Source organism: Loxodonta africana, chromosome 6 (assembly GCF_030014295.1).
Source record: "Loxodonta africana isolate mLoxAfr1 chromosome 6, mLoxAfr1.hap2, whole genome shotgun sequence".
Classification (NCBI taxonomy): domain Eukaryota; kingdom Metazoa; phylum Chordata; class Mammalia; order Proboscidea; family Elephantidae; genus Loxodonta; species Loxodonta africana.
Window position 1 is genome coordinate 11,187,766 of NC_087347.1, and position 242,839 is coordinate 11,430,604.

The 242,839-nt window shown below is 45.6% G+C and overlaps 2 protein-coding genes across 2 annotated transcripts in view; both read right to left on the reverse strand.

The window, feature by feature from the left end:
- The window catches only part of B3GNT7 (UDP-GlcNAc:betaGal beta-1,3-N-acetylglucosaminyltransferase 7), an 11,586-nt gene extending 161 nt beyond the window's left edge, over positions 1–11,425 (reverse strand). The window contains exons 1-2 of the mRNA XM_003417915.4: positions 11,345–11,425; positions 1–9,347 (exon numbers count right to left, since the gene is read on the reverse strand). The exon at positions 1–9,347 is cut by the window's left edge and continues 161 nt beyond it. Coding sequence (XP_003417963.1) covers positions 8,153–9,347; positions 11,345–11,355 — 1,206 coding nt within the window. The 5' untranslated portion in view covers positions 11,356–11,425 and the 3' untranslated portion in view covers positions 1–8,152. The remainder of the gene's footprint in view (positions 9,348–11,344) is intronic.
- A 48,641-nt stretch (positions 11,426–60,066) lies between these two features.
- On the reverse strand, positions 60,067–237,874 carry ARMC9 (armadillo repeat containing 9). The gene is made up of 23 exons (XM_003417916.4): positions 237,826–237,874; positions 222,959–223,046; positions 220,385–220,510; positions 213,160–213,330; positions 212,468–212,623; positions 210,822–210,914; positions 202,412–202,436; positions 190,268–190,425; positions 185,765–185,863; positions 171,670–171,704; positions 163,548–163,659; positions 161,418–161,510; positions 153,899–153,989; positions 152,392–152,515; positions 146,387–146,526; positions 144,799–144,875; positions 140,216–140,290; positions 134,458–134,548; positions 128,964–129,019; positions 84,817–84,921; positions 75,459–75,583; positions 68,017–68,153; positions 60,067–60,819 (listed from the first exon to the last, which is right to left on the reverse strand). The coding sequence occupies exons 2-23, from the start codon at positions 223,007–223,009 to the stop codon at positions 60,704–60,706; spliced, it is 2,256 nt and encodes a 751-aa protein (XP_003417964.3). The 5' UTR covers positions 223,010–223,046; positions 237,826–237,874; the 3' UTR covers positions 60,067–60,703.
- Between the last annotated feature and the right edge of the window lie 4,965 nt (positions 237,875–242,839).

Consider the following 242,839-nt stretch of genomic DNA (forward strand, 5'->3'; position numbering starts at 1 on the left):
CCGGACAGATCTAAATGAAAATACAAAGCACCTTACCTTTCAGGTCAACTTCAACTTGAAGTCCTTTGAAATGTATTGGTCGGCCACTTGGCTAGGAAGGAGAGAGTTACCACCAGGGCTTTGATTTAGGAGATAATATTGGAGCCATTATTCCCTGTTCTTAAATATAAAGAAAGTGACCCAGGAGAGCTGGACTCAGGACAGCTGATAAGGGCTCACAAGGACTCACAAGGACACATCAACTGGGGTCTGAGGTATAAAAACAAGAGCTAGGACAATCTTGGAAAACATCATTTAGGGCATCTTCCACACAAACAAATCATAAACAGCACAAAAGACCTGCTTACTTTCTACTTGTACCTTTTTCTATTAGCATTTAGTAAATAGTAAGATTTGTTGGACCAATGAAGACCCTTCTGTCTTACTGAAACCTGTACCAATGATTATTAAGAAAGACAATTCAAAATGTAGAATCACAGTGATTTGGCAGTTTTTAGCCAATTTGTGAAAAGGTGAAGCTTTCAATGATTTTAACCGTTTGTGATGTTAATATATACTGATGATCGTATAATGTTCCTTGGACTACAGGCTCTGGTGGCATGTTTGTCCATTTTCCCACTTTTGCCTCTTGGAACATATGCCGAGTAAAATCTTTCTTTTTGCTTTGCCATCACTTTGTCCTGATTTTACCTTAGGACAGGCTTCAAACCCGTTTGATCCAGTTCAAACCCCTGCTGAGAATTTGTATTTCTAACAAGTTCCCAGGAAGTTATACATAAGAATCACCTGGGGATCTCGTTAAAATGTAGATTCTGATTCAGTACATCTGGGGTGGAATGAGCCAGTTGGGTTGGAAGCCCTGGTTACCACCTGGTTATTATGCATACATGACTGTAGTCAGGAACACGTTTCCTTCCGGGAACAGACGGTTCACATTTTGACGTGTTCTTCCCAAATGGTTTGCATCCTGACCTTGTGTTTCCCGGAAATGCATGTTGGCCCCACCACTCTTATGTCTGACATGAGTGCCTCCAGGTTGAAACTTTTCCATTTACACTTACAATAATGAAAACATTCAAAGTTGTTAAATTTCAGTGTTAGCAGCCACAGCTTTAGGGCCAAGGCCTAACTAACATGTAACACCCCATGAAGTCGTAATGCCCTCAAGTGGCATTGTCCCCCAAAATATAATTATGTGGGTATTCCCAACTGCACAATAACAAGCCATTGTATTTTTTGTTTTCTCTTTGACTCAGCATTGTTTAAGAAAGAGGCTAAGATTTTTGTCATTGTTCTCATTGTCTGGTTTACTTTTATGGCTAATTTCTGGTTTACCGTGTCATGAATGTAGAGCTTGGCCTCTTCAATTTCTGCTTTGAGAGGTGTGTTTTCTTTCTTCCTAATACACATTTGGGTTAAAGACTTCATGTGCAAAAGTAAGGTACAAGCCGTTTTTGGTAGACAGTTTGACTAGGTCTTTGGTTCAACCTTATTCATGACAGTGTTTCGGTCTTTAATATCTTTATTTAATTTTTGTCGATTAAATCTGTTCTAGGTTCATAAAGGAGGTCCCCAGGTGCCACAAACATTTTGCCCCGGACTGTTCAAAGTTGGCAGTTCAAATCCACCCGGTGGCACTGTGGAAGAAAGGCCTGGCCATTTGCTTCCAGAAAGATTCGAGCCAAGAAAACCCTATGGGGCAGTTCTTCTTGCCACCTCACTCCTCTGAGGCCATCACATCTGTTCGGGTCTTGGAGCACTATTTAGTGCTAAACTTTAGGCCTCAACTTAGAGATATGTGCTCAGAGTAGAAAACCTTTCATACAGAGCTAAGCTGAAAGAAAAGAATAACCACCCCCCTCCTCGAATCCCAGTACCAGGAAACAATTCCTGCTAGCCCACCAGGATTTTTGTGGCACACACACCCTTCTGTCGCATGTACGACTTGGGGTACAAACAAAGAAAACTTGACAGATTTCATACAGCCTGCTCCAGTCGTCCCCCTTCCGCCACATCGTCGCGATGTCCCACCATGGTTGGCAGGGGGCGCTCCCTGCACCCTCCTGGGCTTGCGCGGGGACGGGGACGCCTTCAGCCTCCTGCCGGCCCCGAGCCCTGGCTCTTCGTGGGGGCATCGCGTCCCCCTCGGCCCGGCGCAAGGGCTCGCCTGTAGGTCCCGCGTGGAGGTAGCCCTGCTCGGGGCGCAGACCCAGGCCCCGGGATCCGCGGTTCCACCCCCTAAACACACGAGGCTAGCCCCTCAGCCCTGGACAGTGAAGCTCAAGGCCGGTCCCCGATGGCCTCTGGGTCTCGGTGGGTGGGTGAGCTGACCACCTTCGGGTGCCCACATCCACCCAGCTCCTTTCAAGCCCTTGGAGACAGAAAGCGCCCGGGAGATTCAGAAGCTGCCCAACCTGGGGGGCAGGGGCAGGAATTCCGGTCATTCCTCTCGGACCCGGTCGCTCCAGGAACAAAGCGCAAGGCGATTCCCAACAGGTCACCTGCTACACGGAGGCGCCCGTGAGCCTTGGCCGGGCCGGCAGGTCCCCCCTCCGGAGTCACCGGGGAGGGAGTGGCGAGCCCACCCGTAGAGATCCCGGCTTAAGCCGTTTGGGGTGGAGCCTGGACAAAAGCATTTATGAAAACCTTCTGGGGTTTCAGACAAGCAAGAGGGCTGAGCCCCTCCGGTAAGGGTTGGGCTTTCTATTTTACTTTCATTTTTGAAGGACCTACATTTATTCCAAGAATCAAGTTTTGTGTTAGACATGTATGCAAAAATTGCATTCTACCTGTGTTCGTTTTAAGAAAATAGCGGTAGTTACAAGAGAATTTTCAGAAAAAGGCGAATTCATGATTCATACAGATGTGAAAAGGAACGTGTCAAAGAATTTATTTAAGGACAGGAGAGGCAAGCAGAGGCTATAAACCGGGTCAAAGGAAAAGTCAAAAAGCACAAATTTATCTGGAGTAAGGGAATTGAATTGCAAATGGAGGCAAAACTGGTTTTTCCACAGGGGGGAGAGGAGTCCACGGAAGCTCTAGGGGGACCAGACAGAGTTTGCATATCCATCAGTACTTGCAATTCACAAAGAGGTACAAAAGCTCTGAGACAATGAACAAGGCCCCAGTCCCACAGCCCGAGGATGAGCTATAAAAGGATGGCAGATCTTCACTGAAATGCAAAATATTTTTCTACACAGCATTTTAAGTATCTAGGAAACAGCTAATTTTCTTACAGTGCTACGCCACTGTTGTTGAGAGGCACTGATTCCGACTCAGCTAATACCACTAGGCTCTTCCCCAATCACCAAAATACCAAATTTCAAGTCACTCATTGGATATAACATTTTTCTGACCTTTGGGCTTCCGGGCAAAAAAAAAAGCCAAAAACAACAAACCCACATGAAGTTTCTGCTAAGGAAAAAGGGAAGAGGAAGGTTGAAGTTCTGAGAAGACAATAGGGTGAGTTAGGAGAATGTTCCCCAGGGACAGAGCCCCGAGTTCAAACTCTTGCCCTGTCACATAATAGTGGTGTGATTCTTCTGGGAGCCGTCATTTCTTCCTGTGAATGTGGTGTGGTGTATATATAAACAGGATTCCAGAAGCTTCCTCTCCAGGTACCTTCTCAGCTTAGGTGGACAGAGCCACCTCAGAACAGGCTTTCTTTGTTAAGGGTAGAATCCTTTCAGTGGTCCCCTTTAGTTATGTAAATGTGGCCAGGTAGACACCCATTGCTCCAGGGGAAGAGTGGAACAGAGCCTGTTGTGACCTGACAAAGGCTACTCTTCTCGAGGCCCCGTGGAATGCAGAGCTGGTGGCAGAGGAGGTAAACAATTTGCATACGAAGCCCAGGGTCTTTAGGAAGGAAAGAGCTTGAAAACCATCCCACCACCTGCTCCCCAATATCAGGTTAAGGACTGACTAAAATCTACCGCCAGGAAAGGGCTTCAAGGCTTGGAAAGTCACTTCACAAAGAGGATAGAGAGAATCTGAGTTTGTGGGATTCCTCCAGCCGACTGGGAACCCTAGGACCCAGCACCCTAACATGCTGCTATTTTGGGGGGAAGATTGGTGAGCTTGTGAGGGTGACTAAGAGAAGGAAAACTTTGGCTTCGCTGGTGGCTGTACAGGAACCTGGACCAGAAAGGGTAACAGGACTGTGCAGGGCCCATGTGCAACATCGCCGCTCTGTGGAGTGAGAAGTAAGGGCTACTTTCAGATTTTCTAAAGAACAGACTTTTTGAAGTGAGCCCCTGAAGTTCTTGGACACTTTGGGAGTGAGTGGGCGCTAAGAGGATGGTATTGGATTTCCTGCCAATAAGGGTACATGAGGGACTCGAGTAATCAGTGAGAAAAATTAAAATGAAAACTTATTTGTATGCTGAGTTAAGGAGGCAGGTCATACCGATTACATGTGTTAATGACTTAGCACAGTGCCAGCATATTATATGTGCTCCATAAAATGGTGATTGTTGTTATCATTTTCACTGGAAACAAGACCATAAGTTTCTAAAGGTTCTGGAATGTCCAGATGAACCTTGAGCCTGTTTGCCATAATGATCAGCAATAACAACCCCATATCCACTTCTGGGGACTCATGACCACTCTATAGGACAGAACAGAACTGCACCATAGGGTTTCCAAGGCTGTAAATCTTTACGGAAGCAGACTGCCACACCTTCCTCCTGAGGAGCAGCTGGTGGGTTCTGAACGCCGGCCTTTCAGTTAACAGCTGAGCACATTAACCTCTTGTGCCACCACGGCTTCTAAGAATCAGCAACACACCTCTGAAAGGTCAGGGCTGTCTTCAGGGGCAGCCTGGATTGAGGAGGCTGGGGACCCAGGTCACTCCTAGGCAGCCTGGGGGAACAAGGGCCAGCTGAGTGAGTGGAAGGGCCCGGCCCAGCCAGGAGTTGGCTGAGGGCAGCAGTCAGCTGGGGTCACATCTGGGCCTGGGTATTCTCTGGACGGGCTGCTTTAGGGTGGGCAGGCACCAGCCTCTTCTTTCCGGGAGTTTCTCTCCTGCTACAGAGGAGCTGGGGGCAGGGGTGGGAAGCCTTGGGCCATGGTCCCAGCCTGACCTGGGCACGCAGGCCTGAACTGGCCGCTTTCCGCACGCCCCATATGGGGACTGGGGGTGAGGACATGTTTCTAAGGTCCCACCTGATCTTGTTTCTGGACTGCCGTGGAAGCCGTGACGCCCCTCAGTGCTGGCAGGAGTGTTGGAGCTCCCTGCGCCGGCCGCTCTTTTTTCACCAGGCCGGCCCAGCCCTGTTCATTCCCAATGCTCTGTCCCCACTAGGCTGCCCTGGGCTTGTGAACATGTCCTGGACCTGGAACTGTCCCTCCCTTCCTTTCCACCTCATTTAAGTGCTCACTCCTCCTTCAAGGTGCACTGCCAGGAGCCTTCTCCCCACCCTGTGCCCCGTGGCCTCCTGACACCCCCCTTGCCCGGCCATCTTGGCCAGCCCTGGCCTGGTCCAAGGCCCCCCTGAGCAGAAGCTGAGGGAGTCTGCCTCTGAGCTATCCTGACCTTGAAGGGAATGTGCTGCCTCCACGTGGCCCAACTGGAGACGCAAAGGGTGCCGCGGGTCACTGCTCCCTCCTAAGGCCAGCACACAACCAGAGCCTCAGCCTCCTGCCCCTCCCAGCCCCCCTCCTTCCCACACCCTAGCCCCAGTCACTCCTTTCAGCAGCAGAAACACCACTAACTCCCTCCCCTCCGGCCCTTTGCACACAGCTCTGAGAACACAGCCCCAACTCTGCGTCCATGGTCAGGCTCCTGAGGACGAGGCAGAAAGAACCGGGCTGGCATCTAGGGTGTGTGCGTCCAGCGCAGTCACTGGGCCTCGCCTGGGAAGCTCCCCGCCCCCACTTGCTGGAGTTAATGTTCTGCTGTCACCATCTAAAAATTCTTGACTTTTTTAACCTGGGCCCCTACATTTTCGTTTTGCACTAAAAACCAAACCAAACCATTGTGGTCCAGTCTATTCTGATTCACAGTGACCCTATAGGACAGAGCAGAACCGCCCCATAGGGTTTCCGAGGCTGTGATCTTTGCAGAGGCAGGCTGCCACATCTTTCCCCTGTAGTCTGGTGGGTTCCAATCGCTGACTTTTTGGTTAGCAGTTGAGTGCTTTAGCCACTGTGCCACCAGGACTCCTGTCATTTGCACCGGGCCCCACAAACGACATAGCGAGTGCCAAGGGCGAGAAGAGGTGAGGGAGGGACGGCCTGTGCTGGGGAGGAAAAAAAAGCTGCAGTGCAGCCCCCTTTCCTTCTCGGAGGAGGCCGTGGCCCCAGGCAGTGGGATCTCTAAGCGCCAAGAAGCTGCCTTATGTTAGGACCCTGTCACTCCCATCTCCCACCTGGAGGGGCCCAGGGTAGACGTTAACAAGTGGGTGACTCTCTGGGGGCATCTCCCACACTCTGGGGTGCCTCCTGGGTGCAGGCAGGGAGTTCCTGGGGCAACTGCCCTCCCCCACCTGGAGGTAAGCAGCTCAGACCAAGGCCCCCCTCGGCCCTGGATATCACATCCCATCAGAGCCAATCAGCCCCTGCCCACCTAATCTACCCACTGTATTGAGCCAAGTCATACACGGCCTCCTGTCACCTCGGACCCTGCTCTCTGCAGCTGTGGGTAGGACCTCCAAGGGATACATGGTCCATGCTTGGGCCAGAGCCTCAGCTACCCTTTGGGGATGGGGCATGAGGGAGGGGGTACCTTCCTTGCCTGGACCCTGTGGCCTCCACTTTAATGCTCCCTTAAAGGCCTTGCTTGGAAACTCTGGTGGTGTAGTGGTTAAGAGCTACAGCTATTGACCAGAAAGGTCAGCAGTTCGAATCCATCATGCTCTTTGGAAAACTCTGTGGGGCAGGTCTACTCTGTCCTATAGTGTCAGTGTGAGTTGGACGGCAATGGGTAAGACCTTGCCCAGGGGCCTCCTCCCAGGGTCCTTGTATACCCCCAGCCAGGAACAAGAAGGCACAAGCTGTGTCTTCAGGCATCTTGGGTCCCATTTGGGCCCTCCATGGGTCTGGAACAGGAAGTGTCACAGCAGAAAAAACCACAGTTCCCTTTTATTGAGAAAACAGAGGGGAGGCCTTGACTTTTACCCAAGTGACTGCGCCGAGATAGGAAGTGGCATCCTTCTGCGTCCACTCCTATGGATCCTGGGCCTGAGCCCCATCCCTTCAGAGGCAAACGCTGGTGTGTCCAGGCCCTGGAGAAGTGGGGGGTGCAGGCAGGGGAGGGCACTGGAGGGGGTGTGAGGGTGCTGTGGGTGTGGTGGAGGGAGGTGGCATCTATTATAATACGGCAGGAAGGGTCAGGGGGATGACCACCACCTCCTGAGGCATGGAGCCTTCTTCCTTCAAATTCTTCATAAATAAAACTTCACAGTGAGAGAAGAATGTCCACTTCCAGGGCCAAACCGACTGGTTTCCGGCCAGGGAGCTGGGCCTCGGTGGGGAGGGAGGCTGCAGGAGGGCCGTGCAGTTTGGGTGGGGGGTCAGGCAACACCTGGACTGTGGGGGCCAGAGCGCTGCTCTTCTGCCCTGCGTCGGGGTGGGACGGAGAGGGATGCAGCCTGTCCCGAGGTTCTGAGGAGCGCTGAGGTAGTCAGAGTGGCTGTTGTGCCTTCCAGGGGCAGGGGGCAGGTGGGGCATCCAAGGACACAGCCAGGAGTGAAGCCAGGTGTTCCAAGGGGCTTCCAAGGCACCATCTCCCAGGAGACCAAGGGGATTGTGGGCAGCCTGTGAGCCTGCACAGGGCTGAGCTTCTCCTGAAAGACCGCTACTCCAAGCCGGGCTCTGCGGGGAGACTGAGGCATTTCCCAGAAGCAGAATCTTGGTGGGGATACGAGGGCAGCCACAGACCTGTCCGAGGCCAGGCTCAGCCCAGGTCAGAGGGGCCAGGCAGTGGGCCCCAGGTGGAGGGCTGCCTCCCCAGTGACCTTCTCCAGTCTATTCCAACAGTTTCTGGGCTTCGGCCTCACTTTCTGGGAAGTGTTCACATAGGGTGGGGCTCCTTCAGCTATCTGCTCCCCACCACATCCAACGGCATGTCAGGCCAAAGTCCGTCTACTTCCCCGGCACTGTGGCTCCAGCCCCAGTGCACGTGCCCAGGCCTATTCTGGGGGCCTGGCCAGGGTCACAGCACCTGGAGCTTGCGAGAGCAGGTGAGGTTGCCGTGCACCAGCCTCCACATGGCCAGTAGCTCGGGGGGCAGCAGCTTGTGCACCACGAGCATGGAGCGGAAAAAGCAGGGCTCCTTGTTCATGCGGCTGTTTCGGTTCCGGGAGATGCCAAAAGTCTTGAAGCCCTCATGGGCCACAGGCCTCACGCCTAGTACCTCCAGGCACATGCCCAGGAAGACGTCATCAATGGGGTAGAGCTCCAGGGTGTCGCAGGCGTAGTGGAGGCGCCGGGCCAGGCTGCCAGCCATCAGGAAGCCGCCACCGCCAGCGTAGGGCGGGTAGGTGGCCTTGCTGTACAGGGCGGTGGGGATGTAGTATTTGTTGTCCTTCCTGCGGATGGGCCGGGCGTGCTGCAGCACATCACCCACGAACAGGTTCTCGTGGGGCTGCTGGTCAGCCAGAAACTCCAGCAGGTTGGCGGGGTTGACAAAGACGTCATCGTCGCCTTTGAAGATGAAGTGGACGTTGGGGCAGAAGGTGTCAAGCCACTTGAGGAAGTGGATTTCCTTGAGGGTCAGGTTGAAGAAGCTGTCAAGAAAGTCCCACTGCAGGATGTCACCATAGAGACGGTTCTCATAGGCCAGCAACTGTTGGTAGTGAGCCCGTTCCTCCTGTTTGGAGGCCGTGCCCAGCAGAAAGAGGGTTCGCACCACACCACCGTTCCCGCCGGCCACCTCCTGCTCACGGCCCCAGGTCTGGCGGATGGCCTCGCGGCGGTCATGCTGTGTGATGACCGACTTGACAACCACTAGCATGTAAACATCACCCCTGCACTTCTCCGGGTGGTTCAATAGCATGGGGAAGTATCGGCAGTGGCGATAGAGCAGAAACTGCTGGAAGTGTGGCTCCAGGCCCCGGAACCACGCCTGGTGGGTCAAGTTGACATTGGCTGAGCAGTTGGTGGTGATCACGTCCCAGAACTTAGGCCCCTGTGAGGTTGTAGGGGTGGGGATGGCCACTTCCTTTGGGCTCTTCCAGAAGCTATTAAGATTCACCAGGTGTCCAGTCAGCTTCTGGGCCTCCTGTGGCTCCAAGGTGGGTGGTGGGTGCTCCTGCAGAAACTGGCCGGGGGTCAGACTGCGCTGGAACACAGTCACGGCCACCAGCAGGGCCAGGGACAGGCACACACTCCGGTAGACCGTTTTCTTCCTATGGGGGGAAGCAGAGGAGAGAGCTAAGGGCTGAGCCCCTGTGACTCTCCCCGCAGCCCTTATACAGAGGCTGGTCGGCCCCAGATGACTAAGTGGACCCTGGAGACAGATCCAAGTCCCGGGGCCCCTGAGCTGCAAGAGGGTCCTGCTTCCTGGCACCCCCTCCCAGGCCTCCCTCCTCAAGGGCCAGGGGGGCCACACAGCACAGAGCTTAAACACTACACTGGGGAGTTGGGCTGCTGCTTGGCCCTGTCACTTACAAGCTAAATGACTTTGAGTGGATCTCACTTAACCTCTACAAATCCTAATTTTTTCTTCACCAAAATAGCAATCATAACACAAGATTTGGGGGGCTGTATGCAGTGCCTGGCAGTCGGGGATCCTGTGACTCTATGGGGATGACTTCCTGTTGGTGACCTCTGACCTTGCCCTCAGCACAGGCACTCCCCATTTACTTTCACTTCCCTGTGCAAACTTAGGCTATTGGGGCAGGGATGGGCAAAGACAGTACCTTATCCGCAGCTGGGAGCTCAGAAATTCTCTGACAGAACAGGGAAGCCAGCCTTAGCTTGGGACCTAAAGAACCCCGCTCCCTGGCCCATCTGACCCAACAATGACGATAGTCCTCATGGATGATCAAAAAAAAAAACCAAACCCAGTGCTGTCAAGTCAATCCCGACTCATAGCGACCCTACAGGACGGAGTAGAACCGCCCCATTGAGTTTAACCACTGCACCACCAGGGTTTCCTCATGGATGACAAAGGCCTGGAAATGCAGCAGGCTTCCCCTAGCATGACCACTGCCCCTCCTCCTCAATGTCCCACTAGGAGAGAAGGCACCCCCAGTTCTACTGCTCCAGGAGAACACTTTCTGACCCCCAGCTCTCCAGGGACCCTCCTTGCCCAGGTGACCGACCATTCCAGAAGCAGAAATCGGAGCTCTCTGCCAGGCGCCCTGGCCCGGCCCAGGCTTGAGCCCCTGGCCTCCAGGCCCCCTCACCTCAGCTCACACCCTGGGAGCAGCCTGCCCTGATCTCACCTCTAGAGACAGAGGGCTCAGGGCTCCGAGAAAGGGCCCGCCAGAAAATGGTGGCCTGCGAGTGCCTGGCCCTCAGGGTGATGCCACTGACCTCCATAGGGGGAGGTGCAGGGCAGTGGAGGAAAGAAACTGTGGAGAAGCCGGGGTGACCTCAAGACAGGGGGCTCGCAGGGCCCAGATATCCAGGCTGAGTGAAGGCTGAGCCCACCGAGCGACATTTTTTCCATCCAGCCCTGAGGTTTTCAGTGCATTGGGGCGAAGGAAGACCGGGTTACCTCAGGTGCTTCCATGGGCTGTAAGCCAAGGCAGGACCTTTCCAGGGCAGAAAACAGAGGGCTTCGGGTGTGGGGGTTTCAGCGTTGCCCCTCAAGGCCAGGCGCGGAACCAGGACCAAGGAGGTGCACCCCCGGGGGCCGTGGAGCGGTCCCTCTGCTCCGGCAGTGCCACCTGGCCACCCCACTCCATTAGGAAGAGAAATGCCCGCAGGGGAGGCAAGAGGAGGAGGGGGCCAAGGGCCAGGCCGGTGGCCAGGGCTCCCTCTCTGGAGGCAGAAGAGCCACAGGGGACGGGAGGTCGGGGTCGCCCGGGACGTGGGTGGCCCTCGGGGGTCCCTGAGAGCGGCCGAATGGGAGGTGGGCGCCCGCTGCCGGCGAGACCCGGGCTCCCCAAACCCAGGGCCCCGGAGGAGAGTCTGGGTACCCCAGGACGTGGGTCAGGGAGAGGGGCCTCCGGGTCCCGGGGCACAGTCCGCGGTCACCGCGCGGAGAGGCGGGTGCCGCCGCCGCGCACGCGGGCATCTCCGGACGCCGCCCGCGCGAGGCGGCCGGCCCGGGGCACAGGGGCCGGCCAGACCCCGGCGCGCAGCCCGGTCCCCGAGAGCCGCCCGCGTGTCCCCCAGCTCGGGCTGGAGGGAGAAGCCGGGAACCCCCGTCCCGGGCCCCCAGCCCCTTACTCACCACAGAGACATGGCGGCCCGGCGGGGCTGCGAGCGGGGCGCGGGGCAGCTCCAGGGACCGCCGGCGGGGACTGCGGAGCGGCGAGCTGGGCGCGCGGGGATGGCGGGTGGCAGGGACGCGGGCGGGGGCGGGGCGGGGGCGGAGGCCGGCCGCGCCCCCGCGGCCACTTTCCTCTTCCCCCGCTGGGGAGGGGCCCAGGGGCAGGCGCCCAGGTGCGTTAACCCCTTCGCGCCCCGGCCGGCCGCCGCGGGCTGCCCCCATTTCTCCGAAGCGGAGCCCGAGGCTCTAGAGACGCGCAGAACCGCCCCAGGTCCCCCGGCCGGACTCTGAGTAGCCGGCTGAGTCGGGACCTCCCCGCGGGCCCTGGCCCTTCCCGGGCGCCGCGCCACGTTCCCGCTCCACTCCCGCCCCGCCCGCGCGCCCCCAGGGCCTCACCATTCCCTTCTGGGCCCACTCTGACTTTTCCCGGGTGGGGGGCAGAAGCAGACAGGAGGTTCCTTTTCGTCCCCCTGCCCCCTACCTCCTTCTACCCTTTCCCCCTTCTCACTTTCCAGACAGACTCCCTCTTACACCCACAGGCCACTGGGGTCGGACCTGCGAGAGCTGGGGCTGGGAGAGCAAAGCCCACTCCCCACCCTTCTCTGTGACCCCAGCGGTCCCCCACCCGTGGGGTCCCCCCCCACCTCTGGGGTTCCCCCACCAAGGGAAGGCCTGTCTGCTGGTCCTGCCCTCAGGCTGGCCGAGACTGAGCTGTCTGGGGGCCCGACTGTCTTCCTGGACTTAACGCTGGTTTCTTTTCATCATCGGCAAATACTCACTCAAACCCTCTCTCTCCCCAGCCCTTTGTCAAAATGTGTTCCAGGGAGTGGGCTATAGGCAGACAATCAAGGACACAGAAGGGACATTCTAGGGCCAGGAGGGTCTGGATGATATAGGTCCCCAACTAGGTGTTTTAGAGAACCCTCCAAGCTTGGCCACTCTGCTGACACTCAGGTGTCTGCTCTGGTCTTGTCCTGTTGCTGTCACAGTACTGAGCATACAGTAAGGGGCTCAAATGTATTCATAGGATGGAAATGGAAGTATTTCAAGGTCCCATATGCAACGGCTAGCATTCAAGCGAGTTACAGTGTGCCAAGTACTGTTTGTCAAGGACTCACTTAACCCTAGGGACGCGTACTATTACAGTCACCCACTTTATGAGCATTCGAGCTACTGAACTTGCGTCCAACTTTTTTTTTTTTTTTGATACCTGTTAGTAATATATACTACATACAGTGTTCTACAGCTTGTAATTTACTGCTGTTGTCATTCTCAGCTGTTCAATCGCAGGTGTCCAAAGATCAGATTTACTGATAATATGACATCATCTGGGGCAAATTAACCAGTAAGCACTGGTCCCACTGGTTTACAGTAAGCAGTAAGCACAGGCCTCATTGTGCTTACTTACTAATCTGTAGTGCACATTGTCACATGTGCTGAAGTCCATGTGAAATTATGCACTACAGATTATTAAATTAAGCCCATGACTAGTTTGCTTATTAGGTAATATGCCCTTGATAATATCCCAGTTAATTGGCCTGATAATGTATCTGGTCCTTCTGTTCTACCTCCTATTTCCTCGTGTAATGCCTGAGGTCTTAAAAGCTCCCAATCGGATATCCGAGGCAGAATTGGTCTCTATTCACCTGGAGCAACAGAGAAAGAAGAGTCAGAAATAGGGGGAGGATATGGCATGTGAGATTTGGTTGACTTCCAACCATTTCAGGAGGCAGCATATGATCTAGAACTGATGGTAGTGAAGGAAGTTCAGCCTGCACTGGAAGCATTGGCCAAACACAAGGCTTCAGGAACTGACAGAATACCGATGGAGATGGAAATGGATGCGGATGCCGCGCTGGAAGCGCTCACTCGCTCACTCGCCTATGCCGAGACATTTGGAAGACAGCTTCAAGGCCAACTGACTGGAAGAGATCCATATTTATGCCCATTCCAAAGAAAAGTGATCCAACAGAATGTGGAAATTATAGAACAATATCATTAATATCATGTGTAAGTAAAATTTTGCTGAAGATAATTTAAAAACGGTTGTAACAGCACATCAACAAGGGACTGCCAAAAATTCAGACCGGATTCAGAAGAGACCGTGGAATGCTGATGTCAATTGGATCTTGGCTGAAAGCAGAGAATACCAGAAAGATGTTTAAAAAATACCTGTGTTTTATTGACTATGCAAAGGCATTGGACTGTGTGGATCATGAGAAATTTTGGATAACGTTGTGAAGAATGGGAATTCCAGAACGCTTAAATGCTCGTGAGCAACCTATACATAGACCAAGAGGCAGTCGTTCAGACAGTACAAGGGGATACGGAATGGCTTAAAATCAGGAAAGGTGTGTGTCAGGGTTGTATCCTTCCACCAAATTTATTCAGTCAGTATGCTGAGCAAATAATATGAGAAGCTGGACTATCTGAAGAACACAGCATCAGGATTGGAGGAAGACTAATTAACAACCTGTGATATGCAGATGACACAACCTTGCTTGCTGAAAGTGAAGAGGACTTGAAGCACTTACTGATGAAGATCAGAGACTACAACCTTCAGTATGGATTACATCTCAACATAAAGGAAACAAAAATCCTCACAACTTGTCCAATAAACAAAATCATGATAAACAGAGAAAATATTGAAATTGTTAAGGATTTCGTTTTACTTGGATCCACAATCAATGCCCACAGAAGTAGCAGTCAAGAAATTAAATGACGTATTGCATTGGGTAAATCTGCTGCAACAGACCTCTTTAAAGTGTTAAAAAGTAAAGATGTCACTTTCAGGACTAAGGTGCTCCTGACCTAAGCCCTGGCATTTTTTCACTTGCCTCACATGCGTATGAAAGCTGGACAATGAATAAGGAAGACAAAAGAAGAATTGGTGCCTTTAAATTATGGTGTTGGCAAAGAATATTGCATATACCATGGGCTGCCAGAAGAATGAACAAACCTGTCCTGGAACAAGTACAGCCAGAATGCTCCTTAGAAATGAGGATGGTGAGTTTTCATCTGACGTACTTTGGACATGTTATCAGGAAGGACCAGTCTCTGAGAAGGACATCATGCTTGGTAAAGTAGAGGGTCAGTGAAAAAGGGGAAGATACTCAAGGAAATGGATTGACACGGTGGCCGCATCAATGGGCTCAAAGATAGCAATGATTGTGAGGATGGCACTGGACTGGGCAGTGTTTTGTTCTGTTGGAACTAACTCAATGGCATTTAAAAATAACAAAGAATGGAATGTGTGGTTAATTGTCTCCAAGAACAACTGCCTCCTTTGCTATGAGACCAGAGGTATAGTGAGGGAGGGGCGGGGGGGGTGGCGCGAGTCCAAGGGAGAGCAGTTACATCACTAGACGGGTGTGGGGGTTGTGAACTGAACCAGGTGACACTGTCAGAGGGGGTGACACCACATGGTCCAGGGTTACATCCAAGACGAAACTATGTAGGACTTGAGCTGCTCCAGAAAGCCCGTGCTTGCTTTAGCCATGTTTTGGTGATGCTCTCTGCTGCTGTGGCTTTCAGTGTCTGTCGGGATGATCCACCGACCCAGGGAGGCTGCCCGTCAAGCCTGCCTGTGCCTGGGATGCGGGCAGTGCAGGGAACCCTGCAAGGGCTGTGAGTGTGCTAGGCTCGTCCATTTCGTCACCACTATCAACATCTATTAATGTTGAAATTTGGGGTGGGTGCACAACTTAGAGATTGCCCCTGGGTGCTGAAATGTGGGAGGGGTACAATTTAGAGGCTGCCTCCGGGTGCTCGTTACCCTTACTACGGCCCTTTGTGAGACCAGAACTGGGTGGGGCCTGGCTGCCATTACTGAACATTTTGATCAAAGATTTCATAGAAGAATCCTGATCAAAAGGGGAAAAATGCAGAACAGAGTTGCAAAATACTCATGGACTCTACACTTTCTAGAGCCATGGAGGATAGATGAACCCCTGAAACTATTGCCCTGAGATAGTCTTTAAACCTTAAACCAAAACATCCCCTGAAGTCATCTTAAAACCAAACAATAGCTTAGCTTCCATACCCATTCCCACTGCCGTCCAGTCAATTTTGACTCATAGCGACCCTATGTAGTTAAAAAGGTCTGTCTTGAGCGTTATGCTCTTTTAAGAACTACCTGTATGGAGTTGGAAACTCTGGTCGCACAGTGGTTAAGTGCTAACGCTCTGACCAAAAGATCTGCAGTTTGAAGCCACCAGGAGCATCTTGGAAACTCTATGGGGCAGTTCTCCTCTCCCATAGGGCCGCCATGAGTCGGAATTGGCTCAACAGCAGCGGGTTTGGTTTTCGTTTTTTATGTGGGATCAAATAGACAACAGCAACTTGAAAGATTAAATAGAAACTTTGGGGGTAGTGAGTTTATGTTAAAGAGGGAGGAGCAACTCAGAAAAGGAGGCTGAGAATGGTTACACAACTCACAGAATGTAATCAATGTCACTAAATTGAATGTGTAGAAACTGTTCAACTGGTGTTGTTTTGGGTGTATATTCTCAACAACAACAATAAAATAAATAAAATTTAGAGAAAAAAGATACTGATAATAAAAAGCAATAGTAATAAAAACTTAAAAAAAAAAAAAAAGAGGAATTCGACTTGTGTCAGAACCAATTTACGACTTTGTTGTGGGAACAGAACCCCATCATAAATCAGGGACTACCTGTATTATTATTCCCAGTTTACAAATGAGAAAATGGAAGCCCAGAGAAAAGAAAGTCCACGGGGCAGGGTCCAGTAGTTTGTTAGTTAGCAAACCCTGAGGCCTGCCTGACTCTGGAGGCCAGCCCTGAGCTTTCCTCAAGCCCTTCTCTCAGGAACAATGTGAATAGGAGGTCCCCAGGTGCAGTCAGAGCAGGTGGTAAAAAGCTTCTGAAGGCCCCTGGCTGCTTTAACCAAGCTGGGTCCCAGGCTTGTGAGACTGGAGTGAGGAGCACTCTCAGCCCCTTGAAGTTCAAGGGCCCCTTGGAGGAAGAAGAAAAATAGAATGTTCTAGAATGTTGTAAACTCTGATCAAAGGCCTTCCAGGCAGAATTCTGGGGGCCAGCCTTGGGGCCAGTTGGCCTTAGCAATGAATGGCTCTCCAGGGCAAAGAGCAGGAGAAGGTGCGACCTGCAGCCTAAAATCCCACTGACCTGCTCCCTGCTGCTGAGGGCCCTCACAGCCCCACTGCCCCCCACTCCCATCCCAGCTTGGCCCTGGCTACCTGACCCCACAGGGCCTCAAGCACCTCACTCCACTGCCCAGGCTTTTGGGTTGTCCTTTAAGTGTGACGTTGAGGAAGAACAGAGGTGAGGGCCAGCCTAGATGCCCCCCCCCACCTCCACACCTGTACAAGGTGCCTGCTGAGAACTGCCCACCTCTCTCTGATGCTGTGGGTCTCCTCAGGTGTCTGGTAAGGAGCAAACATGCAGCTGTCCCCTGAGAAGGGGTTTTGAGTCCAGGCTTGGGGAGCTAGATGGCCAGGGTTGGGTCAGGGCCCTGCACTTCCTGGTTGTCACTAGGGGCAAGTGGCAGATCCCCTGAGACCTCAATTTCCTGCCACCACAGGGTGGGTGGAATGAGCTGATCAGTGTCTCCTATGTGGTGAGCATCATGACTTACAGCTGCTGGTAATGTTTGGACCCAGAACCTCCTAGGTGCAATGGGAAGGGGTATAGGTCTTTGTCAGGGCGAATCTGGTTGATTGAAATGAAGTTTGTCGTTAGGGATGCATTTGACCTGTGCCTAGGGCCAACTCAGAATGAGGAAATAAACGACAATTAAATACTTGCATCTCAACTGGGTGGGGCGAGGTGGATGTGTGGGAGGACGGCCTGGCTCTCCTCAGCTTTAGCTGTCATCCCTGCCAGGGAGCACAGTGACTAGTCCGGCCCACTCCACCTGTGCAGCCCCGAGGGCAGAGCGGCCTCCTTCCAGGCCCCTAAGGAGGGAGGCCTGCCAGCCAGTCCCCACAGAAGTAGGGCTCTGATGCTGAAATCTGCCCCCTGCTCACCCCTCACCCCTCACCCCCATTCCCACCCTGGCTTCGGGCACAGCCCAGGTGATGAAGCTACAGACCCCAGTACCCCCTTCCCTTGGCACCCCCCACCCCATCCTGGTCCTCTTCCCCCCCTCCTCCCCACCCTCTCCATTCCCCCATTCCTCACCCCCTCCTTCACCCTCCCTTTCCTCTGTCCCATCCTCTCCCTCCCCCATCTCCTCCCTCTTCTGTCCCACCCTCTCTCCCCCTACTCCCTACCCTCTTCCTGCCTCTCCCCTCCCTTCCCTTCCCCTCCTCCTCCCCATTCCCTCCCTCCCATCCCCCTCCTCTCCCTCTCCCCTCTCCCCCTCCCCTCTCCCTCCTCAGCCCCCCCCCCACTATCCTTTATCTCATACCTTCCTGCCCTGCTGGTTTGACCTGGCCACAACCACAAGGAGGGCTGGGTCAGGCATGGGCCAGCCAACAAGGTGGAGACTGCCTTAGGCCAGAAAGAAGAACCGAAAATGAAAACTGGGCTTGAGGAGCCCTGGGCACCTTGAAGAGAGTCCAGAGGGGGTCCTGGGTAGAGGCTGACACTCTGACAGCCCTGGCTGTGCTCGCTCCAGTTTAAGGTGATGCTTAGGGAGTGAACGAATTGATGCTAGGTCGTGTCTTCGAGACCCGGAACCCAAATCTACACTCGGGCAGCTCAGCCGGCGCTTCATGGGTACCATCTACACTTGCATCAGGGAGTCTTAATGAGGGCCACCTGCCCCAGCATCAGAATACTGCCCAAACCCCTCCGCCTGTGCCTGAATGAGGTTGAGAATCCCATGAGGAGGTGCCCTGGGTGTAGAACTTTCTCGAATTGGTCCTGGGTCCCCCCACATAATGGCCTCATAGAAGGTTAGTGAACCTTCTGCTGCTTGTCCTTGAATTTGCCCTGGAGAGAAGCTGTCCTGCAAAAGGAGTGAGAGGACAGCAGGGCCTGCCGAGCCTGTGGGAAGTGGCAGGATGTCTGTGTTTCTTGCTAACAGATGTTGAACGTGAGGTAGGGTAGCATCTGGTCTGAGACTTGATTTCATTGTAAGGTAGGACCTGGTGAGAAGGTGTGGGGTGAGAACTATCTATCCTCCTCGCCTACCTCTGATCATTGGAGACCACGGGTGGTCACTGCAGACAACCAGACCCACCCTGAGGGCAGCCCCAAGGGGCCTGAAAGGACCCCAGTGCTGCCAGCCAAGGGTGCACCCCTCAGGCCAGGCACAAACATGAGACACACACCCTGTCTGCTCCTCCCCTTACCTCCCCCCACCCCCAGCCACCCCCTCAAAGTGTCCTGGTGGCTCGGTGCTTTAGAGCTCAGCTGCTAACTGAAAGGTCAGCAGTTGGGCTCTACCAGCCTGTCTGTTGGAGAAAGATGTGGCAGTCTGGTTCTGTAAAGGTTACAGCCTTGGAAACCCCATGGGGCTGTTCTGCTCTGTCTTATAGGGTTGCTAGGAGTCTGAATCTGCTTGACAGCAATGGGTTTGGTGTTGGGTTTTGTTGTCACTACCTCCCCACCCTGTCTGGGCAGGATCTGGATCTATGGCAAGAAAGACAGGGATAGAGAAAGTGAGGAAGAGAACATCTTTCCCCGGCAATGAGTCCTCCATTTCAGGGGTGGGAAGAAGAGCAGGCAGAGGTGGGGGGAGCAGGGGATGGGAGGGGATCAGGGGAGTAGCGGGGACAGTGTCCTTCAAAGCTGGGTGTCTGGTTTAGAGTCTCAGAAGTCTACTTGTCCCAGGGAAGAGCCGACTGAAAGGAAGCCCAGTCACAAGGGGTTGAGCAGAGAATGGAGACGTTAACAAGGGGCTTCTTGCAGGGTCCTCATGCAAGGAACACGGGGCAACAGCTTGCTGCTGGAAGCCCCACTGCCCTCCTAGGCCAAATCCTGATGAAGCCAAGACTCAGCAACAAGATGATATTGTCATGACCAAGGAAGATGTTTTCAAGTAGTGATTCCTGGGCATCTGTATTTTTCCAATGTTTCTCGGGTGATTCGGGTATCCAGGCAGGTTTGGGAATGACTGACTTTGAGTTCTCAAGTTCCAGCTTTCTCAGCTACCCTTGGGCAAGGGCCAGAGGGGGTGCATTTCTTCTCTCAAGACAGGGGAGAAGGAAGACAGAATGGGGAGGCAGCTGTCTTATTTTCCTAGAGTGGCTGTAACAAATTAGTACAAATTGGGTGGGTTAAAACAATAGAAATTTGTTCTCTCACACTTTGGGGGCTGGCAGTCCAAACTCAAGGTGTCAGCAGGGCCATGCTCCCTCTGAAGGCTCTCGGGGAGAATCCGTCCCATGGTTCTCTCCTAGCTTCTGGTGGCTGCTGTCGAGCTTTGGCGTTTCTTGGCTTGTAGACACGTCCCTCCAGCCTCAGCCTCCCTCTTCACATGGTGTGCCTGCCTCTGTGTGTCTGTGTCTCCATGTCTCCCTTATAAGGACACCAATCTTTGGATCTGGGGCCCTTCCAATCGGGTATGTTGCCATCTCAAGCTGTTTACATCCATAAAGACCCTATTTCCAAATCAGGTCACATTCACCGGTACCTGGGGTTAGGACTTGAATATATCTTTTTGGGAGGACATTTTTTTTTTTTTTAACCCATAATGGCATCTAGGGAGGGAATTGGAAGCAGAGAAGGCAAGAGATGAGAGACTTCAGTAGGTGGCTGCTGAGAAGCAGAGGGGGTGTAGGAGCTTGAGACGAGTGGAAAAGAGTGGCCCCAGGTTCTGTGCAGATCTGAGAAACCCAGAAAGGAACAATGAGGGGGGTTCAGGGCCAGGCAAGAATGGGCTTGTGCATCCTGGACACCCAGGCCCATGGCCTGGGGCAGCGATTACCCAGAACTTCTCTGGCTGCGAGTGACAGAAACTCAACTCAAAGTAGCTCATGTGGAGGGATTTATTAGCTTAGATAAGTGGAAATCCCCCATGCATGTGTCAGTTCATCATATTGTGGGGGCTTGCATGTTGCTCTCATGCTGGAGTCTCTGCCACCAGTATTCTAATACCAGCAGGGCCACCCATGGTGGGCAGGTTTCAATCCAGCTTCCAGACTAACACAGACGAGGAAGAAAGACCAGGTGGTCTACTTTTGAAAAGAATTAGCCAGCAGAACATTGTCTAATATACCGCGGGAAGATGAGCCCCTCAGGTTGGAAGGCACTCAAAAGATGACTAGGGAATACCTGCCTCCCCGAAGCAGAGTCAATCTTAATGACATGGATGGAGTCAAGTGTTAAAAAGCAAACATGTCACTTTAAGGACTAAGGTGAGGCTGACCCAAGCCACCGTGTTTTCAATTGCCTCCTATGCATGGGAAAGCTGGACAATGAATAAGGAAGACTGAAAAAGAATTGATTCCTTTGAATTATGGTGTTGGTGAAGAGTATTGAATATACCACGGACTGCCAAAAGAAAGAACAAATCTGTCTTGAAAGAAGTATAGCCAGAATGCTCATTAGAAACAAGGATGGTGAGACCATGTCTCATGTACTTTGGATACTTTACCTGGAGGGAACAGTCCCTGGAGAAGGACATCATGCTTGGTAAAAGTAGAGGGTCATTGAAAAAGAGGAAGACCCTCAAGAGATGGATTGACACAGTGGCTGCATCAGTGGGCTCAAGCATAGCAATGATTGTGAGGATGGTGCAGGACCGGGCAGTGTTTTGTTCTGTTGTACACAGGGTCTCTATAAGTCGGAACCAACTCGACAGCACCTAACAACAACATAAGTGGAAATCCCTCTCATTCCCTTTCCTCACACAACCCTCCTACTGTCCACAGGGGAGGAGGCAGGGTTACAGACGGCTGTAGGCATTTATTATTCCATCTTGGGGACCCCAGAGGAAAGAGAGTTTTTCTTTGTCCTGATCTCTTCATGGAGTCCCTGGGTGGTACAAATGGTTAACGGTCTTGGCTGCTAACCTAAATGCTGGAGGTTGGGGTCCACCCAGAGGCACCTCAGAAGAAAGGCCTGGCAATCTACTTCTGAAAAATCAGCCATTGGAAACCCGGCAGAGTGCAGTTGTACTATCATGCACATGGGGTTGCAATGAGTCAGAACTGACTCAAGGGCAGCCGAAAAGAAAACAAAACAAGATCTCTGTATATAAAATCTCAGGGAAGGACTCTGATTGGTCTATGTTCAGTCGTGTGCTCAGACCTGGGCCAATGATCATGGACAGGGGAACTGGGGTACCATGATTGACCAGGCCAGGTCATATGTCCCTTTCTGTGGATGGGGCATGATCTTGGGACTAGTATCCTCATGGGAACAGGGGGGCCGATCCCTCAGATGAAGCCGCTATTCTCAAACAAATGCAGAAAGAGCACCATTCTGGAGGTCTGCTCAAAGCAGCTGCAGAGATGCCTGGGCCTGTCCTCCACTCATGCCAAGCCCCCTTGGACCCTCAGATCATCCTCCAGAACAAACCCCAAAGACTCAGCATCCCAGAAAGAAGAAAGAAGGGGTGGTGGCTGTGGGGGAAATGTCTCCACAGGCTTCCTGACAAAGCCTTCTCTCCAGGCTGGCCAGTGGAGGGCGGACACAGCTCCCTTTGGGAATGGGTAGCTCTCTGGTCCCTTTCCTGTGCCTGGGCCCTAATGGTTGGTCTGGGGACAGACAAGGCCACCCATGGTTTTGTGGGTGTGGGAACCAGTCAAGTGGAGTGGAGCCAGGCAGCCAGAGAGAGAAGCTGGAGCCCAAAGAGCCCCAGGGCACAGGGGCTGGGTCCCTCTTCAGAGGCAGGGTGGAGAGGGCCCAGCAGGGATGGAAGGAGCTGGTCAGTGTTTTCCTGGTGCTGCCCCAGATGCGGGCCAGCTGGGCTGCACTCAGGTCCTGCTGGGCATGGGTGTGGGCGGGCACACTCACATGAACACACACATACACACACACATGCAGAGAGAGACAAAGTCACACGCACCCCCAAACCCACACAAAGACCCACACAGGCATATATCCAGCACAGACCCAGACACATACACACAGACATACACATGTACGCACGTGCGCACACACACACACACGGACATGCATAGACACACGGACATCCATACACAGACATAGGGACGTGCACACACACAGACAGCATACACATACACAGGGACATGCACACACACAGACACAGGCACACTCACACACACACAGGGACGTGCACACACACAGACACAGGCACACACACAGGGATGTGCACACACACAGACACAGGCACACACACAGGGACATGCACACACAGACACAGGCACTCACACACACACAGGGACGTGCACACACACAGACACAGGCACACTCACACAACACAGGAACATGCACACACACAGACACAGGCACACTCACACACAGGGACATGCATACACACAGACATAGCACACACACACAGGGATGTGCACACACACAGACACAAGCACACTCACACACAGGGATGTGCGCACACAGTCATAGGCACACACACACACAGGGATGTGCACACACACAGAGGGACACACACACACAGTCACATGAGGTACACACGTTCAGGGAAAGACACACACATGTAACCCTCATACACATACACACATAGATACCGAGAGAGAAACACAGAGGCACCACTCATGTACTGCGAATCACCCACACTCATACACACACATATTCAGGGAAATACACACACACCCAGACACACAGAGGTACCCAGACACACACAGAGACGCACACCTTAACACACACACACACACACACACACACACACACGCCCATGGTCTTTCCCAGGTGGAGGGGGCTCCTTCCAACCGGCCCTTCAGCTACTGGTGAAACCCTGCCTGTCAGGCCCTTGTGAATGGGCTCAGCACGAGGTCGGCCCGTACTGTGTCCGTGAATGGCATCTTTTGATCCATCCCTTGGTCCTCCAGCTTGTTCCCACTCCTACCTCCAGGAGCCTCTGGACACTGCCCACAGGCCCTGAACACCTCGCATCTGCCCCTAAGCCTGTACTCCCTCAACCCTGGCCTTCTATTCCCCAAGACCCCCGGCTTCCTTCTGCCAAAATGCCCTTCCCCCCTTCTGCAGCGAGTGGGCCTCTGCTCATCTGTCAAAACCCACCTCAAATGTCCCCTCCCTGAACCCCTCCTGCCCTGGCATAAGTGCCCCCTCCCTGGGCCAGCACCACCCTGCACAAGCTGTCCCTCTGTCTCTCCTCCTGTCCTACCACACGGGGCTCCACCCAGAGCAGACCGCATGGGGAGGAGTCCCCAACATTGCGAAATAAACAGACTGAATTGTCAGCATTGGCCGCCTGGAGGAGACCCTGGCAGCGAGGAGGGGCAGCCGCAGCCATATTCAGGGGTGCCAGGGTGTGACCCTCCCAGGGAGCTCTGGGTGGCACAGACAGATTTACAAAGCATATTCCCCACCCCCTGCACACACGTTCAAACTCACACTAACACACATTCACACATATGGACGTTGCCTCCCTGGTGGGGGACAGGGGGCCCAGGCTCACCCTCCCCCCAAGCCACCATGACTCACAGCCCTGCCTACTGTGGCCGGCCTGGGTACACACAGACTCCTTTCAGCCCCTTGGCCTCAAACACTGGCTCAGTCTTCACTCCCTGGCGCCTCCCCTCCCCGCCTGGCAGCTTGGCCCCATGCAGAGGCCCTCAGAGGTGGGGGCCGGACCAGGAGCACAGGGCTCCCTGTCTCTCGTCACCCGGCTGCAGTCCAAGCAGCCCTGAATGGTCCTCCTTTCACGGACCATAGCCTGGCCAGGTGCATTCTGGGCGGCCCCTGCTCCTGCTGTTGCCCGCCAGATGTCTGTCTGCCTGTGACGTAGCTACCCAGAATGAGTCCTCTGAGGGGTGGGTTGGAGAGCCAGAGGGACCTGTAGGGGCAAACCCCAGAAGCCCCCGCAGCCCTTGCCAGGCTCTGGCCAGAGGCCTCCTCACATGTATCTGCTTCCCCACTGCCAGGCACAGGTTATTATTATTCCCATTTTACAGAGGCGGAAACTGAGGCTCCGAGGCTGCAGTAAGGCATGAATGAAGCCCTTGTAGAAGGCGCTCTACCCGTGGGACATGTGACAATGATCACAAAAAAATTTCTTGGTTTTGTACCCAGCACTCTCTCCTCTGGGTAACAGATCTCACCCCTCTTGGCCCAGGGGTGGGAGCTCCCCAGGCTGGGCAAGTACCCTGTACCCTGTCCTTCCTGGACAATGTGCTTGGTCCCAGGGGTTGGTCTATGACCCCAGCTGACCCATCAGGGTCTCCCCCGGGGTTTTCAAACTGGTGTGGGGGAGGGGGGGTGTTTTCCTCTCTGTTCGTGGGGCTTTGGAGGGTGGGACTCTGCACGTATTGGGGAGTGTCCTGCCATGCGCACTTGTCCCCTTCACTCTGCAACGGGAGAGAATAAAAGTCGACATGCGATAAAAATGAAGAAACAGGAGTCTGAACAGGGTTGGAATCCTGGTGCCAGGGCCCTGCGGTGGGCAGAATAATGGGCCCCCAAAATGTCATGTTCTAGTCCCAGGAACCTGTGACTGTGTTTCCTTACTTGGCCAAAGGGGCTTTGCAGATATACTTAATGTCATAAACCTTAAAATCGGGAGGTTATCTTGGTTGGAGTCCCTGGGTGGTACAAACTAACAGGTTGGAGGTTTGAGCCCAACCAAAGGGCCTCAGAAGAAAGGCCTGGCAATCTACTTCTGAAAAAAAGCAGCCATTGAAAATCCTGTGGAGAGCAGTTCTACTCTGAAACACATGGGGTTGCCATGAGTTGGAATCGACTTGAGGGCAACTGGTTTTTATCCTGGTTTACCCAGGTGGACCCAAACTAATCCTACGAACCCTTAAAAGCAGAGAACTTTTCTCTAGCTGGAATCAGAAGACGAGAAAGCCAGAGATATTCCAAAGATAAGAATTGAACCTGTCACTGAATTGGCTCTGAGATATAGAGACCCCATCCAAGGACAGGAAAGAGGCCTCTAGGAGCCAGAAAGGAAATGAGACCCTGTTCCTACAACATCAAGGAACTGGATGCTGCCAACGATACCCTGAATGAGCTTGGAAGTGGATTCTTCCAGAACCTCCCAATATGAGTCCAGCTGGCTGGCACCTTGATTTTGACCTTGTAAAACCTGGAGCAGAGAAAGCAGCCGAGCCAACCTGGACTCACAGAACTGTGAGGTAATAACTTTGTGTTATTTTAAGCTGCTGAGTGTGTGGCTCTAGGAAAGAAATAAAGCCACTTTGCCTCCCCAACGGCAGTGGGTTGCCTCCCCAAGCTTGGTTACGTGAGCCAAGAACTTTCCGTTAGCGGTTTTTGTCCCCCACAGCCAAAGACTGGGGTGATGCTCTGCTGTCATCTGCTTCCTACACTGTCTCCACAAACAGCCGCCCCCTCGGCTGGGGAGGCAATGTGGCACTGACCGAGGCAGCTCCTCTCCCTGGCCACCAGGCCGAGGCTTGGGGACAGCAAAGGGTGTGGGAGTCCTGTCATGGGCCTCAGAGCCTTCAGAGGTTGAGGCGGTTTTCCCAGAGGGCTCAGGTGGCCCAGCTCCGCCCCTTCCTCACTGAACTGGTCCAGCCAAATGCCTCCCTCCCTGCCTCCCGCAGGCCTGAGGTCTCCGGGATCCAGCCAGCGCCTGGAACCAGGAGAAGTGACGTGTCTGAGAACTGGCTGTGGTGGCCCGGTCAAAACTTGTAGAGGTTGGGAGGGTCCGAAGACACAGAAGATCCTGATTTGTGGAAGATTCCCAGGAAGGGGATAGAAGAGGCTGGAATGCATGCAGAAATCACTCAGGTAGAAAACACTGGGAGAGCCCAGGGGCAAACTAGGGCAAAGGTAATGAGTTCCGGGGGAGATAAAAGGTGGTTCACAGACAGGTGAGGAATGTCTGTCCTCACCCTCACGGGAAATAAAGAGAGAGGGGGATGAGAGAAAGAGGGAGGGAGAGAGGGAGAGGAAAGAGAAAGGACTTCTTCACCCAAAAGATTAGCAATTAAAAAAAAAAAGATAATGTTCAATATTGACAAGGATACAGGAAGACAGACACTCATATTTTGCTGGTGGCAATGGGAATTGGTTTAATTCTTTTGGAAAGCACTTTGCTTATGTTTGCTTATGTTAGCGGTCTTAAAATGTTCGTATGATTTGACGTTGTTGTTGTTAGCTGCCGAGAAGTCGGTTCTGACTCATAGCGACACTATAGGACAGAGTTGAACTGCCCCATAGGGTTTCCAAGGAGCGCCTGGTGGATTTGAACTGCCGACCTTTTGGTCGGCAGCGAGCTCTTAACCACTGCACCACCAGGGCTCCATGATTTGACATAGAAATTCTATTTTTGCCAGATAAAATAATGATGGTGATAATAATAAAATCTTTATTCCTCAAGACACCTAAGCGGGAGACAATGTTATTGTCCAGCAATAGGGATAAATATTTTGTGGAATATTGCATAGCCCTTAAAGGTGAAAATGTGTATGACAGAAAGTTGGATAAAAGTCTCGTGATACTGGCACAGTGAGTATGACGGCAGGCCTGGCTTTGGGGGTCTGGCTTCGCTCCCCACTGTGGTTAGGCTGATTAGGTTAAGCTGGCCCAGGTTCCGTATTCAGGGAGACGGGAATCTGAGCTGCCTGTTAGGGCTCCTGGAGTCTGGGAGAGAGGGTGGCTAGGCCTAAGGATGCCAGGCGGCATGCGTTTCCTGGGCCAGACGGGAAATGGCCAGGTTGGCCTTGCCCAGATTGGGGGCTGCAGAAGGCTGGCCCAGACCTTTTGTACATGGAAGCGCCCTGAGGGCAGCAGTGCGAGGCCCAAAAGAGAGGACTTGGCTTGTCCTACTCTGAGCCTCCTTGCTGCCCGGAGTTAGATGGCTCTGAAAAGCAAGATGGCCAGAAGGCCATTCTTGAGATGGTGACCAGAACATTGGTGTGGCCGCCCATAACCCGTGAATGTTACGGCAAAGGGGAAAGAAGGTTCTAATCAGACGGGGAGATGATCCTGGATTATCTGAGTGGGCCCAATGTAATCATCAAAAACCATCAACGTTCACAAGGCACCCATGGAGCTGGCTTCAAGAAGCAACCCTTCAGGTGATTGAGGAGATGCGGAAATTTGTCGTGAAGCAGATGGAAATGCCAGCTGTGTGCTCAGCAAAGCTGTTGGGCCAAATGAATAAGGAACATCCGGTCCCACACCACATCCATGTGCGGTGGTCCAGAAAATGTAACAAGGATGAAAACCAAAAACCAAACCCATTGCCGTCAAGTTGATTCCGACTCATAGTGATCCTATAGAACTGCTCCCATAGGATTCCCAAGGAGTGCCTGGTGGATTGAAACTGCTGACCTTTTGGTTAGCAGCCATAGCTCTTAACCACTACGTCACCAGGGGTTCCAATAAGGATTAAGATCCACCAAAGAAGCTCTACACATTGGTGCCTGTCTCCACTGCTTTCTAACAGCTGATTATCAAATGAAGTTATAAAACTACAAAAAGAAATGATACAAAAACTGTAAAATAAATAAATAAAAACAACCATGGGGGCAGGGGAACCCGTGAAAAGAAAAAAAGATTAATACAACCAAATGTGAGAGTGGCTATCCTCGGGTGGAGAGGTTATGGTTGACTTTTTCCTCCCACTCTTTTTTTTTTTTTATTAACTTTTATTGAGCTTCAAGTGAACGTTTACAAATCAAGTCAGTCTGTCACATATAAGTTTACATACATCTTACTCCATACTCCCACTTGCTCTCCCCCTAATGAGTCAGCCCTTCCAGTCTCTCCTTTCGTGACAATTTTGCCAGCTTCCCTCTCTCTCTATCCTCCCATCCCCCCTCAGACAGGAGATGCCAACACAATCTCAAGTGTCCACCTGATATAATTAGCTCACTCTTCATCAGCATCTCTCTCCCACCCACTGTCCAGTCCCTTTCATGTCTGATGAGTTGTCTTCGGGGATGGCTCCTGTCCTGGGCCAACAGAAGGTCTGGGGAGCATGGCTGCCGGGATTCCTCTAGTCTCAGTCAGACCATTAAGTATGGTCTTTTTATGAGAATTTGGGGTCTGCATCCCACTGATCTCCTGCTCCCTCAGGGGTTCTCTGTTGTGCTCCCTGTCAGGGCAGTCATCGATTGTGGCCGGGCACCAACTAGTTCTTCTGGTCTCAGGATGATGTAGGTCTCTGGGTCATGTGGCCCTTTCTGTCTCTTGGGCTCTTAGTTGTCGTGTGACCTTGGTGTTCTTCATTCTCCTTTGCTGCAAGCGGGTTGAGACCAATTGATGCATCTTAGATGGCCGCTTGTTAGCATTTAGGACCCCAGACGCCACATTTCAAAGTCCTCCCACTCTTTTTTAATGAGCATATATTACTGAGTTAGTTAGAGTATACATTTGGCTGCGCTAACAGCGGCCTAAAGTAACAGTGGCTTGAACGAGGTAGGTGAAGAATTGGTGGATCAGTGGTAGAATTCACAGGTTCTGGGGATTAGGGAATGGAGCCCTGGTGGTGGAGAACTCGGCTGCTAACCGAAAGGTCGGTGGTTCGAACCCACCAGTGGCTCCACGGGAGAAAGGTATGGCAGTCTGCTTCTGGAAAGATTTACAGCCTTGGAAATCCTATGGGGCAGTTCTACTCTGTCCTATACGGTTGCTAGGAATCGGAATCGACTTGACAACAATGGGTTTGTTTTGGGGGGGAGGGATTAGGGCATGGACATCTTTGGGGGCCGTTATTCTGCTGACCACGTCCTCTGAGCCCCCTCTCTCCTCCTGGCTGCTGTGGCGGGTGGGGCCGTGTGTAGGAGGACCTGCCTCCCTGTGGGAGACCCGGGTCTGATTCCTGGTCAGTGCACCTTGTACACAGCCACCACCTGTCCGTCAGTGGAGTCTTTCGTGTTGCTATGATACTGAACAGATTTCAGTGGAGCTTCCAGACTAAGACCAGGAAGAAAGGCCTGGTGAGCTACTTCTGAAAAATCAGCTAGTGAAAGCCTTATGGATCACAGCAGTCTGATCCAGTGGTGCATGGTGCTGCCGTGAGTCGGGGGCCTACTCACCCGCGGCTAACAACAACAGTGACTAATGGGAGTCTCCGGGTAGTGGAAAGGGTTAATGCACGTGGCTGCTAACTGAAAGGTTGGAGGTTCAAGTCGACCCAGAGGGGCCTCGGAAGAAAAGGCCTGGTGACCTAGTTCTGAAAAATCAGCCACTGAAACCCTTATGGAGCACAGTTGTACTCTGACACATATGAGGTCCCCGTGAGTCAGAGTGGGCTTAACAGCAACTAATTTTTTTGGTTCTATTTTTTTTTTTAAATAATATTTTATTGCGTTTTTGGTGAAGGTTTACATAGCAGTTTAGGTTTCCATTCAACAATTTCTACACATGTTGTTCAGTGACATTGGTTATATTCTTCACAATGCGTGAACATTCTCATTATTTCTGTTTTCTGGTTGTTCAGTTTCCATTAACCTATTTTCCCTACCCATTTACATTCTCATCTTTTTTTTTTTTTAAAGTATTTGTTGACCATTTGGTGGCAACAATTTTTTAAAATGACTAATGATGTTAGGAGCCGTGGTGGCACAGTGTCTAAGAGCTCGGCTGCTACACAAAAGGTCGGCAGTTCAAACCCACCAGCTGCTCCTTAGAAACCCCAGGGGGCAGTTCTACTCTGCCCTATAGGGTTGCTATGAGTTGGAATCGACTCGATGGCAACGGGTTTGGTTTTTTGGTTTTGGCTTTTTAATAATGTTAAGCACGTTTTCATGTATTATTCCCACTTTACAAATGAGGAAACTGAGGCTGAGAGAGGCTAAGCGACTTTCCCAAGTCATACAACTGAGCCAGCCATCAACCCCAGGTAAGTCTTACTGCAAAGCCAAGCTTTGCCTAGAGCAGGGGTTTGTGGGGGGCTGGCCTAGAGCAGCGCTGGGTATCTGCCTGGTATGCGTACAGCCTTATCAGACGAATACCTTCCTTTGCTCATATTTCACACCGTGGATGCAGGAGGGCTTCATGGAAGAAGGGGCATTTAGAGCCAGGTCCTGAAGGACAAGAAAGCCACTTGAGAGGCCACAAATGAAGGGAAGAGCAGCAGGACAGACTGGAGAACAGAGGCGAAGCAGACTTTTCAGGGAGTTGCAGTCTTTCTTTATTCACTTCCCTCCCCATTTAATGAACCTCAACTCTGTGTCCAGTGCTGGTTTAAGTGCTTTACCCGAATTAATCCGTGTAATTTGCACAACCACCAAGCAGCCGGACTATTATTGTCCTGATTTTACAAAAGGCTGCTAAGATGGAGCAAGGGAAGGGAGAGACCCCCCACTGCCGAGGGCTGAGCTTTGTAACTTCTGGATCCCAGCACTTGCCTCTTTTTTCCCCAGTGCCCTTCACACCACCTTAGCCCCCTTGTCTGAGTTCTCTGTGTTGACAAAGGTGGGCAGGGAAGGGGTGAGTCCAGGATGGGGCCGTGGCATTGGGCATCAGGAGGCGAAGAGAAATTCCAAGGAAGGACAAAAAGACGCAGAGGAAAGGAACAAAGATGAGAGGGGAGCAAATCACCTGGGGTTGGGGGTGGATAGGACACAGGGGCCAGGAGGGGCCAAGAGGACAGGTGAGGGACCTGGCGGGCCTGAACTGGACACCAGGGAGAAGAGGGAGCAGCAAGAGCTGAGCTACTTCCTCCATATATGGGGGCTTCTAGGGCAGAACCTTAGGCCTGGGGCTGCAGGTGGGTGGGGCCTCGTGTTCACTTGTAGGCACTGGCCTCCGCCGAAGAACAGATGGCCATCCTGTGTGAGGGCAAGACACTCAGCGCCAGGTGGGCTTTGAATGGCAGGAGATAAGGGCATCTGAGCCCCAAAGTTGCCACCCCACCAGGCTACCTGGTTGCAGCTACAATCTCTCCCAATTTTCCTGGGAAATTTCAAGGCATCATCAGCTTTTCTTCCCCTATGGATCCCTAGAGGAGCCCTGGTGGCACAATGGTTAAGTGCTCAGCTGCTAACTGAAAGGTTGGAGGTTTGAACCCACCCAGCGGCTCCGCATGTGAAAGCTGGGGAATGAATAAGGAAGACTGAAGGAGAATTGACTCCTTTGAATTGTGATGTTGGCAAAGAATATTGAATATACCGTGGACTGTCTTTGAAGAGGTAATACCAGAATGCTCCTTAGAAGCAAGGATGATGAGACTATATCTCACATACTTTGGACATGTTATCAGAAGGCATCAGTCCCTGGAGAAGGACATCATGCTTGGTAAAGTAGAGGGTCAGTAAAAAAAGAGGAAGACCCTCAAAGAGATAGATAGACACAGTGTCGGCAACAATGGGCTCAAACATAACAATTGTGAGGATGGCGCAGGACTGTTGCATATAGGGTCGCTATGAGTCAGACCCGACTCGATGGCGCCTAACAACAGCAGCAGCTCGCAGGGAGAGAAAGGCCCGTCGGTCTCCTTCTGTAAAGGTTACAGTCAAGGAAACCCTATGGGGCAGTCCTGCTCTGTCACATGGAGTCGCTATGAGTCAGAGTCGACTTGACCACACCCAGCAACAGCAACGTGGATCTTTAAGCTGATGGTCCCCAGCATCTCTGGCCTTCCCATACCCAGGGTAAGCCCATCTGCCTGCCTGCCACCCACCTCCCTCTGCCTTTTGCACACTGAGCAACAAGGGCCAAAATGGAAATGGAAATTAACATTTCTTAGATACAACATCAAAAGCATGACTCATAAAAGAAAAAAAACATAAATCGGACTTCTAAATTAAGAATTTCTGCTCTTGGGAAAAAGAATGAAAAGGCGAGAGTGGGAGAAACTATTTGCAACGCACTTGTCTGATAAAGGACTTGTATCTAGAATATATAAAGAACTCTTAAATGCAATAATAAGAATGCAAACAACGCAATGAAAAAATGAGTGAAAAATTTGGACACATCTCCAAAGAAGACACATGGATGGCAAGTAATCACATGAAAAGATGCTTAACATCAGTAGTTGTTAGCGGAATGTGAAGTAAAACCACAACGAGAAACCACTACACAGCTATTAGAATGTCTAAAATTAAAAAGATTGACCATATCAAGTGTTGGTGAGGATGTGGAGCAACTGGAACTCTCACACAATGTTGATAAACCAAATCCATTGCTGTCAAGTTGATTCTGACTCATAGAGACAATATAGGACAGAGCAGAACTGCCCCATAGAGTTTCTAAGCAGCACCTGGTGGATTTGACCTGCTGACCTTTATGGTTACAGCCGTAGCATTTAACCATTATGCCACCAGGGTTTCCTGTGATGCTGATGGGAATACAAAATAATACAACCACTTTGGAAAATAGTTTGACAGTTTCTTAGTTAAACATATACTTACCACCTAACCAAGCCATTTCGCTCTTAAGTATTTACCAAAAACCAAATAAACCAAACCAAACCCAGTGCGGTCGAGTCGATTCTGACTCATAGCAACCCTATTTACCAAAAAGAAACAAAAACATATGTCCACACAAAGACTGGAACATGGATGTTTGTCACAGCTTTATTTATAATAGCCAAATATACCAATTATGGTATATCCACGCAACGGAATACTACTCAGTTATTGAAAGGAATAAACTATTGATACCTGCCACAACAGAAATAAAACTCAAAATAATTATGCTGAGTGAAAAAAGCAAAACAAAAAGATTACATAATATATGATTATATTATGTGTATAAGCGTGTGTTTATATATAGAAATGTATGTGTACGTATATGTGTGTGTGTGTATATATATACATGGAACCCTGGTGCTGTGATGGTTAAGAGCTCGGCTGCTAACCAAAAGGTCAGCAGTTCGAATTCACCGGCTGCTCCTTGGAAACCCCATGGGGTAGTTCTACTCTGTCCTTAGAGTCGCTATGAGTCAGAATTGACTCAGTGGCAACGGGTTTTTTTTTGTTATTGTTACATATATATTTCTAGAAAAATGGAAACTAATCCATAAAGACAGAAAGTTCGGTAATTGCCTACAGATGTGGTGGGGGAGGTGAAGGAGGGATTTACAGGGCTCTGGGGTGCTGTAGGGAAAACCCGGTGGCGTAGTGGTTAAGAGCTACAGCTGCTAACCAAAAGGTCGGCAGTTCAAATGCACCAGGCGCTCCTTAGAAACTCTATGGGGTAGTTCCCCTCTGCCCTATAAGGTGACTAGGAGTTGAAATCGACTCCACGGCAATGGGTTTGGTTTTTTTTTTTTTTTTTTTAGGGTGGTGTGGTGGTTAAGCGTTTGGCTGCTAGCAAAAAGGTCAGCAGTTCGAATCTGCCAGCTGCTCCTTGGAAGCTCTATGGGGCAGTTCTCTGTCCTATAGGGTCACTATGAGTCGGAATCGACTCAACGGTGGGTTTGGTGTTGCTTTTTGGAGGAAACTTGGGAGTGGTGGATATGTCATTATCTTGATTAATGATTTCCTGTTTTCTGGGTGTATGCGTTTGTCAAAGCTCATCAAACTGTATACTTTAAACACACACTGTTGATTGTATGTCAATGACACTTCAATAAAGCTATGACGAGACAGAGCAGGAAGAGGGCTATGAAGAGGGCCCTGACCTCGGAAGCTTGCTGTGAATGGAGAGGGCAAACCCAAGGCCCAACTGTGGCCTAGCCAGGAGTGACCTGCAGGGTGTGGGCGTGGATACAGACTGTCTGTGCCGAGGGGACATTAAAGCATTTGGGGAGTTGGGGGTGGGGAGGGAAAGGGAGGTCTCCCGAGGAGCTATGCCAAGCAGAGACCCAAGGAGGAATGGGGTGAGGTGGGGGGCAGGACACTGCAGCCTGACTGGACAGCATATGCAAATGTCCAGGGGGCCCGAGCTGGGGAAGGCATAGCCAGGGCACACGATTCACGGCCACTGGGCACGCCAGCCATATGCGGTGGGAGGTGTCAGGCAGCTGATCACCTGTGAGGCTCCCAGCTGAGAGCAATAGGAGGAATGAAGGCCTCGGGGCAGCCTTCAGCAGGCATCCCAGGAGCATGGTGCTGGCTCCCCGACCCCACCCAGCTAAGCTTGCTTGGGGAAGGGGCAGTGAGAGCTGGGCTTAGACACGCCTCTCCACCCCATACCCCCAGATGTAAAAATAAACAAATAAACCAGTCGACTCCGACTCATAGGGACCCCAGAGCTAGGAGATGTCAGAGGACGGACAAGGCCAGAGCAGACAAGGAGGGGAGTAAACGTGCGCCACGGCATTTGATGCCTGCCTGTCTCCACTCTAGGTAGCTGGTCCTCCTGGCACTGACTGTTTTTATTAGCCAACCAACGTGCAGGGAAAGATGGTCATATATTTCCTCCCCAGCCAGTCTAAGGCTCTGAGAAGTTTTATTTAACTGCAACTATGTCCTTGAACTTCTCGATCTGCTGCTTCTCTTGCCCTGTGGTGGTGACCTTAGAAACCTCAGCAGGAACCTTGACCTCAAGACCGAGGCTGCTGGTGGGTCTAGTTCGCCAGCAGAGCCAAGTGACTGGATTCCAGACACTGAGCTTGGCACTGCTGGTATCATTTTTTTGTCCTGTCTTGTGTCCACCCCAACTTTATTACAACTGTTGGTTTCTCCAGCCACCTGGCCTCATCATCACCTTGTCCCCTTCCTAGGTGTTATGGATTGAGTTGTGCTCCTCACACCCAAATGTATGTTGAAGTCCTGACACTTGTACCTGGGAATATGACCCTGTTTGGAAATAGGGGTTTCCTTTTTTTATGTTAATGAGGTCATACCAGAGTAATTGTTGTTGTTAGGTGCTGTCAAGTCCCTTCCAACTCATAGCTACCCTATAACAGAAGGAAATGTTGCCTGATCCTATGCCATCCTCACAATCATTGTTATGTTGAGTCCATTGTTGCAGCCACTGTGTTAATCCATCTTATTGAGGGTCTTCCTCTTTTTTTGCTGACCTTCTACTTTACCAAGCATGATGTCCTTCTCCAGGACCCATCAGAGTAGGTTGGGTCCTAAACCTAATCCCTTCTGAGTGGTGTTTTATAAAGGAAAGTACAAACGTAGAGGACAGACCCCCCAGAAAATACCAAGTGCTGATGGAGGCCGTTGCATCTACAAGTCCGGGAATACCATGGATTATCTGCAACTACTAGAAGTTGAAAGAGATAAAGAAGGACCTTCCCCTAGGTCGACATTGTGATTTTGGACTTCAAGCCTCCTGAACTGTGAGAAAGATTTTTGTTCTTTAAAGCCACCCATTTGTGGTAGTTTTGTTATGGCAGCGCTAAGAATCTAAGATCCTAGGCTTGCATTTACACATGGCACAAGAGGGGACCCTCACCATTTTGAAATAAAAATGAGGGCGGAAACTTGATTGCACGAGATTGAAAGATGGATTGGTCTTGAACTTCCGGAAAGAGGTGTTTGTCGCTAAAGAATCAGAAGGGACCCAGGAAATGGCAGTGTCCTCGTAAGGACAGAACTAAGGCCAAGGGGCTGTGCTGCAAGCCGTTCTGACCACCCTTCCTGGTGGTCTTGGTGAAGGTGTATGTGTGGGTGGGAGGGGGCCATTACAGAAAGAAAAAAATTGAGACCCAGAGTTACAGAAACTGTGGTTTAAGGTGTTTTTTTTTTTCCTTTTTAATTAATTAATATTTTATTTTATTTTTGGTGAAAATATACACAGCAAAACCCACTCCCATTCAATAGTTTCTAGACGTAATGATCAGTGACATTGGCTACATCGTTCACGTTGTGTCCACGATCCCATTATTTCTCTTCTAGTTGTTTCCTTCTCGTTGATTTAAACTCCTTGCCCCTCACTCTTCTCATCTATTCTTTAAAATAGCGTTTGTCCATTTGGTGTTATATGGTTAATTTTCCTTAAAAGAACACAATACTCAAGGGTGATGATCTTGACCCATTGAGCCAAACTGTTACTTAGTTTAAAGGTGACTTCAGGGGATAGTTTCAGTTCAAGGTTTGAAGAGCAACTCAAGGCCATGGTCTTGGGGACGCTAGCCTCAATAAGTCCAGTAAGTCTGGATTCATGAAGTATTTGAAGTTCTGTTCCTCGTTTTTCTTCCTTTCTTGTCAGGATCCATCTATTGTATCTTAAGGTGGGTTTTGAAGGAAGGTGGAAACAGACTAGCACGTTAAACTCTAGCAGCAATCTCACGTCTAAACAACTAGGGTCATTGTTTTTGTATTAAATCCTTTGGTTGTGAGCAACTGACACCCAACTCCGAGAATCAGAAAGAAAAAAAGCGGGGGAGCAGGATTTATTGGCTCAGATCGGCAGAAAAGGTCAGGGTGTTACTGGAAACTAGAAGCAATTACTTCTCTCTGTCTTTTCCTGAGAAGTGGTTCATTCTCTTTTCCTGCACTGCGGCTTTCTCCAGAGATGGGGACATGGCCGCCGGCAGCTGTCATCTCAGCTTGGCCATCTGGAGAGGCAAAGGGACTCTTCCCCTCCAGCTTCTCTCCAAACTCCCCAGGGCAGGGCCAAGCTGTGAGGTAGGGTCATGGAAGATTCCAGAATGGTAGTTCCCATTTGGAGCACATAATGAGAGTTGGGGAGGGTGCAAGGGAACCCAAACCTGGAGGGAGGTAAGTTCAGGCATGGCCATGGACCACAGGGCATCACCATGCACCCAGCACACCCTAATTTCTGATGGCTACTGAATCCCAGTCATAGGTCAGATGACCCCCACAGATTGAGTCAGCAGAGAAAGCTCCACAATCCCTTAAAGCCCAGTTTCTGGGTGTTGTGTGATGTCCCCCTACATTCTTTGTGTGAGCATCTCTCTTCTGCAGCTTCCAGAAAGGCCGTGTGGGAGTGGCCCCCCTGTCTGCTGTGGTCTGCGCCTGGATTAGTGGCTGATTCTCACTGGAGTCATTGTGTTGAAATGGCCTCTCCCTCTCTTCTTCAACCGGAACTACAAACACCCGCTGCAGTCTCACCTTGACCCTGGGAGAGCTTGGCCTCCTGGCTTAGCCTAGGAAGCGGAGTTGATCATGGGCCTTCCAGGATCCCCAGCCTCCCGCTCTTGGGGTGTTAACGTGACACAGTGATTGACAGCAGTGTCCCCTTCCCTTCACTGTGACCCCCAGCAGCGGTCTCGAACAGGCTCAGGAGCTCTCTTTTTTCTGTTTTTCCACTTGACCACTATCTTCTATGTGGAAAATGTTAAGCGACTCGGGAAGCATCAGGAAGAATATGGAAGGAATACACGGCATCACTGTATCAAAAAGAACTGGTCGACATTCAATCATTTCAGGAGGTAGCACATGATCAAGAACCGACGGTACTGAAGGAAGAAGTCCAAGCTGCGCTGACGGCACTGGCAAAAAACAAGGCTCCAGGAATTGACGGAATAATTGAGATGTTTCAACAAACGGATGCAGCGCTGGAAGCGCTCACTCATCTTTGCTGAGAAATTTGGAAGACAGCTACCTGGCCAACCGACTGGAAGAGATCCATATTTGTACCCATTCTAACAGAATGTGGAAATTATCAAACGATATCATTAATATCATACTTAAGTAAAATTTTGCTGAAGATCATTCAAGAGCAGTTGGAGCAGTACACTGACAGGAACTGCCAGAAATTCAAGTGGGATTCAGAAGAGGAAGCTCTTGGCTGCTGCTGTGTGGGGTGGGGGTGTCCACAACAATGATGCCTCCCTGCCTGGACCCTGCTCTCCACAGGCCTACAGGTAGATCAAGGGGCCCTGTCCAACGCTCCCCCACCTCCGCCTTCGCCTTCCTGGGCCTGGGTCTGGTCTGTGGTGCTCTGGGCACCGAAGCTGGCTACCCTTAGTGGCTGGACTCTTTGTGGGCTGGACTCCCAGGATGAACTCACCTGGGATCCTGCTCCCAGGTCATTACAGGTATCCCCTGCTATTTGGAAGTTTGCTTTACACCACTTCGTTTTTACGAAGGACCTACATTAGTATAGGCACACCTCTTTTTTTGTGTGTGTGTGCTTTAGGTGAAAATTACATAGCCAATTAGTTTCTCATAAACAATACGCATATTGTTTTGTGACTTGGTGCCAACACCACGATGTGTCAACACTCTCCCCTTCTCCACCGTGGGTTCCCCACTTCCATTCATTCAGCTTTCCTGTCCCTTCTGACTTCTGTTTGCTCTTGGGCTACTGTGTCCATTTAGTCTCAGGTACATGGTTGACTGACACATGTTATTGTTTGTTTTATAGGCCTGTCTAACCCTTGGCTGAAGGGTAAGCTTCAGGAGTGACTTCAGTACTGAGTTAAAAGGGTTCCTGGGGCCAAAGCACACCTTGTTGAATTGCTCTTTACATTATTGTGCCTTGCAGATACTGCGTTTTTTACGAATTGGAGATTTATGGCAACCCTGTGTCAAGCACATTTATGGGCACCATTTTTCCAACAGCATGTGCTCACTTTGTTTCTCTGTGTCGCATTTTGGTAATTCTCACAATATTTTGGACTTTTCATTACAATTATATCCGTTATGGTGATCTGTGGCCAGTGATCATTGATGTTATTATTGTAATTATTTTGGGGCACCACGAACTGTACCCATGTAAGAAGGCAAACTTAATCCTTAATGTTGTGTGTGTTCTGACTGCCCCACTGACCAGCTGTTCTCCATCTCTTTCCTTCTCCTAAAAACCAAACCAAACCAAACCAAACAAAACAAAACCTGTTGCCATCGAGTCGATTCCAACTCAAAGAGGCCCCATAGGAGAGAGTAGAACTGCCCCATAGGGTTTCCAAGGAGTGGATGGTGATTTGGACTCCCGATCTTTTGGTTAGCAGCTGAGTGCTTAACCACTGTGCCGCCAGAGCTTCCTCCCTCTGCTTGGGCCTCCCCATTCCCTGAAACATGACAATATTGAAATTAGGCCAATTAGTAACCCTAAATGATCTCTAAGTGTTCAAATGAAAGGAAGAGTCCCTTGTCTCTCACTTTAAGTGAAGTTAGAAATGATGAAGCTTAGTGAGGAAGACAGGCTGAAAGCTAGGCCTCTTGAGCCAAACAGTTAGCCAAGTTGTGAATGCAAAGGAAAAGTTCTTGAAGGAAATTAAAAGTGCTACTCCAGTGAACACATGAATGATGAGAAAGCGAAACAGTCTTGTTGCTGGTAAGAGAAAGTTTTAGTGGTCTGGGTAGAAGATCAAACCAGCCACAACATTCCCTTAAGCCAAAGCCTAATGCAGAGCAAGGCTCTAATGCTCTTCAATTCTCTGAAGGCTGAGAGAGGTGAGGAGGAAAAGTTTGAAGCTAGCAGAGGTTGGTTCATGAGGTCTGAGGAAAGACGCCGTCACCATAACATAAAAGTGCAAGGTGGAGCAGCGAGTGCTGATGTAGGAGCTGCAGCAAGTTATTCAGGAGATCTAACTAAGATAACTGATGAAGGTGGCTACACTAAACAACAGATTTTCACTGTAGAGGAAACAGCCTTATATTGGAATAAATTCCATCTGGGACTTTCATAGATACAGAGGAGAAGTCAGTGCCTGGCTTTAAAACTTCAAAGGACAGGCTGACTCTCTTGCTAGGGGCTAATGCAGTTGGTGACTTTAAGTTGAAGCCAGTGAGCATTTACCATTCCTAAAATCCTAGGGCCCTTAAGAAATATCCTAAATCTACTCTGCCTGTGCTCTGTAAGTGGAACAACAAAGCCTGGATGACAGCACATGTGTTTACAACATGGTTTACTGAACATTTTAAGCCCACTGTTAAGACATGCTGCTCAAAGAAGATTCCTTTCAAAATATTAATGCTCATTCCAAGAGCTCTGATGGAGATGTACAAGGAGATTAATGCTGTTTTCGTGCCTGCTAACATAATATCCATTCTGCAGCCCATGGATCAAGGAATAATTTTGACTTTCAGGTCTTATTATTCAAGAAATATATTCTGTAAGGTTATAGCTACCATAGATAGTGATTACTCTGATGGATCTGGACAAAGTGAATTGAAAGCCTTTTTGAAAAGGTTCACTATTCTAGATGCCATTAAGAACATTCATGATTCATGGGAGGAGGTCAAAACATCAACATTAACAGGAGTTTTGAAGATGTCGACTCCAACCTTCGTGGATGACTTTGAGGAGCTGAAGAACTTTAGTGGAGGAAGTAACTGCAGGTGTGGTGGGAATGGCAAGAGAATTAGAAGTGGAGCCTGAAGACGTGACTGAATTGCTGCAATTTCCTGATAAAATTTTAATGGATGAAGAGTTGCTTCTTACGAATGAGCAAAGAAAGTGGTTTCTTGAGATGGAAACTACCCTTGGTAAAGATGCTGTGAACATTGTTGAAATGACAACAAAGGATTTAAAATACTACATAGACTTAGTTGATAAAGCAGCAGCAGGATTTGAAAGGAGTGACTCCAGCTTTGAAAGAAGTTCTACTGTGGGGAAAATGCTATCGAATAGCATCACATGCTACAGAGAAATCTTTTCGTGAAAGGAAGAGTCAATTGATGCGGCAAACTTCATTGTTGTCTTATTTAAGATATTGCTATAAAATAGCCACCCTAAACTTCAGCGACGACTACCCTGATCAGTTAGCAGCCATCGATATCGAGTCAAGACTCTCCACCAGCAAAAAGATTATGACTCACTGAAGGCTCAGATGATGCTTAGCATTTTTTAGCAATAAAGTACTTCTTGATTTTTAGTTTTTTTTTTTTTTTAATTGCGATTTAGGTGAAAGTTTACAGAGCAAATTAGTTTCTCATTAAACAGTTAATACACAAATTGTTTTGTGACATTGGTTGCCAACCCTACAATGTGTCAATACTTCCCACTTTTCTACCCCAGGTTCCCTGTTTCCGTTAGTCCAGTTTTCCTGTCCCTTCCTGCCTTCTAGTCTTTGCTTTTGTCTGGTGTACATGATTGAACTATGAAGCTCATCCCTCACGTGTGTTATTGTTGACCCTATAGGCCTGTCTAATCTTTGGCTGAAGGGTGAACCTCAGAAGTGACTTCAGTACTGAGTTAAAAGTGTGTCCATAGGCCATACTCTTGGGGTTTCTCTAGTCTCTGCCAGACCAGCAAGGCTGGTCCTCAGTTTTCGTGAATTTGAATTTTGTTCTACATTTTTCTACTGCTCTGTCCCAGACCCTCTATTGTGATCCCTGCCAGAGTAGTCGGTGGTGGTAACTGGGTATTGTCTAGTTGTTCTGGCCTCAGTCCAGTGGAGGTTATGGTAGTTGTGGACCGTTAGTCTTTTTGACTAATCTTTCCCTTGTGTATTTGCTCTTCTTCATTCTCCTTTGCTCTAGTCAGGATGGGACTAGTAGATGTTTCTTAGACTGCCACTCACAGGCTTTTAAGACCTCAGTCACTACTCACTACAGCAGGATGTAGAATATTTTCTTTATAGCCTATGTTATGCCAGTCAAGCTAGATGTCCCGAGACCATGGTCCCCAGCTCTCAGCACAGTAGCTTGGTGCCTTAGGGGGTTTGGATGTGAAAGTATTTTTTTAATTAAGGCATGTGCATTGTTTTTTCAGACATAATTCTATTGCACACTTAATAGACTACAGTATAGTATAAACATAACTTTTATATGCACTGGGAAACCAGAAAATTTGTGTGACTGGTTGTATTGCAGTGGTCTGGAACCAAACTCGAAATATCTCTGAGGTGTGCCTGTACCTGTTTTCACTAATTGAAAGAAACCCAAAGAGAATTTTTTCTTTTATGAAAAAAGGTGTCTTAGTTATCTAGCACTGCTATAACAGAAATACCACAAATGGATGACTTTAACAAACAGAAGTTTATTCTCTCACAGTTTAGGAGGCTAGAAGGCTGAATTCAGGGTGCTAGTTCCAGGGGAAGGTTTTCCCTCTCTGTTGGTTCTGGGGGAAGGTCCTTGTCATCAATCTCCCCCTGGTCTAGGAACTCCTCAGTGCAGGAATCCCTGGGTCCAAAAGACACACTTGCTCCTGGCTCTTCTTTCTTGGTGGTAATAAAGTCCCTTTCCTCGCTGCTCGCTTCTCTCTTTTATATCTCAAGACAGATTGACTCAAGATACAATCAAATCTTGTAGATCGAGTTCTCCCTCATTAACATCAGAACCTAACTGCCTCCAATCCTGCCTCATTAACATCGTAATGGTAGGATTTACAACACACAGGAAAATCACATCAGATCATAAAACAGGGGACAATCACACAACACTGGGAATCACAGCCTAGCCAAGCTGACTGTATTTTGCTGGGCGGGGGGGGGGGAGGGGAGGCAGGGGGGCGGGACACAATTCAATCCATGACAAAAGGCAAAAAGTGAAAATAGAATATAGTGTTCAGTGTTTGTTTTGCAGGGAGCCTTTAAAGAGGCAGCGTGAACCCCAAGCAACGAGAGTGGCGTTACCAAGCACCTTCCCGGGGAACTACATTCACAACTCAGCATCAAACTGCCAGAGCTTTGAACTGTGTCTGTGAGCATCCATGCTTTATCTCGACCTTGGTGGTACAGTGGTTAAGTGGTATGGCTGTTAACCAAAAAGGTTGGCAGTTCGAATCTACCAGGCCTTCTTTGGAAACTCTATGGGGCAGTTCTACTCTGCCGCTTTGAGTCAGAATTGATTCAATGGCAACAGGTTTGTTTTTTTTGGTTAGCAAGATGTGTCCTGAGGTATCAGAAAAACCTGAGACCGTCTAGGGGTGTTAAACCAAACCAAAACCAAACCCAGTGCCGTCGAGTGGATTCCGACTCATAGCGACCCTGTAAGGTGTGGCATAAAAGTGGCCTCCCGGTGTGGTGTGCTTGCTGTCTTGCCGATTCTGGTGAGTGAAACTGCACTGTAGCGACATTATTTTTACTTTTTAGCAGTGGCAGCAATGGGCTCAAGCATAACAACGACTGTGAGGATGGTGCAGGACCTCACAGTGACTCCTTCTGTTCTACATAGGGTCGCTATGAGTCGGAACCAACTCAACAGCACCTAATAACAACAATAGTCTGTGTATTTATCATATTGTTCCTGCTTTTACTATAAAAAAAATAGCATTATTTTAGGTTTTATGTGTCATTTGGTATGATTTACCCACTGCTGTCCAGTCGATTCTGACTCATAGCCACCCTATAGGACAGAGTAGAACCGCCCCATAGAGTTTCCAAGGAGCACCTGGTAGATTCGAACTGCCGACCTCTTGGTTAGCAGCCATAGTACTTGCCCCTCTGCCTGGTTTCTCCCTAGAAGTTCAAGGCTGCCCTGGGCCTCACTGAAGGACCTGTGGGTCTGAAGAGGGCATCCCCCACACATCTACTGTTCAGCCCAGGCCAGTGCTCCCTGCTCCAGGCTGGTTTGAGCCAGAACACAATGTTCCCAAAGTCCAACGGTACATCTGGTGTACCCTCTTTGCTCCCAGAAAGTGGGGACTCACCACTGAGGACTGGCATCCAGCAACAGGGCCACCCTCACGTACGCAGACGATGTGCTTCTGGGCCACAGTAGCAGTTTGTGCGCTGGCAGTGCTCCAAGCAGGAAGGTGTCCAAGGAACACCCAGGTTAACCAGACTTTACCCCTGGTTATCATGTAACCCAGCAAGAAAGGCACCAGGCTAGTTCCTGTAAGTGAAGGCCTCAAGTGAAATGATGCTAGCACTTTGGGCCGATGCCAGCGATCTGAGGATATGCAGACCTAGGTGCAGGGAGGGAATTCTGGAGTAGCTGCCTGTTCCCTTACTGCGCAGGCCACCTTTTGGGCTTGCCATTCTAGGGGGCACGTGCTGTCCTGCTCAGTCCACCTTTCCCGTGGTGGTCCCTGGTCCACCCAACGCTCTACTTCTGAGGCTGTGCCTCCTTGCACGCCTCCTGCGAGTGTGCGCTGGTAAATGTTTAACAACCAGCTCTTGGCGGGGGGGGGGGGGAGGGGGCGGGCAGCTCTGATTTGTAGTGTTTGCGAATTTCCGTGATGTAAATACCCCCACGATGGCCAATTTCAAGTTACCAACATGATGTCACTGGACACAAAGTTGGGAAAAGAGATGCAGTAGCCACCACTGTATTGTATTTCCACCACAGAGATACAATAGACGAAAATAACGTCTGGGGCGATAGTGAACATGGCGAAATATTTACCATGAGGATGAGTTTTGAGTATGTATTACCTTTTTTTTTTAAGTTGTGGTGAAAATATACATAACAAAATTTATGTCATCTCAACAATTTCTACATGTACAATTCAGTGACATTGGTTACATTCTTCAAGGTGCACAACCATTCTTGCCATCCTTTTGCGAATCATTCCACCACCATTAACGTAAACTCAATGGCCCCTAAGCAAAAGCTTCCCCGTTTCCACTCCCTCTCCCTCTCCCCTCTGCTAATCATTAATAATCTTTGGTTTCTGTATATTTGCTTATTTCATATTAGTGAGATCATACAGTATTTGTCCTTTTGTGACTGACTTATTTCACTCAGCATGATGTTTTCAAGGTTCACGCGTGTTGTGGCCCGCATCAGGACTTCATTTCTCTCTATGGCTGAGTAGTATTCTGTTGTGTGGGTATACCACATTTTCTTCATCCATTCATCTGTTGACGGACATCCCTATTGTTTCCGTCTTTTGGCAATAGTGAAAAGTGCTGCAATGAACACTGGTGTACAGGTTTCTGTTTGTGTTCTAGCCTTTACTTCTTCTGGGTAGACTTTGTCTTTAATATAATTTATTTAATTCTAAGTTTATATAATTTAAGTTTTGGTAATGACTGTTTAAAACCAGCTTGCAGAATTCCTGCAAATATAGCAATTAGTTCTTGAGAACTGGTACAAGCTAGCTCCAGCACACCACCGCCTCCTGCCCAGGTACCAGAAGAGGTCCTGGCAGACTCCTTGTTCCCAGCACCCTCAAGGTCCCTGCTCCATGGCTTTTGCTCTGGCTTCCCCTCTTACAGCTCATGCCATCAACTTGTGCTACTTTCTTTTCTCTGGGATGTCCCCCTCTGGCCTAAATGGCATCCAGCATCTAGCTGGCCACCTTCGCCTTTGTCATGGATTAAATTTGTCCCCCCAAAATATCTGTCAACTTGGCTAGGTCATGATTCCCAGTATTGTATGATAGTCTACCATTTTGTCATCTGATGTGATTTCCCTATGTGTTGTAAATCCTATCACTACGACATTAATGAGATGGATTAGCTGCAGTTACATTGACGAGGTCCACAAGATCAGATAGTCTTAAGCCAATCTCTTTTGAGATATAATAGAGATCTGGGGATCTCGTACCACTAAGAAAGCAGCACTGGGAGTAGAGTATGTCCTTTGGACCTGTGGTTCTTGTGCAGAGAAGCTCCTAGACCAGGGGAAGATTGATGACAAGGATCTTCCTCCAAAGCTGACAGAGAAAGCCTTCTCCTGTTGCTGATGCCCTGAATTTGGACTTCTAGCCTACTAGACTGTGAGGAAATAAATTTCTCTTTGTTAAAGCCATCCACTGCAGTATTTCTGTTACAGCAGCACTAGATAACTAAGACAATTTTCTTGGTGCCAGGGTGACCTCTGATCCAACTCTCTAGGGCCACTGTTCTCTGAGGGTGGTCTCAGGCAGCCCATCTTCTCCCCTGCAGCTGATTATTGTGACTACCTCCATGCCCTGCTCCTGGGTTCCAGAACACACATCCCTGTCCTCCTGCTCCCTGGAGACTCTCTCCAGCACCAGCCCCTCTCCCCCCACCCCCACTTCTGCCCTCTACTTCTTATTCCTGCAGTCCCCTCCATCCTCTCCTGGCCTTCAACTGAGCCTTAAGCAAACAACTCTGAATGGGTCTGTTTAGGACCTTCCTCCCAGTTCTATAACCGCCTCCTGGAAATCAGTCTGTCCTTTCAATCTGATGCTGAGGCTCTGGCCTATACTGTAACCATCCTCAAAAGCCAGGAATTATCCCTGGAAGATGGATAGCAACTTGAGGGCCAGGGGGACTGTGTCTCCACATCCCAACACAGTGTGGCCCCATAGGAAGTATTTGTTCAATTGAATTAAAATGGAAGGTTACTCTACAGGGGAAAACACCCTGAGAGATCTATTTCAGAGAAGTTAGGTAAGCTCTGAAAACCTTCCCTGTGATAGATTGTGGCAGAAATGCCCCAGTTTGTTCAGCTTCCCTGTACCCATATGCTTGAGTAGTCCACTTCCATGTAGACTGTGGTCTTGTCATGTGACCTGCTTTGGTCAATGTGATAACAGCAAACATGATGCAAGTAGAGACCTGAAAAGTACTTGTGCACTGGGGTTTGATCTCTCTTATTGCAGCTGGAACCCTGAGACCACTATGTGAACTAGCCCAAGTTAGCTTGCTGGAGGGTGAGAGCCCTCATGGAGGAGAACCAAGGGCCTTAGCCAACAGCTTTGTGAGGCCTTCAACTGTCCTCTGACCACAGATTCACAGTTGAGCCCAGCCAAGCCCAGCAGAAGAATCCCCCAGCTGAGCCCAGCCCCCACTGCTAATCCTCATAATTGTAAGCTGATAAATTGTTATTTTAAACTACTAAATTTGGGGATTGGTTGTCATATGCAAAAGCTAATTGATACACTCCTTAACACAACTCATCGCAAGGTGATCAGGCATAAGCCTATGCCCCAAGGCTGTGCTATCTGCTACACTAGGAGGACCCAGGAGGATCTCTCAGATCCAGGACCAGGACTAGGGTGAGTGAAGGAGGTATCTGCCTGGTGTACAAAATTTAAGGGGCTCCCAAAAACTCAGCAATAAAAAGAAATAGTATTTAATGAAAAAAAACAACAAAAAAAACAAATTGGCAAACTATGGCTTGTGGTGGCCAGCCACCTGTTTTTATAAAGTTTTATTGGAATCAGGGCTGGGATTAGGGTTAGTTACGCAAGGCAGGGCCATGTAAGTGCAGGGTCAGATCTTGTCTTTATTAAGAAGTTTGATTTTTTTTTCTAAGTCATTAATTTTATTGTACTTTAAGTGAAAGTTTACAAATCAAGTCAGTCTCTCATACAAAAATTTATATACACCTTGCTATGTACTCCTAGTTGCTCTCCCCCTAATGAGACAGCACACTCCTCTCCACCCGGTATTCCCCATGTCCATTCGGCCAGCTTCTGTCCTTCTGTGCCTTCTCATCTCACCTCCAGACAGGAGATGCCAACATAGTCTCATGTGTCCACTTGAGCGAAGAAGCTCACTCCTCACCAGTGTCATTTTCTATCCCATAGTCCAGTCCAATCTCTGCCTGAAGAGTTGGCTTTGGGAATGGTTCCAGTCTTGGGCCAACAGAAGGTCTGGGGACCATGACCTTTGGGGTCCCTCTAGTCTCAGACTATTAAGTCTGGTCTTTTTACGAGAATTTTAGGTCTGCATCCCACTGCTCTCCTGTTCAGCAGGGATTTCTGTTGTGTTCCCTGTCAGGGCAGTCATCAGTTGTAGCCGGGCACCATCTAGTTCTGGTCTCAGGCTGATGTAGTCTCTGGTTTATGTGGCCCTTTCTGTCCCTTGGGCTCATAATTACCTTGGGTCTTTGGTGTTCTTCTTTCTGCTTTGCTCCAGGTGGGTTGACACCAATTGATGCATCTTAGATGGTCGCTTGCTTAAGATCCCAGACGCCACTCACCAAAGTGGGTATAGAATGTTTTCTTAATAGATTTTATTAAGCCAGTTGACTTAGATGTCCCCTGAAACCATGGTCCCCAGACCCCTGCCCCTGCTACTCTGGCCTTTCAAGTGTTTGGTTTATTCAGGAAAAGAAGTTTGATGTTTTGTTTATCCTTCTTTTTGCATTAATCTTATTTGTTTGTATATTTAACTCTTTTGATTTGGGCCAAATCTTTCCCAACCTACTGACAGTTGATGTCTGACTGGATCTCAGCCTCCATCTGCTGATGATGTTCTCCACTGAAGAAAGGGTTATAATTCAAGCTTTTGCCAGACACTTACACTCTCCTGTGACTGAAGCAAATAAAAACAAGTATTTCTCAGAAGAGATTATGGAGCGTGTGGTAAGCGGAGAGCTGGGGTCAGCTTCTAGGGACAGAAGGAGTCAAAATTGTCCTGAAGGCCTGCCATTTTTCAGAAATTCCAAAGACCCCTCTTGGTGGCTGCCCTTGGTAGGTTTCCTGGGCAGATCTTATGAGCTAAAGGATGAGATGTCTAAAAATGTTTTGGTTTATTTGTGTATTTGATTTTTTTTAAATTGATTTTTAAAAACTGTGCCAAATGTATATGTAACCAATTGTCATTCAGCGTTCTTCACGTATATAGTCTAGTGACATCAGTTACATCCATCCTGTTGCTCAACACTTACTGTTATGTATTTCATTTTTTTGCTTAGATTATGTTCCCATCCAACCCTAACTCACTCACAGAGGCCTGCAGAGGGTTGGAGTACTTTTGAATAAGTAGTTAGTGTCTAAGAAGATGTATTTCTGGCCTCCAACCCTGGAATGCAGAGTGTGTGCCTGGAGAGGACCCTCCCAGGGTGTGGTACACAGGTCCAGTATTTACTTCCCCCTGAAAAACCAGGGACCACACCTGGTGATAGCAGTGTGTTTTGACCCTAAGATGGACACTCTTCCAAAAGACTACATTTTCTTTTCTTCAAAAATGACCAGAAACGTAAAAATCTGACTTGAGTTCACCCAAAGGCTCAAGGGAGAAACAGCAGTTACCTCCACAATGGGGAGACTTTGGGTTGAACCTGGATGGCTCTCCTACCTCAACTGGACTTTTGAAGACGGGGTTGCTGCCCAGGCCAAGACAGGGGAGGGCTGTCTGTGCCAGTCAGTAGTGTCTGAGGAATCTGTAGGGGAGTGGATTTATTGGGAGGGGGAAGATTTCTCCATTGCAATCCTCTGCAACCAGTCTACAGCTTTCCGCAGTTTGGCCATGAGGTGATTACATTTTGAGGATCCATTCTCTGCTTTTCCTGTCTGTCCGTATCAAGAGTATTGAAGACTCCCCAAACCCAGAGGAGCACTTATGTTTTTTATACCTTTGACAGCAAGTCAGGAGTCCAGAAGGTGCCCGGGGGTCGACAGTTCCAATAGGGTAGGGATGGTATCCTCCAGAGCATTCTCCCCCAAGAACAGAGAGGGGCTCACACATTTCCAGAAAATGACAATGCAGCTGCTGGGCCTGCTGGCATGGTCACCAGGCCAGTCACACACCAGACTTATGCTGCCAAGAACTCACGAGGTTAACCTAGAGTCTCAGCCCTCGACGAGCTTATGGTCATCTCATGGGGTAACCTGGCCTCTTGCCTGCTCAAATGTTCTTCTGTTTTCCTCCTCTGCCTGCTCACCTGAAGAGTCAGAAGGCCGTTGAAAGGTGCAATGCTTACACGTTATGTGCAAGTGAGACCACAAAGACGTCTCCACCACTGGGCAGATCACGGGTCAGGAACAACATATGATGTTAACTTGCTTCCCGTTTCTCCTTTACACACACCCCCACACACATTCACAAAACACACCTAAATAATGATGAATTTTATTCAGTATTTCAGTTTTAAGGGAGGATCAGATCCTGTCACTAGCAGCTGAGGAACGTTCAGAATTCCCTTGCCTACTGGCTCTGAAGGCGAATTTCCTTCCTCCTGCTTTAGGACTGGGACCCTGATATCACCCTCGGCAAGCAGGGGGCCCAGGCTGGTCCTTGCCTGGCCTCCTTCTTTGGGGAGATCAGCCATTTTACCAGCAGTGCTATTTATATTTGTGGTCTTTATTGAGGGAAGAAAACAGGGCATTCAACTGGACAACATCCGGAGGCCTTTAAGACACTTGGGCTGAAGCGCAGGACTGCTCTGAAGAGACTAGGCCTCACATTCTTTACCTGATTTTAAAAGAGAAAGAAAATGGCAAATCTGCTGTTCTTGATTTTCCATTATTCTACATGGCTTGTCTCCTCCCAGTTGGTCCAGAGAGAAAAGCTGCTTTCTGCAGAGGCTGCCCTGGTCAGCAGTCTCAGGAAAGGCCTCCTTTCCCGGGCTGAGGATACAGCCCCAGCTTCCTCACAGCTCTGTCCTCTTCACAAGCTCCGTTGATGCTTGGCTCGGGCTCGCTGGTTTGGCCTCGCACTTTCTACCTGGCTGGGTGCTGATGAGGCCTGGGGCTGGGGAGTCCAAACCCACCCGTCTCCTTGGTGTGTGTGAAGGGTGATAAGGAAACGTCCCAGGTTTAACACCCCCCTGGCCAAGGAAGGGCAGGAAGGGCATCTTCCCAGCCCTCTTTCTGTGGCTCTGCCTGAGGGGAAAACAGGGCTGGGTCCTGGGGGTACTGGTGGCCTCGCTTTGGGGCTATCTGGAGAGTGGCCCTGGTCTCTTCACAACGCTGTCTCTTCACATCCGCCACCTGCAGCTTCCGCTGGGAAGCTGGCTGGTCCTCAGGCAACGTGATGGTGACACCCGTAGAAAGAAGCTCTCTTCACTTCCTGAAGGCCTGGCTGCCTGGAGAAGAAAAGCAAGAGTGAGATGCCAGCTCTGGGCTCATACAGAGCTCCTCTGTCCCATACAATCCCTTCTTTCACCCCACTCATGTGCTAACCGATTAAAGAGATCCCCTCAATCCCCGGGTCACCTGCACTATGGTCAGGGTCTTCCTCACAGGAAGCAGGCTGCTTGGTGTGTGTCACTCAGTGAATTTTGCTGGCGAGAGCTCAGGACACATAAATCCCCCGCTCTCCGAGTGAGTGACCCAGGCCAGCCTGGACCATGCTGTGCTTTGGCCATGTGGCCAGGCAGCCCCTGGGTCTCGGGGTCATTACTGCTATTATTACTGGCAGAAGCTCCCTGACCCCGTGCAGCCTGGACACTGGGCAGGGGGGGCCTGCCTGCCCGCCTGTCTCCCGGCCAAGCTGCCCCCATGCTCGCCAGCGCTTCCTCCAGGTCTGTGTGAGGAAGCAGCTTGACCGGCGCTTCGGGGTGGGACAGGAGCGCCATGAACCACACTTCCAGTGGTTCCCCAGCTGCCATGGGTCCAGGGCCGTCAGGAAGGGAGGAGGGCAGGGAGGCTGCGACAGCAGGCTACATCACAGAACTGCGCATATCCTGAGTGTGACTTGCTGTGTGCTGCTCAACATTCTTTTGTTCTGTTTCCCAGTGGTTTTCCCTTATTTTTAGCAAAGCCCTTTAGAAAGGTCCAGGCTGGGGGCGGGGGGCACGACTGGCTGAGGCTGGGAGGGGACAGAGCAAGAGGGAGCAGTGGTCCTTACAGCGTGCACACAAGGTGGGGTGGGGGAGCACCGTGTGCCCTTGGGGGCCCCCCGACCTGTGAAGGGCATCTGCCTGGCTGGCAAGGATGCAGCTGCCAGGGTTGGGGCCAGGTGTCAGCCCGATGACAGTGCATGGGGACAGGCCAGGGCAGACTCTGACCCCCACAGTTGGGGGCTGCGGTATCTCTGAGTAGCACTGCCTGCAGGGCCTCACTCTGTCAGCTCCCTTATGAGCGGAGGCTGCTGGCCACTTAATAAGCTGGGAAGATGAATGAGCCATTAGAGACGTGGTCCCTGGAGAAGGCACAGGGCCTTTTCTTGTCTACCTGGTAGACACACACAGGGGCCGGGGGTGGAAGCAAAGGCCTGTTCCTGCGGGTGGCTCCAGCACCCGGCAGGCTGGCCAGCTGACTTACTTTGCAGGCCCCGGGTGGAGGGCCCCTCGGAGCTGGGGCGGCTGGCCTGTTGGGGGCCGCACCAGGAGAATCGAGGGGCGGGAGCCGAAGCCTTCGTCTTGGGAGGGTTCAGGTCCAGGATCTCCGGGGTCTGGGGGGTCTGGGGCCTGCAGGCAAAGCCCGACGTAAACTCCCTAGAACACAACGTGCAATTCTGTCACAGCTGCCAACAGGTTAGGAGTCGCAGGAGGGAGAGAAGGAGATGCCCCTGTCTCGGCCAGTTACAGACACCTGGCAGGCATGGTCCTGGGCATGGGGTGAGGCAGGGGGCAGAACAAGGAACCAACAGCAAAAATCCCTGCCTCATGGAGCTCATGTTCTAGGGAAAGAGAGGGTCATAAGAAAATCAATGTGAAGGAGAGGACAAAGTAGGAAAGGGGGTGGAAATTTGGGAAAGTACTGGATTTTTACATAGGGTGGCCAGGGAAGATGTATCAGCAGAATAATGGCCCCCCAAGGATGTCCACAGTGGAGCCCTGGTGGTGCAGTGGTTAAGAGCTGGCTGCTAACCAAAAGGTTCGCAGTTCGAATGCACCAGCTGCTCCTTGGAAACCCTAGGGGGCAGTTCTACTCTGTCCTATGAGTTGGGATTGGCGATGGTTTTTTTTTTCTTTTGAGGATGTCCATTCCCTAATTCCCAGAGTCTTCTGTAAATACGTTAGATTACATGCTATACTGGTTTGAAGAGCATCCCTGCCAAATTCCGTGTCCACCTGGAACCTGTGAATGTGACCTTATTTGGAAATAGGGTCTTTGCTGATGTAGTCAAGTCAAAATGAGGTTGTACTGGATCAGGGTGGGCCTCATCTAATAACTAGTGACCTTATAGAGAGGATGATGTGCACACAGACACACATTCTAGGAGAACGCCATATGAATGGCGGAGGGGAGGAGCAGACAGAAGAGTCATGTAGCAACAAACCAAGGAAGGCCAGGGGCTGCCAGGAACCCCCAGAAATTGGAAGAAGCAAGGAACGTTTCTCATGTACAACCTTTGGAGAGAGCGTGGCCCTGCAGACACCCTGATTTAAGACTTCAAGCCTCCAGGTCTGTGAGAATAAATTTCTGTTTTAAGCCACCTAGTTTGTAGTAATTTGTTACAGCAACCCAAGGGAACTAAGACATATGGCAAGGGAGAGTTCAGATCGCAGGTATCATTAAGCTGCTAATCAGCAGACTTTAAAACAGGGAGAGGACCCTGGATTATCCAAGTGGGTCCAAGGTAATCTCAAAAACCAAACAGAGTAGAACCGCCCCATAGGGTTTCAAAGGAGCGGCTGGTGGATTCGAGCTGCCGACCTTATGGTTAGCAGCCGAGCTCTTAACAAGTATGCCACCAGGGCTCCAGTGTAATCTCAAGGGTCCTTAAAAGCAGAAAAGGGAGGCAGAAGCATCAGGGGATGATGTAACCAAGAAGAAAGGCACAGAGAGGTACAAGTTGCTGGCTTTGAAGGTGGAGGAGGAAGGAGCCACAAAGAATGCAGGCGATCTCTAGAAGCTGGAAAAGTCAAAGAAACATTCTCTCCTGGAGCCTTCAGAAGGAACACAGCCCTGCCAGTACCTTGCTCTCAGACCGGTGAGACCTGTTGGACTTCTAACCTGGGGAACTGTAAGATAACATATGTTGTGTTTTTTAAGCCACTACATTGGTGGTCAGAACCCTGGTGGCGCAGTGGTTAAGAGCTAAGGCTGAGAACCAAAAGGTTGGCAGTTCGAATCCACCAATTGCTCCTTGGAAACCCTATGGGGCAGTTCTACTCTGTCCTATAGGGTCACTATGAGTTGGAATCGACTCCACGACAACGGGTTTGCTTGTTTTTTGTTTTAAATTGGTGGTCATTTATTGCAGGGGCAATACATAACTAATTTTAGGGAGGTGAACTGATGCATTTGAATTACAGTGTTGGCAAAGAATATTGAATATACCATGGACTGCCAGAAGAACGAACAACTCTATCTCAGAAGACGTTCGGCCAGAATGCTCCTTAGAAGTGAAGATGGTGAGACTTTGTCTCACATACTTTGGATGTGTTATCAGGAGGGACCAGTCCCTGGAGAAGGACGTCATGCTTGGTAAAGTAGAGGGCTGATGAAAAAAAAGAAGAAGACCCTCAATGAGATGGATTGTCACAGTGGCTGCAACAATGGGCTCAAGCATAGCAACGTTCATGAGGATGGCGCAGGACCGGGCGGGGTTTTGTTCTGATGTACATGGAGTTGCTCAGCATCAGAACTGACACAACGGCACCTAGCAACAACAACATCCAGGGAAGACTTCTCTGAAAAGGTGACATGTAACTCTCAAACAATCCTGTCAGGTTGGGGTCACTATCCCCATTTTTCACATCAGGGTCCAAAGTCCAGAATATTGCCAGGGTCACACACATATCAAGCAGGTAGTGAGGCCATGATTTGAACCCAGTGGGACCCAGATCTCAAGGCAGCCATGCCAGGAGAGAAAGATGTGGGAGTCTGCTTCCATAAAGACCACAGCCCTGAAAACCCTATGGGAAACAGATGGTGGCCGGCTGCCACCAATGACCACCCTGACAGAGTTCTGGACAGAGTGGAAGAAAAGTGCAGAACAGAACTCAAATTCATGTAAAAAGACTAGACTTAATGGCCTGACAGAGACTGGAGAAACCCCCGAAACTATGGCCCCAAGACGCTCTGTTAGCCCAGAACTAAAACCATTTCCGAAGCCCACTCTTCAAAGATTAGACAGGACTGTAAAACAAAAAACAATAATCGTGAGGAGTGTGCTTCCTAGTCCATTCAGTTACAGGATTTAGTCATCTAGTGCTGCCATAACAGAAATACTACAAGTGGATGGCTTTAACAAAGAGAAATTTATTCTCTCACAGTCTAGTAGGCTAGAAGTCTGAATTCAGGGCGTCAGCTCCAGTGGACAGCTTCTCTCTCTCTGTGTCGGCTCTGAAGGAAGGTCCTTGTCATTAGCTTTCCCTTGGTCTGGGAGCATCACTGCACAGGAACCTCAGGTCCAAGGACACGCTCTGCTCCTGGCACTGTTTTCTTGGTGGTATGAGGTCCCCATGTCTTTCTGCTTGGTTCTCTTTTTATATCTCAAAAGAGATTGGCTTAAGACACTAGCTAACCTTGTAGATCTTATCAATATAACTGCCACTAATCCATCTCATTACATCATAGCGATAAGATTTACAACACATAGGGAAGTCACATCAAATGACAAAATGGTGGACAATCACACAATACTGGGAATCATGACCTAGCCAAGTTAACAGATATTTTGGGGGGACAAAACTCAATCTATGGTAGGTTCCATCTGTCCACAGTGCACGCTCAGCCCCACTGACAATGCGATGGCTCTGGGGAGTAGGGCTAGGGAAGAAGTGGGAAATGTGTTGCCTGATTCCTTTCTTATTTCTGTTGGACTTTTTTTTTTTACATCGAGAATGTTACTTTAATTATTAGAAAAATAAAACTTGCAATAGCTGAGAAGCTTCCAAAGTTAACTAGGAAAAGACTGGCATAAAAGCTGCTCAGACTTTAGGCACGAAGTCGTTCATACAAGGAGGAAAGGATGGGGGGCCGAAAGCCCTTCTGCATTTTAAGGGGAACAACTGACAGGGACTAGTACAAATTGCTCACGTGAACAATGGCAGCTATCACTGGTAGTGGCAAGAGCAAGGCTTAGCCCTGGCTTACCTGAAATGTCCCCATCACAGGTCCTCAGGTAGGGGGTAGGGCAGGTAGGCTGCCTGGGCACCAGACCTCAAGGCAGCAGGGGGCTGCCAGGGCTGGGGGCCAGGAGAGATGGCGATTCCACCATAGGGGCCTTCTGGGGGAGCACAGTCAAGTCGCAGGGTTGGGGGTTAGGTGAGGGGGCCAGCTGAGGGGGGTCAGCAGGAAGCAAAGAGAGAGAAGAGGTGGGGCCGCAGAGCTCCAGAACTCTAACCTCACAACCCAGGGGTGACCAGAAAAGGGAGCCTACTTTTCCGGGGCAATTTGGCAATTCGAATCAAAGCCCAGGAGTCCTGGTGGTGCAACAGGTAAGCACGCAACTGCTAACTGAAAGGTTGGTAGTTTGAACCCATCCAGCAGCTCCATGGGAGGAAGACCTGGCAGTCTGCTCCTGTAAAGATTACAGCCAGAAAACCTTTTGGGGCAGTCCTACTGTTATACGGGGTAGAAAATTTGACTCAGGGGCATCTGACAACACCAGTATCAAAGGCCCCGAGGGATCCAGCTCCCCTAGGATATGGCCTTTATTTGGGTAGGCAGTGCTGTGGCTGAGGAAAGGATATCCTCAGACAGGGGCTCATCTGGCTGGCTCCTCCACTGGTATTGGAGAAAGTGTCCTTCCACACAATACCTGGGAGCCAACTGGCTTGGCTGAGCCCACCACCTATGAGGTCTCCAAACCACCCGGGGACACTGAGGGAGCTGGGCAACTATCACTGAACTTTCAGGGGCCATGGCATCGGGCCCTGGGGGAATAGGGGGTCAGCTCTGCTCCCGGGTGGACTGCCATCCTCCAGTGTAGTGAGCACTGCAGCCTGGAGGCGGGGCCGGGAGCCAGAGCTGGAAATGGCGCTGGGGGGTCAGAAGGAGAGGTCAGATGAGGGCAGAGCAGAGGAAGCAGGCAGTAGTCATCTATGACTTAGGAAAAGCCACAGAAGTAGATGGCCTGGGTACCGGGAATAAGGTGGACCCTGCTATTTATCTGACCCGGGAGGGGCCGGCAGGGCAGGCAATTATTTATAGGTCCAGCGTGCTTATATTATCTGAGTGCATCAATAGGAGCCATTGAGTTGGGAGGGAAGAGCAATTAGGGCTGCTCAGATATTTAATCTCTGCGGGTTTGGAATGCTGCTGAGTCATAATCAGCTGTACATCGCCAGATACACTGCTGTGTGCGTTGGGGTCAAATCAATGAGCCCTGCCTGAGTGGACTCTGACCATTGGGTTCGGGGTCCCTGCCACAGAGATTCATCACAGTTATAACAAAACCAGGAGAGGGGTGTGTGTGTGTGCACGTGTATGCTCACGTGTGCGTGCATGCAGGGGAGAGAAGAGAATACACCAGACGCAGGCAAACAGAAAACACTCAGAAAGCAGCTCACATGGGCACGCACCTTTGCACACGAGCTCTGTGATCCCAGTTCCCGGCCTCCCTGTTCTAATCTGTAGTTTCTTTCAGCTGCATACATTGTACATGTCTCAGGGAGCTGCTGTGTCTCCTTCTGGGACAATGTGAGCTGGGAAGTATATATGTACATGTATATAAAAATCACACTTATTTTAAACTCACAATCCTTGCAAAGAATCACTGCCTGGCCGAGGGAGGACAGGACCTTTGTGCTCTTTGCTCTGAGCCTGGCTGGGGGCTGGGGCAGCCACACTCCAGTGGCTGGGGACGCACCTGGGCCCTGGAGCCCATCTCCCCACCTGTTGTCAGGCCTTGGAGGGTGTTCTAGGGTAAAAACATCACAAAGTTTAGTAAAGCCAAAAGAAAAGTTTTATTCAGCATATATTCAAAGAGGCAAAAGTAGGAAACGGACAAGCATGCTTCCAGCGTTAATGTCTGCCGGAGTCCGAGGAAGTGTTACAGAACAGGCAGGACTGGGAAAACGGTCAAGCATGGGCCACAGCCATGTCTGCCCAAGTCCAAGGCACCTTACAAAGTCATCAGTGTATATTAACATTACAAAATGGGCAAAACCACTGAAAGCCTCACCTTTTCACAGATTGGCTAGAAACTGCTAAATCAACGTGCTTCTACATTCTGAATCATCCTTCTTAACAATCATTGGTACAGGTTTCAGCAGTGACAGTCAGGGGTCTTCACTGGTCTGACAAATCTTACTACTGACTAAATGATAGTAGAAAAAGGTAAGAGTGGAAAGTATGTGGGTCTTTTGTGCCCTGTTTATGATTTGTTTATATGGAAGGTTCCCTAAAAGATGTTTTATACCTCAGGGCCCAGTTGATACGTCCTTGTGAGTCCAGCTCCAGCTGGGTCACATTTTTTATAATCAAGGACAAGGAATAATGGCTCCAGTTTTAACCTCTGAAGCCCCCTGAAAGTGGGGCTAAGCCCTCAGCGCTATCACTCAGCCTACCAGTTACCCAAACTGCAGCTCAGGGTTTGGGGGCCTAGTCGGGCAGGCAGCATTCACTACCTAGCTCCTCTTCTGGGGGGAGGGCAGGGGTGTCCTTACCCTGAAGACCGAGAGGGAGGGGTTGGGGCAGCAGAGGGGACAAGTGTCCCCACCAAAGCCATACAGAGAGCCTGCTCTGGGCCAGGCACTGGGAACAGTTGACAAACACTGTCCACATGGTCCTGGTCTTTGGGGACAGCAAGGAGACTGTCATGGACCCCAGGACAACGGCGTGGGGCTCGTGCCCCTGCTGAAGGGAACAGTGACACTGTCAGGCTGTGACGGGGGTGCGTGACCTGGCTTTAGGGTTAGGCGACAGGAAGGGCTGAAGCCAGCTCAGTAAAGCAGAGGGCGTGGGTGGGGGGAGGGGAGGTAGGTGTGGTTGGGGGGAAAGAAGAGTCCAGCAGGAGTCCACAGTTGGGGAGGAGAGAGAGAAGGAACAATGTGTATTCTCCCTCCTCCCACCTCCCCCTCCCTCACACAGAGCTCAGCAGAAGTCAAGGTCAGTAACTGACAGGAAGGTGGGAGTGGCCCAGGGGTTTAACTTGAGGGGGCATTTGCACACTGAAGGAGCTTGGAGTGACTTACTGGGGAGCCCAGTGGGTGTAGCTAGGGGGGGTACCTCAAAAAGAGAACCTTGGTGCCCCCTGCCCATAGGAAAACAGTGATTTCCAGGGAAAGGGCCGTCCTAGCAGCGGCAGGGGCAGGTTTGGTCTGGCTGGACCAGGAGAGGGTCTGACCCTGGAGCCACCAGGCAGCTCTCTCCCTGTCTTTCTTTGTTTTGAGCCTCCTGTTTCAGGTAGGTACTGAGAGCCAGGGCCCCCAATCCCAGAGATGGGGGGCGGGGGTAGGTAGGGGGAAGTAGGGGAGGTGGTTTCTGGGTCATTTTTAGAGATGTCGATCCCTGCTCTACCCAAGTCCCTGCCCTGGCCACTTTCTCCCGGCTCAGCCCACACAGCTCGTGGGCTGCTAGGCGTTCCCACCCCCTTACCCTGCCCCCCACCATCACCAATCTGTGTGCTAACAATGGCAGGAGGGACAGATAATGCAGGGGTGGCACCTGCTTCTAAGGGAGGCCTGGGGTCCAGCAACCCAGGGGGCCTCCTTTCTCTTGCCTCTCCTCCTTTCTCCTCAACCCCTTCTCCTCCCAGCTCCTTGTCTGATTTTCTCCTGGCTCTTCCTGTCCATTCTTGATGGCACTGACACCTGCAGGTGTTCTGTGGCCCCCAGAAGTGAGCAGGAATTCCTGCTTCTGTGGGGTCACCATCTCTGGGCCGGGGGTGGGAGGGAGCCTGCAGGAAGGGCAGGAGGGCCAGCTGGGGAGGGCCACCTGCTGGGGTGGGGGCTTCAGGCCTCTTCCAGGTCTTTCAGATCCCCCAGGGTTGGACCTGCTCAACTAGCCAAGGCCATCTGGGGACTTGTGGGCCTGTTCACAGCTTTCCCTTTCTATAAAAAGAGCGGCACGGAGTGCTGGGTGTCACCATGTCCACATTCCTCTAACTCACACACTCCAGGTTCCTCCACTTCAGACACTTTAAACCCACTCTAGCCCAGTATTTCAATGCGGGGGCGCCTCCATCGTGAGGTGACTCTGTGGACGGCGCTGTGGAGGCCAGGAGGAAGGGGTGAGGCAGCGTCTGGCAGTCAGGACGCAGCGTGGGCCTGAGACCTCCGCCAGGACCCCCTCCCAGAGCAGGTCTCCTCACATCTGAAAGACTCCCAGTGACCCGTCAGGGCCAGGCTGTGCCCATTTGGTGAAGAGGAAGAGAAGCCCTCTTTGTTTCTGTTTAAGCAGCTGACACGGGAGCCAAATCACTTCGCTAGCCCGGCTCTCCGCCTGCGGGGCTCCCGACTCACTTTCTTCCTCCATTGCGCCCTCTCCAGACGTGAACGGCTAAGACAGGACATTACCCTCAGGACACCTGAAGTACACATTCCCCTGAACACGTTCACCTAAAAAACTAGAGGTTGTGGATTTGATTCTCACTTATGGCGACCCCCATGTGTGTCAGAGTAGAATTGTGCTCCATAGGGTTTTCAGTGGCTGATTTTTCAAAGTACATTGCTGGGACTTTCTTCCAAGGTGCCTCTGGTGGACTTGAACCTTCAACCTTTGTGTTAGCAGCTGAGCAAATTAACTGTGTTAACTGTTTGCTCCACCCAGGAACTCCCATTATAAAACAGTCCCTTAACCCCCCAAAACCAAACTCATTACTGTGGAGTTGATTCCCACTCATAGCCACTATAATGGCAGCTGAGCTCTTAACTCTTGTGCCACCAGGGCTTCAAGGTCCCCTAACAGTCCCCTAACAGAACTAGTCCTTCGGGCATGTTTACATGTTCCTCTCTATCAGGTCTGATAACTCTGGTTTCTGCAAAGCAGGCTCCCTTCCTTGGGCCCTGGTCCTGTTGAAGGTTACCAGGTGTGCTGTCTACTCCACTGGCCCCACATTCAGAGCCAACCCGATGTTCCTCTGTCCTCTGCAGGGCCTCCAGGAGCCCCCCAGAACTCCTGCATCTCCCCACACCCACCATGGCTCTGCCCTCACCATGGCGCCCTCGTGACACCCCCATCCCTACCTGGCGGTCTCTCCACTGCCCGGATCCTGGCTTGAGGCTCCTGCAGGGGGTGGGCGAGGCGCTTCTGGGAGTCCTGGCGACAACCAGTCTCCTGGCTTGGTGTCGTGAAGGGCTGCGGGGAGGAGAAAGAACTCAGTCCACATGCTCCAGGCTCTGGGAGGAGGGTCTGGCTGGGCTGCTGAAGAGCTAGAAGAGCCACATGGCCGCCAGGCCCGATGCTCCCTGTGCAGCCTGGGGACCTGTTGGCAGAACCTGCTGGGTGTGTCACCTGGGCGTAGGGGACCCTCAAAACACAGAATTGTCTCCCTACACCACCACCTGGACAAGGAGCCTGGAGGCATACTGAAAAATTGTTGCTTTTTATCAAAAATTCAAATTTCATTGGGCACCCTGTATTTTTATTTGCTAAACCCAGCAATCCCAGGGGTGGGTCTCCTGTCACTCTGAGCTGCCCAAGGCACCTTCAGTCCTCCCACCAAACCGAAACCAAGCGAGTTGCCCTGGGGTTGATTCCGACTCATGGTGACCCCATGTGTGTCAGAGTAGAACTGTGCTCCGTGGGGTTTTCAATGCATGATTTTTCAGAAGCAGATCTCCAGGTCTTTTTTCCAGGGCACCTCTGCGTGGACTTGAACCTCCAACCTTTTGGTTAGTAGTGGTGCGCTTAACGATTTGCACCACCCCAGGGCTCCTCAGTCCACCCACAGGTGCCAGGAAATGCCCTAACTCCAACCAGTGGAGTTCCTGGGACGCCCACGCCCAAGCAGGTCATAGGGAATCTTCACAGAGGAAAAGATGGGACAGACCCCAGATAAGGCCCCGTGATGCTCCCGCAAGGGGCTGGGAAGGCAGAGAAGGGCTTGCACCTGACTTAGGAAATAATATTGGAGTCATTATCCCCTGTCCTTGAGCACAAAGAATGTGACTCAGCTGGAGCTGGGCTCGCAAGGACACATCAACGGAGCCTTGAGATAAAGACAATAGATGGGACAATCTTGGAAATCATCTCTTAGGGAAGAAAAATATCTTTTAGGGAACCTTTCACGTAAGCCAGAACACAAAAGACTTTCCACTCTTATCATTTTCCATTAATTAGCCTTTAGTGAACAGAAAGTTAATTGGACCAGTGAAGACCCTCCTGACTGTCATTACTGAAACCTGTACCAATGATCATTAAGAAAGACAATCCAAAATGTAGGATCACAGCTTCTAGCCAATCTGCCAAAAGGTGAAGCTTTCAATGGTTTTGTCCATTTGTAATGTGAATACCTACTGACTACCCTGTAACCTTCCTTGTACTCAGGCAGACAGGGCTCTAGCAGCATGCTTGTCCGTTTTCCCATTCTTGCTTATTCTGTAATATTTCCTTGGACTTAGGCAGACACAGGTCTAGCAACATGCTTGTCCACTTCCCACTTTTGCCTTTTTGAATATATGCCGAATAAAACTTTTCTTTCTGCTTTACTAAACTGTTTTTTGTTTTGTTTTAACCATACAACACACCCTATTTCTGTATTACAGATGAAACAGGCCTCTTCTCCTTCAGCCCCATCTCTCTTCTTGTTCTACAGCTAGAGAGGTCCATATGGTGGCCAAGGGTGGGCTTCCCAGGGGGCGTGAAGGTGGGGGCATGGGGCCAGGAGAGGGGGGAACTAAGGATTCTGAACCCTCTGAGGTCTTTTCGGTTCTGTCACCAAATAGCAACACCACTTCTTGCCCACTCTCCCACCATTTGCCACGCTGAAGACTTTCAAGGTCCCAGCCAAGAAAACCAGACCCACCGAGAGAGCCAGAAGCCGGAAGGGGAAGAGCAGCAGGGTGCAGGCACCTGCACCGGGCAGGGACCAGACCACTGCTTTCCCAGCTGTTCATTCACTTTAGAGAGCTGGGCATTTTAGCTTCAGGGTCCACCGACCAGGCATGTGATTTTGATATTCAGGAGAGTTTTGGTTGATGAGGAAATGAGAATAACTCTCCTCAGGCCAATGTCCTTAAGAAAATCAAAGTCACATTCTTGGCTTTTTTCTTTAGGGAACTATTTCCTTTTGGCTCTAAAGGGTTGAGACTTTCGCTTAAAAAGAATGTCCTTCCTGGGGCTGCATTCAACTGACCAAGCGGTTTGAGGATCCTACAGGTTCCCCCCTAAGGAGTCGTGCCTTGAGAAGTGACTGAAGACAGTCAGAGCTGTGGAACTCACAGAAGAAACTCAACACGCAGGCCCTTGACATGTAGGCGTTTCCAGTTGGGTCTTGTAATGAAAAGCATAAATTAAAAATAAGACGTTTTGATTCTCCCTGCTAAGAAAATGAGCCCTGGTGGTACAGTGGTTAAGAAGGAAGGGTCAGCAGTTCAAATCCTTATAAGAGAGGGAAGGAGAAGGGCATTCACTAATTAGATAGTAGATAAGAACTATTTTTGGTGACGGGAAAGACAACACACGATACAGGAGAGGTCAGCTCGACTGGACTAAACCAAAAGCAAAGAAGTTTCCTGAGTAAACTGAATGCTTCGAAGGCCAATGTAGCAGGGGCCGGAGTTTGGGGACCATGATTTCAGGAGACATCTAAGTCAATTGGCATAAAATCTGTTAAGAAAACATTCTGCATCCCACTTTGGAGAGAGGCGTCTGGGGTCTTAAATGCTAGCAAGCGGCCATCTAAGATGCATCAATTGGTCTCAACCCACCTGGAGCAAAGGAGAATGAAGAACACTAAGGACACAAGGTAATTATGAGCCCAAGAGACAGAAAGGGCCACATAAACCAGAGACTATATCAGCCTGAGACCAGAAGAACTAGATGGTGCCTGGCTACAACCGATGACTGCCCTGACAGGGAACACAACAGAGAACCCCTGAGGGGGCAGGAGAGCAGTGGGATGCAGGCCCCAAATTCTCGTAAAAAGACCGGACTTAAAAAAAAAAAAAAAAAAAAAAATTTTTTTTTTTTTTAATGGTCTGACTGAGACTAGAAGGACCCCGGTGGTCATGGCCCCCAGACCTTCTGTTAGCCCAAGACAGGAACCATTCCCAAAGCCAACTCTTCAGACAGGGATTGGACTGGACAATGGGACAGAAAAAAATACTTGTGAAGAATGAGCTCCTTGGATCAAGTAGACACTTGAGATTATGTTGGCATCTCCTGTCTGGAGGGGAGATGAGAGGGCAGAGGGGGTCAGAAGCTGGCCGAATGGACACAAAAAGAGAGAGTGGAGGGAAGGAGCAGGCTGTCTTATTAGGGGGAAAGCAATTAGGAGTATATAGCAAGGTGTATATAAATTTTTGTATGAGAGACTGACTTGATCTGTAAACTTTCACTTAAAGCACAAAAAAAAAAAAAAAGTAACTTCAGGGGAGCCTTCCCTATCTTTCTGTTTCCTGGAAGGAGGTTCCCATAACTTTAGGTATCCTGCTATAGAAATTCTGGAAAATCAGCAATTTTATCTTAAAAATGAATGTAATGAGTTCTACCCACTCAGCTATTGAAAGGATAAGATTTCCTTCCGTCTTAGCAATCTCCATACCAACTACCTGTGATGCACCGCACTTCCTGGCTTAATGCCTATTCCTCTTCCATTCTTGTGGAGAGGTTTTCTGGGTTGGCAGCAGATTTGATTTTTAGTAACTTTTCCCCAGTAGTCTCTAGGGGGGGAGTTAACTTCCAAATTCCCAGTGAGTCAGGTGTTGTGAGGAGGTCTGAAGGGGTTGGAGGACAAGGTGAGTGAGAATGGAAGTGGAAGGAAGGGCTGGAGAAGCAGGACTATCTGGACGGAAGGGTCACGAGCAAGCCAGGTCAGGCCCTGAGTTGAGGATGAAATAGGAGCCAGTGACGACCAGCGCGCAGCCTCGGAGCCAGTCTCAAGCCAGCACTCCAAGCACATAGGATGCACTTAGCGATGGAAAGCTGGACGTTGGCGGATGAGGTGGGGGGCCAGGGTGGCTTCTTCGGGCCCGTCTGAGAGAGGGTGGAAGGAGGAATAGAGTCCACTCCCACAAGGGAGTAAACGCAGACTCACTGACCCAGGGGAAGCTGTGTTAACCTGGAGGCTGGGCTTCTCTGAAGGGGGAGCTTGCGTCAAATCAAAGTGAAATCAGGGTCATTTGCCATGGCAAGTACTGAGGTTAAGAGCCAAGCCTGGCAGGGCAGGGACAGGGAGCGGTTCATAGTCCTGTGACAGGGCAGGGGTTAGTATTTCACAGTCCACTTGAGGCAGGAGGGAAGTGGATGGGCAGGCGTGGGTGTCCAGGGTCACCGGGACATGTGGAATACGGTCTCGGCGCTCAGAGCAGGCTAAGGGGTGTGGGGTAGGGTAATTCACAGTTTGGGGAGAGTTGCTGTCCTGGCTCCAGGCAGCCCATCTGGAGGGGCTGGAGGCCACTGCTGGCTCCCCAGGACCACCGAGGCCTGAGTCCCCTGGGGGGTACTCATACCAGGAGCCAGAATGTGCTAGGGCCCTGACTTTGTCAGAGCTAACATCAATTGTTCTTGAAAACGGCAGGGGCTACCACCTGGCCATTTCTATCCCCCACAGCCTCAACTCCGTCCTCCCCACGGGCAGCAGCACGCTGAGCCTCTCCGAAAGGAGTGACCACTCACAAACTGAGCACCAGCACAGGGTTGAAAGCTCCATAAGGTTTTCAGTGGCTGTGATATTCTGGAATGAGGATCGCCAAGGCCTTTCTTTTGAGGTACCTTTGGGTGGATGTGAACTGCCAACCTTTTGATTAGTAGCTGAGTGCTTAACTATTTGTGCCACCCAAGGACTCCCACTGATAAAGAAGTTACCCTAAAAGTGCTGCATTTGAATTATGATGTTGGTGAAGAATACTGAATATACCACTGACTGCCAGAAGAACGAACAAATCTGTCCCGGAAGAAGTATAGCAAGGATGCTCCTTAGAAGTGAGGATGGTGAGACTTTATCTCACGTACTTTGGACATGTTATCAGGAGGGACCAGTCCCTGGAAAAGGACATCATGCTTGGTAAAGTAGAGGGTCGGTGAAAAAGAGGAAGACCCTCAACGAGATGGATTGACGCAGTGGCTGCAACCATGGGCTCAAACAAAACAATGACTGCGAGGCTGGCGCGGGACCAGGCAGTGTTTCATTCTGTTGTACGTAGGATCACTATGAGTTGGAACTGATCCCACAGCATCTAACAACGATAAAAAGCCCCTCAGGGCCTTTCTGGAAGCCCAGGATTTGAAATTATTCTTTAATTAACTCAATAGTATTAGATCAAATTGGTAATAATTGTTAAAAAAAAAAAATTGTTAGACCACCTAAAACCACCACCCCGGGAGCAGAAATCTCTGGATAAATCTAGATAAATGATTCACCCTTTAGTGAAGGCATATTAATATTTACAGCTCTAATAAAACACAAAAAGCCCTGGTGGCACAGTGGTTAAAGTGCTTGGCTGCTAACCAAAAGGTTGGCAGCTTGAACCCACCAGCTGCTCCGCAGGAGAAAGATACGGCAGTCTGCTTCTGTGAGGGGGAGGGGGAGAGCTTGACGGGGGTGGTGACATTCCTAGTAAGATGGATCCTACAGGGGTTCCCGACTTGGCAGTTAAATGTTAACAGGGAAGGTAAGAGAAAAGGGGTATAAAGCCCCAAGACAGGACCCGCTTGACGCTCCCTAGTCAGGTGTACTTTTACTACTAACCTGCTTGCTAATAAACCTCTGCTCGCTTGGCACTATTTGTCTCAATGTTTGAATTCTTTCCTACGCCGAAGATGAGAACTGAGGCTATTCTCCGGTAACACTTCCATAAAGGTTACAGCCTTGGAAACACTATGGGGCAGCTCTACTCTGTCCTGTAGGGCCACTACGAGTCGGAATCGACCTGACGGCAGTGGGTTAACAAAACACACGTGCAATGGCAGATGACCAAAGTTGGCAAAATCTCTAAAACTGCTCATAATCGAGACAGCCTCCCTTCAGGCCCCGTCCTGCCATCCACCCCGTTCCAAGTCCCTCGGCTCTCGTCTGGCTCCGTAACGGGCTGTGCTAGTCCAAACCGGGACTGGAAGTGTTTGTCCACTGGCGAGCAGGTTATACGAGTTCTCAGATGTTCTTCATACTGGAACCTGACCTTTTCCTCCGTTGTTTTTCCAATTTGAGTCTTATCTGGCCTGCTCATAACCCTTTTAATTTCCTTTTGAAATTGAAAAAAACAAAACTTCGTACAATTCTGATGCTAAGCATATACAGTACATTTGTTCTGGCATCTAAAATACCTTTATTCTTCCTGTTGGTCTCTGGTTAACTCAACTAGATGCTTCAAAGTGTATATGGATCCCTGAGTCATTTCTGCTCCCAGTCGCACGTTTCTGGCTCAGTCAGCACTCTAGCACCCCGCTGAACCCCCAGAATCAGAGTTGCAGGTGCCAAAACCTTGGTCATAATCTACATCATTCCGGGAACCCTATTCCAAGGCCTTATATTAAAGTCTGCTTTCTTGCATCAGGAGCACTGGTGGTGCAGTGGTTAAGAGCTCAGCTGCTAACCCAGAGGCTGGCAGTTTGAATCCACCACCTGCTCCTTGGAAACCCTACCGGACCTTTCTACTCTGTCCTATAGGGTCACTATGAGTCAGAATTAATGGGTTTTCCTGCATGACAAATCTTGCTCCTGGAAGTGACCCAGGGCTGTGTTCCAGTGCTCAGAGAATGGGATTGGGAGGGAAAGCCCAGGGCAGGTCTGCTTGTGGGATGGAAGGCCTAGGAGCCTCTATACCACGGGCAAGGCTCCTGGCTGTGGCTGAGAGCAGAGGGCTCCCGGGAGCAAGGGTCAGGCTACATGCCTGCAACTCCTTTGCTGTTGGGTGCTGTTGAGCCAATTTTGACTTACAGCGACCCTGCCTGATAGAGTAGAACTGCCCTATAGGGTTTTCTAGACTAAATCTGTAGAGAAGCTGACTGCCTCATCTTTCTCCCAGGGAGCAGCTGGTGGGTTCCAATTGTCAACTTTTGGGTTAGCACAACCAGGACCACTCCAACTTCTCTACTGTTATGTATATCATAATTATTATTGTGTCATTAGCTGTCATAGAATCAATTTGGACTGGTGGTGACCCCATGTGTGCAGTTTTCAAGGCTGTGAACTTTTGGAAGCTGGTCGCCAGGCCTGTCTTCTGAGGCGTCTTTGGGTGGGTGCAAATTGCCAACCTTCTGGTTAATGGTTGAGCATTTAATCATTTGTGCCACCCAGGGACTCCACCGGACCTGCAGACTCCTGCGGCCGCTTCCGTCAGATTCCACGCCTCATGGTCCCAGAAGCGCTTTGTCTGTTGTCTAGGCTCTTACCTGAGGTGGAGACACCAGAGCCCCAAGAGACAGGCTTCCCCACTTTGTGTGCCGGGAGATTAGCATTTGACAGGGGCTGGAAGCGGCCACTTCTGGCCTGTGGGGACATCTGGGGAGAAATGAGATCATCTTCCAGCCTGGGGAGAGAAAGCGGAAAACCAAAGCAATTAATGTAGATACCTGCTAGCTGTTGCCACGGCGCTGACTCTGACTCGTGGCGACACCACTTGTGTCAGAGTAGAACTGTGCTCCAGAGTACGTCAAGACAGACGTCCAGGAGATACGACTGCTGGCTACCGTGTAGCATCACAAACGCAGGATGTGGCAAAACTGGAAATTCTTTTGTTAAACCAGTATTAGCTAGACAGCTGCCAGCGAGTCGACTCTGTACATAATCGATTTACATACAGCAGAAAGATATGTTGCCTGGTCCTGTGTCAACCTTGTGATTGCTGGCATGTTCGAGTCCAGCGTGGCAGCTGTTGTGCCAATCCATCCCACCAAGGGTCTCCCTCGCCCTTGTTGGCCCTCTACTTCACCCAACGTACATCCTCCCCCAGCAACTGATTCTTCCTGATGACATCCAAAGCAAGCGAGTCAGTCAGTGTTCTGTTGTGATCCATAAGGCTTTCGTTGGCTAGGCCTTTCTTCATAATCTTAGCCTGGAAGCTCCGTTGAAACCTGTCCAACATGGTGACCCTGCTGGTAGTTGAAATACTGGTGGCATAGCTCCCAGCATCACAGAAACACACAAGTCACCACAGAACGGCAAGCTGGCAGATGGTGGTGGAAACCAATGTTAGCAGATATTCAGTCTTTTTTAGGGTATGGACAGAAACCGGGAGGCTGACCTGGGGAGTGGAGACTCTACCTCGCTCCTGTCGGCCCCTTTTATAAGTTCACAGTGATACATGACTGTAAGGAAGTGCTCAGATATTTCGAATGGACAAGCGTGTCTATGGCTTTGGATATCATGGGAGATGGTAATTCAACCAAACCACGTTCAGCCCGAGTCTTCTGGATTTTCACCAAGGACGAGTCAGATTAGAGAGGGGAAGAGTCCAGTCAGAAAAGAGGTCTTCAGCCATGACAAGAGTTAGGCAGGAACAAGACTGGGGAGGAAGTTATTTCCTCGTAAAGCTACCTGAATGGCGAGTGCCAAACAGCCCCTTATGTTGCAGTTGGTGAGATGGCTGGCGAAGACACGTTCGCCCTGCAGATGGTGGGTGGGAGCCTCATCGTGCCAACCTGTGCCAGACACGAGAGACAGCCAAGCCCTGGCGAGCTCACCACAGAGAGGAGGGCGGGGCTCAGAGAAGGCTCTTCAACTTCACCTCAGGTCCCAGGGAAAGGTCCAGTCCTGCCAGAGGCAGGAGAGCACGTGCCTCCACCCACAGGAGACACCAACCACCTCCCACCAGCACGGGTTTAGTGGGGACACACAGTGACGAACCCACGCTTCCTGTGCTTGAACCGTATGAAATCACTGTTTTTGGATGTCATGTTGTTGTTAGCAGCCATCGAACTGCCCCCGACTCATGGCGACCCCATGTGTTACAGAGTAGAACTGCCCCATAGGGCTTTCTTGGCTGTAATCTTTATGGAAGCAGATTGACAGGCCTTTCTCCTGCAGAGCTGCTGGGTGGGTTCAAACCGCCAACTTTCCAACTAGTAGCCGACCGTAAACCACCCGCTCCAGTCAGGCTCCTTTGGATATCTTTAAAGGTCAAAAATCAGCAACTTCATGTGGTTGGACCCAATCGTTAAGAGAAACAAGTGTACAGGGATTAGAGCTATGAGAGCCGTTTCCTCGGGAGGCCCAGGAGAGCCCACAAGGAGATGAGACCACCCTGAGGGGCAGGAAAGGCTTGGGAGATGGGGACCGACCAGTCCTAAACACTGGCTGGGTTTCCCAGAGGCCAAAAAAGGAAAGCTTTCCAGCAGAGGTAACACCAGGAACAAGAAAAGGCCAAGATAGTAATACATGATATCTATGCTGTGTTGTTACTGAAAGACTCAAACCCGTTGCCGTTAAGTTGATGCCGACTCCTGGTGACCCCATGTGCATAAGCCTAGAACTGTGTTCTACAGGGTTTTCAATGGCTGACTTTTCGGAAGTAGATCGTCAGGGCTTTCTTCTGAGGTGCCTCTGAGTGGACTTGAATCTTCAGCCCTTCAGTTACCAGCCAAGTGCGTTAATCGCGTACACCACGCAGAAACTCCACAGAAACACTTCACCAACCAAAACCAAACCCAGTGCCGTCAAGTCGATTTCGACTCACAGCGACCCTATAGGACAGAGTAGAACTGCCTGATAGGGTTTCCAAGGCGTGCCTGGCGGATTTGAACTGCAGACCCTTTGGCGCGCAGCTGTAGCACTTAACCACTATGCCATCAGGGTTTCCGGAAACACTTAAGGCACCACAAACAACGCAGGGCGACCGGAGGATGAGACATGAGCAGGGCCGGAGGCTGGGGTGGAGGGTGGAGGGTGTCCTGGGAGCTTCCCAGGCTGAGGAGGGAGAGGGAGGCGGGGATCTGCAATCCAGGCCAGGGATGTAGACTTGATCCCCAAGGGAAAGGACATTCCGTGACGATGGGTTAGAAAGGCCACCTTGTCTTGGTCTGGGAGGATGGCCTGCACAGGTGAGGGGGAGACTTGGAGGGCGGAGAGGGAGCCAGAGCACCAGCGGGAGGAGGGAGAGGACTCTCCCGCCAAGGGGACATGAGGAGCCTGGCTTCTGATCTAGGAAATGCTGAACTGGGTGCTGTGGAGGTGAGGCTGGCCTGGAGTTAGATTCACTGGAGAGTCATCAGTGAGTAGATGGAGACAGAGGACAGGCAGAGAACAGCATCCAGAGAAGGAGGGCCTGTCTGTAAAGGAGACTGGCGGGGTGGGCAGGACTAGCCCAAGAGGCGGCAGGACGTCTTCATCATCTGGATGGGAGAGCTCCGGAGGGGGGAGGGGTCAGCAGTGGCAACAGTGAGACATAAGACGAGTCGGGTACGTGGGGTGTCCTCAGCACTGCAGGGCCTGTGAGGGGCAGCAGTCACTTTCTGAAGTCAAGGACAGATGACACGGGGTTGTGGGAGGAGCGAGATGGGGCAGGGGCAGCCGGAGAGGGCTTGAGGGGGGGAAGCTGAAGACTGAGCAGAAAAAAAAAAAATTTTTTTTTTTTTGAGCAGAAGGAGGCAGTAAATGTTGGGGCCGAGTGTGGAGAGAGAAGGAAGGAGGACATGGAGAGGCTGGGGCTTGGGCAGGAAGGCATCAGGAGGAAAGAAAGAAGGGGACCGGGGGGAGGGGGGAGGGCCCCGCATGGCACAGGTTTTTATTTTCAACTTTTTTTCCCCTCGATTATACAACGAATGTTTACCATGAAAAAACTGGAAAACAGGTAGAATGACCTGCCCTTCTAATACCTAGACACAACCACTATTAACATTTGCTATCTTGTCAATCTTGTTTTAAAAAAACGCAGATACTTAAAAAAACGAAATGAGCTAGGGGTCACTCGAAGAAGGGCCACCATGGCCAGAGTCCCTCTGTTTTATAATCTACTCTCTGTTTGGCCGTGTTCTGTGAGGCCCCTACCATGCCATCACACGCTCTAAAGCACCCCTTTCTTGTGTGGAAGCACCATCATTTGTGCAGCCAGCCTCCACCTTTGGGCACTGGGTTGTTTCTGATTTTATAATAACCCTGCAATAAGCACCCTTGCACGGACACCTGTGAACACCCACAAAGCCCTGGAAGTGGAACTGTGGCTGTCGTGTGCCATCAATTCTGACCCATAGTGACCCAAAAGGACAGAGTAGAACTGCCCCGTAGGGTTGCCTAAAATTATGAATGGGCGTAATACGTATCGTCAGAGTGTCCCCAACAGCAACCAGAGTCTTACTTATCTGCACTCCTGCCATGCTGGGCCAACAGAAGGTGCCGGCTGTGAATGGGGCCAGGGAAACTTAGAGAGGTGAGTTCAGGCTGTGGAGGCTAGACTCGGAAAAGCCAGAGTGTCCTGCCTGTGTGGAACACCAGCACTCCACCATGATGTACTCACGTGGCGTACTGAACAAACTCTCCCTACTTCCAGGTTTGCTCTGTGTGCTTCTGAAGGCAGGAGCCACACCCCATCTACTTCTGCACCCCCAGAGATTAGCACACCATCTGGCACATGGAAGTGATAAAAATGTTTGTTGAAATGACTCAAAGGAGAGAGCTGGTGATGGGGCCGCGGTGTCATTAATGGGGAGGGGCCGCCATTTCCGAAAACAGGTGCCGTCACTACTTTCCAGGTTTGCAACAGCTGGTGACTTGCGGGGCTATCAGTGACGTCCCCTCTGTAAATCTGGGGACAGCCCATCGGGTACAGCTCCCTGTCCATGAAGAAATGTCCTCTTCTTTCTTGCCAGAAAGTAGAACATCTGACCCAAGAATTAACTATGCCCAATGGTTAGATCTTGTATTTATTAGGCGTGTCTCTGATTAAAATATCCTGACCTCTTGTGAAGCCAGCGATTTCATCATTTTTTAAAAAATACTTTAAAAATAAATTTTTCAAAACCATGATTTGGTGTCCTCTTTCCCATGTCAACCAAGATGAGTTTCATTAGCCCCAGATATTGCTTCCATTCAAAAAGATAAATATTTATAAACTGGGTTTGCTAGAAGTTGACACTTGGCTGTACTCGGGATCAAAAAACACAGAAACCCTCATATATAAACGATATTTGGGGGACAGTTGGGGGCATTTGAATACTGATACATATTATGAAATATTAATTAGATGTGATGACGTGGTCGTGTAGGAGGCTGCTCTTAGGAGATGCATGCTGAAGGTCTGCACCCTTCCTTCAGATAGTTAGGCAAAAAAGGGTATACGTGCACAAATCACACATTACGTGCATAGAGAGGGAGAAAGCAAATGTAGCACAACGTTAGCAATTGTTAGGTGTTTACTGTAATAACCTTTCAAATTTCTGTAGGTTAAAAAATTCTGGCTGTAGTTTTAAGAGAGGAAAAGGTATGGTATTTGTTTGTATATCAGTAATTTTCAGTTGCCTCCTGTGCATGCGAAAGCTGGACAATGAATACGGAAGACTGCAGAAGCACTGATGCCTTTGAATTACGGTGCTGGAGAAGAACATCGAATATACCATGCGCTGCTAGAAGAATGAAGAAATCTGTCTTGGAAGAAGTACAGCCAGAATGCCCCTTAGAAGTGAGGATGGTGAGACTTCGTCTCACGTACTTTAGACGTGTTATCAGGTGGGACCAGTCCCTAGAGAAGGCCATCATGCTTGGTAAGGTAGAGGGTCAGCGAGAAAGAGGAAGACCCTTAATGAGATGGATTGACACAGTGGCTGCAACAATGGGATCAAAGCATAGCAATGGTTCTGGGCGTGGTGAAGTATTGGGCAGTGTTCCGTTCTGTTGTGCATGGCGTTGCTATGAGTCAGAATCAACTCTATAACACCTAACAGCAACAACAATAATTAAAAATAAAAAGCTAGAAATTTGAAGCATACAACTAGTTTTGAGGTCAAATCAAACAGGCTTCAGGGCAAGGTCTTAGATACTGACAGGTCAAGTCCCAGGTGGGCAGCTGAACTCGGCAAGAGTGGGTGCTGGGGGAGCTGGTGTCCCCAGCGTCCCTGCACGGAGCAGCACAAGGGCAGGCATTTTGTCTGTTTTATCTGTGGCTTTATCCACTGTGCCCAGCTGTTCATTACAGAATTCTCATAGAGTAAAACTGCAAACACTCAAGTAGTCCCAAAACCGGGGAACAACTGTGTGAAATACAGTCTATTCATCTGGAATATTATATGGACAATATTTGTTGAATGAATAAATGTAGGTTTTTAGCCTGCTTTCTATATCCCCTTGTTAGCACCTGTTTCTCTACAGCACTCTCCCCTGAGCGGGATGGGGGCCACACAGACCAGGGAGGTTTCTCTCCTGCCCGAGCGGGACAGGCCTGTCTGTCCTGGGGTCCCCACAGCCCATGGGAGCCAGGCCCCCAGGTTCCAGGAGTCCAGAGGCTCCCCACAGCCCATGGGAGCCAGGCTCCCAGGTCCCAGGAGTCCAGAGGCTCCCCACAGCCCACGGGAGCCAGGCTCCCAGGTCCCAGGAGTCCAGAGGCTCCCCACAGCCCACGGGAGCCAGGCTCCCAGGTCCCAGGAGTCCAGAGGCTCCCCACAGCCCATGGGAGCCAGGCTCCCAGGTCCCAGGAGTCCAGAGGCTCCCCACAGCCTATGGGAGCCAGGCCTCCAGGTCCCAGGAGTCCAGAGGCTCTGGGTAACCAGATTCAAGTTTTATTTATATAAATGGGGTAGGAGCAAGACCGTGAAGAATGAATCAGGCTTGGCAGCTGAAAATGAATATGCTGTTGTTGTTGGGTTCTGTCGAGTCGATTTTGACTCATAGCTGACTCATAGTGAGGCCATGTGATAAGGCAGAGCTGTCCCAGAGGGGTTTTTCGGCTGTAAACTTTACGGGAGCAGGTCTTCACTCTTTCTGTGGAGGTGCCAGGTGGGTTTGAACTTCCAACTTACAGGTTAGCAGTCAAGTGCTTAACCACTGTGCCACCAGGGCTCCTTAAAAATGATTTGTTGTCTTAAACTGTCCCTCTGACAAAGCATCTTTACTTTGATTAAGGTGCTTAATGAGGCTATTTTCTTTTCTGGCAAATTCAGTGAAACATGCTGGAAAAAAAGCTTAATGTTAAAAACACTGTAATTACATGGATGGTCTTTCTAAAAGACACAAGAAGGAAAAATCAGGCGTCGGTGTTGGAAAGCTGGCACACCTTGAAAGTCTGCACGTTTTTTGGCTGGCCCGGGGTCAGTGAGGGACAACTCACAGAGCTGCCGGGTCCCGGCAAACCTGTACTGACCCCAGAGAAAACCCAGCTCTGCTTCCTGCCACCAATCTGCCTGTGCCCTGAATTTCCCATCCTGAAGAGGTAAACGGTGGAAGAAGAGAAAGGAAGCTCTACAGCAGGTAGAGCACCCCGTTTCCACCTGCATATATCACGGGGACATGTGGGGTCCCCCAACTCAGCTCACACCCAGGACCTGGTGAGAGACTGCAGAACAGAAGCCACAGGCCTCCCATCTGGCATGGCTGCACTCCTTCTGGGTCTTGGGTCTTTTAAATGACCTTGGCCAACACCTGTCTTCTCCTAGACAAAGGCCAGAAGTGGCCCGGGAGGTCCTGCCATCCTGTCAACTACTCTACTTTTGGGAAAAAGAAACCTGGGGGCAGGGCTGGGGTGGGGGCTCATTCTCTCTCCCTCCAAAAATCCCAGAAAGATAAATAATGAGATTACCGCTTTTCAATACAATAGCTTTATTTTTAAATTTCTAAGGTGTACATCTTACACTGCAGTTAATAAAATTAAGCTTAAGAAAAGCCATCCCCACCTCCTGTCGCCCAGACTTACACTGGGTATCCGGTCCTGTGGCCGCAGGGAGTGACGGGCCGGCACAGGGGCTGGTTTGCGCTCCACTGCACGGCAGCTGGGCCCTTCCGCTGCTTGGCCGTGGTCTTGCCCGTGTTGGTCATGATCTGAGGGGGCAAGGGGAGAAGGCTCACTCAGAGCTTTCAGTGAAGAAGAAAGGACCACACCCAACAACTTCATCTCAAGTGACGAAAGGCCTTGCGAACAGATGGGGAAGGGTCATAGAATGAACTATTCAGATAAACAAATGTGGGGAGAAGATCGCTTTAGATTTAGCTGTATAAAAAATTAAACGATAGGAAAAGGAGAGGAGATTAACTGAAGGCAGAAACTTATCACACCTCTAGAGAGCTGGGACTTTTGAGAGTGAGAGGGAGAAAAGATTGACAGATTTGGTGTCATAAAAAAATTAATATGTCCACATGTCTTTGGATTAAAGGTAAGCCAAATTAATAGGCAAGCAATAAATAAACTGGGAAGAAATTCTGCAGTAAATTTGACAGTGAAAGGTTAAAACTTTCATTATGTAAGGAAAACACAAAACAGATAATTGGGCAAAGAATTCAAACAGCCAAGTCACAAAACAGAAAATAAACCAAAACCAAACTCAGTGCCGTCGATTCAATTCCGACTCATAGCGACCCTACAGGACAGACTATAACTGCCCCATAGAGTTTCCAAGGAGCGCCTCGTGGATTCGAACTGCCGACCCTTTGGTTAGCAGCCGTGGCACTTAACCACTACGCCGAAAACAGAAAATATCATCTTTAAATGGGGGTGGGAGTCGGGGTCGGGGGGAGAGACCAACCTCACTAGTAATTAGAAATACAACTTTCCAAAAAGGTATCCTTCTTCAGTTATTGTATAAGCAACGATTAAAGAAATGAGCAGTTCCGCTGCTGACACTCCTTTAAAACGTTAGTGGCAGTGAAATCCGAGACAGGTCTTTTGGAAAGCGATGTGGGGTTTTATATCAAAAGTTGAAAAAAGGTTCATATCCTTGGATGCATAGGCCAGTGAAAGAATTTACAGTATGGAAAATGTTAAACAAACAAGGCTGCTTGGTTTGTGCTTGACTACTAACCTAAAGGTTAGCAGTGTGAAGCCATCCAGCTGTGCTACTGGAGAAAGGCCTGGCGATCTGCTTCTATAAAGATCACAGCCAAGAAAACCCTATGGAGCAATTCTACTCTGTAATACACGGGGTCGCCATCAGCCAGAATCGATGGCAAAGGGTTTGATTTTGGTTTGGCTCATTGCAAAATGATTATAGAGTACAACTGCAGCAACCTAACTGTCCAGTAATAGCGGAATAAAGTAAAATATGGCATATTCATTTGAAATATTACATGGTCACTGACATTGATGAAGAATAGGTTATGAAGAAAAATACTCAAAACATTAATTAAAAATCAGGTTACAATACTGTACATAAACTGTGCTTTCAGTTTTGCCAAAAGTGGGCAAGAAGTGGAAATGAACACTAAAATGACTGTAGTGGTTATACAGGGTAGTAGGACTAAGGATGATTTTTCTTTTCCCTCTATTTTCCAACTTTTTTGTAATATGGTTATTTTATGTTGGCAACCAAGAAGCAAATGTTGAAAAAAGAAATCTCTGTAAAAGTGGTAAAATCTAAATAAGGTCTGTAGATTGTACCAATATCAATTTCCTGGTTTTGCTATTACACTACGGTTATGTAAGATTTATTACTGCTGCTAGGTGTTGTTCAGCTGGTTCTGACTCACAGTGACCCTGTGTACAACAGAGCAAAACACTGCCTGCTCCTGTGCCATCCTCACAATCATTGTTATGCTTGAGCCCATTGTTGCAGCCACCGTGTCAGTCCATCTCGTTGAGGGTATTTCTCTTTTTCCCTGACCCTCTACTTTACCAAGCATGATGTACTTCTCCAGGGACTGGTCTGTCCTGAAAACATGTCCAAAGTATGAAAGACGAAGTTTCGCCATCCTTGCTTCTAAGGAACATTCTGGTTGTACTTCTTCCAAGACAGATTTGTTTGTTCTTCTGGCGGTCCGTCCGTGGTATATTCAGTATTCTTTGCCAACACCATAATTCAATGCATCAATCCTTCTTTGGTCTTCCTTAGTCATTGTCCAGCTTTCACATGCATATGAGGTAATTGAAAACACCATGGCTTGGGTCAGGCAGACCTTAGTCCTTAAAGTGGCATCTTTGCTTTTTAACACTTTAAAGAAGTCTGTTGCAGCAAATTTGCCCAATGCAGTGCGTGCGTTGTTTGATTTCTTGACTGCTGCTTCCATGGGTGTTGACTGTGGATCCAAGTAAAATGAAATCCTTGACAACATCAATATTTTCTCTGTTTATCATGATGTATTTGAAATACTGGTGGCATAGCTTTCAGCATCACAGGACAACGCAAGCCACCACAGTATGACAAACTGACAGATGAGTGGTGGCGTAAGATGTTACCACCAGGGAAATTCGGTGAAGGGACATGGGACCTCTCTGTAATATTTGTGCAACTTCCTGTGACTCTATAATTATTTCAAAATAAAAGTGTTAAAAAAAAAAAAGGAAAAACAATCGGAATCATATCTTTAATTTCTTGATTTTGGAAACATATACCTCAAATACTAGATAAACCAAATAACTTTTTGGCAAAAATCAGGAAACCAAAGATGTGATTCCAAGGAGCCTCTGGGTTAGGCCAATGATTAAGTGCTCAATTACTAAACTGAAAGATTGGCTGTTTGAACCCATCCGGAGACGCCTTGGAAGACAGGCCTGGCCATCTGCTTCCAAAAAATGTCACAGCCTTGAAAACCCTATGGAACGCAGTTCTACTCTGCCCGTGTGGGATCTCTGAGAGTCACAATCGACTTAATGGCAACTACCTACAAGTATTTGAGGTGGGGAGAAAAAACAGGGCCAATTTCCTATGAGATCAGTGAGTTTCAGTCCCCTGTGCTCTGGGGACAGCAGCTAGCTGGGGGGAGTGGGCGGGGGGATCAAAGTGCCCAGATGAGGGATGGGGGAACAGAAGGGAGAAGGTGGAGGCCTCTACCCCTTGGAGGAAGTGGGACAGAATTAGATTTCCAAATAAAAACTAAAATGCAGCTCCATCTCCTTCAGATCTCCTGTAAGACTTATAAAAGTAGGATAGTTTAGCAATCGTGTAGTACGGCTGTCTCCCCGACTCCGACTTCCCTTAGGTCACACTTTCCCCATCTAGTGTCTAGGGTCAAATTTACAGGCCTGCCCCATCCCAGAGCAGGTCCTGTAAGTCTACTTTTTAAGGGCATCTCAGGGCCACCCCTGCCTTCTGCTTTTCCCTCTCCGTTATGCCATCAGACTCCCTGGGACACCTGCATGGCGGAGAGTCAAGAAGGCTAAGTCTTGAGCTACTAGAAGAGAGGAAAGGCTTATTATGTGGATTCTTTCAAGAGCTCCTGGGTGGTGCAAAAGGTTAACACACTTGGCTACTAACAGAAAGGTTGGAGGTTCAAGCCCACCCAGAAAGGCCTGGTGATCTGCTTCCAAAAGGTTACAGCCACTGAAAATCCTATGGAGCAGTTCTACTCCAACACACGTGGGGTTGCCATGAGTTGGAACTGACTTGGCAGCACTGGCTTTTAGGTTCTTTCTCTGCTGCTGGCCCCTTGCCTCCTCCTCATCGGTTATCCTGAGTTCACCCCTTCCCAATTCCTTCCTAGAGGGGAGAACATAGTACCTATATTTGAGAGTGTTTCAGACTTTTGAGAAGCCTATCAGCTACACCATCTCCTTAGAACTTCATAAGCCGGGGGATAACTTAAGGTGTGTGGTATTCCTCCTGTCCAATGGATGGGGAAACTGGGTCTGGCCTGTGGGCCAGAATTTTCTGGCCTGTTATCAGAACGAACGTCCGAGGAAAGCCCTTGGCGGAGAAGGTTATGTGGGCAGGGCCCAGCCCCGTTTGCCCCTGCCTCTCGGAGCAGCGGCTTTCCAGCCCCTTCTTGAGGGCTTGGCCTCCCGCTCCCTGTACAATCTGCTGTGCTTGCAGGGGGTACTCATGAGGTCTCCAGCCCCCCCGGACCCCTGGCTGCAAAGGAGCCTTCCTGGGCCGGGAGGACCTTAAAGGGTATCCGATCTGCTGAGGCAGAGCTGTTCATGCTGAATTCCACAGACAGGCTTCAGGGCCGTGGGGAGTGGAGGAGAGATGGGCTCCTGGCACCTGCCTTCGCTCACCCAGAGACACTCAGCTTCTCTGGGTTATGGGTGGAGGTCTGGAGCCTGGAAGCTGTGCTGAATCCTGTTCACCATCACAGCAACACACAAACCACCGCCAGCCAACACCAGGCGGCTGTGTGTAACGCGCGTTGCCTGGGAATCGAACTGGAGTCTCCCACACAGAAGGTGAGTCTTCTACCACTGAACCACCACTGTTCTCTCTTCAGTGATTCTTAGGAAAACTAATGAATTTGGGTTCTTATTGTAGAGGGGAGCAGAAGGCGTGGACAGGGGATCTCCCGGGTTTACAACCGGCATTTCCCCCCTAAACTGAGCCTATGTTTAAAACTCAGATCAGACATTAGCGGTGAGTACCTCGCACAGTTGGAGTCCTCTCAGCCTGCAAGTAGAGGATTCAACTCACCAGCAAACCTACAGTTCTTCCAGAAGGCGAAACTGCTACGTGGTCAAGACTAAGCTGGCTCGAGTTAACACTTGAGAAAATGGATTAACCTTTCTAAGCCTCAGTTTCCTCGACTATCAAATGCGGTGCTACCAAAACTAACCCAAGTTTCTTGGGAGGACTTAATTACTTGAATGAAATGTGTGAGGCAGTCAGCACAGGGCCTGGCCCATGGTATGTGCTGACTTAATTTAAGACATGCCTATTACTGTTGTTACAAGAAAGATGTGACGGTCTGCCTCCGTAAAGGCTACAGTCCCGGTAACCCTACGGGGCAGTTCTACTCTGTCCTGTAGGGTCGCTATGAGTCAGGAACGGCGCGATGGCAGTGGGTACCACTGCTGGTAGGGGGCAGCGGTGGTTTAGTGGGAGAATTCTCACTGTCCACCGAGGAGACCTGGGTTCGATTCCTGACCAGCGCACCTCATGTGCAGACACCACTCGTGTGTCGGTGGTGGTCTGTGTGTTGCTGTGATGCTGAACAGGTTTCAGAGGCGCTTCCAGCTAAGATGGACTAGGAAGAAAGGCCTGGAGATCTACTTCTGAGAATCAGCCAGTGAAAACTTCAAAACAAAAACACACAACTGGGATTCTATGATTTTGTCATAAATATTCACATTCCTTTAACTGTGGTGAGAAAAATTTAAGTCCGGACTTTTAAAGAAAGAATGGAGTGACTACCAGCACGGTGTAGATAATACTACGAAATTCAGAGATGCTAAGGGAGGAGAAGGTGGCCAATCGCCAGACTTTCATTGCTGATGTTTGTGTCCTAAAAACGAAACACAGCAATCGTCCCCCCCAGAACCGTGAGTAAGCAAGAAATCTGATGTGACTACCACCAACTCTTGCTCAAACTTGGGAGAAGTGACTCGCAGCCCGGGCTCTACAGCGCAGAAGAAGCTGTGTGTTTAGACGTGGTGAGGGTGGGGACAGGCAGTGTGGCCTGGTGGGGTAAGGCCATGGGAAGGGGTGGCACAAAACACTTTTCAGGCAGCCAAGGAGCAGTGGGCGAGCCGTTGGCCTCAGGAATCCTGGGAACTGCCTCCTTCTGTCGCTGAACACCCTAGGTGTCCCAGCTGCACCTTGACCCTTGCCCCAATCACTGAAAGGCATGATAACCAATTCCTGTAATTACGGTTAATGAGGCCTGGGTGGGCCCAGTCTCTGCATTTTTAACCAACATTCAGTGACCTGGGACTTTGAGAACCCTTCTAGATCTGACGTTCCAGGGTGATATCTGCCAGGCACTCAACAACAGCACGCTATTTTTTTTGTTTTGTGTCTTCTTTTGTAAACTTCTTGAAGGCTGCAGCTGTGCCTTGAACCTCTCTGGCATCCTGCTGTGTTAGGCAAATGGCACAGGTTCAGTAAAAATGATCTGAATACAGTTTGCTGACAGAATGTTCAAAATGTCAGCATCTTTCAACTGATACTGAAAAATCTACAATACCTCCAGTAGGTCCGAATGGGGGCTGGAATCGTACTTCCAGTGAAATGCCTTCTATCTTTGGTAGGTTCCTGTTTCGTCACAAGCAGTTAAGAAGATAAGAACACAAAGTCCCTGTGTGCACCACTAGATGAAAAGCCGTGGCACATAGGCCGCCGGGATGATAATTTCCAATCACAAGGTAACCGAGGGCAGCTTCTGATGACTGTGAGTGAGCAAAGGCAGCAATGCGGGTAACAGGCACGCAGCCTCAGTAATTGCTGCCCCACCACTACCTTTTCTAGTAAAGCTTGAAAGGGTTTATGTTATGGGATCCACTAGTGGCCTGGAGCAGTGGGTTGAATGTTGGGCTCCAAAAAGCCATGTCCACATCCTAACTCAGGAACCTGTGAGTGCGACCTTATCTGGAAAAAGGGCCTTTGCAGCTGTGATAAGGTAAGGCTCTTGAGATGAGGTCATTCCGGATGTTCAAGCGTCTTTATGGAGCCTTGGTGGCGCAGTGGTTAAGAGCCTGGCTGCTAACCAAAAGGTCGGCAGTTCAAATCCACCAGCTGCTCCCTGGAAACCCTATGGGGCAGTTCTACTGTATCCTATAGAGTCACTATAGAGTTGGAACTGACTTGATGACACCTAACAACAACAACAAGGGCCCTTATAAGAGACAGAAGAAAATGCTGACAGAAGAGGAGAAGGGCCTGTGAAGATGGAGGCAGAGTCTGGGGTTATGCAGACCGAGCCGCAGAACGCTGGAGCCACCAGGAGCTGGAAGAGGCACGGAAAGGAAACTTCCAGAGGGAGAGTGGTCCTGCTGACACCTTGATCTGGAACTACATCCTTCGGAATTGTGAGAGAATAAATTTCTGTCGTTTAAGCCCCGCGTTTGTGGTACTTCATCACAGCAGCCGCAGGAGAGGGGTACACCTGGTCTCCACTTCTATAATGGATACTTTCTGTCCTTCACTCTTACTGTTCACATCTCCCCTGAGGGGAAACCGACAGTGATGAGATGAGCCAGCGTGCGTGGAACTTTTAGCTGACTGGATTTAAAATGCTTCCTTCTGGTAAAGGCACAGAACATAAACGCCAAGGACACGGAGGACCGTGTGCTATGGCAAAACGACACCATTTCCAGGTGCCATTCAATGGGGGCTGTGGACTGAATTGCAGACTCAGGCCCTCTGCTCCCAGCACATTCGCAGGTTGTTTTGTTGTTAAAAATCCCCGTTATGTCAACACAAGGTCTCACCACAGCACCTCCTTGTGCAAAGGTGCTAGCAGGTATTTAACTGAGAGGGCTGCTTCTGGGCTTTCTATGTCAGACAAAGCTGCCCTGAACACCCTGCAGGGCACATGCGTGCACGCACGCGCGCGTGTGTGTGATGTGTCTGGGCAAGTCTTCAAGCGAGGGGCCGGCTGGGTCAGGGCCTCCTGGGTACCCTGTTCTTGACAGACATCACCACCTGCCCTCCAAAGACACCACACCCACTCACCTCCTCACTGCATTCTTCATTGTCTGACACGAAGCAGGAGTGCCCTACCTGGCACAGCCAGCTCCTCCTTGACACAGCCAGCGTTCTCTCAGAGGAAACACAGGCCTCGTGCGGCTTAAGACCCCAGCCGGTAACGGAGGCCTGGATTCTTTCCTTCAGACCCTTCTCCAGGACCCCTGCCTAACTGCACGCACACAGAGCCCTCCTTGGTCAGTCATGATCCCTTTGGGCCTTGATACATTCTGAGGACAGGGATGGGGGTGCAGGCTGGGAGTTATGGTGGTTACCCGCCCCCAGACTTGCAGTCACCTCCCTTCTTCCACTCCTGCCTACAGTCTGTTCTCCAGAAGGCAGCCAGAGTGAAAGTAAATCACTCCTCTGTTCTCAACCTCGGATAGACTCCCAGCTTACACAGAGTCGGATCCCAAGCCCTCAAAGCACCCATGAGCTGGCCTCCGGCGGCCGCTCCAGCCTCAAGGGCCACACTCAGCCACATACACTGCACTCCTGCTGGGGCCCCTGCACGTTCCTTGTACGATGAGGAAGAGACGTGGGCCAGGTGAGAAGCGGAGCACCGTAGGGGTGAGAAGCCAAAGCTGGGCTGGTAGTGGCAACAGGCCTGGACAGAGGCCATCTGCTTCCACTCTCCCATGGGCTCAGGCCCAGCATGCACTATCTGTATCTTTTCCCTGTCACTGTCCCTGCCAGCCAATTGCTGAGCGACTGGGTCTTCGCCATCGCCAATGCTGCCTAATTCGTGGAGGTTTCGGGGTCCATGTAACTGAGCCAGCCAACTACTAGCTTCAAAATCCCAGAGGTTTTTTTTTAATGCCAGCGGTTTTCACCACTATGCACTTGGCTGTCCCACTCCAGGGCTGCACTCTAGAGTTGCCCTCGTCCCCTTCAGAAGCCTCACGCCCCAGCAACCCACCTGCCGTCACACTGCTCTCTGACCAAGAAAGCTCCATGAGCCACCTCTGGGCCCTTGACACTGCCATTCTGTCCTGTCAGGGACAGCTCCCTCCTGATGCACGCCCTTCCTGAGTTAGCTGGGGTCATAAGCCTGCGCCTCCCAGAGCTGACTGGGCATCTGAATCACTTGGGGCTTTCAGTGATCAGATTACGACCCCTTCAAGGGCCTGTCAGATGCTCTGCCACTCACCCATGTGGAGACTCTGTGCTCCTGTTTCTATGATGTCACATTCTCCTGGTTTGCCTCGAGCATCTCTGGGGACTCCTGTCTTTCCAGGGCTACTCGTCCTTTACACTCCTGACCTGCTGGCATGCCCCGTCCCCTGCCCCCACTCTCTCCTGCTCTACACTCAGCTTTGATGGGAAATCTCATCTGCTCTGGCAATTTCAGCCACCACCAGTGTGCTGGTGACTTCCAAGTCTTACAGTCTTCCCTTTGATGGGCACTCCACTCAAAAACTAAAAAGCTGGATGGTTCCATGGTTCCTACTAAGGATGAGCATCCCTTCAGATATTAGGAAGGTCCCTGGCCTGTGCCTTTTATATTTCCCCAGTCTGTCTTCTGTGCACCATCTATTGTGACAGGCTGCCAGGGCCACCGTGCACTTCTGGGCCACTGAAGACAAATGGCCTAACACGGACCTTCTTATCAACACAGGGTCATAACAAAGACGATCACACCCCTACCTGTTGTCGGAAACACTAAATATACCAGCAGTCCCATCTATCCTTTCTATTCCAGAACCCTCCACCCCTTTACGTGGTACTTACTCCCAGGTACTCCGTGGTCAGGAGCTTCTCCCCTGAGAGTTCTCCAAGCTGGGGCTGGATCAGCTCGTCTTTGTCCAGATCGGGTTCCATGGTGTCGTGGTCCTCCTGTGTCAAAGGAGACATGGGATGAACGTGCTGAACGCCCTGCCCCAACTTCCCAGAGGTGAGAAGGTCTCAGCCCAAACCACAGCAACGCGCGGGTGCACAATTCAAAGGGCGTCAGGGAGTCTGCCCTCTGCTCATAACCTCGCCATGAAGATGAGAGGGAAAGCAACTCCAAGCTCCAGGAAGCTCGGCGTCTAGGTGACACTTCCACGGCCACAGGAGTAAGGCACTCAGGGGGTCTGCTGGTCACAGTCTCAGAATTCTCTCCCTGTGAGGTCCAGGTTCCATGTGAGCAGCCAAGTCACTCAGTCTACAAATAACTGTCAGGCACCTTCCTATACACACGGCTATCTAGGATATACGGTAAAGCCTGCGAAAGACGGAACTTGCGTAAGGTGGAAACCTGTCAGAGAAGGAAAGCTCAAATGTTTTCCACAACCAGAGAGCGACAGAAAGTGGTAAGGCTGTACCCTCCCTGTCAAAGGTGGAGAACTTGCGAGACTCAGAAAAATAACGCAGTCCCGTCGAGTTCCGGTTCTCAAAGGCTTTGCTGTATAAAGAATCCTCAAACCTGAACAGTAAAAACAAATAATCCAATTAGAAAATGGGTAAAGACACAAAAAGATATTTCACAAAGGGGATGCACCTACCAAACCAAACCTACTGCCATCGAGTCGATTCTGACCTATAGCAACCTTACAGGACAGAGTAGAGCTGCCCCATAGAGTTTCCAAGGAGCGCCTGGCGGATCTGAACTGCCGACCACTTGGTTAGCAGCCATAGCACTTAACCACTACGCCACCAGGGTTTATATACGGAAGGCAAATAAGCACATGAAAAGATGTTCCACATCATCAGACATTAAACCAGAAGACTAAACCAGCTGTTAGGTGCTATTAAGTCAGCTCTGATCGATTCTGACTCATGGTGGCCCCACGTGTGCACAGTAGAACTGCTCTATAGGCTTCTCAAGGCCGTGACCTTTTGGAAGCAGATTGCCAGGACTTTCTTCCGAGGTGCCTCTGGGTTACTCTGGAAAACTCTTTGGCAGTTTCTTAAAAAACAAAACATGCAACCACATACAACCCAGCAATTGTACTCTTGGGCCTTTATCCCTGAGAAATGAAAATCTATGTTCACAGGAAAACCTGTACACAAATGTTTACAGCAGCCTTACTCATAATAGCCCCAAAGTGGAAACAACAGATGTCCTTCAGCACGAATGGTTAAACAAACTGGTTCATCCATGCCATGGGATATACACTCAGTAATAGAAGGAACCAGCTCCCAGCATGTGGCAACCCTGGACAAACCTCCAGACAATTGTGCCGAGTGGAAAAAGCCAGTCCTCAAAGGTTACATACTGCACGATTCCATTTTATGACATTCTTGAAATGGCAAAACTATAGAAATGCAGAACAGATTAGTGGTCCCCAAGGGTTAAGGAGATGGGGGTGGTGGGATGAGGGGCGGGAGGGAAGTAGTTATTGTTGTCAGGTGCCGTAGAGTCGTTCCAACTCAGAGCGACCCCCTGTACAACAGAACGAAACACTGCCTGGTCCTATGCCATCCTCCTAAGCGTTGCTGTTTGAGCCTATCGTTGCAGCCACTGTGTCAATCTAACTTTTTGAGGGTCTTCCTCTTTTTCTCTGACCCTCTACTTTACCGAGCACGACAGCTGTCTCCAGGGACTAGTTCCTCCTGATAACATGTCCAAAGTGTGTGAAACAAAGTCTTGCCAGCCTCACTTCCAAAGAGGAATCTGGCTATGCTTCTTCCAAGACAGCCTTGTTTGTTCTTCTGGCAGTTCATGGTATATTCAATATTCTTCACCACCACAATAATTCAAAGGATAAATTCTTCTTCCGTCTTCTTTATTCTTGGGGAGGGAAGTGGGCGTGTCTATAAAAGGGCACCTTGTGATGATGGGACGTTCTGTATCTCAGCTGTATCCATGTCAGTATCCTGGCTGTGACACTGCACAACAGTTTTGTAAGAATGCTACCACCGTGCAGCTCTGGGTGAAGTTACATCAGGGTTTTCTGTATTCTTTCTTACAACTGTATGTGAATATTGAATGATTTCAAAAAAAAAATTAAGGAAAAGGTGAAGGGTTAGAAACAAAATGAGAGCAAAAACAAGGTGTCACAAGGCTGCGGGTAATCAAATGCAATGAGCCACATTCGTGGTCTCCAGCAGTATGCGGTACTTTCCCATGCCCTGACACGACTTTGGAAATTAGACTGTCTTCTGCAGGTTACGTGAAGAGATAAATGCAAAACAGACCTTCACCTGATATGTTAACTAACTGAAGAATGTGTCCCAGAAGGGAGCCAGCTGGCTGCCATGGCAATAGGACATGGGGAAGGGGGATTCTGGGGGTCTGAGTGCTGCTCTGGTCTTGGGGTACCCAGGCTGTCACCTCCTCTGTCCTTCCTCTGACTCCTTGCCCACCACCAACCTAATGAATATAATCTGACTCCTCTAAACCTGCCAACAGGAAGAGAAAGCTCCGTTCTGCAAACCTGAGTATTCTGTCTACACTTCACACTAAATTCCAGTCATTCTGGATGCCCCAGTTTTTTGTGAAGTTGATTTACCTGAGTAGGTTTCCAAGAGACCTGAAGGCTCACCCGCTTGGGCCCCTCGGCGCCCCTGCCTCTCCAGGCACTCTTGAGTGTGCAGTAAGTACTGCCTGCCGTCACTAGTCGGTGTCACCCCAGCTGGGCTGTCTTGATAAAGGGCACTGAGCTCGACTGGACAGAGGGTGAAGGGAAGGGGGACGAAGCAGCATTCTGGAGTCCCTGGTGTCGCCCTCCCCCAGTCGAATCACAAACAGAGCATCCACTCGTGTGCCATCTGGAACCCCAGGTTCACGGTCACCGCTGCCATCTATCCCCAGTCTTGACTTGTTCGCCTGAGTCCGGGGCACTGCCGAGAACTCGTCATTCCGACATCACACTCAGAATTCCTTAAGGGTAATGCCATCTCTGAGGCCTCCCCCGAGGTCAGCTCTGGATGTTTCTGAGAGACGCGCACTACTGCACTGGCTTCAAGTCTAGCTTACTAAATTCCACCAGTCCCTGGAGAAGAACACTGTGTTTGGTAAAGTAGAGGGTCGGTGCAAAAGAGGAAGGCCCTCAGCGAGACAGACTGACACAGTGGCTGCAACAATGGGCTCAAGCATAACAACGATTGTGAGGATGGCACAGGACCAGGCGGTGTTTTGTTCTGTTGTACACAGGGTCGCTATGAGTCGGAAGCAACTCGATGGCACCTAGCAACAACAGCAATGAAATAATATGTGCTTGCTATATGATTATTTTAGGAAGATGACTGCCTACTTGTGGACTGGCTGAGCGGGCTCTTTGGTGGTGTTCAGGGCAGGTTGCTATGAGAGCGGAAGTGGGGCATTCTATTTCACGGCTGAGCTAGTCTCCAGGGAACCAAGCCCCGGGCCCTGGCTGGAAATGGGCAAATGAATCACAGTTTCACGGAGGTATGGGTGCTACACCACTTCCCTGACAGGATGGAACACTGAACAAACATTAAAAAACAAAACAAAACAAATATCCACATTCCATTTCAATGAGAAGCAAAGAGTCAGAGGCTAAGCCCAGCCAGTGCTGCAAAAGTATTTCTTACCCTCGACAACATGTAAAATATGTAGGACCCATTCCTTTGCGAACTGATCTATGCATACACAAATCAGCAAACAACACAGTCACGATCAGGAGTTACTGATTCGTTCAGAAGAGAAAACCCCGAGACTTAAAAAAAAAAACTTAAAATTAAGACAGCTTACTTTTTTGAAAAAGGTGAACCAACAAGTTGATACCTTCTTTCCTGTTTTATTTTTTTAATTAAAAAAATTGAAGCTTTTTTAAAAATAATATTTTATTGTGTTTAAGAAAGTGTACACAGCAAATTCGTTTCCCCTTTGACAACTTGTATACAAATTGTTCCGTGTCATTGGTTACAGTTTTTACGATGTGTCAGCGTTCTTGTTATTTCCATTCTGTTTGATCTGTTTCCACTGATCTCGCTTCCCTGCCCCTCCTTGCCTTTTCTTCTTTGCTTTTGGGTAAATGTTGACCGTTTGGCCTCATTTAGTAAGTTGTTTAAGGGAGTGGATTACTCATTGGTGATATTATTTACTATTTGGCTGAAAGGTGACCTGCAGAAATAGCTTCGGTTCCAAGTTCAAAAGATATCTAAGGGTGATAGTTTCTGGGGCTCCTCTAGTCTCTATCAGCCCAGTAAGCCTGGCTTTTATTAGGAATTTGAATTTTGTTCTACATTTTTCTCCCATTTTATCTGGGCCCTGGTCAGAACAGTCAGTAGTGGTAGCCTGGCACTGTCTAGTTCTTCTGGTCTCAGGCTAGAAAAGGCCAGGGTTTGAGTGGGCTATAAGTCCTGTGGACTAATTTCTTCTTTGAGTCTTTGGTTTCCTTTATTCTCTTTTGCTCCAGGCAAGTAGAGACCAACAGTTATATCTTAAATGGCCACTCTCAAGCATTTAAGATCCCAGACACTACTCACCAAACTAGGAGGTTGTCTTAGGCTGGGTTCTCTAGAGAAACAACACCAGTAAGGTGTATAAATATCTGTATAGAAAGATTCATATCAAGCAAATGGCTCACGTAGTTGTGGAGGCTGGAATGTCCCACATTCATGGGTCAGGCTGGAGGCCTCTCCTGATTCACATAGCCACAGGAGCTGGCGAACCCAAGATTGGCAGGTCAGACAGCAGGGCTCTTGCTCACAGGCTTCGAAGACCAACGAATCCCAAGACTGGTAAGCAAGATGGCAGGTAATCTGCTACATCAAGCTCCAAGAACCAGAGGTCTCATGAACAGAAGCCAGGTCCAGGATCCAGAGCAAGCAAAAACCCATGAGCCTTGCCTTAGAGTCCATCTATATTAGATGCAGGCTACACCTCCAAGGAAACACCCCTTCAACTTGATTGGCTACTTACAGCAGATTCCAGCATGGAGGTGATCACATTATATCAAAACTCATCATGGACGTGATCACAGCATCATATGACTGCCAAACTACATAACTGCCAAACTGCGGAGAATCACGGCCCAGCCAAGTTGACACACAACTTTAACGATCACAGATGTGGAACATTATCTTGGAGAATTGTGTTACGCCAATTGACTGAGTTGTCCCCAGAGATTATGGTCCCAAGCCTTTTAACCAGTTGTTTGGATCTGTCTAGGAAGGCTTCATAACTGTGCCCCTAAGTGGTCTGTTATATATGTGGCTATATATGCAGCACACACGAACATCTTTACGTATGCCGAAGATACACCTATACACACCGTGCATGCACTCACACATGCCTTCCTACACACATACGCACATGTATCTACCTACGGAACCACAAAGATATTTTTTGGTTGTCTTTACTGTTGCTGCAAAATTGTATATGTTACAGCATTTACTGGAACTGTTCCTTTTTCTTGTGCACTTCTTAATGTCTTTACCTTGGCCATGTTGTGCTGACTTCACCCGTATTTGGGATTATCTTTCCCATCACCAAAAGTAACAAGTGTCTACTATCTAGAAAGTCATTCCCCCTCCCTCTCCTTCCTATCCTTGGTAACCACCAAAGAACTTTGCTTTTGTGTGTTTATCTAGTCTTGACTTCTTATAATAGTGAGGCCATACGATATTTGTCTTTTTGTGATTGACTTATTTCACACAGCATCATGTCCTCCATATTCATCCATGTTATGTTTAAAAGGACTTTAAAATTAAATTAATTAAAAATCAAAGCAAGGCCATCCTTAACCTCCAAAAAAACAGGATGGTTTCTGCATTTGGTTCCTAATATATTTAACCCATTGCTCAAAGTTAACGTGAATCTCAGTTTAATAATTTGAACCTGGAGCCAGACATAACAATGGGCCCCATGACCTCCTCACAGCATGGAGAGTTTGCTTCCTCTGCCTCAGTTTCTCCACGGGCAAACACTAGTGGTCCTTTTAAGAATGCTATATTAATATAAACTGTACAAATATAACAAAACTGATGTGAAAATCATGATTAAATGGAGGGTTTTTGCTTAAGAAGTTTTTGTATTGAGGTTCCAATTGGAAAGACACAATTTGTTAGTCCTCAGTTTCTCCTTCTATTGAATGGGATGACTTTGCTGCCTCCTTTAAAATCCTGACTTAGTGAGTTAGGAGATTTCTTAAGCTCTCTGATTTAAAAAAGCCATAGCACTAAGGTCAGTGAAAAGGAAACAAAGCATCCTCAGGACACAGGAAATGAAGAGCCAACATAAAATGAAGGGTGCTGACTGAGCTGGAAAGAGCAGTTCAACAAAGAGAACAACAACAAAAAAACCCAAACCCATTGCTGTCGAGTTGATTCCTACTCATAGTGACCCTATAGCAGAGTAGAACTGTCCCACAGGGTTTCCAGGGAACGGCTGGAGATTCGAACTGCCGACTTTTTGGGTTAGCAGACAAACTCTTAACTATTACGCCACCAGGGTTTCAGAAGCGAGGGCTTAATTCAGTACTATTCAATCTGCTTCCAGCAACACTTGGGAACTACACGTGGGCAGAGGTCTGGGAAGGCAGAGGACTGCTAGGTGTGGTGGGAAAGGTAAGCAGAGAGCCGACCAAAAGTGATGCCTGCTGTAGGAACCTTCTGAAGCGGGCAAACGGAGAGGTCAGAGTGAGGCCATAGTCAATGATGACGACTACAGGTCAAGCCATCTCTCCGGAGTGGGGCAACTACTTTCCATTAACTAGCCACGGTTCAGATGGGGAGAACCTTCTTCCTCACTCACATTCTGTGCAGTTGTGGAGGGCGGTGATGTCCTGGTACCGTGCCTAGGGGACATCAGGACACCAGCTACATTGGGCACTTTCTGCTCAAGAACTCGGAAGAAAACGACATATTTTAAAATCTTTGTGCAGAAAGGGTTGCTGGATAAGGAAATGCTTCAAGAAAAATGCCTCATTAGGGTGGGTCTCAAATACCATTGTTGGAAGGAATCTTGTTAAACTCACTGGTCTTTATGCACTTTAGTGGAATGCATCAGATTACTAGAATCTGGAGCTCAGTGATAACTGATTACCTCAAGAAATTAAGAATGCCTTATAAAAAGGGCACTTGAGCTGAGATGGATTTAGATGTTCTAAGGCGAAGCTCCCCCATAGCAGCCCCGTGACCTTATGACACTACAAGATCTTAACTGCAGGCTTTTGATACCTAATACTCCAGACAAACCAGGTTCGAAGCAATTGGCCTGAAAACAAAACTAAGATTGACCACTAAATGCACTGGACAACTCAGATTCTTCCAGATATAATGCCAAGGGCAGAATGTATTCAAGTGGTTTTACCCATGACAAGTGAAAGTATCGAGTGTGGTTTCCACTTGAAATAGCTTCGAGGCCTCTACCAGCAGTTTAAATTTGAGACACCTTCTCAGAACACTGACTTGCAAATCTCACTCTTTGTAAAAGTAAGGGAAAAGCACTCCACATGGGAGAGAAACGGGGGACCCAGGTGACCAGGCAGGCAGTGCACTTAACGGGCTGCCCCAGTGAAAGGGACCCTTTCCGTTTCTGCTGCTTTCTTCCTGGGTGTCTGCCCGGGCCTGGGATGGAAGTAGGTGATGGAAGCAGGTTCCCGTGGTCATCACGATGCTGAGAAGTTGCTCTCCAAGCATGAACTTCTCCATTTGCAAAATGCAGCCCAGGGTACTGACAGCCGGTCTCAAAACCAGGTCAATTCATGAAATAACCACATGACAGACATCACAAAGACCACAGCCCCTTGTACTTCCCTCATTTGTCAATCTATTGCTTTGGCGGCTCAATGTGCTTGATTAAGCCTTTTCTGAAGTCTAAGCGAAAACAGCGAGATGGATGGAGATGGCCGAGCTGCCCTCTGAAAGCAGGGCTTATCGAGATATTTAATACATAGAATGGAGGCTCAACAGGATCAGGACTGAGAGCAACAGAAAGCTTTTGTGAGTTGTTGTGTGCCGCTGAGTCCATTCTGACTCATAGTGACCCTATATGACAGAGCACAACTGCCCCATAGGGTTTCCTAGGCTGTGATCTTTATGGGAACAGATCCCAGGTCTTCTGTGAGTAAAGAAGGAGAGAAACCCAGCACTACAGCAGACCCGCAGACACGGTGCCTCAAACAAGGCAAGAGGACAAGACAACCTTCACTGTGGTTCCTTCCAGACAGACAGTCATGTGAGTGTGCTCAGGAGTCGTGCTCAGGAGATGAGGCACCAAGGGAGCAATCAACCTAGAGACCTGGGCAGGGTGTCCCCTGCCCCACCTGGAGTGAGTGTGGGGTGAGGCTAACAGAAACCACCACCCCGGCTGGACACACGCCTCTGACACAGGGGCGTTATTTTCCTACGTATCACCAAGAATGTCATAAAGGAAAAACTGTCATTCAGGAAGCTGTACGTGCTCTGAAACACTGCTTAGGTGGGCCCCAGCGTCCTCACAGAATCTAGATGGAGATTTGAAAAGAATTTGTGAGTGCTTTCAAGCTCCCTGGGGGTGGGAGCAGAACCTGAATTTGGTTCCTCAGTGAAAAACTCACAGGCCCGATTTCCAGGGACAGGGTGGGGGAGTCACTGTTTAGGAGGCATTGAGTATCTGTTTCCGGTGACAGGGCACTGGCGGTGGATGCTGGTGATAGTTGTACAACACGACGAATGTAATTGCTGTCACTGAACTGGACATGCAAAAATGTTGAACAGGCGAATATTGTGTTATATATATTTTTACCACAGTTTAAAAAAAGTTAAAAAAAAATCCCCCAAAACAGAAAACCTCACAGGCTGGCTAACAGAAGCAGTCTGCACCAGAATCAGCCTGGCTACCACCCACACACCCCTTCACCCGTCCAGTGTGTTCAACTACTCTTCTCCCTGCTCTCCACCCCTCCCTGCAGCAACCTCCAAGCAGCCGGCTCCATCCTGGCTGTCCCCTAGCCCTGGCCGGGTCACGGGAAGAACTCAACTCTCCAGACTCCAGTAGGTCCGGCCAGTCTCCTGGAGACCATGATGACAAGGTAAAAGCAGCAAGCAGGCATTGAGTCTGTGCTACGCCCTTCGCAAGGAGCATTTCATTCGGTCCTCATAGCCACCCAATAAAACAGGCATTAATGCTTTCATTTCACAGGCGAGGCTTAGGGAGGTTCATCAGCTCGCCCAAGGCTACACAGCTGATGAGTGGTGGGGCCAGACTCGAACCCTGGCAGTTTGACTACTGAGCCACTTTCTTGGTAGTTAGATTTATCCACTCACTGATTTGTTGTTTAACGAGTATTAACCATGCACCTGCCACTTTCTAGGGTTTGGGAAGTGGTGACAAAGAGGCCTCTGTGCTCAGCCCCAACCCAAGCCTACCACCGCTGACTTGGAATGGGGACACCAACAACATGCTAATCAAGTATACACATAACATGAGACAGAATGTGATCCAAAGGGACCCAGTGAGCTGCAACGATAAGCCTAGAAGGTACCTATCAGGGATAAGTAAAGCCACCTTGCCTTGAGTTCAATGTCGCTCCCCTACCCCCAGCATTTCTGGGTGAGACATATTCCCCACTGCTACAGAAGAAGCACCACTGAGTGATCCTATATGGGTAGAACGGAAGAAAAGGAAACTCTCATTTTTGTATGTCTGTTCCGTGCCACAGATGAACCCATTGATCTCACAACAATTCTGTAATGACTGTTTAGCTCCATTTTACAGATGAAGAAACAAAGCTCACAATGTGAAAGAAAATATAAAGGCAGACTGGGGTCTTAATGGCTGGGGCTTTGAACACCATACCCGTGAATTGAGATTTTACGAGGAGCACAGAAATGTATTTAAAAAGGGATCATGTGAAAGGGTAGACTGGTTCGGCCTCTTGCCATTTGGCAGTATCTCGTAAAGTCCCTGGGTGGTACCAATGGTTCCATGCTTGGCTGCTAACCGAAAGGTTGGAGGCTCAATTCCACCCAGAGGTGCCTTGGAAGAAAGCCCCGGTGATCTAATTCTGAAAAACCAGCCCCTGAAAATCCCATGGAGCCGCTCTGCTCTGTACACACGGAGCCGCCCGGAGTCACCCTGAGCAGATGCAGTGAACACGGGACCCTCACACCCTGTGACTCGCAACTCAGGGTCTAGGTGTCTAGTTGAGAGAAGCTCTCACGCATGTGTACAACGAACCCAGACAAGGAGGCTCTGTGCTGCACCACAGAGAAAACGGGAAATGGATTTAAAAAAAAAAAGGTGGTTTATTCTTAGAATGGAATGCCATAGCACAGTTACATGGCTAAATTAGGGCCCCATATATTGGTATGAGTAAGTCTCTAAAACATAATGTTGACTGAAAAAAGCATGCTGGTAAAGGATTCATACAGTATTGTGCCGTTTCTGTAAAATTAAGGCCACAAAGCAGCAGTGCATATTGTTTGTGGAAAAATACAGATGTCATAAAAGCACAGAATCAAGAGCTGTTAATTCTGGGGCGGGAGTGAGGGCAGAGGGATGAAGGGATGGATCCAGGGTTGTCCGGTACATTTGCTTTTTTTTTTTGTACTTTTTGGGAAAGTTTCAAATGTTCCCTGCTTTAAACATTTAAGTAGCCCTGCCCCTGCATGATCTAAGCCCAGCTTGAGGAAGAGCGGTCTGGTGGCCATGTGCAGGACGGACCGGGATGGGCAGAGACCGGGGCCAGCAGGACCGAGAGAGGAGACAAGGCTTAAAGCCAGCCTGCAGTGGAAAAGGAAATGAAGGGGCAGATGACAGTGACTTCTGGAATGCTGAGCCACGGGATCTCGTAACTGTCTGGAAGAGGATGGAGAAGAATGAGGGAGAGAGGAGAATCAGAAATCACCTACCAATTTAGAGGGACAACCAGGCAACTTACTAGTCTCCCAGTGTTTGCTGATGTCCACGGCTGATTTAGATTCACTTATTGGGTACATGGAGACCCTGGTGGTGTAGTGGTTAAGAGCTACAGCTGCTAACCAAAAGGTCAGCAGTTCAAGCCCACCAGGAGCTCCTTAAAAACCGTATGGGGCAGTTCTACTCTGTTCTATAGAGTCACTATGAATTGGAGTTGACTCGAAGGCAATAGATTTGGTTTTTTGGTATTGGATATATAAGGAGCCCTGGTGGCACAGTGGTTAAGAGCTTGGCTGTTAACTGAAAGGTTGGCAGTTTGAACCCACCAGCTGCTCTACAGGAGAAAGATGTGGCAGTCTGTTTCTGCAAAGATTTATAGCCTTGGAAACCCTCTAGGGAAGTTTCAACCCTGTCCTCTAGGGTGCCTATGAGAGGAACCGATTCGATGGCAACGGGCTTGGTTTTGAGATAGAATATATATCACACATGTCAGACATTGGGCTAGGCACTGCTCTAGTTCATGGTGTTAGTAATTGGGCCTTTTAGAGAGACTGTGGCTTGTACATAGCAGATTCAGGACCCAAACAAGAGCCCCCTGATGCTAAGATGAGTGATGTGTGGCTAAGTCCAAATGCCTGCTTGGTCTAGAAATTCGTGAGACCCGCAGGTTACCTGGTCCCAGAAACAGCCACGCCCAGTCAGCGACTTACTAAATCCACTTGGCAGTTTTATTTCTCACTGTAAAGCCATGAACTGGCAGTCCGGTTGATGACTTAAAAATGCAAGAGCAGCGGTCGTGTTCCTCCTTCTTCAATACCTTCCAGCAGCTTCTGTCTCTCTCAGAAGAAATGCTGACATGCCTCCCAAGCCCCTAGGTGATCTGACCTTTGCTACCTTTCTGACCCATATCCTACGCCCACCCCTCTTCTTGTTGCTCCCAGGACAACTTAGGCAGCTTCTACCTGGAGGCCTCTATGTTTGCTGCTCCCTCTGCCTACAGCGGGGTTCGCTCCCTCACGTCCTTCCTGCTTCACTGTTCTACAAAGTGCTCGTCACCATTTGACATATTATATATCTACTTGCTTGTTTGTTTAATGTCTGTATTCTCCCACTAGATGTCTATTTTGCTTACTCCTATATCCCTAGAGTCTAGAATAGTGCCTGATGGCTTCTCCTAATAGCACCATGAGGAGGTCAGGCAATTCCCCTCTACAAAAATCAAGTACAAAAAACACTCAAGTACTTGGAGTGGGCCCAGATGTTGGATTTAGTAGACAAAGACTTCAAAGCAGCTATTATAAATATGTTCAAAGAGTTAAAGGAAAATATATTAAAAATGAGAAGAAAACAGGAAATTGCAATAGAGAAATGGGCACTACAAAAGGGAACCACAAGGAAAGAAAACTACAGGCCAATATCCCTTATGAATATGGATGCAAAAATTCTCAACAAAACACAGCCCTGCTAGTATTTTGTTGAGGATTTCTGCAACTATATTCATAATATAGATGACCAAGTTGGATTTATCCCAGGAATGCAAAAGTGGTTCAACATAAGAAAATCAATCAATGTAATACACTACATTAACAGAACAAAGGAAGAGGATCACATAGTCATCTCAACTGATGTAGAAAGGCATCTGACAGAATCCGACACACTCTCAGGATAAAAACACTCAGCAAACTAGGGATAGAAGGGAAATTCCTCAGCGTGATAAAACGCATTTATAAAAAACCCACAGCTAATATGATATTCAGTGATGAAAGACTGAAAGCTTTCACCCTAAGATAAGGAACAAGACAAGGATGTCTGTTCTCATCACTGCTATTCAGTATTATGCTGGAAATTCTAACCAGAGCAATTAGGCAAGAAAAACAAATAAGAGGTATCCAAAGTGGAAAGGAAGAAATAAAACTATCTCTGTTCGCAGACAATATGATCCTATATATATATAAAAATCCCAAAGAATCTTTAAGAAAGCACTAGAATTAATAAACGAATTTAGAAAAGTTGCAGGGTATAAGAGCAACACACAAAAATTAGTTGTGTTTCTATAGACCGGTGATTAAAAATCTGAAAAGGAAATTAAGAAAATGACTCCATTTACAATAGCATCTAAAATAACCTAGGAATAAATTTAAGGAGGCCTGGCGTTAACCGAAAGGTCGGTGGCTCGAACCCACTAGCTGCTCCACAGGAGATAAGACCTAGCAATCTGCTCCCATAAAGATTACAGCCTAGGAAACCCTATAGGGGAGTTCCATTCTGTCACATAGGATCATTGTGAGTTGGAATCGACTCAATGGCACACAACAACAAGAATAAATTTAACCAGGGAGGTGAAAGACCTGTACACTGAAAATTATAAAACACTACTGAGAGAAACTAAAAAAATAAATGGAAAGACACCCATGTTCACGGATTGGAAAATTTAATATTGTTAAGATAGCAATTATACCCAACATGATCTATAGAGTCAATGCAATCTCTATCAAAATTCCAATAGCCTTTTGCAGAAATGGCAAAGCAGATCCTCAAATTCATGTGGAATTGCAAGAGACTCAGGATAGCCAATTTTTAAAAAGAAGAATAAAGTAGGAGGACACACACATCCCAATTTCAAAATGTACTATAAAGCTACAGTTATCAAAACAGTGTGGTACTGGTATGAGGACAGATGTATAGACCTATGGAAAAGAATTAAGAGTCCAGAAACAAACCTATATAATCTGTGTGGAATGGTGGCGGAAATGTAAAATAGTGCAGCCACTTTTGAAAACAGTTTGTCCATTTCTTTAAAAGTTAAACATAAATTTGCCTTGTGACCCAAGAATTCCACTCCTAGGTAACTGCTTAAGAGAAATGAAAGCATGTCCATACAAAGACTTGTCGGAGGCGTGGTGGGGGCGGTGAGAGCGGGGTACTTGTCCCCAGGTGCAAGACCAAGAGGGCACCAGATGAGGCGCAGAGTAACATCCTGAGTTGCCACAAATATGAAAGGTGTCTGACTGAGGCGACCAGACAAGTGGGGGTAAGGTGCTCCTGTTGACGCATTGCCGCCATCAACGTCTATTCATCTTGAAACCGGGGGTGGGGCATAATTTAGAGATTGCTCCTGGGAGCTTGTTACCCTCGCTAAGCCCTGAGACTTGTACGCAAATGTTCACTGCAGCACTATTCATAACGGCCAAAAAAGTGGGAACAATTCAAGTGTCCATCAACTTGGTGAACAGATAAAACAAAATATGGTATATTCATACAATGGAATATTTAGTCATAAAAAGAAATGAAGTACTTTTACATATACTCAATGCGGATGAACCAAGAAAACAAGTGAAAGGAGCCAGACACATTGCATGATTCCATGCTCAGCTGCTAACGAAAAGGTCAGCAGTTCAAACCTACCAGGTGTTCTGTGGAAGAAAGCTATGGCAGTCTGTTTCCGTAATGATTACAGCCTTGGAAACCCTACAGGGCAGTTCTACCCTGTCCTATAGGGTCGCTATGTGTCAGAATCGACTTAACGGCAGTGGGTTTGGTTTTTTTAGTTTGGTGGAGTAGTGGTGCAATGGTTAAGAGCTTGGTTGCTAACCAAAAGGTCGGCAGGTTGAATTCAGCAGCTGCTCCTTGGAAACCCTGTGGGGCAGTTCTACTCTGTCTTATAGGGTCACTACGAGTCAGAATCAACTTGACGGCAGTGGGTTTGCTAAGTTCTTGGGGTGGTTTGTTTGGAGTCGTTAGCAAAGACTAACAAACACACACAAACGTAACACTGAGCAAAGGAGCCAGACTCAGTTCATTGTAGCATAGGATTCTTTTTATATGCATTTCAAAACCAGGGAAAGGATACGTGAGAACACGAGGAGCTCTAGAGATACAGGTGCTTGTGATTTCGGGGTGGTTACACTGGGGTGTCCACTTGTAAAAAGTTTTCAGGGCATGGACTTGGTGACTCTGATTATGACATTCCTCTGGAGGAATGGTCACAGAGAGGAACTGAATCAGCACTCTGGCACCACGCTCAAGCTGAAGCACTCACCCAGTCAGTGAATAGCCATTAAACAACCAGTAGGTGATGTTTACCTGTGTTTTATCGACTACGCAAAGGCGTTCGACTGCGTGGATTATGACAAACTGTAGATAACATTGTGAAGAATGGGAATTTCAGGACACTTAATTGCGCTCATGCAGAACCTGTACCTAGACCAAGAGGCAGTCTTTTAAACAGAACAAGTGAACACTGCAAGGTTTAAAGTCAGGAAAGGTGTGCATCAGGGTTGTATCCTTTCACAATACTTATTCAGTCTGTATGCTGAGCAAATAATCCAAGAAGCTGGACTATATGGAGAAGAATGTGGCATCAGGATTGGAGGAAGACTCATTAATAATCTGCGATATGCAGATGACACAACTTTGCTTGCTGAAAGTGAAGAGGACTTGAAACATTTATTGATGAGGATCAAAGACCACAGCCTTCAGTATGGATTATACTTCGACACAAAGAAAACAAAATTTCTCACAACTGGACCATTAAGCAACATCGTGATAAACGGAGAAAAGATTGAAGTTGTCAAGGATTTCATTTTACTTGGATCCACAACAATGCCCATGGAAGCAGCAGTCAAGAAATCAAGTGATATATTGCACTGGGCAAATCTGCTTCAAAAGACCTCTTTAAAGTGTTAAAAAGCAAACATATCACTTTGAAGATTAAGGTGCACTGCACCTGACCAAAGCCATGGTATCTTCAATCGCCTCATATGCATATGAAAGCTGGACAATGAATAAGGAAGACCAAAGAATTGTTGCCTTTGAGTTATGGTGCTGCTGAAGAACTAAATATACCATGGACTGCCAGAAGAACAAATAAATCTGACTAGATGGTACGTAACAACAACAACAAGTGTCAAGTAAGGAGCCCTGGTGGCGCAGTGGTTTAGCGTTTGGCTGCTAACCAGAAGTCTGGCAGCTTGAACCTACCAGCTGCTCCGTGGGAGAAAGATGTGGGAGTGTGCTTCTTTAAAGATTTACAGCCTTGGAAACCCTATGGGGCAGTTCTACTCTGTCCTATAGGGTCACTACGAGCCAAAGTTGACTTGACAGTAAGGGGTCCTGGGGAGGTGCCAAGGGTCTGCTGTGTATGTGAATACTCTGCTGAACAAAACTGGCACCGTCCCTGCCCTAGTGGCACTTACAGGTCACTGGTTGAGAATGAAAGGCAGTGAGAATAAATAGCAGCTAAGAAATAAATAACTCAACCATGAAAGGCTTTATCAAAATCAACGCCAGAAGGCAGTACCCAGTGTGCAGCTAAGTGAGCGGCACAGCTACTTCTCTGCGGCGTTTCTCCCCACTTAGCAACACGTTTCCTTTCATTTTGCTTCTGGTTTTTTCTATCTCAAGTGAACTCACTTCTGCTATCCCCTGTAATTATATGACGCATCTCTAGCTGACTACCTTAGCAGCCTGGATCTGCCTGCTTTCAGGTGGACTGCAAGCAGAAATCACAGTGTAAACTCAAACGCACCATGCTTATTGCGGCCATTGCGAGCTGCTGTCGAGTTTGCTCTGACTAGTGGCAGCCTCATGTATAACAGGATGAAACTGCCTGGTCCTGTGCCACTTTCGGGATTGTTGGTTACACCACGCTTAACAACTGTTTAACAAATGTTTGTCAATTTTACAGCTCTTGTTATCACTCTACAAAATGTAGCATGGGGCATGGCTGATTTTGCTTACTATTAACATAAAATTGCTTCTATTTTTATGTTTTACGTAACAGACATACTCAATATATTATATAACACACATGTATACATGGTATTTAGATACAAAATGGCTTGATTTGAGTAACACAGACACTGAGCCAAACACCAGGTAGCAGAGATGCAGCAAGAGCCTCAGTCAGTATTTAGAGGATAGGCATCTTGAGTTTTGAAGTTGGAAAGGACACAGCTCACGTACTATTTTTTCTCCAATAATATTCCCAGACATAGACACTAAACATTTCATCCTTGACTGGCAAATGACAGTGATTTGACTGGATAAGTAGACACATATTTATTTATTAAATAAACATTCTGAAATTAAATAATGCAGAACGCACTTAGTAAGGATTTATTGAATAGGTCAAAATTAAAGACATACGTGCCTCACTGCATGAAATGTGCTATTATTCCAAGTATCTGCAATGAGCAGCAAAAAACATGCAATGCTTTGATATGATTTTTTTAAAAATTAAGTAAGAGAAAAAGAAAAGTTTCTTGTAGGGCATTGGTTGACCTTTTTGGCATCTGTTCCCATGGAAACGGATGTTAGACAAACAGGGTTCGCAAAGGCCTAAGAATCATGAGGTGTCTAGGAGCCCTCACCTTGTTTTGAGCCATCTGATGTCTATTTCCATAGAAACTGAGTGGAAATGAGGGCAGTAGCCATGAGTCAGCCTGCTGAGTGGTTTATCCAGCCACGGTCTGAGAGCGCAGCAGCCGTGCTGTAGAACTAAGCACATTTAGAAGCTGAAAAGGTACCAGGAAAAAGCAAAAGCCTTAATTGGGAAACACTGGTTTCTTTATTGACTTGGTTAAATAATGGAAAGGCACTGCAAGGAAGACAGACATAAAACAGATGCTTTTTTGCTAATTAGGTGAATGGAAATGAAGGGCTGTATCCTGTACCACGCCAGGCAAGCTGACCTGGGTGGGCGGTGGCCCATCACAGGTGGTTTGTGGGGATCACCTTGCTGTTGGCTCTTGGGACACATACCCTTAAGCAGCTTCAGGTGGGTCAATCACCTCATGGGCCAAGGATGAAGGTACCAGAGGACAAAGGAGGCCACAGTATGTCTCTCCCTGTGGAGCACAAGGCCATGGGCAGCATGCCGGGTCAGGAGCCGCCAGTCTCTGCACCCCATCATTTTCTCTTCCATCTTACGTGTCTCCCACCTAAAATCAAGATTTTGCATTCTGCATGCCCCTAAGCCTGTGTTCCCCATTTTTTTTTTACAATGATTCTTTTTTTTTTATAATTTTTATTTTGCTTGTGCTTTAAGTGAAAGTTTACAAATCAAGTCAGTCTCTCACACAAAAACCCACATACACCTTGCTACACACTCTCAATTACTCTCCCCCTAATGAGACAGCCCGCTCTCTCCCTCCACTCTCTCTTTTCGTGTCCATTTCGCCAGCTTCTAACCCCCTCCACCCTCTCATCTCCCCTCCAGGTAGGAGATGCCAACATAGTCTCAAGTGTCCACCTGATCCAAGCAGCTCACTCCTCACCAGCATCCCTCTCCAACCCATCGTCCAGTCCAATCCATGTCTGAAGAGTTGGCTTCGGGAATGGTTCCTGTCCTGGGCCAACAGAAGGTCTGGGGTCCTTCTAGTCTGTCAGACCATTAAGTCTGGTCTTATGAGAATTTGGGGTCTGCATCCCACTGCTCTCCTGCTCCCTCAGGGGTTCTCTGTTGTGTTCCCTGTCAGGGCAGTCATCGGTTGTAGCCGGGCACCATCTAGTTCTTCTGGTCTCAGGATGATGAAGTCTCTGGTTCGTGTGGCCCTTTCTGTCTCTTGAGCTCGTAATTGCCTTGTGTCCTTCGTGTTCTTCATTCTCCTTTGATCCAAGTGGGTTGAGACCAATTGATGCATCTTAGACGGCTGCTTATTAGGATTTAAGACCCCAGACGCCACTCTTCAAAGCTGGATGCAGAATGTTTTCTTAAAAGATTTTATTATGCCAATTGACTTAGATGTCCCCTGAAACCATGGTCCCCAGATCCCTGTCCCTGCTATGCTGGCCTTCGAAACATTCAGTTTATTCAGGAAACTGCTTTGCTTTTGGTTTAGTCCAGTTGTGCTGACCTCCCCTGTATTGTGTGCTGTCTTTCCCTTCATCTAAAGTAGCTCCTATCTACTATCTAATTATTGAATGCCCTTCTCCCACCCTCCCTCCCTCCCTCCCCCCTCTTGTAACCACAAAAGAATGTTTTCTTCTCAGTTTAAACGATTTCTCAAGTTCTTACAGTAGTGGTCTTATACAATATTTGTGCTTTTGCAACTGACACATTTCACTCAGCATAATGCCTTCCAGGTTCCTCCATGTTATGAAATGTTTCACAGATTCCTCACTGTTCTTTATCGATGCATAGTATTCCATTGTGTGAATATACCATAATTTATTTATCCATTCATCCGTTGATGGGCACCTTGGTTGCTTCCATCTTTTTGCTATTATAAACAGTGCTGCAATAAACATGGGTGTGCATATATCTGTTTGTGTAAAGGCTCTTATTTCTCTACGATATATTCCAAGGAGTGGGATTGCTGGATCGTATGGTAGTTCTATTTCTAGCTTTTTAAGGAAGCACCAAATCAATTTCCAAAGTGGTTGTTACCATTTGCCATTCCCACCAGCAGTATATAAGTGTTCCAATCTCTCCACAGCCTCTCTAACATATATTCTTTTGTGTTTTCTGGATTAATGCCAGCCTCGTTGGAGTGAGATGAAATCTCATTGTAGTTTTGATCTGTATTTCTCTAATGGATAATGATCGTGAACATTTCCTCATATATCTGTTAGCTACCTGAATGTCTTTAGTGAAGTGTCTATTCATATCTCTTGCCCAATTTTTAATTGGGTTATTTGTCTTTTTGTAGTTGAGTTTTTGCAGTATCATGTAGATTTTAGAGATCAGGCACTGATCAGATATGTCATAGCTGAAAACTTTTTCCCAGTCTGTAGGTAATGTTTTTACTCTTTTGGTGAAGTCTTTGGATGAGCGTAGGTGTTTGATTTTTAGGAGCTCCTGGTTATCTAGTTTTTCTTCTGCATTCTTAATAATGTTTTGTACACTGTTTTTGCCATGTATTAGGGCTCCTAACGTTGTCCCTATTTTTTCTCCCGTGATCTTTATCGTTTTAGATTTTATATTTAGCTCTTTGATCCATTTTGAGTTAGTTTTTTGTGCAGGGAGTGAGATATGGGTCTTGTTTCATTTTTTTGCAGATGGATATCCAGTTATTCCAGCACCATTTGTTAAAAAGACTGTCTTTTCCCCATTTAATATGTGGATGGATTTATGTCTGGATTCTCAATTCTGTTCCATTGGTCCATGTATTTGTCGTTGTACCACTACCAGGCTGTTTTGACTACTGTGGCAGTATAATAGGTTCTAAAATCAGGTAAGGTAAGGCCTCCCACTTTGTTCTTTTTCAGTAATGCCTTATTTATCCGGGGCCTCTGTCCCTTCCATATGAAATTGGTGATTTCTTTCTCCATCTCATTAAAGAATGTCACTGGGATTTGGATCAGAATTGCATTAAATGTATAGATTGCTTTTGGTAGAATAGACATTTTTATAATGTTAAGTCTTCCTATCCACGAGCAAGGTATGTTTTTCCACTTATGTTAAGTCTATTTTGGTTTATTGCAGAAGTGTCATGTAGTTTTCTTTGTATAAGTCTTTTACATCTCTGGTAAGATTTTTCCTAAGTATTTTATCTTCTTGGGGGCTACTGTAAATGGCATTGATTTGGTGATTTCCTCTTTGATGTTCTTTTTGTTGGTGTAGAGGAATCCAACTGATTTTTGTATGTTTATCTTGTATCCCGATACTCTGCTGAACTGTTCTATTAGTTTCAGTAGTTTTCTGGAGGATTCCTTAGGGTTTTCTGTGTATAAGATCATGTCATCTGCAAATAGAGATACTTTGACTTCTTCCTTGCCAATCTGGATGCCCTTTATTTCTTTATCTAGCCTAATTGCTCTGGCTAGGACCTCCAACACAATGTTGAATAAGAGCGGTGATAAAGGGCATCCTTGTCTGGTTCCGGATCTCAATGGGAATGCTTTCAGGCTCTCTCCATTTAGGGTGATGCTGGCTGTTGGCTTTGTATAAATGCCCTTTATTATGTTGAGGAATGTTCCTTCTATTCCTATTTTGCTGGAAGTTTTTATCATGAATGTGTGTTGAACTTTGTCAAATGCCTTTTCTGCATCAATTGATAAAATCATGTGATTCTTTTGTTTTATTTATGTGGTGGATTACATTAATTGTCTAATGTTGAACCATCCCTGCATACCTGGTATGAATCCCACTTGGTCATGGTGAATTATTTTTTTGATATGTTCTTGAATTCTATTGGCTAGAATTTTGTTGAGGACTTTTGCATCTACGTTTATGAGGGATATAGGTCTATAATTTTCTTTTCTTGTGGTGTCTTCACCTGGTTTTGGTATCAGGGATATGGTGGCTTCATAGAATGAGTTTGGTAGTATTCCGTCCTTTTCTGTGCTCTGAATACCTTTAGTAGTAGTGGTGTTAACTTTTCTCTGAAGGTTTGGTAGAACTCTGCAGTGAAGCTTTCCGTACCAGGGCTTTTTTTTTTGTTTTGAGTTTTTGAGTACCTTTTCAATCTTTTCTTTTGTTATGGGTCTATTTAGTTGTTCTACCTCTGTTTGTGTTAGTTTAGGTAGGTAGTGTGTTTCTAGGAATTCATCCATTTCTTCTAGGTTTTCAAATTTGAGTATAGTTTTTCATAGTAATCTGATATGATTCTTTTAATTTCAGTTACGTCTGTTGTACTACTGCCCACCTCATTTCTTATTTAGGTTATTTGCTTCCTCTCCGGTTTTTCTTTTGTCATTTTAGCCAGTGGTTTATCAATTTTGTTGAGTTTTTCAAAAAGCCAGCTCTTGGTCTTGTTAATTCTTTCAATTGTTTTTCTGTTTTCTGTTTCATTTAGTTCAGCTCCAATTTTTATTATTTGTTGTCTGGTGGTGCCTGTGGGTTTCTTTTGTTGCTCTTTTTCTATTTGTTCAAGTTGTAGGGATAATTCTTTGATTTTGGCCCTTTCTTCTTATTGGATGTGTGCATTTATTGATATAAACTGGCCTCTGAGCACCACTTTTGCTGTGTCCCAAAGGTTCTGATAGGAAGTGTTTTCATTCTCATTGGATTCTCTGAATTTCTTTAGTCCATCCTTAATGTCTTCTATAATCCAGTCTTTTCTGAACAGGGTATTGTTCAGTTTTCAAGCGTTTGATTTCTTTTCCTGTTATTGATTTCCACTTTTATGGCCTTACGGTCAGAGAAGATGGTTTGTAATATTTCAATGTTTTGGATTCTGCTAAGGCTTGCTTTATGACCTAATATGTGGTCTATTCTAGAGAATGTTCCATGTGCACTAGAAAAGAAAGTATACTTGGTTGCTGTTGGGTGGAGTGTTCTGTATATGTTTACAAGGTCAAGTTGGTTGATTGTGGCATTTAGATCTTCCGTGTCTTTATTGAGCTTCTTTCTGGATGTCCTGTTCTTCACCGAAAGTGGTGTGTTAAAGTCTCCTACTATTATTGTGGAGCTGTCTATCTCACTTTTCAGAGCTGACAGACTATGTATCTTGCAGCCCTGTCACTGGGTGCATAAATATTTAATATGGTTATATCTTCTTGGTGTATTGTCCCTTTAATCATTACATAGTGTCCTTCCTTATCCTTTATGATGGATTTAACTTTAAAGTCTATTTTGTCAGAAATTAATATTGCCACTCCTGCTCTTTTTTGATTGTTGTTTGCTTGATATATTTTTTTCCATCCTTTGAGTTTTAGTTTGTTTGCGTCTCAAAGTCTAAGGTGTGTCTCTTGTAGGCAGCATATAGATGGATCTTGTTTTTTAATCCATTCTGGCACTCTGTCTCTTTATTGGTGCATTTAGTCCATTTACATTCAGGGTAATTATGGATAGGTATGAATATAGTGCTATCATTTTGATGTCTTTTTTTGTGTGTTGTTGACAGTTTCTTTTTCCCACTTAATTTTATGTGCTGAGTAGATTATCTTTATATATTGTCCTTTCCTCATATTTGTTGTTATTGATTTTGTTTCTGCTGAGTCTGTATTTTTCCCTTGTTTTTTATTTTGGTGAGTAGGATAGTTTGTCTCCTTTGTGGTTACTTTATTATTTACTCCTATTTTTCTAAATTTAAAACTTTTATTTCTTTGTATCACCGTATCTTCTTCTCCATATGGAAGGTGTACGATTACATTTCTTAGTCCCTCTTTATTATTTTAATGTTGGCTTCTTTTATATAATACCATCGCTGTTACCCTGTTTGGGGTTTTTTTTTTTTTTTTAATAACCTTGCTTTGTTTTTTGGATTTCCCTGTCTGGGTTGACTTCTGGTTACTGTGCCCAGTGCTCTAGTCTTGGGTCGATACCTGATATTATTGATTTTCTAACCAAAGAACTCCCTTTAGTATTTCTTGTAGTTTTGGTTTGGTTTTTACAAATTCCCTTAACTTGTGCTTATCTGGAAATGTCTTAATTTCACCTTCATATTTCAAAGACAGTTTTGATGGATATATGATTCTTGGCAGGCAATTACCTTCCTTCAATTTTTTAAATATGTCATCCCATTGCCTTCTTGCCTGAATGGTTTCTGCCGAGTAGTCCGAGCTTATTCTTACTGGCTCTCCCTTGTAGATGACTTTTCGTTCATCCCTCGCTGCTCTTATAATTGTCTCTTTATCTTTGGTTTTGGCAAGCTTGATTAGTCTTGGTGACTTTCTTTTAAGATCTACCTTATGTGGAGTTTGATGAGCATCTTGGATAGATATCTTCTCATCTTTCACAATATCAGGGAAGTTTTCTGCCAACAAATCCTCAACAATTTTCTCTGTATTTTCTGTTATCCCTCCCTGTTCTGGTACTCCAATCACTCGTAGGTTATTTCTCTTGAGAGAGTCCCACATGATTCTTAAGGCTTCTTCATTTTTTAAAATTCTTTTATCTGATTTTTCTTCAAATATATTAGTGCCAATTGATTTATTTTCAAGTTCAGAAATTCTAGCTTCTACTTGCTCAGTTCTGCTCCTCTGACTTTCTATTGAGTTATCTAATTCTGTAATTTTATTGTTAATCTTCTGAATTTCTGATTGCTGTCTGTCTATGGATTTTTCCAGCTTATTAAACTTTTCATTATGTTCCTGAATAATCTTCCTGAGTTCTTCAGTTGCTTTATCTGTGTGTTCCTTGGCTTGTTCTGCATATTGCCTCATTTCCTTCCTGATGTCTTGAAGGGTTCTGTATATTACCTTTTGTATTCTGCATCTGGTAATTCCAGGAATGCACTTTCATCTAAAAGATCCCTGGATTCTTTGTTTTGAGAGCCTGTTGAGGTGATCATGGTCTGTTTCTTTATGTGACTTGATATTGACTGTTGTCTCCAAGCCATCTATAAGTTATTGTATTAGGTTATGCTTGCTTACTGTGTCGTAGCTTCTTGCTTTGTTTTGTTTTGGTATACCCCTATGGGTTGCTTGAGTGAGCTAGCTTGATTATATTTGCCTTTGGAGCTCTGGTGTCCTGTCCCCAGCTGGCTAGAGCTGTTATCAGGTGTAACAGTCTAGGAGTCCATTCAGTTTTCTTGTATGAATTCAGCTCAGGTTTCCAGGTAGCTGAACATCCAGTGTGTGGTACAGGCTCTGTCCTACAGTCTTAGAGGGGCAGGGGTGATTGGCGTATATACCGGTATCTGATAGCAGCAGGAGGCCACACTCTGAACAAGGCAGGGGGCTGAGAACCAACCCCCGAGTGTTTCTGAGGATAACTCGTCCCTGTTCCCTAGAGCATGCTGGTGGGTGGGTTCTGCAGACAGACCATGGGCACCCAAAGTTTTTGGTTTTAAGGACTGGGAGGTACGAGTTATTTTTGGACCTGTCGTGGGTGGCTGGGTGACCTGAGTGGAGCTACCAGTCCTTAGGTCCCTGTTGTGGGTAGGTGAGGACCTTGTTTAATAGGCAAAGCAATGTCAAATGTCAAACACCCACCTCTCCACTGCACAGCTGAAATGGTTGGAGTTTGCCAACAAGGGGCTATTCTCCCAAAATAGGCCCACACAGGTCCATACAGAAGGGAAAGGTGCTCAAGGTCCACAGACGGTTTATGCCTGGACAGGAGCCGCTTTTGTCCTGAGCTCCCCCAGTTAATGGGGCTACCAAATTATCTTTTCCCCCCAGTTGCAAATTTTTTCCTTCCCCAAGGCTGGGAGGATAGCTCTAGGTACTCAACAGGGCCTATCTCAGGCCCAGGGATTCAGCTGCTGAAGCCGGCTTGGGGGTGGGGGGCCGCGGTAAAATGTACACAAGTACTTAGCTTTTGCTGAGAGTGCCGTTCTTCTCAGGTTCCAGAGGTGTGAGTAGGCTGTGTGGCTGGCTGCTTCTCCCTGAGAAAACTGCGCCTGAACGCTAGTACCAGCCCGCCGCCGCCACTACGGGAATGGTGCCTGAGGGCTCCCTGCGATTCAGGTCTGGTAACTCCTCTCCACTTCTGAACAGTCTCTTCCTCTTCCTGCCCCTCAGTTCGTTGTCTAAGCTTGCCTTTGATGCTCAGGGCTCCCAGCTTGTCACAAATATACTCGTTTCACTTGTTTTTTCGGGTCTTTGTTGTAAAGAGGACCCGCCAGAAGCGTCTATTCCGCCATCTTGGCTCCGCCTCCTGTGTTCCCCATTTTTGCTAAAGACATCACCATCTCTGCCTTGAGCATCATGTTCTTTTAAAGAACTGTCTTTATGGGATCAAACTGACAACAGCAATTCTAAAGGTTAGACAGGAAGTTTAGGAGGCCGTGAGTTTATGTTAATGGTAGAGGAACAATTTGGGAAAAGGAGGGTGAGGATGGTTACACAACTTGAAGAATATAATCAATGTCACTGAATTGTACATGCAGAAATTGTTGAACTGGTGTATATTTAGCTATGTCTATTTTCAGTAACAACAACAAAAATCCAAAAAAAAAAAAAAAAAAAGGCACCGCTACCTTCCTAGCCACTAAGGATCCAAACCTACCATGCCTGGTGACATGTCCCCCCCCCCATTACTTCCCACCTGCAGGGCTCTCTCAGTAGGACACCTCCTCATTACCCCTCAAGTTTAGGTGTCACCCCACTGCAACAGCAGTGGAGGTGTGGTCAGCTGCATGGGCTTTCACGCCAGCCTGGATTTAAATCTCGGTTCCACCAACTGCTGACCATGTGACCTCGATCAAGTTTCTGAACATCACGAAACTTTGGTTGCTAATCCATAAAATGGGGCTGATCACAGTACTGACTCCAGAGAGGCAGCGTGGGGAATAAATGAAAGAATACGTGTAAAGCCTTTGGCCACGCTGCCCGCAGAAAGCTCCCCGAAAGTACTAGCTGTTTAGCCATTCTGAGCTTTCCGCATCTCCAGCCAACTTGAACAGGGATGCCAGACTCATATTCCTCAGGTACAGCTCTGTTCATATGCCTCCCAGGTAACACTTTCTACAGGGATTTTTCCTTTTCTACAGTCTGGCTCTAAGTCCCCTTTCCAGCTTTTTCCCACTCTGTCCCTTCCTGCACCCCAACCTTAGGCTCAGCTAAACCACCTGGCCTGTCCTCTTGGCTCACGCAGGTCCTCAGCTGGGTGCCTGCCCTCTCTGCTGGGAACGGTCAGCCTGTTTTCATTAATTAGGTCTGGAACCCATACTAGAGTATGCCTTTCTTTTTGCTAGCTTTCTTCCTTCAGTTTTAATAAAGGTTCCTTTTGAAAGACTTCAGTCAGTCAGGGTTAATACAAAGGGGATCAGTGAGAACCTAATGACCAGATGAGATGGGGGTGGTGATTGCCCAAGCCCTGGGACCCAGTGCCACAATGGTGGGTGAGGATGTGGGACACTAGGAGGGCAGATCTGAGACTGCGCGTGGTCCCTGGTGCGCCTTCGTGCAGGAGAGTCCACTGCAAGGACAGGAGGGAGATGAGGCTAGGAAGTTCAGTGGAGCCAGGCTGTGGGAGCCACAGAGCCCAGAACCTCATCCAGGTCCCCTCTAGGTGCCAATGACCACCTCGGGCTTCCACCAGAGTCAGGGTATGATGGAACCCAGGTGCAGAAACACCAGTAATACGGTGGCACTAGAGCCAGGCACAGTGGGCCTGAAGCTGACGACATTGGGGATACTGATATTAATCACTGTCATAATAGTAAAAATAAAACCCAAAAAGCCCAATCAGTTGCCATCAAGTTGATTCCAACTCATAGTGACCCTGTGTGTGCAGAGTAAAACTGCTCCAAAGGGTTTTTAAGTCTGGGATCTTTCAGAAGCAGATTACCAGGCCTCTGGGTGGGTTTGAATCACCAACCTTTCAGTTAGTAGACAAGTGCTTAGCCATCTGTGCGACGCAGGGATTCCACAGAACAAACAGGAGCTGCCACTCACCAAGGGCATCGAGGTCCCAGGTGCTGTGCCAGATGCTTTGATGCTGATCACTCCTTTGTGATGCCAGGGCACACAGGGATGTCGTAAGAGCTGGTGATTCAGGTATGCTGCATAACACTGGCCTTTCTTTGGATACTGATGTTTATGGCTCAGGGCCATGTGTTGGTAAAATGCATCTGAAGAAAGATTCTGATTAAAGCATGTATCATGTTAAGCTCTACCTTAAATATGTGTCTGTCAGTTTGTCGTACTGTGGTGGCTTGCGTGTTGCTGTGCCATCAGTAATTTCAAATACCAGCAGGCTCACCCTTGGTGGACAGATTTCAGGAGAGCTTCCAGACTAAGAGAGACTAGGAAGAAGGACCTGGCAGTCATTTCAGAAAAAATTGGCCAGTGAAAACCTTATGAATAACAACAAAACATTGTCTGAGATAGTGCTGGAAGATGAATCCCTCAGGTCGGAAGCCACTCAAAATACGACTGGGGAAGAGCTGCCTCTTCGAAGTAGAGTTAACCTTAATGACATGGATGAAGTCGAGCTTTCAGGACCTTATTTGCTGACATAGCATGACTAAAAATGAGAAGAAACACCTGCAAGCATCCTTTAATGATCAGAACATGGAATGTACAAAGTATGAAAATTGGAAATAGTAAAAAATGAAATGGAATGCATAAACATCAATATCCTAGGCATTAGTGAGCTGAAAGGGGCTGGTATTGGCCATTCTGAATCAGACAATCATATGGTCTACTATGCTGGGAGTGACAAACTGAAGAGGAACGGTATCATGTTTATCCTTAAAGAGAACGGTTCAGGATCTATCCTGAAGGACACCACCGTCAGTGATAGGATAATATCCATACACCTACAAGGAAGACAAGTTAACATGACTATTCAAATTTATGCACCAACCACTAAGGCCAAAGATAAAGAAATTGAAGATTTTTACCAACTTCTGCAGTCTGAAGTTGATCAAACATACTTTCAAGATGCATTCATAATTATTGGCAATTGGACTGCGAAAGTTGGAAACTAAGAAGAAGGACCAGTAGTTGGAAAACACAGCCTTGGTGATAGAAACGATGCCAGAAATTGCATAACAAAATTTTGCAAGACCAACAATGTCTTCATTGCAAACATCTTTTTTCAACAACATAAACTGCTAGTATACACGTATGTGGACCTCACCAGATGGAACACACAGGAATCAAATCAACTACATCTGTAGGAAGAGACGATGGAAAAGCTCAATATCATCAGTCAGAACAAAGCCAGGGCCGACGGTGGAACAAGTCATCAATTGCTCATATACAAGTTCAAGTTGAAGTTGAAGAAAATTAGAACAAGTCCATAAGAGCCTAAGTACAACCTTGAGTATATCCCACCTGAATCTGGAGATCATCTCAGGAATAGATTTGACACATCGAACACTAATGACCCAAGACCAGACAAGTTGTGGAATGATATCAAGCCCATCATACATGAAGAAAGCAATAGGTCATTAAAAAGACAGGAAAGAAAGAAAAGACCAAAATGGATGTCAGAAGAGACTCCGAAACTTGCTCTTGAACAGAGTAGCTAAAGCAAAAGGAAGAAATAATGAAATCAAAGAGCTGAACAGAAGATTTCAAAGGGTGGCTTGAGGAGATAAAGTATTATAATGAAATGTGCCATGACCTGTTGTTAGGAAACCAAAAGGGAAGAAAATGAATGGCATTTCTTGAGCTGAAAGAACTGAAGAAAAAATTCAAGCCTCGAGTTGCAATACTGAAGGATTCTACCGGTAAGATATTAAACGACATAGGAAGTATCAAAAGAAGATAGAAGGAATACAGAGAATCATTGTATCAAATAAAAAAACTGGTTCAAGTTCAGTCATTTCAGGAGGTAACATAAGATCAAGAACCAGTGGCACTGAAAGCACTGGTGAAAAACAAGACCCCAGGAACTGACAGAATAACAATTGAGATGTTTCAACAAACAGATGCAGCGCTGCAAGCGCTCACTCGTTTATGCCAAGAAATTTTTTCTTTTTAAGTGAACGTTTACGCATCAAGTCACTCCCTCATACAAAAATTTATATACACCTTGCTATATACTTCTAGTTGCTCTTCCCCTAAAAAGACAGCACATTCCTTCCCTCCACCGTGTGTTTCCGTGTCCATTCAGCCAGCTTCTGTCCGCCTCGGCCTTCACATCTCCCCTCCAGACAGGAGCCATCCAGATAGTCTCATGTGTCTACTTGATCCAAGAAGGCCACTCCTCACCAGTATCATTTTCTGTCTTGTAGTCTAGTCCAATCCTTGTCTGGAGAGCTGGCTTTGACAATGTAGCTGGGCACCATCTAGTTCTTCTGGTCTCGGGCTCATGTAGTCTTTGATTTATGCAGCCCATTCTGACTCTTTGTGCCTAGAAATTTGGAAGACAGCTCCTGGCCAACCAACTGGAAGAGATCCATATTTGTGCCCATTCCAAAGAAAGATGATCCAAGAGAATGTGGAAATTATCATACAATATCATTAATATCACACACAAGTAAAATTTTGCTGAAGATAATTCAAAAGTGGTCACAGCAGTGCATTGACAGGGAACTGCCAGAAATTCACATTGGATTCAGAAGAGGATGTGGAACAAGGGACATCACTGCTGACGTCAGATGGATCCTGGCTGAAACCAGAGAATACCAGAACTCTTAACTGTGCTCAGGAGGAACGTGTATTTAGACCAAGAGGCAGTTGTTCAAACAGAACAAGGGGATACTGCGTGGTTTAAAGCTAAGAAAGGTGTGTGTCAGGGTTGTATACTTTCACCATATTTATTCAATCTGTATGCTGAGCAAATAATTCGAGAAGCTGGGCTAAATGAAGAAAAACTCAGCAACAGGATTGGAGGAAGACTCATTAACAACCTGCAATATGCAGATGACACAATCATGCCTGCTGAAAGTGAAGAGGACTTGAAGCATTTACCGATGAAGATCAAAAGACCACAGCGTTCAGTATGGATTGTATCGCAACATAAAGGAAACAAAAATCCTCACAGCTGGATCACTAAACAACACCATGATAAACGGAGAAAAGACAGAAGTTGTCAAGGATTTGACATTTTACTTGGATCCATAATCAATGCTCATGGAAGCAGCAGTCAGGAAATCAAAGACGCTAAACACTAGCAAGCGGCCATCTAAGATGCATCAATAAGTCTCAACCCGCCTGGATCAAAGGAGAATGAAGAACACCAAGGACACAAGGTAATTACAAGCCCAAGAGACAGAAAGGGCCACATGAACCAGAGACTACATCATCCTGAGACCAGAAGAACTAGATGGTGCCCGGCTACAACCGATGACTGCCCTGACAGGGAACACAACGGAGAACCCCTGAGGGAGCAGATCAGTAGGATGCAGACCCCAAATTCTCATAAAAAGACCAGACTTAATGGTCTGACTGAGACTAGAAGGGCCCCGGTGGTCAAGGCCCCCAGGCCTTCTGTCGCCCCAGGACAGGAACCATTCTTGAAGCCAACTCTTCAGACATGGATTAGACTGGACAATGGGTTGGAGAGGGATGCTGGTGAGGCGTGAGCTTCTTGGGTCAGGTGGACACTGGAGACTATGTTGGCATCTCCTGCCTGGAGGGGAGATGAGACGGTAGAGGGGGTTAGAAGCTGGCAAAATGGATACAAAAAGAGAGAGTGGAGGGAGGGAGTGGGTTGTATCCTTAGGGGGAGAGTAATTGGGAGTATGTCGCAAGGTATATATAAGTTTTTGTGTGAGAGACTGACTTAATTTGTAAACTTTCATTTAAAGCACAATAAAAATTGGAAAAAAAAAAAAAAAGGAAATCAAAGACGCACTGCATTGAGCAAATCTGCTGCAAAAGACCTCTCTGAAGTGTTAAACAAAGATGCCATTTTAAGGACTAAGGTGTGCTTGATCCAAGCCATGGTGTTTTCAATTGCCTCATATGCATGTGAAAGCTGAACAATGAATAAGGGAGACCAAAGAAGAATTGATGCTTTTGAATTATGGTGCTGGAGAAGAATATTGAATATACCATGGACTGCCAGAAGAATGAACAAATCTGTCTTGGAAGAAGTACAGCCTGAATGCTCCTTAGAAGTAAGGATAGTGAGACATTGTCTCACATAATCTGGACATGTTATCAGGAGGGATCAGTCCCTGAAGAAGGACATCATGCTTGGTAGAGCAGAGGGTCAGCAAAAAAAGAGGAAAACTCTCAATGAGATGGATTGACACAGTGGCTGCAACGATGGACTCAAACACAGCAATGATTGTGAGAATGGCGCAGGGCCAGGCAGTGTTTCGTTCTGTTACACATAGGGTGCCTATGAATAGGAACTGCCTCAAAGGCACCTCACAACAACAACAACCTCGAAATTCAATATGAAGCTACTTTTTTTTTTAAAGGACGAGGCCTAGTTTTCTGCTTTTGGAAATATGGTTTAGAAAAAGAAGTCTAGCCTTCCAGTATCACAATTGCAAGAGATAGTCACGGTCTCTGAGCTTACTGTAGTTGACTGGGGCTGATTACAGGCTTGGCAGCCACAGGTTCCGTCCTGTACCTGTACTGATGAACTCCATTTGTTCAGGGGAATGTGTGCATGTACCACAGGGCCAGGTGGGCTGGGTGGAGGCAGAAGAACTTTTAGAACAACAGAGAAAGATCTGAACTTCCTAACTGCGCCACCAAGAGGTGAGAGGTGGTAAAGCAGGGACCACGCCACAGGGCAGTGTGAGGTATGTCTTAGTTATCTAGTGCTGCTATAACAGAAATACCACAAGTGGATGGCTTTAACAAAGAGAAGTTTATTTTCTCACAATAAAAAAAAAAGTAGGCTAAAAAAGGTCCAAATTTAGGGCATCAGCTCCAGGAGGTTTCTCTCTGTCAGCCTTCTCATCAATCTTCCCCCAGACTAGGAGCTTCTCGGCACAGGGATCCCGAGTCCAAAGGATGCGCTTTGCTTCTGGCACTACTTTCTTGGTGGTATGAGGTCCCCCTGTCTCTCTTTCATATCTTAAGAGATTGCCTCAAGACATAGTCCAATCTTTTAGGTTGAGTCCTGCCTCACTAACACAACTGCTGCCCATCCTCCCTCATTAACATCATAGAGGCAGGGTTTACAAAGTATAGGAATATCACACAATACCAGAAATCAGGGCCCAGACAAATGGATACGCACATTTTTGGGGGATCATAATTCAATCCATGACAAGGTGGTAAAGCACAGACTGTGTTACTAAGAGGTGAGAGGTGGTAAAGCAGGGCGGCCCTCCTGGAGAGACCAGAGGAACTTGGTACAATCAAACACCATTTCCTGAGCACTGATAAGTCCACACGGGATATGATTTTTGTCCCAAGTCTAAGACTGGGTAGGAGCCTCTTGAATCTGATAGAGCTCGACATTCCCTAAGAGAAGAAAGTGTCGGACGCGCTCTAACAATGTGGCTCGCCACCAGGCCTGGAACAGTGAGCCCTTGAAGCAAGAACAGAAAGAAGTGTTCCAGGCTGAATGAAGATGGCATGAGAAGAAACACCAGTGCTAGGAGAAGGAAGGCCAAGGGTAGCCTGAGTTAGCACAGTGTCCTCTGGAGAAGCACCATCAGAGGGACCTGACCACCTGCCTTGGGGGGCCGCCAAGAGCTCCACACCTCGGCTCAGGTCACCTCGCAGCTCAGGCAAGGAGGAACTCTAAGGTTACACAACTCCTGCTCTGTCTCAAGCTTTACTGTTGTGGTCCCTATTGTTCAAGATACACAGCCCACGGCCTTTGTGGGCACTTGCCCTTGTGGTTTGTTTATTGTTTCCTTGCCTGAGTTCTTAATTCCCAGTCAGAACATTTTAGATCTGCTTGGACCGCTTGTATGTACCCATCTACAGGGCCTACTTGCTTGTTGCTATCATAGCCCATCTTCTTGGACTTAACTTCTTGCCTGAAAAACTAACAAAACTCATAAGGCCCTGTCTAGCCAATTCTGACTTCACTTCGTTGGACCTGCTGTGCTTCTGGCCATGTTTCATATGACAGCTCTGTCATCACATTAGTAAGACCAACAGTCACCTTTTCTATTGCTTGTCTCAAACACTAAAAAGATCATTTGGTCATTACACTGTTCCAACTCCCTAGCAATCAGTTTCTTCAAATGGCTCACATTTGAATTCATCATTCTCTGAGTGACTCTAGATATGAAAAAAGGTAAATGGCAGTGATTCAAGTCATATGTACTGGCATTTAAATTAGATTTGAAGCCCAGTATAAAAAGACCTAAAAATAAATTAACAAACAAATAAAAATGGAGAAACATATCGTGCTCATGGAAAGGAAGACTCAAATTGTAATGATATCAATTCTTCTCAAATTGATATAATGAAATGACAATTTACAGATTTAATGGAAATCAAACGCACAATCAAAATCCCAACTAGTTGTATGTGTGTGTGTGTAAGAGAAGGTGGGAAAGACAGAGAGATGGAGATGGAGAGAGAAAGCTGATTCTAAGATGTTTATGCAAAGCCAAGGCACTCGGAGGAAGAGGTGGGCGCGCTTGCCTCCCAAATATCCCGATTCACTGTGAAGCCATCACAGCTAAGACATTGTAGGTCTGGCACAGAAAGGCCACACAGACCAACGGAACACCATGGAGAAACCAGAAGCAGGCACATGTTCACCTAGACACCTACACATGACAGCGGGGCACTGCAGGTCAGTAGGAAAGGGCAGCGCTTTTAATGACCAGTGCCAGAACATTCACAAGCGAAAATCATGACACTGAACCCCTTCCTCATACTACAGAAATAAATCAATTTTAGGTGGGTTACAGGCAGAGGCAGAGGAGCCCTGGGGTACTGTGGTTAAGCACTTGGCTGCTAACTGAAAGGCCAGCAGTTTGAACATACCAGCCGCTCTATCCTTTAAACCAAAAAAACAAACCCACTCTCGTTGAGTCGATTCTGACTCATAGCGACCCTACAGGATAGAGCAGAACTGCCCCATAGGGTTTCCAAGGCTGTAGTCTTTATAGAAGCAGGCTACCACATTTTTCTCCTGTGGAGCAGGTGGTGGGTTTGAACCGTTGACCTTTCAGCTTAACCACAGCACCACCAGGGCTCCTAGGTAAGGCTTCAAGTATAATTACGTACATTTTCAAAGGTTAACTCAATTTGTTCTTGGTACTGCTACTGTGCTCTTATTAGCTATGTTTGGTTCTAGTTGCTATAACTGATGTAACCTCACTGTTGACTGTTGTTAGGTGCCACTAGATTCTAACTCATAGCAACCCCAATATATCGTTATTTCGAAATCCTAGCTCCTATGAGGGAACACAACTAGAAATAGATACACTTATTGTTTCATTTCGCAATAATAGTTTTTTACAATTTTTCAAATACTTTAATTCTTAAAATTTTCTCTAAAATGGTTGTTTTAAAATCTAACAATACTTTATTCTAAAAATAAACAGTTTATAATAGCTTTTTCTTATATTTTTAAGGGTAGATTATTGGCCTGAAAAAGGGATACTAGAGAAATCACTTTCTCAACCCACAGCCATACAGTCTACATGGGAAGATACCGAAAAAGATGAAACTGACTTGTCACAGAGTTCTCTGACTCATGGAAGGGAGGACTCTCTTCCAAAGAAGCTGGGTGAAACTGCAAGTGAAAAACAGGAATATGATGAAAGCCATCTTTCCCTCAGTTTTATAGATGTCACTGATTTCCCTTCTTGGGTCTTATACGGCAGAACATATTTGAACAGCAATTATAATGCTAACTGGTGACATAAGTTGAGGTATAATTTTGAGACTAATCATTCAGAGTTGAAAGAAAAAGGACCTGAATATTTTAAACGCAGACATGATGAGTTCTTTAGAAGTCAAAAATCGAAAGTTTATTGTTAACTTCAACCTGGAAATTGAAATGGAGCTGGGTAATGGGTACACAGAAACTTTCTGTACTATTTTTTCTGTAAATCTCCCCCCGCCCTCCAAAAAAAACTATTTTAAAAAGTCACAGAAGAACCTTAGAGGGTAAGTTAGCATATGGCTTGGCCAGAGAATCATACTCAATAGTTGTGTACAGCTGACACTGCGCATGCCTGCTAGATGGAAAACTAGCAAAAGAAATCATAGCAGTGCCACTCGATAACAAAACAGCAGTTTGCTGAATTAAAGATTTAGCTGCAAAGACAAAGGCTGAGTTAATCTCTCGTCTGCAGAATTAGGTCTGGACTTGCTTTCTGCCTGCGTTCACCCAGTAGCCGCAGTAACGGGTCGTCAAAGATCTTTTTTTATGTGAACCCTCAGCAACAAAATACAGTGGTGCTGGCTGAGATCTGCCAAGTGTAGAGTAGCTTTGCTGGCTCTCACGGTTTTATCCCGGAACAAGTGCACTGACATTTGCACTGATGCCGTGAAAGCAGGTGTCGTGAAACCACTAGCGCCTGAGCACAAATCAAGGCAGTGTTACCAAGCTGTGGTAGCAGTTACTGTATTCGTCACTGACTCCACATATAGAGACAGACAGAGAAAACAGACGACAGAAGATGGATGGACGGATGGACGGAGGGACGGATGGCCAGATGGATGGATGGACTGATGGACGGATGGACTGATGGTGATGGATGGATAGACAGGTGCTAGAGAGACAGGTAGATGGACAGAGAGAAAGAAGATGGATGAAAAGTGTGAACAAGCTTCATGGAAGGGCGTCCTTGATGAAGCAGTGATTATTCATTTTAATAAATCTCAACTCTTGAGGTCCATGTTTTTAAACATTCTGTGTGACAAAACGAGAAAGTATGGATAAAGGAGTTCGCTCCATGCCACAGTATGATGGTTCTCCTGAGGAAAAGCGCTGTGGAGACTATTTGAGTTGCAAGCTGAATAAGCCACTTTTTTCAAGAACCACCATTTTTATTTGAAAGAAAAACTGACAGACAAACCATGATTATTAGGACTTGGGTATCTGACATTTTCTTAAAAATTAATGAAGTGAGATTGTACTTCAAAAAACAAAGCAAACAACAGCAAAACACTACTAGTATTTGTTCTCAACAATCAAATTGAGCTTTCAAGAGAAAATGAGAATTTTGAAAAACTTGTACCTGCCATTTTGGGCTTGATAGCTTCCCAATACCTAAAGGCTTTGCTGAAGAGGTCAGTGGTGATCTTAATTAATGTGATTTTTTTCTAATGTTGCATAATGAAATGTGCCAATATTTGGAAGAACCACAAAACTTGATAAACCAATATTTTCCAACTGATCAGTGTATAATGATACAAACATGTATGGGTAAAAAATGAAAACCAAACCCACTGCCGCTGAGTTGATTCCGACTCATAGCTACCCTATAGGACAGAGCGGAACTGCCCTATAGGGTTTCCAAGGAGCGGGTGGTGGATTCAAACTGCTGACCTTTGGGTAAGTGGCTGAGCTCTTAACCACTATGCCACCAGGACTCCAAGAGGAATTGAAAATAGCCAGAGACAACTATGAAGTAAGAGCTTCTAAAAACGTGCTCCTCCATAACAGCCTCAAGAACACTGCCAAGAACTATCAAAATCAACCTTTTTAGAATTCTGGAAATAAACCAAAGGCTTACAACAATCTGAAGAATGGTTATTCAAGAAGAATGGTTAAGTCTTGGTATGTATAAAATAGTAAATATTTAAAGTTTATATGAAAAAACAAATACCTTAGAAGAAAATCTAGGAGTCTACATGTACAAAATTGAGGGTTAGGGAAAAACCTTCTCAATCAGGACAGAAAACTCAGAAGTTACAAAAGAAAAGCTGATATATTTAGCTTTTAAAAATTTAAAAAAGATTTGTGGCAAAAGATTATAAACCTAAGTGAACATATAAAAATGCATCTTAAAATATTGCAATGAAGGTGAAAAAGGCTCAATATTTGTAATAAAGAATTTGTACCTTTTTAATGTGGAAAAGAAAAATACAATTGAAAAAATGGACAAAGAATATGAATTGGGAATTTATAGCATAGCAAATCCAAATATCCAGTAAACATAAAAGATGCTCCGACTCACTAGTTATCAGGGAAATGCATATTAAAATAACCGTGAAATGGCACTTTACCACCAGCAGATCCACAAAAAATAAAAAAGAATAATACCTATTGCTGGTGAAGATGGAGCGAAAAGGCGCCTCTCATGCTCTGCTCGAGAAATCAGAACTGTTACAGCCTTTTTGAAAGGCAATCTGGAAAAACCTATTACAAATTAAAACACACAATCTAACCCAGCAATTAATTCAGTGGAATCCAACCAACATAAATAAATGCACCAGCAAATGAGGATATATTTTAAAAGATGTTCCCTGCAGCATAGTTTGAAATAGCAAAAATCTGGAAAACTGTACATTCATGGCATTAAAAAGAAATCATTTTGCTATACTGGCTGACAAAAAATATACAAGAGAAAAAGTCAACACCGTGTGTGTGTGTATGCTTCATAGCCATATCTGTGTCCTCATCTCTATCTATCTCTATATCTACATGTAATACCATTTTATAAAGCAAATATTGACAAAAACTACATCAGTGTGCCCATAGGTATGTGTGTACTCTTATCTTTTAAGAGTCTATGACAATGAAGAAAAGTATCAGAGCATATACTTGTACTGGGTTGTTCAGGTACATTTCTTTGGAGGGTTGGAGTGGGTGAGAGAGAAAGGGAAGGATAAAGCTGGGCTGTCTTCCTACAAGGTGCCTACCATGTTTTCCTGACCACACCCTTCTCTGCATTGATCCACCCAAGTTACTTTTCACCATAGGCTGAGCAAAGTCCTGGAGACAACAGCCTTCCAGTACGCTCTGATCACTTTGAATTTCTGCCGTACTTCTGGTTTCTATCATATTCGTTGTTTGTTGTTGTTAGGTGCAGTCAAGTTGGTTCCAACTCATATGACCTTATGCACAACAGAACGATACACTGCCTAGTCCTGCGCCATCCTCACAACCGTTTTTATGCTTGAGCCCATTGTTGCAGCCCATCTCATTGAGGGTCTTCCTCATTTTTGCTGACCCTCTACTTTACCAAGCATGATGTCCTTCTCCAGGGACTGATCCCTCCTGATAACATGTCCAAAGCATGTGAGACATAGTCTCGCCATCCTTGCTTCTAAGGAGCATCCTGGTTGTACTTCTTCCAAGACAGATTTAGGAACCTGTAATTGTATATTTATTTTCTAGTGTTTGCCATCTGCTCTGTGTTTATAAATGCCTGTATAATGGTTAGAAAGTTCCTGGGTGATGCAAACAGTTTTGCGCTCGACTGCCAACATAAAAGTTGGTGGTTTGAACCCACCCAGGGGTGCCCTGGAAGACAGGCCTGGTGATCTGCTTCCGTAAAGATTACAGCCAAGAGGACCCTATGGAGCAGTTCTACCCTATAACACATGATTCCAACCATGAGCTGGAATCAACTTGATGGCAATGGGTTTGGTTTTTTGTTTTTGGTGTAATGGTAAAGAGAACGGACTGTGTAGCGTCTGGGGTCTTAAAAGCCTATAAGTGGCCATCTGAGATACTCCACTGGTCTCACTCCTTTGGGAACAAGGGAGGATGAAGAAAACTAAAGATACAAGGAAAAGATTTAGTCCAAAGGACTAACAGACCATATCTACCATACCCTCCACCAGATTGAGTCCATTACAACTAGATGGTATCTGGCTATCACCACTGACTGCTCTGACAAGGATCACAATAGAGGGTCCTGGACAGAGCTGGAGAAAAACGTAGAACAAAATTCTAACTCACAAAAAAAAGGCCAGACTTACTGGCCTGACAGAGACTGGAGAAACCCTGACAGTATGGCCCCTGGACACCGCTTCAGCTCAGTAATGAAGTCACTCCTGAGGTTCACCCTTCAGCCAAAGACTAGACAGGTCCATAAAACAAAATGAGACTAAAGGAGCACACCAGCCCAGAGGCAAGAACTAGAAGGCAGGTGGGGACAGGAAAGCTGGTAATAGGGAACCCAAGGCCGAGAAGGGAGGGTGTTGACATGTCATGCAGTTGTTAACCAATGTCATAAAACAATACGTGTGTTAACTGTTTAACGAGAAACTAGTTTGTTCTGTAAACCTTCATCTAAAGTACAATTAAAAACAAAATGGACTACAGAGCCACACTACCTGGGTTTGAATCCCAGCTCCATCACTTGCCTATTAGCTGTGTGAATTTGGCCAGTGGGCTCTTGCAATGTGCTGAATTACTGAGTATGGCCTTCCTCGCCATTGTCTTGTAACTCCCACCCAGGTGATTGGGTAGGGCTGTGCAAATAAGATAATTGTGGCCCACCAAGGAGACTGGTCAGTTTTGCCTTAAAAGAGAGCCAATTCCAGAGCAGAAAGAAAAGCCCACTACCACCAAGGAAGGAGAGACTGGCAGGAGACGGTGCAGTGGGCTTCCCAGCCTAAGGAGTGAGAAAGCTCAGTGTCTTTGGGCAGAGACTGAGGGCCAGGGAGACGCCTATGCCTCACCCACGAATCTGGGATTTGCCAGCCTCCACAACCGCGTGAGCCATTTCCTTTATCGTGAGTTCCGTGAGGCCTTGCAGCAATTAGGGAACCCAAAGACTGGAGGGAGAATACTGAGAGGAGGGGCAGTAGCTGATGTTAGAGATGACGGAGCTGGACATTTGGGACATCTTTAACCTCTGCCTCAGAGGAACCAGCTTTGTGGTGATCCTCAGAAAAGAACTTTGTCGACCACTTTTCTCAGAGTTTCTTCATCACAAGGCAGGACTAACAAGGGTACCAATCACAGGGCTGTGAGGTTTAGATGAGTGATTACAAGCAAGGCACCCCGAGCGGCCTGGCACATGAGGACGCTACAGAAGCGTGGGCTGTTATCATCATGACTGTTATTATCTCATCCATCTAGATTTTAAACTCCTGGAGGGATTTTAAACCCTTGACCTTCTTTCAGATTTCCCTTGTATCCCTTCCCTGTCATTTCCTAGACTAATCTTATTTCAAGGTACTCAAATAATTACTGAACAAACAACGAATGACTTGTTTTTGAGATGTTTGTGCAGAATGAAATTGCGGAGCATATGATTGTCACTTACGTGGCAAAAAAAAACGTGGCAACCAGCACGCAAATGTCCATGGCTGACCTCATCTGGCACTCAGACCTATTTTGTTAAGAGGGAAGAATATTTGTCTTAAAGTCAGTCTTCTAGGATAGAACAGGAAGGCCTTTCATCTCCACTTACAAAGCCACTTGTGAGCGGGACACAAGGCACCTCGCCTTCATACGTGAAAAGGAAACCTGATCCACTGGGGTGAGAACACTGGAAACTGGGCTCCTGGGCCTAGTGATTTACCACCGGCCCTTTCTTCCTTCTGTAACCTATCACGTATGTTTACTATAAAAATGAATTGTATTAGATACACATTTTTTCAAAGCACTGGATGAAATGAGTTTGGACCCTTCAATGGCAGTCCCCATCTGTCCATTCCAGTGCGCATACTGTCTGAGCTTTCCTAACCATAGTTTCACCTCTCTGGAGATTTAATTGAGTCTGACGCCTTGGAGCCAAGACAGTAAAAGAAGCAATTTAGGAAATAATGAAACCACGTGTCCTTCCAACGTCATCCTCTCTTCTCCTGCCTGCCTTGAACGTTCTCCTCTGTCTCTCGACTGGATCCTTTCTGTCAGCACTGTAACGTGCTTAGGTTTCTCTCATGCTGAAAACAAACCAACACAACAAAAATGCTCCCCTTCAGCCACCATCCTCTCTCTCTTCTCCTGCTCACAGCCAAGTTTGTGGAAAGAGCTGCCTATGCTTTCCAGCCCCATTGTCTCACTTCCCACTTGCTCCAGGTTGGCCTCTGCCCCAGTCTACCAAACGCTCAGCCACTTGGCCTCCATGCACTAAACCCGGGTGCTCTCCTTACTTCTCACCTCCCCTGGTGAATATGCAGCCCTTTGCCCAGTGGATCAAGGCCTCTCCTCACCTCTCACCCACACTGCCTTACCCCTATCCCCCCACTGCAGTTTCCAGTGTCAACAAAAAGGGTGTAGCTTTCCACACCTTTCTGCTGCCTGTATCCATAAGCACACAGATAATCCATAGGAAGGTGTGTTTATATGTTTGTTTTTTCTGATACAGAATCCTATTTTTTTATTTGACATCATATCCTACACAGTTCATAAGTCAAAAGACACATAAAAATTTTTTATTTTGGTACATAAATATATGTATACTCACAGGTAACTAAATGAGCTTTTAACACATCGGAACAAGTCATTAACATTTTTAGAAATTAGAGAGAAAAGCTAGATTGTATATCTGGGGGATACTCTTGAGATTGCCTGTAGCCTCAGAAGGACCAATGGGTAAAGCTGCAAGCGCAAGTTTGGCTCAGTGTAAGGTAAGGCGAGAGTAACTCACCCTGGCCTCTGGCCTCACCCCGGTAGGACCACTTTATCTTTACAGTCACTAAGCAGCTACTGAAAACTGTGGCTCACTATCAGCATTTTAGGTCTAACTTTTAAACTTTTAAAGACAGCATTTTACAATGCTAAGCAATATATGAGACATGCCTCTAACGGCCTGAAAATAATTTTGTTGTCTTCTTGAAAGTTATCACCTTAGGAAGTGACATACTTCCTAAGGTGATAACTTTTTAACTTTCCTTTTAAAACTGGGGGAGGGAGGAAGGTGAAGGAAATGATACTTAGGCTAAAGGAAGATTTCCAAAAATCAGTTGAGCAGTGGCACTGTCGTTGGACACATGACAAAAAGTTATTGGAATTAAAGAATTAAAATAGTAACTTGACATATAACCTAAAACAGGCATAAAAAAGGCATACAGGTGCTGTCTTATTACAGCATGAGAAGTCAGAAGGGTTTTATCCACAGGGTCAGCAAACTATGGCTCATAGGCCAAATGAAGTCAGCTGCCTGTTACTGCATGGCCTGTGAGCTAAGAATGGTTTATATATTTTTAAATGGTTGAGAAAAGGACCAAAAGAAGAAGAATGACATGTGAAAATTATATGGAATTCAAATTTTAGTGTCCATAAATAAAGTTTTATTGGCTCACAGCCCTGGTCATTTGCTTATATATTGTCTATGGCTGCTTTGTGCTACAAAAGTGGCGTTGGGTAGTGGAAATAGAGATTGCATGGTCCACAAAGCCTAAAGTATTTACTATCTGTCCCTTTACAGGAAAAGTCTGCTGTTTCTTGTTTTAACCCTGTGAACCTAGGGTGGTCTCCTGCCCTCTCTGGATTCACATTTGTAAACCAAGGGGCCTGGGTGAGATGGTGGTCAAGATACCTGTAGGAGGTCAAGTACTGCTCTGGACAAACAAGGCAGAAAGAGTGAGCAGGAATACGCACTGCTTCCACCTACAGCCCATGAAGAAAATGGCAGGCAGGAGGCTGCTGGCTGGGGCGTCATCTCTTCATGATCTCACTCAGCAAGTTTCCTTCGGTGGAAAGGTTTTTTAAAGGAATCATCTCCCCTAGATAGTACCTTCCAATGAACACAATCCTGGCTGTTACACACATTTTTAAACTCATAGACCACAACTCCAGATAAAAATACATCTTCCAACATTCACCTCTGGAATAACACTCAAAACCAAAACTAGACTCATCGCTGTGGAGTCAATTCCGACTCATAGCGATGCTACAGGGCAGAGTAGAACTGCCCTGTAGGGTTTCCCAGGAGCGCCTGGTGGATTCCAACTGCCTACCTTTCGGTTAGCAGTCATAGCTCTTAACCACTACACCACCAGGGTTTCCATGACTCCCCCTAAAACAGAAGGAAAGCAAATCATTTACTACCACAGTGAGCCAGAGAGGACAGTGTTTTTTATCTTTTTCTAGATCTCTGTGGGAAAAACTACAAAGTTTGTCATCGGCACATGCCACCATTCATTATGCAGCTTCACAGGGACTTAAGTGCACTAACTTCTGAACCTTCATGCTCTAAAAATCCAGGTAAGTGGATTTTCCACAGCTAACAAAACGCGTATCAAAAGACTGCAAATAATAGACTATATGCAAATAACGGAGTAAAGTGTTAGGTTTGGCTAGTTCCAAGCCAAGCCCAGGGCCCCTCGCCATAGAGATCCTCACCATAAGCCTATGTGCCTCGCATTTTTTCCATGAGGAAGGAGTCATGCCCCTTCAAATCAAAACATTCATGTTGAGAACTGCTAGCTTTCAGTTTCCCATAAAATCCAAATGATGTAGAATGCTGTCTCTCTGTGCTGGCCTGTAAGGAACCCACTCTAGCTGTGGTAAATCGTCAAATACGGCTGCCAACATTCCTCCCATCTCTGTACCCCCTTGCTGCTCTTTCCAGCACAAGAAAAACAAAACAAAACAAAACATTGCTTTTGAGTCAATTCCAACTCATAGTGACCCTATAAGACAGAGTAGAACTACCCCATAGGGTTTCCAAGGAGCGGCTGGTGGATTCAAGCTGTCAACCTTTTGGTCAACAGCCAAGCTCTTAACCACTGCATCTATATCCATCCTCCAATCTGTGCTGATTTTGCGATCTGCTTTGACCAGAGTGCAACAGAAGTGATGTTCTAAGACTTCTGAGCCCAGAAGCAGATTGGAAGCTTTCACTTCTTCCCCCTTGGAGCCCAGCACTAAACTAGATTACTGAATGATTAGAGGCCACACAGAGAGGCCAGCTTAGACACTGAAAGCAGTCACATGAGACGCCAAGAAGACCAGCAGAACCGCCACCCCACTGAACTTGAGCCAACCCACAGCACTGTGGGAAACAATGTAGAAGAATCAGAACCTCCATTTCTAAACCAACTTTCAAGGCAAGGAAGAGACTCAATAGTTTGGTAGGAGTCTTCTATGCGGTGTCACACAGAACCTCCAACTTACTTCATCATCTTCATCTTCATCATCATCAGATTCAAGAACACCATCCAGTAGCTCTTCTAAAGAAAAACAAAATCAATGAATAACTGCAAACACAGTGGGAGTCTTCGTCAGCAAAATCCTTCAGCCTCTGCAAAGACATATAAATACTCTAATAAGGATTAAGTTACATCAAAATAACTGTGGTCTTGGTACCATTTCAGCCATAGTGTGATACTCATCCTAGGCAATTCCAAATAAGTTTTTCTATTTTATCAGAACCCATTTATAGTAGCATATGAACAATTAGAAGCCAATATATAATTTAAGGGGAGCTTTAGGGGAATAAAAAAAAATTTTTTTTTTTTTAGGGGAAAGAAAGTAAGCTAATATTGAATGTTAGGCACCGTGCTAGATACTGCCACATGTGTTTTTTCACTCAATCCTTCCAATGATTATCCTCATTTTATACACAGCAAATACAGGCACAGAGAGGTTAAGAGACTTGCTTATGGCCATACTGCCAGTAAGCGGCAGAGTGGGGATTCAAAACTGATGCTATTTCTGAATCCACGATTCTTCATATGGCGTCAGAGGTGAAGGTAATGGCAGGTGGGGTTCCCAAAGGCTCCCATGGTTCACTGCTAGATCTTAAAAGTTCATAAGGGAGAAATAAAGTTAAGCAGCCCAATGGAATCAGAGAAAGAATAAAGCTGTTTCCTCAACTATAAAATGGGGATCATACCCCTACTTCTTATGATTGTTGGGAGTGTGGGGGCTTGACAACATACCAGAGCTAAACCACCCAGAACAGGGCCAGGCACAGAGGAGGCATTATATAAATGTTGGTTACTTTCTCTTTCACAAAGATTTCTGTGACCCCCTCACTGAGCAGGCACTTCTTCCTCTCTTGGACACACTCGGCATTTTGCTGGCAACTCTCTGATAGCTCCCACCACTTCTGGATGATCGACGCTTACCTAATGAATGAATGGCTGCTGAATTGCCTGGGTATCTTTCCCACTTACTGTACTGGACTGTGAATCCTGGGGGCAAGCACCTGACTTATTTAACCAAATATCCCCATGCTTTTTCCTTCGTATTACTCATTTCTTGATGAATGACATGAATATAAAGAAAACTTGAGAGAAGAGGAAAGGAAATTAAACAGAAAATAAGAGGAAAGAAAGAACCAAAAGCCATACTTGAGAGACTACCCACCACACTGATAAAGATGGCAGGAAGATACATCCTAAATTTAATCAAACATTAAATCCTTTCCTTATAAACTTCCCTATCAAATTTTCACCTAATGGTTTTAACAATGATTGATGATCACTGGCTAAAGCCACTATTTCATTAGTGTTGCCAACTGATGGTTTTCTAGCAAGTCTTCTATATTTATTAGCTGGCATTCTTTGATACAGAACTTTCCTAAGTGGGGTACTCCATTTCCTAGAAAAGACTAAGCAGAAACCGCTGCTCAGAGGAGGTCAGGATGTCTCTCGTCCCCAACGCAACACCAGGAGCACTCACTCTGAAGAAAAGGACATCACTGGCTTCACTGGACCAAGGCCAGCAGGACACTGACTTCTGTCCCTACCTCACCTGAGCTTGGACACCTCCACTCCTGCTGTGGGGCCATGCCTTGTCATGAAATCCCAGTTAGTCAAGGAGTCACCTTGCAGGCATGAGGCTGCCCTGTCGTCCTGCACAGGGGCTGAAATTCAGCCTAACTTCTCTTCCCTATCACTCTGTGAATAGCACTTCTCCATTCCACCTTCAGCAGACAAGCAACTGGCTTTCAAAATGGCAACGCTGCTATGTATTCACCAGTTCTAAATCTCTCGTTGTCAAATACATAAATGCTTTTTTTTTTCTTTTAAAGAATCTTAGGTATTCCGTGTAGGCCACAGAGTAGTCCTGCCACACCCTTCTTTCTCTTCCACTCTCTTTTCTGCTCTCATTCCCCTAGCCCACTAATCTATTGGTTCAGGCTCATCCTACAACCCAGAATAACCCAGTCTTGTGAACTGATCTGTTGGCGAGTTGATTCTGACTCATAGGGGCGCTACAGGACACAGCAGAACTGTCCCATAGGGTTTCCACGACTGTAATCTTTACCAAAGCAGACTAGCACATCTTTCTCCTGTGCAGCGGCTGGTGGGTTGGAACTGCCAACCTTCTGGTTAACAGCCAAGTGCTTAATCACTGCACCACCAGGGCTCCTTCCTGTAAAATGAGATGCTGAAGTACCCTAAAAACCTCAGCTCCTTCTCTTTGGGGTTCTTGGACAACGATCCGTCTCCCACCCTGTTCCGAGTTGCGGCACACCCCATGAGCTAACAGGGGATGACGTTGGAGTTGCCAGTGTCATTCCTTTCCTGAGTGTCCAGCTGGTGAGCCTGGCTCTGCCTCGCTCCTGCTCAGTAACCTGACGTTAGTCAGTGCCTGACTAGTTCTGCTGGTTCCCTTGCTGAGGGCCGGAGCTGGGTCCTGGGCTGCAGGCGGTGGTCAGATCCCTGTTACTGTGGGTCGCTCACCTCTGCTTCTCAATATCCAGAGGCTGGACTTTTCCTTTAGTTTTCACCAGCCAGTTGGGACCCTCTCTCGACCTAACCTTTAAGTTAAGTTCCTAAAATACACTTGAATTTTTGTGCTTGAAGGTCTTAAAACTTTCCTGGAAAAAATAGAAAGTACCTGAAATTGGGAGTTCCTCTACCTCCAATATTTCCTGTAAACTGCTGATTAGATTCCGATTCAATATTTTAGGCAAGAACACTTCACAGGTGGCGTCACGTACTTCCTTTTTCATCACAATAATGGGCATACGTCTGGTCGCCCCACTTTTAATGACTCTAAGATGAATCAGTAGGTTCAGGTGTCATTAAGCCTGAGTCCTTCCTTATCAACTTCCCCACCAGATTTTCACCCAATGGTTTTCACAATGATTCATGATCACTGGCTAGATCCACTATTTCATTGGGATTGCAAAATGATGTTTTTCTATATTTTTAGCTGGTACTCTTTGATAAAGAATTTTCCTATGTGGGATATTCTAAAAAACACCCTGAACAGGGGAGGCAGGGTAAATGCTTGATTTTTCCCCTTATCAGTTCCCAGCTTGGAGTCTTAGCATCTGCAAAGATAACCAACGTATTCTTCTTAACATCGTTATGAACTCATTAATTTTTTTTTTATTAACTTTTATTGAGCTTCAAGTGAACGCTTACAAATCAAGTCAGACTGTCACATATAAGTTTATACACACCTTACTCCGTACTCCCACTTGCTCTCCCCCTAATGAGTCAGCCCTTCCAGTCTCTCCTTTCGTGACAATTTTGCCAGTTTCTAACCCTCTCTACCCTCCCATCTCCCCTCCAGACAGGAGATGCCAACACAGTCTCAAGTGTCCATCTGATATAATTAGCTCACTCTTCATCAGCATCTCTCTCCTACCCACTGTCCAGTCCCTTTCATGTCTGATGAGTTGTCTTCGGGGATGGTTCCTGTCCTGTGCCAACAGAAGGTTTGGGGACCATGACCGCCGGGATTCCTCTAGTCTCAGTCAGACCACTAAGTATGGTCTTTTTATGAGAATTTGGGGTCTGCATCCCACTGATCTCCTGTTCCCTCAGGGGTTCTCTGTTGTGCTCCCTGTCAGGGCAGTCATCGATTGTGGCCGGGCACCAACTAGTTCTTCTGGTCTCAGGATGATGTAGGTCTCTGGGTCATGTGGCCCTTTCTGTCTCTTGGGCTCTTAGTTGTCGTGTGACCTTGGTGTTCTTCATTTTCCTTTGCTCCAGGTGGGTTGAGACCAATTGATGCATCTTAGATGGCCGCTTGTTAGCATTTAAGACCCCAGACACCACATTTCAAAGTGGGATGCAGAATGTTTTCATAATAGAATTATTTTGCCAATTGACTTAGAAGTCCCCTTAAACCATGGTCCCCAAACCCCCGCCCTTGCTCCGCTGACCTTTGAAGCATTCATTTTATCCTGGAAACTTCTTTGCTTTTGGTCCAGTCCATTTGAGCTGACCTTCCATGTATTGAGTGTTGTCCTTCCCTTCACCTAAAGCAGTTCTTATCTACTTCATTAATTTTTATATATTTAATACATTTCACTCCAGAGAAGTTATTATTCTTTTTGATGCCTAAATTGTTTCACGACTGGCCACTGGGAGTCTATTCTTCAGGTTAACTTCTGGGTCCTTTTGACATGACCCTGGAAGTCTTAGCTGGAATCCTTGCTATCTGGCATGATGAGAAATCCTGGACTTAACCTTGTTCGTTTCTAACTCCAGGTCTAGAATCAGCCATTTCTTGAAGAAGCACTGGCTCTTTTTGGTGGAAAATGGAACTAGGGGCATTCACTGGCACTGGGATGTGAATTCGTCTAGGTCTTTTCACTTAGAGCTAAGAGATAAAAACTAGATCATGATTTTATACTGGTACTTCCAATTCAGATGAAGGATTATAAGGTTCTTATTTCTTTTGATTTTATATTTGTGTCTCTTGTTATATGATGACAATCTTGATTCCTAGTGACATTAACATAATTGCTTTTTGGTTTTACTCTACAATATATAACAGTTCCAAAATAATACCAATGTGATTACTAACAATAAGGCTGTTAAATGAAGTTTAAGATTTCCTTGTTGTCCTTTTTTTAATTGGGATTTATAAATACCACCCAGGGAGTACAGTCAAAACACAGTTTAAAAATCACTTGAAATAACCCTTCTCTGCATGGTTCTACCACCAACTTGATAAACAGTTTAGGTTCACTTGTATGCTTTTGACTTCTAGGACTATTTTTAAATTTAATTAAAAAAAATTATATAAAAATATTTACGTGGTTCTAAAGATAAAACTATAAGGCAAGGTTGATGGAGAGAGGTTAGATTCTGATTCAATATTTTAGGCAAGAACAATTCATAGGTGGCGTCACGTACTTCCTATTTCATCACAATAATGGGCATATGGTAAACATTTTATTTTTTTAGTTTATCAGTTTTGGTTTATTCTTCCACTGGTTATTTTTACACATTCTAGAAAGACTGGCATCTGTTTCCATTATCTGACCCCAGGACCCTGAGGAAGGCTCCCTTACAAAGTGGGCAGAAATAGGAGGGGAGGAGGATGGACCATATAAAAAGAACTCCAGCTTAGAGAAGGAATTCCGTAATTGCTTTTGAATTACTCCTGCTGACTATATTCTTAGAGTGTGATGAGAGACGGCTATATCTTTGGACAATCTGACTTTGACTACCTGGTTGAACATGTGTTTGGGGGATCACCTGGGTCTACCCTGGGGTCTAGCCTTACCCCACCTGGGTCCCTAGGGCCAAGCCTTACCCTACCAGCCTCAAGCCTCAGCTCCCCTTCCCACCAAATGAGGCTTCTTGAATGAATTCCAAGATATGACAAACCCCTCTCTAAGAAAGCTCAAGGATCTTTCTGGAAAGTGTGAAAGGGTTAAAGGATAGATGATAGATTCTTGCATTAAACTGACCAGAGTTAAGCTGCTTGATGATAAATTCTATCTGCCGAATCATTTCAGCATTGCCTTCTTTGATGAAGCAGCGCAGAATGTCTTCCATTCCCTAGAAGCATTGGAGAGAGTCACAGTTAACATCTCTGTTTTGGGGGAGAACTACTTTTCAATGGGGTGGCTCCATCAAGACCCCACAAAATCTTTCTTATTTGGAGGGAAGGAATACATACAACAAAAATTCCTCTGCTAGTACTGAACATTCTGTTTTGGTTCTTTTTATAACTCACAGTGAAATTATTTTCTTCTTGGTTGACTATTTAAATATAATACAGTCAGCAAAAACAAACAAATTCTTGTAAAATTCCGTTGCATGAGTACCGTGTTCCTTTGTTGTTATTGTTGTTAGGTGCTGCAGAGTCACTTCCAACTCATAACGACCCTATGTGCAACAGGACGAAACGCCACTTGGTCTCGTACCATCCTCACAATTGTTGCTATGTTTGAGCCCAGTGTTGCAGCCACTGTGACAATCCATCTCGTTGAGGGTCTTCCCTTTAGTTTTGGAATATGTTGGTTTGGGAAGTGGTTTCTCTCCTGCATTTTCCCTAAGTCAGTACATTGCTTTCTGGACTTCAAGACCAAAACGGTTTTTGACAAGTGAAACACATGTTTAGAGAGAAGTAAATGAATAAATAAAACCTGTCTTTAAACAGCTATCATTCTTTTTCTATCAAGAGAATAATAAAGTCACTACATTATATATTATTCTGGCTAACAAAATTCCACAGAAAGTCAGGTAAGATTTTTTTTTAAATTGTGCTTTAGGTGAAAGTTTACAGCTCAAGTTAGTTTCTCATTCAAAAATTTATACACGTATTGTTTTGTGACATTGGCTGCAATCCCCACAGTGTGACAGCACACTCTCCCCTTCCACTCCAGGTTCCCTGTGTCCATTCGTCCAGCTCCTGTCCCTTCCTGTCTTCTCATCTTGCTTTTGGGCAGAAGTTGCCCATTTGATCTCATATATTTGATTGAACTAAGCAGCACATTCCTCACATGTGTTACTGTTTGTTTTAGAGGCCTGTCTAATCTTTGTCTGAAAAGCAGGCTTCAGGAGCGGTTTCAGTACTAAGTTAGTAGAGTGTTCCAGGGGCCACAGTCTTGGGGATTCCTCGAGTTTCTGTCAGACCAGTAAGTCCGGTCTTTTTTCACAAATCTGAATTTTGTTCTACATTTTTCTCCGGCTCTGTCCAGGACTCTCTGTTGTGATCCCTGTCAGAGCAGTTGGTGGTGATAGCTGGGCACCATCTAGTTCCTCTGGGCTTAGGCTGGTGGAGGCTTTGGGGTAAGATACTGATGTCAGCACAGGTGTCTAGTTCTCCTTTTCTCTCTTGTGGGATTCGAATGAGTATGTATGGCTGGGGTTGATGAGGCCTTCCTGCCACCACGAGGGGAAAACATGTCTGATAACGAACCAAAGACAGAGGAAGAAAGAAGATCATGGGGATGGTGGCAAGGAAACAGGATCTTGGGACATCATGTCAACCCAGATCAAGCTGTAGCTGTAGCAGTCCTGTGGAATGTTCAGGTGGTCCTCCTGGCTGAGCAGCTTCTAAGCCAGCTGCCTGGCTTTGCCAGAGATCCTGGGAGCCTTTCCAACAAACATGGCACTGAGTCTGCTCCAGCCCTGTGTGGAATGCTAGGCTGGGGTTTTGATCCCCAGAAGAACTCCACGGTGGCAATGACTCCAGCCTTGGGTGTAGGTAGGAGGCTCCTGGGGTGGGCGGGTGTTAGGACAGCCCTATTTATCTGATCTAACCTCCAGCCCTCCATCGTGGCAGGCTCTTTAAGTTCAAATGGGCCTCAGGGGACTCAAACTTTTTCCTTCTTTTTTCCCCATTATTATTGTAAGACCACTATAACAGCATTTGAAGTTGTCGAGGATTTCATTTTACTTGGATCCACAATCAACAGCCATGGAAGCAGCAGTCAAGAAATCAAAAGACGCATTGCATTGGGCAAATCTGCTGCAAAGGACCTCTTCAAAGTGTTGAAGAGCAAAGATGTCACCTTGAAGACTAAGGTGAGACTGACCCAAGCCATGGTATTTTCAATTGTATCATATGCATGTGAAAGCTAGACAATGAATAAGGAAGACTGAAGAAGAGCTGACGCCTTTGAATTGTGGTGTTGGTGAAGAATATTGAATATACCATGGACTGCCAAAAGAACGAACAAATCTGTCTTGGAAGAAGTACAACCAGAATGCTCCTTAGAACCAACAATGGCGAGACTGTGTCTTACATACTTTGGACATGTTGTCACGAGGGATCAGTCCCTGGAGAAGGACATCATGCTTGGCAGAGTACAGGGTCAGCGGAAAAGAGGAAGACCCTCAACGAGGTGGATTGACACAGTGGCTGCAACAATGAGCTCGAGGATAACAACGATTGTGAGGATGGCACAGGACCGGGCAGTGTTTCGTTCTGTTGTGCATAGGGTCTCTATGAGTCGGAACCGACTCAACGGCACCTAACAACAACAACAACAACATAATAGCATTTGCTACTAATACGATTTTTATGTATTCTCTATCCTTTTAATTTCACGCAGTTGCAAAAGCAGAGTTCTTATGTCATATTCTGCTTTTATCACAATTACACAAATTTTTCCATACTGCCTTGTACTGCTTTTCTTAATTATTATCCTCAATAGTTGTTTTCAGCAAAAGAACTGTTAATTCCATTAGTAATCATCTGTGAGCAGACACTGAGGCTGTCTCCATTTTCTTTTATAAAAACGTGGACCTGAGTTTCCTCACACACAGAGCTCTTCTCCACTCGGTTACTCCCTCTGCATCAGCATCCAGAAGCGAAAGGAATGAGTCCGAACTACGGATGTGCTAGGGGCTTTTCGCGTGCACGGCCTGACTGCTCTCCTTCAGGGCCAGACGCCAGCAGGTCTGAGTCTGTCAGCTCTGCCATCATGTCCCTGGGGCTGTGTCTGAGCAGATGTGACAGTGGTGAGATGACGGGGGCACGTTCTCCTCGTCTGATTGCCCTTATCGTTGTTATATGCAAGAAGAATAGAATAGCTGTATCAATGTAAAAACTTCCTCAAGAATGTAAGGGAGATGAGGGAAATCTCAGGGTTTTAGGGGAACTCTACCGGGGCCATAACCACCTCTTAGCAGCCCTCCCTTATCAGGTGAGGTAGCCAAAAGTTTTCTTTACTCAGGCTGAAAGAGGGACTCCTCCATTGCCTTGTGACTTGATCCCTGTTAAAATGCCAGAGGGAAGCTTATCCTACCTACTCCTTCATCTAAGTGATCCACATTTCCTTTGTAAAAGTCAGTGATTCATAGACTATCTAGAGATATGTCAGAAACAATAAAGAGAATATTAATAGATTTGACTGTAATTAAGGCTGTTTTATGGCCAAAAACACACCATAATTAAAGTTAAAATGCAAATGAAAGATTGGGAAAATATTTGTAGTATATATCAAAAGATTAATTGTCCCTAAATTCCCTTGCGATTTCTACTTTGATCCATGTTACTCAGAAGTGTGTGTTAGCCCACCTCCAAGACGAACCCCAGTGATCCACCTCCTGGTATTCACACTAGCATGCAGACCTCTCCCCCAGTGTACCAGGGTTGGTCTGTGCGACCAACAGAATGAGGCAGAAGTGATGGCACTTTGTCACTTCTGAGATTAGATTATAAAAGATAACGTGGCTTCCATCTTGTTCATTTTCTCTCTGATCGCTTGCTCTGGGGGAAGCCAGCTGCCATGATGAGAGCAGTCCTACGGAGAAGCCCACGGCAAGGAACTGAAGCCCACAGCCGACAGCCAGAAAGGAACTGAGGCCTTCTGCCAACAGCCATGTAAGTGAAGGGTCCTCTAGCCCCAGTCAAGCCTTCATATGACTGCTGCCCTTTGAAGTCTTGACTATAACCATCTGGTGAATCCACTCTCAAACTTCTGTTCTGTAGAAACTATGAGATAATAAATGTTTGCTTTTTAAGTCACTAAGGTGTGGAGTAATCTGTTATGCAGCAACAGAGAGCTAACAGAATTGTGTTGTTTAAGTTTCAAACATTTGGGGGGTTTTCTAGATATCTTATGTTTGTTTTTCCCTAAATTTCACCATTATTTAGTCAACCCTTTTTTCTGCCCCATTATCTTCTTCTGCTTTTAGAACTCCAATTAGACATGTGTTAGACTTCTTAATATTGTCCCACAGGTCTCTGAGACGCTGTCCCTTTTTGTCCTTATTTCTTCTCTCTGGCCTGGATGATCTCCAAGGCCCCCTCCTGCTCTCATGACGAAAATCCCTGCCCTGACTGCCATGCCCTCACTCTTTCTCCACCTCTTTGCCTTAGATTTGGATGTCTTTTCTCTATTCTTTCACTCTTTTCGACTCAATGTCTTCTCCATTCTTTCTCTCCCACCTAGATGCTTCTTTCCTTGTTCTTTGCATTGGTTCACAATCCCTCTTTCACTTAAATGGCCACAATGCAGAATTTAATCAAGTTTATTTTTCCCTGTTCTTCACTGACAAAAGGAGTCCTGGTGGTGCAGTGGTTAAGTGCTCAGCTGCTAACTGAAAGGCTGGCAGTTCAACCCCACCAGCTGCTCCATGGGAGAAAGATGTGACAATCTGCTTTTGTAAAGATTACAGCCTTGGCAACCCTATGGGGTAGTTCTACTCTGTCTTATAGGGTTGCTATGAGTTAGAATTGACTCAAGGGCAACAGGTTTGGTTTTCTGGTATACTGACAAAGCAGATTAGGAAACCCTGGTGGCGTAGTGGTTAAGTGCTATGGCTGCTAACCAAAAGTTTGGCAGTTTGAATCCGCCAGGTGCTCCTTGGAAACTCTACAAGGCAGTTCTACTCTGTCCTATAGGGCTGCTATGAGTTGAAACTGGCTCAACGGCAGTGGGTTTGGTTTGGTTTTTTTTGGATTTTTGATTAAAAAGCAGTAGGTAGTTCAGTTCCACTGTTTACCATGACCACACGGAACATTTCTTAAATACATTTTTACCTGTGACGTAACTATTGATGTGAGTTTAAATGACCAGTTAAAAGATTTAGCGATTCTTCTAAGTAAGCAACACCAGTTGGAAGAGCAAGTCTTCTTGTTGGTCTCAAACTGAATTTAGCTTGTGCTCTGACTATGGAAACATATTTAATCCCTTTACCATAGCACTTAGTACCCACACTGCTAACTGATTTCACAAGTAGTAAGGACAAACAATAAGATTAGATCTAGAAACATTTGTCCTCTCAAACCAAGATGCTAATTACCTGACACTTGTTTTTTACTTTAAACATAACCACTACTGTAAACACATTAAATATCGAATTCACTAACAACCAAACCAAGTACAAGGCAGTTTTATAATCTTTACCAGCTTTCTGTTCCATTTGGTTGCTATCAGAATGTCTGCAGCTTTACAAAAAAAAAAAAAAAAAATTGCTGGGAATTTTCTAACATTGTGGTTATTAATCATAACCATTTTGGATCTGCTGGGAACTTTCTAACACTGTGGTTATTAACCATTTGGAACTTGGGATCCTCTCGAGAATCTGATAAAATCTACAGACTGTCTCCCCAGAAGACTGCAGGTATGTATTTTGCGTACAATTTCAGAGAGCTCATAAACTATCTGAAGCCCTTCCACGGAGCCCAATCTAGGAACTCTTTGCTATAATAGTTTCTGAACTTGGCATTGATAGAAGCTTACGACTTCCCCAAGCACATTTTCTTACCATTGCTCTGGCTTCCTCGCGAATGGATGGAATCGAAAGGATGCTGTACAGAGCTCCATTCACATACGGCTGTATCTATAAGGGGAGAAAAAGCAGTCAACTGCAAGTTTTCAAATACTATAAAACTCAGCGATCAAATGCCACATTTGAGGACACTGTGGCTAATGAGGTGAAAGGAAGTCCCCATTCTCACAGCTCTCCCACTCCAGATGCCTGTTTCCAAACAGCAGACACTCCATTTGCATGCCCAGCGACCTCTACAACCAAGGTTCAAAACCAGATTCATCACTTCCTTTCAACACTTACTTCTGCTGTGTTTCATAGTTTAATTAATGCCATTAAACCTCGCCATCACTCAGTCTTCAAGACATCTTTGATATCAACCCTTCTTTTTCATACCTGCTGCTTGTTAAGACAACATCATCCATTACCTCAATCACATCCATTACCTAGGCCACATCAAATCTCCAAACTAGTTTCTCCCTTCAGTGTTGACCCCTTTAATCCAGCCATCATATTATGGCCAAGTTTCAACAACATGGGCCAAACCATTCCTCTCCTCATCTCAGAAGCCTTCCAAAGGAAAGTCCTAACTCCTTAATACAGCACCGAAGCCCCTCAAGGGCTGGCCTCCCCATCAGGTCCCCCTGCTCCTCCCCTCCCTGCCACCATGAAGTTTATACTCCAGAGTCCACATGATTTGAAGGACCCTGTCCCCCCGCCCCACATCAGGTTGTACATGCCTCTGTCCTCGCTCTAGCAGCTCACTCTTCTGGGAATGTCCTTCCCCCACACATCTATCTGGAAAGCTAATCCATCCTTTATTATTTTTAAATATATATGACACGATATTTGCTGATTCGATGTTTTTCATGTGTACAATTTAGTGACACCAATTACATTAATCACGTTGTGCAACCGTCACCAACAATCACTGACAAATTTCCCATCACCATGAACAGACACTCAATGTTTCCCAAACAATGCCTCCCCCTTTCCCCTCCCTCCTGCTCCTGGTAACCACTAATAAACTCTGGTCTTTATACATCTGCCTATTCTACATATATCATATAAGTGAGCTCATACAATATTCATCCTTTAGTGATTAACTTAACTTTACTCAGCAAAATGTTTTTAAGATTGATCAAACTGTAGCATATAACAGGACTTCATGTCTCTTTACGACTAAGTAATATTATGATCCATCCTTTAAAACTCAACCCAGACATCTCTCAGAGGAAGCCTCTCCTGAATCCCCCAGACAGGGTTTGTGCTAACCTCAGCTTCTTATACATACCTTTACTATTGTCCTGAATACTGCATATTTTTAAACTAACTCACTGTCTCCCTATTGGGATCCTGGTGGTATAGTGGTTAAGTGTTTGGCTGTTAACCAAAAGGTCAGCAGTTCGAATTCACCAGTTGCTCCTTGGAAACCCTATGGGGTAGTTCTACTCTGTCCTCTAGGGTGGCTGTGAGTTGGAATCGACTTGATGGCAATTGTTCTTTTTTAACAGGTCTCCCTGTTATGAACTCTTTGAGACTAGGACCCATGTTTTACTCACATAGGTAACCCCAGCATCAAGAAGGCACAGACCTGGCACATGGCAGGTGCTGGAGAAACGAGAGGGTGTTCATCTCCCCCCACCCTTCTTTAGCACTGGATTTTATTATCACCCTTTTGATCTTTGCCAATCTGATAGGTATAAAAAAGGTATCCTATAGTTGTTTCTACTTTCATTTCCCCTGACCACTAGCAAATCTGAACAACTTTTCATGTTTGTAGGCTATCATGATTTACTATTCTGTGAATTACCCATTCATATCCTTTACGCATTCTCCCCCCATGCCCCCATCTCCTGCATTGGATTGTTTGATTTTTATTTAGCAATTCATAGGACCTCTTCATGTATTAGGGATATTAAACTTTTACCATACATGATGCAAATTTTTCTTGGGGTATCATGTGTCTTTTTGACTTTGATTATGGTATCTTTTTCCAACAACAAAAAATTAATGTTCATATAGTCAAACATGTGCATTTTTTTCTTTTTGGCTTCTGGGTTTTGTTTTTTAAGACCATGGCTATCTAATACAGTATACACGAGTGTCACTTCTATTTGTATAACAAACACATTTTTTAGGCTCTAAGATGTATTTTTTTTTTTTTTAAGATGTATGTAGGTAGGTTTTCTAGTTCCTTTTCAAAGCAAATGCATTAGCAACGGTTAATGACACGGTTTGAATCCTTGGGTCTATCCAGCTCTCTGAGCCTACATCCTGGTTCCAAAACTTGAAACCAAACCTTTACTACTAGATGAGAAAATGTATTTACCACCGACTTCAAATGTCTGAGTTAGAAGAAGATAGACAACAGAGCTCACCCAGGTCCGGCAGTCATTAAGAGCTCACTGTTGTTGCTGTGTGCAATTCTGACTCACAGCTACCCCACGTGACAGAGTAGAACTACCCCATAGGGTTTCCTAGGCTGTAATATAATATATATGTTTTTAATAATATTTTATTGTGATTTAGGTGAAAGTTTACACAGCAAGTTAGCTTCCCCTTTAACAATTTCTATAGAAATTGTTCCATGACATTGGTTATGACTTTTACAATGTGTCTCATTTCCATTCTGTTTGTTCTGTTTCCGTTGATGTGATTTCCCTTCCCCTTCTTGCCTTCTCATTTTTGTTTTTGGGTAAATGTTGGCCATTTGGTCTCATATAGTTAATCGCTGAAGGGAGCACATTACTCAGGGGTGGCACTGCTTATTTTATAAGCCAATCTATTATTTGCCTGAAAGGTGACCTGTAGAAATAGCTTCAATACTAAGTTCAGAGGGTATCTTAGGGCGACAGTCTCAGGGGTTCCTCTAGTCTCTATTGGTCCAGTAGGTTTGGCCTTTTTTAGGAATTTGACTTTTGTTCCACATTTTTCTCCCATTCTATCCAGGACCTTCTATTGTGTCCCTAGTCAGAACGGTTGGTAGTGGTAGCTGGGCACCATCTAGTTCTTTTGGTCTCAGGTTAGAAGGGGCTGTGGTTCGTGTGAGCTGTTAGTCCCATGGACTAGTTTCTTCTTTGAGCCTTTGGATTCCTTCATTTTCTTTTGCTCCATATGAGTAGAGACCAATAGTAGTACCTTAGATGATAGTTTGCAAGCATTTAAGATGCCAGATGCTACTCACCAAACTAGGATGTAGAACATTACCTTTGAGAACTATGTTATGCCAATTGACTAACTTGTCCCCCGAGACTATGGTCTATTACTGTGCTGTAATCTTCATGGAAGCAGATTGCCAGGTCTTTCTCCTGTGGAGCTGCTAGTGGGTTCAAACCATGACCTTTCAGTCAGCAGGTGAGCACTCAATCATTATGCCACCAGGGCTCACTGGCTTTAAAATACACAAGCTGTAACAACAACCAAACTACATATGCTAGAAAAACCCACATCAATCAGTTGATAAGACTATAGGGATGTGAGATATGAGTGAAATGAACAAAATGGAACCTGTCTGCTTGAAAGGGGAAAGCTCGTGGAAGCCTGTGCTTTACTTGTGACCCAGTGGTGTTCATTCTGTCCTGCTGAGACGCCACCGTGTCTTTCCGTCAGAGGTCAGATTTTTGCTGAGCCTCTGGTCTCCTCTGCAATGTGATGCCATGGTTTCCACAGAGGCATTTGTGGAAAGCAGGTGAGAGAATAATCATATTTGTTTATTTATAGCTTTTGTTAATTTGTTTGTCCATATCTCTACTTTGTTTCAAAAGGGTTTACAGCCCATAGATCGAAAACTTAGGAAGTAGCACCAAGTGTTGGAGCGGGCACTGGTGAAGGCAAAGGTGGTCCGCTGTTCTGGAGGACAGCCTGGCAGGACTCAGGGGACATGAGGTAGACATGAGCCAGCAGTGACAGGGTGTCACCCCCCAGAGAAGCTCCTGCCCAGGCCTCGAGGGGCGAGAGCAGCAACCTCCACTGGAACCCCTGTGGCAGCAAAGGTGGAGGCAAGCAAAGTGTGCACCTTAGGGGGCCAGATAAGGAAAACGGGACAGGTGCAGAAGTGGAATATTTTGCAGCAGTAGGAATTAATGACTTAGATGTGTATAAAGGAACACAGAAAGGCCCTCAAAGCACAGGGAAAAACTAAGAGCCAGAATGAGATGTAGAGTGCACTATTACTTATGTAAATTAAACACACACACACACCAATAGTGTACATACTGTAAGAATACACACATATCCATGGACATATACTAAACATACTGGAGGGAGTGTCAGCGTGCAGAGGGCAATGAAGCAGGGATAGATGATAACAGAAAAAAATAAATAACGCAGAGCGGGATGGGGCTTGGACCAGGGGTGATATGTGCGTTAAACAAGGAGCAGAGAACAGCTTCCTGCATCTGAGTCCCAAAATTTTAAAAATTAGAAAAGATTTGAAGTAGCTTATAAAAATACTTGGAGGAGGCAAATATGTCTGTTTTTCAAACACAGTAACTCTCTGGGCCAGTCTCCCACCCCATCTGTGAAGTCACAGGCGTCCGGATTTCCCCAAGCCCAGGTCTAGCAGCCTGACTGCGTACCTCGTGGTTTTCGTGGCCAAGTAGATCTGAAAGAACTTTGAGCACGAGGCCTGCCACCTTGGCGCACATGTTCTTCCCTGTAGGAAAAACAACAACAAACAAACAAAGGTATGACATCTCTAAACTCAGAAGCACAGTTACAAGCCAAGCAGGTATTTCAGTAATTGTAAATATCATTATCATCATCACTGCAAATAAACTGATTGAAAACAAAGGAAAGTTGATTATCATCTGATACGCGTATTAAAAGCTAGGACTTTTTGCAAATGCTACTATTTTTACAACAGAAGACTGAAATCAGTCACTGACTCAATCAACACACACAGTTGGGCAGCTCAGTTATAGAGCATCTGGGGGTGAAGCAACAGCGGGGAAGAGACTCCTAACAAATACCCTGAGCTATTTAGCCAGGGAAAACCCTGCTGGCGTAGTAGTTAAGTGCTACGGCTGCTAACCAAAGGGTCAGCAGTTCGAATCCGCCAGGCACTCCTTGGAAACTCTATGGGGCAGTTCTACTCTGTCCTATAGGGTCGCTATGAGTCGAAATCGACTCGACGGCACTGGGTTTGGTTTTTTGGTTTATTTGGCCAGGTAATCCTTTTCTCCAAACACAGAGGCTGCTCAGGCTGATGTCAGTCACACCCTAGACATGGTCCCTCTTCTAAAGAAGCTTTGATTCTGGTTAACAGGTGGTTTAAACGGGATGGTACCTGTAGAAAAGCTAAAACTGCTATCTGTATTGATCAAGTTTACAGTGACTTATGAACCCCCATTTCCAGGGCAGTAAGATGGGGAAACTACTGTGATTAAGAGCAGGGAGCATGATTTAATATCCTTGCTTCTGCCACCAACTTAACACTGTACAGTCTTGAGAAAATACTTCTCTTTTCCATCTTCAGATGAAAGAGATCTCTAAATAACGCAATGATGAGGAAGAAAAGCATAACTAAAATTTTCTCCTAAAAGCAAGCACTAAAAAAAATAAAATACTATTTCCAAGGCCAGATGGTATTTTGGCTTCAGGGATTCAACAGTTTAATAATCTATTGTCTTCATGTAGATTCCAACTCATTGCAACTCTACAGACCCCGCAGGACAGAGAAGATCCGCCCCACAGGGTTTCCAAGGCTGTACATCTTACAGAAGCAGATTGCCACATCTTTCTCCGTGGAGTGGCCGGTGGGTTCCAATGGCCAAGCTTTTGGTTAGCAGCTTTGCACTTAGCCACTGTGCCACCAGGGCTCCTTAACAGTTTTATATCTAGGTGGAAATGCTTTTCCACAAATAAACTCATTGCTATCGCACAGATTCTGACTCACAGTGACCCTATAGGACAGAGCAGAACTGCCCCACAGGGTTTCCAAGGAGTAGCTGGTGGATTTCAACTGCTGACCTTTTGGTTAGCAGCCATAGCTCTTAACCACTGCACTACCAGGGCTCCACAAATAAGCCCCTCTTCTGTTTTTGGTTTTCTGTGAAGGAGCTCAAAAGCAGACCATATCAGGTTTGTTGGTAATCCAGATTCGAGGCTATATCCCTTCCCTTTCCCCACATCAGAACCGGGGCACCAAGACAGGAGCTGTGAGACCTGCACTCCGGAGGCAGAGGTTCATAAGCAGGGCCACCGAGTACTCCAGCGTGTAGTCAGACAGGCAGTCGGGGTCCTTGAGAATGTCAATCAGCCAGAAGATGAGGCCGTCCCGAATCATCACCGTCTGCAGCGGGCGCCTAGGATGAAATAGCCTGCAGGTCAGTTACAGCTGGCAAGTAAAGGAACTTTTCACGTAAGAGTATGTAGTGATGTAAATGCCTATCAGAAGAGCCAACTGCACAGAAGATACAGACCCTGAGGAATATCTTATTGTTAGATCCATACAAGTGACACACAGCAACAGAGCCTTTACTTTTCAGGGATCTTATTAAGGGTTTAAGGAAAGGTAGAGTAGTAGGAAGCCTCCTACTTGGAAAGGTTCTTTTTCAATATTTAGAATCAGCAGAGCATTACTTCAAATTTTTAACAAATATTTATTGATAGCTTTTGCTCAACTTAACCCAGGAAAGAGGGCCATGGAAATAGTTCTTTGACAAGCAGATTTCCACCTAAACTCTAGTCTGTGTAGTCCAGGTTAGACATTCTGAGCTGCCTGAAAAGTAAAAACAAACCACAAAAGCAAAAACCAGCTTAATACCACTTAGATTCAGATCTCTAGAGAGTCAGGGCAGTTTAATGACCTGCGTAGTACAACTTAAAGGAATAATTTTTTATCCAAATTCCAGGAGTGTAATTTTAGAGAACACAATGCTTCATCAATACGTGTCATGGTGAATGCCATCATGTCAGCCCTAAGAACTGAAGAGACTAAGTGTGGTATCACCATCAGAAGCCATCTGACTTCTCTGAAAGTCAAAACAGCACTGAGAAGGCACCACTGGGGTCTCCCAATTAGCAGGTAAATGTTCCTGCTAAATTATGGTAAATGTACCACACAGGATGGTACAAGGAAGCAAACATCTATTCATGCTGTCCTCGAACATCCCACCAGCCCGACCTGTGTGACTTAGAATACAGTGAAGACAGTACTCCCTTTGTAAGCCTCAAGAATTTCTATATTCGTTGTAGAAACCCTTGAAAACTGTGAAAACATTGAGCACATTTCCAGAACAGAGAAGCTAAAATCACTGTTTGGAGGAAAAAGATAACTAGTTATTAAATATCTGGATTACCAGGAAGAGGTATTTCTCCACCATATCTTATCTCTGTCCCTTAACTACAGATATTAAATTTCTAAAAAATTTCCAAGAACAGTCAAGAGCTACTTATCTTTATAAACACAAAGAAATGAAGTGCTCATATAATCAGAGGAAGGAATAACTCTGGAGATCACTTACAGTTTTTTCAATTAATATCTGGAACAAAGAGACTTTCCTTGGCAGCGACCTGGCAAATGGTAGGTACGAAATGTTTATCATCCCCTTCCCAGCAGCCGATTTGGTTCCCCCACTAAACACACACTGGCTTTATTTCATTGTAGGCTTCAGGTTATTAGTGAGAGTCACTAAATGTTAAGCACATTTGTGGGAAGGAAGTGTGTTCAGAAGAGGGCTGGAGGTCAGAAAAAGCTAAGGACTCAAAGTTTTAGAATTTTCAATAAAGTCAAAGGAAAGTGAGTGGGTCATGAGGGAGTACCCGTGCTGGAAGAACCACCACACGGACCAGCAATTCCGCTTCTAGATCCCTGCCCACAGAAAACACGTCCACATGAAGACTTGTGTGTGAATGTGCACAGCAGCATTATTCGAAATGGTCAAAAAGTGGAAACAACCCAAATGCCCATCAACAGATGAGCAGATAAATAAAATAGGATATATCCATATAACGAAATGTTATTTGGCAACAAACAAAGTACTGATATATGCCACAATGTAGATGAACTTTGAAGACATTATGCTAAGTGACAGAAGCCAGTTACAAAAGAACACATATGATTCTAATGACAGGTAATGTCCAGAAAAGGAAAATCTATAAAGACCAAAAGTAGATTAGTGGTTGTCTAGGGCTGGTGGGAATGGGGAGTAACTGTAAACAGGTATGAGGCTTCTTTTCAGGTTGATGGAAATATTCTAAATTTAGACTGTGGTGATCATTGCACAATTCTGTGAATATATTAAAAATCATTGAGTTGTACTGAAAACAGGTTTTTTTTAATGGTACGGTACCTCAACAAACCACCACTCATTGGTCAGTCTGTCGTACTTTGGCTTGTGTGTTGCTGTGATGCTAGAAGCTATGCCACCAGTATTTCAAATACCACCAGGGTCACCCATGGTGGACAGGTTTCAGCAGAGCTTCCAGACAAGTCAGACTAGGAATAAGGACCTGGTAGTCTACTGAAAAATACTGGCCAGTGAAAACTTTATAAATAGCAGCAAAACATCTAGTGGTAGAAGATGAGCCCCTCAGATTGGAAGGCATTCAAAACACAACTGGAGGGGAGCTGGTTCTTTAAAGTAGAGTTGATCTTAATGACATGGATAGAGTCAAGCTTTCAGATCTTCACTTGCTGATGTGGTATTTCTCAAATGAAAAGAAACAGCTCCAAACAACCATTAATAATTGGAATAAACAAAGTACGAATCTAGGAAAATTGGAAGTTGTTAAATACGAAATGGAATGCATATAAACAACTTGAAGAGGAATGGCGCTGCATTCATCATCGAACAGCACATTTTAAAATCTATCCCGAAGTACAACACTGTCAGTGATAATACCCATATGTATACAAGGAAGACCAGTTAATACAACTATTATTCAAATTTATGCACCAATCACTAATGCCAAAATGAAGAAATTGAAGGTCTTTTACCAATTTCTGCAGTCTGAAATTTATCAAACATGTAACCAAGATGCACTGATATTACTGGTGATTGGAATGTGAAAGTTGGAAACAAAGAAGGATCGGTAGTTGGAAAATATGGCCTTGGTGATAGAAATGATGCCAGAATTTTGCAAGACTTATTCATTGCAAATACCTTTTTCAAGGTATACATGTGGATCTCGCCAGATGGAATACACAGGAATCAAATTTATTATATCTGTGGAAAGGGACGATGGAGAAGTCCAATGTGAGAACAAGGCCACGGACCAACTGTGGAACAGATCATCAGTTGCTCACAGGCAAGTTCATGTTGAAGCTGAAAAAAATTATAACAAGTCTACAAGAGCCAACGTATGATCTTGAGTATATCGCACCTGAATTTAGAGACCATCTCCAGGACAGATCTGAGGCAATGAACACTAAAGACTGAAGACCAGATTAGTTGTGGGATGACATCAAGGGCATCATACATGAAGAAAGCAAAAGGTCATTAAAGAGACAGGAAAGAAAGAAAAGACCAAAATGGATGTCAAAAAAGAACCTGAAACTTGCTCCTCAATATAAAGAAGCTAAAACGAATAGAAGAAATGAAGTAAAAGAGCTGAACAGAAAATTTCAAAAGGCAGCTCGAGAAGACAAATTAAAATATTATAATGAAATGTTCAAAGACCTGGAGTTAGAAAACCAAAATGGAATAACATGCTCAGCATTTCTTAAGCCAAAAGAACTGAACAAAAAATTCAAGCCTCAAGTTGTAGTACTGAAGGATTCTACAGGGAAAATATTGAACGATGCAGGAAGCATCAATAGAAGATGGAGGGAATGCATAAAGCCATATACCAAAAAGAATCGGTCGACCTTCAATCATTTTAGGAGGTAGCATAAAATCAAGAACCGATGGTACTGAAGGAAGAAGTCCAACTTGCACTAACAGCATTGGCAAAAAAGAAGGCTCCACAAATTGACAGAATACCAATTGAGATATTTCAACAAACTCATGCAGTGCTGGAAGTGCTCACTTTTCTATGCCAAGAAATTTGGAAGACAGCTACCTGGCCAACCAACTGGAAGAGATCCATATCTGTGCCCATTCCAAAGAAAGGTGATCCAATAGAATGCAGATATTATCGAACGACATCATTAATATCACACACAAGTAAAATTCTGCTGAAGATCATTCAAAAGCGGCTGCAGCAGTATATCGACAGAGAACTCTCAGAAATTCAAGCCAGATTCAGAAGAGGATGTGGAATGAGGGATAGCACTGCTGATATCAGATGGCTCTTGGCTGAAAGCAGAGAATACCAGAAAGATGTTTACCTGTGTTTTATTGACCATGCAAAGGCATTCAGCTGTGTGGATCACAGCAAATCACGGATAACATTGCAAAGAATGAGAATTTCAGAACACTTAATTGTGCTCATAAGGACCTGTACATAGGTCAAGAGGCAGTCGTTCAAACATAACAAGGGAATACCGTGTGGTTTAAAATCAGGAAATGTGTGAGTCAGCGTTGTATCCTTTCATCGTACTTATTCAATCTGTATGCTGAGCAAATAATCAGAGAAGCTGGACTATATGAAGAGGAGCACAGCATCAAGATTGGAGGAAGACTCATTAAGAACCTGCAATATGCAGATGACACACAACCTTGCTTGCTGAAAGTGAAGAGGACATGAAGTACTTACTGATGAAGATCAAAGATTACAGTCTTCAGTATGGATTACACCTCAACATAAAGAAAACAAAAACCTTCATGACTGGACCAATAAGCAATGGAGAAAAGATTGAAGTTGTCAAGGATTTCATTTTACTTGGATCCACAATCAACGCCCATAAAAACAGCAGTGAAGAAACTGAACGACGCATTGCATTGGGTAAATCTGCTGCAAAAGACCTCTTTGAAGTATTCAAAAGTAAAGATGTCACCTTGAGGACTAAGGTGTGTCTGACCCAAGCCATGGTGTTTTCATTCATCTCATATGCTCGTGAAAGCTGAACAATGAATAAGGAAGACCAGAGAAGAATTAATGCCTTTGAATTATGGTGATGGCAAAGAATACTGAATATACCACGGACTGCCAGAAGAATGAACAAGTCTGTCTTGGAAGAAGTATAGCCAGAATGCTTCTTAGAAGCGAGGTTGATGAGACTTTGTCTCATGTACTTTGGACATGTTATCAGGAGGCATCAGCTGCTGGAGAAGGACATCATGCTTGGTAAAGTAGAGAGTCAGCGAAAGAGAGGAAGATCCTCAATGCGATGGACGGACACAGTGGCAGCAACAATGAACTCAAGCATAGCAACGATTGTGAAGATGGCACAAGAGAGGGCAATGTTTCGTTCTGTTGTACACAGGGTCGCTATGAGTTGGAAGTGCCTCAAAAGCACCTAACGACAATCTCAACAAAGCTGTTAATAATAATTAAAAGAGAGAGAGCACTGGAAGGACACTAGATATGATTCAAAGAGTATCTGATTTTAACATTTCTGACGTAGAACAGTTCCAAGGCATGATAGGGTCCAGACTGAGACTACAGGGGTGGGTGGCTGGGTGTGTGGACAATGAACCAGGCGGCTTTCACCCTGACTGCCACAGGACTTCCCAGGCTCTACTGTGATTATTCATGTATGTGCACAGCTCCTACAAAAGGCTGTGAAACCTTGAAGGCTGAGATTCTATCACATTTTATTCACCTGTATTTTTTACATCTATCTAAACCTCTAAATGCCTGAGCCATAATCTAGCACTTGGCTGGCACTAGACGATGTTTGGTAGGAGAATATAATTATGCTTTTAGAACGTCTTCCTCCATCCACAGCAGCCTTGAGCAGGGCAGTAGAGTGGGTAAGAGGTAAGGTTTGGAAAGTCACGTGACCTCTCCTAAGTGTCAGCTGATAAACAGCATCTACCTCTTGCGTTGCTATGGGGAGTAAAAAGGAGGCCTGGCGGTGCAGTGGTTAAGAGCTCGGCTGCTAACTGAAAGGCCAGTGATTCGAACCCACCAGCCACTTTGTGGGAGAAAGATGTGGCAGTCCAATTTCGTAAAGGTGACAACATTGGAAACCCTATGGGGCAGTTACACTCTTTTCCACAGGGTCGCTATGAGTTGGAATCACCTCGACGGCAATGGGTTTTTTTGTTGTTGTTTAAATAGTGGCTTAAGACAAACTCAAATTTGGTTTTACAGGAGCCACCATTGCACAGCCTACTCACCTGAGGCTGAACTTCTGTAAGGCCCCAAGGATATTCTCTCTGGTGATGACGTCCTTGTTTTCCTCCTTCAGCCTTTCCTCCAGCATCCTCAGCACCTTTGTGTTCTGGGCAAGGTAGAGGCGGCCTGAAAATACAACCAGAGATGAAACAGGACTTAGGGCAAGTGAAAGACAGAAAGGGTTTGTCTTGCATTAAATTAAGTTCATGTTCCAAAACATACTGCCTGCACATAACACGTGTAGAGTTTGGGTAATTTTATGGTCTTAAAAAGTTATTAAAACATATTTCTCCTACAAAGTTGATTTTAGCCCATCTCTATCTAATGAACAGAAAACCACTCTTCTAAGTTATCTAAACATAATTCATTGTCACGATTTTGTGGAGAGTGCTGTGTTTACCTGCAATCTTAACCATAACAGTCAGATCTAAGGGGAAAAAGGGAGAGGGAGAAGCCCCTCTGCCTTTACAAAGAGACAGCTAAGCAGTGCTTCTGGTCACACTCCCTGCCCCACCTAGACATGCCCATGTACTGGAGAAGAGGTTAGGACCTATACCTGGGACCCTACAACTGGCCGTGGAATGTCACTAGTCTATTGTGGTCCTCCATATTGATACAAACAAACAAAAAAAAACATTGCCATTGAGTTAATTCCAACTCATAGTGGCCCTACAGGACAGAGTAGAACTGCCCCACAGGGTTTCCAAGGAGCTCCTGGTGGATTTGAACTGCTGACCTTTCGGTTAGCGCCTGCAGCACTTAACCACTATGCCACCAGGTTTTCCACACTGATACAGAAGACATTAATTTCAGATATAAATGTTAACAGTATGATATGAATGGTCCCAGCATATAACCTGGTTTATAATAAATGTTTGACAAATAGATGGAAAAACAAACAAATGAATGAATGAACACATTTTTGGAGTATCACATATTCGCACTTTGAAAACTCCCTTTATTCATACTAAAAAGAGCTCAAAAATATTAGAACTTGTGGGAAATAATGACATTTTATAAAAACATTTTGAATTTAGTTATGGTAGCACGCCTCTTAGGAATTTTCAAATCCTCCTTGATTTAAGAGGTCATTGTCTTTTGAAGAAAACGATGCAGTGCTTCCTGGAATCAGCTCTAATTGTTTCACTAACCTTACTTTAGCTTTAAGTCGAAAATTATAGAAAGTGCATTAGCCCTACACCCTTGCAAGCAATCTAAAAAGTACAGTTACAAAGCTGGAAAGCTTACAAAATAAAAGCAGAAGGCTTACAAAATAAACTCCCACACCCTCAAAATTACTGACATCAACTAAAGCACTCTGACAACAACTGATTTTCATAAAAGACCTTAGATGCACTAAAACTGCGTCAGATGCATTAAAGATGCATTAAAGATGAAGAAACTTGTATTATCTCTAAGAAAGTTGGGGAGAGTGTTGATTTGCAAAGGGCAGAACTTCAGTGTCTCAGCAAGACCTGGCTCTCCTCTGGAGAAAGCCTGCCGCCTTACCTTCTGCGAGTGATGCGAAGGCGTTGATGAGCCGGGCCATGTATTGGCGTACTGCCTCGCTCTGCGACTGCAGCAGCTGTAGCACGCTCCTCTGCAAGAGAGGCCCCGAGGGGAGACGTGAGTGAGAGGGCAGTGGGAAACACAGACACGGGGCTCCTGGACAGGTTTGGGTGCCCTTCTCTGGGTGAGTGCCCTGGAGGCCAATTAAACAAACGAGAGCAAACATTTCACCTGGACATCTTGATTTCCAATGGGGACTTGGCAACATTTGACAAAAATAACTGATCCAGACTTCCAAATTAAACGCGTTAATTGTATAAGGCACTGAGAATGGCGACCAGAACAAAGGAAGCATTCTAGATTGTTCGCTGTTGTTGCTGTTTCAGGTTAGCATGGCAGACCTAACGCTGCATCTGATTTCGCTCCCTCCCAAACCACAGTCAAACCACAGTAAGTGGATTTTTAAAAGAACAAAATTCTCAAGGTGCGGTGCAATTACTCTGCGTGTGGCCTTTCTAGCCATAGGCTTAGAACTCCCACCCAGGTATTATGTGATAGGGTAATTGTGGCCTATCAAGGAGACTGGCCAGTTTTTCCTTAAAGACAGCCAATTCCAGAGCACAGAGGAGCCCACCGTTACTAACGAAGGAGAGACCCAGGGCAGGAGACTCGAGGTGGGCTGGGGACATCCTGAACGTTCTGGGCCTGAATTGTAACTATTACTTCCCTTCTAATAAACCCCATAATTGTGAGTATGGTCTGTGAGTTCTGTGTGGCCACTGCAATGAATTATCAAACCTAGCAGAAAAGTAGAGAGTGCTGTGGGAGGGATAGCTGGTGTCAGAATTAGTAAGGATAGCAGAGAGAGGACGCATGTCTGACTTCCGCCTCACTGGATCGGCCTTGGGCTGTTGATCTCGGTTCTCCTTCCGCCTTGTGGGGTAGGAGATCAGACACCTTCCCCAAGCCGTTTTTACGGGAAAAAACAGTATCAAAAATTACAGCAACACAATTTTAGAAGCTGGAAAGCAGAATGGTAACAGACTTAGCCAGCCCAAGAAGGCCAAATCCCTGGACAGCAAAGCTGAGACATTACACAATTTATATCAAATAATCCTCAAAAGGCTCAAGGATCAGGGAAAAATAAAGAAGAATGAATGAAAATTGTTTAAGAGGCAGTTCCAACTCCATGCTACTCAACAACCACCTCCCAGCATAGATCCAGGGGGGAGATTCTCTTTAGAGGGTAACACAAAGGGTCTCTGGACTGAAGGAACCCCAGGCACGGTTGAGGAGAGGCTCTCTGCCAAAATGGGGGTAGCATCTATATGCAGAATGAAAGCTGAACAGAAGCCAACCCTAGGCCTCTTCCCCAGCTTGACTCCCAGAACGCTGCCATCACACACCCTCACTCTCTAGGCAGGAGATGGTAGCTCTTCTCTGAGGAAAATGACCAAAACCGAAACCAAACCCATTGCCATCAAGTTGATTCCAACTCACAGTAACTCTAGAGGACAGAGTAGAATTTTTCCATAGGGTTTCCAAGGGGTGGCTGGTGGATTCAAACTGCTGACCTTTTTTGGTTTGCAGCCAGATGCTTAACCACTGCACCACCAGGGTGCTGGGAAATGATCAGCCCAAGAGGAAAGAACAAGAGGTTCTGACTTCGGAAGTTCTCAACAGATGGCCCACGTGGGGCACCCTCAGTTGAACACTACATCTACAGGACACACTGTCACACTCAGACCTTCCCGCCAGCCTTTTAGTCCACCACCCTAAACCATTAGGAGGCAACCAAGGACCACTAGGCATCTGAGGAAAGTTTCTAACATGGAAAATAGAACAAATGAAGAAGAAAAAAGCAACTCTGAGAAAATAGGATTGTACAGGGAAAAGAAAACAAAAAATAAATCAACTAAAATCTGTCACTAATATCTTCAGAGATAAAAGGCACTATGTCCTATCAACAAGACAGGACACAAAAAACTCAACAGAAAGTTTGGAAAATAAAGATGAGGAAATCTCCTGGAAAGCGGAGCAAAAAGAAAAAGATGGAAAACATGAGAGAAAAGAAAATTCAAGAACAAGTTCAGGAGGTCCAACATTCAGAAAGGGAGAGCAAAGACAACAGGAGGGAAGTAAGGAGTCATGGACAAACCACTCTAGGAAGGTTCCCGGAGCTAAAGCCGCCAGGTTGCAGAGGCCCACAGAGTGCTCACCGCAGTGGATCAAGCACACCTTGTGCAGCACATCAGTGGGACATTGCCTAACTGGTGAGAAAGAGAAGATTCAATGTGCTTCTAGAGAGAAAAAAAAGCAGGTCACATATGAAGGATCAGAAATCAGAATTGCTTTGGGCTTCTCAATGGCAACACTGGAAGATAGAAGACAATGGAGCAATGTCTTCAAAATTCTGAAGGAAAGTTATTTGCAAACCAGAATTCTATACAAAGGATAAAGACAATTTCAGACATATACAGTCTCAAAAATATACTTTCCATGCATCACCCTTTCTCCAGAAGTCATGAATAAAAGATGTCCTGCACCAAAACAAGACTACAAAAAAAAAAAAAAAAAAAAGATGATATGGGATACTGGAAACAGGAGATCCAATTCAAGAAAGAGGCGAAAAGAATCTAAGGGGGTCTGTTGAAGAGAGATGAAGAAGCCAGCAGATGGCTGACTGAGTCTTCTCAAGACAGTGACATGTTGAGGGCTGTCCTCAAGATGCTTACTGCCATTATACCATCTCTATTTTGGTAAGATTTTTATTGAAGTATAACTTCCATACAGAAAATAGCACAAATCAGAAGTGTACAGCTTGATGAATTTCCAAAAAGTGAACATGTAGGTAACCAGTACCCAGGTCAAGAAGCAGACCATTCCCTTATGGTGCCTCCTTCCAGTCTCTGCCTCACCAAGGGTAACATCTCTCCGACTTCTAACATCATAGGTTAGTTTTACCTTGCTGAATTTTTATATAGATAAAATCATACGGTATATATTCTTTTATGCCTGACTTTCTTCATCCAATGTTGTTTATGAGATTCATCCATGCTGTGTGTTGTGTTTCTTCTCACTGCTTTATGTATCTCATTTTACAAATACATCGCAATTAACATACCATTTTGCTGTTGATGAACATTTGGGTTATACCCAGTGTTCTGGTTTTTATAAGCAGTGCTGCTATGAACATTCTTGTGTGTCTTTTAGTGAACAGATGGACATATTTCTGCTGGGTGCAGACCTAAGAGTGGTTTTGCTGGGACACAGAGTGTGCATATATTGTCTTAATAAATACTGCCAGTGTTCCAAAGTAGTGCACCGTGTACCATATTTTTCAACAGAGAACAAATGCCTGGCTGAGATGAGTCCAGATGCTTATCTGATCTGGGCTTGAATAGCTCTGACCATGTCCCAGCTCCTCCTTCCATGCCCTGCTGGGTGGATCAGCCGTGGGCAGGCTCTGCCCCCACAGAAGCATCCTCATTTGATCAACTCTTCAGAACTAGAATTAGACCAAAACCAAATCCACTGCCGCTGAGTCGATATCGACTTATGGCAACCCTATAGGACAGAGTAGAACTGCTATAATCTTTACAGAAGGAGACTGCCACATCTTTCTCCCAGGGAGCACCTGGTGGGTTTCAACCATCTACCTTTTGGTTAGCAGACAAGCACTTTAACCACTGCGTCACCAGGTGGGCTCAAAAGCCAAAATCACAGAGCAGCTCCTCAACCCCCTTGAGTATAAATATTGCTGCCAGACGACTTGTACCTTCAGGTTTCCCAGATGCCCTGTTTTCCAGGACTCTCCCCGACCTTGACCACCAACGTCCCCAGAGAGGATGGTATAAGTGCCCAGGGGAGCTGATGACTGACTATGATCTGGCGACTGTGTTCACACTATCTCTTAGATGCCTGCATTTGACAGGGTCAGCAATGCTCTCGCCTCACAGAGCCAGGATTGTGCTGGCTGCTGGGTTGGTGAGGCCAGTTAGGGTGCATGTATAGATGGTAAAACTATAAAGAGAAGAAAGGAACTGATTAATGCAGAAGTCAGGGTGCTGGTTGTCTCTTGAAGGAAGGGAGGGGGATATGATATAGGAGTTTCTGAGGAATTGGTAAGTTTCCACTTCTCAATCTGGGTGGTGGGAACACAGGTATTTGCTTTATTATTATTCTTTAAACTGTCCGTATGTGTTTTATACACTCATCTGTGCAAATGATGTATTTCACAACTGAAAACATGATTCTGGAAAATAAGAGAAAATTTCCTAGACTGAAGGAACTGTGCTTTTGTATAACTACATATATAGCACTAGATTCTTGAATGTGGAAAATTTGACATCACAACACCTTCAGCAATGTGAGATGTAACTATACAACATCAAAACAATCAGTTAAAAATGAAAAGCTGAACTCACTACAATTTGATTCAACGTTTTTGGTCTGGAACAGTCGTTATCAAAGTGTGTCCCCTGCACCAACAGCATCAGCACCAACTGGAAGCCTTTTGGAAAGACAAATTCTGGGGCCCCATCCCATATAAGAAAGCTAGACTATAAGAAGAACACAGCATCAGGATTGGAGGAAGACTCATTAACAACCTGCAATATGCAGATGACACAACGTTGCTTGCTGAAAATGAAGAGGACTTGAAGCACTTATTGATGAAGATCAATGACCATAGCCTTCAATATGGATTACATTTCAACATAAAGATAACAAAAACCCTCACAAATGGACCAATAAGCAACATCATGACAAACAGAGAAAAGACTGAATTTGTCAATGATTTCATTTTACTTGGAATCACAAACAACGTCCACAGAAGCAGGAGTCAAGAAATCAAATGATACATTACATAGGGCAAATCTGCTGCAAAAGACCTCTTTAAAGTGTTCAAAAGCAAAGATGTCATTTTGAGGAATAAGGTGCGCCTGACCCAAGCCATGGTATTTTCAGTCACCTCATATGCATGCAAAAGCTGGACAATGAATAAGGAAGACAGAAGAAGAACTGGCACCTTGAATGATGGTGTTGGCAAGGAATACTGAATACACTATGGACCACCAGAAGAACGAACAAATCTGTCTTGGAGGAAGTACAGCCAGAATGTTCCTTGGAAGCAAGGATGGTAAGACTTCGTCTCATGTACTTTGGACATGTTATCAAGGAGAGACTAGTCCCTGGAGAAGAACATCATGCTCGGTAAAGTAGAGGGTCAGTGAAAAAGAGAAAGACCCTCAATGAGATGGACTGATATAGTGGCTGCAACAATGGGCTCAAACATAGCAACGAATGTGATGATGGCACAGGACCAGGCAGTGTTTTGTTTTGTTGTACACAGGGTCGCTGTAAGTCGAAACCGACTCAACGGCACCAGTGGCACCTAACAACACCACCCTGTACATATCAGAAATTGTGGATGGGGCCCTGTAATCTGTTTGAATGAGCCCTACAGGTAGTAATGCTACATACCCAAATTTGAGAACCACTAGCTAGAAAAGCCAGCCAATTACTTCACTTCCTGACGGAAAGGGTCAATTTTTTGGCATCATGGTGACACACATCCATGCTACATAAGTTTTCCTGCTCTGCAGGTTCTCTGACATCTTCAGAGAACTCTAGCTCATTTCTTATTGGAAAAAAAAAAAAAATTCAGAGCCACTAAAAACAATGGCACAAGTAAAAATCGACCCTCTTCTCAATGGCTACAAAAGATCAAAGCATTTTGGCAAATAGCACATAACATGAAATCTAAGTCATCTTTCTGAGAGGACACTTCGTTTTTTTTATATAAAAACAAGAAAGAAAAAAAAAATACTGCCAATTAAACTGTAACATGCCATTGACTCTAGGATGTACCTCAACTTCAGAGATGCTAAAATGAGGGGAAAACTACATCTTAGACTCAATGAAATATGATAATACGGAAAGAATCACTATTGGATTTACTCTTTAAATTAAGAGTCTATAAGTCATCATATATTATTCAGCTGCTTTATAGCTGGCTTCAGTATCATTAGAAATACAAACAAACAAACAAACAAAACAGCACAAGAAAGTAAGCCAAGAAAACGAGAGACTGTTGTTCAAGTTTAATACAGCTCTTTTCCACATGAGGAATTAGACTATGCTCGAAGACCCAACTCTTGAATTTTACCACCTGTGTGCACATGTTGGTCATTTTCCCAGGGTGCCGTTCTGACAGCGAGCACTGACACTTCACTAGGTGCACACTCTAAAGGTAACAACAGGGAGATAAAGGATGCAGAGAATTCTGGATAAAAATTCAATTGCAATAACGAAACACAGTGTCTTCTTATATGTTGCACGTGCAAGGTCCTGACCCTGCTCCTCTCCAGTGAAGACTGGTACAGGAAACGGGGAAGAAGGTGGGTGGGGAGTAGGGAGAAAAAAACTTGTACTGACTACTCCGTGCTGGGAACTGGGTTCAATCCTTCCCACACATTACTCATGCACTCATCCCAACAACCTCCTCAAGTAGATAACAGATCCTTTTCACAGGTGGGTCTCAGATGGAGTAGCTTGCTTAAGATCATCTGGCTACTACATGGTAAAAAAAAAAAAAAAAAATGGAACCAGGTTTAACTCACTCCAAGTCCAGTACTTTTCCTACGACATTAGACCTCTGTGGTCTAGAGCTATACAGGTAGCCCCTGCCTTACAATGGGGCTCTGTTTTCAACGACTCCGTTGTAAGTTGGTTCTGACAAAAGTCAAATACCCCATTTTTTTTTAGGTTTTCATTTTTATTGCCTTTTCTTATCAGTATCTTTATAAATCTGATCTTTGTTTGTCTTTGAGGGTTGAAATGTTACATAAAAACTTACAGATATATTTTAATACATACATACATAAAAAATACACAAATCATTAAAAAAAAAAAAGGATGGTCGTTAAGGACAGTTTGTCGTAACTCAGACACATCGCAAGTCGGGACTACCTATGTACAAATACGGTGTTTAAACCAAAACAAACCTGTTGCCGTAGAGCTGATTTCAACTCAGCGACCCTACAGGACAGAGTAGAACTGTCCCATAGGGTTTCCAAGGAGCGGCTGGTGGATTTGAACTGCCAGCCTTTTAGACCACTGTGCCACCAGGGTTTCCACAGTGTTTACAAGGTTTAAGTCAGGTGAAAAAAATGGAATCTGCTTATCTACCTTGCCCACCATAGGTCATGCTCAGTTTTCGAAAGGTAAGCAGTGGGGTGAGGGCAAGAGTAGGGAACTGAGAATAGGAAAAATGGCACAAAGCAGCTCCAGTGCTGAATGGACAGTTTTAACTTGCTTGGGACTCTTCACTAGAAGCAAGAAGTGGGCCACTGTCCAGGTAGAAGGCAGACCTCAGCAGCTCACAGGACCTTAAGGTCGACACATGGCCACTATGCTGAACGTGCCCAGAAATTAAGGTCCACCCCCATCCCCAATCTGTTAAGATCACTGTCCAGAAGTGAAGCCCAGGCCAGGCTCTGGCCCATCTTGCACCGACCTGGTTGTTGCTGTGACAGTCCAAGAGGTCATTGCTGATGTAAGCTTGCAGGACAGTCTCCCTCTGCTCTCCAGGATGGGAAGTGGTCAAGCGCTGGAGTAGAGAAAAACAAGATACCTAAGTCTTAACAGGAAAAAATTCCATAGAGTAATTACTTATGCTTTAAACGGCAGCACCAATTACTATATACTAAACCACACAAAATAAATAATATCCAGCTGGGGGCTAGTCAATCAGCCAACCAGTCTACCAATAAGAAATTACCATGTTGCACTCTCTAATGGTGATGTAGGGGATGCTGGAGTCAACTTATGCATGTGAAATCTCCAGAGACGTGAAGTGGTAAAATGGCCAAGTCACATTTGGGGGCTGCTGTCTTTCTGTTGAGTACACTGAGGCCAGGGCGGGGGCTCTGGGCTGGTGTGGAGGAGCAGGGGGTAGGGGACTGGAACGGGGCAGTGGAGGGGGACACACATAAGACCATAAGAAAGGTGTTTATTTTTCTTCGCAATTCTGTGAAAATGTCATTCCCTCACCAAAGGGATACGCTGTCTCACTCAGAGGCTCCAGGGTGGCCTGGACTGACAGGAAGTGTTAAGTGGGCAAACTAAGCAGCAGCTAAAGGTGAAGGTGATTAATTTGAGCACAGAGGCAAACACCCAGGGTAGGGATCACTCAGGTTGCTCCACCCTCAAGAGTCAATTGACCATTCCTCAAACAAAACCCCCACAGACATCACTGATTCCAGGACTCTTCCTGCTGCTCCTGGATGGCTCCTCAGGATACTTCTCCAGACCACATTCCAGGAGGTACTACCGAAAAACTGGAAGTGGAAAGTGAGGAGACCTTTTCCATGCAGAGATGAGGGAATTACTCAAAGGCATTTTGAAGCCCGGGACCCATGAAGGGGTTCGACACTCACACAGGGTGAGTTAAAATGGGCCATTGAGTTAAGGGAGCCCTGGTGGCACCGTGGTTAAGCGTAGTTAAGAGCTCGGCTACCAACCAGTTTGAATACACCAGCTGCTCCTTGGAAACCCTATGGGGGAAGTTCTACTCTGGCCTGCAGGGTCGCTATGAGTCAGAATTGACTCGATGGCAATGGGTTTGGTTTTTTGGGTTGAGTTAAAGAGCCAAGCAGTGTTGGCTCAAGCCAGCAGTTCTCAAAGTATCGTGCAGGAAACACTGAGGGGTCCCCAAAACCCTTCTGGCGTGTCCACAAGGTCAAAATTATTTTCGTAACAATACAAAGATGTGATGTCTTTTTCCTGCTCAATATCTCAGAGGCTATATGCAGTAGGATACTGCAACAAACTGAATACAGAAGCAGATGTGAGAACCCAGCTGTCCTCCATGAAGCCAGGTGTTAAAGGAATCTGCAAAAATGTAAAAGAATGCCACTCCTCTACTAATTTTTGGGGAAAATTTAACTTTCGTCATAAGAAAAATGTTATTTATGTTACCAAGTAATGGATTTTTATTGTTAATTTTGAATGAATATATATTTTAATTTTTCGAAGTTTTAATTTTAATATGGTAAATAATGGTAGAAGAAATTCACTTAAACAAAAGCTCTTTGGGGTCCTTGCCCAAAGCTTGAGAACGAGTAGCTTCAACGGTGATCAATCTGAAGAGTTAAGGAGAAAAGTAACAATCTATACAAGGCCTTACTGCCTTTAAAGACTTGTTGGTTAGTTCTTGCCCTTGCTATGGGCTAGTGTGGCCACCGAGGTCTCTACAGAGGTCAAAGCTCACAACTGTGGCCTGGCCTTAACCACATGTTCCGTAACACATGACCACTGCTAAGTTGCGAGTGTGGTGGATGGCCAGAAAAGTCCCCCAATGATAGAGTCTGTCTCCTGGGGCCTTGAGAAGGCATATATCACATTACCGAGTGAAAGCCAGTGGCAACTGTGCTGTTAATACAGAGATTTTAAAAATGAGGCCAAGTCTCTCTTCAGAAGCTGTTTCACATGTTCTATTTTAACCTAGTTCTTGGTATCAGTAGGCAGCAGGAAGGAAGATTTTTAGTAGATGGGTTAAAAGACACAAGCAAGGTAGCCAGCCTGGAAAATCACCACAGTCTTTTTTTTTTTTTTTTTTTTAAAACATCAAGGGAAAGGCACCTACCCAGCGCAGAGCCTGCAACAAGAATGCTTTCAAGCGGTCACTTCCAAAAATTAAATCCTTCTTCAGTTTTTCATAATCCAGGGAGGGCAGTAATGGGACATCCTTCAATTTCCTACTCAGTGAGGCAAGTTCAGAGAGAAAGAAAAGGGCGTATCGGTTAGCTCTCCTCAGTATCATGACATCGATTCAGAGCTGCCTGAGAGGATGCGCCAAGGGCCTGTTTTCTCTGTGCTCCCGGCATTAACTCTGGGGCTGCACACAGAGCTGGGATCCAGGCCCCCCATCCCAGTGTCAACCAGCTCAGCTCTGCCTTTTCAGTTGTATGTACTGGCGTTTTCCATAACATTTTTTTCTAAAATAAGAAGGCCCTCTAACCTGCTAGACCCGCACTGGAAACCCTGGTGGCCTAGTGGTTAAGGGCTACAGCTGCTAACCAAAGGTCAGCAGTCCCAGTCCACCAGGCGCTCCTTGGAAACCCTACGGGGCAGTTCTGCTCTGTCCTACAGGGTCGCTCTGAGTCGGAATTGACTCGACGGCAATGTATTCGGTTTTGGTTTTTTTGGACTCACGTCAAGGTGACTTCTTCCCCAATGCAAGGACACCACGCAATGGGAAGAAGTCATCTCGGAGGCATCATAACTTTCCATCAACTTTCTATTTACAGCCCTGAGCCAAGCCCAAAGTCTATGGGCATCTGCAGGCCCCAAGAGTTCTACCTAAAATCCTGAAGCCCTTCCCTCTCAAGCCTGAGGTTCTGGACTAGGGGAATGTGAAGGGCAGATCAGGGGCCAGGAAACAACCATGAACAGTGGGTGGACGGTTAGACCCTCCAGGGAGGAAGAGGAGGGCATGGTCAGGAAGCAGCAAAGGAACATCCCTTTCAGACAGGAGATGTCTGTAGGACAACTTGCAGACCCTCTGCAGAAGGACTACAAGTCAAAGGCCCCAGGGGAAGCTCGGTTTCAATTAACAAGGATCTCTGTTCAGAGAGCTACACGGCATGGACTGACTCAAACTCTTGCCTTAGTTCTGGTAGAAACCCCAGAGTCCTTATTTGTTGAGCAAAAGGAATCTGGTGTGCATGGAAAAACTGATGAAAACGGAATGTCTTGTCCAGTTAGCAGCACTTTATCAATGTTCATGTCCTCATTTTGACACTGTTATACAGCCATATAACAGGTCACCACTGGGGAAAGCTGGGAGACAGACTGACGGAACTCTATGTACTATTTTTGCAACTTCTTTTGAGTCTGTAATTATTTCGAAATTAAAAAACAAAACAGAATGTAATTTAGCCAATACAAAGGTAAAACAAAAACACTGGGATTTACAAAGAGTTTGATGAAAAGACTAATTACGTAGGGTTTTGTTTTTAAGGGTATGCTGGAAATAGAGATAATACTGGTTATCTCTGGGAGGTTAAATTTTGGGTAATTCAAATGTTCTTCTTCATATGTTACTATAGCAGTCAAATTTTCTAAAATGAGTATTACTTTCACATAAAAAAAAAATTATGAGCTTTTTTATTTAATGTTAGCTTTTAAAAGGCAAAATGAGATTCTAGAGGGCCCAGAGGAATGGGTCAGAAAAGAGGGCAACAAATGAGATCTTAGCAAACACTCCTGGTGAGGGGCAGCTTCTATTTTATACATCACACAGTAAAAACACACACATACACACACACACACACACACGCAAATTGATTATTTTGACCCCTCTTCCCCTAAGTAAGATACTATTTTGAGTTTAAAAACTAATATACTTTCTTTTAAAATTCCAGTTGTAAATAAATGGCCAGTATTCTTCAAAAGTATCAAGGTTGAGAAAGAGCAGACAGATTAAGGAACTGCTTCAAGTGAAAGGAAACTAAGAAGACATGACAACTAAATCAATGTCTGATCCTAGACTGGATGCTGGGCCAGAAAAAGGGCACAATGGAACAATGTAAAATCTGAATCAGGCCTGTAGACTAGATGACAGCATTGTGTCAGTGGTAAGTTTCTGATTTTGGTAACTCTACTAAGCTTATAGAAAATGTTAACACTGGGCAATCTGAGTGAAGGGTATATGGGAACTCTCTGCACTATTTCTGCAACTCTGAAATTATCTCAAAATGAAAAGTTTAACTTTTAAAAATATTTAAACAGGTTCTTGTTCTATTAAAAAAAATTTTTTTCTGATACTGGTACAACAACAGATACATGGACCAATGGAACAGAATTGAGAATCCAGACACAAATCCATCCACATATGAGCAGTTGATATTTGACAAAGGCCCCAAAACAGTTAAATGGGGAAAAGACAGTGTTTTTAACAAATGGTGCTGGCATAACTGGATATTCATCTGCAAAAAAATAAAACAAGACCCATACCTCACTCCATGCACAAAAACTAACACAAAATGGATCAAACACCTAAATATAAAATCTAAAACGATAAAGATCATGGAAGAAAAAATAGGGACAACGTTAGGAGCCCTAATACATGGCATAAACAATGTACAAAACATTATAAAGAATGTAGAAGAAAAACCAGATAACTGGGAGCTCCTAAAAATCAAACACGTATGCTTATCCAAAGACTTCACCAAAAGAGTAAAAAGACTACCTACAGACTGGGAAAAAGTTTTTAGCTATGACATTTCTCATCAGTGCCTGATCTCTAAAATCTACATGATACTGCAAAAACTCAACTGCAAAAAGACAAATAACCCAATTAAAAAATGGGCAAAAGATATGAATAGACACTTCACTAAAGAAGACATTCAGGTAGCTAACAGATACATGAGGAAATGTTCACGATCATCAGCCATTCGAGAAATGCAGATCAAAACTAAAATGAGATTTCATCTCACTCCAACAAGGCTCGCATTAATTCAAAAAACACAAAATAATAAATGTTCGAGAGGCTGTGGGGAGACTGGAACACTTACACACTGCTGGTGGGAATGTAAAATGGTACAACCACATTGGAAATCAATTTGGCACTTCCTTAAAGAGCTAGAAATAGAACTACCGTACAATCCAGCAATCCCACTCCTCGGAATATATCCTAGAGAAATAAGAGCCTTTACACGAACAGATATATGCACACCCATGTTTACTGCAGCACTGTTTACAACAGCAAAAAGATGGAAGCAACCAAGGTGCCCATCAACGGATGAATGGATAAATAAATTATGGTATATTCACACAATGGAACACTATGCATCGATAAAGAACAGTGAGGAATCTGTGAAACATTTCAGAACATGGAGGAACCTGGAAGGCATTGTTGTTGTTGTTGTTGTTAGGTGCCGTTGAGCCGGTTCCGACTCATAGCAACCCTATGCACAACAGAACGAAACACTGCCCGGTCCTGCGCCATCCTTAAAATTGTTATTCTTGAGCTCATTGTTGAAGCCACTGTGTCAATCCACCTCATTGACGGTCTTCCTCTTTTCTACTGACCCTGTACTTTGCCAAGCATGATGTCCTTCTTCAGGGACTAAACCCTCCTGACAACATGTCCAAAGTATGTAAGACGCAGTCTCAGCATCCTTGCTTCTAAGGAGCATTGTGACTGTACTTCTTCTAAAACAGATTTGTTCATTCTTTCGGCAGTCTGTTGTATTTTCAGTATTCTTCACCAGCACCACAATTCAAAGGTGTCAACTCTTCTTCGGTCTTCCTTATTCACTGTCCAGCTTTCACATGCATATGATGTGACTGAAAATACCATGGCTTGGGTTAGACGCACCTTAGTCTTCAGGGTGACATCTTTGTTCTTCAACACTTTAAAGAGGTCCTTTCCAGCAGATTTGCCCAGTGCAATGCATCTTTTCATTTCTTGACTGCTGCTTCCACAGCTGTTGATTGTGGATCCAAGTAAAATGAAATCCTTGACAACTTCAATCTTTTCTCCGTTTAGCAGGATGTTGCTTTTTGGTCCAGTTGTGACGATTTTTGTTTTCTTTATGTTGAGGTGTAATCCATACTGAAGGCTGTGGTCTTTGATCTTCATTAGCAAGTGCTTCAAGTCCTCTTCACTTTCAGCAAGCAAGGTTGTGTCATCCGCATAATGCAGGTCGTTAATGAGTCTTCCTCCAATCCTGATGTCCCATTCTTCTTCATATAGTCCAGCTTCTCAGATTATTTGTTCAGCATACAGATTAAACAGCTATGGTGAAAGAATACAACCCTGATTCACACCTTTCCTGACTTTAAACCAATCAGTATCCCCTTGTTCTGTCTGAACAACTGCCTCTTGATCCATGTAAAGGTTCCTCATGAGCACAATTAAATGTTCTGGAATTCCCATTCTTCACAGTGTTATCCATAGTTTGTTATGATCCACACAGTCAAATGCCTTTGCAGAATCAATAAAACACAGGTAAACAACCTTCTGGTATTCTCTGCTTTCAGCCAGGATCCATCTGACATCAGCAATGATATCCCTGGTTCCACGCCCTCTTCTGAAACCAGCCCGAATTTCTGGCAGTTCCCTGTTGATACACTGCTACAGCTGTTTTTGAATGAGCTTCAGCAGAATTTTGCTTGCGTGTGATATTAATGATATTGTTCTATAATTTCCACATTCGGTTGGATCACCTAACTTGGGAATAGGCATAAATATGGCTCTCTTCCAATCAGTTGGCCAGGAAGCTGTCTTCCATATTTCTTGGCATAGACGAGTGAGCACCTCCAGCGGTGCATCTGTTTGTTGAAATATCTCAATTGATATTCCACCCATTCCTGGAGCCTCGTTTTTCGCCAATGCCTTCAGAGCAGCTTGGACTTCTTCCTTCGGTACCATCGGTTCCTGATCATATGCCACTTCTTGAAATGGTTGAATATCGACTAATTCTTCTTGGTATAATGACTCTGTGTATTCCTTCCATGTTCTTTTGATGCTTCCTGCATCATTTAATATTTTCCCCATGGAATCCTTCACTATTGCAACTCGAGGCTTGAATTTTTTCTTCAGTTCTTCCAGCTTGAGAAACGCCGAGTGTGTTCTTCCCTTTCGGTTTTCCATCTCTAGCTCTTTGCACGTCACTGTAATACTTTATTTTGTCTTCTCGAGAGGCCCTTTGAAATCTTCTGTTCAGTTCTTCTACTTCATGAATTCTTCCTTTTGCTTTAGCTGCTCGACGCTCAAGAGCAAGTTTCAGAGTCTCCTCTGACATCCACCTTGGTCTTTCTTTCTTTCCTGTCTTTTCAGTGACCTCTTGCTTTCTTCATGGATGATGTCCTTGATGTCATTCCACAACTCGTCTGGTCTTTGGTCACTAGTGTTCAATGTGTCAAATTTATTCTTCAGATGGTCTCTAAATTCAGGTGGGATATACTCAAGGTCATATTTTGGCTCTCGTGGACTTGCTCTGATTTTCTTCAGTTTCAGCTTGAACTTGCTTATGAGCAATTGATGGTCTGTTCCACAGTCGGCCCCTGGCCTTGTTCTGGCTGACGATATTGAGCTTTTCCATCGTCTCTTTCCACAGATGTAGTCAATCTGATGTCTGTGTGTTCCACCTGGCGACGTCCATGTGTATAGTCGCCATTTACGTTGGTGAAAGAAGGTATCTGCAATGAAGAAGTTGTTGGTCTTGCAAAATTCTATTATTCGATCTCTGGCATTGTTTCTATCACCAAGGCTGTATTTTCCAACTGCTGATCCTTCTTCTTTGTTTCCAACTTTTGCATTTCAATCGCCAGTAATTCTCAATGCATCTTGACTGCATGTTCGATCAATTTCAGACTGCAGCAGCTGATAAAAATCTTCTATTTCTTCATCTTTGGCCCTAGTGGTTGGTGCATAAATCTGAATAACAGTCGTATTAACTGGTCTTCCTTGTAATCGTATGGATATTATCCTATCACTGACAGCGTTGTACTTCAGGATAGATCTTGAAAGTTCTTTTTGACGATGAATGCAACACCATTCCTCTTCGAGTTGTCATTCCAGCATAGTAGACTATATGATTGTCTGATTCAAAATGGTCAATACCAGTCCATTTCAGCTCACTAATGCCTAGGATATCGATGTTTATGCATTCCATTGCATTTCTGACGACTTCCAATTTTCCTAGATTCATAGTTCGTACATTCCAGGTTCCGATTATTAATGGATGTTTGCAGCTGTTTCTCATTTTGAGTTGTGCCACATCAGCAAATGAAGCTCCCGAAAGCTTTACTCATTAGAGTCATTAAGGTCGACTCTACTTTGAGGAGGCAGCTCTTCCCCAGTCACCTTTTGAGTGCCTTCCAACCTGGGGGGCTCATCTTCCAGCACTATATCAGACAATGTTCCGCTGCTATTTGTAAGGTTTTCACTGGCTAATGCTTTTCAGAAGTAGACTGCCGGGTCCTTCTTCCTAGTCTGGAAGCTCAGCTGAAACCTGTCCTCCCTGGGTGACCCTGCTGGTATCTGAATATCGGTGGCATAGCTAGCAGCATCACAGCAACACACAAGCCCCCACAGTACGACAAACCGACAGACACATGGGGGTGGAAGGCATTATGCTGAGTGAAATTAGTCAGTTGCAAAAGGACAAATATTGTATAAGACCAGTATTATAAGAACTTGAGAAATAGTTTAAAGTGAGAAGAAAACATTCTTTTGTGGTTACGAGACGGGGGAGGGAGGCAGGGTGGGAGAGGGGCATTCACTAATTAGATAGTAGATAAGAACTACTTTAGGTGAAGGGAAAGGCAACACACAATACAGGGGAGGTCAGCACAACTGGACTAAACCAAAAGCAAAGAAGTTTCCTGAATAAACTGAATGCTTCGAAGGCCAACGCAGCAGGGGCAGGGATCTGGGGACCATGGTTTCAGGGGACATCTGAGTCAATTAAAAAACTGGCATAATAAAATCTATTAAGAAAACATTCTGCACCCCACTTTGAAGAGTGGCATCTGGGGTCTTAAACACTAGCAAGCAGCCATGTAAGATGCATCAATTGGTCTCAACCCACCTGGATCAAAGGAAAATGAAGAACACCAAGGACACAAGATAATTACAAGCCCAAGAGACAGAAAGGGCCACATGAATCAGAGACTACATCATCCTGAGACCAGAAGAACTAGATGGTGCCCGGCTACAACCGATGACTGCCCTGACAGGGAACACAACAGAGAACCCCTGAGGGAGCAGGAAAGCAGTGGGATGCAGACCACAAATTCTCACAAGACCAGACTTAATGGTCTGACTGAGAGTAGAAGGACCCCGGTGGTCATGGCCCCCAGACCTTTTGTTGGCCCAGGACAGGAACCATTCCCGAAGCCAACTCTTCAGACATGGATTGGACCGGACAATGGGTTGGAGAGGGATGGTGGTGAGGAGTGAGCTTCTTGGATCAGGTGGACACTTGAGACTTTGTTGGCATCTCCTGCCTGAACGGGAGATGAGAGGGTGGAGGGGGTTAGAAGCTGGCGAAATGGACATGAAAAGAGTGTGGAGGGAGATAGCGGGCTGTCTCATTAAGGGGCGAGTAATTGGGAGTGGGTGTGTACCAAGGTGTATATGGGTTTTTGTGTGAGAGACTGACTTGATTTGTAAACTTGCACTTTAAGGAGAATAAATATTATTAAAAAAAAATTTTTTTTCAATTACAAAGCTAAATTTGATAATGTTCTGTAGCTGGGTATCTGCTTTAGAGGAAAGAAAAAACATCATATGAGCCACATTTACTTGCCAATAGTGGCAATATTATCAACTAAGTTGCTTAGCTACCCTGCATGTCCGCGGGCCAGGCACTCTCCCACTGTCTTAGAAGACTGCATCATACCTTCTCCTGTGTCCTCTGAGCTTCCTCCTCCAACTACCCCCCCTTTAGTCTCTGCAGGTGACCTTACCTCTTATACCACTGAGAATAACATTAGCAAATGTAACAATTGGCAATTCTAACCCTAAGGTAAGGAGCCCTGATAGCACACTGGTTAAGCACTTTGCTGCTAACTGAAAAAGGCTGGTGGTTCAAACCTACCCAGTACATCCATGGGTGAAAAGACCTGGCGGTCCATTCCCATAAAGATTACAGCCTAGAAAACCCTAGGAAATTCTACTCTGTCACATGGGGTCACTATGTCGAAAGTCGACTGGTTGGCACCTACCAACAACAACAAGAGCAATTACTTACGCAGGCACCAAGGAGGCTCTTAACATGGTTGAAGCCTGGGGAGAGGAGAGGGAAGAGAAGAAAACAGACCCCGTTACACACTGATGGCAATGCGTTAATCCCACATCATTGCAACAGCACTTCATCAACAGATTTGAAAAAGTTTTTATCCATCAGGATTGTCTAATCACAATCATGTACAATATAAAAATCACCCCAAACCAAAATGAAGCAATATACTGTTGATGCATTTCACATGCCTCCCACGCTTGACCGGTCGATACGCCACTCCTAATAGGCCTCTGTAAAAAAACACCCAGTGGATTCTCCCTAACCTAACCCCCAGAGGCGCTTAAAGCTGCCTAATTAAAGACACTATAAGAAATGAAAGCAATGTCAATCATTTTATTATCTTTTTTTATCTTTATTAAGATTTTTTATCTAAGAATAAAAAGAACACATATATGCACTTTGTACCAAGTGAAACACTATAAAGTGCTCAAAGAAAAAATTAACAATTTCCCTTCCACCCAGCTTCCCTTTAATCCCATCCCCAGGCCAAATCATTCCCTTCTCTATGGATGTCCATCCCATTGTCCCACTTACTGCCTTGTGTTTACCGCTACAGGCAGCGCTGTATTAAAAACACACTAAACGGGACTTAACTATGTTAACCAAATGCAGTTTGGTGCTTGTTTGGACCAACTCAAATAAACCAACTGCAAAAAGATAATAATGAGAAAATTGAATACGTACCAGATGATACCGAGGAATTAGTACTAACTGTTTTTGGAACTGTGGCTATGTTTCTTTTGTTTTTTAAAGCCTCTATCTATTACAGATATATACTGAAGTATGTAGAGGAGAAATGATAAAATGTCTGCAACTGGCTTTAAAGAACTCCACGAGAAAACCCTGAGTAGACAAGAGAGGTAAGCCAAGATTGGCCAAATGCTGTTCATTGTTGAGGCTGGTTGGTGGACACATGGGACTTATTTTATGATTCTACTTTAGGGTATTTGAAAATTCCTAAAACAAAAAAGCCTGTTCCTGGTACTTCCAGCTCTGTGAGCTACACTCCCAAAGGTAGGTTAGCTGGATAAAAGGATATGTGATTCTTAATTCTGATAATACTGCCAGGTTCCCAGCAGTGAATGAGAGCAGCTGTTTTCTTGTCTTCTCATCAGCACTGGATATTATCCCTCTGTCTCGGTCATCTAGTGCTGCTATAACAGAAATACCACAAGTAGACGGCTTTAACAAAGAGAAGTTTATTTTTTTCATAATCCAGGAGGCTAGAAGTCCGAATTCAGGGTGCCAGCTCCAGGAGAAGGCTTTCTCTCTGTCGGCTCTGGAGGAAGGTCCTTGTGATGCATCAGTCTTCCCTTGGTCTGGGAGCATCTCAGCGCAGGAACCTGAGGCCTAAAGGATGCACTCTGCTCCTGGCACTGCTTTGTTGGTGGTATGAGGTCCCCATGTCTCTCTGTTCGCTTCTCTCTTTTATATCTCAAAAGAGGTTGGCTTAAGATATTATCTAATCTTATAGATCTCATCAATATAATTGCCACTAATCCATTTCATTACATTACAGTGATAGGATTTACAACACATAGGGAAATCACATCAGATGGTAAAATGGTAAACAATCATACAGTCCTGGGAACCATGACCTTGCCAAGTTGACAGATATTTCTGGGGGACACAACTCAATCCATGACACCTTCTTAAATTTCCGTCAGTTCAGTGGGTTAAAAAGCTGTCTATAGCAGAACCAAGATGGTGGATTAATCACAAGCACCATAACATACCCCTGCACCAAAGACCCCAAAAACAAGTGAAACAGAAGCAGATAACAATCTGGGAACCCTGAACATCAAAAAAGAAGGTCTAAGAACTAAACCAACGCTGACAGAAAGGAAAAAGTGAATGAACACAGCAAATGAGGAATAACACAGAATACAGGAACTCAGCCAGCCATCTCAGCCTGATGCGGCCATCTTAGGACAAAGCCAGCACAGGCCCCAGGTGAAGAAAACAGGAAGGCAACTTCACAACTTCCCCAAAAGGGACAGAGAAACACTACAGACACAAACAGAGAGAAGCAGAAGCAGGGAGGGAGCCAGGATCCAGAACCAGAGATACTCAGGAGCAGCGGCACCTGAGCTCAAGGGTAAGTGGCACGCATGAGGCACTGGACCCACAGAGCATCAACACAAGGTCTCCCACCCAGTTGGTCTCCGGTGGCCCCACCTCCTCGTATTCAAGTGGGGACAGGCCCCGCTCGCAGGCTGCAGCAGACATGAGATGCCCCAGCACCCATGTATCCTAGCCAGGGGGACACAATTCTTCTCATCCCATGGCACAGGATCCCATACCTTGACCACCTCGCCTGACTAGCGGATTACAAGAAGACCTCTCCTCTTCCTCCCACCCCACCCAACCCCATCCACTACCCCCCCTTGCACACCTGATGAGCAGGACTAGGCATGCCCCCATTTGCATGCCTATCCGCAACCTATACCCCTACCAAGGGCTCAGTGGAGGACAGTGGAGGCGGGGCAGCAAGAGAGCCCACCCATCGCTCCCTCCTACTTCCCTTGTTCCAGCAAGGGGCGGAGGAGACGTAATTGCACATGCACCCCCCTGCTGCCCCTTCCTCCCTGCCCCCACCTGGCATGAAGAGGAGGCAGCGCCACTGCACGTGCATCTACCCACCACACCTTCCTCCTACCCTTTGCCTAGTAAGAAGTGGAGGTGCCGCAACTGTGCATGCATACCCTCCGCTGCTCCTTCCTCCCTCTCCGTGCTCAGCATGAGGCAGAAGTGGTGTGGCTGCATGCAATTCCCCTGAGGCCCTTTTCTTTCTCCCCTCTGCCCAGCTCGAGGTAGAAGCAGCACAAGTGTGCACACGACAGGTGGATACGGCACGAATATGCACACATCTGCCTGCTGTTCCTTCCTTGCTCCCCCTACCAAGGAAGAGGCAGAGGTAGTGTGACCCACCATCCCCCCACCACCCACAGCTTCCCCCCAACCAACAAGAGGTGATGACCACACCCCCACTTGACCATCATACCCCCCACACTGGCTGCTCTACCTGCAGGGAGAGCACCATTCTCCACTCCTGCACCATTGAACTGAAGACAGATGGAGACCAGAACCTAACCAGCCCATCCTTAGCCACCCTCCAAGACTAGTAAACAGAGACCCAAAGTCCCACACCTACCCGCTGACCCACTTTCCTGGAGACAGATAGACAGCATTCCAGCATGGCCAGTCCAGTGACCAGAGCAGCATTCCAGCCATGCCTGCCAGGATTCATCAAAACAAAACAAAAATAGGACCCAGCAAACAATTATATGATTAAAAAGTAGATACAAGAAACTCTTAATGTCCTGGAAACAAGAGACAACAGAAAACCACCTAAAGAATCAGGGCAAGATGGCCCCAGCAAGTGACCAAAATAAAAAACTAGAAAATCTCCCTAAGGAAGAAAAGGTGATAGAGCTACCTGATAAGGAATTCAAAGGACTTACACATAGGGTCCTGAAATGAATCAAGGAAAACACAGACAAAACTAAGGAAAGATTAAACAAAATGCCAGAAGTATTCAGGAAAACAATACAAGAACAAAATGACAAAGAAAATTGAAAACCATACAAAAACAGCAACTAGAAATCCAGAAGCTTAACAATAAAATTTCAGAAGCAGACAACGGAAAGTCATAGGAGTAGAACCGAAACAATGGAAGACAGAATCAGTGGAATAGAAGACAAATTCCTTGACACTAATCTGTTTGAGGAACAATTTAAAAAAAAGATGAAGAAAGCCTAAGAGTTATATGGGTCACTATTAAGATAAATACCTTACGTGTAATTGGAATCCTAGAAGGGGAGGAGCCAAGAAAAAGCACAGAGAGAATTGTTGAAGATTTGTTGACAGAAAGCTTCCCTAATACGAAAGATGGAAGATAACCATCCAAGAAGCACAATGAACCTTATACAGGATAGATTCGCAAAGAAGAACACCGAGACGTATCATAATCAAACTTTCCAAAACCAAAGATGAAGAAAGAACCCTGAAAGCAGCTCAGGAAAGATGAGAGATCACCTACAAAGGGGCATCAATAAGGCTAGGCTCTGATTACTAGGCAGAAACCATGCAGACAAGAAGGCAATGGGATGACATATATAAGGCCTTGAAAGAAAAAAACTGCCAACTAAGAATTATATATCCAGCAAAATTATCCCTCAAATACAAAGGTGAAATTGACAAGAGAAAAACAGAAGATGGAAATAACCCAAATAAAGAATGAGATGGGTGACATTACAACAGAACCAACTGATACAAAAGGATCATAACACAATACTACAAGAAATTGTACTCCAATAAATTTGAAAACCTAGAGGAAACAGACAGATTTCTAGAAACACACTACCTACCTAAACTAACACAAACTGAGGTTGAAAACTTAAACAGACCCATAACAAAAGAAGAAATAAGAGGAGTCAGTAAAAAAACTCCCAACCAAAAAAAAGCCCCAGCCCAGACAGTGTCACTGGAGAATTCTACCACGCATTCAGTGAAGAGTTGACACCAATTCTACTCAAACTATTCCAAAACATAGAGAAGGACGGAATACTCTCAGATTCATTCTACAGAGCCAGCATAACCCTGATACCAAAGCCAGGCAAAGATATTACTAAAAAAGAAAACTACAGAACAATATCCCTCACGAATATAAATGCAAACATTCTCAACAAAATCCTAACCAGCAGAATTAAACACCATATTAAAAAAGTAATACATTACAACCAAGTGAGATTCATACCAGGCCTGCAAGGATGGTTCAACATTAGAAAATCAATCAGTATAATGTACCACATAAATAAATTAAAGGAAAAGAATCACATGATCATCTCATTGATGAAGGAACGTCATTTGATAAAGTCCAACACCCATTTCTAATAAAAAAAAAACTCTCAGCAAAACGGAAGGAAAATTCCTCAGCATAATAAAGGGCATTTATACAAAATCAACAGCCAACATTATCCTCAATGGAGAGAGTCTGAAAGCACTCCCCTTGAGAACAGGAACCAGATGAGGATGCCCCTTATCACTTTTATTTTACATTGTATTGGACTAGCTAGAGCAATAAGGCAAGAAAAGGAAATAAAGCACATATAAATTGGTAAGGAAGAAGTAAAACTATCCCTATTCACAGATGATATGACCCTACACACAGAAAATCCCAAAGATTCACAAGAAAACTACTGAAACTAATAGAAGGATTCAGCAAAGTGGCAGGATACAAGATCAACATACAAAAATCAGTTGGGTTCTTTACATCAAAAAAGAGAACTCTGAAAAGGAAAATAATACCATTTACAATAGCCTCCCAAAAGATCAAATACTTAGCAATAAATCTAACCAGGGACATAAAAGATTTATACAAAGAAAACTACAAATCACTACTGCAAGAAACTAAAGAGGCCTACAAACATGGAAAAACATACCATGCTCTTGGATAGGAAAATTTAACATTATGAAAATGTTAATACTACCCAAAGTGACATTTAGATATAATACAATCTTGATCCAAATCCCAGCAGCATTCTTCAACAAGATGGAAAAACTAATCATTAACTTTATATGGAAGGGAAAGACGCCCTGAATAAGCAAAATATTATTGAAGAAAAAAGTAGGAGGTCTCACAATACCTGATCTCAGAACCTAGTATACATACAGCCACTGTAGTCAAAACTGGTTGGTACTGGTACAACCACAGACACAGACCAATGGAACAGAGCTGAGAATCCAGATGTAAATCCATCTACCTACGGACAGCTTGATCTTTGACAAAGGTCCAAAGTTCACTAAACGGGGAAGAGACAGTCTCTTCAACAAATGATGCTTTCAAAACTGGTTATCTATCTGTAGAAATATGAAACAGGACCCATAATTCACACCATACACAAAAACTAACTCAAATGCAACAAATACCTAAATATAAAACCTAAAACTAAAAAGATCATGGAGGGAAAAAATAGGAACAACGCTAGGGGCCTTAAAATATGGCATAAATAGAATACCAAACATAACCAAAAATGCACACACGGCAGAAGATAAACCATATAAACGGGACTTCCTAAAAATTTAACACTTATGTTCAACAAAAGACTTCTCCAAAAGAGTAAAAAGAGAGCCTACAGATTGAGAAAATATTTTTAGCTATGACATATCCAACAAAGGTCTAATCTCTAAAACAGAGAAAATTTCAACACCTCAACAATAAAAAAAAAAAAATCCAATTAAAAAATGGGCAAAGGGTACGAACAGACACTTCACCAAAGAAGTCATTCAGGCAGCTAACGAACACAGGAAGAAATGCTCGTGATCACTAGCCATTAGAGAAATGCAAATCAAAACTATGATGAAATACCATCTCACCCCAACATTACTGGCACTAATAAAAAAAACCAGAAAATAACAAATGTTGGCGAGGTTGTGGGGAGATTGGAACTCTTATACACTGCTGGTGGGAATGTAAAATGGTACAACCACTATGGAAAACGGAATGGCACTTCCTTAAAAAGCTAGAAATAGAAACACCATATGATCCAGCAATCCTACTCCTAGATACATATCCTAAAGAAATAAGAGCCATGACATGAATAGATACATGCACACCCATGTTCACTGCAGCATTATTCATATTACCAAAAAGATGGAAACAACCTAAGTGCCCATCAACAGATGAATGGATTAACAAACTGTGGTACATACACACAATGGAATACAACGCAATGATAAAAAATAATGATGAATCTGAGAAACACCTCACAACATGAATGAATTTAGAGGATGTTATGTTGAGTGAAATAAGTCAATTATAAAAGACAGAAAAATGCGATGTGCCTCAGCTGTTCAAGGGGAGAAGGCCAGGCTTCTGGGTCTGGAGCTCAGGGGAAAGGCTGAAAAGAGTCACCCCCCGCTAATCTCGATTTTAGCAACTAGCTGAGATAACGAACATGTTAAATCCTCACATTACGAGGTTCAGTACAGAGCTGCCTTGAAACACAGTGGATCCGTGTGAAAAGGGCAGGTGCTTTGCCAAGACTTAAGAAAATCATGTAAGGGAGAACACAAGGGCCAAAGACTTCAAGCCAGAAATATACTCCACAGACAGGGCACTCCCGGAAGAATCCTCCTCAGCAGCACAATACCACAGCAACATCCCCCAAACAACTGCACAGACAATCCCAGAAAAGAGTGACCACCCCCTGCCCCTCAGGTTTTTATTGCTAACAACGGTTGGGAATATATTTAAATGTAAACTTCCCCATAGACTGTATCCACAAACCCCAGGGGCTGCTAGGTGGGACCTAGTCTAGAGAGTCAGCCCCTCCTGCCACCCACTCCTGCCCTCAGGATGAACATGCTGCATGGGGGGGCAGGGGCCATGTCCCCTTTCACTCATAGCATACCTTTTACAGGGTGTCTCGGCAGCCACATTTGCCCACTGAGAACAGGGGGCTAAGGAGAGAAAGATGGACCAAAGTGCTTCCAAACACCATTGCACAAAAAGGTATGCTGCTTCATTAGAAACAGCGGGAATTGCAAAGTCCAATAGAGGAATGTTTAAATGTACCATAAGGTTCTCAAATAAAGATGCTAAAAGGTAAGGGAAATATATTCTAAAAGGACATGAAGACTCTCAAAAATGTACTGTTACGTTAAAAAGATACTGGGGAAGCCAGCACAATTTGTACAAGGCAAGGTCATGGAAGGTCCATAGATACATCCAAACTCCCTCATGGACTGAATTGCTGGGCTGAGGACTATGGGGAGACCATGGTCTCAGGGAACCATCTAGCTCAACTGGCATAACATAGTTTATAAGGAAAATGTTCTACATTCTATTTTGGTGAGTAGCGTCTGAGGTCTTAAAAGCCTGTGAGCAGCCATCTAGGATCCTCTACTGGTCTCACCCCTTCCGGAGCAAGGAAGAATGAAGAAAACTAAAGATAAAAGAGAAAGATTAGTCCAAAGAACTAATGGACCACGTCTACCACAGCCTCCACCAGACTGAGTCTAGTACAACTAGATGGTGTCCGGCTACCACCATTGACTGCTCTGACAGGAATCACAATAGAGGGTCCCAGACAGAGCTGGAGAAAAATGTAGAACAAAATTCTAACTTAAAAAGACCAGACTTGCTGGCCTGACAGAAACTGGAGAAACCCTGAGAGTATGGCCCCCAGACACCTTATTAGCTCAGTAATGAAGTCACTCCTGATGTTCACCCTTCAGCCAAAGATTGGACAGACCTGTAGAACAAAATGAGAATAAAGGGGTGCACCACCCCTGGGGCAAGGACTAGAAGGCAGGAGGGGACAGGTAAGCTGGTAATACAGAACCCAACGTTGAGAAAGGAGAGTGTTGACATGTTGTGGGGTTGTTAATCAATGTCATAAAACGATATGTGTACTAACTGTTCAATGAGAAACTAGTTTGCTCTGTAAACCTTCATTTAAAGTACAATAAAAAATAGGTGCACAACAATACGAATAATAGAGCCTTAAAAAAAAAAAAAACCTGCTGTAGAGACGATTCTGACTCATAACAACCCTATAGGACAGAGTAGAACTGCCCCTAGGGTTTCCAAGGAACGGCTGGTGGATTCAAACCACTGACCTTTTGGTTAGCAGCTGAACACGTAACAACCAAGACACAAGGGCCCCAACAGAACTTTAATTATATATATTTTTAAAAGGTCTGGAAGGATGCACGTGAAACATAATAGGGTTTCTATTGAGAGGAGGATGAGATGGGGTCTGAGGGAGGGAAAGTGCTCCTCTTTTTTTTTTTTTTCACCATTTACTGCTGAGTTGTTAGTTTTCTGGAGCCCTGGTGGCACACTGGTTAAGCGTTTAGCTGCTAACCAAAAGGTCTACAGTTTGAATCCAGCAGCCACTCCTTGGAAACCCTATGAGGAAGTTCTGTTCTGTCCTACACAGTCGCTATGAGTTAGAATCAACTTGAAGGCAACAGGTTTTTTTGTTTTTTTTTGGTTAGTTTTCTGGCTAACACATACTGGTGTTATTACTGGTGCAATCTTAGAAAACAAACTCTACCCCCTGTATCTCAGGAGAAATTTCTTTTCTTATCACTGGGTTACTGATTAAATAAAATCAGATTTCTCGCATCCCAGCAAATAGCGGGAAGCGTTGATTTGGTAAGGACCACATAGTGACAGGCCTAGGGCTAGGGAGGTGACATGAAGGTCACACTGGGAGAAGCCACTGGGAAGTCTCCTCTCTGTCTCAAAAAACTTAGTCCAGGCATTATAAACCCTTTGGGGAGAGCCTGGGTTTGAGTGTCAGATCTGATAACATGAGCAGGTTTTTGGACACAGTTGCCTGGGCGTGAACTAGGTGAGGGCAGAACAGACTCCTTCTCCATCCTGGTGCTTCCTCCATGCCACCTCCTCCAGAGTGAGCCTTACTCTCCCCCCAGAGGACAAGACTTCGGGACTGTGAGCTCAGGAGCACAGGCGCCCGTGCCCTTCCTGTTGGCAGTGAGCCTGCCCCCAGGGGACACGGCCAGTTCTGTTTCTCCTCTCCCTTTTTGATGCCCCTGCACTGGTGGGAGCAGTGGGAGGGGAGAGGAGGCTGGCAGAGCTGTCGAGGACTAGGCGGGTACATTTGCTTAATTCCGGGGTCAGATGAGGAAACGCACCTGCCTACAAATGAAAGCCACACTCTCCAGTAGAAGCTTTATCAGTATTGAGGGTGATCATTTCAGTTCCTTTTCCTTCCTTCTTTTGTCCCATTTTTCATGTGGTCCAGAACACAGGGGAAAGGAGGGTGCTCCTTACTGAGCCCCCTTGAACTTCCAACAGTGAATGAGGCTGCAGAGGCCAAATTCTTGTTAATGGCCCGATTTAAAAGTCAGTATTAAATGCACTACACTTTAGAGACACAGTACTAGCAGTTTTCTGATGGGCCCAGCTGGGCTCCTTCAGTGTCAATTACTGAGACTCGCTCACCAGAGCACAGCAGGAGGAGCTGACCAAGGACCACTCTAAAAGGGCTGTTCTCTGTCCCTCTATTGTCCTCAAAATCGGTGGCTTTCTATGTGGACCTAGAGTACAAATTATCCCCTTTCAAAATACAAAATAAAACAACCTTCTTCTCATTCCAAATCCTAAAATCCTATCAATCCACCCACTAGATAGTGATCTAAATTAGATCTTAATTTCCTTCTTGGTAGGTTATAAATCTGAGCTCCTGAGACCATACCATACATTCTATTGGACTACAGTAGTCTTCTAAACTTTTGTAATGACCCCTCACTACTTACCACCTTCTAGAGAAATCTTCTAGGAACAAGATCGTTTGCAGGTTTTATTGCCTGTCCCTAGGCCAACCACACAGTAAGAAGAAAATGGCTGTGAGCTAAGCTAAAGAGAGCTCACTCGTCCTCCCTCCCTGGTTTCCAAGGTGTAGACAGAATCTACCTTAGCTTGGTAGAACCAGTCTCTAGACAGATGAGGTGAATAACTTCTAATGGAACATAATATCAGATGGGTATGTCCTGTCCCCTTTTAAACTGTCCCTTAATAACTTGGTATCGATTTTAAATATGCTGGATGCATCATTCCACCTATATAAAATGGAAAGTAAAAATTCTTATATATACTAGATATGATGGGATTTTATAACACAAGCCTGGAAAACGCTGAGTGTTTGCTGACTTAATGGCTAACTGGGAAGAGGGAGGAAAGGGTGGTGCTATTAGACATACACGCTGCTTTGCAAATTACTGCTAAAAAGGCATCATTTTTTTGGTTACCACACTCGGCCCACAACTGACTTACAGCTAAACATACATGGTGTACTTAGGAAGTCAGCTCAGCCAGTCCTCAGCCATCCTGGGGGGCTGGCGAGGAAGTCATTTTTCTGAACCTCGAATTTCCTGTGTGCGCTTTACTGATTTTTTTTTTTTTAATAACTTTTATTAAGCTTCAAGTGAACGTTTACAAATCCAATCAGTCTGTCACATATAAGTTTACATACATCTCACTCCCTACTCCCACTTGCTCTCCCCCTCTTGAGTCAGCCCTTTCAGTCTCTCCTTTCTTGACAATTTTGCCGGCTTCCCTCTCTCTCTATCCTCCCATCCCCCCTCCAGACAAGAGTTGCCAACACAATCTCAAGTGTCCACCTGATATAATTAGCTCACTCTTCATCAGCGTCTCTCTCCCACCCGCTGACCAGTCCATTTCATTTCTGATGAGTTGCCTTCGGGAATGGTTCCTGTCCTGTGTCAACAGAAGGTCTGGGGAGCGTGGCCGCCGGGATTCCTCCAGTCTCTTTACTGATATTTTTTAAATGGCCAATTCTCAGATCTTTCATGCTAAAATCATGCAGCTGTATTCTACAGCACAGACTCCCCCGCGTCTTTACCTGTCCAGCCAATGTGTGGAGCAGCCAACGTGACCGTCAGCTCTGCAAGGCGGCTGTGTGTGTCCCATGAGGACGCGGTCGGGCACACTGCTTCACCTCATTGCTACCTCCTTTCCATGAAGATCCCTAAGAAACTCTTCTCAGGTCTTTGCACCAGGAAGAACTGTGGGCATCAGACCTCCCAGCCTTTTAAAAAATGTACTTAAACTTGTTTTTAAATAATAAAAATAGTACACCTATTTGGGAAAAGGTTTGAAGGGTACAGATAGAACTTCAGTGGCCTTGAAAATAGGTCGATTTCTGAGGATGTATGGAGGCTTCGCGGTGGCTCATTTTACTGTCAGGCTTCATAGCTTTCATGTGCAGTACACAGATCGCTTTGTATGCAGTGAATACTGTCGTCGTTGTTGGTAGGTGCTGTTGAGTTGGTTCCGACTAACAGTGACCCTATGAACGAAACACTGCCCGGTTCTGCACCATCCTCACAATCGTTGCTATGTTTGAGCCTACTGTTGTAGCCACTGTGTCTTCCTCTCTTCCACTGACCTTAAATAATACTACATAAGAATTATGGAGCCACCCTCTCTTGCTTTAGACGGACTGTGAATCATGTAGCTGCTCATGTTGCCCTTTTTGCACGGGCTGCCAGAAGGCTCAGCGCCAAATCTGTGGTTCACCTCTCCAGGTGTACAGCGACTTATGACATGCATTTTTCGTGCTAGCATAAGCCCTAGCTTTATTTTTTTTTTACCCTTATTTTCCTTTAACCATTATCTCTTTTATTTTCTATTTTCTCATTTCTCATAATAAGTTGCTTCAAACTTAGTTGAGAATGAGGTAGGGTGTGAATATTTAAAAAATAGTAAAACAGGCCTCTGTTTATTTAGACTCAAATATGAATGTGCAAATCCTCATTGAAAGCGTGACAGCCCATGCCCGGTAATGCAGAGCCGGGCTCTGGCCCACAGGGATGCCCCCAACACTGGGAGCTCCATTCCAACTCCAGGTGCCTGCCTCCACCCACCCAGACTCTGAACCAGGCAGCGGGGGGAGTGCGAGCTCCAGGGACGTGGGCTCATGGACTTTGAAAAATTCCTTGGAGATGCTGGTGAACTCTGCCTTAATGCTGTGTGCCTCCAGATGTGATATCCTAAGAAGGACACAACATCGCCTAGACAATGTTTTGGTCTGGGATGCAGAAACTATCCATTTTTAAAAAGATGGGGGGACTATATTCTTCAAAAATGTCAACATCACCGAAGTCAAACTGAAGTCATGTGAAGACTAAAGGAGGATGAAGAGACGTGACAACTAAATGCAATACCTGGCCCCAGGCGCCCGGGAGGAGAAAAATGCTCTAAAGGACATTATTGAGTCCACTGGACAGCAGGTTAGATAAGACTACTGTATTGAGGTTATATTTACTGAAGTCGATAATTATACTGTGGTTATATAAAAGAATATTCCTATTTTTAAGAAATACACTGAAGTACTTAGTGTAATTTATCCACAAATGGTTCAGAGAACAAATAGTATGTGTGCACATGCAGAGGGAGAGAGAGGAAAAGATGGAGAGACACCAAAGAGCACAAGATGCTAAAAGCACATAAATCTGAGTTACCAGTGTCCTTTGTGCTATTTTCCCAACTTTCTTCTAAGTTTACAGTTATTTGAGTAAAGGACCCCTGATTTAGACCATATAGTTTCCAATCTGGGGGTTATTTTTAAAAGAGAATATTTCCTTCCTTCCCTATCGATTTGCAGCAAACTGTTACCAGCCCTTGGCACTCTAGCAAGAAGCTCCTACTGGAGGAGCAGGACAGCGCCTCCCTCCTCACCACTCCCAGGAGTCCATCTTTCTGCTGTTCACTGTACGTGTGAACGCACAAACAGCCTTCATTTTCTTCTTGGAGTTTATAGACCTCAAAAGCCACTGAAATGCAACCTCTTGAGTGTTAACTTTCTCAGGGTCTTTCATTTTTTGTGGTGATATTTTTTGAGTTTGGGGACAGACCAGGCACACCACAGCAAGGGCGTCACTAGTGTTGCTGTCACCCAGTGTGGTCACCCCACCCCATGGACCTCCTCCCATACCAGACCCTACAGAATCCTTAGTAATGTTTTCTTGTACTAATGTTACTTGTAACTCGTAATTCCTGTACATCACGCCTTCTTTTCCTTTAATTACTACTTCCTTCTCAAAAAAGTTATTGATATAGGTTCCCAAATACTAGTTACCACAATATCGTAGCTAAAACACCAGAACATTTGACAAAATCTGTGACTATAAAAGCACCAGCAACACTGAAAACAACAGCGCACGCTTGTAGCACGTGCAGGTGAAACTGCTTGATTCGAAGCGGCACTGTAATTGGGTAATAATGACAGCTCTCACCGGAGCACATCAGAAGGCTCAAAAAGTAAATCAGCACAAAGTTTTACCCCTGTAGGTACACCGACACATGTAAGGTGGGCTTGCGAAAAATGTTTTTGTTGTTGTACCTACAGGGATATTTTTCTAGACAGTCATTTTGGTGTCACCCCCTCTGACGGTGTCACCTGGTGTTGTCGGCACCGCCCACACCCCCCTAGCAGCCCCACTGCACTACAGCCTGAGCACAGAACAGCCAGAGCCTGTGCCTCACCGTGCCGGGCCTCGTGAAGTCCACGCTGTGAGCCAGGCTCTGCCGCATCTGGTTACTGAAGAGGCGGACGCAGACACTCTGAAGGTATTCGGGAGTGATCTGCAAAGAGGACACGAGGAAGTCTGGTGAAAGGTGCAAAACTCACCAGAGCACACCTGAGCTGCACTAGCAATAATTAGAGCTATGGCACCATAGTCCTTCTGTAACGTGCAGAGATTAGATGTACGAGCTAGGAAAATCACCAGGCTGCTTTAACGTCCGAGCTCTTAGGAGTTAAAGCATTGAGCCTGACAGAAAACACTCCTGACAGTCTACAGGTGTGATTAGTAAAGCAGGCATAAAGTAGGCCACCACACTTTAAATTACATAAAATAAATTGATATAACCTTTTTTTGTTAATTCCAATAAAAAAGTCAGTGGATGATCTTAACGTGGTGGAAAGGGCGCCAGGCTTAAAACCTGAAGATGTGTGATCAAGTCGAACTCCAAAATTCACTTTTGATGACAATCATCTCTTTTTTCATTCTCAGGAATCTGCTCTTCACCCTCCCTGCCTCTTCTCCCAGCGCTGGCCTCACTTCAACATCCTGGTCCCCCTGTCTTTCTACCACGCTGACTCCAGAAATCCCCCCAGCCTGGACCAATCCCATCACTCTTGTCCTCTCATAAACCAGGTTTCTGCCAAATAAAACCACCCAACTAGGCAGACTGATGCCACTGCCACAAATTGAACCAGCTGGCATGCTTTTACTACTTGATCAGCAAACCCTCCTATCCCCTACAAAAACCAATCCACACCTCCACCATTACTTCTGGAGCCCCACCCACACCCTCCAGCTAGCTCCCCATCTCAGTGACCAATGGGTCTCCTACTTCACAGAGAAAATGGAAGCAAACTGTTGAGAACCCTTTCAACACTTGGCAGTATGTGAAGGGCTCAGACAAAGAGGGGCTCATCTCAAGGCTAAATCTCCTACCTTACCCTTGAGTCCAATCAAAAGCCAAAACCAAAACCTGTCATAGCAACACTCTAGGACAGAGTAGAACTGCATAGAGTTTCCAAGGAGCAGCTGGTGGATTCGAACTGCCGACCTTTAGGTTAGCAGCCAAGCTCTAAACCACTGTGCCACCAGGGTCCCACTCTTGAGTCCACTCCCCCTGAATTCTTACAGTACTCAGATTTAAACATTCCTGTTTTTCCTGTATTTTTAATCTTTCCTTCTATACTCATTCCTTTCCCAAAAGCCAAAGACATTCCCAAATCCATCTCCTAGTTAAAAATATACCTTCCCTTTCCTCCACCCTTGGGGAAACCCTGGTGACGTAGTGGTTAAGTGCCACGGGTGCTAACCAAAAAAAGGTCGGCAGTTTGAATCCACCAGGTGCTCCTCGGAAACTCTATGGGGCAGTTCTACTCTGTCCTATAGGGTCGCTATGAGTTAGAATCGACTCGACAGCAATGGGTTTGTTTTGTTTTGTTTTCTTCTACACTATTTTTGTCTATCAACCACCCTCTCAATACCCTTCCTTCAAAACCTACATTTGCTGTCTCATCTCCCCTTTACGTTTCAATGTGATGCAATCAAGATTCCATTTGTATAACACCGCCCCCCCCTCCGAACTCGGTATGGCAAAGGTCATCACCAATGACCTTCTAATGCCAAAAACATTGGATACTTTTCAGCTCTAGTCTTGTAGAGTTTTCTGTGGCTTTTAGTCTCTGGATCAACCCCCCTTACTGCTGAAACTGTCTTCTGACTTTTGTAACTGCTACCAGACCATTCCCCTACGAAGCAGATCTGATTACATCACTTTCTTGCTTAAAACTGGTAAAGGAGGAAATGACACAAACAGCTGACAAAAAACAAAATATAAATGGCCAACAAACATATGAAAATATATTCAGCCTCATGCATAACCTGTTGTTAGTCGTCGTCGAGTCAGCTCCAACTCATGAAGGCCTTACGTAGAACAGCATGAAAAGTTGCCCAGTTCTGTGCCATCTTCATGATCCTTATTTGACAATATGAGACAATATTCTGTTGTGATCTGTAAGATTTCCACTGGCTAATTTTCAGAAGTAAATTACCAGGCCTTTCTTTCTAGTCTGTCTTAGCCTGGAAGCTCTGCTGAAGCCTGTCCATCATAGGTGACCCTCCTGGTATTTGAAATACCAGTGGCATAGCTTCCAGCATCATAGCAACACATAAGCCACAACAGCATGACAAACTGACAGACAGGTGGCGGCACACATAATTAAAGAAATGTAAATTAAAACAATGAGAATATCACACTTTATTTCTAAACTGGCAAAGATTTCCAGGTTTAAACATATCCGGTGTTGGTAAGCATGTGGAGAATTAGGCACTCTGACACACTGCCGGAGGGCAGGCATTGTTGAAATTTTCAAAGAAATAATTCGGCAACATCTACTGAAATTTTAATGCCCAAAAGCTTTGACCTAGCAATTCCACTTTTAGGATTTTATCGTACCTATATTCAAAGGTGGAAACCCTGGTGGCGTAGTGGTTAAGTGCTATGGCTGCTAACCAAGAGGTCAGCAGTTCTAACCTACCAGGCGCTCCTTGGCAACTCTATGGGGCAGTTCTACTTTGTCTTATGGGGTTGCTATGAGTCGGAATCAACTCGATGGCAGTGGGTTTTTTTTTTTTTTTTTTTGGTATATTCAAAGGTATAATGTATATACAAGGATGTTCATGGCAATATATATTTATTAATAGTAGAAAACTCCACTAACTGCTCACCACTGGCGATGTAATGAGTTACGGTACACTCTTACAATGGAGTGATACACCAGCATTAAAAGGAATGAGGTAGGTGTGGTCACAGGGAAAGCGCTGCATGATACACTGCAAGTTTCAGAACAGTAATGCATAATAGTATCCAAAGTACATACACGTATGCTACATATATGTACACGTATGAGCATATACACACGCACGTGCATAGAAACATTCTGAGATAATATACAAGAAAATGTTAACATTGAATTCCAATGAAGAAATGAGACTAAGGAATGGGGGTGGGACTCTTGCTTCTTACTATGTACTATGTACTCCTCAGGAGCCCTGGTGGCACAGTTCAAACCCACCAGCCGCTCCGAGGGAGAAAGATGTGGCAGTCTGCTTCTGTAAAGATTACAGCCTTGGAAGCACTTTGGGGCAGTTCTACTCTGTCACATGGGGTTGCTACGAGTCGGAATCGACTTGATGGCAGTGGTTTGGTTTTACGTACTTCTCTGAACTGTTTAAATTTTTTTTTTAATTTTTTTTTACCGTGAGCATGAATTGACTTTACAATGAAAAACAGACTAGCTAAGAGCCAGCCTCCATTCTCCGCCCTGTCTCGATCCCCCTTCAGCGTTTCTGCCTGGAGGTCTGGAGCCTCGGCTTGGTATCCCCAGCAGCAGGGCCCATCGTTCATCTGTGGTCAGCATGTACGCCAGCTGTAATACCCACCCTGGCTGTAAGGAGACACGCCCGGGACAACAGCAGTAATTTTTTAATGGGGCGGGGGGGGGAGAAGGAACTCGTTTTATTTCTTTCTGTACTGTTTACATTTTCTAACTATGTGCATGGCTTCCTCTTTTTTTGTTGTTAATGGGTTATATGAGCCATTTTCTTTTGTTTCTGGCACTTTCTTTGTACTAAAGTTAAAATAAAAAAACCCAAAAAGCTAATTAATTTAAAAAGTTCTAAGTCCTGTTTTGAAAATATATATTTCACAGCTCCTGACTAGCTACAGGATAAAACATAAATTCCTCAGCCTGGCCTACAAATCTCTTCATGGCCTTTACCCAACTACCTCCCCTGTGTCATCTTTCAACATGTAGTCACTTTCCCAAGCAGATGACATGACTGTCAAAATAGAATATAAAGTAATCAACAAAAAAACTATCGGATTAATAGAGTTTCCAAAGGTAGCTGGATACAAATATGTGAAAACCAGTTGCTTTCCTACATACTAGCAGCAAGGTCTCCCTCTCCACTCCCCTCCGTTTTTATGCTACCATATAGCTTTGCTTTGTTTTTTTCTGGTGCCACACAATTTAGCCTTCACAACAGAAAGAATAAAGTAGAAAAATAAAGCTAAGGTAGATAATGTGTCAGGGAAAATATTTCAAGTGCATGATTAAACACAGCTTGAGACAGCAGCTTGGGTTCTTCCTTTGCGCACATGACGTGTTAAAGTCAGAGGCAGGCTCCCTTGGCTTGGGAGTGACCAGGAATCCTGTATTAACATGGTCCATGCCCATGACACTTCTTTTTCTTGAAACAGGCATCTACAGTAAAACCTGAGACAGCTGGAACCATGTAAGGCAGAAACCTTTCAGAGAAGGAAAACTCAAATACTTTCCACTAAAAGAAGCAAGACTACACCCTATCAAAGGCAGAAAACTTTCGAGACCCGGAAAAACAAAGTCATCCCGGCGAGTTCTGGCTCTCGTAGGTATCGCTGTGTACGACTGAGGATTTTCCTTACCATCTTGCCACTAACTGTGGCCTCCAGAGAATCCACCAGCTCTGCCGTGACTCCAATGAGATTGTGGTAGTCGGCCTGGATCTTATTGTACCGTTTCAGGTATGTCATTGACCTCCGTTCAGCTTCTAGCAGCTGCTGGTGGAGCTGCTGCAACATTTCTAGGAAGCCAATTTACGAGAAAGCAAAACAAAAGAACAACCATCACCAAAAAAAACCCCATAAAAATAAAAAATGATTATATTCTTCTCAGAGGACTACCGTTCCTACTATTAGAATTTTGTTACAACAATAAGCTCGATCCTACTCATGTTTAACACTTCACTTCTATTTCATGGCACTTTACAAAGCACTTTGTAATCGTTGATTTTAGGTTTCTCGTCTCTGCCTGTTCAACTGAATCAACTGCTGGTTTTCATAATAAAATCCATTTCCTAGATTGAACCCCATACAATACATTTTAGCTCTTTTCTCTATATATAAGAAACAAAATGAAAGGTTCCGCCCCCCCAATCAGTTCGCAAAATGGCTGAAAAACTGTGTCTTTTCCTTTGTTTTTGCCCTGTGAGGTTACCTGGGAGACAATTCAAATCTACAAGACTTAGGGCTGCTTGATTGATGGCTGGAAAAAACTAGAATCCAGAACGAGACAAGATTCCAGGTGTTCATTCTGCCAGTTTGATAAGGCGTAAAACCAGCCCCATCAGGCCTCAGAGGAGGCAGCCTTGGAAGCTCGCAGGTTCTCTGCATGGAATTCCTCCACTGGGCAGGCCTGGTGAGACTGGCCATCCTGAGCAGTTGGAATAGGTGAATATTCACCCATATCAGCACTTCTTTGCCCTCTCCTGCTTTTCCCTTGCCTTGAAGGCTATGTTTTGAGGGAAGAAAATAACGCTCCCCCCAAATCCAAGTTAACACACTACTGCCCTGATTGGTGGCACAATGGTTAAGGGCTTGGCTGTGAACTGAAAGGTTGGCGGTTTGAACCCACCAGCCATTCTGCAGAAGAAAGATGTGGCAATTGGCTTCTGTAAAGATTTACAACTTGACAGCAGTGGATTGTTCCTAATCCAGACACTTTGTAATATTTAAAATCTTTATTTTAGACCACATTTCATGTAGACAAAGATGAAAAAATTATAAAGACCTGGGTTCAAATCCCTACTCTACCATTTTCTTGCTGGGTAACCATGACAAGACATTTTAATTCGCTGATCCCCATTTCTTAACCTATAAGTGGGGAGAACGATAATTACCCAGAAGGGTTATTGTGAAGATTAAATGAGAAAGCATATCCAAGGTGTCTAGCACAATGGCTGGCTCATGGCAGGCAATGAGTACATGGTAGTAGTTATCAGTATTATTTCTTTTCATGGAAATGGATCAAAGATTTTCTAAATGCATTTCTGTGCAAGCGGATAACCTGAAAAAAGTAGCAGACAGGTCACATCCAAAGACAGCGGTAAAGGGATTTTGAAGTATATCAGAGTCATCCAAAAAGTTTGCTAAAAATAAAGATGATCAGGTCTCACCCCCAGAGATTCTGATTTTGTGGGTATTGGGTGGGATCTGAGTTATTTATATTTTCAACAAACTCCCCAAATGGCTCTGATGCATATCACAAGTTTGAGAACCACTATCCATTCCTCTATAATCTGTATCCTAAACAATTAGGAGGATGACCCACACTCAAAGAATAATGCAAAATAATTTCATGTTTCAGGATTAAGTGTTTATGTGCAGAAGGAAAGAGTCATAGTAAAATAACATTTTAACTATAAACACCCAAATGGACTGCACAAGGAAAGGAACTCTTCCCCATGGAAACTCCTTATACAGTTAACTAAGTGTAAGAAGCTAAGAAGTGGTTATTTGTGGAACTTGTGCCTTGGGAACCCAGGACCAGAATTTATAACAATTTGAAAATATGGCATATCTGAGGAACAAGAGACCTAACTGCCAGCAGCCTGCAGGAATCTGAAAAGCAGGCAACTAGCTAAAGTGTCTGTAACATTTTCAAATCACCTTGAAGACATCTCGGTGAGCTATAAACAGGACCTGACCATTACTGTAAGCTAGCTGGGTAACAACTCAAAAAGATAACAACTTTATTTCAGAACATCAAACAGAACTTTGAGCTTTTTTTCCCCTTGTCAAAAGTTTTATGAGAAAATGTCAACTAAGCCAAGATGCCTTGCCAAGCACAACCTTGACTTTTCATGGAAATGTCCTATTACGAACCTCGTATTATTTTAATGAAACTGTCTTAGTCACGCCAGTGAAATTTACTGAGACTTCATATGTCATAGCTACCACATACCAACTTGTTGACAAGATATACATGCAACTAAGAGAATGACAGTTAAGGTCACAAAAGTTTACCCATAATTCTATAATGCAAGAAATCAACAACAAGAATGATGGAAATCTTTCCCACAGCCAAGCAGTCAAGCTTCCTCTCTTATCATTTCTACTTCATTTAGGTGCACTGCTTTTTTTTTTTTTTTTAAGAGTTGTTGTTTGGTGTCATCAATTCCAACCCATAGTGACCCCATGTACAACAGAATGAAACTCTGCCCGGTCCTGCGCCATCCTCATAATCATTGTTACGTTTCAGCTCATTGTTGCGGCCATGGTGTCAATAGATCTCATAGAGGGTATTCATCTTTGTTGCTGACCCTCTATTTTACCAAGCATGATGTCCTTCTCCAGTGACTGGTCTGTCCTGATAACATGTTCAAAGTATGTGAGACAAAGTCTCACCATCCTTGCTTCTAAGGAGCATTCTGGCTGTACTTATTCCAAGACAGATTTTTTTCATTCTTCTGGCGGTCCGTGACATCCATTTTGGTCTTTTCTTTCTTGTCTTTTTAATGACCTCTTGTTTTTTTCATATATTATGTGTTTGATGTCATTCCACAACTCATCTGGTCTTTGGTCATTAGTGTTCAATGTGTCAAATCTATTCTTGAGATGGTCTCTAAATTCAGGTGGGATATACTCAAGGTTGTACTTTGGCTCTCGTTGACTTGTTCTAATTTTCTTCAGCTTCAACTTGAACTTGCAGATGAGCAACTGATGGCCTGTTAAAAGGTTGGCCTCTGGCCTTGTTCTGACTGATGATATTGAGCTTTTCCATCATCTCCTTCCACAGATGTAGTCGATTGGATTCCTGTGTATTCCATCCAGCGAGGTCCATGTGTATAGTCACCATTTACGTTGGTGAAAAAAGGTATTGGCAATGAAGAAGGCGTTGGTCTTGCAAAATTCTATCATGAGATCTCCAGCATCTTTTCTATCACCAAGGCCATATTTTCCAACTACCAATCCTTCTTCTTTGTTTCCACCTTTTGCATTCCGATTGCCAGTATTTATCAATGCATCTTGATTGCATGTTTAATCAATTTCAGACTACAGAAGTTGGTAAAAATCTTCAATTTCATCTTTGGCCTTAGTGGTTGATGTATAAATCTGAAGAACAGTCATATTAACTGGTCTTTCTTGTAGGTGTATGGATATTATCCTATCACAACAACATTGTACTTCAGGATAGATCCTGAAATGTTCTTTTTGACAATGAACATGAAGCCACTCCTCTTCAATTTGTCATTCCCAGCATAGTAGACCATATGATTGTCCGATTCAAAATGGCCAATACCAGTCCATTTCAGCTCACTAATACCTAGGACATCAATGTTTACGTGTTCCATTTCACTTATGACGACCTCTGATTTTCCTATATTCATACTTGGTAATTCCACTTTCTGATTACTAATAGATGTTTGCAGCTCTTTCTTCTCATTTTGAGTCATGTCACATCAGCAAATGAAGGTCTCAAAAGCTTTACTCCATCCACGTCATTAAGGTCAACTCTACTTTGAGGGGGCAGTTCTTCTCCAGTCATCTTTTGAATGCCTTCCAACCTGAGAGGCTCATCTTCCGGCGCTATATCAGACAATGTTCTGCTGTTATTCATAAGGTTTTTACCGGCCAATTTATTCAAAAGTAGACTGCGAAGTCCTTCTTCCTAGTCTGTCTTAGTCTGAAAGCTCCACTGAAACCTGTCCACCATGGGTGACCCTGCTGGTATCTGAATACTGGTGGCATAGCTTCCAGCATCACAGCAACACACAAGGCACCACAGTACAAACTGACAAGACACATGGTAGTTTTAAAGAGTAGAGATTTTAATTTTAGAGAGCCCTTGGCTGCTCAAGGTAAAATGATAAATTTTAAAATAATAGAGTTATTTTTCTAGCCTAATAAAAAACCCTAAAAGCAATCACCCTATTTTTATAATATGATAAACTCTTTCTTCTTTGTATTCAGATATAAACTGGCTGTTTTGCTAATCCACAAATACCAAGTGAAGAAAGTTATAACTATGAATATAGGTCATCATAGAATACCATTTAGGTCTCTGGACACAAGAAACACGATTAGTAGCTCATTTTCTTAAGGGGCTGAATCACTGAATACCAGAAATGCTAAAAAGTGCTATTTTTATTTCCTTTAGTGGAAAATCCTTTCAAAAGGAATTATATTAGAAAATGGTGTTTGAAATAAAAACCAAGGTTAGCAATATAGCATGTAGGATTACTGTCTTCACCTAAAAAAAAAAGACAGTAATCCTACATGCTATATTGCTAACCTTGGTTTTTATTTCAAACACCATTTTCTAATATAATTCCTTTTGAAAGGATTTTCCACTCCAAGCACTCTTCTTGCCTTCTTCAAAAGCTTATCCAAATCTCACTTTATCCACGAAACCTTTCCTATTAAGGCACATAGAATAAGGATTACCTAACCGTTCAATTTCAAGAACAAGACTTGAGTCTGGAATTAAATTAAATTGGGGGCATCTCTGTGCCTTGTGATCACTGTTGACTGTCATTCCTCTACAGAGGCATGGACTCGAGGGACCTCTGGCCAAAGGGTACCCTGGCCAGAGTGCCCTGCGGTGCTTGATCTCTGATCTCCCTGGCACGACTGCATCGTGGGGAATTTATTCAGAGGCAGACACAAACTGGGCCAGCAGACTCAATTCCTCAGAATGTTGACTTGGCCATCCACAGAACGCTCAACTAAAATCAAACTTATGGAAGGCTTGAAAACCCTGGTCTTACTAAAATTTCAAATTAAAGATCTAAAAAAAAAAAAACCATACATGAGCCCCTCTATTTGTATTCCCTTCCTGTACACAGATCAAGAGGCAGTTGTTTGAACAGAACAAGGGGATGCTGAGCGGTTTAAAGTCAGGAGAGGTGTGTGTCAGGGCTGTATCCTTTAACCATACTTACTCAATCTGTATGCTGCTCAAACGATCCAAGAAACTGAACTATGTTAAGAACAGCATGGCATTAGGATTGGAGGAAGGTTCATTAACAACCTGCATTATACAGATAACACAACTTTGGCTGCTGAAAGCCAAGAGGACTTGAAGTACTTACTGATGAAAATCAGAGACCCCAGTCTTCAGTATGGATTACACCTCAACATAAAAAAAAAAAAAAAAAAAAAAAAAAAACCTCACAACTGGACCAAGAAGCAACATCATAAAAAATGGAGAAGAGATGGAAATTGTCAAGGATTTCATTTTACTTGGATCTATAATCAATGCCCATGTAAGCAGCAGTCAAGAAGTCAAACTACGTATTACGTTGGGCAAGTCTGCTGCAAAGACCTCTTCAAAGTGTTAAAAGGCAAAAACGTCACTTTGAGGACTAAGGCGTGTCTGACCCAAGCCATGGTATTTTCAATCCCCTCAGAGGCATGTGAAAGCTGGACAGTAAAAAAGGAAGACCGAAGAAGAATTGATACCTCAGAATTATGGTGCTGGCAAAGAATACTGACTATACCATGGACTGCGAGAAGGAACAAATTTGTCTTGGAAGAAGTATACTCAGAATGCTCCTTAGAAGTGAGGTTGGCAAGAGATCATCCCAAGCACTGTGGACATGTTATCATGAGGGACCAGTCCCTGGACAAGGACATCATGCTTGGTAAAGCAGAGGGTCAGTGAAAAAGAGGAACACCTTCAATGAGATGGACTGACACAGTTGCTGCAACAATGGGCTCAAACATAGCAATGATTTTGAGGATGGCACAGGACTGGGTGGTGTTTCATTTTGTTGTACTTAGGGTCACTATGGGTCAGAACCAACTTGAGGGCACCTAACAACAAAACCCATTTATACTGTATCTGTAAAATGAACCCCTTATTACAGACATAACAGCTCCCTGTAGAAAGCTAGCCTCGAAAACTACAAGGTACGCTGGGGGTGCCAGGAGCTGGTAGCTACATGGGAATCCAGGAGAAATTACCCACAACTTTCCCTCCCCCAGTCCTTGGGGTCCACAGATTGAATCTGAACAGAGATTTAGCTGATTCGGACTAAAGCTAAGGCAGGAATCTGGGGCCCAAAGGATGTGCAGTGGGTGGTAGCTTTAAAATAACTCTTTGACACTCCTTCTATCAAGAGGTGGAGTATAACTGCCCTTTCCTTGGCCTTAGTAATCTGCTCTAACGAACAGAACACAGCAGAAATGATACCAAGTTACTTGAGAGGCTGGTTAGAAGTTATTTGCTTCCTCCTGGCTCTCTCTGGGGGCCACCACCCTTGGAAGCAGCCACTGGGCCACGAGGAAGCCCCGGCCACATATGGAGGCCATGCGGGTGCTCCCCTACAGTGATAGCCAGTGTCAGCCAGCAGGCTGGTGAACATGAGGGACCTTCAAGATGACTCCAGCCCAGCTCCTGTCTGACTATACCATAGGAGACCCCAAGGAGAACTGCCCAACTGTGCCCACAACTCCCAGAGCCATAGCAGATGATGATAAATGAATGTCGCTGTCTTCTGCCACTAGGTTTGGGTGGCTTGTTATGCAGCAATAGAAAAGGGGGTGAAGGCACATTTCCAGGAGTTGCAGGGCAAGATCTAACTGTGAGAAAATTGGCACAGGCCACACCCTGGCCAAGTACGGGGACCTGTGCTAATGGTTCATGAAGCAGACCGGGGTGGGGGTGGGGAGGGGGGGCGCAGAGACCAGCAGGGACTGATGCTTGGGCCTCACAGTACTGAGGCAGAGCAATCTCCAGGAGGCTCACGGCCCAGCCAGACCACAGCCCGGTGACACTGGGAAATTCCCTCACTGACCCCCGGAGGCTCTTCTGTCCTCCAGAAGGCTCACACCCCAGCCAGACAGCTGCCCGGGGACTCTCAGAGTGTCACACGCTGGTCTCATGCTAACCTTGGGAGATTTTTCTGTACCCTTGCTCTTCTGGGTTCAGGCATGGGATCAAGAAAAACAGGACCTGCTGGTCCTCCACGGGCCTGTCTCCTCTGGGGGCTGCAGAAGGGCAGCACAGCTGGCAGAAACAGCCCCAAATTTACAGTTGCTGGGATAGGACAGGAAACCCTGGTGGCATAGTGGTTAAGAACTATGGCTGCTAACCAAAAGGTCAGCAGTTCAAATCCACCAGGCGCTCCTTGGAAACTCTATGGAGTTTACTGTGTCCTATAGGGTTGCTATGAGTTGGAATCAACTTGACGGTGTGCTTGGTTTTTAATTTTGGGGGGAGGGGAAATTGTTGTTGTCGTTAGGTGCCGTCGAGTCGGTTCCGACTCATAGTGACCCTATGCACAACAGAACGAAACACTGCCCAGTCCTGCGCCATCCTCACAATCATTGTTATGCTTCAGCTCATTGTTGCAGCCACTGTGTTAATCCACCTCTTTGAGGGTCTTCCTCTTTGCCACTGACGCTGTACTCTGCCAAGCATGATGTCCTTCTCCAAGGACTCATCCCTCCTGACAACATGTCCAAAGTATGTAAGACGCAGTCTCGCCATCCTTGCTTCTAAGGAGCATTCTGGTTGTACTTCTTCCAAGACAGATCTGTTCGTTCTTTTGGCGTCAACTCTTCTTCGGTCTTCCTTATTCATTGTCCAGCTTTCACATGCATATGATGCGACTGAAAATACCATGGCTTGGGTCAGGCGCACCTTTGTCTTCGGGGTGACATCTTTGCTCTTCAACACTTTGAAGAGGTTCTTTGCAGCAGATTTGCCCAGTACAATGTGTCTTTCCGTTTCTTGACTGCTGCTTCCATGGCTGTTGATTGTGGATCCAAGTAAAATGAAATCCTTGACTTCAATCTTTTCTCGTTTAGCATGATGTTGCTCATTGGTCCAGTTGTGAGGATTTTTGTTTTCTTTATGTTGAGGTGTAATCCATACTGAAGGCTGTGGTCTTTGATCTTCATTAGTGCTTCAAGTGCTCTTCACTTTCAGCAAGCAAGGTTGTGTCATTGGCATAACGCAGGTTGTTAAGAAGTCTTCCTTCAATCCTAATGCCTCGTTCTTCTTCATATAGTCCAGCTTCTCAGATTATTTTTTCAGCAAACAGATTAAATAGGTATGGTGAAAGAATACAACCCTGCTGCACACCTTTCCTGACTTTAAACCAATCAGTATCCCCTTGTTCTGTCTGAACAACTGCCTCTTGATCTATGTAAAGGTTCCTCATGAGCACAATTAAGTGTTCTGGAATTCCCATTCTTCACAGTGTTATCCATAGTTTGTTATGATCCACACAGTCGGATGCCTTTGCATAGTCAATAAAACATAGGTAAACATCCTTCTGGTATTCTCTGCTTTCAGCCAGGATCCATCTGACATCAGCAATGATCCCTGGTTCCACGTCCTCTTCTGAAACCGGCCTGAATTTCTGGCAGTTCCCTGTCGATATACTGTTGCAGCCGTTTTTGAATGATCTTCAGCAGAATTTTGCTTGCGTGTGATATTAATGCTATTGTTCTATAATTTCCACATTCGGTTGGATCACCTTTCTTGGGAATAGGCATAAATATGGCTCTCTTCCAGTCAGTTGGCCAGGAAGCTGTCTTCCATATTTCTTGGCATAGACGAGTGAGCACCTCCAGTGCTGCATTCATTTGTTGGAACATCTCAATTGATATTCCATCAATTCCCGGAGTCTTGTTTTTCGCCAATGCCTTCAGAGCAGCTTGGGCTTCTTCCTTCAGTACCATCGGTTCCTGATCATATGCCACCTCTTGAAATGGTTGAATATCAACTAATTCTTTTTGGTATAATGACTCTATGTATTCCTTCCATCTTCTTTTGATGCTTCCTGCATCATTTAATGTTTTCCCCATGGAATCCTTCACTATTGCAACTCGAGGCTTGAATTTTTTCTTCTGTTCTTTCAGCTTGAAAAACGCCGAGTGTGTTCTTCCCTTTTGGTTTTCCATCTCCAGCTCTTTGCACATGTCATTATAATACTTTGTCTTCTCAAGAGGCCCTCTGAAATCTTCTGTTCAGTTCTTTTACTTCATGAATTCTTGCTTTTGCTTCAGCTGCTCGACGCTCAAGAGCAAGTTTCAGAGTCTCCTCTGACATTCATCTTGGTCTTTTCTTTCTTTCCTGTCTTTTCAGTGACCTCTTGCTTTCTTCATGGATGATGTCCTTGATGTCATTCCATAACTCGTCTGGTCTTTGGTCACTAGTGTTCAATGTGTCAAATTTATTCTTCAGATGGTCTCTAAATTCAGGTGGGATATACTCAAGGTCATATTTTGGCTCTCGTGGACTTGCTCTGATTTTCTTCAGTTTCAACTTGAACTTGCATATGAGCAATTGATGGTCTGTTCCAGTCAGCCCCTGGCCTTGTTCTGACTGATGATATTGAGCTCTTCCATCATCTTTTTCCACAGATGTAGTCAATTTGATGTCTGTGTGTTCCATCTGGCGAGGTCCGTGGTTATAAAAATAGTCACCGTTTATGTTGGTGAAAGAAGGTATTTACAATGAAGAAGTCGTTGGTCTTGCAAAATTCTAGCACTTGATCTCCGGCATCATTTCTATCACCAAGGCCGTATTTTCCAACTGCTGATCCTTCTTCTTTGTTTCCAACTTTCGCGTTCCAATCGCCAGTAATTATCAATGCATCTTGACTGCATGTTCGATCAATTTCAGACTGCAGCAGCTGATAAAAATCTTCTATTTTTTCATCTTTGGCCCTAGTGGTTGGTGCATAAATCTGAATAATACTCGGATTAACTGGTCTTCCTTGTAATCGTATGGATATTATCCTATCACTGACAGTGTTGTACTTCAGAATAGATCTTGAAAAACGTTCTTTTTGACGATGAATGCAACACCATTCCTCTTCGAGTTGTCATTCCCAACATAGTAGACTATATGATTGTCTGATTCAAAATGGCCAATACTAGTCCATTTCAGCTCACTAATGCTTAGGATATAGATGTTTATGCGTTCCATTTCATTTTTGACGATTTCCAATTTTCCTAGATTCATACTTTGTACATTCCAGGTTCCGATTATTAATGGATGTTTGCAGCTGTTTCTTCTCATTTTGAGTCATGCCACATCAGCAAATGAAGCTCCCGAAAGCTTTACTCCATCCACGTCATTAAGGTCGACTCTACTTTGAGGAGGCAGCTCTTCCCCAGTCATCTTTTGAGTGCCTTCCAACCTGGGGAGTTCATCTTCCAGCACTATATCAGACAATGTTCTGCTGCTATTCAAGGTTTTCACTGGCTAATGCTTTTCAGAAGTAGACTGCGGGGTCCTTCTTCCTAGTCTGTCTTAGTCTGGAATCTCAGCTGAAACCTGTCCTCCATGGGTGACCCTGCTGGTATCTGAATACCGGTGGCATAGCTACCAGCATCACAGCAACACACAAGCCCCCACAGTACGACAAACTGACAGACACGTGGTAGGGAGGGGAGGGGAAATGCAAGGCTGCAAATTGGGTCAAAAGAAACATTCAAACCCTTCTCATCTGGAGCTACCGAAGCTCTCCAAAGCGTGGCTTGTTTCTCATATCTAAAAACCAAAAACCCAAACCCACTGCTGGCGAGTCGATTCCGACTCATAGTGACCCTATAGGACAGAGTAGAACTGCCCCATAGAGTTTCCAAGGAGCGCCTGGCGGATTTGAACTGCTGATGTCTTAGTTCGCAGCTGTTGCACTTAACTACTGTGCCACCAAGGTTTCCCTCAAATCTAAAGCACTGCCTATTTGTCAACTCCCTTGAAAGCAAACTGCTAAACAACTTATTAACGCTTCCTTTCTTTAAAAAACTTTAACTCTCTGAAAGGAAATATGGAAAAACAGTGCCAGGAAGTTTTGAAGTCCTCCCCAACATTACTCTGCTTGAAAGGGGTAAACGTGATCGTTTATGGAAAAGATGAATTTCACGTAGTAAAACTCCACCTGCTGGGAACAGAGGGTTATGTCTTCAACCCTTAGAAAAAGCAGAATACATACTGGGCATGCTTCCTCACATAATCACTGAGGCCGTGCTCAACATGCGCTAAGACAAAAAAAAAAAAAAAAGACAAAGCTCCGGCAAAGTCCCCGACTGGGGCCACTGCTTTCATGTTAACTTAAGTGTTGTTCACCTTACTGAAAAATGAACAGTACGGGGAAAAACTATTGACCAAAAAAACAAAAAACCCACATCATTTTGTACAAAATAAACTTAAGATTGGAATTCCTACTTTGAATGTTAAAAAATGGAAATACTTTATAAGACCAGGTGTTCCACTGAGCTGACTCTGACTCACAGTGACCCAATGGGGCAGGGTAGAACTGCGCCATAGGGTTTCCAAGGCTATATAAGTCTTTATGGGAGCAGACTGCTGGGTCTTCTCTCCCATGCAGCAGCTGGTGGGTTCGAACCACTGACCTTTCAGTTAGCAGCAAAGTGCTTAACCATTGCACCACAGAGGCTTCTCATTTCACTAGGTCAAGGTAAAGGTTAAAGATACTAGAAGAATTCTTTCCTCTCCCATGCTGTAGTGTTTTCTAGCAGGGCTGCTGCAGTTTACTTCCCTTAGGGACATGGCTTGGGTTCTCTTCATTTCTCCAGCCTTAGTTACCTGATTTGCAAAATGAAGTTAACACCACCAGCCTTCCCAGCAAAGTGCCCCTCAAGAAATCGCAGAGAAGCATTACAGCAAAGCACTTCATCAACATTTACACGTTTAAAGCACTCAAGTGCCAAGTCAGGACTTCTCTCCATCTCTGTCCCTTCCTCGTTACTGAAAAAGAGGTCAGCAAAGTGGTTCTTATAAAAAGTTTAATCTAGATGACTTACCTTTGTTACTTGGTCCATTTTCCTTCTGGGATGAGAGTGAAGTTCAGGAAAACACGCATTCACGATAGAGTACTTGGGGTTCCTAACATTGTGTGCCCAACCTGAGAAAGAACTTCAGTGTAAAAAAGGAGAAAAAAATAATTCTTAAGACAGTGGAGGCCAGCTTCCAGATATGGCTATCGATAGCTGAGACAGTTTACTGAATTCTGAATACTTGGAAGACTCATTCCCAAATAAATCCTCTTCTCTCTACCTCAATTGTCACTGTGAGCGCAAGTCTTGCATTATTTCAATGACCTAACTGGCCTTGTGGTTGTTTGCTGCCGGTGAGTCAGCCCCCGACCCACGGTGACCCCATGCACAACGGAATAAATGCTGCCTGGTCCTGTGCCATCGCTACCATCCGCTGGGCATCAGACCATTGTGATCCATAGGGTTTTCACTGACTGATTTTTGGAAGGAGATCGCCAGACCCTTCTGCCTAGTCTTAGTCTGGAAGCTCCACTGAAACCTATACAGAGTCACAGCGACACACGGCCTTCACTGACAGATGGGTGATGGCTGTGCAGGAGGCATACTGGCCAGGACTCAAACCTGGGTCTCCCCCGTATGCCAGTAACAGCTGCCATGGAGTCCCACTCACGGCGACCACACGCGTGTCAGAGCGCTCCGTAAGATTTTCGGTGGCTGTAAGTCATCAGGCCTTTCTTCTGAGTTGCCTCTGGAAAAACTGGAACTTCCCAACTCTCAGTTAAAAGCCTAACAGTTAACAGACAGGCCGTGTCACTCAGGGATTCCAGGTTTTCCCCAGGGAAGGTGAGAATTCTACCACTGAACCAGCACCGCCCCCAAGTGGCCTTCTGATCCCCTGCAAAAGACCTTCCCAGGGCTACCAAAGCACTCCACTGAGACTGCAGATCTGAAGTCACACCCTTTAATTCCACACTTTATGGTAAGCAAATTGAGATGGGGATGAAAACAGCATGGTACGTGGCTATGATCACAGAGTCTGGAGCCAGGCTGCCTGAGTGGAAATCTCAACTCCTACACTTTGCCTGCATAACTGAAGGCAAGTTACTTCAATTCTTTTGTTTTATTTTTAATTTTTTTGGTAATAGTTTTATTGAAATATAATTCGCATACTACATAATTCACCCATTCCAAGTGTCCATTTCAATAGTTTTTGGTATATTCACAGACCTGTGCCACCATCACCACTGATTAATTTTAAAGCATTTTCATTACCCCCCAAAAGAAACCCTGTACCCATTAGTGAGGAATACTGGTGGCACAGTCGTTAAGTGTTGAGCTGCTAATCTAAAGGTCATCGGTTCAAACCCAGCAACCGCTCCTTGGGAGAAAGATGTGGTGGTCTGCATCTGTAGAGATGACAGCCTTGGAAACCCTATGGGGCAGTTCTACTCTGTCCTATAGGGTCTCTATGAGTCAGAACTGACTCGACGGCAACAGGTTTGGTTTTGGATTTCCCCATTAGCAGTCACTCCCTATTTTCTATAAGAAACATGTATCGCTTTTATAATCAGGGGAAAAATGATTTTTACAAATGTGGACATGTCATTGTCCTGCTCAGAAGGCTTCAAAGGCTCTTTACACTCACAGGACCTACACAACCTTGGGACCTGGCCGCTGCCCATTCTCTGACTGTGTCTAGCTCAGTCCTTCTGCTCCAGCAACACTGAAGTCTCTGCAATTTCCCAAACACACTGCCTCAGGGCCTTTGCACAGGCTGTCCCCTCTACCTGGAATTCCTCCTTCTTTCTGCCTGCTCACAAATTCCCGTTTTCTTGTTCAAAGCCCTAACTCAGCTAAGAGAACTACATCTTGGCCTTTTCTTCATATCCCTAATTCCTAGCACAATATTTTAACTTGTAGCAGAAATTTTTAAAATGTGCCATGCAGAAGTGCCAATATTTCCATGTAACGAGGAAAAGAATGGAATAATATTTATAGTTACCTGCTGTGTTTCAGTGTATTTGCTTCAAGGCATGTTGAATAGAATGAGAGGTGACAAGTCCGTGCAAATTATAATACTAACAGCTAACATTTATTAAGCACTTACTACATGCTATGCGGTTTGTTTGTTTTTTTAAATAATATTTTAATGTATTTCAGGTTAAAGTTTACACAACAAATTAGGTTCCCATTTAACAGTTTTTAATTCAAATTGTTTGGTGACATTGGTAACAATTTTCACAGTGTGTCAGCATTGTTATTGTTTCTGCTCTGTTCTGTTTCCATTGATATAGCTTTCCTTTCCCTCTTTGCCTTCTCATCTTTAATTCGTGTAAATGTTGACTGTTTGGTCTCAAATAGTTGATTGTTTAAGGGAACACATTACTCATGGGTGGTCTTGTTTATTTTATGAGCCAATGTATTATTTGTTTGAAAGACGACCTCCAGAAATAGCTTCAGTTCCAAGTTCAAAGAGTATCTTAGGGCAATAGTCTCAGGGATTCCTCTAGTCTCTACCAGTCCAGTGGGCCTGGCCTCTTTTAGGAATTTGAGTTTTCTTCTACATTTTCCTCCCATTTTATATAGGACCTTCTATTGTGTCCCTGGTGAGAACAGTCAGTAGTCATATCCAGGCACCATCTAGTTCTTCTGGTCTCAGGTTAGACAAGGCCGTGGTTCGTGTAAGCTATTAGTCCTGTGGACTAGTTTCTTCTTTGAGTCTTTGGTTTCCTTCATTCTCTTTTGTTCCATACGAGTAGAGACCAACAGTTGTATCTTAGATGGCTGCTTGTAAGCTTTTAAGACCCCAGACGCTACTCACCAAAATAGGACATTATGTTTGTAGGACATTATCTTTGAGAACTACGTTATGCCAACTGACTAAGTTGTCCCCCAAGACTATGGTCCTGCAAGTTGCTTGAAGTACCACACTGTTTTAAGCAAGTTACATGTATTAACTCAATGCTCGTAATATTCCTATGAAGTAAGTACTACTATTAATATAAAACCAGTTGTCATCCAGTCAATTCTAACTCATGGCAACCCCAGGTGTGTCAGAGTACAACTGTGGAGGTAACAGTTGATTTGTTGGAAGGAGAACGCCAGGCCTTTCTTCTAAGGTGCTTCTGGGTGGACTTGAACCTTCAACCTTTCAGTTAGCAGTTGAGCACATTAACTGTTTGCAGCAACCAGAGACTCATTATTAATATACTAATATATTATTAATATAATGAATATAATTTACTATCTAAAAAAATTTCCTTCATATTCTTAACATTAAAAGTTTCAAGAAATGCTTTTACAAAAAATATTAAAATAATCATACGCTAGATTGGAAATCTCTCCCCATTTCACTGAAAACTGTTATTTGTATACGGAGCTCTAAGAGAAAAAATGATTGGACATGCAAACACTGTGATACTATAGGCTGAGGAAAGTATCTGAGCAAAAGCCATAAGCATATAAAAGCCCTGGGAAGAGATGAGTTCAGTTTGACTGGGGACAGCTGTGAGACCAGGCTAGAGAATTTGAATACAGGCAACAAGGAGATACCAACAGCTTAAGAATCTGAAGTGCCCCTGAGACTATCGCTCTGAGAAACCCTTTAAACTCTGTACTGAAACCACACCTGGAGCTCACCTTTCAGTTAAATAACAGATTCGTTACCCGTGAGTACTGTGCCCCATTAAAAAAAAATCATCTATATGAGACCAAACAGTCAACATCTACCCTAAAGCAAAAATGAGAAGTAAACGGGTGAGGGCCTCGGAAAGCTAGATAAATGGAAACGGAACAAGAAAGTAAATAATGAGAATGCTGACTCACTGTGCAAAATGTAACTAATGTAACTGAACAACATGTATTAAAAAAAAAACAAAACCCATTGCCGTCAAGTCGTCTCTGACTCATAGCGACCCTACAGGACAGACTAGAACTGCCCCATAGGGTTTCCAAGGAGTGCCTGGTGGGTTCGAACTGCCGACCTTTTGGTTAGCAGCCACAGCACTTACCCACTATGCCACCAGGGTTTCCAAACAATATGTATTGTTGTTGTTGTTGTTAGGTGCCGTCGCGTCGGTTCCAACTCATAGCCACCCAATGGACAATGGAACGAAACACTGCCCAGTCCGGAGTCATCCTTACAATCGTTGCCATGCTTGGGCTCACTGTTGCAGTCACTGTGTCAATCCACCTCGCTGAGGGTCTTCCTCTTCTCCGCTGACCCTGTACTCTGCCAAGCATGACGCCCTTCTCCAGGGACTGATCCCTCCTGACAACAAGTCCAAAGTATGTAAGACGCAGTCTCGCCATCCTTGCTTCTAAAGAGCATTCTGGTTGTACTTCTTCCAAGACAGATCTGTTTGTTCTTTTGGCAGTCTATGGTATACTCAACATTCTTTGCCAACACCACAATTCAAAGGCGTCAATTCTTCTTCGGTCTTCCTTATTCATTGTCCAGCTTTCACATGCATATGATGCGATTGAAAATACCATGGCTTGGGTCAGGCGCACCTTAGTCTTCAAGGTGACATCTCTGCTCTTCAACACTTTAAAGAGGTCCTTTGCAGCAGATTTGCCCAGTGCAACGCGTCTTTTGATTTCTTGACTGCTGCTTCCATGGCTGTTGATTGTGGATCCAAGTAAAATGAAATCCTTGACAACTTCAATCTTTTCTCCATTTATCATGATGTTGCTCATTGGTCCAGTCGTGAGGATTTCTGTTTTCTTTATGCTGAGGTGCAATCCATACTGAAGGCTGTGGTCTCTGATCCTCATTAGTAGGTGCTTCAAGTCCTCTTCACTTTCAGCAAGCAAGGTTTTGTCATCTGCATAACGCAGGTTGTTAATGAGTCTTCCTCCAATCCTGATGCCCCGTTCTTCGTATAGTCCAGCTTCTCGGATTATTTGCTCAGCATACAGATTCAATAGGTATGGTGAAAGACTACAATCCTGACACACACCTTTCCTGACTTTAAACCAACCAGTATCCCCTTGTTCTGTCGGAACAACTGCTTCTTGATCTATGTAAAGGTTCCTCATGAGCACAATTAAGTGTTCTGGAATTCCCATTCTTCATCACGTTATCCTAATGTGTTATGATCCACACAGTCGAATGACTTGCATAGTCAATAAAAAACAGGTAAATATCCTTCTGGTACTCTCTGCTTTCAGCCAGGATCCATTTGACGTCAGCAATGATATCCCTGGTTCCACGTTCTCTTCTGAAACCGGCCTGAATTTCTGGCAGTTCCCTGTCGATATACTGTTACAGCCGTTTTTGAATGATCTTCAGCAAAATTTTGCTTGTGTGTGATATTAATGATATTGTTCTATAATTTCCACATTCGGTTGGATCACCTTTCTCAGGAATAGGCATATATATGGCTCTCTTCCAGTCAGTTGGCCGGGAAGCTGTCTTTCATATTTCTTGGCATAGACAAGTGAGCACCTCCAGTGCTGCATCTGTTTGTTGAAACATCTCAATTGATATTCTATCAATTCCTGAAGCCTTGTTTTTCGCCAATGCCTTCAGAGCAGCTTGGACTTCTTCCTTCAGTGCCATCGGTTCCTGATCATATGCCACCTCTTGAAATGGCTGAACATCAACTAATTCTTTTTGGTACAATGACTCTCTGTATTCCTTCCATCTTCTTTTGATGCTTCCTGCGTCACTGAATATTTTCTCCATAGAATCCTTCACTATTGCAACTCGAGGCTTGAATTTTTTCTTCTGTTCTTTCAGCTTGAGAAACGCCGAGTGTGTTCTTCCTTTTTGGTCTTCCATCTCCAGCTCTTTGCACATGTCATTATAATACTTTACTTTGTCTTCTCAAGCCGCCCTTTGAATTCTTCTGTTCAGTTCTTCTACTTCATGAATTCTTTCTTTTGCTTTAGCGGCTCAATGCTCAAGAGCAAGTTTCAGAGTCTCCTCTGACATTCATCTTGGTCTTTTCTTTCTTTCCTGTCTTTTCAGTACCTCTTGCTTTCTTCATGGATGATGTCCTTGATGTCATTCCACAACTCGTCTGGTCTTTGGTCACTAGTGTTCAATGCGTCAAATCTATTCTTCAGATGGTCTCTAAATTCAGGTGGGATATACTCAAGGTCATATTTTGGCTCTCGTGGACTTGCTCTGATTTTCTTCAGTTTCAACTTGAACTTGCATATAAGCAATTGATGGTCTGTTCCATAGTTAGCCCCTGACCTTGTTCTGACTGATGATATTGAGCTTTTCCATCGTCTCTTTCCACAGATGTAGTCCATTTGATTTCTGTGTGTTCCATCTGGCACGGTCCATGTGTATAGTCGCCGTTTATGTTGGTGAAAGAAGGTATTTGCAATGAAGAAGTCGCTGGTCTTGCAAAATTCTAGCATTCAATCTCCGGCATTGTTTCTGTCACCAAGGCCATATTTTCCAACTGCTGATCCTTCTTCTTTGTTTCCAACTTTCGCGTTCCAATCGCCAGTAATTATCAATGCATCTTGACTGCATGTTCGATCAATTTCAGACTGCAGCAGCTGATAAAAATCTTCTATTTCTTCATCTTTGGCCCTAGTGGTTGGTGCATAAATTTGAATAATAGTCATATTAACTGGTCTTCCTTGTAGGTGTATGGATATTATCCTATCACTGACAGCGTTGTACTTCAGGATAGATCTTGAAACGTTCTTTTTGACGATGAATGCAACACCATTCCTCTTCGAGTTGTCATTCCCAACATAGTAGACTATATGATTGTCTGATTCAAAATGGCCAATACCAGTCCATTTCAGCTCACTAATGCCTAGGATATCGATGTTTATGTGTTCCATTTCATTTTTGATGATTTCCAATTTTCCTAGATTCATACTTTGTACATTCCAGGTTCCAATTATTAATGGATGTTTGCAGCTGTTTCTTCTCATTTTAAGTCGTGCCACATCAGCAAATGAAGGTCCCGAAAGCTTTACTCCATTCACATCATTAAGGTCAATTCAACTTTGAGGAGGCAGCTCTTCCCCAGTCATCTTTTGAGTGCCTTCCAACCTCGGGGGGCTCATCTTCCAGCACTAAATCAGACAATGTTCCACTGCTATTCATAAGGTTTTCACTGGCTAATGCTTTTCAGAAGTAGACTGCGGGGTCCTTCTTCCTAGTCTGTCTTAGTCTAGAAGCTCAGCTGAAATCTGTCCTCCATGGATGACCCTGCTGGTATCTGAATACCGGTGGCATAGCTTCCAGCATCACAGCAACACGCAAGCCCTTACAGTACAACAAACTGACAGACACGTCGGGGAAACAATATGTATAGAATTTGTTAAATGGGAAGCTAATTTACTGTGTAAACTTTCACCAAAAACACAGTAAAATGTTGTATTAAAAAAAAAAAAGAAAAGCTGAAGTAGAATAAATGTATTATGAAATTCCAGAGACAAAAGAGATTCAATTAGGAAAAGGGGGTCAAATGTTCCGGTGTTTAAAGGAAGCAGACACACAATGCAAGGTTGCAACCAATATCACAAAAGAACTTGTATATACATTTTTGAATGAGAAGCTAATTTGCACTGTAAACTCTCACCTAAAGCACAATAAAATTTTTTTAAAAAGGAAGCAGACAACATTTTGCAGCAAAGTAGCATAAACATTTCATTAAATTCAGTAAAACAAATGTGAACTTTACAATTCAAAATGCCATATCTTGTTAAAAAATGAGTTAACTTTTGAAACATTCTTATTCAGAATAAATGGAGAGAAGCATCCTCAAAGGCTGACAAGCTTTGGGAAACTCAGTCTGCCACGGGTGGGACGACCCACCTTCCACTCTGGCCGGGAGAGTCGTGTTCACAGCTGTTGCCCTGGGATCATGCCCAGCAAGTGCCTGCCTCACTCTCGAAAGTGTCCTGGTTTGAACTGGACTGTGATGATGGCTGCACAACTCTACATATTCACTCCAAATCAATGAAGGGTATACTGACAGTGGGTAAATTTTCTGCTGTGTAACCATTCCTCAACAAAATTGTTTTTTTTTAAATGTCTTAATTTGAATGATAAGTTACACAGTCACTGATCCATATTACATGGCCTCGAGCTTAAAAGCAATTGGCTCATCTCCTTCTTCTGCCAAAGGACAATTATTCCAAGGGGTTCTATTCCACAAAACAGAACAAAACCCGTTGCCAACAACTCCAACTCACAGACAGACTTTTTTCCCCTACTAAGACAGCTTCTAGGCACATGGTGTAAATAAGCCTCTCGCCGAGTCTCAGAGACCCTGAGCACAGAGCTGACCCTCTACAGGCCTTGGCCCACTCTCCCAGGAGTGTTTCATTCATCCTGTATGTATCACAGCAACACTGTCAATCACCGTGGTTTAGGGCGCAGCCTGAGCCAGTGTGCTACTCCAAATAAAATCTGCCCTAACACAGTAGGTGGTCTCCATTTGCTTCAAAAGGATACACAGAGTGTTAAAAGCCTTGGCATGTGACCAGCTTTAAAAATTAAAGCCAGAAACTTTTCCAACTTCAACTTTAACTCTGGAGTCCAGGAATCCTGAAGGAAAAAACAAAGAGACAAAAATCAAAGCACTGGATCACTAAATGCAGATGGTGTCACCCAGTAGATGTGGCCCTTAGATCAAAGAGCCCTGCCAGAGTCATTGTAACCAGAAGTGAGGTGTCTTGCCAGTGAGGTGACACTGAAAAACAGCTTTTAGGACATCTGACCAATTCACTTATACAAGATTCAAATCGCTCTGTCCATAATTGGAATAGTTCACATATTTTAACACAAGCATGGTAAGTAACCTCATTAGGTTGAATACTAAAAATAATTCAGTCCAGTTTAGGCACACACAGCGCAGGTAAGCATAACAGTTTTCACTAAGTTACCACGTTTTCCAACGAAACAGACTCATTTCCTTACTCCTATCTGAATACGAAAAAAAGGACAAAAGCTATTATCAGCTCCAAATACTCCATCATGTGAAAAATTATGATATACTTTTGGTTTGATTTATCCCTGAAAAATAAATGATTTATCTCAACTTGCTCATTAAGAAAGAAAAAACGACTTAATAAAAGAAAATGTGACAGCAGTGACCTTTCTCAGAGCAATTTTCCTCAAAGCCCTCACACAAAGACACCTTTCATCCAAACCAAGAAATTCAGAACCGTAAGGTATGGCACCAGGAACTCCTATCCCTCCTCCTCTTAGATCCTGCCCTGGCTCAGAGACCTTCCCACCCTCCCCACTTTCTCCTCTTCTCCAGCCCCATCTCCTCCTCCACACCTCCTACCACCTACCCAATCAAAATATCCAGTAAGTCATCCAACTTTTGGAAAAAACACTGCCAAATGAGCAGAAAGTTCTTCTTTTTCAAAGATTTTTTAACTTCCTGGCACTGTATGATAACTTAGTTTATAACGTGTGCCACAGCTCAAGGCTCTCTGTGCTCAATCATGTAAAAAGAATCTCAGGAAAGGACTGCCATGTTGGCCTTCATAAATCCAGACATCTTAAAAATCAAAGGCGACCCAAAAAAAACAATGACCTTACTTGGGGCATGCTGACTGCCAGTTAGACTGCTGTTATATAATTCTGTATAACCAAAAAGTTTTTGTTTTCAATTGAATTACTTATGATATAAATAATTAAACTGAAAACATAACGATAGGGATAAGACTGGGATAAAACTTCTCTAAGCAATGAATCCCCTATCTTTCCCTTCGCTGTGCAGATTTTTTTCTGTGATTTTGGCATTGCGAGTAAGAACATTTCCTCGGCCTGACGGGCGCTTGACTATCAAGATTCCAAATGAAGTTTAACGAGATGAAGGCTGAGCTTAGTGGGCTGGTTCCGCTGCGTTGTCTGAGAAAAATCACTCCCCCTCTTTATATCATAGTTTCTCCATTTGCTGAATGTAGACTTGCAACTATATTAGTGATTGACTTTTTTTTCCAAACAACAGAACCCCTTGTATCTTTTTAAATATAACATAAGCAGATTGTGGATTTTCAAAGCATCATTCAGGAACCACCAGTGTGTACAAAGGGAACCACAATGTTGCCCAGGATCCGACACAACAGACAAAAGCAACCGCTCACCTGGAAGAGTTCTTTAAAGGACGGGTGTACCATAGGGTTGGGAACAAAAGGAAGGGCATAGTAAGGAAGAAACTCTGTTGTCTGGCTCAGTGCTGCCCCTTTGGTCTCCAGGTAGGTTTTGAAATAAGAAATTCTTTCATCCAACTCCTCTTTGTCCTAGGAGGAAGGGAGAAGCCTGTTTTAGGTCTCCAGTTCACCCAGCCTTAGTAGTTTAATAATGTGCTGAGAAGCCAATGCTTCTTTAGTTCCTACCATATGGCTCATATCCTCACCATCTGGGAAGGAGCCTGGTGGCATCGTGGTTAAGCACTCTGCTGTTAACCAGAAGGAAGGTTAGCAATCCAAACCCCCCAGTCGCTCTTCAGGAGGAAGATGTAGCAGTCTGTTTCTGTAAAGATTATAGCCTTGGAAACCCTATGAGGCAGTTCTACTCTGCCCTGTAGGATTGGTATGAGTAGGAATCAACTTGATGCAATGTGTTTGGTTTGGGTTGGGTTTCCCCATCTGGCCTAGCAAGTGAGCTGTCTCCACTCATTCTAACATTACTTCAAAGTTCAACCGTTAATGAAACTTTCTCAGGAATATCCAAGAACTACCACAAAACTAAATTAATGCTCATCTGAAGACACAACAAACTAATGTTTTCCTCTCACACAGCATTTAGACCAACTCAAAACCCAAGATGAACTTACAGGTTTTCCTACAGAGTGTTTCAGAAGATAGATGGCAAAATGGATGTGAAGATAGAATTCCAACTTCTGGGCAAGGGCGTCCCCATCTCGGATTGAACCAGGAATGTGCTCCTTCCACAGATCGAAGAATGCCTTCTGGTGTCCACTGTCAAATGCAGCAATGAGATCCTTCTGTGGAGAAGACAGCAGACTGAACCTGTCCTAAGGGATGCCTGTTGCCCTAACTCTCCAAGTCCTCACAACCCCCCAAACCTTAGATGCTCCATGTGCCCCGTGGTCTCAGTGTGAGGAAATTAAGTTTCCTTCTCAGAGACGAAGGACAGAAAAGTAGAAATCCCGGAGGGCGCTGGGCTCCTGAGGCTGAGGTTCCTCAGACCAGCCCTGATTTCCTGCCCCTCTGGTTTATTTATTTATGAGTTGGAATCGACTTGATGGCACTTGGTTTTTTGGTTTTTTCTGGTTTATTGAGTCTGAACATTATAGAGAACAAATGAAACATTTAAGGTCTCTGAGCTGGAAGGAGTCAGGCACAGGTTGAATTTGAGGCCAGAGAACTCACATACACAGAACTACACTCAAGTCACCCTTGGGACTTGCTGACCCGCAGCATGCAGCTGATAAAACACAGGTGGGACCAAAAGCCCAGCTCTCCTCACACAGAACCGCATGCTCAGAGGCGGGCTGACGGCACACTCACAGTCCCTGACTGGTGGGAACTCACAGTGACTGACGCGGTCCATCTGGGCCTGGGAGGTGGGCGCTGCCCCTTGCCCCTCGGTGCCTGAAGCATTTTCAATGCATTTGAGATGGCCCTTTGGGAAGCTACCACAGACCCCGAGACACCCATACGGGGACAGTGACCGTCAGTTGCCCCAGGGAAGCATCAGCTGGAGACGGAGGAGGAAGCACAGGCTGGGGACCACGCTAACCGTGGGTACAAGGCTGACCAGGCGGGGCGGGGGTCTTTTCAGGCATTGCTGTAACTAGATGAAATAGAGAGTTTTGGAGAAAGGAGGTAGCAACCAGCATGCTTCCTGCCTCACAAGGAGAATAACTGGCCTGTCACAAAGTACCTAAATTTTGAGGATTTAGGTAAAAGGCAGAATAAAAAACTTCCTAATAGTCTAAAACAACAAGACTCACAGTGTTATCCTTTTTGTTTCAAATCCCCAAGATAACCATATCTCCTTTTTGTGCTTTTCTCGGAGGGGAAGTTCTATAGAATCACCAATTCCTCCACTTAGTTCCCACCATCACTCATTACCATTATCTGCTCATTGTTCTCCTACGCTTGTTTTTTAATGGTTTTAAGGTTTTCCTGCATAATTGTCTTTTTTTTTAATTTATATTTGACTTTTTTTTTTTTTACAACCAAGCTTATTAACACTATGAAATGAAAATGTACAGGCAGCAAGCATTGTTGCGGTGCTTCACTAGACTGAAGTCAAAGACATTCGTTAATTCACATGTGAATATTACAAAAATGTTCCCTCTGCCCTCTTGATCATGAACAATTGCCTCTGACTATTAAAAAAAAAAAAAAAAAATTTTTTTTTTTTTATCCCCTTACTATGGAAGGGGCTGGCATTCATTTGAACTAAACCTAGAATTTTTCAAAATAAGCCCTCATTTTAAAAATTACCCTAAATTCAAATGAAAACAATTTAAATAGTACTTTCTTTTCCAGAAACAGTAATAAAGAAGGTATTTTGAAACACGTGGCCCCAAAGAAGTCATAGTAAAAAATAAATGTATGATGAACTTCTGCCTCCTCAAAACCAGCCTTTCTTTTCCTTAGCCTTGGAAACATGTTGGTAACTTCACAAGGGATTGTCAAAACAAAGCACAAGCAGCCGAGCACTGCTCAGAAGAATTTGGGGGAACCTGGCCAAAGGGTCCACATGTTCTTGTTCATAACTGACACAAATGTGCAGAGGAGCCTCCAGGGGGCAATGTTGCTGGGGCTGGCCCAGCTCTGGGGGGCATTCTCTTCCTTGAGCGGCCCAGTGACCAGTAGCCCTTTGGTGGTGTGAATGAGGTGGGTGCAGATTCCACGTGAGTATTTTAAGGCTTGGAGTCAAGGTACTTCCCTAACATGGCTTGGCAGAGTCCGCGTGTCAAATGGCCCGTCTCCAATTTGTTCTAAATTCTACATTTGTAGACCTGGGCCTGCAAACCTTTGCAATGTCATTACAATCACACTTGTCATCTATCCTGATTTAGGATTTATATTCTGTGCCTGGAAATGGGAAACCCTGGTGGTGTAATGGTTAAGTGCTATGCCTGCTAACCAAAAGGGTGGCAGTTCAAATCCACCAGGCGCTCCTTGGAAACTCTATGGGGCAGTTTTACTCTGTCCTATAGTGTCGCTATGAGTCGGAATTGACTCGACGGCTGTGGGTTTTTTTGGTGGGTTTAAAATAGCATAACACCTACACATAAAACAATTCCCTGGTACAACTTATCTGATCATAAAATACTAACGATCTTTTATAAACCATGACTGCAGCCAGAATCACCAAATTAGAAAATGTGCCCAACACAAATACCACCACTGCGTGCACACACACATTACAGAACTGTGCTTGGGGAAACTGCATTTGGTGGGTGCTCCCAACAGCATATGTTGCCATGGATTGAATTATGTCCCCCAGAAAATATGTGTCAACTTGGTTACACCATTCCCAGTATTGTGTGGGTGTCCTCCATTTTATAATTGTAATTTTATGTTGAGAGGATTAGGGTGGGATTGTAACACCACTCTTACTCAGGTCAACTCCGTGATCCAAGGTAAAGGGAGTTTCCCTGGGGCATGGCCTGCACTGCGTTTTATCTCACAAGATAAAAGGAAACGGAAGAAAGCAGAGAGCTGGGGACCTCATGCCACCAAGAAAGCAGCACCTTTGGGCCTGGGATCCCTGCATCTGAGAAGCTCCTTGACCATGGGAAGACTGAGGACAAGGACCTTCCTCCAGAGCCTACAGAGAGAGAAAGCCTTCCCCTGGATCTGATGCCCTGAATTTGGACTTGTAACCGAGTAGACTGTGAAAAAATAAATTTCTTTGTTAAAGCCATCCACTTGTGGTATTTCTGTTATGGCAGCACTAGATGACTAAGACAGTTGCTAAGCCACTGCTCAGGGACTTTTTTTTTTTAATTAATTTTTTTTGTGCTTTAAGTGAAAGCTTACAAATCAGGTCAGTCTCTCATGCAAAAATTTACATACACCTTGCCATACACTCCTAACTGCTCTTCCTCCAATAAGACAGCATAATTCTTCCCTCCACTCTCTCTCCTCATGTACATTTGGGTAGCTTCTGGCCCCCTCTGCCCTCTCATCCCCCCTCCAGAAAAGAGATGCCAACATAGTCTCACATGTCCTCTTGATCCAAGAAGCTCATTCTTCACTATATCATTTTCCATCCCCTATTCCAGTCCAATCCCTGTCTGAAGAGTTGGCTTTGGTAATGGTTACTGTCCTGGGCTAACAGAAGGTCTGGGGACCATGGCCTCCAGGGTCCCTCCAGTCCCAGTCTGACATTAGGTCTGGTCTTCTTACGAGAATTTGGGGTCTGCATCCCACTCCTCTCCTGCTCCCTCAGGGTTTCTCTGTTGAGTTCCCTGTCAGGGCAGTCATCAGTTGTGGCCAGGTACCATCTAGTTCTCCTGGTCTCAGGCTGATGCAGTCTCTGGTTTATGTGGTCCTTTCTGTCTCTTGGGCTCATAATTACCTTGTATCTTTGGTGTTCTTCATTCTTCCTTGCTCCAGGTGGGCTGAGACCAATTGATGCATCTTAGATGGCCATTTGCCAGTGTTTAAGACCCCAGACGCCACCCTCCAAAGTGGGATGCAGAATGTTTTCTTAATACATTATGCCAATTGACTTAGACGTCCCCTGAATCCATGGTCCTCAAACCTCCGCCCCTGCTACGCTGGCCTTTGAAGCATTTAGTTTATTCACGAAGCTTCTTTGCTTTTGGTTTAGTCCAGTTGTGTTGACCTCTCCTGTATTGTGTTGTCTTTCCCTTCACCTAAAATAAAACTTATCTACTATCTAATTAGTGAATACCCCTCTCCCTCCTTCTGTCCCTCCCTCCCCCATCTTGAAACCATCAAAGAATATTTTCTTCTCTGTTTAAACTATTTCTCCAGTTCTTATAATACTGGTCTTATACAATATTCGTCCTTTTGCAATTGACTAATTTCACTCAGCATAATGTCTTCCAGATTTCTCCACGTTACGAAATGTTTCATGGATTCACCGTTGTCCTTTACTGATGCGTAGTATTCCATTGTGTGAATATATCATAGTTTACTCATCCATTCATCCGTTGATGGGCACCTTGGTTGCTTCCAACTTTTTGCTATTGTAAACAGTGCTGTAATGAACTTGGGTGTACATATATCTGTTCGTGTGAAGGCTCTTATTTCTCTAGGATATATTCTGAGGAGTGGGATTGCTGGATCGTATGGTAATTCTATTTCTAGTTTTTTTAAGGAAGTGCCAAATCGATTTCCAAAGTGGTTGTACCATTTTACATTCCCACCAGCAGTGTATAAGTGTTCCAATCTCTCCACAACCTCTCCAACATTTATTATTATGTGTTTTTTGGATTAATGCCAGCCTTGTTATAGTGAGATGGAATCTCATTGTAGTTTTGATTTGCATTTCTCTAATGGCTCCTTGGAAACTCCATGGAGCAGTTCTACTCCGTCCTATGGGGTCGCTATGAGTCGGAATCGACTCGAGGGCACTGGATTTACTGGGTAATGGCTAATGATCGTGAGCCTTTCCTCATGTATCTGTTAGCTACCTGAATGTCTTCTTTAGTGAAGTGCCTGTTCATATCCTTTGCCAATTTTTTAATTGGGTTATTTGTCTTTTTGTGGTTGAGTTTTAGCAGAACCATGTAGATTTTAGAGATCAGGTGCTGATCGGAAATGTCATAGCTAAAAACTTTTTCCCAGACTGTAGGTAGTCCTTTTACTCTTTTGGTGAAGTCTTTGGATGAGCATAGGTGTTTGATTTCTAGGAGCTCCCAGTTATCTGGTTTCTCTTCTACATTTTTAGTAATGTTTTGTATACAGTTTATGCCATGTATTAGGGCTCCTAACGTTGTCCCTATTTTTTCTTCCGTGATCTTTATCGTTTTAGACTTTAGGTTTAGGTCTTTGATCCATTTTGAGTTAGTTTTTGTGCATGGTGTGAGGTATGAGTCTTGTTTCATTTTTTTGCAGATGGATATCCAGTTATGCCAGCACCATTTGTTAAACAGACTGTCTTTTCCCCAATTAACTGACTTTGGGACTTTGTCAAATATCAACGGCTCATATGTGGATGGATTTATGTCTGTATTCTCAATTCTGTTCCATTGGTCTATACATCTGTTGTTGTACCAGTACCATGCTGTTTTGACTACTGTGGCCATTTAATAGGTTCTAAAATCAGGTAGAGTGAGGCCTCCCACTTTGTTCTTCTCTTTTGGTCATGCTTTACTTATCCAGGGCCTCTTTCGCTCAGGGTCTTTTTGTTTGGGAACTCTATCACAGTAAGGCACAGCTGTTCACGGGAGAAGTAGAAAAGATATGCTTACGGTGATCAGAAAGTTTCCAGGTCTTTCAAGTTACATAAAAACAGACCTGAAGACACATGTAAGTGTCCTCAGATGCAGCTGGAGCTCAACTCTGATGTCAAACCGGTTGTAAAAATTGTACAGCAGCCATCTATAGAGGTACCAGATATGCAAAGAAGCTTCAAGACATACAGTTTGTTGGCCTGGTCTTATATAGTCACATAATCTGGTCATGTGTGAATTTCACAGACTACTCTACTAGTCAGGTATGGAGTATTTGCTGTATTCCTCTCTAAGGTTAGCTTCATAGTTTACATAAGAGATGCTCACCCATGATTCCGTCTTACAGGTATATTGGAGCCCTGGTGGTGTAGTGCTTAAGAGCTTGGCTATTAACCAAAAGGTCGGCAGTTTGAATCCACCAGCCACTCCTTGAAGGCCCTATGGGGCAGTTCTACTCTGTCCTATAGGGTTGCTATACGTTGGAATCGACTCAATGGCAATGGGCTTATGGGTATATCAATCCATCTTACATTCCTTCCTCGTCTAGAGGGAACCGGCTAGGCTAGGTTCTGGGAGTGCTAGGGAGAAAGGCTCATTTTCCAAAGAACGAGCTTCACTCTGATGAAAAACAACCTTTGTTTCCACCTCTACTAATGACTCTACTCTTGTTTTATACTCTGAAAACTTTACTCTGGGGCTGGAAGGTACCAGTAAGGGTGGCTGCTGCAGCATTCACAGAGGAGCCTGTATCTGAAATGGCAGCCACTCAGCACTCAGGCGCCTCAGGCCCAGAGTGGCCCTGGGCAGAGGGCGCAGCCTGACCTTGAACTCCATAGGCCGCGTCAGCAGTGCCCAGCTCAACAGTGCCCCATCCCAGGCCACTGAGAAGTCAGGGGCCAGGTGCAGACAGGCAGTGGCTGTGGCATAACCTCCAGCGCCTGAGTAAGGCTCACAAACCAAACCTCAAATTCTCTTTAGAAGGAAGTACATAAAAATAAATAAATTTGCTAAATCAATAAAATCATCCGAAGATTATATACGCTGCCTCAGAAAATGGTACATTGCCACTGGAAATATTCAAGGTGACCCAATCACTTGCCTGGATTGTTATAAATGGCATTTAGGCATCAAATAGTGGTTGCAACAAGGTCTTCTAAGGCCCTTTCTGGCCCTGAGACTTGACCGTCACAGAATCTCTGAGCCCTCTGGGCCCACTCGTACCACACTGCTGTGCAGGCTCCCTTTGATAGGTGGCTGCCTTGTAAGTATGGTTCTTGCCAAGCTGCAAGTGCTGCGGGGGCAGAGATTTTGCTTTGTTTTGTTCACCTCGAAATCCCTCATGCCCAGAACAGCCTAAAACTCTTCAGGGTGGGGATTACGTCTGTCACCGCTCCTAAGTATTGTGCAGCTTCCTTTTTCTTCTGCCCAGTAAATGTATATGCGAGACCTATGTCACATCACATTTCCTAGGTAGGTGCAGAGATTTAAAGATGACACTACCGATTTGTCTGTAAACACCTGAATAGTCTAAAAGTAATTCTGAGCAGCTAGGTCCCCAGAAGGAATGCCAACACTCTCTAGTGGTAGCACTTTTTACAAGTTGGGAGTGTCTTGATCATCTCTAGATCAAACATAAGCAAAGTGTTACCTGGATCATCAACGATGTGGAGTCTCTTAAAGGTCCACCCACTGTTTTAGATAACGGTTTTCCTTTCATTTTGCACTCTTTGGAAAATATTTTCAAAGTGTCTTCAAATTCGGCAAAATTTAAATACTGTGAAAAGAATATAAGCAGCATTTTTTCCCTCTGTTTTAAGCATCAACAAGGTGACTGTCTTTAACACCACTGCACTAGCACAATCTTAGCATCCATTTATATCAGGGTTAGTGAACCGCCATCTTTGCGAGCAGCAGAGTGATCTGGGTTCAGCTCAGACTTTACTTACCCACGTCTACTCTGAAAGCCTAGAAAGACAGTACCATAGAAAATGAGTCTGTTTTCATGAGGAAAATGTGAGCTGCGTGATTCATTAGAATGACTGACAGAAATAAAATGGTGCGTGCAGCACTCTGAAAAAGGCAAAGTGACTCCCAGGGGCCTGACGGCTCTGCTCTAGTCTGTCTCCGGGAATGAGAAGTAACGCCGGTCCCTAAGAGCAGGAGGAGATAATTCATCACAGGGTGGGCCAAGTCACCAGTGACGTTCGAGCCCAGCACTAACGCTCCCAGCCCTCGCCCCTGTGTGCTGTAAAAGGAACTCTGACGTGGACTCTGATGCCTCTCTCCTCCGCCTTCTTGGGGTGCAGCAGTCACCTCTCATTTGCATCTCCTCTAACTGTGGCTATTTCCTCAGCCTGGTCCACAGCCCTCTGCTAGGACAGCTTTAAGGGTTTATTCACCAGGCTTTCTAGAGCCACTGAAGCTGGATGAACCCCTGAAACTGCTGCCCTGAAATAATCTTAAAATCTTAAACCAAAAGATCCCCTGAAGTCTTGTTGTTGTTAGGTGCCATCAAGTTGATTCTGACTCATGGCGACCCTATAGGACAGAGTAGAACTGCCCCATAGGGTTTCCAAAGCTGTAATCTTTCCGGAAGCAGACTGCCACATCTCTCTCCTGCCCAGCAGCTGGTGGGTTCAAACTGTCGACCTTTCAGTTAGCAGCTGAGCACTTAACCACTGTACCACCAGGGCTCCCTAAAACCAAATAATTGTTTAGCTTATTTAGTAAAGAAACGTCTGCCTTGAGCACTGTGCTCTTTCAAGAACTGTCTATACGGGATCAAATTGACAACAGCAACTCAAAAGGTCAGACAGGAACCTTAGAGGGCAGTGAGTTTATATTATTGGGGGAGGAACAACTTGGAAAAGGAGGGTGAGAATAGTTCTAGAACTCGAAGAATGTAATTAATGTCACTGAACTGTACATGTAGAAACTGCTGAATTGGTGTGTGTTTTGCTGTGTATACTCTCAACAACAATTAAAAAAAAAGTTTATTCACGATCACACCGGTGCATTCCAGAGCTGACTTTCCAGGGTGGATGCCTCAGTCTGGATGCAGTGTCTTGTCTCTTGATGTCTCATGCCCAGCTAATCCCACAGAAAAATGGCAGTAGCCATGTCTTCTGCACCAATCACCTGCCGGCTTCCTGCTAAAAGCAGTGGAGAATAGCGAAAAGCAGATGAGGTGGTTCCTGCCCTTCCAGAGCTTTCAGTGTAGAAAACCTAAACGTCCATTCTTAGTAGGCAACTAGTCAAGTCAGTTATGACACACCCATGCAGTGACGGACTCTGCAGCATTACCAAGGACGAGGCAGACCATGGGAGGCTGTCTGCGCTGTTACTGCTGACAGAGAAAGAGTAAGCCCCGGAGCAAGGGGCAGGGCGCCATCCCATTTTGTAAAACAAACTACATACGTGTGACTATAGTTTCAATATTCACAGAAAAAAGTCTGGAAAGACAGTCACCAAATCATTAACAGTGTTCACTGTTGAGGGAGGCAGGGAAATTTTTTAATACTTTTTTCACACTTCTGTATGGGTTAAATTTTTTACTATGAGCCTGTATTACTTTTCTAATGTTCTTTTTTTTTTTAATAATTTGTTTGTTTTTATTGTTGTTGGGCATATATGCAACAGAACACACACCGATTCAACAGTTCCTACACGCGCAATTCAGTGACACTGATTACATTCTTCAAGTTGTGCCAACATTCTCACCCCCCTTTTCTGAGCTGTTCCTCTCCCATGAACATAAACTCACTGACCCCTAAGGTTCCCATCTAATGTTGCACGTTGCCATTGTCAATTTGATCTTATGTACATAGATCTCAAAAGAGCATAATGCTCAAGGCAGACATTCTTTAATAGTTAAGCTAAACTATTAAGATGTATTTGGATATATTTGGTTTAAGACTTAAATATAACCCTAGGGCAACAGTTTCAGGGATTCATCCAGCCACCAGGGCTCTAAAATCTGATTCCATGAGAATTTGATACAATTTTCTTAAAGCAATTTTAAAAAGTGGTTTTGAAAAATCAATTTATGAAAACAAAATATAAACACATGGAAAATTATATAATGGAAAACAGATAAATAACTCCAATGTAGTCACAGAAGAAGCATTACAGGGCACTATGGAATCCGTCATGTTTTAAAACACAAACCACAAGTTTTCACGATCTCTTTCCCTGGGACCCAAGTTTTGTGTAACATACCTACCTCTCTCACCAGTCCAAGTAATTCGGATTCATGAGCCAGAATGTCCCCCATTATGAAATGTTGCTGGTAATTCTCACAGGAAAAACCTCTAAAGGCAAGAATACAAAAGCTTTCATTTAACCACCTGTGAAATCACACAAGGGTGCTACGGTCAGCAGAATAATGGCCCCAAAGACGCCCATGTCCTAATCCCTAGAACCTGTGAACATGTTAGGTTACACAGCAGGGAGAATCAAGGCTGCAGATGGAATTAAGGCTGTTAATGAATCAATGGGCCAACAGATAAACAAGCTGTGCCACATGCCTGCAGTGGAATACTACGCAACAATAAAGAAGGATGATGAGTCCAAAAATCATCTCATAACATGGACAAATCTGGAGGACATTACACTGAGTGAAATAAGTCAAACCAAAAGGACAAATATTGCATAATACCACTTTTATAATAAGTCAAGAATAGGTATATACACAGAAAGCAACATTCTTTGATGGGTACCAGGGATGGGAGTGGGAGGAAGGAGAAATCACTTACTAGATAGTAGTAGACACATTACGGTAAATGCTATAGTAGATACAACCTTGCAACAACAGGAATGACAAGCAAAAAATACGAGAGTGGTTACACAGGTAGATATGTATGCTGTATGGGTGTAGGAAGGCGTATGGGAGTACACACCTGTGCATATATAGGTAAATTTGTGGGCATGTGCTAGTATATATATTCGTACACACAGTAAAGCACATTCAGGGCACAGTTAGGGAGCCCACCTAGAAACATCCTAAAACCTCATGGGACTTATTTACTGGGTTTGAAGACTCAGGATCATACTCTCATAGGAAAACTAGGTCAATTGGCATAACTTAGTTCATAAAGATAATGTTCTACATTCTAATTTGATGAATAGAATCTGGGGTCTTCAAAGCTTGTGAGCAGCCATCTGTAGTTGCTATTAGGTGCTGCTGAGTCAGTTCTGACTCATAGCAACCCCATGTACAACAGAGGAAAACACAGCCCAGTCCTGTGCCACACTCAAAATTGTTGCTGTTTGAGCCCATCATTGAAGCCACTATGTCAATCCATCTCACTGAGGGTCTTCCTTTTTTTCACTGACCCTCTACCAAGCCTGATGTCCTTCTCCATGCACTAGTCCCTCCTAGTCTTGCCATCCTCACTTCTAAAGAGCATTCTGGCTGTACTTCTTCCAGGACATATTTGGACCTGTCTCTTTGCTCGCTTCTCTCTTTTATATCCCCAAAGAAACTGGCTCAAGACACAATCCAATCCTGTAGATTGAGTCCTGCCTCATCAACACAACTGCTGCCCACCTCTCCTCATTAACGTCATGGAGGCAGGATTTACAATACACAGTAAAATCACATCAGATGACAAAATGGTGAACAATCACACAAAACCGGGAATCATGGCCCAACCAAAGTGATACACACATTTTTGGGAGGACTCACTTCAACCCATCAGACGGACCTTATAGAACAGAGTAGGACTTTTTAGACTATAATCTTTACAGGAGCAGACTGCCAGGTCTTTTCTCACTCAGAGCTGCTGGTGGATTCGAACCACTGACCTTTCAGTTAGTAGGTGAGGGCTTAACCACTGAGTCACCAGGGCTCCTCGATTTTACTCTAGTGAGGCCCATTTTGGACTTCTGACCTACAGAACCATAAGATAATAAAACTGTGTGTTTTAAACCACTAAAGTTGTGGTAATCTATTACAACAGCACTAAGAATACAGTGACTAGTCTTGTAACTGCCTTCCCTAGCCCCCAACAGGTATACCGAAAGCAGATGTTCCCAGCCAGTGTGCCTGGCACACCGCTGTTGTTCTTATTGTTGTTGCTGTTAGATGCCATCAAGTCGGTTCCGACTCATAGCAACCCTAAGTACTACAGAATGAAATACCGTCCAGTCCTGTGCCATGCTTACAATCGTTGTTATACTTGAGCTCATTATTGCAGCCACTGTGTCAATCTTGTTGAGGGTCTTCCTCTTTTCCACTCACCCTGTATTTTACCAAGCATGATGTCCTTTTCCAGGGACTCATCCCTCCTGACAACATGTACAAAGTATGTAAGACACAGTCGCACCATCCTTGCTCCTAAGGAGCATCCTAGTTGTACTTCTTCCAAGATCAATTTTGGCAGTCCATGGTATATTCAATGTTCTTCAACAACACAATTCAATGGCATAGGTGCTCAAAAATACTCACTGAAAGTAAGGAAATACATCAGGTATAATGAAAATAAAGCAAGAAAAGAGACAGAGTGTGGAAGAGATAGGTATGGGGTTATTTTAGATAAGAGTGGTCTGGAGATGGTCTCACAAAGAACTTGACATTTGAGCAAGGATGCAAGGAAGTAGGATTTGCAAGTACAAAGGCCTCAGGCAAGAAGGAGCTTTGAAGGGTTGGGGTACAGCTAGTGCTGATGAGCAAGGCAGAGGGATGGCAGTGAGGTGCTGGGGCAAGATCAAATAATGCCTATGGAGCAGAGACAGAGGCCTGCATGTTATGTGCAGTGTAAAGGGAGGCCTTGAGAGGGTATTGAGCGGGGGATAAACACAACCTTACATTTTTTAAAGAGCACTCTTATAGACTGAATTATGTCCCCCCAAAACATATTTTGAAATCCTAACCCCTATACCTGTAAATACAACTGTTTGGAGTTAAGGGTTTTCTTCTGTTACACCAATCACTTCTGAGTTATAAAAAGAGCACAAGAGATGCAAAGACACACACACAGGGGGAAGACACCAAATGAAGACAGACTACAGTGTGATTCATTACTTTTGCACCAAGCCTTTCTAACCATGGTCTTACAACGTCCATCCAGGTGACTGAGTGGGCCTGTGTGATAAGGTAATTGTGGCCCATCAAGAAGATTCGTCAGTTTTGTCTTAAAAGAAAGCCAGTTCCAGGTGAAAACTACAACAAGATTTCATCTCACTCCAACGAGGCTGGCATTAATCCAAAAAACACAAAATAATAAATGTTGGAAGGGCTGTGGAGAAATTGGAACACTTACACACTGCTGGTGGGAATGTAAAAAAGTACAACCACTTTGGAAATCGATTTGGCGCTTCCTTAAAAAGCTAGAAATAGAACTACCATACGATCCAGCAATCCCACGCCTCAGAATATGTCCTAGAAAAATAAGAGCCTTTACACAAACAGATATATGCACACCCATGTTTATTGCAGCACTGTTTACAATAGCAAAAAGATGGAAGCAACCAAGGTGCCCATCAAAGGATGAATGGACAAATAAATTATGGTATATTCACACAATGGAATACTACGCATCGATAAAGAACAGTGAAGAATCTGTGAAACATTTCATAACATCGAGGAACCTGAAAGGCATTATGCTGAGTGAAATTAGTCAGTTGCAAAAGGACAAATATTGTATAAGACCACTATTATAAGAACTTGAGAAACGGTTTAAACTGAGAAGAAAACATTCTTTTGTGGTTACGAGACGGGGGAGGGAGGCAGGGTGGGAGAGGGGCATTCACTAATTAGATAGTAGATAAGAACTACTTTAGGTGAAGGGAAAGGCAACACACAATACAGGAGAGGTCAGCACAACTGGACTAAACCAAAAGCAAAGAAGTTTCCTGAATAAACTGAATGCTTCGAAGGCCAGCATAGCAGGGGCAGGGATCTGGGGACCATGGTTTCAGGGGACATCTAGATCAACTGGCATAATAAAATCCATTAAGAAAACATTCTGCATCCCACTTTGAAGAGTGGCGTCTGGGGTCTTAAACGCTAACAAGCAGCCATCTAAGATGCATCAATTGGTCTCAACCCACTTGGATCAAAGGAGAATAAAGAACACCAAGGACACAAGATAACTACACACCCAAGAGACAGAAAGGGCCACATGAACCAGAGACTACATCATCCTGAGACCAGAAGAACTAGACGGTGCCCGGCTACAACCGATGACTGCCCTGACAGGGAACACAACAGAGAACCCCTGAGGGGACAGGAGAGCAGTGGGATGCAGACCCCAAATTCTCACAAGACCAGACTTAATGGTCTGACTGAGACTAGAAGGACCCCGGTGGTCATGGCCCCCAGACCTTCTGTTGGCCCAGGACAGGAACCATTCCCGAAGCCAACTCTTCAGACATGGATTAGACTGGACAATGGGTTGGAGAGGGATGGTGGTGAGGAGTGAGCTTCTTGGATCAGGTGGACACTTGAGACTATGTTGGCATCTCCTGCCTGGAGAGATGAGAGGGTGGAGGGGGTTAGAAGGTGGCGAAATGGACATGAAAAGAGAGAGTGCAGGGAGAGAGCGGGCTGTCTCATTAGGGGGCGAGTAATTGGGAGTGTGTGTGTAGCAAGGTGTATATGTGTTTTTGTGTGAGAGACTGACTTGATTTGTAAACTTTCACTTAGAGCACAATAAAAATTATTTTTAAAAAATTCTAGCCAATAAAATTCAACAATATATCAAAAAAATAATTTACCATGACCAAGTGGGATTCATACCAGGTATACAGGGATGGTTCAATATTAGAAAAACAATCAATGTAATCCATCTCATAAATAAAAGATATGAACCGCATAATCTTATCAATTGATGCAGAAAAGGCATTTGACAAAGTCCAGCACCATTCACAATAAAAACTCTCAGCAAAATAGGAATAAAGGGGAAATTCCTCAACATAATAAAGGGCATTTATACAAAGGCAACAGCCAATATCATCCTAAATGGCAGAGTCTGAAAGCATTTCCCCTTGAGAATGGGAACCAGGCAAGGATGCTTTTATTACCACTCTTATTCACCCTTGTGCTGGAGGTCCTAGCCAGAGCAATAAGGCAAGAAAAAGAAATAAAGGGTGTCCGAATTGGTATGGAAGTAGTAAAAAGTATCCTATTTGAAGATGATAAGATCATATACACAGAAGGCCCCAAAGAAGCCACAAGAAAACTACTGCAACTAATAGAAGAGTTCAGCAGAGTATCAAGATACATGATAAACATAAAAAAATCAGTTGGATTCCTCTATACCAACAAAGAGGAAATCACCAAATCAATACCATTTACAGTAGCCCCCAAGAAGATAAAATACTTACGAATAAATCTAACCAGAGACTTAAAAAACCTATATAAAGAAAACTACAAGACACTACTGCAAGAAACCAAAAGAAACCTACATAAGTGGAAAAACATACCTTGCTCATGGATAGGAAGACAACATCGTGAAAACATCAATTCTATCCAAAGCAATCTACACATAAAATGCAATCCTGATTCAAATTCCAAAGACATTTTTAAGGAGATGGAGAAACAAATCACTAATTTTATACTGAAAGGAAAGAGGCCCTGGATAGGTAAAGTATTAATAAAGAAGAACAAAGTGGGAGGCCTCACGCTACCTGATTTTAGAACCTATTATTAAGCCACGGTAGTCAAAACAGCCTGGTACTGGTACAACAAGATACACAGACCAAAGGAACAGAATTGAGAACTGAGATGTAAATTTATCCACCTACAAGCAGCTGATATTTGACAAAGGCCCAAAGTCCGTTAAATGGGGAAAAGACAGTCTCTTTAACAAATGGTGCTGGCATAACTGGATATCCATCTGCAAAAAATGAAACAAGACCCATACCTGACATCATGTACAAAAACTAATTCAAAATGGATCAAAGACTAAAGTATAAAATCTAAAATAATAAAGATCATGGAAGAAAAAATAGGGACAACAGTAGGAGCCCTAATACATGGCACAAACAGAATACAAAACATAACTAACAATGCACAAACACCAGAAGAGAAACTAGATGACGGGGAGCCCCTGAAAATCAAACACTTATACTCATCAAAAGACTTCACCGAAAGAGTAAAAAGACAACCTACAGGCTGGGAAAAAATTTTCGGCTATAACATATCCAATCAGGGTCTAATCTCTAAAACCTACAAGATACTGCAAAACCTCAAAAACAAAAAGACAAATAACCCAATTAAAAAATGGGCAAAGGCGGAATGGACAGGAAAGGAGAATGGAGGGAAAGAGCGGGCTGTCTCATTGGGGGCGAGCAATTAGGAGTATATAGCAAGGTGTGTATAAATTTTCATATGAGAGACTGACTTGATTTGTAAATTTTCACTTAAAGCACAATAAAAATAATAATTAAAAAAAAAGGGCAAAGGATATAAACATGCACTTCACCAAAGCAAACATTCAGGTGGCTAATAGATACAGGAGGAAATGTTCACGATCATTAGCCACTGTAGTTGTTGTTGTTGTTAGGTGCCATCGAGTTGGTTCTGGCTCATAGCAACCCTATGTACCACAGAATGAAACACTGCCCGGTCCTGTGCCATCCTTACGATCATTGCTATGCCTGAGCCCACTGTCGCAGCTACTGTGTCAATCCATCTCATTGAAGATCTTCCTCTTTTCTGCTGACCCTGTATTTTACCAAGCATGATGTCCTTCTCCAGGGACTCATCCCTCCTGACAACATGTCCAAAGTATGTAAGACACAGTCTCGCCATCTTTGTTTCTAAGGAGCATTCTGGTTGTACCTCTTCTAAGACAGATTTGTTCATTGTTTTGGCGGTCCATGGTATATCCAATATTCTTTGCCAACATCACAATTCAAAGGCGTCAATTCTTTTTCGGTCTTCCTTATTCATTGTCCACCTTTCACATGCATATGAGGCGACTGAAAATACCATGGCTTGGATCAGGTGCACCTTAGTCCTCAAGGTGACATCTTTGCTTTTCAACAATTTAAAGAGGTCCTTTGCAGCTTTTTTTTTTTTTTTTGCAGCAGATTTGCCCAATGCAATGCATCTTTTGATTTCTTGACTGCTCCTTCCATGGCTGTTGATTGTGGATCCAAGTAAAATGAAATCCTTGACAACTTCAATTTTCTGATTGATGTGGTTTATTGGTCCAGTTGTGTGGGCTTTTGTCTTCTCTATGTTGAGGTGTATGTTAGCCTATGTTAGCCATCAGAGAAATCCAAATCAAAACTATAATGAGATACCATCTCACCCCAACAAGGCTAGCGTTAACCCAGAAAACACAAAATAATAAATATTGGAGAGGTTGTGGAGAGACTGGAACACTTATACACTGCTGGTCGGAATGTAAAATGGCACAACCATTTTGGAAATCAATTTGGTGCTTCCTTAAAAAGCTAGAAATAGAACTACCATACAATCTAGCAATCCCACTCCCAGGAATATATCCTAGAGAAATAAGAGCCTTTACACGAACAGATATATGCACACCCATGTTCACTGCAGCACTGTTTACAAAAGCAAAAAGTTGGAAGCAACCAAGGTGCCCATCAACAGATGAATGGATAAATAAATTATGGTATATTCACACAATGGAACACTACACAACCATAAAGAACAATGAATCCGTGAAACGTTTCATAACATGGAGGAATCTGGAAGCATTATGCTGAGTAAAATTAGTCAGTTGCAAAAGGACAAACATTGTATGAGACCACTATTTTAAGAACTCAAGAAATAGTTTAAACACTGAAGAAGATATTCTTTGATGGTTACGAGGGTGGGGAGGAAGGGAGGGAGAGGGGTATTCACTAATTAGATAGTAGACAAGAACTATTTTAGGTGACAAGAAAAACAACACACAATACAGGAGAGGTTGGCACAACTGGACTAAATCAAAAGCAAAGAAGTTTCCTGAATACAACCGTATACTTCGAAGGCCAACGTAGCAGGGGCAGAGGTCTGGGGACCACGGTTTCAGGGGACATCTAGGTCAATTGGCATAATAAAATCTACTAAGAAAACATTCTGCACCCCACTTTGGAGAGTGGCATCTGGAGTCTTAAACATTAGCAAGCAGCCATCTAAGATGCATCGATTGGTCTCAACCCACCTGGAGCCAAGGAGAATGAGGAACACCAAAGACACAAGGTAATTTTGAGCCCAAGAGACAGAAAGGGCCAAAAAAATCAGAGACTACATCAGCCTGAGACCAGAAGAACTAGATGGTGCCTGGCTACAACTGATGACTGCTCTGACAGGGAACACAACAGATAATTCCTGAAGGAGAAGAAGCATAGTGGGATGCAGACCTCAAATTCTCGTAAAAACACCAGGCTTAATGGTTTGACGGAGACTAGAAGGACCCCAGAGGCCACGGTCCCCAGACCTTCTGTTAGCCTAAGACTGGAACCATTCTCAAAGCCAACTCTTCAGACAAGGATTGGACTGGACTATAAGACAGAAAATTATACTGGTGATGAGTGAGCTTCTTGGCTCTAGTAGCCACACGAGGCTATATGAGCAGCTCCTGTCTGGAGGGGAGACGAGAAGGCAAAGGGGGACAGGAGCTGGCTGAATGGACATGGCAAGACCGGGTGAAAAGGAGAAGTGTGCTGTCTCATTAGGGGGGGCACAACTAGGAGTACATAAAATAAATAATACATAGCAAGGTGTATATAAATTTTTGTATGAGACACTGACCTGATTTGTAAACTTTCACTTAAAGCACCATAAAAAAAAAGCTAGAAATATGATCCAGCAACCCCACTCCTTGAAATATATCCTAGAGAAATAAGAGCCCTCACATGAACAGACATATGCACACCCATGTTCACTGCAGCACTGTTCACAATAGCAAAAAGATGGAAACAACCTAGGTGCCCATCCACAGACGAATGGATAAACAAATTATGGTATATACACACAATGGAATATTGTGCAACAATAAAGAACAATAAGGAATCCACAAAACATCTCACAACATGGATGAATCTGGAAGGCATTATACTGAGTGAAATTAGTCAGTCACAAAATGACAAACATTGTATGAGACCATTATTATAAGAACTCAAGAAAAGGTTTAAACATATTTTTTGATGGTTACAAGGGTGGGGAGGGAGGGAGAGGGGAATTCACTAACTAGATAGTAGACAAGAATTATCTTAGATGAAGGGAAGGACAACACAGTACAGGCAAAGTCAGCAGAGCTGGACCAAAGCAAAAGCTAAGTTTCCTGAAACACGACCAAACCCTTCGAAAGACAGGGTAGCAGGGGTGCGGGTCTGTAGACCATGGTTTCAGGGGACATCTAGGTCAACTGGCATAACAAAATTTATAAGAAAATGTTCTGCATTCCACTCTGGTGAGTGGCTTCTGGGGTCTTAAAAACTTGCAAGAGGCCACATAAGATGCATCAATTGGTCCCAACCACCTTAAGCAAAGGAGAATGAAGAACACCAAAGACACAAGAAAAATATCAGCCTGAGAGGCAAAAGAGCCACAAAAACCAGAGACTCCATCAGCCTGAGACCAGAAGAATTAGATGGTACCTGCCTATCACAAATGACAGCCCCAACAGGGAAAACAACAGAGTCCCTGACGGAGCAGGAAGAAAAGCGTGGTGCAGAACTCAGATTCACATAAAAAGACCAGACTTAACGGTCTGAGACTAGAACCCCAGAGGACATGGTCCCTGGACTCTGTTAACGCAGAACTAAAAGCATTCCTGAAGCCAGCTCTTCAGGCAAAGATTAGACTGGAGTATAAAACATAAAATAACATTGGTGAAGTGTGTGCTTCTCAGTTCAAGTGCATGGGGTGATGAGACTAAATGGGCAGCTCTTGTCCAGAGGCGGGATGAGAAGGCAGAAAGGGACAGGAGCTGGTTGAATGGACACAGGAAATAGGGGGTGGAAAGGGGGAGTGTGCTGTCACATTATAGGGATTGCAACTAGGGTCACATAACAATATGTGTATAAACTTTTTATGAGAAATTAACCTGAGCCGTAAATTTTCACCTAAAGCACAATAAAGAAAAAAATAATTAAAAAGAGTTCTGGTTTGGTCATAAGCCTGAGACGCCTATTAGACGTTCAAGTGGAGATGCTGAAAACGTAGGCGGTTATATGAATCTGGAGTTTAAGGGCAGAAGCACCAGCCTGAAAAGGATGGCACAGGACCAGGCAACATTTTGTTCTGTTACACATAAGGTCACCACGCATCAGAGCTGACTCCACGGCACCTGACAACAACAGCATAAAGATGGTACTTAAAAGTACCTGTACAGACAAGCAGGCTAAACAGATGTGGCCTCCTAGGAAGAAGGTGTGGATATAGGAGAAAACAGGCCTAGGCCTGGACACTGAGTACTGAGGGGTCGGGGAGAGGAGATGCAGCCCGCAAAACAGGTTAGGCAAGAGCCGTGAGCTGGGGGACACCCAGGAGCCTTGGTAAACGAGGGTGCGGGTGAAGGTATTTCACACATCAACTGCAACTCAATGGTGGTGTCAGATGAGGGCAGAAGAATTCATCTCTGGATTTGTCAAACTGGAGTTTGATGGCGAGGTGTTTGACAGGAAAGGGTTGAAGAGAAAAAGGGCAGTAAAAAGTAGAGACAGGGAGATCTGTCACAAAAAGGAGAGAAGACAGGGCATAATGGTTGGAAAGAGACATGAGATTTTCTTAAGGCAGTGTGTAAGTTGATGGGAATGACCCAGTAGAGAAAGAAAACTCAATGAGGCAAAAGAAAGAAGAGATGGTTAAGACGCAGCGTCATTGGTGCACTCAGTGTCCCAGGGGAGGGACAGGTCTTTGCTAGGGCGGGGACAGTTCACACCTGACACATAGGTATGGCAGAGGATCCGGGTACTAAGCAAAGAGATGGACAGGTATAGTGATGAGAAGTAACATAAGAAAAGAGGTCATGACTGAGAGTAAGAAGCATGCCGACAGTCTGAAGGGAAGGGAAGGTGGGAACCAGACGGACAACGGAAACATGGTAGGATTTCTAGTATTGAGAGTCCACGTAAGATGTATGGACCTGAATCTAAAATGAAACCAGTTGGCACAGTTCTGCAGTTTTCTCTAGCCCATTCAGCTGCCTGGGTAGGCAGAGATTGAATTAACTAAAGTTAAAGTTTTTCCAGGAGAGAGGAGAAAGGGAAAACAAGTATTACTATTAGTGATGTAACACTGAAACTATGCCAGACAAATGCTGGTGAGTGACAGTAGGGGATAAGGGGGTATCTAAGGCAGTGAAGAGTGATGGGGTCAGAGACCTATTTTCCCTGGTGGTGCAGTGGTTAAGAGCTCCACTGCTAACCAAAGGTCAGCAGTTCAAATTCACCAGCTGTTCCTTGTAAACTCTGTGGGGCAGTTCTACTCTGTCCCATAGGGTCGCTATGAGTTAGAATCAACTCGATGGCAACAGAGGTTTTTTAAATTTTTATTACAGTGAGCTGGAGAGGCAGAAGGTAGTGGTCAGAGACAGGGATGGAAGTTTGGAATCAAGATTTTGGAGGTCTGTGACCACAGGAAGGCACCTTAGAGGCACAGTGGTTAAGCGCTCAGCTGTTAACCAAAAGGTTGACAGGAGAAAGATGTGGCAGTCTGCTTCTGTAAAGATGACAGTCTTGGGAGAATGACGTACACCAAAGACACAAGGGAAAGATCAGTCCAAAGGACTAATGCGCCACAAGTACCACAGCCTCCACCACGCTGAGTCCAGCAAAACCAGCTGGTGCCCTGCTACCACCACCGGCTGCTCTGGCAGGCATGGCAATAGAGGGTCCCAGACAGAGCTGGAGAAAAATGCAGAACAAAATTCTAACTCAAAAAAAAAAAAAAAAAAAGACCATATTTACTAGTCTGACAGAGACTGGAAAAACCCCAAGAGATGGCCCCCGGACACCCTTTTAGCTCAGTGATCAAGTCACTTCTGAGGTTTGCCCTTCAGCCAAAGGTTAGATAGGCCCATAAAACAAAATGAGACTAAATGGGCACACCAGCTCAGGGACAAGGACAAGAAGGCAGGAAGGGACAGGAAAGCTGGTAACGGGGAACTTAGGGTCCAGAAAGGGAGAGTGTTGACATGTTACGGGGTTGGCAACCAATGTCACAAAACAATATATATACATATACATTGTTCAATGAGAAGCTACTCTGCCCTGTAAATCTTCATCTAAAGAACAATACAGAGAAAAAAAAAAAGGATTAGTCTTGGAAACCCTATAAAGCAGCTCTACTCTGTCCTGTAGGATTGCTGTGAGTTGGAACCAGCAACGAGTTTTATTTTGTTTTTTTAAGGATCATAGGAAGGAGCCTTGGTGGCAAATGGTTAAGCACTCAGCTACTAAACGAAAGGCTGGTGGTTCAAACCAGTCGCTCTGCAGGATAAAGACCTGGTGATCTGCTCCCATAAAGATTTCGGTCTGGGAAACCCCATGCGGCAGTACTACTCTGTTGCACAGGGTCACTGTGAGTTGGAATCAACTTGATAGCAACTAACAACATAACCACGGGAGTGGGTGGATGAGGAGGATGGAGGAAAATCTGCCAGCAAGTGAGGAAGAAGACAGTGGAGAAACCAGGATACTGAAATCTCCAAAAATGAAGAAGCAGGGGTGAAGGGGCAGGTGTGAGCCAGGCTCTAAATCTTCAAGGGGAACCAGCATGCCATTGGGAAGTGACTGCATCAAGGAGGGTACAAGTGGGACAGTCCCCTGCATGTACTTCCAAGGAGCTTCTACTCTGGAGGCGGAGGTGGTCTGGAAGCAGCCATGGGGAGCAGTGAGGACACCTACCCCACCTGCACCTCCAAGCCTGCCAGATATACACGGTGAGGGAAGAAATACAGCTACTGTTGGAGAGGACCACCACCTCTCCTTGTCCCTTTCCCTGCTCCCTTCTGTGACTTTCCCATGCTGGCCTCCACCACTAGTATACTTGCCATTCCCCCGTATAACATATGCTTTCACGATTCTAAGCCCTCTGTTGGATGTACTTGCCCCACCTCCCAGACAAATTTGACTCACCAGTCAAGCCTAGTCCAGACTTGCCCTGCTCAGGGAGTCTTCCATAAGCCCCCACCCATTGAGGAGGAAATTCTCTCCTCTGGGGTACCAAGGGTCCTTACACCTACTTCTATTATTATACCTATCACCCCAGAGCCTAGCAGAGTGCCTGGTAGGCAAGATCGGCCACCACAGCATTTGATGAGTAAATGAAGCCCAAACAGAGGAGACAGCATTTTTGAAGGCCCTAGGACAAGAAAAGCGTTGCTGTTTTTGAGAACCTAAGCTCCTTCCCACCTCAGGGCCTTTGCACATATTGTTCCCTCTGCCTAGAACATTCTTCCTCTTCTTCTTCAGCTGGCTAACCCCTGTGCTTAATTTCACCTCCTCAGTGAAGTCCTCCGTGGCTACCACTTATTCCCATCATCTGTCAGTGAATGTGAGCCATATTGGGTACTGTTGCTCTGACACTGTTACAAATTTCAGAACTGCTGCTAAACCTTTATATCATAATGTTGGTGCTAGCTACAGTCCAGTCAGCTCTGACTCACGGAGACCTTATGTATAACAGAACAAACACTGCCAGATCCTGCACCATCTTCATGATCGATGTTTGAGTCCATTGCTGCCACTACTATGTCAATCCATTTCATCAAGGGTTTCCCTCATTTTCACTGACCTTCTGCTTTACCAAAGGAGCCCTGGTGGTACAACTGAAAGGTGAGTGATTCAAATCCACCAGAGGCTCCATGGGACAAAAGACCTGGCGATCTGTTCCTTTAAAGATTAAGCCTAGGAAACTCTATGGGGGCAGTTGTATTCTGTCATATAGGGTCTCTATGAGTTGGAATCAACTCGATGGCACCCAACAACTACTTTACCAAGCATGATATCTTTACATCATAACAGATATCACTTATTGAGGGTTTACTGTATGCCAGGCAATGTGCAAAACGCTTCACATTTAAAGGTCACAATCAAGCTGCGAGGTGAGTATCATTTATATTCTTCCTTTACAGGTGAGGTGATTAAGACTCTGGGAGGTTGACACTCTCCCAACATCCCCAGCTAGTAAGTGACAAGGTAGGAATGTAAAGCCAGACAGATTTTAACCATGACATTAGTGTTACCCCAAGTTTAGAATCAGAATCACCTGGAACGCTAGTCAAAACGCAAATTCCTGGCAGCTCCCTGGTCTTGGTTTTACTGAAAACCATGGCAAGGATGCTGCCAAGAAATCTCCGTCTTAAACGAGCACCCAGATGATTCTTATACACTCTCAAGTTTGAGAACCACTGCTCAGAAACCAGGGAAAACTGTGGTCGCGCCTGGAGGTTCCAGTGGCAGCTTCTGAATTTCTATATTAGAGGGATTGAGGGCCTACAAACTGGTTGGATAAAGTGAAGGCTATGAAATTTACCTTGAAGAGGCGTTTACTCAGATTAGGTGAAGTCTGTACTTAATTTATCCGTGGAGGCAAAGGAGGGAGACTAGCTTATGGAGATTATGGAGGGACCCGAGGGGCCCTGGTGGCGCAGTGGTTAAGAGCTTGGCTTCTAACCAAAAGGTCAGCAGTTCGAATCCACCAGCTGCTCCTTGGAATCCCCATGGGGCAGTTCTACTCTGTCCTGTAGGGTTGCTACGAGTCGGAATCGACTGGACCGCAGTGAGCGAAGGCCCCCAGGACACTCACCACTACCCAGCTGGACCACTTGGGGCCCCTATTCAAGTTGGGCACACTGAAGCAAAGGTCAGGGACTTTCGCGGGAAGCAGCCGGGTTGGTCTTCAGGACGGGAAAGCCCAGGCGGCCACCCCGAGTCCATGCCGGAATAAGGGCCTTGTGCCGCAGGCAAGGTGGGGGCCTCCGATAGGGTATGGGGAGATGATTCGTCGGGGTTTTTCTCGGGGACGAAAGGTCAGCGGAGCCTCGGCCCTCGGGTCCCATCGCTGCTCCTCCCCGCACAGGGCCGGCGGGCTCAGGGTGGCCCGGCCAATGTGGCGCCGCCCGAGGGAGCTCGGGGGCCCCGGAAACGGGAGCGAGAGAGGGCGGCGGGGGACGCGCTTACCTGCAGCTCAGCCGCGGGCACCCAGCCGAGCCGCCACCTCTACAGCCGTCACCCGGGCAACCGCAGCCGCCAGCCAGGAGTCACGTGGCGCGGCGCAGCCAATCGTGTGGGACGCGGCCGGCGCGGAGCATCTTGGGAAGCTGGCGCAGGCTCTCCCAGCAGCGGAAGGGGGAGTTGAAGTCGCAATGGTCCGGGGTCTGCGGTTTCCCGCTCCGGGAGTTCCCATTGTCTCATTCTTCAAGGTGCAAGGCACTGTGCCCAGCTCTGGTGATGAGTCGGACCAAGCTGAGCCCCTAACCTCCAGGAGCGCCTTGTCTAACAGGAAAAAACAACCACTGAGATTATAGTACAGTGCGGTGTTCGTAGTAAGAAACCAAAAAGCAAACCGGTTGCCATGGAATCGATTCCGACTCATAGCGACCCTCTAGGACAGAGTAGAACTGCCCCATAGGATTTCCAAGGAGTGGCTGGTGGATTAGAACTGCCGACCTTTTGGTTAGCAGGGGCTCTTAACTACTGCACCCCCAGGGCTCGGTGTGTGTGATTGTCGTTTTGTGGGAGGGACAGAGGGCAACTTTAGACTAAAATGACGCCCAAGGCCTGCCTGAAAGCTCCAGGCACCGGAATGCCACCCCACCAATGCAGTTTCTAGGAGTTTTAGAGAAACATTTTCTTCTATTTCAAATCAGGGTTTTTAAAATAAAAACTCAGAAAACCAAATTCATTTCCGTTGACCCCAACTCCCAGCGACTCTATGAGACAGAGTGGAACCGCCCCATAGGGTTTCCAAGGCTGTAATCTGTGAAAGAAGATTGCCACGTCTTTGTCCCGAGGAGCTGCTGTCGGGTTCAAACTGCTGCAGATTCTCCCTGTCTTTGCACTTCCTGCTTTTGAACAGGCTAGCAGTGAAGGAGTGCCTGTGAGATGCCTACCTTGCACTGACCACTCAAAGGACTGGCTGAGCTCTCTGTTCAGAGTGGGGCGGATCTGCGTCTTGCAGCCAACGGTCCTCTGTGGGCCCCAGTCCTGGAGCACCTTAAAGTGTGAGACCATACACCTCTGTGGCAGACTACACAGCTCATGAATGAATTCATCTTTGCAGCTGTAGCAGGCCCAGTAGCCGCCCAGCAGCTATTTCTGTTGGAGGGCAAATAACTGAGGCTGCAAGCAGTGGAAGAGGTTGCGGACACCTAAAAGGGGGCTGGCAAATGTCACCTCCCTTGAGATGGATGAGAGGGTAAAAAAAAGCCACCTAAATTCAACCCCAAAAGGCTGACCCACCCAGACAACCTGGGCCACCAGCTGGACTGGGCACAGTTTGCCTGGTCTCTGAGCTCCTGCAGGGGGAGTTCAGACCAAGGGCGTGTCTTTGAGTGAGCACAGGGCCTGGATCCAATCAGCAGATTGGAGGAAGAACAGACTGAAATACCAGGCGTAAAGCAAGAGATGAATTACTGCAAGACGCTGCTTAGGTGAAAAATATTTCCTTTCAGGAAAGCTGGGTTTTGGTCACTGCCTAAAACTCATATGATGTGTGGAGGATTCAGATCCATCTGTCTTCAATGGCCCAGAGTCCACAGAGAGGTGGAGGAGCCATGCCTTGGTGTCTTCTGAGGGCTTCTTCCCCTCTGCACCACTTCCCAAAGCTGTTTGGAACAAGAAACTGAAGATTTCTTGGAGGCAGAGCACACAGAGGTGGGGATATACATCTTCCAAGAGAGCTGTCAGTGAGCAGTGAAGGAGGGGAGCTGAATGTAGAGAACACAGTATCATTCTTGGCTTTGAGGGCCTGTTCTTCCTGGCCCAGTCCCAGGGCTGTGAGTCACATCACAGCCCCAAGAGTTCTGTAGCTTGAACGGGGTTGGCAGAGGGAGCCAGGCCTTAATATGGACTTCCAGAAGAGCAAACCTGGATTCCAAGATCATTTCAAAGCAAAGACACTTCTGCAAAAGATTGGTGGGGCTCACTTCAGTGGTGTTCATCAAACACAGACATCCAAGCTTTTTAGTGAGGAATATCACATTTCTAAGCCAGTTTAAAAGATGCACATTGCAGCACGTGTGAAGTGAGCCCAGAGGGTGCTATGTTGGTTTGAACGGGAAGAGTAGATGCTAAAATTGACCAGATTTGGGCAGCAGGTTGACACTTGCCTTTTGGATCAGGAAGAGAGTGCACACAGGTGGTGTGAAGGATTAATGTGCTTGGCTGTTAATTGAAAGGCTGGAGGTTCCAGTCCTCCCAGAGGTGCCTCAGAAGAAAGGCCTGGGCGATCTACTTCAAAAACAAACCACTGAAAACCCTGTGGAGGCAGTTTTACTCTCCATAATAGAAGGTGCACATGGTAACATTAAATGTCTCTTTTTACCTTTCTCCACACCTGTGATGAATGTCTCACCAGGTCAGCTGAACCTGAGGTCACGGGTAAAATATACAACTCCTTTCCGCCCCTAGGATGATGCCTGTTACTGCTGACAGACATTTGAAGCCGAAAGAGAAACTACCGGCCTGGTGAGGAAAGAATTTGTTAGTACTGATGAGTGTGGTTCTCAAAGTATGATCCAGGACCAACAGCGTCACATCACCTGGGAACTTGTTAGAAATGCAAATTCTCAGGCCCCACCTCAGACAACTGAATCAGAAACTCTGGGGGTGGGTCCAGCAATCTAGGTGATTCCGTGGGCGCTCAAGTTTGAGAACCCTAGACTGAAGGGTCTTGGGTAGAAGCCAGGGGAATGCCTCCAGGCAACACCAACACCGGCGCCGGGCGGCAGTGCAGGAGAAGCATTCCACCAGAGCCCGGGAGGGGTCGGTGAGGCTCCCTCCACGTGCCCGCGCCGGGGGTTCGGTCTCTTGGAAGGTGAGGGCGCTCTGCCGCCTGCCCACCGTCTGGGGAACGCAGACCCCGCGCACCAGCCCGCCTGAGTCCCGGGGGGAAGCAAACAGCGCGCCGCCACGGGGGATAAATCTCTCCAGCGGGGACAGCCAGCAGAGCCAAGGAAGCCGCCCAGACACACCCTGCGCGCCCGGCGCGCGCCAGCCCGGAAAAGCGGCGGGACCTCCAGCGGGGTGGTCGGCACCGCCCCGTCCCATGGGGGCCCGTGGAAACCCCGCCCCCCCCTCCCCGGGCGCACCCGCCTGCCCCGGCGGTCACTTCCAGGAACCCGGACCCGGGCTCTGCCCCCCAGCAGTCAGGGCCGGAGACGTTCCCAGAAATGACGCGCGCCTGGAGCGGAGAGGCGGGCCCGGCCCGGCGGCCGCTTTGCCTCTCATCATCGACCCCCAAACCCGCACCCCGCCTGGCCCCTAATCCGCGCCCCCGGAAGGGAGGGCTGGGCGACGTCACCTCGGAGCTATCTCCGAGGCAATACGCTCTCAGGCCGACCTCTGGCCTCCCTCTTTGCGAGGACGACGGGGAAGCTTCAGGAAGCTGCGGTGGCGGCTTAGGCCTTCGGCTGTGGGCCTGGGCCGTCTCCCCACTCCGCTGCTTCCCTTCCAGTGGTTCCTCTGCTCTGCTCCTTTGGAGGCTGCTTGTGTCTGGGAAATGGGTACCAAGTTCTCCCTTGACTGCCCCTCACCGCCTCCCCAGCCACGCCTGTCCGCATGCCCACTTGTCTGCCCACGGGGCTTCCTAGAAGGGCGAAGTCTCAGCCCTCCTTGCATTTTCCTCCCCTGGCTTTCGCCTCCCATCACCCCCCTGTGCCAGTCCTCTGACAGGCCTAGAAGTTGCCGCCCAAAATAAGAAACGATGGAAGCCAGTTGTGGAGAAAGAAGCAACATTTCCCACACCTGTCCCCAAGAGAAAGGGCAACCGAAAGCTTCCATTCCCGCTCATGGTGACCCCATATGTTACAGAGTGGAAATGCCCCGTAGGGTTTTCTTGGCTGTAATCTCTACCAATGAAAGGTCAGGCCTTTCTTCTGCTGAGCTGCTGAGTGGGTTCCACAGCCAACCTTTGGGTTAAGCAGCCTGTCTCAAACAGCTTGCATCACCCAGGGACCTAAAAGGACAAGTCACTCAAAATCCTACCACTCTTTAACAGAGACACGGAAGGGGCAGGGGAGCACTTGCCCTTGGCAGAAGTCCACGGGGGTGCCCGATGAGGCATCCCGAGATGCCACAAATACGAAAGGTGCCTGACTGAGATGGCTGGACAAGAAGGGGGAAGACGTTTCTGTTAAGCTCTTCCCGCTCAACATCTATTTATCTTGGAATTGTGGGGTGGGAGGGGGGAGCGGGGAAGGGGTGAGTAATTTAGAGATTGCCCCAGGCGTTCATTACCCTCGTAAGCCTCTGCTCTTTAACCCCTGTGACTGCGCTGGCCAATAGGGTAGCCACTAGCCACATGTGGCCAATGAGCGCTTCAGCTGTGCTGTAAGTGTGAAACCTGCATTAGATTTCGAAGACTGAGTATGAGAAAATAATGTAAAATATCTCATCGATTATTTTTGTTATATTGATTGCATGTTGAGATAGTATTTTTTGTATATTGGGTTAAATATATTATTAAAATTAATTTCACTTCTCTTAATGTGGCTGCTAGGAATTTTAAAATCCTATATGTCTCTTGGAAAGCGTGGTGGCATAGTGGTTAAGTTCTACAGCTGCTAACCAAAAGGTCGGCAGTTCAAGTCCACCGGGCGCTCCTTGGAAACTATCGGGCAGTTCTACTCTGCCCTCTAGGGACGCTATGAGTCAGAATCAACTCGAATTCAGTGGGTTATGTATCTCTTGCATTATATTTCTATGGGATAATGTTGTCTTAGGACGTAAACTCCACCAGGGCAGGCTTCTATACGCAGGATCATTCTAAACCAAACCAACCCCGTTGCGCTAGATCCTGTCTCATAGTGACCTTACAGGACAGAGTAGAACTGCCCCATAGCATTTCCAAGGAGTGGCTGGTGGATTTGAACTGCCGACCTTTTGGTTAGCAGCCGCCTTCTAAACCACTGTGCCACCGGGCTCCATAGAATTATCCTAGGCAACCAGAATAGTGTCTGGCACATAGTAGTAG

Excerpts from the sequence above, each read along its gene's own strand:
- ARMC9 (XM_003417916.4), bottom strand. The coding sequence starts at position 223,009 with ATGGGGGACATTCTGGCTCATGAATCCGAATTACTTGGACTGGTGAGA. Across the intron at positions 153,990-161,417 it reads ACTGTCACAGCAACAACCAG|AGGAGCGTGCTACAGCTGCT; the intron begins GTCGGTGCAAGA and ends CCTCTCTTGCAG. Across the intron at positions 152,516-153,898 it reads CTTCGCATCACTCGCAGAAG|GCCGCCTCTACCTTGCCCAG; the intron begins GTAAGGCGGCAG and ends TTGTATTTTCAG.